The 288,358-nt window shown below is 42.5% G+C and overlaps 5 protein-coding genes, 1 non-coding gene and 1 pseudogene across 13 annotated transcripts; 3 read left to right on the forward strand and 4 right to left on the reverse strand.

The window, feature by feature from the left end:
* Positions 1 to 52,693: 52,693 nt before the first annotated feature.
* On the reverse strand, positions 52,694 to 156,486 carry FUT10 (fucosyltransferase 10). Of its 3 annotated transcripts, none has more exons than XM_068532178.1 (5): positions 156,316 to 156,486; positions 153,452 to 153,746; positions 107,007 to 107,842; positions 83,135 to 83,292; positions 52,694 to 52,735 (listed from the first exon to the last, which is right to left on the reverse strand). In XM_068532178.1, the coding sequence occupies exons 1-5, from the start codon at positions 156,394 to 156,396 to the stop codon at positions 52,732 to 52,734; spliced, it is 1,374 nt and encodes a 457-aa protein (XP_068388279.1). In that variant the 5' UTR covers positions 156,397 to 156,486; the 3' UTR covers positions 52,694 to 52,731. The 3 variants fall into 3 exon arrangements, with proteins under 3 accessions (XP_068388279.1, XP_068388278.1, XP_068388277.1); XM_068532177.1 differs by lacking the exon at positions 52,694 to 52,735 and adding an exon at positions 75,528 to 76,060; XM_068532176.1 differs by lacking the exon at positions 52,694 to 52,735 and having other exon boundaries at positions 80,280 to 83,292.
* On the forward strand, positions 148,450 to 150,979 carry LOC137756060 (nuclear receptor coactivator 6 pseudogene; annotated as a pseudogene).
* A 22,350-nt stretch (positions 156,487 to 178,836) lies between the features above and the next one.
* On the forward strand, positions 178,837 to 189,424 carry MAK16 (MAK16 homolog). The gene is made up of 10 exons (XM_068532179.1): positions 178,837 to 179,207; positions 181,536 to 181,585; positions 181,678 to 181,787; positions 181,889 to 181,953; positions 182,140 to 182,291; positions 183,032 to 183,086; positions 186,374 to 186,448; positions 187,181 to 187,294; positions 188,053 to 188,118; positions 188,279 to 189,424. Exons 1-10 carry the CDS (start codon positions 179,193 to 179,195, stop codon positions 188,471 to 188,473), a joined length of 897 nt encoding a protein of 298 aa, XP_068388280.1. The 5' UTR covers positions 178,837 to 179,192; the 3' UTR covers positions 188,474 to 189,424.
* Positions 189,018 to 204,179, reverse strand: TTI2 (TELO2 interacting protein 2). Its single transcript, XM_068532175.1, has 7 exons — positions 203,133 to 204,179; positions 201,875 to 202,061; positions 201,265 to 201,357; positions 192,120 to 192,307; positions 191,898 to 192,041; positions 190,052 to 190,214; positions 189,018 to 189,122 (listed from the first exon to the last, which is right to left on the reverse strand). Exons 1-7 carry the CDS (start codon positions 203,777 to 203,779, stop codon positions 189,018 to 189,020), a joined length of 1,527 nt encoding a protein of 508 aa, XP_068388276.1. The 5' UTR covers positions 203,780 to 204,179.
* Positions 204,180 to 204,511: 332 nt separating this feature from the next.
* Positions 204,512 to 204,615, forward strand: LOC137756138 (small nucleolar RNA U13). The gene has a single exon (XR_011072194.1). It is a non-coding gene; the product is annotated as a small nucleolar RNA U13 (small nucleolar RNA).
* A 19,718-nt stretch (positions 204,616 to 224,333) lies between these two features.
* Positions 224,334 to 240,235, reverse strand: RNF122 (ring finger protein 122). 2 transcript variants are annotated; one of them, XM_068532269.1, is made up of 6 exons: positions 239,797 to 240,235; positions 233,073 to 233,229; positions 227,823 to 227,868; positions 227,475 to 227,516; positions 225,718 to 225,797; positions 224,334 to 225,447 (listed from the first exon to the last, which is right to left on the reverse strand). In XM_068532269.1, exons 1-6 carry the CDS (start codon positions 239,819 to 239,821, stop codon positions 225,333 to 225,335), a joined length of 465 nt encoding a protein of 154 aa, XP_068388370.1. In that variant the 5' UTR covers positions 239,822 to 240,235; the 3' UTR covers positions 224,334 to 225,332. The 2 variants fall into 2 exon arrangements, with proteins under 2 accessions (XP_068388370.1, XP_068388369.1); XM_068532268.1 differs by having other exon boundaries at positions 225,718 to 225,800.
* A 12,943-nt stretch (positions 240,236 to 253,178) lies between these two features.
* Positions 253,179 to 262,859, reverse strand: DUSP26 (dual specificity phosphatase 26). 5 transcript variants are annotated; one of them, XM_068532277.1, is made up of 5 exons: positions 262,594 to 262,859; positions 259,905 to 260,197; positions 259,287 to 259,346; positions 258,196 to 258,410; positions 253,179 to 253,263 (listed from the first exon to the last, which is right to left on the reverse strand). In XM_068532277.1, exons 2-5 carry the CDS (start codon positions 260,123 to 260,125, stop codon positions 253,205 to 253,207), a joined length of 555 nt encoding a protein of 184 aa, XP_068388378.1. In that variant the 5' UTR covers positions 260,126 to 260,197; positions 262,594 to 262,859; the 3' UTR covers positions 253,179 to 253,204. The 5 variants fall into 5 exon arrangements, with proteins under 5 accessions (XP_068388378.1, XP_068388374.1, XP_068388375.1 ...); XM_068532273.1 differs by lacking the exon at positions 253,179 to 253,263 and adding an exon at positions 256,493 to 257,325; XM_068532274.1 differs by lacking the exon at positions 253,179 to 253,263 and adding an exon at positions 256,493 to 257,325 and having other exon boundaries at positions 259,905 to 260,200.
* Between the last annotated feature and the right edge of the window lie 25,499 nt (positions 262,860 to 288,358).

A 288,358-nucleotide genomic window follows, 5' to 3' on the forward strand; every position in this document is an offset into this window, starting at 1 on the left:
TTGAACAGTGAAGTCTCTAGAAACTCAAATTCCAGGAGGTATATGCAAAAGGGAGTGCAGGGGGCAGGGCGGGGGGGAGGGGAGACCACATGCAAAGAAAAGAGAACGAACTGGCTTGAATCTCTAAGGATGATTTTAAAGTATCTGAAACTGTCAAATAGCTGAGAAATGTCAACCATGCTAAGAGAGCAAACACACCCTTTTTTTGTTGGTGTTACATTGAAAGTAAATCAAATAACAAGAAATATATTTATCAGCCACCTGGGCTACTGATGTGGTATTGACAGATGACAGTGAGGAGAAAAGAACTCAGTTTGGATTTTGCATTAGAATGCTCTGTCAGCAAGCATGATGTTTATTCTGAAAAGGGTAGAATAAATATTGATAAATGGGTAAGGTCTAATAAAGCAGCCCCAGGCATCGCTGAAGTGGTTTGGTTCCCTGACTGTAACGAAGTGAGAGAGTGGCATGGACATATATACACTACCAAATGTAAAATAGATAGCTAGTGGGAAGCAGTCACATAGCACAGGGAGATGAGCTCGGTGCTTTGTGACCACCGAGAGGGGTGGCATAGGGAGGGTGGGAGAGAGACGCAAGAGGGAGGAGATATAGGGATAAATGTATATGTACAGCTGATTCACTTTGTTATAAAGCAGAAACTAATGCACCATTGTAAAGCAATTATAGTCCAATAAAGATGTTAAAAAAAACCCCACATATTGTGGTATAGTATTCCTCAAGAATGTACAGTATTTTGTGGAATTATGGAGACTAGATAAATGTGTTCCCACTTATCTAAAAAAGATGCAGATGGAGCTTGTCATTTAAGAACTAGTGAGCTTGATATCAAATCCACACAAGTTTCTGCAATGGAATATTAAGAGGTTGAATTGTGAGCACATACAAGGGGACGTGGAGAACACTGGGAGAAACCATGGGCCCCATCAAGAACAAACCGTACCCAAGTGATTTCACACACACACACACACACACACACATACACACACATTCTCTCTCCCCCCACCCCCCGACCCTATCAGATGATGAAATAAATGTTTCAGATGACTCTGAACTGCAGGAAAGCCTTTGACAAAGGCCCTCACTATATCCTTAGAGAAGAAATAGAAATGTCTAGAGAGAGAGAGACAAAGGGTAAACTCCCACTCACTGAACGACCTCAGCAAAGAGAATAAATTAATGCATTTCGTCTGCATCGGGGAGGTCTTTTCAGCAATTTAATCAATAACAGATGGTACCACTTTGATCAGATGCATGAACTATATGTTGCGGGGGGGGGCGGGGGGGGGGAAATACCTAATACATTGAAGAGCAGGTTCTTAATGTTGTTTTAGGGGGAAAAAAAAAAAAAAGCTAATTTAACTATTTTACTTAGTCAGTTGAGCACTAGTAAATAGGTGGCCTCAGATGTAAATGTGTTAGGAAAAAATATGAGTTAAATCTTGAGAAAATCCTATCAACTTAATTTATTCAGTGAATTAAAAAGAAATCAAAGGGATTAATTTTAGAAGTGTAGTCAGGAGAACTCCAGGTTCAATTGAAACATAGTCTGAAAAGCACTGTATTGTACTGTTAAAAACAAAACAACAGGCCCAAAATGGAGTCCCTTGTGCTAAGCCCCATATCACCAAAACAAAGTTTAATTAAAGTTTCAACTCTTCCAGAAGTGGAATCTTAAACCAGTCAATCAGGAACCATCTTATCAGCACTAGTTAAGTAATCTGCCCGTTAGACTCCTTGCCATCTCCTAAAGGAAAGTAACCTTGTAATAACCAACCTGCTTTTTCACATAGTATAACTTCCTTGTTCCTGCTCCCTTCTGTCTATAAAAGTCTTTCATTTCGTACAGCTCCTCAGAGCTTTTTTTCTATCTGCTAGATTGGATGCTGTGGGATTTGAGTTGATTTTTGCTCAAGTAAACTCCTAAAAATTTTTAATATGACTCAGTTTATATTTTAATATGCCTCAGTTTATCTTTTAACAATACTTGGTATCAAGTTGTTTTCTGGGTTTTTTTTTAGGAGGAAGATTTTAAAGGACTTCAAAGAACCAGAAGTGTCCAATTACAGAAAGGATGGGTTTTGTCTGCACAGCAGTAGAGAAAGGCTTATGGATTTTCACTAACAGTGTTAGTGCTGTGAGAGCGACGCTAGAATTTTGAATATGCACTTAGGCTCTGTTAAATAAATATGTTAGTATGGAACAAAGGACATGATGGTACCCTTGATGCTACGCTGATTTGTTCTGTTCTGGGACTCCCACACCATGAAAGGTATGGACAAACTAGAGTGTATCCAGTCGAGAATGGTCAGGTGGTGAAGAGACTCAATGAGGAGGTCATATGAGGAATGGATGAAGGAACTGGGATTGGTTAGCAGGAGAAGAGCAGTTGCAGGGAGATTGTTGCCTTCAGTGACTTGAAAGCTGAACTTAGAGAAAAGGGATCGGCACTCATTTATTGTCAAAGTGGACTGATGTACATGGGGCCGGGGGGCTGGGAAAGACTAGTGCTGAGTGAGGCCCAGAGCCAAGGCAGAAGAACTTCAAGGATGATCCCTCTCAGAGCTGGCACAGGTGTTTTTTTTTTTTTTTTTGGACTTTTTGCAAAGTCCAAGGTTGCTATTTTTTTAAAGGAAGAAGATGGTGGAGCCAAGGCACAAAGTCAAAATAATCAGAGAGAACTAGGAAGCCAATGACATAGGAGACAGAAAATGGGAGTGGTGAGGACAGTGGGGCAAGTCAGAGGAATTTTAGAGCCACAAGGTGGCAGTGACTTTCCTTATGATTCCCCTGGCCGTACTCATGGACACGCCCTGCGTGTTTTAAGGGACTAAAAATAAAAACACCAATCACCCCAACCTGCCTACACTTGCGTGAGAAAGGAGTTTCATATCCATAGTCTCAGCATGTGAAACAGATGAGCAATGTTTGAAGTCTTGTCCCAAAGGGAATCAATTTCTAATTCAGAATATTATGGCAAAACCACCACCACAACAAAACAACATCAACAAACAGAACTAAAATCTAGTAGCCAAAAGAAAAGTAAAAACTAAGATTCAGAGTCAAAATGGGAGGAGGAGCTGGGGGAGGCAATGAGCAAAGAGGATGACGTGAGCAGACAGAGAGAAGGAAGCCAAGCCCAGAAGAAAGGAATCACTGCACCAATAGCCACAGTGAGTTTTGACATAGTTTCCCCATCACTTGGAGGGAAGTGCCATGTGCATTTAAAGGGGCCAAAGTTCTCAGGGTAGAAATTTTCCTTTCATACTTTCATATCTGAATTTGAAAAGATGCTTGTTAACCCAAATATACCTCTAATTGGTAAGATTTTGGGCAGTGTAATAAAGTGAAGGAGGAATTGGTTAATTTTTAGGCATAGTAGTCTTTTGGGCAGAGGTTGATCATTATTTTGAATGTTCGCACACACGTATATACTTACACACATGCACACACTTATATATATGTATCCACACCAAGCTTGTAAAGGATATACAGAATGGTGTCTCTATCCTGCCCTTTTCCCAGGTAGGTAGGTTTTTAGTAACCAGAGGAAGGATCTGGTTCTTAGCCTTGGAGACGATGCGGAAGTGCCTTGGCAAAAGACACACGAAGAAGAAAGCTTTTGTTCTTCTAGATCAGCTGTTCTCAAACAAGTATACAACAGAATCACCAGGGAAGCACAATAAACACACAGATCCCAGAGTCCCATCCCCAGTCCCATATTTCTGATTCAACAGCTGATTTGTGTCATTATAGGCCTATAGAGAACTCTCTACTCCAGTGGTTCCCGAACGTTAGCAAATACATCAGAATCACTTGGAGGGCTTGGTGAGCACAGCTTGCTAGGCCCAATCCCCAGTTGCTGATCAGTAGGTCTAAAGTAGGACTCAAGAATTTGTATTTCTAACAAGCTCCCTGGTAATGCTCATACTGTTGGTCTGAGGACTACATTTTGAGAACCACAGCTCCCTTTAAATCGTGAACCAGCTCTCCTGATTTCTGCCTGTATGCTAGGGGACTGCATCCCTGATTCAACAAGTGTGACTCAGGGATCTGAATTTGTTATTAATCTCCCAGGTGTTTCCTATACAAGTGCTATGCTGAGAATGCCAATTTAGGCCCTGTGTTCCTTCACTACGTTTATAATATTAACTTTCTGGTATAACTTGCACATACTTGTGATGCCAAAAATGGTTGTAATAGCAGAGGCCTGTCCCAGACCATCCTTACTGTCTGAAGCCCCACGGAGCTCTGACTTCCTCCCTGCCCCTGCTTGCTTGCAACTGCATAGTCCACGCGTAGACTGACCAATGAGTTTGAGGGAGAGTCCCCCAGTTCCACAGTTACTGTAAAATAACTAAATCTAACTAAAGAAACCAGTCGGAATCTCTGCTGGCATAGTCCCAACATTGATTTCAGGACTGGTCCTTGAAGGCTGGCTGGCAGGCCAGCGATCTCTGGATACCACAGAGGGGACTGCGGCACCCAGGAAAGGACAGTCTACTAAGCTGTAGACTGACCTTCAACTTACCTAGAAGGTATCTCTTTAAAAGTCGTGGGGTCTTTTCTTGTTTACGTATCAGGTGGCTGGCACATATTTCCCCATTCCTCCCCTTCAAGGAATTACCCATCCAGCTGTGTGGTCCATGGTTGGGCACATGCACATCTTCCATGGTTCATTTGTGGGAAGAAAGCAGAAATCTGGTACGTTTTGGGAACTCTGTTGGGGACGCAGGGACACCAGTAATGGCAGAAGCAGCAGCTCTGGCACTAAGCAGGCACAGCTTTGGGCAATGAGCTCACTGGTGGAGAGTTGGGCCACAGGGGTGACAGCCATTAAATCAATTGGTCATCTCTAGGTATAGGCCTTCCTACACTGTCCTCTAAAGGAAAAAGGATGCTATTCCTTTTCCCTGCGTAATCTGGTTTAATCCCAGCCCGTCAGCGTTCTTACCATCTGATCCCCTTTTGGCCAATGCACATTTTCAGAATGGTGGGCTTCAAGCAAGGGATTTTATCTGAGATTGTGCTACAATCAGCACCATGATATCACCAAGCTAACCAACCAGCCTCTTTCAACCTAAAATCCCAAGTTAAAGAACATTTAATAAAGTCACAAGCCCATTCAATGGTTTCATACATTTATCGGCGCTCTCCTCCGAGAAGGATCCCAGCTCTGCCCCTTATTAGTCTTGGCTTTGGGCAAGCTGAGCTCCTTTGAGCCTTAGTCTCCTTGCCTAACAAAAAATAATGTTAGTACCTACCTCCCAGCATGGCATGAGGATTAAACGAGTTAACACATATAAAGCGCCTAGAACAGTATCTGGCATTTAATAGCCACTCGGTAAATATAAGATATTTATTAACTTGGATTTTTCTATAAATGGCACTTCTTTCTAGAAAACTTTTCCTAAATTATTACCAGTGGTATCCAGGAAGTAGAGTTCTTGGGTGACTCAGTAAATGGCTGGCATTGATGTGGAACACAATTTCAGGCAACTCACCGATGTATCAAGCGATGCAAAGGGGAAAAATTCAGGCTGCCACATCTAGTCACTTAAATAGAATCATCTGCGCCTCCTCTCTCTCAGAGTTCTAGAAAACTGGAAAACCCCAATGACCACACACAATAAAAGGTAGAAGTGACTCAACTAAAGTCTGGGAATTCTCAAACTGAAGTCTTCTGGGAAGACCTGGGTATTCCCAGCTTTCCATACTGAGGGGTTTTCCTCACACCCCTGACCTGTTTGTAGAAACTCAACTGCAGCTTTGCCTTTCATCTACTAGCAATGCATCCTCTTGAAATTTCCACTCAGGGTCTGACATCAATCATTTACCAAGTTCCCAAGTGACACTATGATGTCATCACCAGGTATATCTGAACACGATCACGGGCAACATGATTACAGGCAGTGACTGATTTTTGACTGTGCCCAGAAAGGGATGCCCCCTTTCCAATCAATACTAAGGGTAATGACTTTTTTCTCCTTTAAAATTACCAGTGAGTTTCACTGAATTCTAATTGCTCAATTCCACTCTGGATCATTCTGAGAAGCTTTATTCACATAAGCATAAGTGTGAAATATCTTGGGAGGGCATTCTTGCTACATGACCTTCAAATGACTTAGCTCAAAGGACAATAGGGTGTTTACTAATAAGCCACAAGGATTGCAAATTCTTGGAGAGTTAAGTTGGATGAGAGCAACAGCCTCTTGTCTCCTCCTGGAAAATTCCTGGTGAAGTGACATCATCTGAATTTGCCCAGCCAGCTGTCTGTGGATAACTCATAGACCCTAAAGCACTGTGGGTAGTAAGCTCGTATTAAGTAATTATCTGGAACTGAGCCTATTTGAAATAGTATGTGCATCGCCACTTTCATCCATACATTTCTGTTGACGAGCATTTTCGGTTTCATCCTTTATTTTTGCACTTCATATACACATTGGAGTGGATGGCTCTGGGGGCATTAGTTATTTCGTGGGCTCAAACAAATGCTCATCCCTCATCATCTACTTGCTCATTTTGGTAGCGCAAAGCCTTGCTCGTTAAATCATTTCCCTAGCGAGAGCCTAATTTCGAGGACTAGTCACTGACTCGTGAACAATACTGCCACCCTCAGGGAGTCCTGGGAAATGCCTTTCAACGTGAAAAGTCATTCACATTGGTATGAGGCTGGGGAACCCGCAAGAAGTAAATGAAACAATATTTGTTTGAGTTGCAAGCTGGGAAAGAAAGGACTATGTTGTTGAGATGCCCCAACAATTATGAGAAGGGTATTTTAGTTGTTTTAACAAAAGCTAAATGAAAGCAGGCATTTTATGAGAGCTTTTGGGGGTTTCCAGGAGAGTGGGATCAATGCATCCTCTCCAAATACTTGAGCAGCGACTCACAGATGAAATGTCAGCTGGTCACAGTTCCCTCATTGTGTGATACCCTCGCCTGAGATACATGCTTCACTGAGGAAGTTCCTTTTGTCACCAAGGTCACTTTGAGATTCCTCCCTCCCTCCCCGGTCTCCCTTTGTGGTTGAATGCCACCAGTGTTCTGATGACCACATGTTGTTATGTGATCAAAAGACATTTTTCACCCACTCAGTTGGGTTGCAAATTAATAGCAGCCCAGAGAGGCCCAGAAGAAAAATCTCTTTAGAGAAAAATCTTGATATTCAAATTCTGGAGGAAGGGCTCTTCTGTTTGATCTCTGAGCAGCTCAATCCTCCAAACACCCAAAGAAGGCTCTGGAGCTATAGAATGGACAAGCTTTGGGGTCAGCTCTCAGCAGGATGACTGACATCCTTTAAGCACGTTGGGTCGGTTTCCATGTTGTCAGGGCCAGGCACAGCATCCAGGAAAGCAAGTCATTAACAATCCCCCTTGCCACACTCAGCTTGCTCCCCGCTCTTTCTACTGCAATGGAAAATACGAAATGTTTAGGCAAGACCAGCACTACCTATAAACGGCAGTAGGAACCTGCTTACCAGGGACCAGGGAACCCTCACATCCACCTTCAGTTCTGTGCCAGAAATTTCATTAAGGGGATGAGCTTTTATCTTTACCACTTGGTTAAATTGTTTGCAAAGATTTTGTTTATCAAACTGTAGTTGAGTAATAATAGTTCTTCCTTTTATACATCAAAGACTGATAGAAATTCCCAGCAAGTCCCTGTTTTGTTTAGCCCATGCAGTATTAGCAGAGGTAAACACAGGCTCTTTTTATTTTTCAATGGAAAAACTGCCTTTATTGTGCCCCCAAAATCCAGGAACTACCAGATTCAGTTTTAGCTTGTCATGAACTCTTATCAGAATTATTCATGAAAGCAAGTTTTATGTCAGCATCAAGAGGACAGGACTCCAGAGTGCTAATGTGCTGGGAAGGGAATTTCTGAAAAGTAGAGAAGGAAGTGAGTTTTGGAAGGACTGAGGCCAAGAATAAAGGGACAGAGGACTAAAGACAAGCGTCACCTAGTTACATTTTCATTAAAGGACATTTTACACAGAGATCCTCTTAATTTCAGCTGAAATGGGTATTGAGAAATTCACAAAAATATCAGTGCCTAGAACAGTGCCTGACACATAGCAGATAGTCAGTAAATATTCACAGTTTGAATTAATGGTGGTGGGAAGGGAGGAGTGTGGCTTTTTTGTTTTTATATTTACTGTGTGATGTTCTCTAAATTTGCCATAATCGAAAAATAATAAACTTGGTTTTTAAAAAGTAAGAAAGAAAATAACATGACGACTTAATTAGGAGAACCAGCATCCGTGCAGCAGGGCATAAGAAGATTTGCCCAAAGCAGACCTTCAGTCCCGCACAGCAATGAGCCCGGGTAACCCAGCCTGATAATCGTTGTCTTACTTTTTTTTTTACTATTTTTAAAAATTTATTTATTTTTAACATTTATTTATTTTTGGCTGCGTTGGGTCTTCGTTGCTGCACGCGGGCGTTCTCTAGTTGTGGCGAGCGGGGCCTACTCTTCGTTGCGGTGCAAGGGCTTCTCATTGTGGTGGCTTCTCTCGTTGTGGAGCACAGGCTCTAGGTGCATGGGCTTCAGTAGTTGTGGCATGGGGGCTCAGTAGTTGTGGCGCACGGGCTTAGTTGCTCCACAGCATGTGGGATCTTCCCGGACCAGGGATAGAACCCGTGTCCCCTGCATTGGCAGGCGGATTCTTAACAACTGAGCCACCAGGGAAGTCCCTAATGGTTGTCTTTTATCATATTTTTTAATCTTTGGGAATCACTGAGGCTCTCTATGTTGCAAAGCTATTAGAGAACAGAATATAATCTTATAATGCCAAATAATTAGCTTGAAATATGTCTGATACAGCGTTTTAGCTAAAGAATTAAGTGTTATTCTGGAGAACTGGAGCGTGCAGTAACGCTTAGAGTTGCAAAACAAAATGACAGAGTGGAGGGGAAAAAAGTCTCTTTCTTCCTTTATTACATTTGGCTCAGCGTATACATTGAAGGCCTGATGTGTTTACTTATCCTAATGATCACACTGAATTCCATCAGAAGGCATAATTCAAAGCCTTGCTTTTTAAACGCAACTGGCCGAGGTCTCTGTATTCAGTTATCAATGTTCAAAACCTGACAACTTTTCCTCTGTCTTTTGAGTGCTGAGCAGAATCGCCATCACACAGGTGTCCCACTCACAGGAGGGTGAAGGTAGCGATTACTTGTTGACTGACACCTGGGTCAACATGAGCACATGCAAATCACCCAAGAAAACTGAGGCCAGAGGCTCACTTAAAATAAGGCGTGGAAAGCGCTGCATAAGTGCTAGTGGTTGTGTTTATTATAAAGCCACTTGACAGATGATCATCGTGGAAGTGGGAAATGGTATTAGAAAGAGAGAAGAGGAGGGACTTGGGGCCAGCGTTATCCGAGGTTTCTTCGACACTTTCATCCATTCATTCCATCAGTCAGCCAACAGCATTCATTCATAAATTCTGCAAATATTTATGGCACATTACGATGAGCTGGGCTCTGGGGACAGACTGATGATCATGTAGTTAGAAGGCTTTGATTATCTTCCTTCTCAGAGGTAAAGATTCCAGCTGCTATTAAGAAACCAGATATGCAGGGAGATGAGGGGGGAGGGGGAGGGATTCATTTCTGTAAATGAATTGGGGCCAGATAGTCTTTCATAAACTCCCAACCTAGGACCTGTGCAGCTTTCCTGTATGAAAATTAGTACTAATTTTGTTTTATTCTCCAAAAGATATTATACTTAAGCTATTTCTAAAACTACTTCTTAGATTGAAAGATGAAAATGGCTATCAGCCCTGCAAGACTTCCTTAGGCACTGACGCTGCCCATCTCAACTCTTCCCTGACTCACCTGCACAAGCTCCTGTTGACGCTCCACCTGACCACGTGATAAGGAAAGAGGAAGCTGAGGCCACCTTTTGAGTAAAATGCCTTTGGACTCTTTCCAGATTGGCAAACTTGTCTTTCCCTTCTTAGGTTCACAGATGCCATTGGGAACCCATGGGGAACCCAGAAGTACTGCTCACCACTCAGCTTGTAGCCCCGGTAAATTTAGCTGCACTGTGAATGTGCCCATGACAGTGTTTGAGTTCTCCAACTCCCAGAGTTTTGTGTTTGTTTGTTTGTTTGACAGTTTATCAGCTCAAACCAAACACTTAACAGAACTACAAACTCATCTTACTTGACTTTCTGTTACATATCTTTTTGATCTTATGCTGTTCTAAGCTGCCATTATTTCTTGTATTTATTCTTTATCCTGAAAATAGAATACCTGTTCTCCTATCCTCTCTTTTCGTGTACGGTGAAACTGTATTTGATCATGTGCAGTGGTCCAATCACCTAATATCTACAATATTGAGGAAAGTTGGAAAGCGTTTCAGATTTATAGGTGTTGGAGCGATATGATGACAGAATTCCAGAAATAGCCTCTTCCCACTTATGGGGCTCGAGATGGAATAAGCTTTCAGAGTTGTGACAGAGATCGACTTTTATGAGAAGACATCCCATGCTTTATGGTCTTGAAGAAGAAATGTTGCCTGAGGTGAAGACAAGGTCAGTATTTACACCAAAGAAATATGCCTGAGGGTAAATATCTCTGTGGTATTTTCTCCATTCAAGAGTGTGACTATAAAATGGTAATTGTGGGTTTAGTTTCCTTTTAGCTGTATTAAGCCCAAGGACTGAGGCACAAGGAGGGAGAGGAGAGGGAAGAGAGAGGAAGGATGAGTCTTCACAAGTTCTATATATTGAAGGAAGTGGTTCATCATTGAAGGCAGTGAATTGCCCATTGATTCAACAAGTATTTATAGCATGGACTCTGTCTCAGGGCCTGGGCTGGGTTCTAGAGATAAAACAGGGAATGAAGTAGAAATAGCTTCTTTTTCTCCTGAAGCTCTTGGCATAGTAAGGCAGAAAAGACATTGAAAATCATTGTAAAGGCAAGGCTTATTATGAAAAAGAAAGTTGAGGTGGCCACTATGGGAACATAGGATAATGGGTCCTGACCTAATTGGAGGGGAGAACAGACATATGGTGGGGGGGGAGGGGAGTAGAAACAGCCTCCTATGGAACTGAAGTTGTAACAGTGTAGCCAGGCAAAGGGTAGGTAGAGTCTGGGAGTGACAGAGAAAGAGAAGTTGAAACAGAGACCAGCATGCTGTTCTAGTCCTTTAGAGGTGTTGGTATACTGTTGTCCACAGGCCAAATGGGGCCACAGCCTGTTTTTGTAAATAAAGTTTTATTGGAACCCAGCCGTGCATATTCACTTACGTATGATCTAAGGCCACTGTCACACTGCAACGCCGGAGTCGAGTTGTTACAAAAGAGACTGTGTGGCCTGGGAAACCTAAAATATTTACTACCCGGCCTTGTACTGAAAACAAGTTTGCCAACCTCTAGTCTAGAGCAAGTGATTTAGTTACATTAGTAATACTAGATGCTGTAACAAACCACTCCAAAATCTCAGCTAGTTATCCGATAAAAGTTTCTCTCTCATATCACAGCTCTTTGAGCAGCTGACCTGGGTGGCTCTTGTCCAAGTAGTGAAGCAGGAGCTCAACTTGAGGTTCTACAATCCAGCTATGCAGATGGGGAGCAGAAAACAGAGTCAAAGATGTGAAATGCTTTAGGGGCCAGGTCTGGGAATATTGCATATCACTTCCACTCCCATCCTGTTGGTCATATGGTCCCACTGAAATCCCAGGGAAGGCTGAGAAAGGAAGTTTTCTGTGTGCTTGGGAAGAAAAGGAAATGCTTTGGGGAATACATAGCAAGCAATGCCTCTGCCACAGCCAACAAGACATATTTAAGGAACTGGAGAGACTTCCCCGGTGGCACAGTGGTTAAGACTCCACACTCCCAATGCAGGGGGCCCGGGTGCGATCCCTGGTCAGGGAACTAGATCCCACATGCATGCTGTAACTAAGAGTTCGCACGCCACAACTAAGGAGTCTGTGAGCCGCACCTAAGGATCCCACCTGCCACAACTAAGACCCAGTGCAACTTAATTAATTAATTAATTATTTTTAAAAAGGAACTGGAAAAAAGTCCTGTGTGGTTGAATTTAGGTGGCACAAGATGAGGCTGATATTTAAGCAAAGGCCAGATTGTGGAGGCCTTGTAAACCACAAAGACTTTAGATTTTAACCCAGCTCTGAATTACCGGTTGTAATACTCTGATGAGTTATGTCACCCAGCTAATCTGGTTCTCTGCTTCTTCATCTGTGAAGAGAAGATGGCACTACCTACTTTACAGAATTGGGTGGACACAAAGACATAAGGTATGTAGAGCTCTTAGACTATCATACAGCTAGCATATAGTAAGCATGCAATAAATTGTAGTTATTACCATCAAAACAGAAGAAACACCCACCTCCCTTCCCCCAAACCAATCCTTCCCACCCACAGTCCCCAAACTGCAAGAAGACTCTGCTGAGTATCATCAAACCTTATCCCATAAGAAAGATAATTGAGGGACTTCCCTGGTGAGGCAGTGGTTAAGAATCCACCTGCCAATGCAGGGGACACGGGTTCGATTAGTTGCTGTGGAGCAACTAAGCTCACGTGCCATAACTACTGAGCCCATGAGCCACAACCACTGAGCCCACACACCTAGAACCTGTGCTCCACAACAAGAGAATCCACTGCAATGAGAAGCCCACGCACCGCAACAAAGAGTAGCCCCCGCTCGCCGCAACTAGAGAAGCCTGTGAGCAGCAACGAGCACCCAATGCAGCCAAAAGTAAATAAATAAATAATTTTTTTTAAAAAAAGAAAGATAATTGAAACACTCGGAATCATTTTTCTACCATTTCATTGGCCTCTTCATATTTGCTACCATCTTTTCAAGGACATATTAGCCTAGAGAACAATCAGGTTCCCTCGACCCAGAGTAACTATTTTGTGAACTAAAATAATTGCTTTCGAAAATCCTTCCCCCTTCCTGGATCCAGAGAAGATGTCAAATGAAGCCCAGAAAATACATGTGTGTGTGTGTGTGTGTGTGTGTGTGTGTGTATACGCGCACACACACGCACACACACACACACACAACTGAATAGGGCAAGGTTGGAGTGGTAAGACCCCAGCTCCTCACATACACCTAACACCCCGCACCTCTATTCCCATCCAAAGGGTATCGGCCTCAGAGTCCATCTTGGCCTTCATACTTCCTGAATCATTTTAAAGAAATGCTCCTGGCCCAAGGTCTCCATACTCTGGAGGAAGAAGAGTTTTTCCCGAGTCAAGAAAATACACTGAAAACAAGAAAGGAAAGATAGAATAATGTGGAGAAATAGCAAAAATTATTTGAAAAATAAGAGAAATGAGAAGGGATGGTACAAGCAAATATTAAAAATATTTTATGGAGCTATGGCACGGTACTTACACAAGAAGAGATAGACATCAGGGGAGTAAAATACAAAAGTAAGAATTTAATATTTGCAACATAATTCAATGAGGAAAAAGGAAGCTCATAAATTAAATTATAGTAGTATGTTATTATAAATTTGGAGGAAAATATACCCTCACACACACACACACACACACACACACACAAACATGCACACACGCACACGCACAGGAAGCTGGAATGTGTAGTGATTAAGGTAGCAGCATCTATAGTCAGCATGCCTGGGATTAAATCCTAGATCAACAATTTATTCAGTTGTGTTATTTAATCTTGCAAATTACACAATCTCTTTGTGCTGAGTTTTCTTTGTATATTCAGTGGGGGTGATAATATTCGCTTATTAATGATGAGGATTACTGAGTTAAAACGTGTGAAGCACTTAGAAGAGATTCTAACACACAGTAAGCACTCAATGTATTGATATGTTAGTCATTGTGATGGGGGGAAATCATAATAAAAAATTCACTTTCATTTCCTCATATTCTACTCTACATTTATTTCATTGTGTGATATGAATACGGTTCTTAGTGATTAAATAAATGAACAAGACACAGACCTGTCTTTGGAGAGGGGAGCTTGCAATCTAATATCAGTTAGAAATGTGTCTGCTCATTCTCCTCCTTCAAAGGTGAGTTCTTGGGCACAACTGGAGTTGCCCAGCACAGCTCAAACATATCGCAGACCTAATTTCTCGTTCACATCACTGGAAATGCATTCTGCAATAAATTCGTTTTGTTCTATATATATATGTTGTCATTCATCATTGCAATACTGTTCTTGTGGGAAAACAGATTATGAATAGTGTAATAACTGCGACTAATAATAAACAAGGCTATTTCTGTCTTGCTCTAATGGAAATAAATCAGCCAGAAGTTGCATTCCCGGCTCCACCCCCAACCCCCAAAGAGAGTTATCTATTACTGGAAAGTATCTGAAATTTTAAAAATTTGACTGCCTCTCCCCAAATCAAGACAAATTACAGCAACACTGCAGAAGATTTCCAAATATTTCAGTATCTTTGCAGAGAACATAGGATACGTCCCAATGCCTAGCTCCGTGATTCATCAAAAGTGTCTGTAGCAAGTAACACGTTGAGATATCCTCCTTCCGGCTTTGACTCTCTTTCACTTTACTTTAGTACCCTTTACGCTGTTACTTGACCAGAACCATTGTTCCCTTGGCATTAGGGAAACAACTCTTCCCCATCCTCTGAATTTTGATGGGAGATGAGCTTCTGAACCACACCACCTGTCTTTCCATCAAGTTTATGCTCTTTCTCTTGAGGACTCCAAGGTGGGATTCAGGGTAGTGGAGAAAGCAGTAAGCTAGGTTAGTGGGCTAGCGGGGAAGATCTTGCCTCTCACCCAGCTCATAATTCTCTGGGCCTTGGCATCCTTGTGCTGAAAGGAGAGGGTATGTTAGAACTCTCTTTTAAATCATTCCCAAATTTGGCACCCTGTGAAATGAACTTTCTGCACATTTTCATCCTTAGCCTGAACCTGGGTCAATCATTTGTCCAGCTATCTATCAATACTTTGGAAGACTAACCCTCACCTCAGTCCATGTAGTTCTCTCTGAGTGAAAGTCTACCCAACAATTTATCTCTCCCAGCTTCAACATGGTCCTAACATCATGTTGCCTTGAGTCCCAATCTGCATGCCTTGATATCTCTCCATTCACTCTGGAACTGCTGCAACAAGATAACTGGTAACTTCCAGCTAGTCACTCAGCAACTCTTCTAGGAGTCTGTTTCCCATTTAAAAATAAAGATAATATCACCTATTCTCAATTCACAGGATTATTATGACTTGGGGAGAAAAATTGAATGAATTGTGAAAAGTGCTATATGTACAAGTGAAAATGAAATGGGAACCATTATTAGAATTACTTTCCCTAAAAGCTGAAAGGCACCTATCAGCCACATAAGGATGTATTTAATATTATTATTATTATCACAGAATTAATAACATTAAATTCTTGTTGCTCTTAGGGTTTGAAAACTTATTTTATGCTTTGACTGAGCATTGGAAATCTACAAACGCTATGGCCTGACACTGACTAAATGTGCCCTATTGCTTTCCTATACCAATCCTCTGAGTGGCTGGCCATACCTGAAGAAAATTGCCTTTGCCTTTTAATGTAATTACGCTGCAGTTACAAAGTGCATGTAATATTGCTAAGGCTGACCTTGTAAATTAAACCTATCCGTTTCTCACTGCAGAAAAAAAAACTAACCAAACAAAACATACCAAAAACATGGCATGATTCTGAGCCCAATGAAATGTTGATGGAAATCCCATCTCTCACATTTTTAGTGGTCACCTTTCACCATGCCACAAACATTTATCACTCTCTCTTTGTTTATATGCTCTTGGTTTTGTTCACAAACTTGTCACACTCTTTTCACATTATAGGATTAATTTTCCTCCTTCTTTCAACCTAGGAAGGAGTGAATTGATGCAAGCTTATCAATAAAATAATATTTGCAAGTGAATTTATATGCATCATTGAATTGCAATTGATTTAACTCTTCCTATCTCTCTCCTCTTTGCTGCCACACTCCTTCAGAAAGTATTCTGCAAGAGCTTCCCAAGTGCTTCTTGGAAAGGTGACCCAAAGGTCATCAACGACCACATAATTGACAGATTTAGTGATCTCTTTATCATACCTATCCTACTTGATCTGCAATTTTTGATATGAATGACCACTCCTTCAGTCTGAAACTCTCTCCTCCCTTGGTTTTCTTAACAGGCATCCACTTGCCTAATACCCATTGCACCTCACCTTCTTTGGTTTCAGCAGGCTTGCACTTTGTGGGACAAAAAAAGGAATCAATGAGTCCCCCACTTACGGAGGTCAGCCCAATCTCTATATTCTATGCTAGCGATCAGTTCAGAAACCCAAGCATAATGCAACCAGGATACGGAATTCCACTGGCCAGAGAGATTGGCTCAAGAATAGGTATGTCAATCCAATGAAAGGTAACTGCAAGATTGATGGGAATTGGGAAGAGAAGTTTCCTCCTTTTTGAGATAGAACTGGAAGAAAGTCCTTGGTTGTACATGGATGGGAAATCTGCAACTGCCACAGCCGTCTTCCTAGCAGTCCAGTGATGTACCCACCACCCAGAGGAGGACATTTCTGAGACAGTCAGAAAGAAATGGAGCTGGATTTGTGACTAAAACACCTGCTCTCTGTTCTACTTACCTCTGGAGTTTTGGGATGTTATTGTCGTTAACTGAGCAGATAAGTCTACTTGATCATAATACTCATTTTGAGTTTGTTTGTTAATAGCAGCTGAAAGCATCATGACTAACACGATTTCCACAACACTGTTCCCTTCATTGTCTTCCTACCACACAAATAATTCTTTCTAACCATGTCTTATACTAGTTCCTCTCTTCCATCCATCCCTTACATATGTCTCATACTAGCTCCTCTCTTCCAGCCATCCCCCAGAGTTCTGTTCTTAGACTTTTCTTTATTCTCTTTACTCAACTCTCACTTTCTTTAATGACTCCAAAATCAATAACACCAGCCCAGACTTTTCTTCTGAGCTTAAGACACAGATTTTCAATTACTTCCTGTGTATCTTCTCTTTAAATGTTCCATCACGGGTAAGCTGAATATCTCTAACACTGCATGCAAGCTTTTCCCCTACTACCCTTTTCATGTATGTCATAGCCTAGTTATACAGCATCACCATGACTCTAACCTTCAAAACCAGAAGCTTCATTTTCCTCCTTGGTTGCTCCCTGTTTACTATCCTTCACAATCATTATAAGGTCCTGCCAATTCTAAGCTCATAAATATCTCCTCCTTCTTTGTAGGGCACACCCCCCCCCATTGGCCAAGTTCATTATCTCATCATTTTCATCTGAACTTGACTTTAGCTGTCCTTTCTCCTCCAGTCCATCCTCTACAGTGCTACCAGTTATTCCTCTTAAATGTAGACTCATGTGCAAGTGTAAAGTGTCATTTCCTTGCCTAACATTATGCAATAGATTCCCATTACCTGCAGAATAAAGCTTAGAGAACTCAGCTGACTCTACAAAGCCTTCCCCAACGACGTCAGAGCTGACCTATTCAATCTGACCCTCAATCACTCCCTACAGATTAAGCCAGTCCTTGGTATCCCCCAAATAAGCACAAACCTATCCTATGCCTCTCATTTCCTTCTGCCTTGAATACTCTTCCCTTGTTTCTGAAGCAGGTGTATTCCTGCTTATCTTTCAAGGCCCAGATAAAACGTCATCCATTCTAGAAAAGTTTCCTGAATTCCCAGGCAAATTTCACTACTCCCTCATCTTTTATAACTCTAGGAATATAACATTAACACTGCAACATATACTATAATAGACTAATGTTCATTAACACATGCTACACCTCCCCTGGTTTCTTATTCCTTAAACGTCCCCTGGTTTCTTATGAACCAAGGTTTTTGGTTTTTAAATCTTTAGGAGGCACTGCATCATCTGACACATAACAGATGTTCAAAAATTATTTTTCAAATGAAAAAATGAAGGGGAAAAAAGGAAAATCACGGGATTAGTGGGTTAGACATAGTGTAACTTCCCTAGATTCAGTTTCCTCATCTGAAAAATAAGACAGGTTTAGATGAACCTGTGTGCTTCTTCCTGCTTTAAAACATTCCCGGACTTCATGAAAATATCACTCAGAGCAACCCAGTGATTCTTTCATGATAGAATAACCTAATATTAAATTTCACAAACTGTACTCTGGTCAATCAAGTATGAATTCAAAGATGGAAAGATTTTTTTTCTTTTTCTTAAAATGTGTTCTCCAGTTCCTGGATGAAATGTGTTAGTTCTGGAAAGAAGCCAATTCTAGGCTTGGGGAAGAGTTAAGAGCCAATAGAGACATTACTTTTAATTATATTAAAAGCATCTTGTAAATTTCCCATCAGTTATAACATAACTTCTCTCCATTAATCATTGAAGGACAAGTGCTGGTAGTCCGGCCTATTGGGGCTAAAATGTGGATATAGAATATTATCCGAATCTCTTCAAGTCTTGTCAGTCTAAGAGACACAAATACACAAACATACAAGTACACACACACACACACACACATATATACACACAAACACATATACACACAAACACACACTCATCCAAAGAAAGATAGGGTTTGAAATTAAAAAGTAGTTTGATGTAAGGAGGGGGAAAGTGGGTGAGTATACATCGATAGGACATTTGGGATAAGGGATTCAAGTCAATAATGGATGCTAATTATAGAAACTGAAGTCAGCTACACATTTCTTCTTTGGGGCCAGGCAGTGGGATAGGTAGCAGGGTCAGGCTGAAAAATCAAGTCACAAGGTCTAATTCTGGCTCTGCCATTAACATCTTCTGTGACCTCGGTTAAGTCAATTCTTCTCCAGGATCTATTCTTGGACCAGGTTAGCCGCTCAAAAATCTACCTATTTATTGCAGTGTGGTTCCTCCCAGAATTAACCTTCACTGACATTCACTCTCAATGATATGCTCTTGGTTTCTATGAAAGGCCATTACAAAAAAAACAAATAATGTAAATTATTCTGAGTGTTCTAATAATATGAATTATTTTACTTCTAATATAAGTATAAATCTATACACAGGCACTGGAGATGATATTTATTTTCTCTTTATGAAATTTCCACATGAAAAAAATTCTCATAGAATTTAATTGGAGGAAAACTGCCTCTTCTTCCTGAAACTTACCACAGCAGTTATATGTTAGTATGTTTCACATTTTTTCCTGCTACCAGAATGCCCAAAGCCTCTTTTTTCTTTCTCTTTTGACTTAAACTCTAATAACAAAAATAATATAGTCTTATTATATATATATAATTCTGCAATCCAAAGTTAATCATATTAACATTTTAATACACGCCCATTAAGTTTTCTTGTGGGTAATTTTGAGATCACTCTAAACATGCAATTTTGTGTGCCTCTTTTTTTGCACAATATCATGTTAGCATTTTCCCATATCGATAGCAAAATTGCTTCATGGGGTTTTTGGTTTTTGGTTTTTGGTTTTTCATTTTTAAAAATTTATTCTATGCTTATTTTAGTTTTGTTTCCAGGAAAGTATCAGTAAATTTGGTTGAATAATTCTTTTGGATATAGACTTTTTTCCCCATGTCCTTGTTAAACTTGTTATTTTCTGGGTTTTTTAAATTAAAGTATAGTTGACTTCCAATGTTGTGTTAGTTTCTGGTGTACAGCAACAGCAGTATATATGTTCTTTCTCATATTCTTTTCCAGTATAGGTTATTAAAAAATACAGAAATATAGTTCCCTGTGCTATCCAATAGGACCTTTTTGTTTATCTCTTTTATATATAGTAGTTTGTGTCTGCTAATCCCAAACTCCTGGGTGTGGACCTGCCTCTCAGCTGTACTCTTCGGCAGTCCACCTCTAGCTATCTCACAACCAGCCTTCTCAAGTGATCTCCATCGTGTGTTGCCCCAAGCATGGACATGGATCCAGCCATGAATTCCAAAACAGAGCTGAGTTCAGGCTGTCACATACCATACAATAACCTTTGGCTGAAAGCTGGGTGAAGACATAAGGGGGTTATAACACACACACGTGTACACACACACACACACACACACACCCCTTACAGAACCACCTTCCCTTTTTGCCCCCAGCTCCCAAGATGCCAGCACTAGGCAACCAGCGCCACCTCTTGGGAAATCTGGGAACCACAGGCCCCTCCTTCCAACTCAGAGACCCCAGGACCAGCTGAGCAGTGGCCCCTCCTCAGAGGTCTGACTTCCATCTCCATGGGGCTCCTCCTTTAATGATTTAAATTTTAACTATTCCAACCTCTTCTCTGTGTGGCCTCAGCCCTAGAGGTGATAGCTGCTTCTTTTGGTTGCTACCCCCGTGAAACCCTTTAGGTCACCTAGTTAACAACTTCCGGCCTAACTGATAATTCTTTCTGTGAAATTCTCTCAGTCAAGGAACTGTTCTGGTTCTGCCTCCTGGCTGGGCCCCGGCTGAAGAACGGCAGAGCTGAGATTCAAACCCACGCAGGTAGGTGTCAGAGGCTCTGGCCCACCACCCGGTAGGGAAAAACACCAACAAAAAGTAAAGCAAGTATTTTCCTTCCGCTGTCATCACCGGCCAGCCTCTCCTCACCCGGAATCTCAGAGACGCTATTTCACCCATGAGAGAGGCAACTTCTGACCAAACTGTGGAGACCAATTCAGCGCCTCCTTGCTTCCAGTCTAACACAGGATCTGGGCCCTAACTCTGCAGAACCTACAGGGTGTTCTTCCAGAACAAAAGAAGTGTCAGCCCCCAAAGTGCAATCAAGGCTCCAGATCTAACAGCACAAGGCAACAGTGACATTTTGAAAAGAAAGCTGTTGTTTTTCTTAGGTTTCACATACCTGGGCCCCAATTCCTTCGGGGAGCGCAAGGTCAGTGGCTGTGCTTCTCAAGAGCCTCTTCAAGGGGAAACACACTTTGAAGCACAAGATGTGATAAGTGGGACAGCCTGAAACGGGGCGGCAGAGACCTAGTCCCACCACACCCCACCCTCACTCCCCCTGAAAGCAAACACTCGTGGTCATGGCAGTTTTCCCTGGAATATTTACTCAATTCATTAAAGCTGCTTTGGCAGCAAATAACTGAAATGAAATGAATAATTCAAGCTAGCCTAAGCACGAACTTGGTTATTTGAACTCAGTGTGGTGTATCACAAAACCTCAGGGCAGATTTGAACGCTGCCGGACTTAGGAAGGGATGAGAAGCAGGCACTAAGAAGGCGGCTGGACTCTTTTCTCCCTCATTTTCCCTCCTGATGCTCTGATTTTTTAGGTCCATGTCATTCTCTCTCTTCTCAGCAGCTTTTCCAGCACACGTCTGCTCTTACGTGCGTAAGCCCGCTTATGGGTAAGTCCCTAGAGGGACTAAACCTCTCTCTGGGTCCTAGGTCAGGGGTCCACTCCTGTTCCAATCTACTGCTTAGGGGGTCAAGTTGATGTTTTACAAAATAGGGAGCCAAGTTCTTTATTTGGGGAGGCAGTGGGCAGGAAAGGAGCGATCAGTAATTCAGCTAGGCTCTCCCTCTGACCATGAGGTTTCTACTGCTCTTATCGTGAATATCTAGTGCTTATCTATTATTCAATTCCGTGGCAGATATTAATTTTCAGGAAAAAAAATCATTCACTAACTGTCATCAGCTGTAATCTTCCAAATGCTTAAAGAAAATTAAATTTCTAACTAATACTGGAGTCCGTGCTACAGCTACCTTGCTTCAAAAGTTAGGGAAGGACAAAACAGAAAGTATAACAGAAGAGGAAAGGTTTACCAAGGAATTAGGTACTACCCTGTGGGCATAGTAAACGTTAAGCCAGATTTATTGTTATTATAATAGGTACAATAGCATAGCATCACAAGTAAAATACTTAATATGATTATAATGTTTATAGCACGGCATATAACGTGCCGTTTATAATACGGCAAAGAGCTTTGGGTAAGGCGAGAGGGAGGTGGGTAATGGTGATCGTGTCCTTGCTGAAAACCCCCCTAGGGGTTCGCATCGCTGAGCAAGAGGAGACCTATCTCCTGGGGGTTGTTCCCGAGGCCCAGACAAGGGCACAGGCCATTCTGAATGACTGAGTCTCCCAGCCCTGGGAGGGCGTTCTTCAGGCCAAGTTCATTCATTTCCAACCTAGGCCTCCCCAGCCGCGTCTTCTGCCTCCTAGACCTACACACCCCAGCGGGCACAGTCGGCGCCCTTGGGACGCTGTTTCGTCACCAGGCGGGCCCTGGTCTGCTCAGGTGAATCCGCCTTCCTTATCATATAACCCACCTCGGTGAGGGAACCTGGCGGCTGGCTGCCCCACTCTGGGCACCCGGGCACGGTTTGGAGCCATCTGCCCCAATGCCATTCCCGCCCAAGTAGCAACATCTCAGATCCTCACTCGGTTCTGTCATATGACTCACCCGCTTCGCCCTGAATGAACACCTGCACGGCTCCCTTCGTCTCGGCTTCTCTCATCAGGGGCGGGAGAGGTGACAGCTGTCAGGATAAAGATGAGGTGACAAGTTAGACTGTGAGGGGCCTCCCAGTGCCTGAACGCAAGTCCCAGCCCAGTGGTTCATCCTTGTTCAGTTGGGGAGGAAGAAGGTTTCCTCCACCCTTCTTGGTGCTTCTGGTCGGTCTAAGGATTAAATTGACGCGAGACAGATTAAAAGCTGAATGACGTGGATCCATGGGAGAGACCCAGGAAAACAGAGTAACTCACCAAAATGGCTGAAGCCCTCACCTGAAACACCGTCTTCAGCTAAAGGCAAAAGAGGCTGTTGGGGGTAGTGGTTTGGGACTTGGAAGGGGAGGAAGGCAATGCACATGGAGGTGGAAAAGCAAATGTCTGGTAGATGTTTGCGGTGGGACCCAGCGTGGACCCTGATCCCTGGGCATTTCCCCACCACACGGAGCCCACACGCTCTGCTGACGTCTCTGCTGACAGCTCTGTTCCAGGAACGGGCCCGCTAAGCAAATTCTTTTAGGCAGTTAGGGAGAAGGTCAAAGTTTCTTCTGGAGTCTTTTGGCCCTTACTTGTTCCCACCCCCCTCGAAATAATCTGCATAACAAAGGGGCATTTTGGGGTGGCTACAGTTTCAAATCAGCATCTTTCCAAGTTTATAGTTAAAGAGACCAAGCTCAGACATTTTACTAGTAAGGAAAAGACGAAAAGAAAAGGAAGAAAGGAAGAAAGAAAGGAAGGAAGGAAGGAAGGAAGGAAGGAAGGAAGGAAGGAAGGAAGGAAGAAAGAAAGAAAAGAAAAGAAAGGAAGGAAGGAAGGAAAGAAGAAAGAAAGGAAGGAAGGAAGGAAGAAAGAAAGGAAGGAAGGAAGAAAGGAAGAAAGGAAGAAAGGAAGGAAGAAAGAAAGAAAGGAAGGAAGGAAGGAAGAAAGAAAGGAAGGAAGGAAGGAAGAAAATTAAATTATATGATATATATGTATCATATATATTTATATATCATATATTATATATGTATATATGATACAAATATGTACATAATATATATGTGTCATATATTAAGTATATATATGATGTACATACATACACATTTACATATATTTGTGTGTGGGTAGGTGTGAGTACTGTTTCAAGAGGTCTGTAAAATTCTGTTGTTATGAACTATATTGTCCCCAAGGAAAGAGCCACCCCTATCCACTTTCAAGCCAACATCACAGGATTACATGAGTGAAAGCCTAGGGCCTCACACCAAAAGAAGCAAAAAAAGACAGAATGGTCAACTTATATCATAATAATAACAGTAATTACTTCCATTTGTCAATTTTTACTGAATACCAGACACTCTGCTCAGGGTCTTATTCAATTCTTTCCTTTACTCCGCACTAGAATCCTAGGAGTTAATTCTACCAGTATCTGCATTTTATAAAAGAGGAAATGAAAATTTAAAGATCAAATTACTTGCAGGGTCACAGAGCTAGTAGGAGGGAGGCTTCCAACTTCTCCCTTGCTGTGAGTAAGATGCCTGTCTTCTTCCTCCGTTTATACCAAGTTTGACCCACCAATCGGGGGCGTCCTGAATAAGCCCGGCACCTAGCATCTCCTTCACGGACGTCATGTCCCTGACATCTTGAAACGGTGGGAAGATGTGGCAGGCCGCCCATCGTGCCTCTAGCATCCCATCCACTTGTGACATGTCAACGGAAAGAAAAAGGCACAATGTAAAAATTGTGAGTTAAACTTTATTCAGGGACCTTACTGAGGACTACAGCCCAGAAGACAGTCTCTCTGATAGCTCGGAGGAACAGCTTCAAAGACGTAAAGGAGCCAGGAGATTATGAACCTTTTTTGCTAGGAAAAACATGTAGTCAAGCATCAATAGATTACTGCTATTGCTATTTCCCATTCTATATATGGAAAGATGCAAGAATCTGGGGTCATATGAAAATTTTCCTTAGATATGCATCTTAACTATCTAAGGGCCAGTATGTCCAAAGCACAGAATGTTCCCTGGTTTTCTCCATCCTGAATTCCCCTCAGGGTGCACTGTCAGTGAGCAACTGCACTGGCTAATGCCTTGGTCCTTGAAGAACTGGAATGGCAGGCAACATTTTTTCTTTATAGACAGATGTGTCCTCACTCTCTGTCTGTGACCTTCATCATCCATTTGTACCATGTTAGGGAGAGAAAAGGACATGAGCGAGAGGGTAAGATGGGGCACGAACACCTCTCTAGTAACCCCCCACAAAACTGAGGTATTGCAGTGAACCCAGTGGCTGTTCAAACTCCAAAGCGCTCTACTTGACACGTTTTCAGTGTCCTCATTTTACAAAGAGCTGAGCAATTCTATTAATGAGATTAGCTTTGTCTAAACATTAATTAACCTCCAAGAATAGGAACACATGATAAAAGTGAATCCTCTTAAACCTTTGAGAACCAGACTCCTATCACTCCATTAAAAAGAGATTTATGCCGACATTGACACTGGCCCTGTGAGAAACGCGCAGACACAGTCTCAAAATCCTCAACTAAGAAGGCAGCTCACTTCCCTTTGGGGAGCACCCAAGGTCACATTTTTAAAATTTATTTTTTATTGAAATAACATCAGTTTAGAACATTATATAAGCTTCATGTGCACAACATTATATTTCTACTTCTGTGTACACTACAGCACACTCCCCACCAAAAGTTGCATTTCCATCTGTTGGTTACAACTTTAAATATTTTCCCAGCATCGTTTTTTCCTGCTTTTCTGTCTTATTACCTTTGAGTCACTGCAGGGGAATAAATCCATAACTTAGTAAGTAGATCTTTTAAAATTTCATTTAGAAACTCCTTAGTTTGGCGTTTTTGGAATTTTTACTAAATTCAAGTATATTTGAGTTCATTAGTACTTGTTTTATTATTGTTTAATTGGATCTATATTTATCCACATTCAAGTTTTTAGAATACTGTCTAAGAAGTGGCCTCATGTTTATTAAGAGGATACAAAATAAAATTATAAAAATCTTCAGCATTTTTAAACATTTTACCACCAAGGATATAATAGAAGAATCTTGATTTCCTAGCCTGTGTGAGGAATGGCCCTTCTGTTCATTTCCTTTGAGACTTAAATGACACAATGTGTTACTTCACCCTGGAAAATCGTGAATGATACATGGCAAAGTGTGTGATGAGTGTACTTTCTCACCCTATATTGTCCTGTGAGGTTCTTTGCTCAAAAAATTGCACTGAATGGGATGCAGTCTTCTGTGAAGGACTCATAAACAGAACGATTTCCCAACAATATTGAATCGCCAAAGGGTGAAAACCTGATTATATTCTGATCACAGAAAATAAGTAATGGTTCCTTTTCTGTAAGTGAATGGAGATAAAATGGTTAAAATGTCATCAAACAGCCCTGATCTTTCTCCTTTTATGAAAGCAAAGTAAGAAAGATCAGAGGATAACTTAGAATTTTCCAGAAAGTGAGGAAAGGATGACGGGTTAAAGAAGAAAGAACCCCCAGAAAAAATTATTATAATAATGGGAGAGGCCATGAAAACATCACATGGACATATACAAACACAAAATAATTTGTTTATATCACAGAACAATCAATATTACTGCCTGGAAAATTGATGGTAACCAGATCTTGAACAAATATCATAGAATATTTGGAAAAAAGAGAGAAAACGTGTTAGGCACCAATTGGAGGAAGAGACATTCTAGGAGGGAGGAATAGCAATAAACTGAAACTTTACTGTTTCAAAATCATTTTCTTATTATCTCTTTTATGCTCCAAAAGAGCTATGAAACAGAGAGTTGATTTATTCACTAATCTTGTTGAAGAATGGATTCCAACGGCTTAGTATGGTGTGTAACGTATGACAAGGCTATTGAGGAAAAAGGGAGATAAAAGAAGAAATAAAGCCAGGGCAGATGCTATGTGAAGCTAGGGATAATAAAGCTATTACGATTATTGCTCTGTGACCTAGGAGAGGGTCAAAGGCGTCCTACGTCAACGGTAAAAAGTGGTAGATCCTAGATTAGGTCATTTAACTAGTGTTCTTTCTCTTAAAAGAATCGACAGTTACCAATGAGGGAGACCCTAACAGTAACAGATAAAATAGTCTGCAAGATCTCTTAAAGGAATTTAGATTTTTGCAGATTTACTTCTGTATGCTTTTCCTACCACCACCTGAATTACGGTCATGGCACAAGAGTCACATTGCACAAAAGTCACTCTAAGTCCATGTAAAGTTGTCTTATGAAAGAACCTCATGAAACCGGATTGGTCTAACGGGCTCTCACCTCTGCCTCCATTCTTCTGTGTGTTTCTCCCAGCCTATAGAGTATTTTTGTGCCCTCTCATGAACACAGATGACTCTGTGTAATCCTCCTCGGTGATCTGGTAGCTTTGAGAGCTGTTGCTACTGGGCAAGTCTGGGAAGTAAGCTGGGTGTGGGGTTTGTGATCATGACAAGGAGAGGTGGTAATAATGATACATAAGGAGGCAGCCTGCTAGAGGGGTTAAGAGTGAAGGGCGTGGAATCAGAAGGCTGTATACAAGCCCTGCTTTGCCGTTTAGCATATGATCCTGGGCAAGTTACTTTTCCCCTCTGCTAGTCTCCTCTTCACGTGTAAAATTGAAAAAACAGCAATAGCTGCCTCATTCAGCAGATATGAGCATTAAAAGAGATAACACATGAAAGCATTTGGAAGAGGGCTTGCTACATAGTAAGCGCTGAAAAGAAGGCTCTATTATTATCGTATAAGTGCTGGAAGTGACTTTCTCTGAAAAAGGGAATTTAAATTGCTTCCCTGGTCCCCTCACCCGATAATTTATAGTAACAATATGGAGCCTGGGCAGGTGGAGACCCTTGTGTTGGAGAGGCATCTGCCGCTCACCCAGCCCTTCCCGGTGACTAGCAAGGCGGGCGGGCAGCATTTCTCAGAGAATACCGGAAAGAAAAAAAACTTTCTAAAGAAATCGATTGGTTAAAACTTAGCACTCAAAGGCTCTACTTTGAACACAGGTAAAAGCAAAAGCCAAAAGGATCGAGTTTAAAGCACTGACTACAACCAGTAAAGAGGAGCAAAGAGCTTTTTTAAAGAGACTACTCGGCCTGCCCAATATAGTTTCTTCAAAGGAGAAGGCTCAATCAGGACCCGCAAGCTCTTCACACAGCGCCCTCTGCTGAAGCCACAAGCACGGGATTCACCTTCCAGAAAGGACCACAGAGAGTTGACAGGCAAGAGATGGAGGAGGAGGGCGCCAGTGATTCCTCTTCCTATTATAATCCACCTCCTTTCTCTTCTCTCAGCCACGCAACTTCTCAGAAGTCATCTCTGTGTGAAAGCTAAATTATAATGTATTGTACAGTATTATTATTATTTTAAGAGCTATTTTATTACTGTTTTAAGCTCTTTGACATTACCCTATCTAGAGTTCTTTATTTACCTGTATATTTGAATATATAGAAATAATGGGAATTCCCTGGCGGTCCAGTGGTTAGGACTCTGTGCTTTCACTGACGAGGGGACGGGTTCAATCCCTGGTTGGGAAACTAAGGTCCTGCAAGCCCCACAGTGTGGCCAAAAAAATAAAAAGAATATACAGTAATAAGGACTTTGGAAAATGCACTTGCCTCCAGGTGAATTTTCAGTCCCCTAATCGTTTTGCTGTAGATTTTTCAACCATGGATTATCCAATGACAAGTTTTAAAATTCTGACTCAGATGGTTGAGGAGGAATTTATGTGGTTTATAAACCACATGAGAAATGTGGCATTTCTTTTTTTTATGTGCATTCTTATATTTTATTTTTTTATTATTTATTTTTTTAACATCTTTATTGGACTATAATTGCTTTACAATGGTGTGTTAGTTTCTGCTGTATAACAAAGTGAATCAGCTATATGTATACATATATGCCCATATCTCCCCCCCCTTGCATCTCCCTCCCATCTTCCCTATCCCACCCCTCTAGGTGGACACAAAGCATCAAGCTGATCTCCCTGTGCTATGCAGCTGCTTCCCACTAGCTATCTATTTTACATTTGGTAGTGTATATATGTCAATACTACTCTCTCACTTTGTCCCAGCTTACCCTTCGCCCTCCCCGTGTCCCCAAGTCCATTCTCTATGTTGCCGTCTTTATTCCTGTCCTGGCCCTAGGTTCATCAGAACCAATTTTTTTTTTTTTAATTCCATATACATGTGTTAGCATACAGTATTTGCTTTTCTCTTTCTGACTTACTTCACTCTGTATGACAGACTCTAGGTCCATCCACCTCACTACAAATAACTCAATTTCATTTCTCTTTATGGCTGAGTAATATTTGTATATATGCGTCACATCTTCTTTATCCATTCATCTGTCGATGGACACTTAGGTTGCTTCCATGTCCTGGCTATTGTAAATAGTGCTGCAGTGAACATTGTGGTACATGACTCTTTTTGAATTACAGTTTTCTCAGGGTATATGCCCAGTAGTGGGATTGCTGGGTCATATGGTAGTTCTATTTTTAGTTTTTTAAGGAAACTCCATACTGTTCTCCATAGTGGCTGTAACAATTTACATTCCCACCAACAGTGCAAGAGTGTTCCCTTTTCTCCACACCCTCTCCAGCATTTATTGTTTGTAGATTCTTTGATGATGGCCATTCTGACTGGTGTGAGATGATATCTCATTGTAGTTTTGATTTGCATTTCTCTAATGATTAATGAAGTTGAGCATTCTTTCATGTGTTTGTTGGCAACCTGTATATCTTCTTTGGAGAAATGTCTACTTAGGTCTTCTGCCCATTTTTGGATTGGGTTTTTTGTTTTTTGATATTGAGCTGCATGAGCTGCTTGTATATTTTGGAGTTTAATCCTTTGTCAGTTGCTTCGCTTGCAAATGTTTTCTCCCATTCTGAGGGTTGTCTTTTCATCTTGTTTATAGTTTCCTTTGCTGTGCAAAAGCTTTTAAGTTTCATTAGGTCCCATTTGTTTATTTTTATTTTTATTTCCATTTCTCTAGGAGGTGGGTCAAAAACGATCTTATTGTGATTTATGTCAAGGAGTGTTCTTCCTATGTTTTCCTCTAAGAGTTTTATAGTGTCTGGCCTTACATTTAGGTCTTTAATCCATTTTGAGTTTATTTTTGTGTATGGTGTTAGGAAGTGTTCTAATTTCATTCTTTTCCATGTAGCTGTCCAGTTTTCCCAGCACCACTTATTGAAGAGGCTGTTTTTTCTCCATTGTATATTCTTGCCTCCTTTATCAAAAATAGGGTGACCATATGTGTGTGGGTTTATCTCTGGGCTTTCTATCCTGTTCCATTGATCTAGATTTCTGTTTTTGTGCCGGTACCATACTGTCTTGATTACTGTAGCTTTGTAGTATAGTCTGAAGTCAGGGAGCCTGATTCCTCCAGCTCCATTTTTTGTTCTCAAGATTGCTTTGGCTATTCGGGGTCTTTTGTGTTTCCATACAAATTGTGAAATTTTTTGTTCTAGTTCTGTGAAAAATGCCAATGGTAGTTTGATAGGGATTGCATTGAATCTGCAGATTGCTTTGGCTAGTACAGTCATTTTCACAATGTTGATTCTTCCAATCCAAGAACATGGTATATCTCTCCATCTGTTTGTATCATCTTTAATTTCTTTCATCAGTGTCTTACAGTTTTCTGCATACAGGTCTTTTGTCTCCTTAGGTAGGTTTATCCCTAGGTATTTTATTGTTTTTGTTGCAGTGGTAAATGGGAGCATTTCCTTAATTTCTCTTTCAGATTTTTCATCATTAGCGTATAGGAATGCAAGAGATTTTTGTGCATTAATTTTTTATCCTGCTACTTCACCAAATTCGTTGATTAGTTCTAGTAGTTTTCTGGTACCATCTTTAGGACTCTCTATGTATAGTATCATGTCATCTACAAAAAGTGACAGCTTTACTTCTTCTTTTCTGGTTTGGATTCCTTTTATTTCTTTTTCTTCTCTGATTGCTGTGGCTAGGACTTCCAAACCTATGTTGAATAAGAGTGGTGAGAGTGGACATCTTTGTCTTGTTCCTGATTTTAGAGGAAATGGTTTCAGTTTTTCACCATTGAGAATGATGTTGGCTGTGGGTTTGTCATATATGGCCTTTATTATGTTGAGGTAAGTTCTCTCTATGCCTACTTTCTGAAGAGTTTTTATCATAAATTGGTGTTGAATTTTGTCAAAAGCTTTTTCTGCATCTACTGCGATTACCATATGGTTTATATCCTTCAGTTTGTTAATATGGTGTATCTCATTGATTGATTTGCGTATATTGAAGAATTCTTGCATTCCTGGGATAAACCTCACTTGATCCTGGTGTATGATCCTTTTAATGTGCTGTTGGATGCTGTTTGCTAGTATTTTGTTGAGGATCTTTGCATCTATGTTCATCAGTGATATTGGTCTGTAGTTTTCTTTTTTTGTGACATCTTTGTCTGGTTTTGGTATCAGGGTGATGGGGGCCTTGTAAAATGAGTTTGGGAGTGTTCCTCCCTTGCTATATTTTGGAAGAGTTTGAGAAGGATAGATGTTAGCTCTTCTCTAAATGTTTGATAGAATTCGCCTGTGAAGCCATCTGGTCCTGGGCTTTTGTTTGTTGGAAGATTTTTAACCACAGTTTTAATTTCAGTGCTTGTGATTGGTCTACTTATATTTTCTATTCCTTCCTGGTTCAGTCTCGGAAGGTTGTGCTTTTCTAAGAATGTGTCCATTTCTTCCAGGTTGTCTGTTTTATTGGCATAGAGTTGCTTGTAGTAATCTCTCATGATTCTTTGTATTTCTGCAGTGTCCATTGTTACTTCTCCCTTTTCATTTCTAATTCTGTTGATTTGAATCTTCTCCCTTTTATTCTTGATGAGTCTGGCTAGTGGTTTATCAATTTTGTTTATCTTCTCAAAGAACCAGCTTTTAGTTTTATTGATCTTTGCTATTGTTTCCTTCATTTCTTTTTCATTTATTTCTGATCTGATCTTTATGATTTCTTTCCTTCTGCTGACTTTGGGAGCTTTTGTTCTTCTTTCTCTTATTGCTTTAGGTGTAAGGTTAGATTGTTTATTTGAGATGTTTCTTGTTTCTTGAGGTAGGATTGTATTGGTATCAACTTCCCTCTTAGAACTACTTTTGCTATATCTCATAGGTTTTCGGACATCGTGTTTTCATTGTCATTTGTTTCTAGGTATTTTTTGATTTCCTCTTTGATTTCTTCAGGGATCTCTTGGTTATTTAGTAGCATATTGGTTAGCCTCCATGTGTTTGTATTTTTTACAGTTTTTTTTTCTGTAATTGATATCTAGTCTCATAGTGTTGTGGTTGGAAAAGATACTTGATATGATTTCAATTTTCTTAAGTTTACCAAGGCTTGATTTGTGACCTGAAATATGATCTATCCTGGAGAATGTCCCAAGAGCACTTGAGAAGAAAGTGTGTTCTGTTGTTTCTGGATGGAATGTCCTATAAATATCAATTAAGCCCATCTTGTTTAATGTATCATTTAAAGCTTGTGTTTCCTTATTTATTTTCATTTTGGATGATCTGTTCATTGGTGAAAGTGGGGTGTTAAAGTCCCCTACTATTATTGTGTTACTGTCAATTTCCCCTTTTATGGCTGTTAGCATTTGCCTTATGTATTGAGGTGCTCCTATGTTGGGTACATAAATATTTACAATTGTTATATCTTCTACTTGGATTCATCCCTTGATCATTATGTAGTATCCTTCTTTGTCTCTTGTAATAGTCTTTATTTTAAAGTCTATTTTGTCTGATATGAGAATTGCTACTCCAGCTTTCTTTTGATTTCCATTTGCATGGAATATCTTTTTCCATCCCCTCACTTTCAGTCTGTATGTGTCCCTAGGTCTGAAGTGGGTCTCTTGTAGACAGCATATATATGGGTCTTGTTTTTGTATCCATTCAGCCAGTCTACGTCTTTTGGTTGGAGCATTTAATCCATATACATTTAAGGTAGTTATCGATATGTATGTTCCTATTACCATTTTCTTAATTGTTTTGGGTTTGTTATTGTAGGTCTTTTCCTTCTCTTGTGTTTCCTGCCTAGAGAAGTTCCTTTAGCATTTGTTGTAAAGCTGGTTTGGTGGTGCTGAATTCTCTTAAGTTTTGCTTGTTTGTAAAAGTTTTAATTTCTCCCTTGAATCTGAATGAGATTCTTGCTGGGTAGAGTAATCCTGGTTTTAGGTTTTTCCTTTTCATCACTTTAAATATGTCCTGCCACTCTCTTCTGGCTTGCAGAGTTTCTGCTGAAAGATCAGCTGTTAACCTTATGCGGATTCCCTTGTATGTTAGTGGTTGCTTTTCCCTTGTTGCTTTTAATATTTTTTCTTTGTATTTAATTTTTGATAGTTTGATTAATATGTGTCTTGGCATGCTTCTCCTTGGATTTATCCTGTATGGGACTCTGCACTTCCTGGACTTGATTGACTATTTCCTTTCCCATGTTAGGGAAGTTTTCAACTATAATCTCTTCAAATATTTTCTCAGACCCTTTCTTTTTCTCTTTTTCTTCTGGGACCTCTATAATTCGAATGTTGGTGTGTTTAATGTTGTCCCAGAGGTCTCTGAGACTGTGCTCAATTCTTTTCATTCTTTTTTCTTTATTCTGCTCTGTGGTAGTTATTTCTACTATTTTATCTTCCAGGTCACTTATCCGTTCTTCTACCTCAGTTATTCTGCTATTGATTCCTTCTAGAGAATTTTAATTTCATTAATTGTGTTGCTCATTATTGTTTGTTTGCTCTTTCATTCTTCTAGGTCCTTGTTAAGCATTTCTTGTAGTTTCTCTATTCTATTTCCCAGATTTTGTATCATCTTTACTATCATTACTCTGAATTCTTTTTCAGGTAGACTGCCTATTTCTTTTTCATCTATTTGGTCTGGTGGGGTTCTACCTTGATCCTTCATCTGCTGCGTATTTCTCTGTCTTCTCATCTTGCTTAACTTACTGTGCTTGGGGTCTCCTTTTCTCAGGCTGCAGGTTTGTAGTTCTCATTCTTTTTGGTGTCTGCCCCCAGTGGGTGAGGTTGGTTCAGTGGCTTGTGTAGGCTTCCTGGTGGAGGGGACTGGTGCCTGTGTTCTGGTGGGTGGGGCTGGATCTTGTCTTTCTGGTGGGCAGGGCTGTGTCCAGTGGTGCATTTTGGGGTGTTTGTGAACTTAGTATGATTTTAGGCAGCCTCTCTGCTAATGGGTGGGGTTGTGTTCCTGTCTTGCTAGTTGTTTGGCATGGGACATCCAGCACTGGATCTTGCTGGCCATTGGGTGGAGCTGGGTCTTAGTGTTGAGATGGAGATCTCTGGGAGAGCTCTCGCTGATTGACATTACGTGTGGCTGGGAAGTCTCTGGTGGTCCAATGTCCTGAACTCGGCTCTCTCACCTCAGAGGCTCAGGCCTGACACCAGGCTGGAGCACCAAGACCCTGTCAGCCACACAGCTCAGAAGAAAAGGGAGAAAAAAAAGAAAGAAAAAAAAATTTTTTTGAATTAAAAAAGAAATTAAATAAAATAAGATAATTACAATATAAAAATTTAAAAAATATTAAAATAAAAAAGTAATTTAAAAAAAGAAGAGAGCAACCAAACCAATAAACAAATCCACCAATGATAACAAGCGCTAATAACTATACTAAGATAAACATAAAAATCAGAAACAAGTCAGTCGCAGACAGCTAATCCCAAGTCTACAGTTGCTCCTAAAGTCCACCACCTCAATTTTGGGTTGATTCATTGTCTATTCAGGTATTCCACAGATGCAGGGTACATCAAGTTGATTGTGGAGATTTAATCCGCTGCTCCTGAGGCTGCTGAGAGAGATTTCCCTTTCTCTTCTTTGTTCGCACAGCTCCTGGGTTTCAGTTTTGGTTTTGGCCCCACCTTTGCATGTAGGTTGCCCTCAGGCTACTGTTCCTGCCCAGACAGGACAGGGTTAAAGCAGCGGCTGATTAGGGCGCTCTTGCTCACTCAGGCCGGCGGGAGGGAAAGGTACGGTAGTTATAATTGGAATGCGGGGCGAGCCTGCGGCGGCAGAGGCCTGCATGACGTTGCAATAGCCTGAGGCGCGCCCTGTGTTCTCCTGCAGAAGTTGTCCCTGGATCACGGGACCCTGGCAGTGGCGGGCTGCACAGGCTCCTGGTGGGGGGGCGGGGTGTGGATAGTGACCTGTGCTTGCACAGGATTCTTGGTGGCTGCAGCAGCAGCATTAGTGGTTCATGCCCATCTCTGGGTTCCAAGCTGATAGCCGCGACTCGAGCCCCTCTCTGGAGCTCAGTTAGGCAGTGCTCTGAATCCCCTCTCCTTGTGCACCCCGAAACAATGGTCACTTGCCTCTTAAGCATGTCCAGAGTTATTCCCGGACTCCCTCCCAGCTAGCTGTGGCGCACTAGCTCCCTTCAGGCTGTGTTCATGCAGCCAACCCCAGTCCTCTCCCTGGGATCTGACTTCTGAAGCCCGAGCCTCAGCTCCCAACCCCTGCCCACCCCAGCGGGTGAGCAGACAAGCCTCTCAGGCTGGTGAGTGCTGGTCGACAACGATCCTCTGTGTGGGAATCTCTCTGCTTTGCCCTCTGCACCACTGTTGCTGTGCTCTCCTCCATGGTTCTGAAGCTTCCTCCCTGCCCAACCCCAGTCTCCGCCAGTGAAGGGGCTTCCTAGTGTGTGGAAACTTTTCCTCCTTCACAGCTCCCTCCCAGCGGTGCAGGTCCCGTCCCTATTCTTTTGTCTCTGTTTTTTCTTTTTCCTTTTGCCCTACCCAGGTATGTGGGGCTTTTCTTACCTTTTGGGAAGTCTGAGGTCTTCTGCCAGCATTCAGTAGGTGTTCTGTAGGAGTTGTTCCACGTGTAGATGTATTTTTGATGTATTTGTGGGGAGGAAGGTGATCTCCACATCTTACTCCTCCGCCATCTTGAAGGTCCCTTTATGTATTATTTTCTTAGGTCAGGGAGGAAGCCAACTGGGAGATACTCCATGCTGTTGGTTAGCTGACAGTCTCCATGCTTTTGATTTAAAACAGAAAGATAGCAAAGATGAAGCCCAACCCTGTAGAGACTGGTTTGTATTTTTCCTCTAGAAGGAAGAATAGCAGATGCTTTCCTAAGTAGCTTAGAGCAGGGTGTACATGCAGCCCCTCCACAGGTTGTGAGCCGGGCTGCCAGACCTGGGTGAAGGGTCTAAAAGCCCAGAAGGTTGTTCTACCCAGATTGTGGTCTCAGCACAAGATTATAGGAGCAGGGGTGATGAAACTAAAGAAATTGCTGTCCATAGCATCCATTTTCATTACTTTTAACAAAAAGCTTTTAAAAATCTAGAAGACTAAGGCATGAGATATGTTAGGATGCATTCAGCCCCAGAAATATACTAAAGCCTATACATTATACAGAAGCCTGCTTATACAATTTTACTAAGTCCAGAAAGTAAATGAAACTTGATCATCACTCCTGTTTTCTCTAGAGAGAATTAGACTGGGTTTTTTCTGATAACATCCACCCTTCTGATATTACTTTATATCTTATATTCATAGTCAAGCTCTCTGGAAATCGTGATGGAGAGGTTCCGGTTTATCAGGTTTACCGCCCAGAGAGGTAGATGGTGAGCAAACAGCCTATCCTCATCATGCTGTCATCAGCATTTTTCACCCGGGATCTCTTTTCTTTTTAATTTTTTTTCCTCTCTTATTTAGAGGCTATGAAGGTTCCAAACTTGGAAATAAAGTTTAATATGACAGACCTGCAGGTAGAACATTTGGAGAGCTTTTTCATTTCACATGTGATCAGTTAGGGAGCTGTTCATCTACTTCTATAATCCACCAGGCCACAGCCAGGATGCTACCTTCTCAGAATGACATCTTTTCAGGTCTTCAAATTCTAATACGGCCATGTGCCATTCATTGTCTCTCTCTCTCTCTCTCGTCCTCTCTCTCCCTCTCTCTCTCTAAGAGCTAGTTAAGCATTCACTAGAAGTGTAATAAAGGAGATGAATACCAGCCCATTCTAATCACTGATGCTCAGCTCTGGCTCAGCTTTTGAAAAACCATCTCCTTCCTTCTCCTTTGCCAACAGCCCCACCCGACCAGAATTTGACTCATTTGAAACAAATAGATGGCACATTTCATTCCATTAAAAAAAGTAATAAAGGAAACAGTCACTTATTGTCCTTAAAGCTTCTGGTTTTGCTGCCTATGAAATCCCATCACTGTCTAGAATCCATTTGCTTTCCCATGTTCCTAGATTATTCCAAATCTTCTCTTATCTACTGAAATCCACAACTCTGCCACCATCCTTACTCCCAGCTGATGACATTACTTCCTACTTCACTCAGAAGTGACCTTCCACAGACTCTCACAGCATATCTCCTGCCTTCCCACCTGTTAGTGGATCAACTTGTAAGTTCCTATCTAAAGCCACGCCCTCCACATGGGTACCAGGTCCCATGTCCTCCATCTGCTCCAGAACTTCACTCCTGAATTCTCCTTTCGCTTCTATGTCATCTATTTTCAGTCTCTACTGGATTATTCCCATCAGCATACTTAGGTGCAAGTCCTTCTCTCATCTTGGAAAAGAAAAGGAAAAGGAAGGTTGACTCCACTTACCCCACCAACTTATACCTAATTCCTTTGCTCCCCTTGGTAGCAAATCTCTTTGAAAGAGTTACCTATACTTTCTGTCTCTCATTCCTCTCTTCTTATTATCTCTTAAACCCACTCCAGTCAGCTCTGTATGAGATGCTGAAGCAGTTCTCAACTCAACACCAAGAGGTAGGGCAATGGGGTGAAAGAAAGTAAGCTCTGGAGCCGGCCTGGCTGAGTTCGAATCCCCACTCTGCCACAGTCCAATCGTGTGAATTTAGAGAAGTTACTTAATTCCTCTGTTCTTTGGTTTCTTTATTTGTAAAAATGGAACTATATTAGTATGTACCCCTAAATTTGTTGTGAAGATTAAAATTAGAAGTTGCATGTAACCTGCTTAGAACAGTGTCTGGAACACACTGCATCCTCAATAAGTGCCGGTTACTATTAGAATCTAGAGCAGCGCTATCCAAAAGAAACATAATGAGAGCTACATATATCATTTAAAATTTTTAGTTGTCATGCTTAAAAATGATAAATGGGAATCGGTGAAGTTAATTTTAATAATTTCTTTTATCCCAATACCCAAAATATCATTTCAACATATAATCTATATAAAAATCATTAACAAGATATTTTAAGTTCTTGTTTTTGCATCAAGTCATCCAATCCAGTGAGTATTTCACACTGACAGTATATCTCAAATCCAGACTGTGCATATTATTAAGTGCTTAGGAACCACATGTAACCAGTTGATACAACAGAAGAAACCCATGGGGAAGTGCCCCCTCTTTGGCTTGCTAGAACCTAAATTCTAGGTTATAATGCCTTCTTACAATACATGTCATTTGCCTTAAAGCTAAGGTAGAAGTCCCAAGATTCAGTCCACCATCAGTGTCAGAACCAGAAAATTAATGGAGACTTTAGTTTATAAGATCCTACACCTAATCTCCCCAAGTGGACCAGGTTAATCCATCCTTTTCCTAAGACATCATCCATTTCCTCTTTGAATGGGCACATTGATGCTGGCATTCTGCCAGCTGCCATTTTTCCAAAACATTTCTTTCCTTTCATTTGATTCATGTTCTAACTCATGTATTGATTTGTACTTTCTGTCTCTTTCTCTTGCTTTTCTCATCATCATCATTTTCTGGAAATGAGACATGGAATCAGATGACAGCTGGGTAAGGGAGAGGTCGGAAGGAGAGCTAAAGGGATGATTTCCATGATACCAAAGTCAGGAGCTAGATGAAACATCAGTATTGGAAGTATTGCGAGTGGATGTGTGGGGTGCCAGAAGGTGAGAGGAGGGATGTAAAAGCCTCCCATTTCTCTCCATCTTCACTGACACTGTTTCATCAGGTCACCCCACATACACACTGGACCAGAGCAATAGCCTCCTGACCAGAGTTGGAAATACCAGGGTTAAATTTCTGTCTCTTTTGTTTAGCTCAGCAATGGAAGTCCTAACCACTGGAGGCAATGGAATTCCCCATTTCTCATTTCTTAGGGATCACCGTCCTTCATTACCTGATGTCCAATGCCTTAAAAACCATTGTTTTATATATATTTTCTGGGTGGTGGTTGTTGTTGTTTCTGGTAGGAGGATACATTTTGTTCCTGTTACTCCATCTTGGCTCAAGGCAGAAGTCTGGGATGGTAGAAGTGTAACCTTAGTGAATTTGGAGGCTTCCCCCTGCTCTAGGATTTTATCCAGGATCAGGACACCTCCTATAGTGCGGAGACATGGGCTGATGTGAACCTATCGGGTCCTCAACCACTGGTCCATGCAGGTGCTGCTGAGACAGACTTCGTCTCTGTGACCCTTCAGCTCTGGCAGCTCATTACTGCTTCTGGGCTGTGTTGGACGTCTAGGAGCCTTTGTGAGTCTCTTTAGCCCCATTATCCCCTAGATGCAGTACCATGTAGCCATGCTTTATCTTTCTGTGATCTGTTCATCTCTCCAGGCCTTTGCTGGAGAGGATGTGCAGGTTTCTCCCCCAGGATCATACTGATTTCTTCGCTCTTATCCCCCCCATCCCCTTACACCCTCCTTAGCCTTGGAGGAATTGTTTTCTTATCTTGGATGGGAGTGGATTTTGGAGACTCGTCTATAAGTGAATCCTTAAATTCCCCCAAGGGCTGGGGCTTTGGGAACACAGAACACAGCCTCTCAAGCCTTTCATGCTTTCTGCCTGTCACATCCTTCCCTGTAGGCCACATAGAGAAAGCTGATTATCTGCCTGAAGAGAGGAGGTAGGAAAAGAGAAAATACCATAATAAAAAATTATGCCAAAGTGGTAAGAAATACTCTTTATTTTGTTGGGACATTTACCTTTTGAACTTACTCCATTTATAGCTATTTAAAAAGTAGCAAAGTATTTTTTAGAGAGAGTGCACTGAGCAGAGGCTTAACTTAAAAATTCTTTTTAGTACCACTATATTTGTATGGCAAGTGTAAGCTAGATTGAGGATATATAATTACTTGGCTGTGTTCGACAGTAATGTTCAACATGGCATACAAAGCTGTTATTTTTAGCATCCTGAATAAAGATGTTTTCCCTTCTTAGACTCCAGTCTTCCCTTCCACATCCACCCAAGTTAACCTTGATACATTATTGATGTATCCTCAATATTGTTTCTATACATAATTTTTAACCAATAAAAATTTTTAAAAGATTTAAGATGCATAATTTCATCACTGAATTCTGATGTATTCAGCATAGTCTGGCTTCCAGCCTATGTAATCCTTCTTTCCTATATGGCTATGGCCACAGGACCCCAAAACAGCCACATGCTGGTCTCTAGGATGAATTCTGGCCTCAAAATAGGTGAAATTATGATTTTTGTGCCCACATTGTGAGATGAATTTCCAAGTGGCTTCTAGGTTGCCCCTAGCCTTTGTTTTTTTGATATTGAGCTATATAAGCTCAATATCAAAATCTGTATACTTTGGAAATTAATCCCTTGTTGGCCCCATCATTTGCAAATGTAATGCTCTTGAAAAAATGAGTTATTATAATTGTTGTTTTTGTTATGTCCCTAAGAGGCAAATATTTAGTGACTGAATACGAGGGTGGTAATATCTCTTCATTACCTCCCTGTTAGAATATCCATGTGATGCCTTATTCTATGATTCAGTGGTTTCTCCTTTAAGCAGATTCCTTGTTATCCTTAAAGACACAATTCTCTCTGAACAATGTCTGTTTGGTCTTCGAGGTGCCCTGTTTTGGGGATTGAGTCCTGCTACTGGAAATTTTCTCCACAGCCAGTGAAACATCACACCAGAGTCAGACTATGGCCTGCTGAACCATCTGGCAGGAGGTATTCCAACAGCGGTGCTCCTCCTGGGCAAGGAGGATATGCAGGTGCCACCTCTTTAGCATATGCTCCACATTTTCAGAAGAGTTCATGCTGAAAGTTAAAGGAAATGATAAAGTAAGCTAGTTCAGAGAAGGAATATATAAGCCAGGGAACGGTCTCATATATCCAGCTCTTCTGGGTTGAGAATTTAATATGTACCAGGCACTGTATTGGGTGTTGGGTGTACAGAGATGAAACAGATGTGAATGAAATAGACATGGTGCCTACACTTTGTGGAGCTCACTCTTGGGTGGGTGTGGGGAACGGGGGCAGGTGAGCTCATAAGTAGGTAAACAAATGCATAAATCCATAATTATAAAATGAGAACATCCAACAAAAGGAAACAAACAGCCAGCGATCATAAAGAGCAATGAGTAAGGATCAGAGAAGACCTGCTTTAATCAGTAATATTTAAGATGCAACTTCAAGGAGAAGATAGATATTAAAATTCATTCCCAACAGAGAAAATGACAGAACAATGGCTCTAAGGCAGTGATAATCACAGCAATGGGTTCAATCCCGGGTCGGGGAACTAAGATCCTGCATGTTGTATGGCGTGGCCAAATAAATAAATAAAAGAAGTGAGAAACATTAAGAGATGAGCCCTATGGTTGTCCCAGCTGACTGCCTTGAGAGCGCTTCCAGGCTGCAGCTTGAGGAGGGGGGTACCCAGGAGAAGCCCAGTCAATTCCCTGAGTTGAAGAGACAAATCTGAGTGACTGGAGTGACCAAGACAGCTAGAGTTTGTCAATCTACAATTCAAATCTAGCAGAAATATCTTTCACAAAATGAAGGTGAAAGAAAGACTTTTTCTGACTTATAAAAGCTGAAAAAGTGTATCACCAAAGGGAAATGATACCAGATGGAAACAAGGATCTACAGCAAGTGAGGAAGAGCACAGGAAATGGTAAGCACTTGAGTAAATATGTAAGTCTTTTCTCTTCTTAATTAATCTCTTTAAAATATACTTGACTATTCAAATGAAAATAATAGCAATGTATTTTGGGGTTCATAGCATCTGCGTAAGTAAAGTGCATGGCAACAATAGCATAAAGGCTAGGAAGAGAGAAAAGAAAGGTTCTTATACCATATGTGAAGTCGTGGTATAATATCGCTTGAACATAGACTGTGAAAAGATAGAGATGCAAACTATAAACCTTAAATAAATGACTAAATAACAAAACAAAACAAAGTTATAGTTGATAAGCCAACAAAGGAGACAAATGGAATCGTAAGGATTACCCAATGCAAAAGAAGTCAGGAAAGAGAGGGCTGAGTTCCACCAGGAGACCTGGGTTCCAGCCCCAGCTCTGTCTCTGGCTAATGGTAGGAACTTAGTTTCTCTCTGGATCCCAGTTTTCCTCTGTCTAGAGTGAGGTGTTTGGACTAGAGTCTAGTCTAGTCACTAGGTGATCTACAAGGCTCCATCGAGCCCTCACATTCTAGAGCATATGATCTTTTTGTCAGAATGTCACCTGAGATCTTAGAGATGAGGGCTGGTTGAAGAGCCAAGTGAAACTCTAGCAGAACTTCCTTCTGGAAGGATGACTGGACTGGGAGTCAGGAGACCTGAACTCAGTTCTACTCTTCTGTTGCCCATTCAACACCTGCAGACCTCTAGATTTCAGAATCCTCCTCGGTGAAGTGAGGTGATTGATGAATTCTCAGGTCCTGTCTCCTCCAACATTTCAATTTCTAAGTATCATCCTCTATTGTGCCCAGGCTCTTAGTCAGTACCCAGGAGAAATAAATTAAAATATGTCTCATGAACTCTGATTACAGTTTGAAATTAGACAGTAAGTCCCCTACACATGAACCGTCAAGTTGCGAACTTTCAAAGATGCGAATGTGCGTTCACATGTCCAATCACGCAAGTTAGTTCACGTGTCTGGCGTACACTGTCACACGCGTGCATCCTCTACAAGTGGTTATGCTTTTGTGTACTTTACTGTACAGTACTGTATAGAGTACAGTAGTACAGTATCTTTATTTCAAGCCCAGGATGTCCGGAAGCAAGGGTAAAAGCAGCAGTGATGTAGCTGGTACTGCTAAGAAGCACCAGGAATTGGAGGCTCAGAGAAAGGACGAAGAGAAACAAGAGGAAGAAGAAGTAACTGAAGAACTGAAGAGATTCACGATGTGGGAAATGGCAAGGGGATTTTCTTTATTTGAGGAGGCACTGTTAGATTTTGAGGCACAGGAACCAAATGTAGAATGGTACACAAAGGTTGCAGCAGCCGTTCAGAATACAGTCCAGTGCTACCGTGTCATCTATGATGAGAAAAAAAGAGCTACTACCCTGACATCGCTGGATTGTTCTTTCAAGAGGGTAGATAGGCTTGAATCCAGCAAGGAACCAGAACCTTGCCATCAATGTCAGGCATGAGTGAAATTGCAGCTTGCCCTCCATTTCCTATTGCTGACAATCCTTCAGCTCTACCATCTCCCTCCTCCAGTCAGTAACTCTGCTTGCCTGTCCACTTGATGCCAGCTCCTGTACACCGGCTGTTGTACTGTACTACTGTAGTTTTCAAGGTACTGTAAGATTAAAGATGTTTTCTTTATTTTTTCTGTTTGTTTTTTGTGTATTATTTGTGTGAAAAGTATTATAAACCTATTACAGTACATATAGCCGACTGTGTTAGTTGGGTACCTAGGCTATCTTTGTTGGACTTAACGAACACGCTCTCAGAACAGAACTCATTCGTATGGAGGGGATTTACTGTATTATCCTTTAGGTGATTATGGATAAAAAAAAAATTTTCAGCCAAGTCCTGGTTACAAATAAAGCCAACCAGCTACTTGGCAGAGGAAAACTGAAGTACATGGTCATCCAAGGCAATGCTTCCTTCTTTAAGTCACCATGGTTTCAAGCAATTCTACTATTGAGGGAAGTCTTCAAGACCCAATTCTCCTGCTTAATTACCAATCCCCACTCTGCATATGATTTATCCTTTTATCTTTAATGCCTTTTCTATGCCTGAGTGGATTAAAAATAGGAAAGGATGGGAGAGTTTTATTCCAAAACTATAATTCTGTGACCACTTGAGAAACACTGCTTTCACGTGGATCTGTTGACTGGGTTCATGACTTGAACTGAGTTCTATTTCTGACAAATAGAACCATAGAATTCTAGAGTTTGATGGCCCCTAATAGATCCCTGATGTGTTGCTAACATGTAGAGAAAAAAAATCACAATATGCAGCATTGTTTGGGTCCCCGTAGAAGACTGGTCATGTGGCCAATCACATGATACCTGTTATGGGTTTAATTGTGTCCCCCCCCCCCGAAAAGAGATTGATATCTAACCCCCAGAACCGGTGAATGTGACTGTATTTGGAAATAGGGTCTCTGCAGATGACCAAGTAAAGATGAGGTCATTAGGCTGAACCCAAATCCAATGTAATTGATGTCCTTATAAAAAGAGGAAATTTGGACAGACATGCACCCAGGGAGAGCACCACATGAAGATGAAGGCAGAGATTAGGGTGACGTATTACAAGCCAAAGAACAGCAAAGATTTCCAGCAAAGCTTGCAGGAGCAGGGAGAGAGGCATGGGACAGATTCTCCTGTTCCATGAGGAAATCAATCCTGCAACATCTTGATCTTAAGCTTCTAGCCTCCAGAACTGTGGAACAATAAATTTTTGTTATTTAAGCCACCCAGTTTAGGGTACTTTGTTACTGTAGTCCTAGCAAACTCATGGAATAGCCAAACGTTTTAAGAAAGCATTTTGGTAAAAGAAGACATAGGATGAAATCTGGAAGAACAACAACAAAATCTGAAGCAAGAATAAAAAGCAAGAAAACACTGGAGGAAACACGAAGAATAAAGATTTGAAAAAGAATAAACAAATACATAAATAAAAGCAGCCTCCCCCAAACCCCCATCATTACTTTCTTTGTTACAATAATCAAGGCTGTTGAGATTTTACTGAGTTTGAAGGTAACTGAAAAGGATTACTATAAGAGAAGGGGGTGGTTTTAAACTGTGTGCTCTACAGAAAAAGCTCCCCAAAGACAAGCATGTGAGATGTGGTCCCCTTGAAAACACAACTTAGTTCCTAGCCTTGCTTTCCTGTCCACAGATGTGCTCTTTCACCAAATGTCTCCTGTTTCAAAACACAATTAAAATCTCCTACGACAACCCACAGTAAAAACAGAACATTTTTAAGCAGAGCGGGGTCACAACGCTCTATTCTTCTGTGGCTCTCAGGCTGTGCAGAACTTAAGAAAAGCAAAAGAGATGATGCCTGTATCAGCTGCTTTAGCATGCAAGAAGTGGAAACTCAGCCCAAACCCAATGCAACATTTATTTTTATAACTCATATTTTCATAATACAGAATGCCCTGATAGAAGGTTTGGTCAGTTCAGTTACTCAACCTTGTCACCGGAGACTCAAGCTCTTTCCCTTCCCCTGCTCTGCTGAACAAAGTATCAGCTTTATCTTAGGGCTGCTTCCCTCATAATTAGCATCTGTGACAGCGACGGATCCTTGTTCATATCCGGTGGGAGAGGGACCCTGGCTTTTCTCTGCAGAAACCTCAAACAAGCCTATTCTCTTCCTTGCCTTATATGCTATTATATATAGCCTCAGCGCCATCAGAGTAGCCGTGAAGACCTGTGTGCCAATTGAAAGTTATCTGCATATTCTTATTTTCTGGACAAATTTCCATTTTTCTCCATGATCTTTTAGACATCTTTGTAACTTTGATCTTTAAAAGTCAATAATCCACAGAGGCCACAATCTTATGCACAGAGCATTCTTAGCCACATGTTCGAGGTACCTGGCAAGTAATAGAAACCAAGTAGGTATTTGTTGTATGAATGAAGAATAAGTAAATCATATCGGTCCAGATTGGCTTGAGCCAATCGCTGGCAAGGGAGAGGGAAACATCATCAGTTTCTCATCTAAGGGGAAGCAACCATAATATTAACTACAATCTCATTATAGAGAAATCTGCCCCTTGAGAGCCTTACCTTGGCTATGCAAAGACCCAAGCAAAGACTTTGAAATGAAATTGTTTTTGTTTTCTTTTATGTTTTACTTTTCCTACAACGTCGAAGTTTGGGAGCGTGAACTCTCCTGCAATTTTTGAATATGGAAGGGAGATAACAGGAGGGTCCCTATTCCTGCTACACACACACACAATCCCCAAAAGTCCGGGTGGTGGGAGGCAGGGTCTGACCTTCCAAGAGAAACTGATCCATCCAGGGCTCAGATGCCCAGTCGGGTGTTTCTGATATATTCTTGTAGTTAATATAATTGTTTCTCCCCCAAAAATCATGTTCATGTCCTAACTCCCAGAACCTGTGAATGTGACTTGATTTGGAAGTGAGGTCTTTGCAGATATAATCATGTAAACAGTAGGGCATATGGATTAGGTGGGGCCCTGATCCAATATCTGGTGTCCTTTTTAGAAGTGGGAAGTTTTAACACAGAAGACAAACAAGGAGAATGCCATGTGACAACAGAGGCAGAGACTTGAGTGATCCGTCTACAAGCCAAGGAATGCCAAGGATTGCCGGCAACCATGAGAAGCTAGGAGGAGAAAGGATTTTCCCCTAGAGCACTGAGAAAGGGCACGACCCTCATACTCGTTCACGTCACCTGCCTTTCTCTACCGTTAACCTTCAGCTGTGACACGTTAGTTCTACTAACGGCTTCATGGGTTTTTCTATTCCAATAAAGTTTTTCAAAAATCTCTCCTGGCGCCAAAGACCACCCAAACTAAGGAAGCTCGTGACAGCTCCTTTTCCACCCTGATTGTTAGCTCCTCCGCAACGGAAAACCTTTATGTTTCATTTTAGACTTCATTTTGTTCAGTTTGCGGCAACAGCCCAGAGCCATACCTTACATCAAATCCTCAGAAAGCGATTTCTATCCTTTCTCTTCATCTCCCTGAAGCTTCATAAAATTACTGGTCTAGAGATGATCATCTGATACGACCTCCACCTGATGAGACATTCACACTCTCCCGTGGTCAGAGTCATCTGTGCTCCTAGCATCCAGGCAGTGCAACACGTGTGCCACCCTGTCTCCTCCATATCCCACTACTTCTGCTGCTGGTGCCTCTTCATTCATTCTTTCATCCATTAATATCTGCTGTTAATTAATATCTAGTGACAACCTACTCTGTGTCAGGTGCAATTCTACGCTCTGGGAATACAGTGGGAGGAAAAGGCACAATGAACGCCCTTGTGAGTGTAATTTCTAATAGGTGAAGATCGTAAATAAATAAAGGAATAAAGCATGCCCAGCGTTGATAAAGACTATCGAGGAGATTTCATTAGGGAGATGGGATGGAGAAAGGGGTCAGGTGGGAGTGCAATTTTAAAAGCGCAGTCAGGGAAAACCAGCTTCTGGTTATAAGAGCAAAATGTAACTACCAAGAGTACTTGATTGTACGAACTTTGTGTGTTGCTCTGAATGGCAGTAGGTTTTTCCTTTTGACTTTCTAGGAAAGTGTCATCCCCCCAGTGCCCAAGATCCATACCTTTTCTGTCACCTCTTTGGGAAAGCTGCTTTTCCAACCTTAGCCCCTCCCCAGTCATACCCTTCCCTTCTTTTGGGGGCTAATAGTTGCAAGTATTCTGGTGGCTCTGCCCCAGCCGTACTCTCTCTGAATATGGTGCCTAGAACTGATACCCTATTCTGGGTGGGCTCTGACCAACCCAGAATAAAATGGGACCATCACTTCTGACATTCTTTATTCTGTGTACTTTATATCTGATGGTGCAAACACAACTGTGCCCACTTCTTTTAAATAACCATATTGCACAGTTGGTTCATACGGAACCTAGAATCAGTAAGACTGTGCTTAGAAATTGTTATGTCTTCTAACTCTTCAGCCCCACTCCACTCTGTGGAGTCTCCTCCCTCTCGATTTATTGGCTTTGGGGAAAATTAAGCTAGTTAGGGCAGTAGCTGTGGCAGTCAGAACACACAGCATGTGATGACCTCTAGGTACCCTCTGCTGCTCATCTAACTCTGCCTACCTTATCCTAGAGATTTGATTAACACCATCACAAACTGCAAAGCTTTAAAGTGCTGAGTTATCTTCTGCCTATTTTTCCCCCTCTAATGTTTAAAAAGAAATCAATTGATGGCAGCTTATGTTTCTGTCCTTTGCCTCCCTTGCCAGAGCTGAATCCCACTGTTTCCGCATGAGAATGGGCTGTGTGCCTGCCCTGCAGCCTCTCCAGCTGAGGGTGGGACCACAAAGAAAATCCATGTTCCCTTCTCAGTGCCATGCTCCCCCTTGTGAAGATTAAGCCATGTGGTGTGGAGGCGAAACCTTTTTCACATCCAATCTTTTACTGGTTTTACTGGTGTTCTTTTTCACTCTTTACCTTCCAAAATCAACAAAGAAAAATCATCAAAAGAGGCACTAAGATACAGTTGATTATCAATGTCATGAGGGTTGAAATCCAATTACTGGCTGTAGAATCTTGGATAAGCCACTCAACTGTTCTGTGACTCTTTCCCATCTGAAAAATGGACCTAATAATAGTAGCTGTGTCCAAGGCACATTGTAAGCATTAAATGAGGTCACATGTGGAAAGCGCTGGGGCACATAGTGTAAGGGTTAGCGTCCATTTGGTGTTAAAATTAAATACATAAATTCATAGTTCACTCCCAATTATTTGGAAGCAGATTATCTGCTCTGTGTTTTACCTGGGAGGGGAGAAACAGCATGATATAACAGGTCCTGGAATCAGACAGACAAAAAAATAGTATCTGACCTCAATTGCATGACCTTGGGAACATTATTTATCCTAGGTAAGCCTCAACTTTCTCATCTGCCAAATGGCGATAACAACACCTCCTGCACAGAGGTGAGGGGGTGGATCCCGGTGACCCACATACAATGCCTGTGGGATTTATAGCTTCAAATGCACAAGTGCACAAAACGCGCATCCTTGGTTGCAGAAGCTTGTTCTTTGAGGAAGAGAAATTAATCCCACAAAGAGACCCTAACTCCTGACTTGCCTTTTCTAACAAGGGCCCTTTCTTTTGTCCTGGCCATCAGGTATCATTGTAACTAGGCACAAAGGCCTCAGTGCCCTATCTTTCCCTTCCAGCCCCTGTGAACTTCCCGAAGGCTTCTTTGCCAATAGCCCATCCATGATTCAGAACCTTCTTCCAAATCTGGCATCCATGAAATAAACCCTTCCCAATAACTGTGAGCTTATTGGTTATCCTTTCTGATTTGTTCATAGTAAGGGTTTTCTATGGACAAGACCGGGAAGAGCAGCCAGAGGGTGGGCACATCAGGCACTGAGACAGAGTTGGCAAGAGTGGGAAGCATGGTATCTCACAGGCAACTCACTCAGTCATGAAAACAGGTTGCCAAGTAGCCCATGTGACTGGTGTGTGCAGAATTCTTTGACTGCCTCAGAAAAAGAATAGCCTTACACCAGTACAACATCATATTTCTGACTGCATCAAATTTTCTCTAGATGACTTGATGATAATAGTCTGAAGCTATACTTGCAAAATGACAGATCTGGGATTACCTTTGGGATCACTTCTTCCACATGTCTCATTTTACGCACGAATAAACTTAGAAGTGAAGTGGCTTGTCCATGGTCACAAAGGTAAGAAATGACACATCTGGTCTAGTGCCCTGGTCTCAACTTTTGATCTACTATACTTTCCACTGCTTCACACAATTTCATATTCCTGCTGAACTTTAAAACTAAATATCTCAACAACAGTGATACAGATATTTTGCTCATTTCTTGACTTTAGCCCTTTATGATACACTTAAAAGAATGTTTACAGAGCGCTCCTCTGTGTGTAAAACCAAGGGCAAAACGCTTCAACGAGCTAACCCGGAAGCTAGTCTTGCTCAAGAAATGCTTTCACTATATTGTCATCCTTGAATCCCTCAAAATGAATCTGTGCCCTTGTTCATCTAATTTTCCAAGTAAATATCATCAGTCACCTTGAAGCAGGTCATTTCCTGCTGATAAAAACAGTCTTTGTCAAGGCTGTGAGCAGTCAGGATTTACCACCTGGTCATTAATCCCTAGAAATGCCCTATACCCAAATTCTTAATTGCTTAAACAAATGGTTTCCATGGGTGACTAAACATCAGAGCAAATCTGCAGCACTTGCACAGTAGTTCCTTGGGCGACTACTCCCACACTCCTCCCCTCAATGCCAGGGAACTCGGAATGAGAAGTTGAGAGAACAATGATGGTCAGAGAGAGGAGGTCTGAAGGTGAGGGGCGACTGTGTTCTCACACCCTCCTCAGAGGTCACCCTGAGAGCAGGTGAAACTATGAAATATGGGCACGTAAGACAGAAAGGTCTGGTGGGGAAACACTGGAGTCTCAGCCATGATTTAACAAACTTCTGTTGGGAAGCTTTAAATAAAAGGATACTTAAATAGGATTGGGGGTCACAGCTCTTGGAGAAACGGTCTCACAGCTGTCATGTTATGCCCATATCACTCTTCTATATTGGCTACATTGGCATCTCACTCAACCTCTAAGATATCTTCACAAGACTTTGGCTTCTCATAGCAGGGTGGTCTCAGGATAGCTGGACTTCTTGCTTGGTCACTGGATTTCCCCAAAGATATTGACCCAGAACATCACTTCTGCTGCATTATATTGTCAAACCAAGTCCCTAAGACCAGCCCAAAGTCAGGGAGAAGGAAATAAACTCCACTTCTCAATGGGGGAATGGCATACCTGTGCACAAGGAAAAAAGTTAATGGTGGCCACACTGGAGACAAGCTACTGAGTATTCCTTATTATCTACCAAAAACTCAGAGCTCTCCTAGGGAAATAGATCTTCTACCACTCTGCCACACCTCAGCCCAAATGGCACTTCCTCCAGGCAGTCTTCCTTGATTACCCAAGAACATGTTAGAGGCCCCTTCTGAATGTTCACATGCTAAGTGCACATATCATAGCAATTGCTAGTACTCTTTACAAAGATTACTCATTCACATGCTACGTGCATATATCATAGCAATTGCTAGTACTCTTTACAAAGATTACTTGTTCACATACTAAGTTCATATATCATAGCAATTGCTAGTACTCTTTACAAAGATTACTTGTTCACATACTAAGTGCACATATCATAGCAATTGCTAGTACTCTTTACAAAGATTACTTGTTCACATACTAAGTGCATATATCATAGCAATTGCTAGTACTCTTTACAAAGATTACTTGTTCAACTTTACACCCCCTTGCCTAGCTGCTGCCGAGAACACCGGTCATGCTCACCACTGCCTCCCCACTACCTAACATAGTACATCGTGCATGGTGGACCCTCAGCAAATATTTAGCCAATCATGGAAGCCTACTGGAGTTATCCTTCGGCTTCAAGAGTCAGGACTGAATCCTTGGTCTTTGTGTCTCTCTTCGCTTGTTTCCCCTTAACTTTTCTTCAGCCATACAAGAGCATCTGTTTTCACGTTAACAGCACCATCAAAACCTGTCCTGAACTAGTATTCTTTTTTCTGCTGCAGCTCCTGTGGGCTGGAGTGGTGATTATCATGCACGAGAAAGATGCAGGGTCGGGGCGTAAGCTGCTCTAGAAAATGAGTCTACCATGATGCACCAGCCAGGAGCTTAATAGGGAGCATGGTCTCCAATTTGCTGAGCGTCGCTCGACAAGGAGCCCTGAGGTGGGCTCGTGACATGTCATTCCTCAGAGGGTTTCAGCTGCTGCTGTGCTACAGAGAAGGATTGATGAGTCTGCTAAGAGATTTGAACACAGTTCTCTTAAAAAACAGAAGGGCTGGGGTCGCTGGGCTAATTGGAGTTGCAGGCATATGTATGTGCACGCCGTACATAATCATGCATGTATCTTATATACGTAAAATAGAACGGTAAAGCAAAAGCCAAAAGGACAAAGGCAACAGGCAATCTAATCCACTTAATGGGTCAAGGAGCTCAGAGCTGAGCCGCAAATGCATCATTTGAAAACGGTAATGAAAAAGACAGCAATCTATATCTACAAATAGCATTACGGCAGATTTGGTTTAGAGGCCAAACTAAGTTGATGTGAAATTTACGAGACTGGCTGTCTCTCGGATATGACCGAGGAGGGAAGGCACATTCAATTCCTTCTTTTTTCCTTTGGCGCGCAGTGCGAATTAGGTCTTGTTTCCAAGGTAGGCTTTCCTGTTATGTGGGACTTTGTTCTCTTTAAATGACAGTTAAGCGTTTTGCCACCCAAGTTTATCTGAATACGGAGGATGCCAATTTTACAAGTGGGTGAGGTCTCTGTCCAGTCTCTGTAGGTCTCTTGCACACACACGCCACACACACACGTCCTCGCGTGCACACGCGCGCACGCGCGTGCACGCACACACACACACACACACACACACACACACACACACACGGGGTTCAAAGTTGCAGGTGGCTTGAGCTGGAATTTGCAGGAAAGCCTGTGTCTGAATCATGACTTAGCAGCTGGTCCTAGAAAATGTCTGAAATGTGTTCTGATGATTTGGACAGTATGTTTTGTGTCTGCAAAACTCATTACAACATTCCTGCACAAAATGCTGTTGGAAAGGTGCTTCATTTTCAACCAAAGTTCTAATACATCCTCCACGGTAATCACAATACATTGCACTGCCAAATATGCAGGATGCATTAAGCTTTTTTCTCCTTACGATGCCTCAGTCAATATCAGGTAGCACTTACAGAGGGTAAGGAAGTCTTCTTTCAACACAGCAATGTTCCTACAATTATGTGCTGATTGACCTTCACTTTGTGCTGTGCCTGCAAAGAAAGGGGACCCTGACAGATTGTACAGAGCAGAGCATGTACAAGTCAAATGGTTGAAAGGAAGCAGTAAGCTTGTTCCTGCTGCATGTGAAGTGAGTTTCACCCTAGACTTGCTCCTTCTTCAAGAGTGACAGCAGACGCAATCAGAAGTTTGGGGAGGGATTTTAGGAAAAGAGTTTTTTAAAAAAGTCACCCCTGGATTTAGGTCTTCACCTGTTTTGTGAGAAATTTTATAATAAGGGAAGTCACTTGACTGACTGATTTCACACACCAAACCTAAGCAAATTCTCCCTTGTGAAGGAAATAAGAATTCTGCATAAGATGCAACTACAGAGATAAATTCTCGTCCCTCTTTAATTATCTTAATGTCTTTTGCAGGTCTCTCTCCTTTGGTCAGGGTAGGTAACTACTGTAAAGTAGACTCAGAAATACATAATGATTCAAGTACAATAGACACGTATTTTTTGCTCACCTAACAGCCCAGCGCAGTTTCAAGTCATCGTGGTTGGTGGTGAGGGTGCGGAATGCTTTGCTTTACGCATCACTCAGAGACCCAGGCTGATGGAGGATTCATCAGCTACATATGATGGTCTCCCCGGAGGTCTCCATCCCAGTCAGCTGGAAGGGGAAGGAACATGGAAAAGCCCACATGAAAGGCTGCATGGAGTTTGGCCACATCACTTCTGCTCACACATTCTTCTGGCTAGAAATCCACCACACCAAGCTGCAAGGGAGGTTGGGTAATGTGCCCAGGAAGAAGAGGATGTGGATTATGGTGAGAGCTAGCCATCCCTGCCACACTCCTCTCTTCCCTGTTCTTTCAATGGTGGAGTTCCCAGTTTCCCAGGGCCTCTCTCAGTCTTATAATAGGACATGCTCCCCCCAGACACTTACAGGATGCAACGATTACTATCTATAGAATACTCTCAAGTGTCCAGCCAAAACACACCTCCTAAATTCAAGACTGAAATTTCCAAAACCCTACTGTACATCTATCTGATGATCAAATGAGCACCTCAAATTGGACGCCCATGATACCAAATTTTTTATCTAACCTCATCCATAAGATGGAGACGATAACAGTATCTATTCATAAAGCTGTGATGAGGATAAAATGAATTAATATGTGGAAACCACACAAAAAAGTGATGGTACACAGTGGAGGCTTAATAAATGTTGGTCATTATTATTTTTTTCCCTCCCTCCTTCCTCTCTGGCAAATCTGTTCCCCTTCCCGTGTTTCATAGCCTTTATCACCTACTTATTAGACCAAGCTGGAAGCCCTACTGGACTCCTTTTCAGCTCTTACCACCATCCAGTGACTGTCACTAACTCTCAGAGCCGCTACCTCATCTTCATTCTCACTGTCATGCTCTGACTCAGACACTCGTTACTTCTCAGCTGAACTGTTGCAAAATCCTGCTCAGTGCCCATCTGTTCTCTGCCGTCTTCTTCCTCTAGCTCTTGTTTGCCAGAGTAATATCTTTCAAATGTTCTAAACTGTGTTCTCAAATACTCCAATGGCTTTTTATTGTCAATATGTATAAAGTTCACAATCCTTAGAGCTGGAAAAGTGAGTTAAGCCAAGTTGGAACAGCCTTGAATTCTATCCTGGCTTTACCCTCCCTCCATTAACTTCAGGACAAATCATAATTGATTAAGTGATAGAGGTATGAATAAAATGTTGGCGGGGGGTAGAGGCAGACTAGATGGATTCTGATTGGAGGTGGATGGCTGCTCTGAAGACGTGACATCTGAGCTGGAAATGAGAAATTTGAAAGAAGGAAAAAAAGGGTGAGCTTTTTTCCAAATTTGGTTTCATGTGTGAGGTGCTCATTTGATCATCAGATAGATGCACAGTAGGGTTTTGGAAATTTCAGTCTTGAATTTAGGAGGTGCGTTTTGGCTGCACACTTGAGAGTATTCCATAGATAGTAATCCTTGCATTCTGAAAGTGTCTGGGGGGAGCATGTCCTCCCTTCCTCTGTTCCAACCATAGCCGATTACTTACACTCTTTGCTCTCTGTGCCTTTTTGATTCTGATCCTTGTACCGTGAGAGCCCACCCTTTTTTCTTCTTTCAAATTTCTCATTTCCAGCTCAGATGTCACGTCTTCAGAGCAACCGTCCACCTCCAATCAGAATCCATTTAGTCTGCGTCCATCCCCCCCCCAGCATTTTATTCATACCTCTATCACTTACCAATTATGATTTGCCCTAATGTTAATGGAGCCTGTCTCCTCTACTCAGCTGAGTCCTTGAGTGTCCCCAAGCAGAGTTAGTCTCGCCACCATGATACTTTAACTTAATGTTCAAATTTTCTCGCCTTACTGGCGTATAAATATGGAACAGGAACTACCTGCAAATGGGCTACGTGGATTCCCTCTTCCTCACTGGGCAGTAGCTCCCTTAACAACGTGGAGCAGACTCTGTAAATTTCCAGTACCTGTTAGATACCAGAAGGTCTCGTGATCGGGTTTAGACCCCTCCTCCTTCTCCTTTCCTAGCCTTACGTCCCTCAAGTGTTGAAAAGAGAGAGGAGGCATGGTGGACCGTAATCTCCTTGTGTGGTAAGGGGCTCTCCCCAAACTCACTTTGATACAGTCTAGTGCCACCCGCGGCTCGTGGCTGTCAAGTAGGTGGGGTGATGGCGTTCTTAGGAAAAGATTAGCTTTAACCGAGCACCGTCCACAACGGGGGGCCCCTCCCAGAAGGGTGCCACCATCTCTTATGCTCACTAGGCAGGCTCACTGCTACTTCTTGGTTAAACCTGGTATCCTTCACGGAGAGCGGCCGGGACTGCTGGAGTCCTCTCCTACACCCTCTAAGGCCGATGAAGAACTTGAATGAGGTGCAAGCCATCCCATCTTCTCCCCAAACACCTTATATTACAACCCATCAAGCCTGCTAGCCTGGCCTCCTGCAATGGGTCCTTCATCCTCAGAAATCTCTAGATCTGAACTCTGTTGGTCCAAGGATGTCCCCCAACTTCAGGGAACTTGTGAGATTCTGAGACCCAAAAGGACAATGTAAGCTCTGCCCTAGAATTCCAGCACGCTCCACCAATAACCCTGAAAGCATTCACAGTGCATGGGCGCATCAGAGTGCCCCTGGGAGGCCGAGAGCTCAGCACACGGCTAGTCAAGGAGCAAGCTGCCAATCTCCACATACTGAAGTTCCCTCCAGTCTTTAAGAAAAATTCTATTAGAAGCCCTCTTGTTTGGCTTTAGGGATGGGAGGCAATGGCCTCTCACCTGGGGCACTGCGCTGGTAAGATGCCCCTGCCCTCCCAACGCTCTCGCCTGACAGGGGATGGTGGGGCTGGGGCCAGCACGACTCTGGTCCCTCCCAGTGAGCCCTAAGGAGGCAGCACTGGCTTGTGTGCTCAGGAGTGTCTTTGGAACGTGGCGTATGTGGGATCTTTCTCCAGCTACAATTCTGGGGCAGAGAAAAACCCATTTTGAGGGCCTCCCTGGTGGCGCAGTGGTTAAGAATCTGCCTGCCAATGCAGGGGACACGGGTCCGAGCCCTGGTCCGGGAAGATCCCACATGCCACGGAGCAGCTAAGCCCGCGCGCCACAACTACTGAGCCTGTGCTCTAGAGCCCGTGAGCCACAACTACTGAGCCCACGAGCCACAACTACTGAGCCCGCGAGCCACAACTACTGAGCCCGCAAGCCACAACTACTGAGCCCGCGTGCCTAGAGCCCGTGCTCCGCAACAAGAGAAGCCACTGCGGTGACAAGCCCGCACACCGTAACGAAGAGTAGCCCCCGCTCGCCGCAACAATAAAAAGCCCACGCTCAGCAACGAAGACCCAATGCAGCCAAAAAACAAATAAAATTAAAATTTAAAAAAAAGCTTTATTAAAAAAACCCATTTTGACACACTGTTAAATGTCTTCTAAGTACATACAGTCCTGTTGGCCTTATCACTGTTTTTTATAACACATTTTCTAAATGCACATCTCCCCGCAGACACTGGAAACTCTTGAAAAGACTTTATCGTCAACATTTTGTTTCACCAAACGAGCACTTCACAGGTGGGCAATAAATGTCCGATACATTATTTTCTAATCTCCAAAAAAGTTAAAGTACCAGGATAATGATATGCCAACCTCCTTATTTTTCAGAAGGCGAAACTCAGGTCCCAAGCGATGAGGTCGCTTATCCAAAGGCACACAGCTAGTTGGGATTGCATTTCACGTACAAATTTCTACACTTAATGGTATAGCAGAAGCAGAAGCCAGCCAAGCAGATTTGATGACTGGCCTTTGGAGAAAAGAAAGTGGGTAATGGAAAACACTGTACAAATTCCAAAAAGTAATTTTTGCAGATGAGGCACATTTTTCATTCCCTGGTCTGGTAAGGTTTGCCAGTGTGTGCCGTGACTAATTTCTGTTGGCCCAGCCTAGGATTCTTGTTTGCAGGGCAGCATGACAGATTTGTTGGTATAAGCTGGCTTTAATTCATTTCAGGCCAATCCTGGAAACCAGAGGCTCTGTCATGTCTTCATTGCAACATTAACTCCATTTTTCTTTCTTCACTCCTTCTATTAATAAGCAGAGGCCACTCAATAGGGCAATCTTAACTGCCCGCTGAAGGTGGCAGCCAGAAGTATAAATAATTCTTCTCATGGACCCTTTTCTTCTTTTCCGGGAAGAGTAGTGGTTTTGTTCTCTTATCTCTCAAGGAGCTCCAAAGCGGATAAACTCATTCAAGACAGCTTAAAGGTTTCCCGGAGAAATAGAAATTCCAGGGCAGGCTTCCCAAGAAGGCGCAAGTCCTCCAGTGCCATCTGATGAACTCCCCGGGATTTGGAGTGGCTATAAGAATTCCCTCTAAGCCCCAGTTGTGTCCACACTTAACTCCATCTAGGAAAGCGTGGAGTGGTTGGAACCTGAGATATTAACCAGGGAGGTTTTTCCCCTGCTTTGTCTACAAACACAAGAAAGCAGCTGACTTATTGAGAAATCTCAGAATAGGGGTGGAGAGGAAGAAAGGTGAAAAGCAAAGCCTGCAGCTGTGGCCAGAGTCCTCCACGTGTGGGTGGATCCACAGGGGCACTCGGGACAGTCTGCGAGGGAGGGCGGTCTCTGGGCACAGACCCTTTGGAGGGAGCAATGCGTGAGTCAACAGCCCCCAGCAGAGGCACCTGTCTGTCTTGTTCATCTTCATGCACTGGGAAAGGCCTCATCTAAATCAACCCAAGTGCAAAGCCATCCTTGGCAGAGAAATAGAAGCCAAACACTTTGTTCACTGGTGCGTCCTTTGCCTCACCATGAACTGATCAGCTCAGCCAGGGCAATGTGGAACACCAGCTGGGCACGGTGTACCGTGTGCCCACACCCAACTCTGTGAAGGGAAAAGAGCACCCAATGAATAGCAGAGGGGCACCCACAAGACATGGTGAGCGAGGCAGAGGGTATTCCGCTGAGGAAGAGTGCTGGGCAGACATCTATACATCAGCACGAACCCCTATACACTTTTCAATCTATATTCTTAAACTCACTCATTAACGCATTACCTAAGATAACTGTGATGTTTCCCTTAACATTTAGGTATTTATGTAAGGCCTAGTGAATCCATTGGACATAATAGTAAAATGTACTGTACTCTTCCAGAGACTGTTAGGCTGTGTACACAACACCCAGGAACTGTATAGCCTGCTTACATTCTGTGCTTTTCCAGCAATGTACCGTATGTCAAATTTCTGTGTCAAGTGTCCTATCATTCCCAATCAATTTCTTTCCTTTCCCACCTCTAAGAATCACATGGAACATTTTTAGAAATACGCAAGTATTTCAGAATGGAAAAGATGGGGAAGGCATATTGCTATCAATCCGTCATATTTATCTATGGGAAAAGTTGAAATATAGAACATCTAGAGGGTCTAAGAATAGTAACTGATTATGTTCAAGTACGTTTTCAGAAAGCAAAGCAACAGTAGAATTTTCTTAGACAAAACCTAATTCTCACAGACTCACAACTTGGAGAACGAACTTACGGTTACCAGCAGGGAGGGGTGGGGGGAGGGATAGATTGGGAATAGGGGATTGATATGCACACACTACTATATTTAAAATATATAAACAACAAGGACCTACTGTATAGCACAGGGAACTCTGCTCAACACTCTGTAATAACCTAAATGGGAAAAGAATTTGAAAAAGAATAGATACATGTATATGCATAACTGAATCACTTTGCTGTACACCTGAAACTAACGCAACACAGTTAACTCTACATTTTTTATTTATTAAAAAAAAAAAATAATCAAACAACTTCCCATGAGCACTACTTCCCAGGAGGCCCTTAATAAAAGCTTCATAACGATGGCAAAAAAACCAAACTAATTCTCACAAGGTATATTAAAAGAGAGGCTGATATCTCTACGTAGGATCTGGAAAGCTGGGAGTTCCCTCTTCCTTAATACTTCTCCTTTTTCTCATTCTGCTGCTGGACCCGTGACCATTACTTCCATGACACAACTTCTTGATACTGCAAAGGTAACACTAGGCTGATTGCCCCATTCATCACATGATGTGACCAGGAGTCCCCAGTGCTACAAGCAATACCACAGACAAGCAAGCGCCAGTTCCCGTCATTTTCATTTCACTCTAAAGTAAATGCGGGCAGCCAAGAATTGTGAGTGTTCATCATGGGGTGTTCTTGTAAGATTTCATACGTTTCTCATCTGCCATCAGCATAACACTAGACTTTTGGTATTTCTTATAAATGGGTCTTTCCTCTTCAAAGAACATCTTAGCTGCTCTCTGTCCAAAGATTCACTTAAGAAAAAGCATGACCTAAGGGAAAATAAAAGAATCACAATCTCTTTTACCTTCTAAATCTTCTCACCAGCAAATACTTAGCTCTAAAGGGAAGAGATGAGAAGATGCTGGGGTTATTGATTAGAGGAGGCTCTAATCCTTAGGTAGAAGGGCATTGCTCTAAGCAAGGCAAGGATGGAAAAAGGGAGAAGGAACGATAATTCCTTATAATGGTTGCTTCACTCCAAGCACTCCCTTAGATATGAGGTTGACAAAGATAAATAGAAAAAGATTTCCATCCCTCAGAGAAATCAAACTCATAGGGAAGACAGACATGCATATTAACTAGAAAAGTGTTTCATGCATAGATGGGGTCCATTCAATGCTTGTTGGCCTGATGATTTACCTATAATAAAATTCAAATTCTCATACTGCACCATACCTGGGTCAAACTCTGGCTCCACCACCAACAAGCTGTGTGGTATTACACAGGTTACTCAACATCTCTGTGTTATTGTGAATTACTTTGCTCAGTGCCTGGCAAATAAATGTAGTAGTAGTTAATATTAATATTATTATTGTTACTGCCTGTCTCATCCTTCATCTCTCACTATGCTCCCCCATCATCCCTTCCTTATAACCTACACTCCGGTCATACCAATCCAGGGGCTGCTTTCTGGACACACCATGATACTTCCCGTTTCTGAGTTTGAGATTTTCGTTCTGTCTTGTGCATCGAGAGTGGGCTTCTCAAACTGGCTGTGAACGCTTGGAGGGAGGCACTATGCTTTTTCACATTCATCATTCCAGCACCTGGCACATTTCCTGGAACAGGGTAGACACTTAACAAATATTTGTTGCATTAACTATGTGTTAAACTAAATCATGTGAATAAAACTATACACATCAAGGTAGGGAAAAAGTGAGGAATTCTTCATAGGGAATAAATCAGAGAAAGGTTTCCCATAGGAACAGACAGTTTAACTTGCAAGGCTTTGAAGGATAAATTCATCAGGGGCTGGAGGTTTGGTGTGTGTAAGTGTTGCAGTCAGCATAAGAAAACGCAAGACGTTGCACAGAGTGGGTGCTCTCTAAGCAGGGAGCTGAATGAAGGAAAGAATGGAGACACACGTTTGTTCTCAAAACAACAGCTTTTTTTTTTCATGCTAAGAAAAAGCCCAACTTGGATTGTTTGGCTTCATTTTAGCCTCTTCCCTGCATCAATAATATTATTTTTGTAAACTTGTGAGTAATGAGGAAGGAAAAGGTCTTAGACATTTCTCAGACTTTAATAGATAAACCAAATAACAATAAACAATCCTCACTATTATTCAGTCCCCTCATCTTCCAAGTCTCCTTTGCCCCAGCTCTTTACTCCCCAAAGGCAATGGCAACCTCTTCTCCATTCTCTTCTACATCATCTTCATCTGAGCCTGTGGAGAAGCAGACCTCAGCAACCTGATGTTCATGCGGAAAGGGAGTTTTGCTCAGAGTCACACCTTTATAAAATGTATACAGTACAGACCAGCTATTTCCCGTTTATCCGTGTACAACAAGTAATCTAACAAAAGGCAAATGTGGTACAAGACCTAAACCAAGGCATATCACCAAACCTCCCAAGAAGTCTGCCTCTAGATATTCTGCTAGGGTTGGGTGGAAAGACATAAAGGGCTAAAGAAAATGAGGAAGGGGCCACACAGAAGGTCAGCAAGGACCAAGACCTGGGGCAAGAGGTACTTGGTATGTTTGGGGAAGAGCAGGGAGAACAAGGGAAGAGGGGAGGCAAGAGTGGCAGGAGGTGGTGAAAGCAGAGAGATCAAGGACCAGACAGGTAAGGTGTTGACAGCCATGGTAGACTCTTTGGATGCACAAGACAGACATACTCCCATCCTTTATACACAAATGGTCTACCAGGGAAAAGATACGTCTAAGAAACAGTCGTCACAAACATGATAAGCACTACGAAATGAAAATGCAAGTATTAGAGGATCATCGGACGAAGGACACTCATGCACCTAAGGGATTTACAAAAGGCTTCCCAAGTTCTTTAAAGAAAGTATCAGTCAAGCAATAGATGAGTTGGGGTAGCAGGTAGAGCATTCCAGGGAGAGGAAACAGAACGGACCAAGTCTCAGGATAGAGAGAGAGAGAGAGAGAGAGAGAGCACTTGAGGCTAAACAGTGAGTCTGAGGAGGAGAGAGGTGCTGAGGAGGGAGACCACAAAGCGTGACAGGGCTGGATCTTAGGAGCCCTTGTAAAACATGGCAGAGATGTTGGTCTCTATCCTAAGAGCTTCAGGAAGCCACCTTAAGCGTGGAGAAATTTATCAGATGGGAGTTTTAACAAGGTCACATTGGCAGGTAATTTAGCGTGGCTGAAATACAGAGTGTGGAAGGGAGGTGGCGAGAGATAACACTGGGGAAGTTAGCGGAGGCCAGGTTGTGCAGAAAAAAATACAGAAAGCTCCTTCTGTCCAAAAATTTTTTAAAAAGAAAGAAAAAGAAAAAGGATAGGCAATCTAACACGCACAAAGGAAAATATCAAATGTCTCTCTTGGGAAATATTGCTCTCTTGCCCACTAACTTTATTTTCTTGACCAATGAAGCTGAAAGTTATGTCTCCACCTTGCTCTTAGCTTCACAGTAACTGCCAACGTACGGGTCATTTACACTAGTGCTTCTCACACTCACTTGAATGTGCATTAGGATCCCTGGTGACATTAATAAAATGCAGATTCTTGTTCAGTAGGTCTGGGGCAGGGTCTGAGATGCTGCATTTCTAACATGCTCCCAGGTAATGCTTGGGATGCTGGTCTGTGAACCACACTTTGAACAGCAAGCCATATACAGCTCTAGAGCTAAACAGAAGGTATTTGGGGCTTTCTGAACATATATGTAATAGCAGTGTTAAAAATGCAAAACAAGCAAGCAAACAGAACCAGCAGATTATGCCTCAGTTACTGTGCTGCCGGCTTTCAGAGAACCTGGGTGTGACATGTCTTTCTGTAAAGAGACCTGAGGAGATGTTCAGTGTGTAACTTAATTGGAAGCAGTTCAACTCCAACAACGCTTCTCTAGGAAGCGCAAAACTGGAGTCCTTCTGACTGTGACCCTACACCACAGTGACACCTGCTGGTGGATTTGTGGATTACATGTTAAGGCTTCGAGAATAATTGAGTCAAGTGAGCAAACTTTTTCACACATAGCTTTAACGGAAGTGCAACTTCTGGTTGTGAAAGGACCCTTTAAAATAAAACGTCAGAAATACCTTGATAAAGATTAAGGTCTGCACAGTAGTATGCTGATAAAGGTTCAACGACTGGCTCTCCAGGAAAAAAATACGTGAGTAAATACATATATTATAAATTTTACTCATATAAAGGATATGCAGCACATGATTTATCAATAACAAGAACAGGTTTTGTTGTCAATTCTGAATAGAAATTTATTCTCACAGAATACTTTCTCTTATTTTGCCAAACTCGTATCGGTTGCTAATCCATAACTGCAATTCGACAATGTTCTGACAAAAATAGTCTCTGAAAAAATGCTTGTTTAGTATGCAATTTCCCAAAACTCCATTCATGTCATTGATGGCATGAATGTAGTTCTGACATGAACGTTGGTTGGTATTTTTGTTTACGTTAATGAATAAAACAATGAAACAACACAAACATACATTAGGACATCACTCGTTACTCAATGACATGAGAACGACTTCTTTGTGAAACTGGGCGACAGTTTTGAATACTGGAAGACTCCTTCTTCAATTTGGGGACTATTTATAATGTAACAGGTAACGACGTGACACAATTTTAAGTTTAATCTGCATTAATAGCACTTCTCCATCATTTTCTTAAGTCTAGTTGATCAACAAAACAATAAATCCAGACCTGACCTGTGGCATTTTCCAGCTTCCATGTTATAAATACTCCCACCAAGACCAGTTTCAAGCTACTGAGGTGGCATCACTGACTGTGAAGTTGGGAAGATGTGCAGGAGCACACAATTCTATAGTATGTCTACCATGCAGGTAAAATAGAAGTAAATAACTTCAAGAGTATAGGTAATAGAAAACTGTAGTAAAATAATCAAGAAGCAGTGAAGTTTTGAGTGTTTTTAACCTTTGTTTTTAAACAGCTTATTTAATTGTAATATTGTATAATTTAATTTTTAATAGTGACTGTTTTTAACAACCAGCTCACAACATTCCTAAAAATTTGACAGCTGGTTCTCATGAGCCAGTAAGAGCCAGCTCTACCAACACCACTGGGTCTTTGGGATGGGGAGGTTTGAGGATAACATAGAAAAGGATTCAGGGAGATTGGAGGCTACTCTAGGACTTGAGACCTAAGAAAGGTCTATGCCAGCTCTTGACCAGGTCAACAAAAAAATGGCAAATGAAGTCATGGAAATCACAGTGGAATATAGAACTACTCCTGATGTGGGGAAAGAACTAAGACAAGTTGCTCTACTCAACAGTGGACTTTAGCAGGGACATGGAAGGGACAAGGCAGGGGGCTGAGGCAACGACAAGGTTGCCAAAAGGGAAAGAAGGGGGAGAGGGCAGACTCCCGGAGCATAATCTCTTCCAGCATATCGAAGAGGAGGAAATACTCCCGGATTCATTTTATGAAACAGGTATTACTGTGATACCAAACCAGACAAAGCACAAAAGAAAAAAATACAACTACAGCCAATATCCCTCATGAATGTAAACACAAAATCCCTTAATGAAATAGTAGTATATAGAATCCATAAATGTATTTTTTAAATTATATGGTATGACCAAGTGGAGTATAATCCAGGGATGCAAGAATAGTTCAATATTTTAAAAAATCAATGTAATCCACCATACTAGCAGGCTAAAAAATATGACATGATCATATCAATCAATGCAGAAAAAGCATTTGGTAAGTTTCAATACCCATTCATGACTTTTAAATTTTTTTTAAATTTGGAAAAATAGGGAATAAGGTGAACTTCCTCAACTTGATAAAGTGCACCTACAAAAAACCTACAACTAATATTATACTTAATGGTTAAATATTGAATGTTTTCTCCCTGAGATCAGGAACAAACAAGAATATCCACTCTCATAGCTCTTATTCAACATAGTGCTAGAAGTTCTAATCAATGCAATCAGGCATGAAAAGGAAAAAGAAGACATAGAGGTCAGAAAGGAAGAGATAAAATTGTCTCTATTTACAGATGACATAATGATTGTCTACACAGAAAATCCCAAGGAACCCAAAATAAATTCTGGGAACTAATAAGTGAGTTCAGCAAGATAAATATACAAAAATCAATTGTATTTCTCTACAGTAGCAGTGAACATATGGACACCAAAAATTAAAAATATGATACCACTTATAAACAATACATAGGGGTAAATATAACAAAACATGTTCCAGACTTATATGCTATAAACTACACAAAACTGAAGAAAGAAATCAAACATCTTAATAAATGGAGAGAAATGCCATATTGATGGATTAGAAGACTGAATACAATAAAAATGTCAATTTTCTCCAAATTGATATACAGTTTTAATGCAATTCCTAGCAAAAATGTCAGCAAGTTTTTAAAAAAATATAGACAAGAATATTCTAAAATTTATATGAAAATGCAAAGGACTAAAAGAACTAAAACAAAAGAACTAAAACAATTTTGAAAAAGAGGAATAAAGTGGGAAGAATCATTCTACTCATTTCAGGACTTATTATATAGCTACAGTACTAAAGACTGTATGGTACTAGTGGAGGAATAAACACATAGATCAATAAAACAGAATAGATAATCCAGAAATAAACTCACACAAATATGCCCAACTGGCTTTTGACAAAGGTGCAAAGGAGGAAAGATAGCCTTTTAAACAAATGGCACTGGAGCAACAGGATATCCACAGGCAAAAAAAAAAAAAAAAAAAAAAGACCCTCGAGCTAAGTCTTATACCTTATATAAAAATTAACTTAAAATAGATCACAAACTTAAATATCAAATGTAAAACTAAAAAATTTTTAGGAAAAAACAAGAGAAAATCTTTGAGATCTAGGGGCTAGGCAAAGAGTTCTCAGACTTAACACCAAAACATAGATCATAAAAGGAATTAATTATAATTAAAATTAAAGTCATAAAATGATAAATTCAAAATAAAAAACTTTTGCTTTGCAAAAGATCTTTTTAAAAGGGTGAAAAGACAAGCTACAGAGTGGGAGAAAATGTTTGCAAACTACTTACCCAACAAAGGACTAGTATCTAGAATATATTTTAAAACTCTCAAAACTCAGCAATAAAAAGGGAAGCAATTCAATTAGAATATGGGCTAAAGACACGAAGAGACATTTCATAGAAAAAGATATAGAGGTGGCAAAAAAAGCCCATGAAAAGATGTTCAGCCCATGAAAAGATTATTACCTATTAGGGGAATGCAAATTAAGACCACCATGAGATATCGCTACACCCCTATCAAGATGGTGAAAATTAAAAATAGTGAGAACACTAGATGCAGAAAAACTGGATCACTCATATGTATTTGATGGGAGTGTTACAGCCACTCTGAAAAACAGTTTGCCAATTTCTTTAAAAACTAAATATGCAATTACCATATGACCCAAAAATTGCACTTCTGGGCATTTATCCCAGGGAAATAAAAACTTATTTTCACACAAAAACCTATATCAAATTTAATTTTAAAATATTGAATTGCCTTCTCGAGAGTTACACAGATGTATAAAAGCAGACACAGGACAAGATCTCTGTACAGTCCCCTGCCTTGTCACCATCTCTCTGTTCATTATATCTGGAATGGCATGTAAGTATCGTCTTCATCTGATGGATAATGGATGCTTGCAATTCTGTGATGAAAAGGATTCTAAGGCCTTGGAATTCCAAGGTTGGCAGGAAAAGTTTTCACAATTAATTAGTGCTGTCTGCCATGAATATAACCAGTAAGAATGGCAATATACAAGCTTAATATTTGCCAGTTGTAAATTGAAATATGTTGCCTCACCAATCATAGAATACTAAAACCAGAATAGGTATTAGCAATTACCAAGTAGATAACTTTTTTATTTTACTGATGTGGAAACCAAAGAAGTAAAATAAGAGAGAGCCAGACCCCAAGTTTATTATCTGACCTCTCCATTTTACCAAGTCCAGCCTTGTTTCCAGTAGTAACTGACTAGATATTTTAAGTCCATGAGTTTTCTCTTTGTGTGGAAGGGATTTTACTTCTGTGGTTATTTCTCACAAACAGCTTCTTGATGCTGGAATTGTCCTAGGAAAAAGGGGAGAGCACTTCTAGAAAAGAAAATATCCAACTCCAAAAATTTGAAACAGAATCTCTTTCATATTCATCATCTTGCTAGTCAGGCTAAAGTTCTCAGAGACTATCTGGCCTTATTTTAAGAAGTACAAGTGTTCTTCTCTCATATTTTGGGAAGTGGTAGAGTAGAGAGATGTAAAAATGTGATGCTGGTACCTTCAAGCCCTTTGCCTATGAAAATCATCACCACATCGTGCTGGGAATTTACAGAGGTCTTTTCAGGCTTCCAGAAATAGCAGGTTCCATCTTCCCTGTTAGTTCCTTTGCCCTGCTAATATCAAAGAGATCACTAAACTCCATGAATAAATGGAATCAAGTTAAGATTTTCAGATTTTGACTTTTATGTTTTAAAAGAGGGAAAGAAGACAGCTACTTAAACCCTTTGCCCCTGAGAACAAGCTGTGCTAAGAGATCTGAACTCATTACTGGCTGCTTTGGTTCCATGTGCCTCGAGACTTACAGAAACTCTGTCTGAAGCCTCGCTACAACCTCCCCAAGTAACTACGTAGTGACGGTTAATGAATATGCAAGAATTTGAGGATCAGGCTGGGGTGAGCAGGCCTGACATTTGATCTTTTGAGTGAAACTCATGATAACAGCTCTCAGTGTGCCTTCTGAAAGCCTCCCATGGCCCTTACTGCTGCCAGCCTCCCACCTTATCTGCAGGCACCGAAAGCTTCAAATTACAGCAGCTAATCGGATGAAAGCAGAAATGCATCCTTCTAATGGAGGGAGAGGTTAATGCCCTGACCTTTTTCCTTCACTGGCAGAGGCAAAACAAAAACACAGATGAAGGTTGTGAAGCAGAAAAGCAGATGAGCTCTGCTTCACAGCCCCCAGAGTGGACGTTCCAGCTAAAATCTAAGATGTTTTAGAGACTACAGACACACATCAAAAGGACAGAAAACAACCCAAGATAGCAGTTACCAAATTATCCCCGAGACAATATGCAAATCCCTTGCTCAGTAAAAGTGATCAGTAGAATTTACTTCCATACATAGGTAAGTTACTTTGCACCTAAAATTAATTTCATTTATGGCCTGGTTTTATGATATTTTTATATCTTTGACACCCTATATGGGCCCCAGGAATAAACAGAGCTGAAAAATAAGAAGCATCGAAATAAAGATTTAATGTGAAATGTGAAATTGTCTAATGCAATTGGGACTCATAATTTAGCCAAAAGAGTATCTTTTTCTTGAGTATTCTGTTGCACCAACAGATTTCTTCTGGACTAATATAGTTTGTATTAAAAACATATTTGCCATTGATTCAGGAAAGAAGACTCTTCTGACATCAACCTATTTTATCGAAAGAGGTGCAGTTAAAAATGTATGTGGAGTAATTTCATCTTTTTATTCAATTACTCTGGAGAGCAATGTTACCATAGGGTGATTGAGACACTAAAATTCAAAGAAACTTGAGAGTGAGATAAATTGGATTTATATCACTTGAAAGATAAGTCTGAGATCAAGGTTCTGGGTGATTTTCTTCTGACAATCACCATGTGTGGTATATTTTCATGTGTTTTTATACTCCATTTTTGAGGGATGAAATATGTGAGTGCCTGAAGGAAGTGTCATCCTGATGGCAGAGGGAACAGTGGGGAGTGAAAAGAGGAAAGATGATAGTAATCAGGCAATTACAGAACTTGGTATTTAATACATTTTAAAATAATAGCCTACCACTCAGTGTGAGGGAGAGAAAAAGAGAAAACTGTGAGAGGCACTCAAAATGCCTAATAGTGAGCTAAATTTCCTCTCTGGAGTACTCACCTTATTGTTTTGGATAAAATTCTAGATCAATAGAGGCCCATCGTGTTCTGCCATCTGAGAGTTTGGTTCACAGTGTCAAACCAACAAACCCATCTCTCTTAATCACCAATTAAAAGCAGAGCCTTGGATTATACACTGCACAAATGACCAACATGGAACAGACATAACATTCAGATGACATGAAGAATATACCAATTCCATGACCAAAAAAGTGCCGCTTGTCCATTTTCTTTTGTCAGCTAAGGGATCTCTAAGTACATGCTTTGGAACAATTCTGTTTCTTTGAAAAGTATATTGCAGAATGGTCATGAACTTGGATCTATACCTGGACTCAGCTATTTACTTGCTGTAAATTTGGATAAGTTACTTGACACACTGAATCTGTTTTCCCATCTGCAAAAATCAGAGTAATACTACTTTCACTTTACAAAGTTGTTTTGGGACTCGAATCACATGACAGCCACAGGTAAAAATGTTTGGAACATAGTAGATTTATATCGAGCTATAGCGAATGCAAAGACATGAATGAACCCCTAGGACAAGATAATCTAGTAGATGAGCTACAACTTGGGAATATCCTAAGGCAACATATAGACACACATTATATAAACACAGAGAATATAGACAGCCCACATGAATGTTACAGTTACTCGAAGCAAGCAAAGGTCATTTTGAGGGAGCTTAGTCAGAGAAAACTTCCAAGAGATTTTAGCCCCTGGTAGGGGAGTATGATCTCTCCATAAAATCTGAAACCACAGTACATCGTTGGCATTTCAAGCACGTATATATTTCCAAAGGACTTCTTGAATGCTTTACCCAACTTTCTGACACTTAGCAATACAACCTATTCTTCAACAAACATGTATCAAAAGCCAGCTGATTTCCAGGTGTTCCTTCTCCTGGGCCTGTCACCAACTGTACAGAAACAAGAGAACCCATCCAGGCTTTTCCACCCCCTGAGGAAAACAAGGAGCCCCACCTTGATCTCTGCAATCAGCACTCTGAACTGGCACTCAGCTTCCTCTTTTAAACGTGGTAACGAAAAATGTGTACGCTATTTGGCTGCATTTTCTCTGATTGGTTATTGTCTTCTCTTTTAATATACGCTTGATTCTCTAAATATGGCTTATTTCTATATATTATATCTACATGTTTACCACCGGCAGCAAGACTTGGCAGATTAATTATCCAAATTAATTACCTAGGCTTGGCTTTTATTTCTATTTTAAAGGATAATGTCTTGAATTAGAAGTACCAGCACATGAAAATACTGCCTAGGTTTATGGCGAATTTTAAACAGAAAATGTTTTAAATTCAAACGTATTTGTAGATGTCCATATTTTACTTAACTCACTCATGAACAAGTTTTCAATTAAGGTAGAACATGCTACTTATAAATCATTAACTTGGATAATATAAGTGTGTATAGGTAGGATTCAAATTCATAAATGAGATTCATTCACTCATCGATTTTGCTGGGCACTAGGGATATATACAAAAACAGAAACAAAAAACACCATCTGACCTTCAAGATACTTAGTCTGCAGGAGACAAACATGTAAACAGATCATTAAAGTGGCTATATAGTAAGTCCTTTTAGAGACATTGCAGGATCGGTTTTTCCCATCTCCCTTTTCTCCTCCTGATCTCAGGTGCACACCAGACAAGGATGACAGGAGGGAACAGGAGACAGATGGTATTTTAGCAGGACAATCTACAGGACATGCCTATGGGATTGCAGATGCTACATCATCCAGAATATTGGGGAAGCCTCTTTCCCTCCACCTGGGGTGGCATCCAGCAGAGGGCTTAGCAGTGAGAGGAGACTCACCTGCAGAGAGAAGCAGACCCTGAGTGGGCAACAAAAAGTAAACGTGCTAAGTCTCAGACCAGCTGAGACAGACCAGAGAAGGAGAAGTTAATGAACTGTGGTGAGAGGCTCCCAAAGCCTACCTCCTCATTGAAACTCTTAAATGAGCTAGAAGGTAGACCCAAGAGTCAAAAACCCTTCAATGTGTTCTTCCTCGTTCCCTGTGGGTATGGGGCTGTGCACACATGTAAGTATGCACACATGAGCTTACCCTGTCAACTGTCAAGACCATTTGGGAAATGGGTTGTCCTGTTTCCTCCTTCTCTACACTGGAGTATAATCTTGGTGATTACAAAGGAGAAATATACAACGTGTAATGAAGGAAAAGAAGAGAAAATAATAATAGTCTTTGAGGGTACTAGGGAAGGCTTCACTGAGGAAATCATTTGAGCTGAGTCTTGAAGCATAAATAGGGATTCATCAAACTGATATTCCGAGCAGAGGAAATGAAAGTGTATACAAAGATGCAGAGGTCTGAAGAAAGCATGGAGTGTTCAGGCAACATACAGTTAATTTGGTACAGCAGAGCACAGGGGCATGCTAATAAGCAGGGAAGATGTAAGAGGTGAGCTTAGAAAGTCAGGGAAGGGCTGTTTCAGAAGAGTCTTTATCCCAGAAGGAATGTGTGGCTATTAAAGGATATTAAGCTAGGGAGTGTCTGATTTACAAGAGGAAGGTTTTTGTTGAAAGAAAGGTCCCAAAGTGAGCAGACTACAAAGTCGACACCATGTAAATAAATTGGGGAAAGGCTATGCAAAGGTCACTGAGCTGCGAGGTGGAAGGATGTGGGGCGTGACCTTGGAAGAGACCCACGGCGCTCCTGAACTTGGTGGGACTAGATTGTGGTTGGTGAGGTCCTACACAAAACGGTGGCAGAAGGGACTGATGTGAATACGTTAAAAGAGTAGATTGCTAAATGGGATGGGTTAACATGGAGAGAGAAGGCAAGGAAGGAACAGAGAGGATGCCCGGTTGTGTAGTTTTGGAGACTTGACAGATCCATCTATGGGGAAAGATCTCGATTTCCATCTCGTTAAGGTCAAGGGGCCTGCGTTGAATCTAACTCAAGTGTCCCAGTGGGTAGTTGAACATACACTTTGATCATGATTAGAAGCGTGGCTTTGAGGAGAAAAAATGTTTGGTGTCAGAAGACAGATCAGTGATTGTCTAGGGCCAGGAATGGGGGAGTATTGACTAGAAAGGGGAACAAGAGGTCTTACTGGGGTGATAATACATGTTCTACATCTTGACTGTGGTGGACTATACACAGCTGTATACGTCTGAAAAAAACTTATTGAACTTGAAATGGGTACACTGTAGTTTATGTGATTATAATGCAGTAAAAGTTCATTTTTTAAGAGGTTTTGTCTTAAGTATACGAATGATAGTTGAAAATGCGAAGTGGACAAGATAGATGAGAAAAGTTACAGAGTGAGATAAGAAGAGGATGGAGGCGAGAACTGTATTGCAGGGGTAGGAGAGGAAAACTCGCAAAATCACCAGCTAGTGTTTAGTGTTTAGCCGTGAAACAGAATAGTACCATCTTACAGCTCTTTGAGGGGGACTTCCCTGGTGGCCTGGTGGCTAAGACTCCACGTTCCCAATGCAGGGAGCCCAAGTTCGATCCCTGGTCAGGGAACTAGATCCCGCATGCCGCAACTGAAGATCGTACACGCAGCAACGAAGATCCCGCGTGCCACAACTAAGACCTGGCGCAGCCAAATAAATGTTTTTAAAAAAAATTAAAAAGCTCTTTGGGGGCTTATACGTCATCTAGTTCTACTTCATTTTACGTATGAAGGAACTGGGATTCGTACTGAGGTAAAATGCTTTGCTCAAGGTCACAAAGGTAGTTAATAGCAAAGGCAACACTAGTTCCAAGCCAGGACCCCTGAGCCTGGGATGGCTCTGTCCTGGACTACTTCATCAGTGGGACTCAAATGTAAAAGGACACCCTACACCACAAAAAAAGAGGTCCCACTGGTGTCCCACTGGAGTCGAGCCATATATTTCCTCCTCTTAGCTACTGCTTTCTTGTGCAGGGCTCATCAAAGAGCCACGTGACCCTAAGAGCTTGCAGAAAGCTTTAGAAGACAAACCCACCTTCCACTATCTGAGGTTTTGGAAGTGAAAGGAATACGGTTAGATCTAGACGTGCACCACCATGACTGAAAACAGAGGAGACATTTTTTTCATCACACAGATATCTACCTACAAAGCAGCGGTTTTGGTTTTGTTTCGTTTTCCTGGGATGACACATCTCTGGACATTGCACAGGCACTTTCTGACAAATCAAATAAACGAACATGTCACGAGTCAGTGAAAATTAAGAAAGAGGAGGTGTAGAGAAGGTATTGAACAATTTATCAAGCCAAACACAACCTTTCCATTTTTATTTTCTTTTATGTTTCTTACAAAAATGAACTCACATAAGTGTACTTTTGTTTATAATAAGAAAAGAGACCAAATGTTGACTTCCTTGGTGAGTATTGAACAGATGGAGCCAGAAGCATCGAGGGCAGAGGAAACAGAGACAAATATCGTTATCATGGTTTCTTTGAGATGCAGTAAACGAAGGGACCCAAATGGACAATGAAAGCCCCCATTGGGTAAAACCACGTCACTCCTTTCTTTTTAGGTAATTGCCAAGCTCACTTGGAAGGTCTGAAGTCCATGGGAGATGAGAAAACAGCAATGCTGTCACTCACCCCTGGCTATTCTCAAATTATATTTACCCTGGAACCATCCTATCCTCCCATATAACAGACATCAAACAATTAATGACTACCTCAGATTAATCTGTTATCCCAGTGGGCAGTGCCCTGCAGAAATATGTGACACATGTAAACACAAGACATGAGGGAAGCTGGGCACTGCCCAAAACCAAGTTCTCTGTTTCATTGGGAAGCAGCAAGCACATATGCGAAGAACAGCATTGTGAAAGATCTGTAAATCCTGGTGACACATTCAAGGTCCCTGTCTTGGTGTCACTTTCCAGTCCTCTCCAAATTAACCCAAATCCACCTCCCCTGTATTCCAGGTAATATGCAGATCGGACGAGAGCTTGATATACCTGTATTGCCCAATCATGTCCCCATAATTTGTTTATGGGGGTGTTGGAAAAGGAGGGAATGGGAGTAGAGAGGGACCCCTTCTCAACAGCTTTTTTGAGGGCCAAATCGAAGTCCAGCGCAATGAAGACTGTCTCTACGTGATGGAGAACAGGCGAACGTCGGAAACATTCAAATGTTTGGCTGAACTCAAGTGTTTTGTCTGGAGGTTCTGATCAGGTTGATACAAGGTCTTTTCCAAGGTCAGCGCAGAGGCTGCCAGCGCTGAGATCAGACCGTTTCAACCCCGAGCTCTACAGCAGTCCCCGTCCTGTGCCTGCCAAAACAGATTCTCCCCAGTCCACACAAGATTAGGGGCTGTTTTCTCCTTGTTCTCCATGCCCTTCGTGAATGACCCTCTAGTTTGTTACAGGCTGGTGCAACGTGAGCAGAGGTCCTGTGTCGAGGGGAGGAATGTGGCTGTGTTTAGGAAACACTGGTTCTGGGGTGATGGGTGGTGACACGCCGGGCACCCGAGCCAGCTGCAGACAGAAGGAGGAAGGGGGGTTCACCTTGGCTCGGCTGCATGTCCTCAGAAGCCAAGAAGAGCAATTTTTAGGCTGTTGAAATGTATCTCTCTCGTGAGTCTGTCCCCAAAGCCCAAAGCCTGCAACATCTCATTTCCTGTTTGGGGATTTCCTGAAATCAAAACGGAGATGTTGGCCTCTGTAAAGAAACCAGTAGAAAGACTTTTCTCTGGAACTAGGACCATGTGTCTCAGCTTCAGTGTACAATTTGACCTCACCAGCTTGATGCTCTTTTCCCATCTCCTCTGAAAGTGCATGTACCACACCTCTCCTTCATTGCCCATACCCTCTGTTCCTGGTCATTGGCACTCCCCCTCAGTTTTTGAAAATGCGAAAGCCTCTTATTATGAAGTTTATTTGGAGTTATTGCTTTTCCAAAAGAGGGGGGCAGAATATGAATTTGGGGGAACCACATTATCCCCTATAATTGCAAAACTGAAGGAAACTTTGGATAAGCATCAAATTAGAAAGAACACAGCCTTGATGAATGGTATCTTTGTTTCTTAGATCTGGGACTTGTGTGGGGAGGGTGGAAATGGGCATAATAAGTAGGCCATAGGAAATGGCATCATACACTCTTTTCTTTGACCCTTAAAGCTGGTTTTCCATAACCATGATCATGGTTTACTAGAGTGTCACTTCCAAGATCCAAACATTATTTTTTTCTGAGTTCTTGTTGTTCACACAAATACATCATCATTACTTCACAAGTCCTTTGTGAGCTTTACTCTGCCAGCTCTCACAATGGGGAAGAAGAAGGACTTGTGTCTACAGAATCGCATGAGCCTCCGCAAACAAACAGGTGCAATACCAGCAAACTGAGACCTTCCCAAAGATGGGAGTATGTTTAAGGCCAATGTATGGGCTTTCCCAAGTGTTTCACTTCCCAATATATACAAACCAAATTACTTATAATTCCAATATCACGAGAAAGATCCTGAAGAAGAAACAGATTGACTTATAAGCATGACACAAACTCCCCTCCACTAGTAAAGAATTTCATACCTATTTTAAAGGCTATAAGGGTAGAACTAGATTTTTCCATATCAGTGGGGATAGGGACATTTTTTTTCTCAGAGGTACTATAAAGAATTGCAGCCACGTCTTTCTCTCCCCATGGGAGAAAACAGAGTACGGCGGAAAGAATGTGAACAAACAAAACAATCTTGGGTTTGAAATTTGGATCTGTCATTTATTAGTGATATGGTATTGCATAAGCTATGTATATAATTACTGTGTCCTGCTTCACCATCTTAGGTGAAGTAAAATCACATTTCTTTTAATATGAGCTTCCACATTCCCTATCTCAAAAAGGATTTTTTCTCAAGGGAACCCTCCTACACTGTTGGTGCAGCCACTACGGAAAACAGTATGGAGGTTCCTCAAAAAACTAAAAACAGAGCTACCATATGATCCAGCACTCCCACTCCTGGGCATATATCTGGAGAAAACCATAATTCGAAAAGATATGTGCACCCCAATGTTCACAGCAGCACTACTCATGATAGCCAAGACATGGAAGCAACCTAAATGTCAATCGACAGATGAATGGATAAAGAAAACGTGGTACATATATACAATGGAATACTACTCAGTCATAAAAAAGAATGAAATAATGCCATTTGCAGCAACACGGATGGACCTAGAGATTATCATATTAAGTGAAGTAAATCAGACAGAGAAAGACAAATACCATATGATACCACTTATATGTGGAATCTCAAATACGACACAAATGAACCTATCTACAAAACAGAAACAGACTCACAGACGTAGAGAACAGACTTGTGGTTGCCAAGGAGGAGGGAGTGGGGAAGAGATGGATTGGGAGTTTGGGATAAGCAGATGCAAACTATTATATATAGAATGGATAAACAAAAAGGTCCTACCGTATAGCACAGGGAACTATATTCAATATCCTGTGATAAACCATAATGGAAAAGAATATGAAAAAGAATATATATATGTATAACTTAATCACTTTGCTGTACAGCAGAAATTAACACAACTTTGCAAACCAACTGTACTTCAATTAAAAAAAAAGACTATCAACATGTATTTTCAATGGCATCCCTAGAGTTACTGCAAAAATAAACAAATTACGGAGAGGGGCGTCACGGCAGATGTGTTTCATTTTCTTATTTCTGCTTCATCACCTCCAGGCTAAAGACATACACTGAAGTTGGGATTTTAGACCATGAAAACAGGAAGTAGAAGACATCTGTGATTATACTTGACTACCTAAAGATGTTCATCTAAATGACCTGCATTCTCTCAGACTAGCAGATAATATTATTTCACTGGTGAAATGAGTCTTCTTATTAATGGTGTGTGAGCTATATACACGATGACTGAATGCGGCTTGTAAGATAAAACTTTTTCAGGTGCTGCAACTAAGTGAATATTGACTCGCCCCAGCCCCTGTACTGAAGGTGAACAGATGGAGTTTAGCCACACAGCGGGACGGCTTGCCCAGTGAGCTCACCATTGTTATTGCCATTCCCAAGTCAGTTCTTATCCTTGCCGGAAATCACATGACGTTGACAGGAGAAATGTCTCCTCTTCTGGGGAACAGGAATAAAACAATGGAGTAAAAAATGAAAAGAACAGAGAAAGGATTTGCTTTCAGACTTGCCAACTCACTCCGAACCTGAACTTTCAGTACGTTTAACCATCTTGTCAATATAGCACATTTAGTACACTCTATCAATATAATCCACTTATATCACATCTCATGCTTCAAATAGAGTAGCAGAAATTCAGGAAGTAAATTCCATCTCAAGCGGCTCTTACAGAATAAAGAAACAAAACCTTCCTGGAAGTGGTTTGTATTTTGCTAAGGCGTTTCCATTTTCATTCCCCTACTAGAATTAACACGTAAGCTCTATGGTGGCAGGGGATTTGTCAGTTTCACTCACTATTGTAGCCTCTTGGCCCAGAATAATTCCTGGCACATATTAAGTGCTCAATAAAAAATTATTGAGTAAATTCCAGGCAGCCTGACATTCTGAGTGACCCAAATAATGATAATTTCCTCGATAATATTTTAAAAATAACTTTCTTATTCTTTAATACATTTTTTTCTTGTTTCCCTAGTGAAAAAAACCAAAGGCTTCTTTTCCTTCATGGAAAGTTCTGATTACCTTTTACCTTACCCCAATTTTCAAGTGATCAATAATTTTAAAAATATCCACTAGAAACTCCATTTTCCCTTATGGAACACTTCAACCAAAAAAACTAATTTAAAATAAATGCTCTCTCTCTAGTATATAACACTATTTCTTCCTTCCTTCAAATTATAAAAACAAACTAATAAACTAAAAACTCCTGGCCTTTCTCACCTTCTGCGATGGCCCACACTCTATCTGCGGAGTGTGTTTCTCTCTAAATAAATCCACTTCTTACCTAAAAAAAATAAAAATAAAAATTCCTTTACACGTCATCACCTCTGTTTCCATTCAATGTCAAAAGTAACATTTGTTAGTCTCATCAGGAGAGTCTCAAGAATCAGGAAGTTGTCAAGTTCAAAGTGGTGGAAATTAGTTTTCCAAGATTTTAATTTTAATTTGAAAGCTGAAATTTTATCATTGGCAACAGAGTCTATTGGTTCTCTTAAAGTGACAGGCTCACTACATTTCCATGAAGATGACTGACAAAAACCCATCACTGAACAACCCACAGTTTGCCAGACACTCTTTTGAGCAAAAATGGTTTTCCAGGGATAAGTTTAGCTCACAACTCAAACAATCACACAGTGCTTTTCTTTGAGATTCCCATTGTGCTTTGGTGTGCAGCAGACATGCTTTATATATACGCCCCATTTTGTCACATAGAATATTAAAAAGACATGTACTCGAAGGTCAAGCTTTTATAAAATGAGTCACTTTTATTACTTCATCAAGGACATCATTAAGTAAACTGGCTTTATTTTTCTGTGAGTGTGACTCATCAGATGAGTCTGTAGTCACGTTTACTCTGTATACATAAGAAGCAATCTATGTGAGGCTCATTCCAAAGGCTCCTGGGATACTGCCCTTGCCTTAAAACCATTAACGGCACCCACTACCTACATTGATAGTCTCTAAAATCTTTAATTACCTACTCAATCAGGTTTTTTTTTTTTAATTAAGGAGTTTGTGATAGTAAAATTCCAAGTATTCCTAATGGCCTGTTGGGGCTGGTTGTATAACCTCCTCTGGTGAGTGAAGCTGGATGATGAGGTCATGGTTTGCAATGGGAAATAAAATAGGGAACAAATTTTTGACTTAATGTTCACAATCCTCTTGGAGACATTGATCAGCGTTCAGTCCTGATTCATTGCAGAAGCTTCAAGAGACAAAGAGCTGAACGGCTCATGTCACTGGCTCCAGGGGGATACCACGGAGCAAGGGTAGTTATCAGGGAAGAAGCCCAGGAAGGTGAAAGGAGGTCTCTGCTGATCACGATAGGTCATACCTTCCTGGAGATACAGTCCACCTCTGACTGACCCCAGGCTTGGCTGTTAAGCCCAATGCGTTGAGAGGACAAAAATCATGGAGGGTCACTCCTGCTCCTTCTCACACCTTGCATCCTGCCCAAGTCCTTAATAATTCCCCTTCCATCAGCACCAACGGGGTCACTAATTTAATCGGTTGGGCCCAGGATATTGATGAGGTCACGTTTACTAGTCAGAGAGGTTACTATGACTTAAAAGGGGGCTCTCATGCAACGCACCCCATATTCTTGCATCCATAGCAAGTGGAGAGCAAAGAGGGCTTGTCTCCTGAGAGGTTTCCCCCTCTTTTATTCCTGTTTTGATCCTTGGTTAATGAGTAAGCAGGGTGAGGACTTACAGACTTTCTCTCCTTTCTCTTGGCACATTGAACAGGCTGGTCCTAAGACTGAGAACTGAGAAACAGAAAGGCCATAAAAGATGCTCCTTAGGCTTGAAATCTAAATTATATGTTCAAATCCAGCTTTTACCGGAGTTCATTGCACTGGGTTTATTTGGGTTTGCACAGCAACTATAAAGAGGTTGTTGAGTTTCATTATGTTCTTGGGAACTTTGTGTAAAACTCCATCAGAAATCCCATGGAAGGGAGAGACAGAGTACACTTCAAGCATTCCTCTGACCCTGGTTTTAATACCATCCGCGTATCACAATGCCCCTCACACCTTTCTCCATTGTCCTGCTTGTATCTGCTCAGTGCCTACCACAATGCCCATCTCATAACAATAAATATGTCTGAAACAACTAAACGAAGAACAAAAGGGTACCATCCCTGGTTCAATCATTAGTCATTCCCTTTTCCTGAACAAATCTCAACCCGGGTCTTCACAAACAAAAGGGTGATGGCCACAGATAGCTGGAACTACAGCTCACATTTACTGAGAGAAGTATGAACACAAGCTTACTTAATCATCACAACAACCTCATAGGGAGCAAACATGACACATGAACAAGATAGAGCTTTAAAAGGTCGAATAACTTGACCAAGGTAATAAAGATGGTACATCAAAGAGTAGGGACTAAAATCAGGTCTTTCTCATTCCAGTCATAGCTCATAATTCTATATTCCCTCTGAGTTCCTAAAGCATTTTCATTTCTGTAATCAGAAGGAAATAAAGATATATGTTGACATTAGAATTATGAGGTAAAGATATTATTATCTAAGATATTACCTAACGACAACAGCAACAAAAATGGAAACAAAGGAAAGAAATTTCCGAAAGAAGGGCGAAGAAATTCTTTGTAAAATATTCAAGATTGCAAAGGTACTTGAAACATAAACTGACTACCTTTATTCGTGGCCTGTGGGCTTCTATACTGTTTACTTCGAAGATTCTAAGAAAGACATATGTCATTTATGCAGAGTTATACCCTCCTGGCTTTAGATAATCAACATTATTCATTGAAAATTAACTTTACACTGGATTCCCCTAAGGAATTGTTGTCTTTAGCAGGAATTATGTGCTACTAATAATTTTTAATGCACAATATTACAATGGGTATTTCAAATTTCAAGTTCAGGTCTGTACTGTGCTTAGATCCTTAAGGTGTTCTATTGATACTGAGCCATTCTCCTATGTGTAATACACAATGTTTGACCCTGAAAGAATGATGCTCATTTTTGCCTATGTCTTTATTTCTGAGAAGTGCATAGAACACTGTATGCATTCAATCTGTTACTAATAATGATAATGACCTCAACTGATATTTGAGTTGCTAGAATCCAGTCCTTAAGAGCAACACAGAAGCCAGTCAGCATTCAGGTTCTGAAATATTATATTTGCTACGTGATCAAAGGTCAAAGTTGCCTCCATTTTCAGGTGAAGAAGTAAAGACTATTAACTAACATTAGTAATCATTTTTTTCAATATTTCTGAAAAGGTTTCTGCCCACCTCATCATACTGCTTTGAAAATCAGTCTTTGAGAATAATCCAAGTAAAGCGTACTGAAACACTAAACAGAAAGCTGCATTGCAGGAAGTCCTTCACAGCCATGAGCCATTCCACACAACAGCCTGTGAGGTAGGACAATTGCTGAATCATATTTCAGAAATGGAGTCACTGAGGTAAAGAGAAAGGTGTCTTATGATGGGGTCAACACAGATAAAATACACGGGGGGCCTTCCATGGAACTCCAAAAGCAGAGCTCCCGTTTTGCAGATAAGAATCATTCCATGATAGCAATTATCACAGACAAGAGGGCATTATCTTATTAATGAAAACCCTATTGCAAAAGACACATATGTTAAGCAAAAAATAATAATAAAGTATCAAATCTATGGGTACTCAAAGAGTTCCAAAGAATCCTTGGTTTATTTTCTTGAAATACATCTCATTTTTATTTTTTAATTTTTTACAATTTCTTTATTTTATTTTATTTATTTTTGGCTGCCTTGGGTCTTTGTTGCTGTGCACGGGCTTTCTCTAGTTGCGGCGAACAGGGGCTACTCTTCATTGCAGTGAGCGGGCTTCTCATTGCGGTGGCTTCTCTTATTGCGGAGCATGGGCTCTAGGCACGCGGGCTTCAGTAGTTGTGGCATGCAGGCACAGTAGTTGTGGTTCATGGGCTCTAGAGCACAGGCTCAGTAGTTGTGGCCCAAGGGCTTAGTTGCTCTGCGGCATGTGGGATCTTCCCGGACCAGGGCTCGAACCCGTGTCCCCTGCACTGGCAAGCGGATTCTTAATCACTGTGCCACCAGGGAAGGCCCTACACCTCATTTTTAATCCCATGAAATTCCCTCTCCTTTATCCTCTTCCTCCACAAAATTTTTATACCACATTAAATGAGCAATGATTTTATTTCACTAAATTTGCTCAGGGCTACATACTGCATACAAGTTTAGGGTGAATTTGATCGATGGACTCGTGATGAAGAACCAAGCAGAACCAAAAAAACATATGAAATGTTGGGGTTTAAGACCTACATGCAGGGACTTCCCTAGTGGCGCAGTGGTTAAGAATCCGCCTGCCAATGCAGGGGACACAGGTTCGAGCTCTGGTCCAGGAAGATTCCACATGCCGCAGAGCAACTGAGCCCATGTGCCACAACTACTGAGCCTTCGTGCCACAACTACTGAAGCCCGCACTCCACAACAAGAGAAGTCACCGCAATGAGAAGCCCACGCACCACAATGAAGAGTAGCCCCTGCTCGCCCAACTAGAGGAAGCCCACACGCAGCAATGAAGACCCAACGCAGCCAAAATTAAATTAATTAAATAAAATTTTTTTTAAAAGACCTACATGCAGCACATAAGCACTGGGGGGTATCTGCTTAAGGCATTTGTGAAGGAGAACTGAATCTACTTGATAATGTCTCATCAGAGGCACAAATCATATCCTGGGCTTTTTTTAAGAGTGGGGAAAAAAAGAAAGAGAAGAAAAGAAACAAACAAATAAACCCATTTAATATACAATTTAAAATCTGGCCTTTCCAATCCTTTCCCTTTTGATATTATCAGATAAAACAGCAGAGAGATAAATAAATTCCTTTCCATCCCCAACACTACCCAATAAGTATGCTTCCTCCTTTAAAGAAGAGTGTGCTTCCCTTGAAAAACACACAGTGGCTCTAACCTAGTTTGTTACTGTCCTAGTAAAAACACCTACAAAATGAAGCTTCTTAAATTTCGATAATTAAAGAATGTTACACAGAAAAGAACTTCCAAGACCAGCCCAATCACTTCTTTTTAGGTACAAAAACTAAGGCCCAGGGAGGTTAAGCGATTTGTTCAAAATCATAGTTAGTTAATGGCAGAGCTGGGATGGAGAAGAACCCAGTCAGAGGGAAGAAACAATGTGACCCCTCTTGCTGCTAAAAGAATGTACTGGTTTCAGTCTTTATTTCTCTGGCACAGCCAGAAAGACAGCTACATAAGGAAGAGATCGCCCTTGGCAGGAACAGAAAGGCACTGGCCTGTGATACAAAGGCAGCTGGTGCCGAGAGGGTGCTTTCCTCAGGTTTCCCCTGATGCCACATCAGGGACATGAGTACCCAGGACTCCTCCTGTCCTCTGGAGCTTACGTCTTTCCACAATAAAGAATATCAAAGCCATCACACGTCGGGTGGCAACAGGCTTTAGTGTGATCTAGAAGCCTCCCCACGCTCACAAGGAAAGAGAACGAGAGCCAGTGTTTTCTCCTTGTCTTTCGAGAAGCTCCAGTAGAAGCTCCAGATAAGACAGCTGAAACTCCTCTGTGACAGGATCAGAAATGACAGGGAATGCTCCCAAACTGGCAGGGCTGCCCACCACTGCAGGCTGCGCATCACCCTAAGACAAGACAAATCCGCTTCCACACCACTGGAGTTCCCCAGGGCACTCACCTTCATGCTCACAGCGATCAAAACGCACAGGCTGTCCAGCCTGAACCACAGGACTCTCTGTCCTATTCTGCTCAGTGGAATAAGGGAACATAGGGAACAACTCACCACTCAAAACACACAAGGAAGAGGCACATCTTCCCAAGACGTTCGCTCCAGGGAGGAACGGGGGAGGACGCAGGGCAAGGTGGTAATAAGAAAGGCGGGAGAGGTGGCTGAAAGTATGGAAGAGGCAGAGACGTGCTATGTTCTTTAGATATGGGGACACAGCGGATCAACCCCACGCAGCCTTCACTACTCACTCACATTCCTGGAAACCAACAGATGGCATCTCTCATTGCCAAGTTCTAACGCATTTCATGTTCCTGCTCAGCGTCGGGACACTGGGCTTGCCAAATACCAATAAATACAGCCAGTGAGGTGAGTGTAAGAATCCACAGCTACACCCTCTGCCTTCCTTGCAAGGACTCTTTCCTTGCAGCAAGGAAAACACTCATTCTACAGTAGGTGAATTTCCACACAAGGCGGCAGGGATGCGGGTTCAGACATGTACACTGAAGGTGACCAGTGTTCATAAGAAATATTTCTTTTCTAGTATAAAAAACAGAGAAGTGACCCCTAGGGGTAACTCATATCTATTATTCAATAGAGCTCACTCTGAGTACGGCAGCCATTAATTCTCATCCTAGTGGATCGTCCACAGAGCAGCTATTATATTCAGATATTAAGGCAACCTAGAAAATAAAACTGACACTTTTTGATATTAGTCCTTGAATACTAGGGCCCAAAACTCTTGAGTTGAAAAGTTTTGATTCCTATCAACCAGCCACCTTAGTGCTTGGGCTTCTTTCTTGGATTGTTGGAAGCTTGGTATCCACATCTCTCGCAAAGAGCTCCGACGTGGGGTGAGGGGTGAGAAAGCAAACGCTGTAGGCTCTGGACAGCTCAGGTGGGTAATGTCTGCCTTCCATCGTTTGAGTGGTAAGCCCTGCATTGAGAGACGGGGCGGGGGGGAGAATTAAAAACATAGGATAAGTTAACACAAGTCTCATGTTCCCTAAAGCAAGTACCTTCACTCCATGGAGTCCACAAAGTTACGCGCTGACCAGTTGAAGGAGAAAGAATCTAACATTGAGAGTATTCTGTGCACTAGATACTTTGCTAGGCGTGTTACATAGCTGGTCTCATTCCGTCCTTCAATCCATTCAACATAAACAGTCTCGTGCCAAAGTACATTCTTATGGAATTTTATTTATTTATTTTTAATATTTATTTATTTATTTGGCTGCGCCAGTTCTTAGTTGCGGCATACGGGCTCTTAGTTGCGGCATGTGGGATCTAGTTCCCTGACTAGGGATCAAACCCGGGCCCCCTGCATTGAGAACGAGGAGTCTTGGCCACTGGGTCACCAGGGAGGTCCCACTTACGGAATTTTAGAACACAGGGAAAAAGGAAGAGATTCTACAACATTCCTAGGAGGAAAAGACCAATTCTGAGGGTCAGAAGTTAGGATGGTTTTGGATTTCTGGACAGTAACACTGGAAGTTAAAAAGCAGTGGTGAAATTCATTGATGAATATTAACATTAGTAAGTACAACTTTAAGGAGAAAAAGGGTATTTGCATAGCCTCAAAATACCTCCCCCCACATATTTATTAATTATTGTGGTGGTTTAAACATATGTCCACAAATTATTTTATATTCCTCCCTCAAGGAGGTGAAGCTTAATTCCCCTCCTTTTGAGTGTGGGCTGGACTTAGTGACTCGCTTAGTGGAAAGAGAAAATTAGTAACTTCACAGAGGAAAAATCTAGCAGACACCAAGTGATCAAAGTTAGCATCACTAGTAACATGTCATGTTGATATCATTTATCCTCTGATATGATACGATGAGAAGACCTTTTTCACCTCTGTGGTATTATTCTCCCAAATCCAAAACCCAAGTCTTAACATGAGAAAACATCAGAGAAACCCTACGGAGGGACATTCTACGAAGTACTGACCAGTCCTCTTCAAAAATGTCAAAGTTATTAAAAATAAGGAAAGACTGCACAACTGTCACAGACTTAAGGAGTCTAAGGCAACATGAGGAGTGATTACAATCTGGTATCCTGGATCTCATCCTGGAACAGACAAAGGATATGAGTGGAGAAGCTGGTGAAATAGGACTGAAGTCTGTAGTTCAGTTCCTAGTAGTATTAACAGTCAATATTAGTTTCTCGGTGTTGACAAGTGTGCCATGGTTATGTAAAATGTTAACATTAGAGGAAGCCAGGTGAAGAGAATTCAGGAACTCTGTACTATCTTTGTAACTCTTCTGTCAATCTAAAATCATTTCAAAATTAAAAGTTTTTTTTTTAAGCCAATAACAAAATGCCTTCAAAATTCTGAGAAAAACTGATGACCACTTTAATAGTTTACATTCAGCTGAACTATAGCTTCAATGTTAAAATAAAATGAAGACATTTCAGACAACCCCCATATACCAGGAAGCTATATGAGGATACAATCAACCCACAAAAGAGGGAAAGCTAAGAAAAAAGGAAGAAAATATACAGGAAACAGAGGTGTCAACACAACAGAAAAAGACAAGGAGATTCCCAAAATGCTGGGGAAAGGAGATCTCAGGCTGATGTTCTACACAGTGTAGAGGGCACCAGACGTATTGACGTATGTCAGAAGGCTCCAGGAGAGATTTACTCAGCAAGATGAAATGAACTGGATGCCTGGTATAGCTGAATGTCTTCAAAGGAGATTTCAACAATCAACAAGGATTGAATTAGTGATTAAAATTTTAAAATAAACAAGTAAGAAATAAGACAAGTATTAACTAGAAGGAAACCAAAAGCCGTACAAAGGGAAACAAATCATAGTATACTACATTGCTCGTATCCATAACCAGAGAAACACTGAATATCAAAAAATTAGTGTATAAGAGCATGTTATTTAGAAACATTGAGTAAGAACCAAAATAATTAGCTAACTATGGTGATAAGTGGCTGCTTCTAGGGAAGGAGAAAAGGGAAAAGAAGTAGAAGACTTTTTTTTTAAACTAACTTCGCAGAACTATTTGATACTTTAACCTATGCACATGTACATCTTTTTCTAAAAATAATTTTTTTTTAATGTGAAGATAGTAGGGTTTCGGGGGTGGAGTCAAGATTGCAGACAAGGAGGACGCAGAATTCACATCCTCCCACAACCAGGGCGCCTACCAGGCACCAGTGGGTGACCACGGACACCTAAGGGGACGGAAGGAACCCCCAGCGACCGGGTAGTACATGGAGTGTTGGAGGGAATGAGGGGGGAGGAGAGCAGAAGTGGAGGTGGGACGGGACTGGAGTCCCTGAGGGGTGGCTGGGGGAGGGGAAGGAGTCCCACACCTGAAGGGGTAAATTGTAGGACCATTGGGAGGGCAGAGGATCAAAAGGGAGCATGGACAGGTCTCCCCCGCCCACTTGGGCCCCCAGGAGCCTGCTGAGATCCTGGGCCTGATCTTCTGCCCAACGAGGCCTCCTCCAGCCACGCGGGTCCTGAGGGAGTGGGAGGGAGGGAAGGGGGAGCAAAAGTAAAGGCCAGACCTCGGGGACCTGGCACCCCTGGGGGGCGGCTGGGGGAGGGGAGGAGTTCCTACACCCAGCGGGATCCACCCACAGTTAGGGGTCCAGTGGGGACAGGGGAGATGCTGGCGGAGACCCTTGAGGTGTGGCGCGGAGGAACAGAAGGGAACATGGCCAGCGCTTTCCCTGTCCACTTAGGCACCGGGGAGCCTCTTGGGCTGCCAGGCCTAATCCTCTGCCCACACAGCCTCCTTGCTGCCTGCAGAGCCCAAGACCCACCCCTACCCCCCACCCAGGGCCTTACCTCCAAACTCCAGAACTCCACACTTCCGAGGTCCCACTTTGGATCTGCAGCGTCTCCCCTTCCGCACAGGTCCTAAGCAGGGGCCCCACCCTATGCTTGAACGTTGCCCCGCCTAGGCCCTGCCCCCAATGCCTTTTCCAGTTGCATGGGTCCTGAGCCCAGGCCCTGCCCCATGCTCAAATGTCACCACCCCAGACTAGGTCCCGCCCCACCCTAAACCCCGCCCCTGCCGAAGTTCCACCCCGGCCTAAACTCCGCCCCCCAAAGCCAAGACTTTTTTTTTTTTCTCTTTTCCTCTTTTAGATTGGGGTTCTGTTTTACCTTGCTGTTGATTCATTTATATTTTTATGTTTTCTAATAAATCTTTTATTTTTCTAATTTTATTTTATTTTTTATACTTTGTTATCGTTCTGCTCCTTTTGGCTTGTTCCCCCTTTTTTTTTTTCTGTTGTGGTTTTGTTTTACCTTGTTGCGGTTGTTTAAATTATATTCTTATTATTCTTAATATATATTTTATCTTTTTAATTTTATTTTGTTTTTTATTCTTTGTTATTATACTGCTCTTTTTTTTTTTTTTTGCTGCACCATGCAGCTTGAGGGATCTTGGCTCCCATGCCAGAGGTCGGGCCCGAGCTCCTGTGGTGGGAGCTCTGAGTCCAAAGCACTGGACTAACAGAGAACCTCAGATCCCAGGGAATATTAACCGGAGTGAGGCCTCCCGGAGGTGCTCATGTCGGCACCAAGACCCGGCTCTATCCAACTGCCTGCAAACTCCAGTGCTGGATGCCTCAGGCCAAACAACCAGCAAGACAGGAATACAGCCCCACCCATCAAAAAAAAAAGATACGACAAAAAAATATGTTACAGATGAAGAAGCAAGGTAAAAACCTAAAAGACCATATAAATGAAGATGAAATAGGCAACCTACCTGAAAAAGAATTCAGAGTAATGATAGTAAAGATGATCCAAAATCTCAGAAACAGAATGGAGAAAATACAAGAAACATTTAACAAGGATCTAGAAGAACAAAAGAGCAAACAAACAGTGATGAACAACACAATAACTGAAATTAAAAACACTCTAAAGGAATCAATAACAGGATAAATGAGGCAGAAGAACAGATAAGTGAGCTGGAAGATAAAAAGGTGGAAATAACTGCCAAGGAGCAGAATAAAGAAAAAAGAATGGATGAAAAGAATTGAGGGCAGTCTCAGAGACCTCTGGGACAATAGTAAACGCACCAACATTTGAATTATAGGGGTCCCAGAAGAAGAAGAGAAAAAGAAAGTGTCTGAGAAAATATTTGAAGAGATTACAGTTGAAAACGTCCTTAACATGGGAAAGGAAATAGTCACCCAAGTCCAGGAAGCACAGAGAGTCCCATACAGGATAAACCCTAGGAAAAACACACCAAGACACATATTTATTAATCAAACTAACAAAAATTAAATTCAAAGAAAAAATACTAAAAGCAGCAAGGGAAAGTCAAAACATAACATACAAAGGAATCCCCGTAAGGTTAACAGCTGATCTTTCAGCAGAAACTCTGCAAGCCAGAAGAGAGCGGCAGGACATATTTAAAGTGATGAAAAGGAAAAACCTACCACCAAGATTACTCTACCCAACAAGGATCTCGTTCAGATTCGATGGAGAAATCAAAAGCTTTACAGACAAGCAAAAACTATAAGAATTCAGCACCACAAAACCAGCTTTACAACAAATGCTAAAGGAACTTCTCTAAGTGGGAAACACAAAAGAAAAAGACAGACAAAAACAAACCCAAATCAGTTAAGAAAATGGTAATAGGAACATACATATCGATAACCACCTTGAATGTAAATGGATTAAATGCTCCAACCAAAAGACAAAGACTGGTTGAATGGATACAAAAACAAGACCCATATATATATGCTGTCTACAAGAGACCCACTTCAGACTTCAGGACACATGGAAATAAAAACAAAATAAACAAATGGGACCTAATGAAACTTAAAAGCTTCTGCACAGCATAGGAAACCATAAACAAGATGAAAAGACAACCTTCATAATGGGAGAAAATACTTGCAAACGAAACAACTGACAAAGGATTAAGCTCCAAAATATACAAGCAGCTCATGCAGCTCAATATCACAAAAACAAACAACCCAATCCAAAAATGGGCAGAAGACCTAAGTAGACATTTCTCCAAAGAAGACATACAGATGGCCAACAAATACATGAAAAAATGCTTAACATCACTAATCATTAGAGAAATGCAAATCAAAACTACAATGAGGTATCACCTCACACCAGTCAGTATGGCCATTATCAAAAAATCTACAAACAATAAATGCTGGAAAGGGTGTGGTGAAAAGGGAACCCTCCTGCACTGCTGGTGGGAATGTAAATTGATACAACCACTATAGAGAACAGTATGGAGGTTCCTTAAAAAACTAAAAACAGAACTACCATACGACCCAGCAATCCCGCTACTGGGCATATACCCTGAGAAAACCATAATTCAAAAAGAGTCATGTACCACAATGTTCACTGCAGCACTATTTACAATAGCCAGGACATGGAAGCAACCTAAGTGTCCATCGACAGGTGAATGGATAAAGAAGATGTGGCACATATATATACAATGGAATATTACTCAGCCATAAAAAGGAACAAAATTGAGTTATTTGTAGTAAGGTGGATGGACCTAGAGTCTGTCATACAGAGTGAAGTAAGTCAGAAAGAGAAAAACAAATACCATATGCTAACGCATATATATGGAATTTTAAAAAGTGGTACTGGTGAACCAAGTGGCAGGGCAGGAATAAAGATGCAGATGTAGAGAATGGACTTGAGAGCACAGAGGGGGAAGGGTTAAGCTGGGATGAAGGGCTTCCCTGGTGGTGCAGTGGTTAAGAATCTGCCTGCCAACGCAGGGGACACAGGTTCGAGCCCTGGCCCGGGAAGATCCCACATGCCACAGAGCAACTAAGCCCGTGCGCCACAACTACTGAGCCTGAGCTCTAGAGCCTGCAAGCCACAACTACTGAGCCCATGTGCCACAACTACTGAAGCCTGCACGCCTAGAGCCCGTGCTCCACAACAAGATAAGCCATGACAATGAGAAGCCTGCGCACTGCAACGAAGAGTAGCCCCTGCTCACCGCAACTAGAGAAAGCCTGCACACAGCAATGAAGGCCCAACACAGCCAAAAATAAATAAATAAATTTATTTAAAAAAAAAAAGCTGGGGTGAAGTGAGAGAGTGGCATGGACATATATACACTACCAAATGTAAAATGGATGGCTAGTGGGAAGCAGCCGCATAGCACAGGGAGATCAGCTCGGTGCTTTGTGACCACCTAGAGGGATGGGATCGGGAGGGTGGGAGGGAGGCGCAAGTGGGAGGGGATATGGGGATATATGTATACATATAGCTGATTCACTTTGTTGTACAACAGAAACTAACACAACATTGTAAAGCATTTATGCTCCAATAAAGATGTGAAAAAAAAAAAGATAGTAGGGTTTATAATGTGTCAGGTTTGTAATGATTAGACTCTTCATACATACTAAATTTAGAAAGCAGAGCAGAAAAACCAATCTGAAATATAACAATGTAGGTGCCTACCTACGGTTGGATGAGCATATTCTCTTTCCTTAAAACTCCAATAGAAAACATATGAGAAGACACTACGGGTGTTTAGCCTGAAAAAGAGATGACTTTGAGTGAACATAAAGCTTGTTTTGAAACATCTATAGGGACTATAGGGGACTTCCCTGGTGGTCCAGTGGTTAAGAATCCACCTTCCAACGCAGGGGACGTGGGTTCCATCCCTGATTGGGGAACGAAGATCCCACATGCCGCAGGGTAACTAAGCTGGTGCATGGCAACTACTGAGCACGTGGGCCACAACTAGAAAGCCTGCACGCCGCAGCAGAGGATCCCACATGCCACAATGAAGATCCCACGTACCACCTTGAGTTACACACCGATTCCTTGACCAAATCACTGAAGCCAGGAGGAGACAGGTACCTGCCTCCTGACCAATTGTGGTGACCAGGGAGGCAAGGCCACACATGATGACACCTCCCTTTCTAATTACATGTCTAGAAGAGTAAGGCAGAAGCAGAATCCGAAGAGAAGGGGCAGTTCTGTCCCAGAAGACAGGAAGAGTGCTAGGCAGATAAAATAAATGTTCCTACATACACAAGTGAGAATCTGAGTTAGCTGGGAGAACATCTTAAAATTAAACCGCGAATCTTGCTATCTTTCCACATGTGGTAAACTGAGAGGTGAACATGTGTCTTCTGAAAGAGCTTTCTGGGAGTTTATGATAGGTATCCTAACCCCGGAGAAGCCCCTCTTATATAATGGTGTGTTACTTGTGTAACAAGTGTGTGTGTAACTAGGCACCACAGGCCCAAGGGTAATAATAGGGAAATAAATAAAAGCATAGATCCACCAAATCAAACTTTAAATAAATAAAATAAGTTAATGTGGAAAAAAAAGAGAGATCCCACGTGCCGCAACTAAGACCCGATGCAGCCAAAAATTTTTTTTAAAAAATAAATAAATATATTTTAAAAAAATGTGTGGGTGTATATGTTCCTGTAAATAAATAAATAAATAAAGGGACTACAGGTGGAAGAGTGAACTAACTTGTTCGGTAGAGCATGAAGGGTAGAGTTGCCTAAATCCTCCCTTCTCTTGAGCACTACTGACAGATGGTCATAGAGCTTGGCTTCCAAGAGCCTGAAACTAGAGTAAGGATTCTTTACCAAGACAAAATTGAGCACAGAAAACCAGAACACAAACCCAAATAGCAAACCATTAGGAAATGCTAAGACTTACAATTTGGGAAGTCTAAACACCAACTGAAAGTTCAAAGGATCAGAAGCAGACTCAAAACTGGGGTTACTATATCCAGAGTTCATGGTTGGGTGGAGACTGTATTTGGAGCAAGACAGCAATCAAATAAGGAGGACCCCAAGCGATTACTACAAAACAGCTCTGGAAAGGCCATTGCTCACCTTTATTGACTGATGGGTACAGACGCAAGGCTGCATCTCACTGAACTAGAGTCAGAGCAGGTAGCTAAGAATGAACTATAGAAGGGGAAGTCTGGGTTCAATATAAAGACAAATATAACCGTCAAAACTAACAAAAGATAAAATTTGCTACCCTAAAAAATAATGAAATTGCCAGCACTGGGAATGTTCCAACATAAATTAGTGGGATGACTTGTTCATTATATTTGAATCACCAGTCAGCTGGAAGCTGTACCGACCACATAACTTCAATGGCCTTCCCAACCCTGACCTTGCATAGCTTTCTACATGAGAAAGTCAGTAGTAATACTCTCTTTCCTTGCCTGCCCACTCAAAGTTCTTCCAACAGTGTAGGATAAAGTTCCATCTGAGGTGACATCATAGAGAAAAGAATCTTGTGAAATGGACTCTTTTAACTCTAGTGTTCTTCCAGAAATATTTCACAGTGTGACCTGAAGGAAGTGTGTCTGATGAAATAGTTATGACATATTTAGAAGTGACTAGCTTTCAGCATCCTAAATTGCCTTTCCAGCAGAGGTCCTGGGCAGAAAAACAAGCTGCTCCTAAAGTACAATTAATAAGTATTTTGCCTTCAAGGAGAATATGGCTCCTATTTTAACAATAAGGAAAAAGTCAGATAATCTACAAATTCATAACTTTCCTTGAGTTCATCAGGGAACCGAGATCACAACAACCAAGTAAACTAAATCCCAAAGAGTGATATGCCCCTCCAAGGAAAGATGGATACAGGATCTATTTCACCTTTGGCAGAACACAGGAGAATAAGGCGGCTACCACACAAGTAGGTAACAAGAAATCAACTAAAATTTTAACAAATCCTTAAAGGTATGGGCTACCATGTTAGTTTGGAATAGCTGGGAGTTTGCACCAAAAAAGAGCTCAAACTCACTCAAAAGCTCTTTTCCATGGACCTCCATCAGATGCCCAGGAATAAGACTGGGGGCAGCGCAGGACCCTGGAAACAGGCCCCCTCCTTGGCCCAGTGCAGGGAGGGAGACATTCAGGAAGCCCCTTCCATCTACCCAGATTCTTCCCTCACAAAGAGAAAAAGCCTTAAGACACTGAGGAAGCAGGAGCAAGGGGAAAATCTACTCTTCCCCCACACAAAATTCATCTGTCTCATGGTTTGAGGGAGGCTGGAAACTACTTTAGGCCTAGGATCCTACTGTTATACCAAAGGTCTCCTACCCCTGAGAGGGACACAAAATTCTTTCCCATCCAAACCAACCCTAGATAAAAGGCAAGGTTTGGCTGCCATATGAAGGAGAGGCAAGAACAACGAGAAACCTTCACTCCTGAGGTCCAGGAATGCAAAGCCTGTCTAAGCCTGAGGCTGCCAAGATAACAAAGAACGCACCCTGCCCACACCATGAGCCTACCACTCAGTAACAGGCAACAGCAATTTACTGCCGATGGAGGAGCAAGAGCATGGAGACCTCCTCTGTGACCCAGCAATGCGGGAACTACCAAGAGCTGAGAGTAGGGGAGAAATGCTGAGAAAAACTATTTCGTCCCAGGTCCCACTGCAAGCACAGGTAATTATTATAATTATCAATAATAATATTTAATTATTTATTATTATAATTATCAATACTGGAATAATTTGAAGTTGTGGAGCACTAAAGGTAACAGTAGCAACACAAACCCAAATTTAGCTCAATTCCTGACTAGACCGACTCAATCCCACAAACACTAACAGCCTGACAGAAAAAGAGGCATGCCCATTTCCGAGAATAAATGTTATTTCCCTCAGTCTCTGTACTTCCGTACATGATGTCCAGCAATCAATCAAAAATCATGAGACATATTAAACAACAACAACACTGTCAAAAGAGAAAGCAATCAACAGAACCAGACTCAAGGATGACTCAGATGTTGGAACAATCAGGCAGGAACTTTAAAATAACTACCATTAATATGTCAAAGAACACAGTGGAAAAGGTAGACAACCGGCATGAATATAAGAGGAATTTCAGCAGAGAGATGTAGTATAAATAAGAGTCAAATGGAAATGGTAGGATTCAGCAGCTTAAGAGATACTGAATTAGGTGATCTCTGAGCTACTTTTAACCCTGACATTCTATGATTCTAAGACCACCACTTCAATAAGGTAAGAGAAGAAAAATCAAAATAATGAAATGGATGGTTTACATGGAGAAAACATGAGGCAACTGGTAATCGCACACTTGGAATTGTTCCCTCACATCTTCAATTTAAAATATTTTTTAAAATGAGAAATTACTACACACCTTTGGTTAGAAAGTAAATTCTATTAACCTAAAGACAGACTGTCTGCTTTGTTTATTTTATTTTTTTTAACAGATCTTTATTGGAGTATAATTGCTTCACAATACTGTGTTAGTTTCTGTTGTACAACAGAGTGAATTAGCTATATGCATACACATGTCCCCGTATCCCCTCCCACTTGAGCCTCCCTCCCATCCTCCCTATCCCACCCCTCTAGGTCACCGCAAAGCACCGAGCTGATCTCCCTGTACTATGCTGCTGCTTCTCACCAGTCAACTACTTTACATTCTGTAGTGTATGTATGTCCATGCTACTCTCACTTCACCCCAGCTTCCTCCTCCCACCCCATGTCCTCAAGTCCATTTTCTATGTCTACCTCTTTATCCCTGCCCTGCAACTGGGTTCAAAAGTACCAATTTTTTTTTTAAGATTACATATATGCGTTAGCATACGGTATTTGTTTTTCTCTTTCTGACTTATTTCACTCTGTATGACAGACTCTAGGTCCATCCACCTCACTACAAGTAACTCAATTCCATTTCTTTTTATGGCTGAATAATATTCCATTGCATATATGTGCCACATCTTCTTTATCCATTCATCTGTCGATGGACATTTAGGTTGCTTCCATGTCCTGGCTATTGTAAATAGTGCTGCAATGAACATTGTAGTACATGTCTCTTTTTGAACTATGGTTTTCTCAGGGTATATGCCCAGTAGTGGGATTGCTGGGTCATATGGTAGTTCTATTTTCAGTTTTTTAAGGAACCTCCATACTGTTCTCCATAGTGGCTGTATCAATTTACATTCCCACCAACAGTGCAAGAGGGTGCCCTTTTCACCACACCCTTTCCAGCATTTATTGTTTCTAGATTTTTTGATAATGGCCATTCTGACTGGCAAGAGATGATACCTCATTGTAGTTTTGATTTGCATTTCTCTAATAATTAGTGATGTTAAGCACCTTTTCATGTGCCTCTTGGCCATCTGTATGTCTTCCTTGGTGAAATGTCTATTTAGGTCTTCTGCCCATTTTTTAACTGGATTGCTTGTTTTTTTGATATTGAGCTGCATGAGCTGCTTGTATATTTTGGAGATTAATCCTTTGTCTGTTGTTTCATTTGCAAATATTTTCTCCCATTCTGAGCGTTGTCTTTTTGTCTTGTTTATGGTTTCCTTTGTTGTGCAAAAGCTTTTAAGTTTAATTAAGTCCCATTTGTTTATTTTTCTTTTCATTTCCATTACTCTAGGAGGTGGGTCAAAAAAGATTTTGCTGTGGTTTACGTCAAAGAGTGTTTTTCCTATGTTTTCCTCTAAGAGTTTTATAGTGTTCGGGCCTTGAGTCTTTAATCCATTTGGGGTTTATTTTTGTGTTTTGTGTATGGTGTTAGGCAGTGTTCTAATTTCATTCTTTGACATGTAGCTCTCCAGTTTTCCCAGCACCACTTATTGAAGAGGCTGTCTTTTCTCCATTGTATGTTCTTGCCTCCTTTGTCATAAATTAGGTGCCCATATGTGCGTGGGTTTAACTCTGGGCATTCTATTCTGTACCATTGATCTATATTTCTGTTTCTGTGTCAGTACCATACTGTCTTGATTACTGTAACTTTGTGGTATAGTTTGAAGTCAGGGAGCCTGATTCCTCCAACTCCGTTTTTCTTTCTCAAGATTACTTTGGCTGTTCGGGGTCTTGTGTGTTTCCATACAAATTGTAAAATTTTTTGTTCTAATTCTGTGAAGAATGTCATTGGTAGTTTGATAGGGATTGCACTGAATCTGTAGATAGCTTTGGGTACTATAGTCATTTTCACAATATTGATTCTTCCAATCCAAGAACATGGTATATCTCTCCATCTGTTTATGTCATCTTTGATTTCTTTCATCAATGTTTTACAGCTTTCTGAGTACAAGTCTTTTGCCTCCTTAGACAGGATTATTCCTAGGTATTTTATTATTTTTGTTGCAATGGTGAATGGAGGTGTTTCCTTAATTTCTCTTTCTGATTTTTCATTGTTGGTGTATAGGAATGCCAGAGATTTCTGTGCATTAATTCTGTATCCTGCAACCTTACCAAATTCACTGATTAGTTCTAGTAGTTTTCTGGTGGCATCTTTAGGATTTTCTATGTATAGTATCATGTCATCAGCAAACAGTGACAGTTTTACTTCTTCTTTTCCAATGTGTATTCCTTTTATTTCTTTTTCTTCTCTGATTGCTGTGGCTAGGACTTCCAAATCTATGTTGAATAAGAGTGGTGAGAGTGGACAGCTTTGTCTTGTTCCTGATCTTAGAGGAAATGCTTTCAGTTTTTCACCACTGAGTATGATGCTTGCGGTGGGTTTGTCATATACGGCCTTTATTATGTTGAGGTAGGTCCCCTCTATGCCCATTTTCTGGAGAGTTTTTATCATAAGTGGGTGTTGAATTTTGTCAAAAGCTTTTTCTGCATCTACTGAGATGATCATATGGTTTTTATCCTTAATTTGGTAATATGGTGTATCACATTGATTTGCGTATACTGAAGAATCCTTGTATCACTGGGATAAGCCCCACTTGATCATTTTGTATGATCCTTTTAATGTGCTGTTGGATTCTGTTTGCTAGTATTTTTTTCAAGACTTTTGCATCTATGTTCATCAGTGATACTGGTCTATAATTTTCTTTTTTTGTGATATCTTTGTCTGGTTTTGGTATCAGGGTGATGGTGGCTTCGTAGAATGAATTTGGGAGTGTTTCTCCCTCTGCAATTTTTTGGAAGAGTTTGAGAAGAATTGGTGTTAGCTCTTCTCTAAATGTTTGATAGAATTCACCTGTGAAGCTATCTGGTCCTAGACTTTTGTTTGTTGCAAGAGTTTTCATTACGGTTTCAATGTCATTACTTGTGATAGGTCTGTTTATATCTTCTAATTCATCCTGGTTCAGTCTTGGAAAATTGTACCTTTCCAAGACTTTGTCCATTTCTTCGTGGTTTTCCATTTTATTGGCATATAGGTGTTTGTAGTAGTCTCTTATAACCCTCTGTATTTCTGCAGTGTCAGTTGTGATTTCTCCTTTTTCATTTCTAATTTTATTGATTTGCATCCTCTCCCTTTTTTTCTTGATGAGTCTGGCTAAGGGCTTATCAATTTTGTTTATCTTCTCAAAGAACCAGCTTTTAGTTTTATTGATCTTTGCTATTGTTTTCTTCATTTCTATTTCACTTATTTCTGCTCTAATCTTTTATGATTTCTTTCCTTCTACTGACTTTGGGTTTTCTTTGTTCTTCTTTCTCTAATTGTTTTAAGTGTAGGGTTTGATTGTTTATTTGAGGTTTTTCTTGTTTCTTGATGTGAGATTGTATTGCTATAAACTGCCCTCTTAGAACTGCTTTTGCTGTGTCCCATAGGTTTTGGGTCATCGTGTTTTCATTATCATTTGTTTCTAAGTATTTTTTTACTTCTTCTTTGATTTCTTCAGTGATCTCTTAGTTATTTAGTAGTGCACTGTTTAGCCTCCATGTATTTGTGTTTTTTACAGTTTTTTTCCTGTAATTGATTTCCAATCTCATAGCATTGTGGTCAAAAAAGATGCTTGATACAATTTCAATTTTCTTAAATTTTCTGAGGCTTGATTTGTGACCCAAGATGTGATCTATCCTGGAGAATGTTCCATGTCCACTTGAGAAGAAAGTGTATTCTGCCACTTTTGTGTGGAATGTTCTATAAATATCAATTAGATCTATCTGCTCTATTGTGTCACTTGAAGCTTTTGTTTCCTTATTTATTTTCTGTTTGGATGATCTGTTCATTGGTGTAAGTGGGGTGTTAAAGTCCCCTACTATTATTATGTTACTGTAGATTTCTCCTTTCATGGTTGTTAGCATGTATTGAGGTGCTCTTATGTTGTGTGCATAAACATTTATAATTGTTATAGCTTCTTCTTGGATTGATCTTTTGATCATTATGTAGTGTCCCTCCTTATCTCTTGTAACAGTCTTTATTTTAAAGTCTATTTTATCTGCTATGAGTATTGCTACTCCAGTTCTCTTCTGATTTCCATTTGCATGGAATATCTTTTTCCATCCCTTCATTTTCAGTCTGTATGTGTCCCTAGGTCTGAAGTGGGTCTCCTGTAGACAGCATATATATGGGTCTTGTTTTTGTATCCATTCAGCCAGTCTGTGTCTTTTTGTTGGGGCATTTAATCCATTTACATTCAAGGTGATTATCGATACGTATGTTCCTATTACCATTTTCTTAATTGTTTTGGGTTTGTTTTTGTGGGTCTTTTTCTTCTCTTGTGTTTCCCACTGAGAGAAGTTTCTTTAGCATTTGTTGTAAAGCTGGTTTTGTGGTGCTGAATTCTCTTAGCTTTTGCTTGTCTGAAAAGCTTTTGACTTCTCCAACGAATCTGAATGAGATCCTTGCTGGGTAGAGTAATCTTGGTTGTAGGTTTTTCTCTTTCATCACTTTAAATATGTCCTGCCACTCCCTTCTGGCCCGCAGAGTTTCTGCTGAAAAATCAGCTGTTAACCTTATGGGGATTCCTTTGTATGTTATTTTTTGTTTTTCCCTTGTTGCTTTCAATATTTTTTCTTTGAATTTAATTTTTGTTAGTTTGATTAATATGTGTCTTGGTGTGTTTTTCCTTGGGTTTATTCTTTATGGGACTCTCTGCTCTTCCTGGACTTGGGTGATTATTTCCTTTCCCATGTTAGGGAAGTTTTCAACTATAATCTCTTCAAATATTTTCTCAGCTCTCTCTTTTTCTCTTCTTCTTCTGGGACCCCTATAATTCGAACGTTGGTGAGTTTAATGTTGTCCCAGAGGTCTCTGAGATTGTTTTCAATTCTTTTCATTCTTTTTTCTTTATTCTGCTCCTCGGCAGTTATTTCCACCATTTTGTCTTCCAGCTCACTTATTTGTTCTTCCTCAGTTATTCTGTTATTGATTCCTTCTAGTGTATTTTTCATTTCAGTTATTGTGTTGTTCATCTCTGTTTGTTTGTTCTTTAGTTCTTCTAGATCTTTGTTAAACATTTTTTTTAATTTTCTCAATCCGTGCCTCCATTCTATTTCCAAGATTCTGGATCTTCTTTACTATCATTACTCTGAATTCTTTTTCAGGTAGATTGCCTATTTCCTCTTCATTTATTTGGTCTTGTAGGTTTTTACCTTGCTCCTTCATCTGTGACATAATTTTTTGCCACCTCATTCTTTTTTCTTTTTTTTTAATGAGTGGGATTGTGTTCCTGTCTTACTGGTTCTTTGGCCTGAGGCTTCCAACACTGGAGTTTGTAGGTTATTAGGTAGAGCTGGGTCTTGGCGCTGAGATGAGGAACTCCATGAGACCTCACTCTGATGAATATTCCCTGGGGTCTGAGGTTCTCTGTTAGTCCAGTGGTTCGGACTCGGAGCTCCCACCGCAGGAGCTTCAGCCCGACCCCAGGCTCATGAACCAAGGTCCCGCAAGCCATCTGGGGCAGCAAAATGATAAATAAATAAATAAATAAATAAAATAACAAAGTAAAAAATAAAATTAGACTAGGAAACTTACAGGTATGTTAGGAAGAATATAAAAATAAAAATATAGATGAATCAACAACCGGAAGGTACATCACTACCACAATAGTAAAAAAGAGGAGGAGAGAAAAGAAAAAAACAAAAAAACGCGGGGAGAAAGGCCTTGGCTGTGGAGGGCAGGGCATAAGCAAGGGTGAGGTTTGGGCAGTGGGCGGGGCCTATGCTCTGGACTCACAGGGCTGGAAAAGGCCCTGGGGGCTGTGGGGGGTAGGGCTTAGGCTCAAGGAACAGAAGGGGCCCAGGTGTGCTCCCCACCCCTGGTCTCAGAGGGCGGGGGACCTCACCTGGGAGCCAAGCAAGCTTCCTCGGCTCAAGTGGGTGGGGCAATCGCCCTCCGATCCTCTCCAGTTCCTCCCAGATGGCTCCTCCCGCCTGCCTCTCCTGATCTCCCTGGCCTCCCTCCTATGCCCCCAGGACCCATGAGGCCTGGATGGGGCTTTGAAGGGGGGTGGTCCCAGCTTGGGAGCTCAGCAGGCTCCCCAGCCCAAGTGGGCCAGGCGAGCGCCCTCCGCTCCTCTCTCGCTCTTCCCGGAGAGTCCCTCCTGCCTGCCTCTCCTGATCTCCCCGGCCTCAAGGGCACTGATACTGTCTGGCCTCCACTTCTCCTAGCCCCTCAGTCCCCCTGTGTCCTACCAGTTCATTTTGGGGTTCCTCCCATCTCCCTGGGCATCAGAGTCTCCCACCAGCAGCCGGCAGGCGCCCTAGTTGTGAGGAGATGCTAACTCTCCATCTTCCCACACCACCATTTATGCTTTGTTTATTTTAAACACAAATAGGAAATCTCTAAATTGTCTTGTCCTTTAGAAGCATGGCATACTGCATATTTCCTTTTTCTTAGAAATCCTCTCCATTTTCATACCTTGTTTATAATTCTAACTTCAAAAGATCATCCAAGTTATTTACAACATATTTAATCTTTAAGAAGAAAAATTTTGACCTGAGGTATGTCTATTGGATGAGTTTTAAGAGCTGACATTTATGATACAGGAAGAATAGGTCTTATACTCAGTAGGTATTAGATAAAAGTGTGTTCAAAGAAAAAAATGCAAAGCAGCTCTTTCTCTCCTGACAGCTGTTCATTTGATAACTTAGGATTATTACTCCTGGTGATGATTTAGTACCATCACTAAAATGACAGGAAGGAGTTTTTTATTAAGGCATAAATTCACAAGGACAAACAAAATAATGGAGACAACAGCAACAAATTTTTGGAAGTTGCCATTTGGTGGCAAATGACTTAGTTGACCTGAGAAAGCTGAGTTCTAAAAAGCAGTGGGAAAGCAGTAAAGCAACTCAGTCTACAATGCAGAGTTCTCAAGATATTAGGAATTTGGTGGCATAAAGAATCTCTGAAAACGGGTAAAAAGATGGGACTAAAACCAGAGAGCTGCTTGTCATTTTTGGTAAGAAGCAATTAAAACCCCAGATCATCACTCTGCACAAACAGGAAACGGGTGTTCCCCACCCCAGAAAAATCAGAGGTGTATCCTCCAATGAAAGTTGAACAGTGGGTCTCTAGACTGGGGGAGAGTGGACACAGATGAGGGTAAGGACGCTGTACTCTAGCTGACACCTCTTCTGTACCTGAACCTCTTATCCTCACCTGTCTCTTGTTCCAGCTGTGTAGGGCTCTAACCAACTGGGCACCTCACCTCCTCCCATGTGACTCAACTTCCTTTCCTGAGATTTAACCATTGAAATCATTGTGAAACTCTTCTCAGCACCCATATCACACATGTACAACCTGAAAGTGAGGAGGAGCTAAGCCCAGTGGGGCAAACTTTTGATCAAAGGGAAACTGGAGCAATGGATAAATTCTCTCCCCTTCTTTACCTTAAAGGAATGGTCCTGAGATACAGTAAATGCTTCTCGGGGTGGGGCCCCAAGGATTAACCAATGCATCCCACTTAGAGGCACTCAGTTCAGTACATTCTCAAACTGGCTCTCGTTCCTTCACTGCTTCACTCACCCGTTCCTCACTCCCCCTTTCTAGGACTGTACCCCCAGTCAAACCAAAGCACAAATGTCTCTGCTTCCATTTCCATTTTCTGTGTTTAAATAGTTGGTACCAGAAGTGGTCCTAGAGAGTATTATTCACCTGATGGCAATAAGGTCCCACTGCCAATAGTAAATTACCAATAAAATTAATAAGGCTGTAAACTGTTCATCATCAGCACTCAGCACATAAGTGAGAAAGGAGTCCCTGCTCAGAGAGGAAATAGCTTATATGCCAAAAGGACCTGAAGGACCTGGTTAGGATGTACAGGCAAGAATTGGGGCATGTGTAAGAGTGTATCTTGAGGTAGTGTATCTTGAGGGTGGGAGGAATATAAGGCTAAACAGGGCATTATGGACCTGGAGGGACTCACTTATGACATGGAACTCAATGTTCTGGCAATGTTCTGAAGCTGGTCCTAATAGCTTGTTGACTGGTTCTTTAAAACTTAGACATGATGACAGTCTACTATAAATGAGATAGAGATGCTTGTGGATGGGCATTAACATAAAAAGTTGACTGGAACAGCTCTGATCTGCTATACAGATACCAAATTCAGCAAGGCAGCTGCAGTTGGGTCTACTGTCAAGTTAAGTAAATGGTCATCCCCCACCGTTTTCCATGATTTATCTTGTTTTTGTCAGTGGTCAGAAAGGTAAATTAAATGTGGGGGGCAGATATGATGGGCCCGTCATAAATCCCATCATAGAGTATGCCTAGTCAGTGCAGTAGAGGAAAAAGGAAGAAATAAAAGACAGATTGAGGGGGACAGGGGAAGAGTAAAATTGTCTTTATTTGTAAATGACATGATCATTTACATAGAAAAATCCTAGGAATTCAAAAAAAAAAAAAAAAAAAGATACCAGAACTAATCAGTGAGTTTAACAAGGTTGCAGTATACGAGGTCAAACATACAAAATCAATTTTATTTCTATATACTAGCAACGAACAATTGGAAAATAAAGTTTTTTTTAAAAAAAATACCACTTACTGTGGTATCCAAAAATGTGAACTTCTTAGGGATAAATTTGACCAAAGAGTTATAAAACTTGTACACCAGAAACTACAAAACACTGTTTAAAGAAATTAGAAAGACCTAAATAAATGAACAAATATATCATGCTTATTGATTAAACGTCTCTATATTGTTGTCAATTCTCCCCAAATTGACATATAGATTCAACAAAATCCCAATGAAAATCCCATCAAGGATTTTTGTAGAAACTGACAAAATGAATCTAAAATTTATGTGGAAAAGCAAAAGACCGAAAATAGTGAAAATAATTTTGAAAAAGAACAAAGTCGGAAGATTAACACTACCTCATTTCAAGACTTATTATAAAGCAACAGTACTCAAATATAGATATACTGATCAGCACAGAAACTGACCCATGCATATATGGCCAATTGATTTTTTAAAAAAGAAGCCAAGGTAATTCAATCAGGAAAGAATAATCTTTCCAGCAAATGAGGCTGATACAATTGGATATCCAAATAAACAAACCTCAACTCTTACATCACACCACAACACAAAAATTAACTCTAAGTGGATCATAGACCTAAATGTAAAAGTTAAAACAGCAAAACTTCTAGAAGAAAACAGAAGCAAATCTTAGAGACCTTGGGTTAGACAAAGATTTTTTTAAACAAGCCACAAAAAGCACAAGCTATAAAAGAAAAAATTTACGAGCTGGACTTCAACAAAATTAAAAACTTTACACTCCTATAGACACTATTAAGAAAATGAAAAGACAACCCACAGACTGAAGGAAAACATTTGTTAATTTTATAATTGACAAATGACTTGTATTCACAGTGTATAAAGAATTCTTACAAGTCAAGAATAACAAGTCAAACAACTCAGTTTTTAAAAAATGAGCAAAAGACTTAAAGAGATATATCACAAAAGAAGATATTGACAGCAAATAAGCCATCAAAAGATATTCAACATCATTAGTTATTAAGAAAATGTAAATTAAACCACAGTGAGATACACTATACACCCACTAGAAAGGCAAAAATTAGAAGACTGACCACACACCAACTGTTAATGAATGAACTCTCATACAATGCTGGCAGGAATATAAGATGGAGAAACTCTAGAAAATAAATTAGTAGTTTCTCAAAATGTTAAACGGACATCTACCATATGACCTAGCCAATCCACTCCTAGGTATTTACGGAAGAGAAGTGAAAGCATATATCCATACAAAGATCTGTACATGAATGTTCACAGCAGCTTTATTTGTAATAGCCAAAAACTGGAAACAGGTGCATGGATAAGCAAATTTTGGTATATCCAAACTTCAGCAATATAGAGAAATGGACTCTTGATACACACAGAATTGTGGATAAACGTCAACATTATCATGCAGGATGAAAGAAGCCAGACACAAAAGAATACACACTACATGATTCCATTTATACAAAATTCTAGAAAACTGCCTTGGCTTCTTTGTCAAAAGTGACAAAAAGCAGATGAGTGGTTGCCTGAAGAAGCGGGTGGAAAAGGGATAGATTACAAACAGACATGAGGAAACGTTTAGGGGAGAATAGAAATGTCTGTCATCTTGACTGAGGTGATGGTTTCACAGGTGTTTGCACATGTAATAACTAATTCAACTGCAAACTTTAAATATATGCAGTTTATTGTACATCAATTATACCTCAATAAAGCTAATTTTTTTAAGTTTACCCCAATTCTGTAAAGTTATATTCCTGATTATTCCATGTTGTCTCCCCTATTAAAGCCTCTTTGAGGACAGGATCATGTATCAATAAATGTTCTTTAATTAACATTAACTCCTGGGTTGGTCTCTTCAATACTGAAAGACTTTCCCCTACATAAATCAAGCAAACGACACTGAGAATAGGCCCACTCAGATTCACTAGGTGTGAGGAACAGATTCAAGATGGCCCCATGATATCCACACCTCCTGGTATTCACACCCTTGTGTTAGCCCCTCCCCTCGAGTGTGGGTGTTACTTGTCACTTGCCTCTAACCAATAGAGTATGACAAAGGTGAGAGGATGTATGTGATTACATGTATGTGGTTACACTCATGAGACTGTAGCACTGGTCTTGGCATCTCCCCCTCCCTTGCTGGCTTTGAGGAAGCAAGCAGCCATGTGGGGGAAGCACAGGACAGGGAACTGCGGGTGGCCTCTAGGAGCTGAGGGCAACCTACAGCCTACAGCCAGCAGGAAACTGAAGCCCTCAGTCCTACAACCTCAAGAAACTGAATCTGCCAACAAGCATGTGAGTTTGAAAGCAGACCTGTCCCCAGTTAAGCCTCTAGATGAGAACCCAGCCCTGACTGACACTTTGATTGCAGCCTTCCAGAGAACCCAGGTAAGCCACGACCAGAATCCTAACCCACAGAGACTGTGAAATAACAAAAGTTTGTTGTTTTATGCCACTAAGTTTGTGGCACTATTGTTTAAACAGCAGTAGATAACTAATACACTAGGTTTGTACGTTTATGAGAGGAGGAAGCAGAATAGAGGAAGGGGAAATGCATTGAATATTCTAAGAGTGTTTTCTACATCTAAATACCATGATTTAAACTACTATCAATTGTAAGATAAAAAATAATCAGAGTTGAGGAGATCAAATTATTTCTTTCAGCTTTTATTTGTCTGAAAGAGAAAAAGTGAAGAAACATTTACGTAGCTTACTTTAAGGCATACCCTATATATAAGCTGTAACAAATCTTACAAACACAAATGAAAACAGCTGGCCTAATACCGTTTAATTTACTTTCATGGTATGTTATGTTCTGCTTTTCAATAATGAGCACATTTGCATTTGAGAATTGCACCAAGTTCTCTGAAATGCAAGCAAAGCCATCCAGCCACCTCCACTGACCACCTCTCTGGGAGGAGAAGAGTATGCTGGAGGACGGCTTACTCTGTTTCTCCTCCAAGACTCCAGAGAGAAGGGCATTCAACTACACCACCTTCAGGCACTCTGAAATACCACAACCAGACAGCTGGTTCTGTGGGAAATGCATGAATGTATGTATCCTCCTATATCTTTGAAAAAGCTATTGCCCAATGTCACTACACCCTCTTTTCCAGTCCCCAGTAATCATCCCAATAGGGTTTCTGTGAGATGCGGGAGCAGTTAGGGTTTGGGTGCTTCTTTCAGTTTTCTGTGAATATAATCTCCAACATCGAAAAGGATCGTGAAAATGAGCCCAGGCAAATCTTCATCCTCAGAAGTTCTGTTTTCTGCCTTGATATATTTTCAGAATCAATAATTGGTAAAGCATGGGCAATTAATGTGGTCTCTACTTTCTCATGTGTTTTTTGCAGTGGCATGTGTATGTGTGTGTGTGTGTGTGTGTGTGTGTGTGTGTGTGTTTTGGTTTTTGCTGTAAGGTGGCCCTATAAATTAGGTCATAAAGGAAGTCACTGGAAATCAGGATGCATTCCCTGATAAGAATGATGTAATATTTATTGTTCCTGTTGCTGACCAAGACGCTCAGCTTAAAATAAAGATTTTATGAATAAAACTTTGTTATAAGAAACCAGATAAAATAATTTAAATTCTCATAATTATTAAAATTAGAAAAATAATGTTTCACATATTTTAAATTTGTCTAAGCATATACATATTTAGCACACGAAAGCCTCATACAGTATGTGTTCAATACATTAAAATAATTCCACACACTATTTATGTTTATGTTTGACCTGAAATTTCTATGCTAGCTAAAATAAACATTTAAATATTTAACAAAATTGTTTACCTTCAGAGAATTTAGATAAAACGTTATGTGTATATGGGAGTCAAGGAAATGATGGGTGACAGCCAAGTAGGGCCATCTCATATTTTTCTAGATTTCAAAGGTAGTTGAAAGTAACCTTTTTCTTTCAACAAGTTTCCTTTTAATGAATTCGTTTCTCTATAAAGTGGAACCATTCCTGTCATAAATAATAAAGTAAGCAAATAAACATTAAGAGCATCTAGAGGGCTTCCCTGGTGGCGCAGTGGTTAAGAATCCGCCTGCCAATGCAGGGGACACGGGTTTGAGCCTTGGTCCGGGAAGATACCACATGCCGCAGAGCAACTAAGCCCGTGCGCCACAACTACCGAGCCTGCGCTCTAGAGCCTGCGAGCCACAACTACTGAGCCCGCGTGCCACAACTACTGAGCCCATGTGTCTAGAGCCCGTGTGCCACAACAAGAGAAGCCACCGCAGTGAGAAGCCCATGCACCACAATGAAGAGTAGCCCCCGCTCCCCGCAACTAGAGAAAGCCCGCGCGCAGCAACGAAGACCCAACGCAGCCAAAAAATAAAAATTAATTAATTAATTAATTTTAAAAAAAAAAGAGCATCTAGAATTTGAAGATGTTACTAAGAACTTTAATTTTAATAATTTAAGAAAAAGAAGTCTTTTAAGGGTTATCCCTGACATTAATTGAATATTCTCTTTATATTAATAAGCATGTGTGTGTACCAGACACAGAAAGAGCAACAATCAGGGAGTGAGAGGAAGTGAGAGAGAGAGAGACAGAGAGAGAGAGGTTAATTGAGTGTGTATATGAAATGAAAATAAGTTTCAAAATGGCAGTCCATGGGGCATGAGCATAAGGGGTCTGGCATAAACCACAGCCTTGATGGAGAGGTTAAAGGACTGACCATGTGGATGCGATTCAGAACTTTCCATATTTTAAATTTTTTGGCCTTCTCCCTCCCCTGCAGCTTCCTTGTATTATTGCCCAGCACCTGCAGTATATTACCCTCCAGAAGAAACAATAAAGGAGAATTTAAGGCCTTCAGGAAGAGGGACAGGACTAGTAAACTTCATGACAGTCCTCAAAGAATAGAAATGAAATAGTCACCCTTGCCGCAGAGCCTGGCCTCTCTGATAGAAGTGAGGACCAGTGATGGGGCAGCTGCAATAGAATAATGCAGAGCAGCAGAGAACATCAAGACGGCCATCCCAGCACCTCTCTGCCAAACCCGGATTTGCTTACCTTTTCCTGGAGCCTAATGTTATCCCACACCTTGGTGCACACCATACACTCAAATGCGTCAATGTAGTTGTCCTGCTTGATGTCCTGCACCCCCCATTTCCGTTCCCTGAGAGCAGTGAGAAGTCGCTGATTCGAAATCTCACCCTTCAGCTTCCATTCTATGTAGGCCTGGTACAGTCTGTCGTCGTGATCCAGCTGTCTGATGTAACTTGCCAGTTCTCTAGGGTGAGAAAATTCTGATACCAGGATAGCACTTCTATTACTTGGAAGCCAGTCTGCGATGCTGGGTGATCCGTAATACACAGGGACAACCCCCAGTTTCAGAGGTCTCCAGAACTTCTCAGTGATGTAGTCATCGCAAACCGCATTCTCAAAAGCAAGGATAAACTTATACTGGGCAAGGATGCTATAAAAGTCACCAGCGTCCATAGAGGCTGGACCATTCAGCTGCTGAGGGAGAGCTTTGTTTCGCAAACACTCACCATAAGAATCGACCTCAATGTACGTCATCAGCTCTCGAACGTAGCTGTCTCTGTCTGAGGGTGGGTCACAGTCGGACTGTACGTACACCAGAGGAGCGAGGCTTTTTCGAAGGTTGTTTTTGGACTGCAAGGGGACCAGGTATCGGAGTGACTTCAGGACTTCTGTGCCCTCCAGGTACTGGGTAGTTAGTGGCAGGTGGGAATGCCGGCTGAAGGTGGCCGTGTAGTTGAACAAGGTGATGACTGGCTGGTGAAAGAGCTTATAATTGTTTTTCGGAGACTCTTCATGAAAAAGGGCCCAGTCGTGATGGGCTTTCCGAGGCAGAGGTAAGCTATCTATGTTAAAGTCAGTACCTAGGAGAAGAAAAGACAATGTAGTGTGTCCAAAGAACTCTGGGGTTTAAGTTTGAGTCCACCTGGTAAGATTAGTATACAGAGAAGTTTGAGGCTATAAATAAGTAGCATATTACAGTGTCTGCAAAATGCCTGGCAGTCAATCATGAAGCTTCCACCCTAGAAACTGCTCAGGGAGAGAATCACCAAGGAAAGGGACCCCCTCTCTCATTTTATGAAAAAGGAAATGGGAGAAGTGCCTATCCTGATTTTAAAGAATTTATTCCACTGCCTCCTGGCTTTTCTTCCAGAGGCATTGCCTAAGAGAGGGAAGGAGAAATGAAGAGACAGTTCTTAAAAAAGAAAAAGCAAGGGGCTTCCCTGGTGGCACAGTCGTTGAGAATCTGCCTGCCAATGCAGGGGACACGGGTTCGAGCCCTGGTCTGGGAATATCCCACATGCCACGGAGCAACTAGGCCCACGAGCCACAACTACTGAGCGTACATGTCTGGAGCCTGTGCTCCGCAACAAGAGAGGCCGCGATAGTGAGAGGCCCACGCACCGCGATGAAGAGTGGCCCCCGCTTGCCGCAACTAGAGAAAGCCCTCGCACAGAAACAAAGACCCAACACAGCCAAAAATAATTAATTAATTAAAAAAAAAAAAAAAGAAAAGAAAAAGCAAGAGAAAGGAAGCCAAAAAGGGAAAAGCAACCAGCTTGGCAGACTGATTAACTGAAAAAAAAGTGAAATCATGCAAAAGTAGCCAGAACAAATATACAGGAAAAAAAATTTTTTTTTAATCTAAAATGATCAATTTCAACAAAGCACAGCGAATCAACCTTAGTAAAAATGGTAGACAAGAGGCTTTTAAAGACTTAAGAGCTGATAATAGCACTATGTTACAGACTGCTACAGGATGGACATGAATTAACAAGCACATCAAGAAATGAAGAAGGCATAACAGGATTATAGTTATGAGTGATTCCAGCTTCCACAGGATTAATTGGGGAAATCTTTGAAACACGATAATGTGCAGACAGAAGTGATGGATATGGTAAGCCATTGTTTCCTGACTGCGTGGGTGGAGACCCAACCAGGAAGAAGTTATTTCTATAACTGAGAAAGAAGAATTAAGACAATATCACAATACGTAATACAGAATTTCTAAGGTGTTCCGGACACTGATGATTTTTTGGCCCCGTGATTTGATTTTTTAAATATAAGAAAATGGCACACACACAAAAATCCATCTTCTAGCATCCACTGGGGGAAAACACACCAAATAAATTCTTCCAGCATAATAAAACATATTCTCTGGTAGAATTCATAAAAATTAGTTATTTAATGCCAGTGCACACTCTCTCAAATAAATATATACTCTTTGGTGCCAACAGTACATCAGTGAGGAATCAGTTAATCAAGAAAGGCTTTTAAACAATTAAAAACCAAATAAAATTATGCTGGAAGATATATACTGAGCCCACAGAAACTGCTGGAGAAAGTACAGACTACTGTCTTGATAACAGGCTTTCATTTCTCAATGATCAGGAATGAAAGACTAACATCTAAAAATGGTCATATATTTGTTTACTTGGCATTTGCTACATTGGACCTTTAGCATCAAAAAAGAATTTCATCCACACACCTGAAATGTAATGGCATGCAGAGCTGTATGGTCAGTAATGGTTAATAACGAAACATGAAGACATGGAAGAGAACTTGAGAGGAAAAGCAATTTATCACATCCAACTAGCTGCTGCTCATAAAGGTTCTAGGCTGGTCAAGTGGCCAACAATGGGAACTGAACCCATAAATTTGAGTTAGAACATAAAGCTTCCACCAAAGGCAGAGCAGAGAATCAAGGCCATCTGCCTGGAACAGGAAGAACCAGAGTCCAATCCATAGGAGTCAGAGGCAGGGATCCAGATGTAAGATTAGAGACTGCAGGGAATACGGTTAAAACTAACATGGGTCTAGAATTAACTGGGGGATCCGGCACAGATGCCTTGAGACAGCCACACGTGTGGCTGTCTGCCGCTGTTATCTGTCACATGGGTGATTCTTAATCTGCCTTACCCTGTGGTTGCCACGGCAAAGATCCAAACTGCAGAGCAGAAAGACACAAAGCCGACCTCCAGTGTTTCAGAGAATGGAGAGGGCCTGTCTTTCATCAGTGTTTGGCTACATCAGTGAAGTATTATAAGAGGAACTAAAAATGGCTGTCGAGACCTTTTCAGGGCCAATATCTAGGTCCGTGTCTTGATAATAGGAATGAGACTTGAAACTGGTACCAGTTATAATGAGCTTTTCATTCATTATAGCTAGAGGTGAGTCTTCCAGGCTCATTCAGCCAAGTTGCTACTGGAACTTTGATGTTGGGAAGAAGGAGAGAAGAGCATAAGGTCCCTCAAACGTGCAATCTGTAGTAGAAAAAAAGCCTGCAGAATCTAAGCAAGAAACACTTATTTATATTCATCCCCTAAAAACAAACACAGTTTTTTAAAAATGAGAGCTTGCGGTTCTCATACATCTGAATTCTGTTTCGTTTGTAGGAGTGGGACTATCTTTAATAGTGGGGGAATGCCTCTTTAATAGAGAGGAAAGTTTAAGGGACCTAACTTTCCAGAAACATTTCCCATTATTTGCTACTTTAAAAAGTATTTCCTAGTTACTTCCCTAAGATACACATACACACACACACGATCACATTAAAACAGGTTTTTCTTCCAAACTAAAATTCTCTGAGGAAGATTAAAAAACATATGTCATTTTGCCCAGCAAGCTCCTCTCCTAAACTTAGAGCTTCAGATGGTAAACACTTAAGAATTCTAAAATTAGAACCATAACAGACCTAAAATACTACTTTGAGGATATCACGACCTAGAACGTGAGTGGTGATATTGAGCAGTTTCTGAAAGGTATCAGATGTGGCTCAGGAACCAGCTGACTTATCTAGCTCTGACTCCAGGGCAATGCCCACTATAACAAGAGTTGCAACTGGGGTCTTTAAAGAAATGAAAATCAGTTAAACTATGATAAATCCATAAAAATGTGACTAACTTGCGTACGATTGGTTCAGTAGTTTTATACAGCCATCTTCACTGGCTTTACGTTTAACAACTTCAGATTTAAACTTTCGTTTCTCTGGGTTATTTTGTGTTTATTGAATACTGACAAATTCACTCGTTCCTTTAACAGCTGACAGATCTTAAGCACTAAAGTGCACTGTAAAGGGACTTGCAACTTGGAGCACAAATGGAATAAAATTAATGCTGGCGAACGGTGTCAGATTGCTGACGATGGGGACTGAATCTGAAATGGCAGAGAAGCAGAGGAGCGACCATCCTTTATGATATGTTTATGTGCTCCCTTTCTTCTGCAGGGGCATATACTCTTCTTTTATGGTTCCCACACAAACTGGTAGAAGCAGAAGGCAACACATATTATTAACCCCACTCTATGAAGAAAGTTTAGTTTGAGTCATGTACCTGGAGTTAAAGATCCCCGGTGGGGACCAGAATTTTCAGACTGGCTAATGGCAAAGGACCAGAGAGATCACTGGCCCCGCTACAATGCCGATTCTGTTGAATAACTTACTCTTGGCACTCCCAAGACACTCACGGAAATATTACCCAGCTTAAACCCAGCCCACTTGGGAAGAGGCACGCCTTCACTCAGAAAAAAAAAATGCTCCCACACAATGTCCCCCAGAGGTCACCTGTTTCTAAAAAGAACCTCTACTGTAAAACGGTGTTTTTCCCATAAAATGTGATCCTGCAAAACTACCCCGATAGAGGAATCTAAAACTTTGGAGGAAAAACAATCTAGGCCAAGGGGCTGCCTCATGATATTATCATTTGCATAGTTCATTGCTATTTTTAAAGCCATTTCATGTGACTTTTCTTAACCAACCCACACAGCCCCATCAGGTCATCTATTTTCTCTAAGGTTCTGAGGGTTAACTAAAAGTGCCACACAGGCACCTCTGCAGACAGCCTGGCTCTAGCCAATTCAAAGGGGCTCTGGCAGGAGCCCTAACTTCTAGACCCATATTCTTCCCTCTTCTCCCATCTTCTCTGTTCATGAGTCCTTTCACCTGCCGCTTAATCAATTCTACGTCACGTAGTCCTCTCTCAAGTATACATGTTCAGCTAGGCGTCTGTCCATTCTACCCCTGGGTGTGGAAATTTCTCAAGCCCCCTCACTGAGCCCATGCTGAGGGCCAGTCAATAACTTTGTAGTCCCCTTCCTAACAGTGTAGGGCCAGAGGCAGGAGTACAAAGAGAGTCCCGCCCACCATAGGCCTGAACGTTTAAAGGCTATAAATCAATCTAACACGCTGCTAAATGTTTTACCCTTCTACCTTTACATACATATAGATTCATGACGTTTTTAAATGTGCAAAGCAACGGTTCACACCAAATATGGATAACATCTATTCAAAATTAACATCATTCTCTGCCACAAACCATGATTCACTTTGGGGCCTGGCATGGGGTGAGAAGAGGAGGGAGAGGATTCTTCCTCACTTGTTGGCTCACCCTCACCTAATCCCTCAAACCTTCCCCTCCATTCACTCAGGACACCACAGGGGAAACACCCACTTGCTCTCCCTCCTCGGGGTCTTGCCCTCTGCCCCCACTGTCCAGCTGCCTCCTGAAGCTCTCCGGTGTGTTGTCTCTAAGGTTTCTCCACCACTGAAAGAGTCCCCACCAGACAACCTCCGCCCCACCTTTCAAGGCCCTCAAAGGAACCTGCAGCTGAAGGGCAGGTTCCATTCAGAACTCTCAGACCCCTCCAAGTTCCACGCTAGCATGCAGGTGTGCCTGTCCCCCATTCCTTCCACCCCTGGCTCTGTCCCACACCGTGCGGACCCTGCGCACGTGGACGCGGACACCTCGTTCTGCGAGTCCAAGTTCTGTCCTGCGCCCTCTTCTCACTACGCCTCAAGCTCGGCTGGCCGCCTCCCTGGCTGCAGAGCCCAGTTTCAGCAAGGAATCCGGCTATGCTGGTCTAGGGAGAATGCCCCACCTTGAGGTCTGACCAAGTTCCTCACCCCACACACTGGACGGCTCAGTCCCCTGACTGCCTTTAGCAAGAATCCTGTGGCCTGCCCTGGTGGCGCAGCGCTTAAGAATCTGCCTGCCAATGCAGGGGACGCGGGTTTGAGCCCTGGTCAGGGAACTAGATCCCACACACGCCGCAACTAAAAAGCCCGCCAACCACAACTAAGGAGCACATGTGCCGCAACTAAGGAGCCGGCAAGCCACAACTAAGGAGCACGCCTGCTGCAACTAATACCTGGTGCAACCAAATAAATAAATAAATAAGAAAACAACTGAGTACTTTTTCCAAAGCAAGTCTACCCACCAGGTAGATACAGAACTGCCAAATCATTCCATCCCACTTAGCCTTTGAGCCACTTTTTGACCCTAGTTGGAAGCTATGACCTGGAAAAATAAACTTTCCTTAGAGTCTCTCCCTACCCAAGAGAGAACACTCCAGAATAAAGCACTGTCCTCCAGGGGATTCTCTGGCAGTCCAGTGGTTAGGACTTGGTGCTTTCACTGCCAGGGCCCGGGTTCAATCCCTGGTTGGGGAACTAAGATCCTGCAAGCCATGCAATGAGGAAGGAAGGGAGGAAGGAAGGAAGGGAGGGAGGGAGGGAGAGAGGGAGAGAGGGAGGGAGGGAGGAAGAAAGAAAGGGAGAAAGGGAGAAAGAAGGGAAGGAAGGAAGAAAGGAAGAAAGGAAGAAAGAAAGAAAGAAAGAAAGAAAGAAAGAAAGAAAGAAAGAAAGAAAGAAAGGAAGGAAGGAAGGAAGGAAGGAAGGAAGGAAGGAAGGAAGGAAGAAAGAAAGAAAGAAAGAAAGAAAGAAAGAAAGAAAGAAAGAAAGAAAGAAAGAAAGAAAAAACTGTCCTCCAAAGTTAGTCATGTGTAGGATACTCTCAGCTTGATTTTCTAATATACACAGAAAATCTAATCTTGACCAAGGATTTTAGGTCCACATTAAGAATCCTTAGTAACATAATGAATAAATTATATTTTATAGGCCCAAGTTTAATACTGTAAACAAATAAAATGCACCCCTCCTATGGCAGTCAAAAAGAGAAAGACAGTAAATGCATAAAGCAAAGAACATAAATACTTTCCTATAATTGTTATTTTATTTAAATTTTTTCATCCAATTCCTCGTATAATAAATGCTCGATACACGAAATTTTATTGCACTAAAAAAACATAAAAGAACGACCAGAGGGTAGAGGGGAGGAGGAGGAGAAGAAAGATCATCCATATTCCCAAAGAAAAGCAAGGTTTCACGTCGGGGTGTACGAGTGTCTGAGTGTGTATGAGTGTGCCAGTGTGTCAGTATGTGAGCGTGTGTAGGTAAGATTCAAATAAGAACATATTTACTACAACTCTTCAGTAGAGTCACAGCTAATATGGCTTGGAAAAAATTCACAGTGATAATAGTTTATGCTGTAATTGTTCATACTCAAAGAAAGATAAAAGTTGTCCCAAGACACACCCTATCCTATAGAGACTGTGGGCCCCAAAATCAGAAATGAAAATCCCCTCATACGCTCTCATCCTGACGCGGGAAGCCTAACAGGTGAGACGTCTTGCTTCGTGGCTCAGTATATCCCCCCCTGTCCCCCAAAGCTGCAGTGCCAACAAGTGAGCAGGTGTTTGGGAGCAAAAGTACAAGACATGGAGTGAGAAAATGAGGCTGCTCGGAGAGGGAGGTCATCACACAAAGTCTGGGGGTTGATGGACGTGTTCAGGTAGGTGAGGTCACAGAGGTTTCAGCAGCCACAGCCGTCAGATGACCATGTGCAGAAATGGCAGAGGAGAAGGATGCTTCTGTGAACTGGTGAACTGCTGAACAAACAGGGTAGCCTACCCCAGATTTCTGGCTGATTTAAGAAATAAATGCCTTGATTGCTAAGCCACTTTTTTTTTAATAAATTAATTAATTAATTTATTTATTTATTTTTGGCTGCGTTGGGACTTCGTTGCAGTGCGCGGGCTTCTCACTGCGGTGGCTTCTCTTGCTGCGGAGCACAGGCTCTACGCGCGGGCTTAGTAGTTGTGGCTCGCGGGCTCTAGAGCGCGGGCTCAGTAGTTGTGGCGCACGGGCTTAGGTGCTCCATGGCATGTGGGATCTTCCCGGGCCAGGGCTTGAACCCGTGTCCCCTGCATTGGCAGGCGGATTCTTAACCACTGTGCCACTAGGGAAGTCCCTAAGCCACCTTTGGTCACGTTCTTCATACTTGCAGCCTGATCCATCTGAATGACGATGGTCTTAGTCTGTGGCCTAATGTTTGGGAAGTCTGCGTGTTGCTGTACTGAGAAGCGATCTTATGGATGAGACCCCGCTGCTCTTCTTCTAAAACAGGCTAAATTGCTACTGCCAGTGGACCTGGAGGAGGTGAATTCTTCTGCAGGAAGAGCTTTCCAAGTTGCCCAACTCCTCATTTCGTTGTTCCCTATCCGATTATCTCGTGGTCTATTGAATAGGCCTGAACTATAGCATTTATCATACTCAGCTGTAATTATGTGAGTACCTGTCCAGCCCTCCAGCAGACAGGGAGGCTTTCAAGGACCCATGTCTTGTTTCATCTTTGCCTGCAGAACCTAACATACTGCCTGGGATGTAGCAGGTACTCAAAGATATTTGGAAAATAAATATAGATGCATTTTTTGGTCTTATTTTGCAAATGTCAGGCCTAAGCTTATTTGGGCAAGAAGAGGTAGAGAAAGAGCAAGAAGTAAAAGTAGAAATTGGGTGTTAATGGCAAGCATTTGTCAAGGGGATAGAGCTCAAATGTGGAACCACTGGGAATTCTAAAAAAAGAAATCTTAAAATTAAGTCAAAGCATTGAAAGCCCTTCATACAAGTGTCATCTGCAAATTATGTAAGTCCCATCAAACAAACAGGAATTTCAGTTCACAGTCCTAGCTGTTTGATTTCATGACCTGCATCGCCACCCAATGAGGTCAACAGGTTTCTGTAAACATAAAAGCATAGGGCTTCCCCGGTGGCGCAGTGGTTAAGAATCCGCCTGCCAATGCGGGGGACACGGGTTCAAGCCCTGGTCCGGGAAGATCCCACATGCCGCAGAGCAACTAAGCCCGTGCGCCACAGCTACTGAGCCTGCGCTCTAGAGCCCGTGAGTGACAACTACTGAAGCCCGCACGCCCAGAGCCCATGTTCTGCAACAAGAGAAGCCACCGCAATGAGAAGCCCGCACACCGCAATGAAGAGTAGCCCCCGCTCACCGCAACTAGAGAAAGCCCGCGTGCAGCAACAAAGACCCAACGCAGCCAAAAATAAAAACAAATAAAATAAATAAATTTATTTAAAAAAAAACATAAAAGGATATATTAAGTTAGGGAGAAAGAGGTGAAATGAATTGATGAGAAAATCACTACATCATCTTAGGACCTTTCTCCTGCCTCATTTACTCTGACAAATATAGCAATTTTATTTTAATTACTTATGATAGTACTTAATGGTAGACTAGTGACACTACCACCCCATAAAAAAAAAAAATGAAGTCTTAGCAACACTTTGACATCCAGTTATTAATTCTTTGCAAAAAAAAATTTGACAAGAGTCAATGATTTGAGAAAGAATTAGTGAGTTATAAAAATTTAAAAATGGGATAGTAAGGAAAAGCTAAAGAACTAGACTCTTAACTGATCTTTGGTATGGAAGACCTTCTAGGCGGAGGTCATTTCTGTACTATTCAATATGTACTTCACAATTTTTTTTGATCACAATTAAAAGTATTAAATGTTGGCAATGTCAGAGCTCTTAAAATAGTATTCTGGAAAGCAGAAAAGTAATGAAGCATAGTATGTCCTTAATAAAATAGGGAACCAAACTATAAAAAATATTTTTTTAAAAAAATCAGTTGAAATCAGGTAAGTGACACAAACCCAGCCCTCCAGCTGCACGGCTTCTAGCTGCATGGCTCCCGGAGGCATTCTCCCAGAGCTGGGTCCCTTGCAGCTGAGCCTTAAGGTGAGGAAACATAAAATGTCCATTTTTCTTGCCTTTCCTCTATTGTTTAGATGCTCATTCCCCTGGTGCCCTAATGTTCTTTACGGTATCTAGTAGAGGGGGCTAGGGCAACCAACTCATCCCAACTTGCCTGGGACTTCTCCAGTTTTATCAGTGAAAATCCTGTATCCGAGGAACCACCTGAGTCCTGGGCAACTCCAGACAGTTAGTCACCCCCCAGGCCACACTCCCACGAAAGAAAAAATCATCCAGGCAGAAGGGGCATGAGTCTTATTGCCTGTCAGTGTGGGCTACAAATCAGAGTTTCATCTCTTTTTGACTGGAAAATAGAGTAATCTCAAATATATGCTGCGAGACAGAAGCCAGACAAAAGAGGGTCCACAGTGTACAATTCAATTTATACAAAGTCTCTAAACGAGCAAAACTAACCTATAGTGATAGAAATCAGATCAAAGGGATAGCAGAGAGCAGGGCGTAGGGGCAGACTGGCTTACAGAAGGGCACAGGGGAAATGTCTTAACTGATAAATTGTCACCAACTGCTGACTTAGAATGTGTGCCTTTCTTATATGTAAACTTCACCTTTCAAGAGTTGATTTTTAAACGAAGAGTGAGATCTTCCATCACCCTGATCTTCCTGAAAAGATTCAGGACAGACTGGGGCAACACCTTTTAGGGATGCTGTTGGAGGGATCCCTGAGGCTTGAAGAAAGTCAAAGATCTATGGTCACTCTCTGCTCTACGAGAGCATAACATTACCCCGGTCCCTGTATAAAACAAATTCAAAATTCACTCAGAGCTTGTGCAGTCCTTGATTACAGGAAATTGTACAGATTCCTTCTCTGGAAATATCGAAAGAAAAGCATAGCTACTGTTCTCCCATTCTACGTTGTTTGGTTGTTGTTATAACTATAAACTCATCAAAAGACCACAAGACCAGAGGTACAATAGAAAGGGAGGTGGGGTAGATTTCAGTGCCTCTAATAATGCACTAGAGCAGCCCAACACAAACAGCTTTTAGTACAGAGATAATCCCAGCTGTGGGAACCTAATCTAATAAAAACGTGTGAAGTGGCTTTTGTTCAGGAGGTGGTCTCCATTCTGACCTTAAGGCTCTATCTACTTACTTCGAGGAAACATCTGAGAGTTGGCTACATACTAGGGGATGGAGGAAAAGACTTCCAGGTTGAAAGGATGGGGTACCTGAGAGGGGAACAGAGGATTCAAACCGATGCCCTTCAGTGAATCGTTAAGTGACCCTACCCTTCAAGGGAAATAGACCTTGAGTATTTGATTTTTTAGAATGTTAACCTTACCCTGATCCAAGGAAACCATCACTTTTCAGTTCTCTGCCTCTTCCTTGATTCTAATACTGCCCAGAGAACTGGTAGGCACTGAAAATAATTGGCATCTGAGGCTGGAACGGATGGAATCTGCTTTGTTGCTAGGCAGTCCGGCGATAGCTGTGATCCTGCAGCACCCACAGGAGGGGAGGTTCTGCATGCTGGTGGTGACTGTGGGAGAAGAAAGCAGTCCAGCCTTTAAAAGGCCCGTGGGGAAGCTTCCATGGACTTGCACTGGAAATTTCTCAGGTGAAAAGCCAGAAGTCTCCCACTTGTTACATACCTGGTGAGGGCTAAGACTCATGAGCCTCGGGAGTGTGCATGCGTGTAAATTTCCATGTGCCAAATGTCTGCGGGTTCCTGTTAGCCAGGAAAGCGGCTCTTTGCACTGCACCAACAGAGCCAAACATCTTCCCAGAATTATTTCCCAATTGGGAAATGGAAAGTTATTGGGTTGACTCTCCCATCTGCTGGTTTGTAATGAAGTCTAGTCCATAGCTGAGATCCTGGCCGAGGGAAACATCAGAGCCAATTCCCTCCTCTGCAACTGTCAAGCTGAGCTGGCATGCAGGGGCCCCAGAGCAGTGCCATCTGCCCAGCCAGACCCTTCAGGCCAGCCACTTGTTACTGATGACCACCCTGAACAGCCATTTCACTCAGGTTTCCTTACCATATTGTCAGGTCCCCTCCATCTAATAATGAGCAGCGGCTGGGTGTTATGGTCCAGACCATTCAGATACCAAGCCTTGAAAATAAATCCTCCCCCAGTAACTTGGAGCTAGTACTCAGGAAAAATAATGGCACCACGGAGATATCTTTGAGCTTGCATAAAAGGAGTTAGAGGATTAGAATTGGTGAATGACGTTATGAGAAAAATAGCACATTCACTGATCCAAGGTACATAAGAAAATGAAGATAGAATAACACAAAATCAGGATGAAGGAGACAGACAGGGAAACGCTGAAGTAGTTTTAATCTACAGCTCAGGTGGAATGAGGCCAAAATGAACCACAGAGCAGTATTTCTATTAATCTGCTCCCTAGCAGATATGCTGAAGAAGAGGTGCTGGTTTCCTCTTTACTGAATGGCTCTATCTCGAGTGAAAAACTGCATAGTACCATTAGTTAATTAGAAAAGGAATCTTTAGAAAAATCTTCATTTGGTGTTTAAAACAACAACATGTCAGACTAAGAGGGGTTAATCTGGAAGACCATTTCAGGACAAGCTCTAAGTAAAGCACATGTGAATCTCACTGAGCAGCATCAGAGAGTTTTGAAACTCAAAACTCTTAACTATACTTGCCAAGCATTCACCATTCACAGCTCAGAACAGGCATTTGACCACTACCAACCAGTTCTGGTTGAACATCGAGTCACACCTCCTCGTGGACATTATACAGGCCACTCGAACCACTTTGACAGAGTCAACATATGAGCAATGATTAAATAACAATGCACCATATTTAAAACCCATCCTTACTAACTACACATTTTCATTGTCTTTAAGTCTAAAGACCTGCAACAGTAAAGCCCTCAATAGCAGTGATACTCTCGACCTTCGAAATCAACATTACCAAGCTACTTTTTTGAAGAAGCCCTCAAAATATCTTCAAAGATATAAATACAGAGCCAAGGAAAGCAAAAGCAAAGCCCTGGGAATAAATGGTAAACCAGTGAGAAGCTTAAAAAGGCCTCAAAAACACTCAGCAATGACTATACCATTGGAACTGCAATTCGATCCAGTCAATTCACTCTTCAGCCTCAGAGCCATGCAAGGCAAGATAGAAAATACTGGCCATGTCATTCACAGGCCTAAGTGTCCATCGCAATGGGAAAAAAAGACCCACACCAAGCCACAAAACACCATGAATTTTTAGAAAACTGGTTATTTACAAAGGAATGGGAAGCAAAATAGTACCAGACACAAAGAGGCATATATACAAAGAGGTATATATAAAGGTGAACCCAATTCCAGCTACCGGTATTCTTAGTTAGTACTTATGGTACCTTTCCTTCAAAGACAGAAAGCTGTACCAAAATCAGAAATCTAAAGTCCCTTAATTAAATTAGCCTGTGTGACTAACTGGTCGCAAAGTTCACTTACAAAGGAAAAAGAATCAGAATGACATCGGACTTCTGGAACCCAAAGGAGCAAACCTTTCAAAATTCTGAAGGAGGACTTGCCTTATATTCTTAGGAAACAGTTAGAAGGGGCTGCAGCCACCCAAGGAAGTAAGTCAAGAAAGCGGGAAATAGACCTAGGAAATGAGGAATCCATCATAAAGCAGCAAAGAAAAAAAAACAAAAAAACCCTCAGGATATTTGAAATTCCAGGATGAGAATATTCAGCAGAATTAGCAAGTAACAAGTCTAAACTGAGTGGGAGGGGTGTGCAGAACAAATGTTCCCTGGAGGAGAAATAAAATCAATAGATTATCTAATATGTCAGACCATTTATTTATTAAACTTTATTTATGTACCTAAAATTTATTTGTTTTATATACACAAAAATTCTACCTACATAGATAGGCATTTCATATATTGGATGGAAAACTGTTAAAATAAAATTAATGATAATGAATTAATAAAAATTAAGCAATTTTTAAAAGACAATTATTAACTCTAGATTTAAAAGTATCAAAAAAGGAAATGTAAGATGATATAACATTAGAAATTGTTTAAAATAATTAAGAGGGCAAGGAGGGGGCTTCCCTGGTGGCGCAGTGGTTGAGAATCTGCCTGCCAATGCAGGGGACGCGGGTTCAAGCCCTGGTCTGGGAAGATCCCACATGCCGCGGAGCAACTAGGCCTGTGAGCCACAACTACTGAGCCTGCGCGTCTGGAGCCTGTGCTCCGCCACAAGAGAGGCCGCGACAGTGAGGGGCCCGCGCACCGTGATGAAGAGTGGCCCCCACTCGCCGCAACTGGAGAAAGCCCACGCACAGAAACGAAGACCCAACACAGTCAAAAATAAATAAATAAAGTGTAAAAATTAAAAAAAAAAAAAAAAAAAAAAAGAGGGCAAGGAGGAATGTGGGGATAATCAAACACAAATAAGAGAAGACTGATGATTGTTGAAGCTGGGTAAAATGTACCAAGATGAAAACTTAAAATTCTAACAATTATATAGTAAACAATGATTTCTGATGTCATTAAAAATAAACCAAATAACTGTCTCAAGAAATACAAGTATGCACTTATTATTTAGATATATGAACACAAATTCCAGGAAAGCTACAGGAAACAGAGGATAGGAGAGAGGGAAAGAGAACTTTTTTTTCATTTAAGAAAAAACCTTTTAGAAGATGTGGTACATATATACAATGGACTATTACTCAGCCATAAAAAAGAATGAAATAATGCCATTTGCAGCAACATGGATGGACCTAGAGATTGTCATACTGAGTGAAGTAAGTCAGACAGAGAAAGACAAATATGATATGATATCACTTATATGTGGAACCTAAAAAGAAGGTACAAATGAACTTATCTACAAAACAGAAATAGAGTTACAGATGTAGAAAACAAACTTACGGTTACCAAGGGGTCGGGGGGGAGTAATAAATTGGGTGATTGGGATTGACACATACACACCACTATATATAAAATAGAAAACTAATAAGGACTTACTGTGTAGCACAGGGAACTCTACTCAATACTCTGTAATGGCCTAAATGGGAAAAGAATCTAAAAAAGAGTGGATATATGTATATGTGTAACTGATTCACTTTGCTGTCCACCTGAAACTAACACAACATTGTAAATCAAATATACTCCAATAAAAATTTTTTAAAAAAACCTTTTAATACTATTTCATTTTTTTAATTGTTTATGCATTACTTTGGTAAAAATTAACAAAATTCTTTATCCTCATAAGATATTTTTTGTTATGGCTGTATATAATTTCAATGTCTTTTTCCCTTTATTTATTTAATGAAATGAAAAGAATTAATGAGGGGTGACATTTGAACATAAAAAAGCATAACTGGAAATGGTAAGAATTCAATAGCCGGTTCCATTACGAGGTTTGACTGTATATACTGCCCTCTAGTGTCATGTCAAGGGAGAGCATCTCAAATTTTATAAACTATAAATTTACTTAAATCTTCAAATGTCACATGCTCTCCTTCTCCTGGATCTTCTCTCCTCCCCATGTAGTAAGTCTCCTACTTCTAGGACCCAAAAATCAGGTTTGGACTATTAGTTTTATGGTCTGGCTTCATTATGGATTCAAAAGGTTTTGATAGAAGGGTCTTGGAACCTGATCATGATTAATGGGGAAGTGTTCTGAGTTCTTAATAACTGTTTATTCAGTTGGGGAAAAGAATACATTTGTTTTCCATTCCTTCAATCCCTTGAAGGTATATGCCTACAGAATCAAATACAGTGCTGGACAGAAGTCCAACATGTAGATGCTCCAAAAAGATTGAGTGAGTCTGGCAAGTGACTGATTTCAGAACTCATTTTGCTATTTGTGGGCAGTCAGGAGCGATGAAGTGTCACATAGGAAAGTGCTCATTGTTGCCATTAATAACTGCTTAAACCAAATATTAAAGGAATATGGAAGGCAACACGGACAATATAATCTAAATCATTCCTGGGGAGAAAATGGAGAGATTAAATGATGGAAGGTTCCCCTTGACAGCCTCCATCCCCTCCCAAGAGAAAAAACAAAACCAAAAAACACCCGCTTTTCACCACACTTTTGCAATGAAAAGAATGCATTTTCTTCCTAAGCTTTATTAAGTATTAGATAAAATCACACATCTCTCCCTGCCAAAACGCTGACACACGTTCAGTTCCAAGATGTGTTCCACTGCTCTTAGATAAGAGGGGAGCCCTGTGATGCCCCCCTGCCCACCACCCCAACTTCAACCATTTTCCATTTCCAGAATGCTTGCTCCTCCTCCCATCCCCACCCTTGCTTTGCTGATCACAAAGAGATGCATTTGGACCTGCTGTTCAAATCATGCTGTGTCAATAGCTACAACAGCGTGGGCTGCGTTCTCCGGAGAAGCATTCTCTTGCAGGGCTTCACACAAATCTTCCTCCTCCAACAGTTCTAGTCAAGGTCGGAAATTCTTCAACTAGCTCAAGGTCATTCTAATGTTGGCTCTTGATCTATGAGCAGAGATCCTATTTCCTACATCCGTATTGCCTTGATTAACACTTTGGCCAAGAAAACAGTACAGTGAGTTTGTATCCATCCATATAAAACCAGGATGATAATTCCTGCAACGTGTGACCCTCATAAACATGCACACAGACCTTGGACATTTCAGATTCTGAGTCTCTGTTCGGAGATTATAAACTGTCAGTTACACAGATGTAGAGAATGGACATGAGGATGTAGGAAACAGGAGGGGATATGGGGGTATGTGTATACATATAGCTGATTCACTTTGTTATACAGCAGAAACTAACACAACGTTGTAAGGCAATTATACTCCAATAAAGATTTTAAAAATCAATTAATTAATTAATTAATTTTAAAAAACTCTCAGGGACTTCCCTGGTGGCGCAGTGGTTAAGAATCCGCCTGCCAATGCAGGGGACACGGGTTCGAGCCCTGGTCCGGGAAGATCCCACGTGCCGCGGAGCAGCTAAGCCCGTGCGCCACAACTACTGAGCCTGCACTCTAGAGCCCGTGAGCCACAACTACTGAAGCCCGTGCACCTAGAGCCTGTGCTCCGCAACAAGAGAAGCCACCGCAATGAGAAGCCCGCGCACCGCAATGAAGAGTAGCCCCCGCTCACCACAACTAGAGAAAGCCCGCGCGCAGCAACGAAGACCCAACGTAGCCAAAAATAAATAAATTTATAATAATAATAATAATAATAAAACAAATTGTCAGTTAAATTGCAGTTTGGGGGCGGGTTTCTTTTTTCTTTTTCTTCTTCCAGCTTTAATGAGACACAATTGACATACCGCACTGTGTAAGTTTACAGCATAATGATTTGACTTACATACATCATGAAATAATTACCACTAGTTTAGTGAACCTCCATCATCTCATAGAGGTTAAATTGCAATATTTTATATTTATGGTACACTTGCTTTCCCAAGGGCCAACAAGTCCGTAAACAGGGATGATAATTTCTCGTGTAAATGTTGAATCTACCAACATGGCACAAAACTGAACAGGGCCTGTTTCCCTTTAGGCATAATAAGTTAAAAAAGGCCATTGCCAAAATCTTTAAGAAGTTACCAGAATATCTAAGAAAGAGCATGGGCTTTTGAGCCAAGGGAGTCAGGGCTAAAAGCCCAGTTTAGCCATACGAAGATGACTTGGAGCATATTATTATACACTCTGAGTCACAGCACCCTCGTCATTCAAATGAGGATAATACTGACCTTCCAGGACTACTTTGTGCCTGTAACGCAGAGGGTACTTGAGAAATACTAGTTTCCTCCCCTTCCTCTTCTCACGTCCCAGCACCCCGAACTCCCTCCACCCCTCCCACCCCCTCATCAGTCCCGTCCCCCAGGCAAGGAGTAGAACTGCCACCATGTGTCATAAGCTCCCAAACAAAGCTGTGGCGGCAAGAAGAAACTGGCTCCTCCCCTTTCTTTACACCTCCATCTGCATCATACGGCTTCTCTTTTCGGTTTATTGGGGCAGGAATCTTTCCAACCCTAGAGAGGCCTCCTGAGACGCAATAAGCCACAAACTTGCCCAACTCTCATCTGAGCAGCCCCCTTCACTTCTGCCACCCTGGCCTCCTCTACCGAACTCCAGCTACAAGTTTCTCCCTCTGGTTCCATTTCTCTTCTGGATAATCTGTTCTTTCGCTTCTCAGTTTTCACTCGTGTGTTCTCCCCTCCCTTTCCCCTTATTCCTGATTAAACAGCCTGACAAACTGCATTTTCTAACCTAAAAGACAAACCAGAGGCCTCTCCTCTGGCAGCTCTCTGCTGCCCCCTCTTGTCACAAAACGGAACTGGTCGCCACTCCGGCGGCAAAAATCTCATTTCAAGCTTCAGGAACACTCAGCATTTATTGAGGGCCTACTGTGTGCCAGGCACTATGGCAAGTATTGGAAATACAATAGTGAGCAAAACCAGAAATGCCCCTGTTCTCATGGAGCTTACAGTATACAGTGGAAAAGGCAGGCATTAATCAACTGATCACATAAGTAAACATAAGGCCAGAACTCAAACGTGTTATGAAATGCTAAGAGAGCCTATAATAGAGAGGTCAGAGGGGTCAAGGAGGGCTTCCTGGAGGCAGTGACCCAGGCTGAGATTGAAAGACGAGTGGAATAAACAAATGAAGAGGGAGGAGGAACATCCCAGCGGGGAGGCAGCATGTGTTCTAAGGTCTATGGTAGGAGAGAACATTAGGAACTACAAGGGACCACAGGAAAATCAGTGCATCCAGAGGAAGTGGGAGAGTGCAGCTGGGTGAGCTGGAGGCCACAGAGGTGGTCCAGTTACGGTGGATTAGAGTAAAGCTGTAAAGGTAGAGCCTGAGAAAATGAAGAGATTAGAAAAAACATTTAGAAACTATATGCTGTATTTAGGAAATACAATCAAAAGAATTTTATGATGGACTGGATACCCATGGAGGGTAAGGGGGAGGAGGGCTCCAAGGATGACCCCTACTTTCCTGACCTACATAAATGGATGCACACTGCAGCCATTATCTGAGTTTCGAGGTGACTTTGTGACCCATAAAATGCATACAAGCAGACAATCAGTTATTCAGATACGGAGGGCAGAAGAGAGGTCTGGAGTGAAGACTTAAGCGCGGGTGTCATCTGCTTTTGGGCTGCAGCCCCTGCCCAGGAGGAGACGGCCAGGGCAGTAGTTCTAAACTACTGCGCAGGACCCCCAGGGGGAATGGGAATTTTCCGGGGCTGGGGAGATGGGGGCGGGTATCTCACAGTGACTGGGGATTGCTACCGCCATTCACAGGAGGGGACCCAGGATGCCAGACACTTTGCAAAACGCAGTGCAGTTCACAGAGAAGAAATGTCTCATGCCCCACATGCCATGGAGGTTAAAAACCTGTTTTTAATGATCTGAGCCTGGAATCTAACTTTATCTTTAACCATATAAACACCAAAGCTTGTATTTCTTGCCTCGTTTCAAGTTACACTGAATTTTCCAGGAATGTAGGAACCATGTAAATTAAGGGAAAAGCGGACTACTGTTTGGTGTTTATCCAGACCTACTCACCATTTCAGAAAATCGCATCACTGTCCGAGGTAACTGAGTGCCAGTTCAACACCTCTCTGTCTGTCTACAAGGTAGAGTCTCCATAAACAACACCCACATTCACAACCAATGATTCTACACAGAGGCACAGCACTTGGCTACATCATTATGCCTTCATATGGCCAAGCACACACATACTGAAATGCCTATTACATATAAACTACTTTTCTTTATATTACAGAGAAAGCATGATATTTTTTAAATTACATATTGTTATAAGAAGCAGGCATTTAGGCTGATGGGATTGGGGACCACCAGCCAAGGGAGAAAGTCTAGAGTAAGAAACAGAGAGGGCCTTGGATGAGTCTTGATGGATTCCAACATTCAATGGCCAGCTACCAAAGGGTCTTGCGAGGGCAGACAAAGAAGAAGAAAAACCAGAAATGCTGGGTTGGAAAAGCATAGGAAAGAGGATATTTCAGGAAGGAAGACCGAGATACCGATGTCAAATATTGCTGAGAAGTCAAGTACGCTGAGGACTAGAAAATGCCTCCATCTCAGTTAGCAATCTGGAGGATCTGACAACAGGGATGTCACTGATAATTTAGCAAGAGCTGTTTCACTGGAAAGGTGGGGCTGGAGCAGAGAATTGAGAAGCAAGTAAGAGGTGGAGTGAGAAGACGGAGATGATTAGGATATGCTTCTTGGAGAAGTTAGGTAGCACAGGGAGAACGATAAAAGGTGATAAAATGTGAGTAGGGGATTGTGTTTTTGTTTAAGGGAATGATTTGCCTACATGTATTTGCTAACATGACCTTTGTTTCCCTAGTGGAAAATGATGACGTGGGCTCCCTCTACTCAGGGGAGCTTAGGTTGGTTGAAGTGGGCAACAGAGGAAGGGGAAGAAGGTGGGACCGTGGGCTGCACCTGGAGCTGGGGCCTGAGTTCAGACTGGCCCCCCTCTCACAATATGCAACATTTTAAAGAGCCCATAAAATTCACCTATTGGAGTTTATGAAATTAAGTTCAACTCTGTAAGTTTTGAATTAATCCTTCACATTCAAGCTTCCTATAAGCAGGAGAACAGGTAAGGAAAGAGCAGGTAAGAAAGGAGGTCATTACTAATGAAATTCACTGACTCATTAAACTAATCAATAATCTTAAGCATGTGGTTTAAGATTTCATGAAATTTAGGAATGCTATGTCTAAATTTAAAAGTTTTTTTTAAAACACTATCTATAAGCACTTCCCAACTTTAGATACAATGTGTCCCTGGAGATTGCATCTTTTTTTAAAATTTATTTTATTGAAGTATAGTTGATTTACAAGGTTGTGTTAATTTCTGCTGTACAGCAAAGTGATTCAGATATATATATATACATATATATATATTCTTTTTCACATTCTTTTCCATTATGGTTTATCACAGGATATTGAATATATAGTTCCTTGTGCTATTCAGTAGGACCTTGTTGTTTATCCATTCTATATCATTTTCTATATAACAATTTGCATCTGCTAACCCCAAACTCCCAATCCATCCCTCTCTTGCCCCCTCCTTGGCAACCACAAGTCTGCTCTCTATGTCTGTGAGTCTGTTTCTGTTTCGCAGATAAGTTCATTTGTGCCATATTTTAGATTCCACATATAAGTGATATCATATGGTGTTTGTCTTTCTCTTTCTGATTTACTCCACTTAGTATGATTGTCTCTAGTTGCATCCATGTTGCCGCAAATGGCATTATTTCATTCTTTCTTATGGCTGAGTAGTATTCCATTGTGTATATATATGACATTTTCTTTATCCATTCCTCTGCCGATGGACATTCAGGTTGTCTCCATGTCGTGGCTACTGTGAATAGTGCTGCTATGAACACTGGGGTGCATGTTGAAGGTCACTGCTTAAAGGGATTGCCGATATAAGGTGAACTCCGATCACACAGGAGGCACTGCCGACGTCTGTGGACAGTACTGAATGAGCACTGAATGTGAAGTAGTGAAAAATCGGGACTGTGTCTATTCCATTTTGGTGCTAAATTACTTTTAGATAAGTTCGACCACTGGCTACGAGGCTTACAGTGATCTTGTCTAAAGAGCTTTAGAGACCTTGGGAAAGAAGGCACAGCAAGGAAGCAAAGAAGCTGTAGGAAAGGCAGTTAATTGTTCAGTGATCAGGCTGAAAATTTGCTCACACACTGCAATTCAGACACGGAAGAGGAAATGGAGTGTATCTCCTGTATAACTAATCCATTTTTGCTCCTAAATCCCCATCCACTGGGCGTAAGGGAAAAGCAATGGATTCAGTCCAATCTAATGGAGAACCTCAAAACAATCCTCCTAGGTACTATCCATTCTCTCCAGGTAAAAAGGTCTATCCGCTTTCTCAGATTCTACCTCCCTCTCTACCTCCTCTCCATGGCCATGTCTGCCAGGGGAAAAGATGTCCTGGAACCTGTGTGGTGTCCTCTGATTTCTCTGAGCTGGAAGTGGACATCCTGCTGCTTTGACAGCTGACATCGGCACCTGGTGTAGCTCGTGATCTGGTCTCCTGAGGAGCCCTGCCAGGGCTGGGGATGCCCTGCTGATGACTCAGCCCCCCTCACTGCTCTCTGGGGACACACCTCTCTGAGGATAAGCACATCATTTATGGTACAATTAGGACACTTTTAAACAGAAGGCACTGACTGGAGAGGACGCTGGCGCTGCAGTTGAAAACAGGACTGTCCCGGGCAAACTGAGGCGTCCAGTCTCACTGCACCTGACTCTCTGTTACACACTCTACCGGGCCTTAGCCAGGCATCCACCCCCAGCCTTTGCTGATGGGCACTTCCCCATTAGGAGACATAAAACACGAGAACACAGAAGCCCCCTGCCTGGCCGGGCTGCTCTGACCAATGAACCATCACTGGACCCCACAAAAACCTGCCTGTCTTTGTGGTTTCTTCACCTTATCAAGATATCTCTAAAGGCTCCTCTTCACAATCTGAGCCCGAGGCAAGATTTGGGGTTGACAAGGACAAATTTAAACCTGCCTCCACCTTCCTCCTCTTCTCTCTCTTGGTTCTTTTCCCCCCATCACCTAGGACCAGAGAGGATGAGGGCTTTCTCCCTTCCTTATACCAAGGAGCAGCAAGGCGTGTGACCAAGCTGTCACAGCTGGAAGAATGATCTCAACGGGAGAAATCTATGAGCTGAGTCCTCTGGTCTTAGTTCCTGTTATGCTAAAGCGGGAGCTAAAAAAATTTAGAAAATCCCCTCAAGAGAACAGTCTGACTTTAGAAGGCTGCTATAATCTTACAGAAAATATCTTATTATGAAATTCAATGCTGAATATGAATTTCAAGCTTTTCTTCTGTAACAGTCCTATCTTCCCCCAAAACAGATAGAGGATGTGGACCAGCAAGAGAGACAGTAACCTACTCAGAAGGAAAGAAATCTTCTTTACCCAAAAATCATCTCTATTAGTTTAGTTTTTAAATCTATTACAATCCTATTATCAGTGCTCTTTATATTAGCTCACCTAAATATAAACATGATAACAATCTTAAATGTGTATACACTTATCAACAGACTGTCAAACTACATGAGGCAAAAACTGATAGAAATGCAAAGAGAAATAGACAAATCCACTATTATAGTTGGAGACTTCAGCACTCCTCTACCGGAAATGGACAGATCCAGCAGGCAGAAAGTCGGTAAAGACATAGTTGAATTCAACAGTCAACTGGATATAATGGAGGTCTATACACAACTTCATCCAATAACAATAAAATATACACTCTTCTCAAGCTCACATGGAACATTCATCAAGAAAGACTAAATTCTGGCCATAAAACATACCTTAACAAATTTAAAAGAATAGAAATTATACAATATCTGCTCTCAGACAATGATGGAATTAAACTAGAACTCAAACACAGAAAAATAACTGGAAAATCCCCAAATATGTGCAGATTAAACATCACACTTCTAAGTAACATGCGAGTCAAAGAAGAAACCTTAAAATTAAGAAAAAATTAAACTACATGAAAATGAAAACACAACGTACCAAAATTTGTGGGATACAGAGAAGGTAGTGCTTAGAGGTAAATTTACAGCATTAAATGTATATAATAGAAAAGGAGAAACATCTAAAATCAATAACGTTGTCTCCACCTTAGGAAAGTACAAAAAAGAAGAGCCAATTAGATCCAAAGTAAGCAGAAACAAAGAAATAATAAAAATTAGAGTAGAAATCAATGAACTTGAAACCAGAAAATCAAATGAGAAAAATCAATGAAATCAAAAGCTAGATCTTTGAAAAGATCAATAACACCAATAAACTCTAGCCAGGCTAAAATAAAAGAGATAGAGGACATAAATTAGTAATATCAGAAATGAAAAGGGGGACATCACCGCAGACCCCATGGACATCAAAAGGATAATAAAGGAATACTATGAACATAAACATTATGGTAACTCTCAGGTTATATTAATAATTCTACGCCATTACTTATTGAGCATCTACCATGCCCCAGGTAACACGATGTGCATTTTACATGAATTATCTTAAAACTTCACAAAAACCCTAAAGAAATTGGATTTATCCTCATATTACAAACAAGAAAAGAAGCTTAAAGAGTTTCAGTAACAGTGCTAATGTCACAGATCTAACAAGTAGTAGAGATGAATCCAGACCAGCTCTTACTGACTCTCAGACACCAGGTCTTTGCATTCCACTACAGAGTTCCTCAAGCAATTGGGGGTATATAGTTTGGTTATGGTATAGCTCACCCTACCCTCTCCCTGCCAAAAAAAAAAAAAAAAAAAAAAAAAGCCACCATTATCTCTGAAAAGTATGGAAATATCAATACATAAAATTGACCTGCCTTTGGTCATGAAGAGAGAAGTTCTTCCTGTCAGCCTGAGTATTTAGTAGTAGTCTGGCTAGTGTAAAACAACTTTCAGCTTCTTTCTCCCAAGGAATAATGTGATATAAAAAGGAGCATGACAGCAAAGGAAACCACAAACAAGACGAAAAGACAACCCTCAGAATGGGAGAAAATATTTGCAAACGAAGCAACTGACAAAGGATTAATCTCCAAAACATACAAGCAGCTCATGCAGCTCAGTATCAAAAAAAACAAACAACCCAATCCAAAAATGGGCAGAAGATCTAAATAGACATTTCTCCAAAGAAGACATACAGATTGCCAACAAACACACGAAAGGATGCTCAACATCACTAATCATTAGAGAAATGCAAATAAAAACTACAATGAGGTATCACCTCACACCAGTTAGAATGGGCATCATCAGAAAATCTATAAACAACAAATGCTGGAGAGGGTGTGGAGAAAAGGGAACCCTCGTGCACTGTTGGTGGGAATGTAAATTGATACAGACACTCTGGAGAACAGTATGGAGGTTCCTTAAAAAACTAAAAATAGAGTTACCATACGACCCAGCAATCCCACTACTGGGCATATACCCTGAGAAAACCGTAATTCAAAAAGAGTCATGTACCACAATGTTCATTGCAGCACTGTTTACAATAGCCAGGACATGGAAGCAACCTAAGTGTCCATCAACAGATGAATGGATACAGAAGATGTGGCACATATATACGATGGAATATTACTCAGCCATAAAAAGAAATGAAACTGAGTCATTTGTAGTGAGGTGGGTGAACTTAGAGTCTGTCATACAGAGTGAAGTAAGTCAAAAAGAGAAAAACAAATACCGTATGCTGACACATACATATGCAATCTGAAAAAAAAAAGGTTCTGATGAACCTAGGGGCAGGACAGGAATAAAGACGCAGACGTAGAGAATGGACCTGAGGACACGGGGAGGGGGAAAGGTAAGCTGGGATGAAATGAGACAGTAGCACTGACATATATACACTACGAAATGTAAAATAGATAGCTAGTGGGGAGCAGCTGCATTGCACGGGGAGATCAGCTCGGTGCTATGTGACCACCTAGAGGGGTGGGATAGGCAGGGTGGGAGGGAGACACAAGAGAGAGGGGATATGGGGACATATGTATACGTATAGCTGATTCACTTTGTTATACAGCAGAAACTAACACAACATTGTAAAGCAATTATACTCCAATAAAGACGTCCAAAAAAATATAAATAAATAAATATCATGTTAAAAAAAAAGGAGCATGATGGGGTGTTACAAAGAGAAACCTTCTATAGTTAATGACAGAAGTGCATGAAGCGATTGGGGAGGAAGAGGAGACAAGGGCAAAAATCCTGGTCAGTAAATAAGGCAGATGAGGTATGACTGCAGGGGAAAAGGAGGAGAAACACTTGATCTTAACTAAAATGAAAAGAAATAATCTAGGGACTACCCTGGCGGTCCAGTGGTTAAGACTCTGCACTTCCACTGCAGGGGGCGCGGATTCCAACCCGAGTCGGGTAACTGAAATCCCGCATGCCGCGAGGCCAAAAAAAAAAAGAAAGAAAGAATCTAGTTCATATTTAAGCCTAGCAAATCTTTCCCATGTGCTGAAACTCACCACCCCTACACCACCAACACCATTACCAACCACCATTTCATATGCCGAAACTGGGACTGAGAAAATCAACTACTTGTATGAGCGCAATGGTGTCCTGGTACCAAATGTCAATTAAGACAGAGCATTGGCTAAGGGGATCAAAGTTATAGGATAAGCAAAAACCAAGCAGTCACTTGGTTGCCATGAAAAGGAAAAATGCTCATTTCTTCTTTATGCTTTCAACTCCTCTCCAGATACTGGCAACCCAACCAGGGAGTGTTTGGAAAACTGAATTTAGAGGCTGAAAGTAGGCAACTTGAGAAATTGGAGTGAGTATTCGCCTTCACTTCAAACTACGAGACAACTTAACTAGGAAGGTTGCAAGCTGCTTGATGTCAGATATGAAAATAAAAACTAGAGTTTAAAAAAAAAACAAACAAACTAGAGTTTAGTTGCCTGGAGAATAAAGAAAAAAAGGGCCACGCTAGCCGATCATGTAGCAAAGACTCGAGTCTCTGAAATTAGGAGCTTTACAGTCATTGATCAATGGGGAATTTAAAGGGATTGTTTTGCAGGAATCTATGAACGTGTGCACCGCAACAGACAGCTAAGTCAAATGACCTTGAATCCCTGGTCCCCTTCCCCAGCCAGCCTCACTCAATACTTTTACAGTTTTACAGCAACACACAGAATCCTCTCCGCCCTCCCCCAAGGATGTGCATTGTGGGTCTGTGCACCACTGGGTGGAGACAATCAAGAAAAACTTGTATCTCATCCCTCCTGGATCCATGCTTTTGCTCAGCATCAGCTCAATAATAAGAATTGATTCTAAGCAGAGGCCCCCGGTTCTGATGTTTTCAGGCATCATCAGATGCTGCACTGGTCCAATAACTAAGTGCTCCCGAGAGACTAAATTGTGCCCAGGTGGCTAAAAGAATACCCTAATTGCATAATTCCTTTGAAAGAATCATCAAAATCCACATTTTCAATTACAAAGTTTTCCAGTCTCAACATAAAACATTCTTGGAAACTTTGTCACAAGGCAGATGTCTTTAAGGGGGATTTTATTTTCCCGAAGGCATGAAGTTATAATTGGATATTCCGTCACCAAACACTAAGCATCAAATAAATCATAGGCATACAGAAGTGACAACAGGATATGAAAGCAAAGACTCATCTACAAATTCCCATGATGGAACTTAGAGATTTTATATTAAGTCATAAAATATTAGTGGTGGAAGCCACCTAAGAGATCATCTAAAAGCTGGTCCCAGTACCCCCAGCCAGACTGGCCTCAACGTGACTTCCTGGGGAGCTTGGTGAAGAGCACAGATTCCCAGACCTCATCTCCAGAGATGCTGATTTGATATGAAGCGGAAAACAAAATGCGGCATTTTCCTCTTAATTTTTCCAGGTGATTCAAGACTCTTGTTGGGGGGGTGGCGGGGAGGTGGGTGGGCATGACCCATATAAATGACACTGCAAGTGTTCCTCCTAACTTACTACTTAAATGCTAATGGCTTCATCAGTAAATGAATGAGCCTGATGAATTTGTATTTACATCTCTAGACGTTAAAGTTTTTGGTGGTGAATTACATGACTACCCTTGCACACACAGATTTTAATCACTGCTCCTCACATGCAGCTGAAATATATAGTCACCAATGATTTGGATGTCAAATATAGATGTCTGTACTCAGGAAAGTAAAACATGCAGCTGTCAATAACCTTAAGGACTAAATATTTATATACCTATGAAAGCAAAATATTCAGTGATCAATAATTTACTGACTTATTTTTTTCACCTGTCAGGAAGGAAATGAATAGCATTTTTTATCCATCACAGTTGTGGTAAGTTGGTAACACAAGGTGGAACTAAGTATCTGAGAGGCCAAGGAGTTAAATGAATATGCACAGTGATTTTTTCTCCTTGGACACCTGCATAAATGAAAATAGATACCACTAAGACATCAGGACATCAATTCTATCTCGAAATCACATCTCAAATCTACCCATTTCCCTCTCCACTACATCCCACCCTAGTCCAGAGCAACATCACTTCCACTTATTTAACAGGAACTGTGTCTTGCTTCCACTGTCACATTCCAATCCATTCTCCAAAGAGAAGCCACAGGGACCTTTTTACAGCATAAATGAGAACAGAGCAAAACAGAAGTCAGAGCATAGCACCCCTGCTTAAAACCTTCTGCTATTTCTCCATTGCCCTTAGAACACATCCAACTCTCTCACCCTGTCTTGGGGAGCCCTTTATCACCTGGCTCCTGTCTCCCATTCGAATCTCATCTCATTCTATCCTCCTTCACACCCACTCTGTACCCAGCACTGTGACCTTCGTTCTGACCCTCCATCACACCAAACTCCTTTCCACTCTCATTTGCATCTGCAGTTCCCTATACCTGAAATTAATTCCCTCCATCTTCACAGGACTGTCTCCTCCCACCTTTCAAGACTCAGCCTCAAATGTTACATCCTCAGAGAGGCCTCCCTGGTCACTCCATCTCAAATCAAAATGCTTATCCCTGCCTGGTAGCATCCTATTTACCTATTTCATAAGCTCCATGAGGGCAGAGCCTGTTGTAGACAGGCTGACAGAACCAGGTAATAGAACCACTATAACCCCAGCACCTAACACAGGGCCACACATATAATAAATGTTTCTTCCATGTCAGTTGTACTAGTGAATGAAGAACAGATCCCCAACATCAGGAACGGATACATCCTGAGACATTCTCAAACTCTCCCAAATCATGAACACCAGTAGCACATGATTTCCTCAAAAAATGGAGTTACGTGGTCTATTTCATACAGATCCAAACCTTAAGTTAGTCCAATATTCTACTCTTTAATCTATTTAAATAGCTAACTTCTGCCTGATAACCACTGTTTCTTAAAATACTTCTCTTTGTCCTCATTTCCATTATCAGCATTAGTAGTTTACTTTCTTCAAAGAGGTTATTTTTTCACTAATAAAGAAAGTGTTTAATATTTCAGGAGATTTCCAGCATACACAATATAACACAAAGCCAGTTGAGAGATGGACAGATGCTGGCTGTTCTTTTTTTTTCTTCTTCTCTTTTCTTTTTTTTTAATTTTTCTTTTATATTGGAGTATATTTGATTTACAATGTTGTGTTAGTTTCAGGTATACAGCAAAGTGATTCAATTTTACATATACATATGTCCATTCTTTTTCAGATACTTTTCCCATATAGGTTATTACAGAGTACTGAGTAGAGTTCCCTGCGCTGTACAGTAGGTCCTTGTTGATTATCTATTTTATATACAGTAGTGGCACGTGAGTCTCCAAGTACCCCCCCCCCGCAAGGTCAGGAGACGCGAATCTGTGCCCTAGAACTTACCGAGGTGGTGTGGGTCAAACTGTGAATGTAAACTCTGCAAAAAAGAAATTTTCTGCTGTACTTACTCTTTAGTTGAAGTTGTTTTAGGTTTGTTTTGTTTTTTAATTTTTAAGAGCAAGAAAACGTATTCATTAAAGCTGGTTGGTTTTATTTTGGGCGCCTGTGAGAGATGGGCACCTACGAGAGATGTGCGCCTATGTTGTCTGCTCTGAAGAACGAGCTGCCAGCTGGTCTCAGAGGATCTCTGGGTGTCTGAGAATCTGCCTAGAACTGGATGGGCGCCAGCATATCCATTGGCTCAAATGGCTGAAACTGCAGTAATGAAATCTGTCTGCTGGCTCCAGCAGGAAAGCGCCTGACTCTTGGCCCTTGTCACTTCTGTGCTTCCTTTCAGATCTTTAAGCCCAACCTGAAAAGCGCTTTCCGATTTTCAGTCACTTCTGCTCTTCCTTTGATCTTTATACTATCACGTGCTCTGGAAGACCAGAGAGGGTCAAAAAGGCTGAGTTGGAAACAAAGGGGAAGGGACTTCCCTGGTGGCGCAGTGGTTAAGAGTCCGCCTGCCAGTGCAGGGGACACGGCTTCGGGCCCTGGTCCGAGAAGATCCCACATGCCACGGAGAGACTGGGCCCGTGTGCCACAACTACTGAGCCTGTGCTCTAGAGCCCGCGAGCCACAACTACTGAGCCGGCATGTCACGACTACTGAAGCCCGCGCACCTGGAGCCCGTGCTCCGCAACAAGAGAGGCCACCGCAGTGAGAGGCCCACGCACCGCAGCGAAGAATAGCCCCCACTCGCCGCAACTGGAGAAAGCCCACGCGCAGCAACGAAGACCCAACACAGCCAAAAATAAATAAATAAATAAATTTTTAAAAAGAAAGAAACAAGGGGAAGAGACCTCCCAGTCCTGACCAGAAAACCCTTAAAACTAAACATTATGAGACTCACTACAGCCTATGTCCTTATATCAAACTAAATCTAGCAAAACTCAGCTGATTTATTATTTTAGCTGGAAAGATTGAAAATCAGATAATATTAATAGGTAATTTTTTCATGGAAGGAAATGAGTACCTTAGCTGTAAAATATTAATGTCTTTGCATAATGAACACTCTTCCTAAAATGTATCGATAAGCAAAAACACCTAGGAATTGGATAATTTATTAATAACTGTTCTTACTGTCTTTGTGCTTAACTATCTCCTAGGACAAAATGTCTCTGTTAATTCACTTTTTATTTATATCAAATTAATACCTGCATATAGCTTTAAATGCAAAACAGTTTTATCAAGACGATAACACAAGACAGCAGGGTGCTGCCCCGCTCCACTCCCTATTTCTGCATGCCAGAGGTCACCACCCCAGTTTTTTCAGGTGTTTCTTCTGTATTTGCACTTCAAAAATATCTAAATAACAGGGTTAACGTGGTATTTCTTGATTTTTTGGTTTTAGATAATACCTATTGTCTTGTTGCTATGGAAGGTGTAGATTTAATTCTCCCTTCCCCCCACATACCTGTCTTCCCTCCTCATCCATTTTTGATTCAGGGTATACCCAGTACTTTCATTATTACAGGTATAAATATTGTTTACAGCTGCACCAAACCAGTGCATTACAGTTGTTTTCTTTCTTGAAAGTTTTTGTTTTGTTTTGTTTTGATCTGATTTGGTTTCAAGTCTCTGGCCAACACTTCCCACACCTTTCAAAAGCCCTGTGAAATGCTTCTCAAGCCAATGTCCCACGTGGGCAAACTGACATATATCTGACAGATTATGAGTCTTCAACACTAGAGATCCTGAGTAAGTTTGGAGTGCGGCCCAGAGACTTGGGGGTTTGTTTGTTTGTTCATCTATGATCTTGGAATGAGCTTGGTCTGGGAACCACTCACCCACAGCAAAACAAGTAGGATCAAAAACTCTCAAGTTTTAGAAATTTAAGTGGCAGAGAATTTTGGCTCAGCTCTCCACCATTCTCGCATCACTTGCAGAAACTTTCTAGAGGTGGAAGTGAATGTGAAAGAATGACCCACACCTTCTATTGCATGAATGATCAACAAAACTATCACAACTCCTATCAAAAGGGCCAAAGTTTTAGCCAAGGTTTTGGTTTTCCCACTTTCCAACCATGGACCTTGACACCAGAACTGAGCATTTTACAGTAAGACTGATAAGCTATCATCTCCGACTGAGATGATAAAGGTTACGACACAACTGTCCCCACGTGGCCATGCTGACTTTCGGCAGCCCAGCGCCGGGCATGTGGCATCAGTGCGGAGGGTTTGGATCGGTGGGCAACCAGAGTGAACTCCCCTCCTCCTTTTCCAAGTCATAGAGGGTCCATTCATACTTTCTCAGCTCTCTTTTTGTCAGACAAATCATGAATAAACCTTGGTTCGGAGTTAGAGACAACAATAAAAAGTTTTTAATAATTAAAAAGGATAAAAGTAATAGTCAAGAGGTATTTTTTTAGGGCATAATCTGAAAGAGGCAAAGAGAGATAATTAAATAGCAATCATGATGGAAAGCAGAGTGAAGAGAGTCACTGACTTCGACTCCAGAAGGATGAATCCAAAGCCCGCAGGGGAAGGCCAATGAGCCACCTAATTTACCCATAAGCCCACAGAATGCTCAAGAATTTGACAGCATTAGGTGCAGCTTGTAAACAGAGAAAAACAAAGAGAGTTGCTCACCACCCAGTTCTAGAAGGATTAAGTCATAACCCACTGCAGTTGCTGACCGACAGAACATTCGGAGAGCAAGTTAAGGTGATAGCAGGTCGCTCTGTGCTTTGGACAAGCAGGTCCTTGGATAGTTGGATGCGTGTCTCAGGAAGAATTTCAATGCACCAGGTTCCTCCGTCTTCCCGTACATAGACAAGCACTAAACTCACTAGCTTGGGATATCCGTTCCTTGTGACTAGCAGTACTCTTTCACCAAGACGTGTGCTGGACCACGCGTACCCCCAGCCAAAACGCACGTATAACTGGCTCCCCCCTGACCTCTTTCGAGCAGTTTCCTCAGAGCTAGCTGACAGGCTGTGCCCTGGGTTACAGTCTCCAGTAAGACCCTGAATACAACTTAAACTCACAACTCTTATGTTGTGTGTTTTTCTTTAAGTCAACAATCCAAAAGTAGAGGTGAAGATGGGACTAAGCACAGAGGACTGTTCAAAAGTCAGCTTAAGGGACAGTTAAAAGCCCAGATCCCTTTATTCTGTGCAACTGAGCAACTGTCCCTTCCCCACCCTGAGAGAGTCCTGGAGGTTTCTACTCTCAGGAGTTCAAAAGAAAGGGTCTTCGGGCAGGGGGTACAGGGTCTTGTTGAGGTCAGGGGCATCACACTGAAAAAAGAATTAAGTGATAGTTTACAGACTGAGCGGTAAGAAGCTCCCAGAAGATGGCCACCCCCGTGATACCCTCCGGGTAGGGAACTGAAGGAATCCTCTCTGGGAGATGTGACCAGCCCAAGAGAAAACGCCTAAAATTACTGACATGAAGGGTAATCATACCACATAGCTGAGTTGTGAATTGCAATTATGTGAGTCATAATAACGTAAACGCTGAATAACAATCTAACTGAAATCCCCACGTTCCCTTAAGGGAAGTCAATGGATAATGCCTCAAATTACAAATTCCAAAATTGCAAAATTAGGAAGTAAGCATGTTACAATATAAGCATGTTACTAAGAAAACAGAGAGCTGAAAGAGCAGAAAGTGGTTGCTTCTAGGGACTGGAAAAGGAGGGCAGACTCTACTGTTTCTTTGAAATAAGCCTTGCACCAGAGTGTTTAATTCAACTAGGTACACAAATAAATTTGATAAAATGTAATTTAAATAAACCAGAGTTTTAATCATAGGGTCTAATGCACTCATTCAAGAAGAATGCCAGGCACAACCTGGGTAAATTATATAACATCTTAAGACCCAGTGAAGATGATAATACCAATGTTCTCATTTCCTCCCCGACTCCATGTGAGGATCAGGCCGGCTTCACCTACTGAGTCATCCATTCGACAATGTTGCCTGAAGCCTGGCTACGTGTCGGGCACTGTTCCAAGCAGTGGGGCAACAGCAGTGAACCCAACGAAGTCCCCGTTCTCCTGACTTAGATTCCAACATGGGACACAACAGGTAACTGGTCCCAAAATAGTAAGAGAACTTCGGGGGGTTAATAAGTGCTATGAAAAGAAATAAAGCCGGGCAAGGGTCCACGCCATCAGAGAGCCATGTGGGAGGGGAGCCCTATTTTGGAAAGAAGGTGAGGAAACAGGTCTCTCTGAGAAAACATCACTCCTGCAGAGACCCAGTCGGTGGGGAGGAATAACCCGGGGCAGCGCATCCCAGGTGGAGGAAGGCAAATGAAAGGTTCTGAGGCTAGAACGGGCTTTCCCTGTTTGAGGGACAGCAAGCGGCCCGGACGAGAGAGGAGTGAGCCAGGGAGACAGACTGAGGGTAAGAGACAAGACCGGGAGAGGGGCAGAGCCTGCAGAGTCGGAGGCCATGGTGAGGACCTGGAATTTTAACGAGATGGGCCGTCACTGCCAGAGTCTGAGCAGAGCTCTGAGAATGGCTTTACCTTCTGTAAAGTATTATGCGATAATTATTTGCTTAAACAAAAATAAAGTCTATTTTTTTTGCATTTTTTAAATTGAGATATAGTTGGTTTACAATATTATATTAGTTTCAGGTATACAACACAGTGATTCACAAATTTATAGATTATATTCCATTTGTAGTTATTATAAAATATTGGCTATGTTCTCTGTGCCGTACGATATAGCCTTGTAGCTTATTTATTTTAAACATAGCAGTTTGTACCTCTTATTTAAAGTAAGGGGTTTGATTACAGCAAAGATGTATATATGTAGATAGATAAATACACATTTACATCTCTATACATTTATTGTATATCATATATGATCTATCACTTAGTTATGACCTTCTTTTTCAGGTTCAACTTTGTTGCTGTCCACACAGTTCAAGTAAGTCCATTTTCTTGCCATCTCCCAAGTAAGTCTTAAGCTGGCAAAAGCAATTACCTACTATCTGCATTCAATGCACAGGGCCCACGAAAGTCAACCTCCAGAAAAAAACTACTAGTAAGAATCAACTCGCAATGGGTGAGATTGGCAGAAATTACCCCGAGAACAGTTCACAGATGTGTCACTCATGAAGTGTCAGGGACACTCAGTACAGTCAAGATGACCAGGGACAGCCGTATAAGGAAGTCTATCAAGGTTGTTACCATATCAACTGTGCTACAATCTTACCAAACTCTACTTGTTTGTTTTCTGTGCTTCTCCAACACATGGCAAAGGACCTGGCAAATTGTGACTGTGCAGAGACGTTGTATCACTGAATGTTGGGATGCAACTGACAGGACAGATATCAAGACTCAAAGTAATTGTGAGACAGAAGCCCCCACTTGCAGAATTCACAGAAGGAATGAAGGAGAGCTTGTTCTACCACTCTTGAATTCCTCAGCAAGGTCAAGAATACAGAAAGGGGTGAGAGAGAGTGGGGAATCTTGGGTCCTCCTAAAACAAAGAGCCCTAGGCGGACATAGAGAGCTCAGCAGAAAGAAGCTGGATGTGTTGCGGGTACCAGGAGCTGGGAAGCGGTCCCACGTGACTACCTGGAGCAGAGAGGCGGCTCTCTGGGAAAGGACACTGGAAAAGCCAGGGTTCCAGCAGGGAAACTCCAAATGCCATGAAAATGCCCCAGAATAGAAAAAGTATACTTTAATCATCCACCAGACCCACTCAAGGCCATCAGATCAAACCAGCTGCTGAGTTCACAGGACATAAAGCCACACGGCCAAGTAAGAAATGTCCAGTCTCCTTAACTCTCCTCCCTTTCCTCATAGCAACTCTGCCAGTCTCCAGAAAGCAGCAGATGAGGGAGGAAGAAGGAGGCAAGCAGAGTGTAGAGAGAGGAAAGACTGCACTGCAGAAGAAGGACCGCAGGCCTGCAGCGGCGTGAGAGAGGTCCAAGCTGGGGATGCAAAAATATGCAACCCTAGGCATGGCATGGGGCTGAACGCTCCATTTACTAAGTTTGAAACTGTGTTTTCAACTGAAAGTGACCATAAAATTGTCCATTCCCTGAGAGTGAGAACAAAAGCTGGGGCTCTGCCAAAGCTTCCAGTTAGAGGACGGTGAAAATTAACCCCCTGAGTGAGGTCTTAAAGGGACAGTAAGAAACATAAATAAAGAATGTGTGTTTGCAAAAATAAACTCAAAGTGGCTTAAAGACTTAAATATAAGACATGACACCGGGCTTTCCTGGTGGCACAGTGGTTAAGAATCCGCCTGCTAATGCAGGGGACACGGGTTCGAGCCCTGCTCCAGGAAGATCCCACATGCCACGGAGCAACTAAGCCCGTGCGCCGCAACTACTGAGCCTGCGCTCTGGAGCCCGCGAGCCACAATTACTGAGCCCGTGCGCCACAACTACTGAAGCCCGCGCGCCTAGAGCCCGTGCTCCGCAACAAGAGAAGCCACCGCAATGAGAAGCCCGCGCACAGCAACAAAGAGTAGCCCTTCCTCCCCGCAACTAGAGAAAGCCCGCACGCAGCAACGAAGACCCAACGCAGCCAAAAAATAAATAAAACATAAATAAATTTATTTAAAAAAAAAAAAAAAAAAAGACATGACACCATAAAACTCCTAGAAGAGAACATAGGCAAAACATTCTCTGACATAACTCGTAGCAATGTTTTCTTAGGTCAGTCTCCCAAGGCAGTAGAAATAAAAGCGAAAATAAACAAATGGGACCTAACCAAACTTATAAGCTTTTGCACAGCAAAGGAAACCATAAACAAAATGAAAAGACAACCTATGGAATGGGAGAAAATATTTGCAAATGATGTGACTGACAAGGGCTTAATTTCCAAAACATACAAACAGCTCATACAACTCAGTAACAAAAAAACAAACAACCCAATCAAAAAATGGGCAAAAGACCTAAATAGACATTTCTCCAAAGAAGACATAAAGATGGCCAACAGGCACATGAAAAGACGCTCAACTTCGCTAATTATCAGAGAAATGCAAATCAAAACTACAATGAGGTACCACCTCACACTGGTCAGAATGGCCATCATTAAAAAGTCTACAAATAATAAACGCTGGAGAGGGTGTGGGGAAAAGGGAACCCTCCTACACTGTGGGTGGGAATGTAAATTGGTGCAGTCACTGTGGAAAATAGTATGGAGGTTCCTTAAAAAACTAAAAATAGAGTTACCATATGACCCTGCAATCCCACTCCTGGGCGTATATCCAGAGAAAACTCTAATTCGAAAAGATACATGCACCCCAGTGTTCGCAGCGGCACTATTTACAATAGCCAAGACATGGAAGGAACCTGAATGTCCATCTACAGAGGAATGGAAGAGGAAGAGGTGATACATATATACAGTGGAATACTACTCAGCCATTAAATGCCATTTGCAGCAACATGGATGGATCTAGAGATCATCATACTATCGGTAAGTGAAGTAAGGTCAGAAAAAGACAAATATCATGTGATATCACTTATATGTGGAATCTGAAATATGATACAAATGAACTTATTTACAAAACAGAAACAGACTCACAGACACAGAAACAAACTTATGATTACCACAGGGGAAGGGGTTGGGGGAGGGATAAATTAGCAGTTTGAGATTAGCAGATACACACTACTATATACAAAATACATAAACAACAAGGTCCCACTGTCTAGCACAGGGAACTATATTCAGTATCCTGTAATACACCATAATGGAAAAGAATATGAAAAAGAATAGATATAAATATTTTGAAATCCGTGGATGGGGGGAGCAAGAAGCCTGCACCTGGAATGAAGGTCCGAGGGCCCCACCAATCACTCAGGATCCAGTCCCGGAGAGATGGATTGTAGTCTTCCTTTGAGGAAGACCAGTCCCACATTCTTCCTGTTTGTAACCTCCAGACTTCAACAAGGTGTGCTAATATCCACTTTCCTGAGGAAGTTAAACTTTTCAGTAGCCTACTTTTCTCTTTCTGTCCATGTACCTGTATTTACTAAAAGTTCTATTTAGAAACTCACCCAAAACAAAAGCACTTCCCGACCCTAACTACCCTCATTCTCATCAAAGGCACTCCAACCCCTCTCTCATGACAGACAGGTTTCAAGAGAACTGTTTTAAAATGCAGAGCTGTGTTTTGAAATCACTACAGTGATGGTTTCTAAGACTAAATTCTCTAACTCTAAGGACTTTTGTTTTTAAAAAAATTATTCACTTGTGACTGCTTAATTTTTGTTTCAGAGAATTGCTGATATAGCTGAAGCCTCACATTTCTCAAATGACTCAAACCAGACACAGAATTCACTGTATTTCACTGTGAAGGTCTTTTAACTATTACTTCCAGAAATGTGTTTATATTAAGTAAATGAATCATCTCTAGAAAGAAAAAAAAAGAAAGGAAGCTATAAAGGAAGCAAACAATGTCAAAAATATTCCTGGTTCTAGATAAACAACAAGGTACTACTCTATAGCACAGGGAACTATATTCAATAGCCTCTAACAAACCATAACGGAAAAGAATATGAAAAGAATATATATATAACTGAGTCACTTTGCTGTACAGAAGAAAATAACACAATGTTGTAAATCCACTATACTTCAATAAAATCTAAAAAAAAATAAATTCTGGTTCACAAAAGCCTCAAGGTCACATAATCCTTTGAGTTTCCATTTCTGTTAATTAGGTCAGCCTTTGACACCTGAATCATTTTCCTGCCTTTTCTTTTGCAATCTTGCTGTACCAGAGTCCCATTTGCAGTTGTAAGTGACCTACTTAATTAGAATATGGAACCCTCAGACAGAAAAGTGTATTGTATTCACTCTATTTCGCTCAATAGATCTTATTAAAGAACTGAATTTCTAATTGGGTTTTTTACAAACCCTACACTGTGAGCAATTCCAAAATCCAAATATTCAGGTTTTATTATAGTCAGGAGTGTACATGCAGGGAGAAGGAGCACAGGATCAGGCGTCAGTGCACCTTGGTTCTCCGTCCAACGCTGCTGCTAACCCCTGTGTAATCGTGGCACATCCTTAACCTTCCTGAGCCTCAGACTCCTCACCTCGACAAAGAGGAGGTTAGACTCCCAGCTCCTTTAGGGCTCTAAGTATCTGTGACTACTTCCTGAGTGCCTAGCATGTACAAGGCACTATGCTCGTATAGGGGAGAGGGGAAGTACAGAGATGAAGTGATGTTGCCCTGTCATCAAGAGCTTTACACTCTAATATGGAAGAGAAGATGATATAGGACAAAACCAAATGCCATAGTTTCCTTATTTATCTTCTTTATTCCTCATCATTGGCATTGTGCCCAGCATACTGTATTAACAGACGCTCAATTAAATGACATAAAAGAGATATAAAATGCCTATGGACATTTAGAGAAGAGAGGCTACATCCAATGGAGGGGAATCAGAAAGCATTCATAGGTGTTATATTTGAGTTGGTTTTTAAAAGGGCATTCAACTTTCACTTGCTCCCTAACACCATCCTCTAATTTGATGCAAAATCTTAAGCCAAAGTTCAAGATTCTCCATGCTCTGGTTCCAATATATCCTTCGATCTTAATCTCTCTCTTACATAAAATTATGCTGTAGCCAACCAATCTCCTTGCTGCAACCTCAGATATTACCCATAATTTTCTACCTCCATGCCCCCATTCATGCTGTTCTTCATACCGAAATGTCCTCCAATCCCAACATAATCCAATTCCATTATACTTCAAGGCCTACTTCAAATTTCCCCTATTTTATGAAGGAGATCTTATGAAGCCTTTCTTGATCCCTCCAATCATATGTGCTCTCTCCCTTCTCTGAAATCCCACAAGACTTGTAGACATTTCTCTTATGGTATATACACCCTTTAGCACTGCATGACAGTTAGGTAATATCTGTGTCTCAAGATTATACTATTTGACATCAAAAACTGTATTATTCCTCCACATTGCCAAACAAACGGTAGTGTTCAGTAGATTATTTTGACAGGACAAATTAAAAAAACGCTCCAGGACATAGAAATTGAATGAACAATTGGTGCTAAGTCAGGAACATCTGTGGCATATGCCTAAAATGCTGACTCTTCCAGTTTGATTTTTGAACATAAGTTTAGCTGATATAATCACAGGAGTTAAGCTTAGAAGGCAGGCCTGAGTCATTACACAGAGCCTTAAGTGGCAGGGCAATAAAAATGGCATATATTCAGTTCTCAGTGGAGTCACTGACAGTTTTGGGAGCTGGACAGTGACAAAATCTGAGCTATGAAAAGCAAACCAGAAGCATCCTGGTTGACACATCAGTCTCCTGGGATTTTGGTTGGAGGCAAGTCCATCCCTGAGAGAAGAATCGGGTCTTAAGTGTGCAGATAAAATTAAGTGCATGCTCTGCAGGTCTGTGAGTCTTAAAAAAGTCACCAAGTAAATACTGCTTTGTAGGCTTCCCAGCAACCAGATATTTGAGTGCGCATCTCAACAGAAGGAAATAGACAAACACGAAAGCAATCATCACTGAATTTCCAAACTGGTGAAAAAGCGAAGGTTCTATATTTTTCTGCAGAAGGGAGAAGGGAACAAAAAAGCACACCACACACAAAGGACAGGAAATCAAAATAGCTCTGAATTCCTCAGCAATAACACTGGAAGCTAGAATACAGTGGGAAAATGTCTTAAAAATTCAGAAAGAAAAGAATTTCCAACTTAGAATTCTATGCTGAGCCAAACCATCAGTGAAAGTAAAGGTAAAATAAGCACATGTTTGCACATACAAAGTTTCTAAAAACTTACTTTCCGTGAACCTTTCTCAGGACACACTGAAATAAAGACACAAACCGGGACTTCCCTGGTGGTCCAGTGGTTAAGACTCTGCACTTCCACTGCAGGGGGCGCGGGTTCTATCCCTGGTCAGGGAACTAAGATCCCGCATAGCCAAAAAAAAAAAAAAAAAAAAAAAAAAAAAAGACACAAACCAAGAAAGAGGAAGATAAGGCATAAGAGAAACAGAAAATCCAACACACGAGTGAAGTACAAGGAATCCCCAGACTGATGGGCAGCCAGGACAGCACCTGGGCACCAGGCAGAAAGGATGACGGCTCTAACTGGACATGTCAGGAATCTCTGGGAGACATTTCTTTAAGAATATCTGGGGGCTTCCCTGGTGGCGCAGTGGTTAAGAATCTGCCTGCCAATGCAGGGGGCACGGGTTCGAGCCCTGGTCCGGAAAGATCCTACATGTCACGGAGCAACTAAGCCCATGCACCACAACTACTGAGCCTGCGCTCTGGAGCCTGTGAGCCACGACTACTGAGCCCACAAGCCACAACTACTGAAGCCCGTGCACCTAGAGCCCATGCTCTGCAACAAGAGAAGCCACTGCAATGAGAAGCCTGTGCACCGCAACGAAGAGTAGCCCCCACTCGCCGCAACTAGAGAAAGCCCGCACGCAGCAAGGAAGGCCCAACGCGGCCAAAAATAAATAAATACAATAAATAAATTTTTAAAAAAAGAAAAGAATATCTGGTGCCACTACAGGGAAAACGATTTGTGCAGGAAAAGAAATCTTAGTATCTTAAATCGTGGCTCACTGTGACTACACGATGATGTAAAAACTGGATGCTAATCTACCTAAAATGATGATATAACTTCTGGGGAAGAATACGGGGCTGAGAAATGAGTGGGGGGAGCAGGGGTGAGGGAGGAGAGTTAAATACTCATCTTCCATAGTAAGAATCAATATGTGATGCCTAAAAGTGAAAAACCAAGAAGTCACAATCTAAGTGTGTTACTTGAAAATACAGGAGCTCTATGTGCATGTATAACACGTTAAAAAGTTTTAAATGTTTAGCCCCCAGCCTGGTCCGGCCCATCCCCCTCCCCGCTGGGTCCTCGAGGCCCAGCCTGGTCGGGCTGCTGGCGGCTGGGCGCCGACGGCCGGACAGACGGGCGCACGCGAGGACGGACGGACGGATACATGGAGGGCCGCGGGGACGCTCGGCCCGGGCCGGTGCTATGAGGCCTGCCCGGGAGGGCTGGGGCCGCACTCAGAATTTTTATTTGGCTGCTACCTTAAAATACAGGCCCTAAAAATGCCAGCTTGTTTGGACTTAGAAGATGACCTGGATAAATGATAAAAACTAAGAAAGACATTTTGGTTTTTTATTGTCCACTTGGCATATGCTTCTGGAATAATATTCACCATGGTTTTGGATGACCTTCCAAACTCAGAAGACATCTATACTCCCTTGTGTTCATCAGCAGTGGAGGACTCAGAGATGGATTTTGACTCTGGGCTAGAAGACGATGACTCAAGAAGTGATAGTATTTTGGAGGATTCCACGATCTTTGTGGCCTTCAAAGGAAATACAGATGATAAAGACTTCAAATGGAAACTGGACACAATACTGGAGAAAGTGCCCAATTTGTTACACATGGAATCCAGCAAGCTAAAGGTACAGAAGGTAGAGCCCTGGAACAGGGTGCATGTGACATTCAACATCTCCCGGGAAGCAGCGCAGCGGCTACGGACCCTGGCTCGGGGCAACAACCAGCAGCTTCGGGATCTGGGAATTCTCTCCGTTCAGACTGAAGGGGAAGGTGCTATCAACCTGGCTTTGGCTCAGAACCAAAGCCAAGATGTGAGAATGAATGGACCCATGGGAGCTGGAAATTCAGTTAAGATGGAGGCGGGATTTCCCATGGCAGGTGGTCCAGGAATGCCTAAACGCCTCCCACCTGGCTTCTCAACAGGACAGGCCAATCCGAACTTTATGCACGGTCAGGTGCCTTTGACCAGAGCAACCACCCCTGGGAATTCAGGAGCCCCTCAGCTGCAAGCAAATCAAAATGTCCAGCATGCAGGTGGTCAAGGAGCTGGTCCTCCTCAAAACCAGATGTAGGTGTCCCACGGGCCACCAAATATGATGCAGCCCAGCCCCATGGCAATTCATGGCAACATGAACAGCCAACAGACTGGTAGTTCTGGGGTTCCTCAGGTGAACCTGGGCAACATGCAAGGCCAGCCCCAGCAGGGCCCACCATCTCAGCTGATGAGCATGCACCAGCAGATCTTGCCCTCCCAGGGCCAGAAGGTCCAGCAACAAGGAACCCTGAACCCTCAGAACCCTATGATCCTTTCAAGGGCCCAGCTTATTATGCAGCAGGGTCAGATGACGGTGGATCCTCAGAGCCAAAATCTTGGGCCCTCGCCCCAGAGGATGACCCCACCCAAGCAGATGCTTCCCCAGCAGGGCCCACAAATGATGGCACCACATAACCAGATGATGGGGCCTCAGGGGCAAGTTTTGCTTCAACAGAACCCAATGATAGAGCAGATTATGACCAATCAGATGCAGGGGAATAAGCAACATTTAAAACTCAGAACCAATCTAATGTCATGTAGGGACCAGCACAGACAACGAGAAGACCAACTCCAAACGTGCAAGGAAACATGGTGCAGTTTACGGGACAGATGTCAGGACAGACGCTGCCCCAGCAAGGGCCCACGAACTACAGTCCATCTCAGGCTGTGGGGATTCAGGGGCAGGCCTTGAGGCCACCAGGGCCCAGCCCACATATGGCCCAGCAGCATGGCAATCCTGCTACTACAGCAAATAATGATGTCAGCTTGTCGCAGATGATGCCTGACGTTAGCATGCAACAAAGCAACATGGTCCCCCGCTCCGCCACCGTGCAGGCCACGCTGGGAAACAGTGTCTCGGGAAACCACTTCTCAGGCCATGGGATGCCTTTCAATGCACCTTTCAGTGGAGCACCCAATGGAAATCAGATGTCCTGTGGTCAGAATGAGGCTTCCCAGTCAGTAAGGATGTCACGCTAACAAGCCCATTGTTGGTCAACTTACTGCAGAGTGGTATCTCTGCAGGCCATTTTGGGGTAAACAATAAGCAAAATAATACCAATGCAAATAAACTGAAGAAGAAGAAACCCCCTCGGAAGAAGAAAAATAGTCAGCAGGATCTAAACACCCCAGGTACTCGCCCACCTGGTCTGGAGGAGGCTGATGAGCACCATTGCCTAGAGAACAAGGAATTAACTTGGACAACTCAGGCCCTAAACTGCCAGAAGTTTCAAAGCGGCCACCAGCCCCTTCACAGAGTTTAGTCCCAAAGGAAACTCCAGCCACAGCACTGCAGGGGTCTGTTCCCAGACCAGAACTCGAGGCAAATGCTGCCATAGTCTCTAGACAAAGCAGTGAGCCCAAAGAGATAACTGAAAAGTCCAAAACTCCAAGCCAAAGAAACTCCCGAACTGAAGAGCCAGCTGTGGCTTCTGAAAGTGTGGAAAATGGACATCGTAAGCCATCCTCTCGGCCTGCTTCAGCCTCCAGCCTGACTAAAGACATAACCAGTGGGCTTCCCTGGTGGCGCAGCGGTTGAGAATCTGCCTGCCAATGCAGGGGACACGGGTTCGAGCCCTGGTCTGGGAAGATCCCACGTGCCGCAGAGCAACTGGGCCCGTGAGCCACAACTACTGAGCCCGCGCGCCTGGAGCCTGTGCTCCGCAACAAGAGAGGCCGCGACAGTGAGAGGCCCGCGCACCGCGATGAAGAGAGGCCCCCGCTTGCCACAACTAGAGAAAGCCCTCGCGCAGAAACGAAAACCCAACACAGCCAAAAATAAATAAATAAAAAACAAATACTTAAAAAAAAAAAAAAAAAAAAAAGACATAACCAGTGCAGTGCAATCCAAGCGAAGAAAATCCAAGTAAACAAGCTGGACGATGACTTGATATTTGTAAATGTGTGTGACGTTTACAAAAAGCAATTTTGAGCTGTGACTTTTTAAAATCCATTTCTGTACAGTTATTTTAATAATGTGGTCCTTTTCCTGGTCCCTGCAACCTGTTTCATAAAGTGCAATGGGGAAAGCAGAGTTGTTGAACCCTTTTGGTGTTGCAAGATGAAGTTCAAGGTTTCTATACTGTTGCCATGTATTGAGAGGAGCTAAATGCGATTATGTTATTAGTTTTCACATTTCCTAAGCAGCCTAGAGTACAGGGTGAGCATTTTTAGATCTTCTAGTAATGTATGGTGCTGTGGAAGTACTGTGTGTGAATAGCAGTAGTGGGGCAAAAGGAATCTTCTCATTTGGAAATGTTGTAAATAATTTTATTATATAGTGTTTTGGATGTATTTGTTGTAGAAAGGGACCAGTGAATAAAGAGAATCTAAGGGTTTGTACAATGTGAAAAAAAAAGAAGTTTTAAATGTTTAAAAGACAGTGACTGTGATACAACCGCTCTGGATATTGGTCTGGAAATTCATAAATGTAAATTCATACCAAATAATTCCACTGCTAGGTATGAATCCTCATGAAATCTCACACATGTACATGGATTGTTTATTGTAGCATTTTTGGTCATAAGCAAGTTTTTTTAAAACAACCTAAATGTCCAACAACAGGAAAATGGTTAAATGAAGTCTGATGTATAAATACAACGGAATTCTATACGACAGTAAAATGGGTGAACTGGAGCTACAAGGACCCAATATTAATAAACCTCAAAAACCATGTAAGAAAAAAGTAAGTTACAGAGAGAGAAGGTTAACATATCATACTATTTACGTAATTTTTAAAACATACAAAAAAATACTATATGTTGTTTAAACACACACACACACACACACACACACACACACACACACACACCCCAACTTCAGGATCATGATTCCCTCCCGGTAGGAGGAAGGAAATGGGATGGGGTCAGTGAGGGGCTCCTAGAGGTTTTCAATTTTACTTGTAATATTTTATTTCTTAAGCTATGTAGTAAGTACGTAAGTACCCATTCCATTATCTATATATTTTTGTGTCTAACTGAAGTATGTCTAGGGGCTCCTGGTAAAATTTGGGAAATTAAACTCATACATTTAATGTTGTTTCATCTCAAAACACCACTAGACGATTATAGTCCCTTATCCAAACTCTCAGAGATTCATGTGTTTCAGAATTCAGAATTCTTTGGATTTTAGAAAAAGGTATCAGGATGCAATTCCATATGTTACATTACACCTTCAGTGGGACCTGAAATCGAGTGATGTTCAAAATAAGCATCTGACACTATTCAGAGGGTTGTTCGCCCCGCAGAAAAAATCAGCCACCAGCCTGGCGCTGGACAAACAGCCCTCACTCCTCAGACCTTCACTGATGCCCCTCTAAGAGCAGAGGAGGAAAGCAAGTGCATGGGGACACCTGCAGGCCTTTGGAGGCTCTGGACTCCACCACATCTGGATGTGTGAGTGCCTGGAATTCCCTGCCTCCTCACCTCTACCAGGCATGAGTGCCCATTGCTCTGCAGCGCTGACCAACTGTGGGGCACATACACCACCTGATTCCTGCCGAGCCCATTTTCTGCTTTATTTAAGTTGTTGTTGGGCAGATCAGTGAGGATGACTCAGCCCTACAGCCCAGTCTCAGTCCTGCCACTCCAAAGCCAGCACTACACACACACACACACACACACACACACACACACATTCATACCACACTCTAAAGCAGATGTCCTTTCACTGACTTCCTAACCTTAGTGATTAACCTTGCCTATCTTTGGTCAAGCTTGCTAATCTGTGTTCCCCCGTGCCCCTACCACTCAGCACCCAGGAGCTCCATATTTCTAACAGCTGCTGGCATCTTGCTACCTCCACCTGGCTGGGTCTGGCTGCCCTTCAATGCCAGCATGACATATAATCAGCCTCGGGAAGTGATGAATACCAACTTGCTCTTGAAAGCTGATGCTGAACAATCTTTTTATTTTTATTTCTGAGTAATGAAATCATACTGTGCTGAGCTTATGTCCAATTAAACATCTGTTATGGTAATCAAAATCTCCTGGCCATTATCACAGATGACATTCTGAATTAATATCAGCAGTATAATCAATAGCCAATTCCTAAATAACAAATTCAGTAAGCACAATACCCAACTGTGAAAAGGTGAAAAGAACTAGGTCTTCTCCCCCATAAATACCAAGTGGCCCAGCCAACCACCCCTCTGTTGGTCCAGCTCACTGATTTATTGTATTTGCTCAATGCTCAGGCCTTCCACAGAGCAAGTGCAGAGGAAATCGGGCGTGCCAAGTGCTTTCAAGGGGAGCCCACCATCGCTTCCTTGGGAGAAAGGCAGTAACTCAGTGTTGAAGTAGGATGTCAGCAAGCTAAGGGAGAAAGGCAAAAGCCCTACTTACCATAGAAGAGGAAGGCTTTGGTCCTGTGATGATGGAGGTAGGTCCGGTTGATGGTGAAGAAACAAGTGTCTGCCCCGCACTGGCCTAGCCTTCCATTTTCCCCAGTCAGTGGGGACCACCAGAGCATGATGGGGTAGCTATCAGCTGCCAATGTTTTTTTCCTATTCAGCGTCAGTCCTCCTCTCTTAAGGAATGGATGGAGATGTATAGGCTCTTCTTCCATTTGTGCATGTCCGTCTTTCAAATTAGAATTTTTAAACTTCTTCCCTTCAAATTTTCCCAGCTCAACCACTACCTAAAAGAGATGACGATTATTACCAGTGTCAGACTGTTTAATTTCCTTCTGTACATCTCCCATGCATCTTGATGATTTAGCTTCTTATCAGTTTTCTATTGCTACCATAACAAATTATCACAAACTGAGCAACTTAAAATGATGCAAATTTATTATCATACGATTCTGGAGGTCAGAAGTCTGAAATGGTCTCACTGGGCTAAAATCAAGGTGTTGGCAGGGCTATGCCATTTTTCAGGAAACGCTGGTGGGGAATTTGTTTTCTTGCTTTTCTTTTAGAGGCACCCACAGTTCTTGGCTCATGGCCCCCTTCCTCCATCTTCAAAACCAGCAACGTTGCATGTCTCTGACCCTTCTCCTGTTATCGTTATCTCTCTGTGACCACAGCCAGGAAAGAGTCTTCTCTTTTAAGGATTCATGTGATTACACTGGGCCTGCACAGATAATTCAGGGTTATCTCCTCACCTCAAGGTGTGTCCCTATAATCCCATCTATTTACAAAGTCCCTTTTGCCAAGTAAAGTAGCATATCACAGTTTCCAGGGATTAGGGTAGGGACACAGCCTCCAAAATATCTACCAACAAGGATGCTGCATTCCACTAAGCACGCAACAGATACATCTCTCCTCCATTTCATAGGCAAATACAGAATCCAGAAGTGGTTGTGTCTCTTAATGAAAGGTGTGAGAGTCAGGGTTATTATCTGGCTATTGCCGGAGATTACACTCTGGGGAAAATAAGTTATAAATTACCAATTGGTTTCCTTTTAGTACAATTAAAGGAGTCATAACATGGATTTTATATTTCTAATAATATCCACTATGGCATAGAGATGGCATAAGTAAGTTCACCCAACCTTTCCCTGCAAATATACAACCAGCAACTTGAAAGAAACACGTTTAGAAAGCCATGTTTATAACTTCAAAGACAAATTTTGCTCCACATTTCTGATCAAAGTCTACTATGTGAGGTATAAGGTCGTATCCAAATAATAGGGACTGGGACTTCCCTGGCAGTCCAGTGGTTAAGACTCCACGCTCCCAATGCAGGGGGCACGGGTTTGTTCCCTGGTCGGGGAACTAAGATCCTATACGCCGCAGGGCGTGGCCTAAAAATTTTTTTTAAATAAAAAAAAAAAAAAAAACGAATAATAGGGATTGCTTTAAGGAGAGAGATTTCTGAAGCAGAAAACTCCAGCCCCTCCACTTCAAGCAGGTCCTGGATACCCACCTCCAAGACAGACAAGCAGGGAGCCAGGGGTTTCCTCTGACCAGAATCCCAACCTGGCAGTGGAAGGTGGTGGAAGTACAGGGCAGTACTATCTGCCAAAGTCCTTTGATAAGCATAAGCTCATTGTCCTAAGCGAGGAGAAGGGAAGCCCTCCAGAATAACACGCCCAGAGAACACTTCTGTCTCCATCAGCTCCACATCTGAACTACTCACATCCACAAATAATCTTTAAAAGTCCTTTTGGATTTTGAAATGGACAGCTGGTACTTGAGTGGGTGCTAAAAATATCTCAACTCGTATTTCTACTTTTAATATCACTGTGAAGCTTTTATTTTACTTTGAAATCAGCAAATGAAGTTGACAATAACCAACTAAATGAAATAAATGGGGGGATTGAAGAAACGTTTCAGGTCACTCACCCTACGACAGACAAATTTATTAATGCAGATGTGTGTGTCCTGCAGAGCGACTAGCTTGTCCTCAGAATAGTCACTACTTCTTCAAGAATGGCATCTTTCGGGGGGCGCAGTGGTTAAGAATCCACCTTCCAATGCAGGGGACACGGGTTCGAGCCCTGGTCCGGGAAGATCCCACACGCTGCGGAGCAGCTAAGCCCGCACACCACAACTACCGAGCCCGCGTGCCGCAACTACTGAAGCCCGTGCGCCTAGAGCCCGTGCTCCACAACGAGAGAAGCCACCGCAATGAGAAGCCCGTGCACCGCAATGAAGAGTGGCCCCCACTCACCGCAACTAGAGAGAAAAGCCCGCGCACAGCAACGAAGACCCAACGCAGCCAAAATAATTAATTAATTAATTAATTAAAATTATTTTTAAAGAAAACAGAAGGGAATTTCCTGGCGGTTCAGTGGTTAGGACTCTGTGTTTTTGCTACCAAGGGCGAGGGTTCGATCCCTGGTCAGAAAACTAAGATCCTGCAAGCCACACAGCAGGGCCAAAATAAGACAACAAAACAAAACAAAACAAAAAAAGAATGGCATCTTTCAGAAGGGATCATGACTTGGAGGAAGCCATCCAATTCTGACCCAAGAAGACAGACAGAACTCTACCTTCTGCTACTCTAAAACCAGTACCCTGCAATAGTCGCAAACTGATCCCCTAACTCACTGACTTTGTTTCTACCTGACACATCCACTCACTAAACCTGACACATCCGCTCACTAAACCTCAGTTTCGTCTGTTAAAAAAGAAAGTATTTTCCTTGCTTTACATAGAAAATCCTGATCCTGAGAGATGATGCAAAAAGTAAAGTACTTGGAGAGAACGGGGGGGGCGGCAAAGGCCCAGGAATCAACACTGCACAACCCACATTCTTGGTACCTGGAGTGTGACGAGCAGAAAGACAGTAGCTGTGACGCACAGGCAAGATGCCAGAAGCTTCCTCCTCCGAATCCGCACCATGCTGCCCTGCCCTGGGTGACTGGCAGAGGGCTAGCCTGGTTACCAGGTGTTCTCGAGTCGGCCCGCAGCCCAAGACAACTTCACGTGGAGGAACCATCTGGGTGCCAATTTCCTCCACTGCCATTCCTGCTGGGACCTGGTCTCCATGAAGGACTGAGAACTGAGCTTCTGAGTGGGCCTGGCTTGGCATTGAAAGGGGACAGCATGCAGTCTTCTTAAGCGATCATCAGAGCAGCTGGAGGTTCTTTAAACCAGAAGGCATCAAAAAAAATCTGTAACAAATGAACAATATTTTAGCCATAGTGCAGAAGATTTCATAAATGAAGTCTTGCAGGGTTACCGTGTAGAAGAAACCCAAAGCTTTAAAAGTAAAAGGAGCCTTTGAGATCATTTAGACCTAATACCTCCCTCACAGATGAGAAAACCAGGACCAGAGAGATGAAGTGACTTGCCCAAGGTCAGAAAGTCCATTACAGGAGAGTGAGAGATCGACAATCAGGTCCCGAGACTAAAATGATGCTTCCACTTAACTTTCCCTGCCATCAGACTTGAATTCCAAAAGTCACTGACATGTAGTCATTTCCTTCTATCTAAGTTTCAAAAGAGCAGAGAAGTGGAGCAGAAATAACCAGGACTGTCCACCCACTCCTGTAAAAATTAGGGAAAAAACAAATTAAAGTTTCAGGCATTGATTAGAAATGGAAAATGACCAACTGACCCCAGTTCCCCCCCAAGGAAAACAACTTCAGCTACAACATGAGGAATTCAGATTACTGATTGATTTGTTTAGTCTTTTATGGCAAGTGCACTAAAGCAGTGGGTTATATGGGCAGTATGGTTCTCCGGACATCTTGAAATAAGATTTCCATCCAACTGAAATGGATGATCTTTTCCAAAAGTTTTTTAAATGCGCTAAATAGTCCCATAGAATGCCTCTTATTCCCGGGGTTCTCTGAAGTCAAATGTCTTGAGCAAATGACCCTGTGGAGTTCAGAGGAAAGCAAGGATCAACATTCCAGAGGAAGGGAGTGCTCCAAGGGCTGATCCTAAGATCTGACTGTACACCTCTCGGATACAAAATTGAAGATACAATGAGAAATATAAAAATGATGTAGAATTCTGGTTAAATGCCTTGGTCTTAAAGGTATGCTCCCCTCTCATGCATCAACTTTAATTAACTTTTAAGTCTAGGCTATTTCTTCTCCTCAGAAACAAAATAACTCTTGGTCTCAGAAACAGCCAAAAGCGCATTTTTCTGCTTTCATCCACGGAAGTCCCGCAATCCACAGCGTCTAAGAGAATGGGCTCTAGAGTCAGACTGCGAGGATTCAAATCTCAACCCCCCAGCCTCTCCTTGATTCAATTCCCAAAACGTAGATAATAAGGTGCCTAATCAGAGAGTTACTGTGAGAATTCTATGAGATAAAACTGGCAAAACACTTATTTCAGAGCCTGACACATAATAAATATCCAAGAAATGTTTGCTATCCTCATGTTTAAATATTATTATAATTTTTATCATAGCTTTAAGTGGAAAATGAAGTTGAATTCATATAAAGTATGATACTGACAGATCAACTGGTACTTCACAAGGAGGAGATACTTTGCCAAAGAAAAAGAGATCACGAATATTTGCTGAGTGACCTATTACGTCCTTTCTTAAGTACTCAGCATGCATGAGCTCATTCAGTCCTCCCAACAACTCATGAAGTAGCAATTTTTAGCCTCGTTTTTAAGGGTAAGAAAACTGAATTTGAAGGAAGTAAAGTAACTTGCCCAAAACTATAACTTTGATGAGTAATACAACCAGAAACTAGTCAGACTCTGAAGTTCACACATTCTTTTTATATTTTGTTAACACAAAGGCTATAAAATTCCCACCAGATAATACTAACACTCACAGCTTGTCTGCCTAAATCACAGAAAAAAACCTGTGTACAATAGCTCTCTGTCAGATGATGTACCAGGGAAAAAAGTATCAAAGTCCAAAAGAACTCGAAAAGCGCCTTTCCTTCTACTCAGTAGATGCTAGTAGCTATTAATCACATAAAATGGGGAGCTAGCACATTTGGGCACCAATCCTAGCTGTCATTTATATGTAATATACATTTGGACAAGTTGCTAAATCTTTCTAAGCCCCAGTTTCTTCACAGTAAAGAATAAATGTTAACTCTCATTATTTCTTTCCCTTTTATAACAGAAAGATTATCTATTTTTCATTTTATATGCAAAAGAAAATTATTATAACTACAATTAATGTAACCCAGATTAGGTAATGAAATAATATTACCACTTTAAATGGATATAAAGCTAAATCATTTTCAAAAGATTTTTCAATATATCACTCCACTTAATCTTATCCATTAACCACTTTGTAATGTAGGTACGGCCATTATTATTATTCTCGGTTCCCACAAATAAGGAAACCGATCCTTGGTAAGTTGAAGTGATTTACCCAAGATCATAGTTTTTAAAGATGACATGGGTCTAGAAATCAGGTCACCTGACTCCAAGATCAGTGGAAAAGAAAGAGAAGGGGAAAATAGTGACAGCTTGTGAAGAGTACAAAAGCGTCAGGAATAAAGGAAACCAAAAGATGGAGAGAGTGTGTGAGGACACAGTTTGGGATATTTTTACAGCTAGTACATGGCTCAGACCTGTCCTCGGGCCTTTTTAAGTCTTTACATGGCTGTACAAATTATGACAGAAGAATTTAAGGTTACAAATTCCCTTCCATCCAAAGAATCTCAATTTAGGTTATATTCCCCAAACCAGAAGTACATAGTATGGTCTCAAGGACTGAGCTGTGGGTAAATACCCACCACTAAAGAATAGAATCAGCTAGTGTAGATGGTATTATGATTTAGAGCAGGCAGCAATCAACCAGGCCTTGGGGCACATCAATCTAATATACGTATGGCATTAATTACCTGGGAGTTTGTCATCAAGGAAGCAGTTCCCCGGCTGGTGGGACAGATGGGCTTGCAGAGAGCACCGTGAAGGCCAACAAGCTCCAATACAATGGGACTCCAATGGGTCCCCAAGAAGAAAGCTCCCTTCTGTTTCATCGTTGCCCCCAGGGTGAATCTCAGAGTCCTCCAAGAGAGTGCCCCAGAACACTCCTTCCCAGGCTGGAGTAGTGTGTGTTTGTTCAGACAACCATGTAGATAACATCTGAAATGGACTTACTAACCGACCCTCTTGACCCAAGCACTGAGCTCTGAAATGCATCGTACGGCTGTGTGCACGGCCTGGGGCCGGCCATCTGCTGCCCAGAGAGGGGTCTGGAGCTGAGCGTGACCACCTCACACTCCTGCAAGTGCTATTCCATCAAAACCAGCAACACTTTCACTCCAAAATAATTTCAGCGCTGTCTGCTTTAACTTGAATTAAAATGGACAGAAGAGAGACTGAACATCTGAAAGTGAACTAGCAGCCTGAGGATGCCAGCTTCAAATGTCAGCCACACAGGGCCGGCCCAAGGTGCAGGTGAAGGGTCTCAGAAATGGGACTAAGAAGATTTCTGCGCTGTGTCTCTGAGTGTAAAATGAGAAGCCAACCCTAGGTGCCACACACCGGGGAGCTCTGGGAAGCCTCCTTGGATCATCTCTCCTCTAGTGATTGGTGAGTCATTTGGGTTAATGAGCGACTGTCTTAACTGAGTTTAAGGGTATACCAGGGAGAGCCTTTCAAAGGAATGTATCTAATTACCAAACTTAAATTATTCACACCAAAGTGCCATTTTCAAATAAGCTGACTCTCCCAACCTGTTTTCATTTTATGATGGGTAAACCCTCAGAGCGTCCCTTTAAGTGGGGTGCTGTCCTGGGAAAGACTGATGACAAGGCAGGCAGATGGGAAGGCCTAAGGGCCTCCGGACAACTCTCCAGGCAATTTTTAACTAACTCTCTTCAACTCTACTTGTCCTCACCGACACTCCTCATCCATTCCTACTTGGTGACTTCAAAAGCTTGATAACTGGGATTTCTACCAGTCTGACCCACTAGCATCCTCCATTCAGCTGTAGAGATGTTGTTGGAATGTAGATTGGATATCTCTCCTCTGATTAAAATCCATCAATGGCTTCCCAAAGAATTCAAGATAAAGACCAAATTCATCAGTTTAGAAAACAAGACTCCCTGGACCCCGCCCTACTTCTCTAGCTTCTACCACACATACCCTTTGTTCTGGCTGTTCCTGGGATAGAGCTTCCTGTTCTGTGCTCTGGCCCCTACCTACAACACCCATACCTCTTTCACTACCATAGCCATTCTCCTGGACGTTCAAGGCTACCTGCTTTGGGAAGGGTTACTCCTCCCCAGTACCAAGTCAGGAGATCTAGATCCATACCTTGTGCTTGTTTCTATCACAGCAGTGGGGAGAATGCTGGGGGGTTTTAGGAAACTCTTTAAAGCTGCTTTATTGGGTACATATAAAACAACTGTTGAACATTAAAAAGTTGACTAATGTAAACAAAAAAAAAAGTTGACCAGTGTTGTTAATTATCAGAAGACTGTCCCTTGGCCTGATGAGCATGGTGTGATGGTTCCACAGTTTACGCTTTCATCCAGTTTTCTTTATTAACATTTATCTGTGTTAATCTGTTCCTCACCCTTTTTTAATAGACTTCATATTTTGCTGAGTATTTATTTTTAAGTAAAGAGTGCTCTGGCTTGCAGATTTCTATCTGGGAAGGTGATCCTCTTGGACCAAGCACACATTGCAGGAGAAACAAATAGAGAATAATGAGAGAGAAAGGGATACTGACAGCCTCGTGAATCAAGACTGGTGATTAACAGGGGTGATTAATGGGGGGAAGGAAGGTGTAGCACCAGCACCTTTACTTTTCTATTGCAGAACTGAAGGTGATGCCATTCTTAAATTCTTAAATTCCAGACACATACTGAAGCACTCAAATTATACAGTATTTATACAATCTCACTCAGTGGGTCTACTTAATGTAGAAACTAGATAAAAACAAACCCAGACAGACAACTAAATAAAAAGACTGATATAAAGACCCAAATAAAAGCATTCCAAAAAAATAGGTTTTTTAAATGGAGGAGGGGGTCCAAGACTGGGAAAACTCTGTATCACACTAAGAGCTGAACCAGCGCCTCGAGAATAGGGCTTTCTTTCTCCTCTTTTTCCTTGGAAGGCGTTCTTTTTAACTGTTCTTTCTCCAACAAGGGCTTACTGGTTACTCAGTAACAGTTTTCCTTCCTGGCAAAAAGTTGTGAATTAAAGTCCCTCAACCGCTTTGATCATTCATGTAATCATGAGTGAGGAACCGATTAACAATGACAAAATCTGGCTAATGTTTCAGATGCCTAAAGACGAAGGGCTGGACAAGATGATCTTCTGAGGTCGCATCCCAAAATTAAGCTCTCTGATCCCATGAATAGTGCCCAAGAGCACCACATAGAAGAAAAATTAATCAAGTAAAGAGATAGTAATCAAGACAATCCGAGTCATCACAAACTAAAGATTTCTGGAAATATATAAAACGAGAAATATTTCTATGTGACAAGTTTTAGGATTACTTGATCTTTATTCTCCTTTTGAGTAATTCAACATTAACTTCTGAAAACTCAAATTTTATTCTCAAGTAAATAAATATCTGAAAAATACTGTAAATAAAGATAAACTTATTTTTTTTAATTTTTAAACACTCATGGTCGAGAACCCTATTACAAATGTTTATTGTAGAATGCTGGTACTTGAATTAGGTACTAGATTTCTTACTGAAATCAAGTCTTTACATTCCAAATTTAGAGAGCATTTAAATATGGGTTGGAAACGTCTGCAAACTGAGCAATAATTACACATATATGAATCACATCATTGTTTGTCCAAACAGTACATTCACTTTCTTTATTTCCTAACTTTAACCCTAGTGTGAATTTTTTTCAAAAATGCTGTTTTAAGATAAAACTTGAAAACTACTTTTTTTTTTAGTTGAAGAATTTAAGCTGAGCCATATAACAGTAACAGCTGAGACTGTATATTTAAATTCACTGCTACACACTGCCATCTAGCAGGAAGGCAGCAAATGAAGAGTCAGGACAGCAATTTCAAAAATGGGGCAGACGTAAATGATCCTCGGATGCTAGGACATTGCCTCTGGCTTACAGGCAGGAGAGGAAGAAAGTTCTAACACTGAGGCTAGATTGCTGGCTCTGCCCCTTTATTGTGCAAATACCTGGGCTGCTTATTCAATGCAGATAATAGCCAGGACCCACTTAAGAGTCCCCGTTGGGAGACCACGTGGAACAGGCAGGAGAAACAATGCCCTAGTTGTAGAGTGACATCACTAACGAGCCCACCAGTGGTCATGAGCTTCTAGGGTGGCTCATCTTCAGAGAAGGAAGGATGTATAAGGAGATTGAGGTCCTGAAGACCAACTTGCCAGATTCAAAATTACAAGCAGCCCTCAAATGAAATGAACAATCCAAGTCACGACATGCATACTACTCTCCCCGACTATCGCAGGGCGCTGTGACAGTTGGGGCCTGCTGGAGCAAAACAGTCATTTTGCGCGGCATTTGCTGTATATTAAGGAAGGGTTAAAAGATCCCCCCAAAATGTCTTGAAATCACACCAATGTTCTTTTTATCCAGTACACTAGCTGAGTCCTGAGGGCTAATCAGGTGCAGAAATACTTAAGAAATGGCTTGCATACGATAAGCAAAGCCTGCAGTGCCGGGGACTCCCGCGTAGCATCTTCTCCGTTCAACAGGCAATGCTCTCTGCAGCTCGACAGCCAGAATCGCTCCTACTGCAGCACACAAATTTAGCAACAAGTGATTCTCAGTCAAGACGCGGGGAAGAAGGAAGCCGTTCACAAAGCACAGAGGCGGAGTTAGGTTCTGGAATTGGTGGGGCTGGGAAGATCGTGGCAGACGGGGAGGTACGCGAAAACCTTCCTTGGGAGGGGGGTGGGGGTGGGGGTGGAGGCGACGGGAACCCGCGCGCTTCCCGGGGCTCCCGCCGAGGCCCCTGCTCATCACCTGCCTCCCACCTGTGCTTTTCAGCAGCCAGATGGGTTTGCATCTCAGGCAGTGTCCCTGGAAAGCACTGCCCAAGGCTTCCCAAAGCAGACTTGGATTCCTTCTCAGCACACTGCTCCGCCTTCCTCCGACACACACTCCCGTCTGGGCACAAAGAGGTTTCCTACGGCGGTGAGTCCGGTGGGCAGCGTCCCAGCTCCCGCGCGCGTCAGCCAAGTCTCTTTTCGTTTCTCGGCACCGAGACTCTGCTCCCACCAAGCCACTGCTCAAGCCAGGAGAGACCCAGACGTTCACACTCACCTCGTCACGGAGAAGTAGGCTCCCACGGCAGGCTGCAGCCCCGCGGTTTTTCACTTTCAGTTTGCGCCCGGCCGGAGCTCAGGCGAAGACTCGGAGAGGAGAGTTGGGAAAGGGGATAACCCTCGGCGCGTCCAGGCCCAGCGATCCTGGATCCGGGTTTTCATGGATGCCCCTTTAAAAGCCTGCGGCACCTCGGTTCTGGGGAAACACCCGCCCGCCCCTCACTTGCCAGCCCGGGGCGCGCAACCCTCTCAAGTTCCTGGGAGGCTCCTGAGACCCTCTTTCTTCTGCTTCTCAAACTCTAAGAGTGGAGCCCCTTCAAAGTCACCTATTCAGGAAAATTGAGAACCTTTTAAGCAAAGCACAGGCCTGGGTACCTTTAATCAGCTGCCAGTGTTTGGTGGGCTGAGCAGGATGATCATTTAGCTCTATTTCACTGGACAAGGAACACTGACTTTTAGCTACTGAATTCCAAATTCAGAGAACCCAATCAAAATTATTTTGGCCTAGTGTAGACAGGAAGTGATAAACCTAGGGAGGTCTTTCAAGACCTTGGGAGGGCCGGGACTGAGGTGAGGCGTCTAGGGATCAAAATTTGACGAGGGATTGACCCTCAGAGTCATGCACATGCTGGGCACACTTGCAGGAACCTGTCAGTGATTGCTGCCACAGGCCTGCCCCACTCTCCTCCAGGTCCTGAGAGCTCCAGTGCCAAGCACCTCAGTTAACTTCTCTGCAAAAGCAGGTTGCTAATAATGATATCAACTTCTAGAGAACACCAAACACAAAGGGAAAGACTGATAAACTGGATGTCATTAAAAGTAAGAAATACTGGGGCTTCCCTGGTGGCGCAGTGGTTGAGAATCCGCCTGCCAATGCAGGGGACACAGGTTCGAGCCCTGGTCTGGGAAGATCCCACATGCCGTGGAGCAACTGGGCCCGTGAGCCACAGCTACTGAGCCTGCGCGTCTGGAGCCTGTGCTCCGCAACAAGAGAGGCCACGATAGTGACAGGCCCGCGCACCGCGATGAAGAGTGGCCCCCGCTCTCCGCAACTAGAGAAAGCCCTCGCACAGAAACGAAGACCCAACACAGCCATAAATAAATAAATAAAATTTTTTAAAAAAAGGTAAGAAATACTGTTCATCAAAAGACACTATTAAAAGAATTGGAAACAATCCAGGGAGTAGGTGAAGAAATCTGCAATCGATTTATCAAACAAAGAATTCATATTCAGAATAAAGCAAGAACATCTACAGTGCAATAAGGAAAATACAATCCAATAGAAAGGGGGAGGGAAGGGACCAAAGACACACAGCACTTCACCAAAGAGGAATCCAAATAGCCAATGAGTACGTGAAAAGATGCTTAACTTCGTTAACCATCAGGGAAATGCAACGTAACACAACAATCGTATACTACTACACACCCGCCAAAATGGCTACAGATTTTAAAACTGATAATACAGAGCAAAGGCAAAGCTGTGGAACACATGGAACTCTTGTGCACTCTTAGTGGGATGTAATTGTTACAGCCACTTTGGAAAACTTGTCTATCAGTATTTACTAGAGTCAAATATGTACTTGCTTTGTGATCCACAACTTTACTCCAAGGTACATGCCTAGAAAACATGCATACATATGTACATCAAAAGACAGGTATACGGGGCCACAAAACACACCTTAACATATTTCAAAGAATAGACATCATACAAAATATGGTCTTAGACCACAACAGAATTAAACCAATTAAATCAGTAACAGAAATATTCTAAAATACTTGGCAATATTTTGGAACATCCCCAGATATTTGAAGATAAAACGACACACTTCTAAATAACACATGGGTCAAAGAAAAATTCTCCAGAGAAATCAAACTATTTCGAACCAAATGAAAATGAAAATATAACCTATCAAAATTTGTGGGATGCAGTGGAAGCAGAGCTTAGAGGGAAAATTGTAACACTGAATTATATCATTGAATGTTAGAAAAGAAAACATCTAAAACCAATATGCTAAGCTTCCACTGTAGGAAACTAAAGAAAGAGGAGCAAATTAAATTCAAAGTAAGCAGAAGAGAAGAAATAATAAAAATCAGAGCAGAAATCAATGAAATTGAAAGCATGGAATTAGCAGAAAATCAATGAAACCAAAAGCTGGTTCTTTGAAAAGATCAATAAAATTGACAAACCTTTACCTAGGCTAACCAGTAAAAAAGGGAGAAGACACAAATTACTAATATCAGAAATAAAAGAGGGGCTATCACTACCAGCCCCATGGACATTAAAAGATAATAAAGGTCAAGAGAATAAGACAAGTCCAGACTAGGAGAAAATATTTGCAAAAGTTATATATGATAGAGTCCGGTTATCCAAAATATACAAAGAACTCTTAACACTCAACAATAAGAAAGCAAACAACCCAATTAAAAAACGGGCAAAAGACCTGGACATATCACCAAGGAAAATATATAGATGGCAGATCAGCATATGAAAAGATGGTCAACGTAATGTCATCTTGACTACTGTAATACCTTCCCAACAGCTCCCTGCTTTCACACTTGCCTCCACATGACAGCCAGAGTGATCCTTTCAAATCACAAATCAGGGTTTCCCTGGTGGCGCAGTGGTTGAGAACCTGCCTGCCAATGCAGGGGACACGGGTTCGAGCCCTGGTCTGGGAAGATCCCACGTGCCACAGAGCAACTAGGCCCGTGAGCCACAACTACTGAGCCTGCGCGTCTGGAGCCTGTGCTCCACAACAAGAGAGGCCGCGATGGTGAGAGGCCCGCGCACCGCGATGAAGAGTGGTCCCCACTTGCCACAACTAGAGAAAGCCCTTGCACAGAAACGAAGACCCAACACAGTCATAAATAAATAAATAAATAAATAAATAAATAAATAAAAGACCGTGAATTTCAAAAAAAAATTATTAAAAAAAAAATCACAAATCAGATCATGTCCATATTCCACTCAAAAATAGCCATGTAAAATAAAGTCATGAACTATAAGGTCTTATACGATCTGGCTTTTGGCTACTTCTCCAATTTTCTTTCCCAGTATTCTCCAGCTCACTCATTGCTTTCCACTCACACTGCCCCCTTGCTGTTCCTCAGACACACCAAGCATGCCCAAACTCAGCCCCTTTGGATTTGCTTGTTCATATGCTTAGAATGGTCGTTCCCCAGGCATTTGCATGGCTCACTTTTTACTGTTTCATATTCAGGAAATCGTAGTAGTTTGTGTTTTTCAAGGGATTGTTTCATTTCATCACAATTGTCAGATGTATGTGTGTAAATTTGTTCATAGTATTCCCTTATTATCCATTTGATATTTTTAGTGATATCCCCTGTTCCATTCCTGATATTGGAAATTTATGTCTTTTCTCTTTTTAAATTTGTCAGTCTCTACAAGTTTGTCAATTAATCTTTTCAAAGCACCAGCTCTTTGTTTCATTGATTTTCTCTATTTTCCTGTTTTCAATTTCAATGATTTCTGTCCCTATCTTTATTATTCCTCCCTTCTGCTTGCTTGCGGTTGATTTTGCTCTTCTTTCTCTTGGTTCTTGAGTCAGAAGCTTAGATTATTGGTACTTTTCCTCTTTCCTAATGTATTTGCATTTAATGCCATAAATTTTTCTCTCAGCACTGCATTAGCTGTGTCCCACGAATTTTGAGATGTTGTATTTTTAATTTTCATTCAGTTCAATGTATGCGTTGATTTCCCTTGGGACTACATTGATTATTTATAAATATATTATTTACTTTCCACGTGTTTGGAAAATTTCCTGTTATTCTTCCAGTTATTAATCTCTAGTCTGATTCCATTGTAGGCAGATAACATACTCTGTATGATTTCAATTCTTTTTAAATTTGTTGAGGTTTGTTTTATGGCTCAGGATATGGTCTATCTTGGTATATGTTCCATGTACACTTGAAAAGAATGCATTCTATTGTTGAATGGAGTAATTTATAAATGTTGATGAGATCACATTGGTTCATGGTGTTGTTGAGGTCTTCTATATGCTTGCTGCTTCTCTGTCTAGTTGTTCTATCAATTATTGAAGTGTTCAGCTAAAATTGTGCATTTGTCTATTTCTTCTTTCAGTTCTATCAGTTTTTGCTGTATATATTGAGCAGCTCTTTTGTTTGGTGCACACACATTTAGGTTGCTTTATTTCCCTTTACATTTCTTTACCCTTCACCATTTATAACATAATTGTCTTAAGTACTTCCTCTACATACATTTAGAACCACATTAAACAATGTTATAACTTTTGCTTTAACTGTCAAACATAATTTAGAACATTCGAGAAGCAAAACCTACTGTATTTATCCATAATTTTTCTTACCACGTTCTTTCTTCCCTCCTGATATTCCAATGTTGATCATTTCTGTTTAGAGAAGTTCCTTTACCCACTCTTTTAGGATACATTTACCAGCGACAAATTCTCTTAGTTTTTCATCTCAGCATGTCTTGATTTCTCCTTCATTCCATATTTTTACTGGTTATAGGATTCTAGGTTGGGGTTCTGTCCCATTTCAGAGTTGGGACCAAAATCTTAGGGGCATTTTCTTCTTTTGTCATCTCTGTCATAGTATCTGACCCAGGCCTCGTGGATTCACAGACACATCTAACTCAAATGTAGTCCTGCTTGGGAGATGTCCAGAGCTTTAATCTGTTTTACTAGTATTTTTTATTTTTTAAAGGTGGCTTACTGCTCTGACCCCCAGTTGGCACACATGTCCTTTTTTTTTACCAGGTGGCATAAAGGTTGGAGGCATTGTGGCAGGCGAGGAATAAAAGTTCTCTAAAACCCCCAACCCCCTAAAAGGCTTATATTCTTTTACATTTTTAGGAGTTGTATAGTCTTGTATTTTACCAAAAACCGTGTTGGGGATAACTTGCATCTTATCTGACCAAATGACTTTCAGAACCTTATATGGTGTCTGGAGCTTTAATTTTCCCCAGGTTCACTGTCCATCTTTTTTTTTTTCCCCATATGTTTCAGCAAAGCCTACAAAGTGTCCTGCAACAGAGGCAAGTCTTCACGTGTTAATATTATATCATTAATGTAACTGGCCTGTTTTACTAATGTGAGGAAGGAGATCAGGGGCAGGTCTTGGGTTACCATCCCAAGACATATGGGTAACCTGTGTAGGTAACCTGGGGGAAGCACTTGAAAGGTTTATTATTTATTGTCTTTCCCACGTGAAGGCAAGTTGATCATAGTTATCAGAAATGTGTACTTGTTGGAGCTTTTTTTTTTTTTTTTTTATAAATCTCTTTGAAGGTGAAGTACCTTTGTTTTGTAGAAACACCTTTGTAAAAGCATCACAGTAAAACAATAACTGTCTGTAAATGATAAAAGACTTTAAAATAGCCATGGTTAAAGAGCTGATAAAAATTTTTTAAACACAAAATCTTTGTATTCTAGGCAGACTATATTAAAGGTAAAGAAAAACCTTTGTTCACAATTTTTTAAAAAGCAGAGTAATAATCTAAGAAAATTTTATTCTTTTAACAGAGAGAAAACCAAATTTTAATTTTGTACCATGCACTTTTGACATTTTTTCTTAAATTTAAATAATTTAGTTTAATCTTAGCTTGACCACAAATAAATTTTTTAAAGGTTTTTCCTTCACAAATCTTTTGATTTTTACAAAACTTGTGATTTTACAAATCTTTTGTGATTTCCATAAACATTTTGTAACTTTTTATATCTCATTAGGTTTTGTCTTTTTTTAAATTTTGAAATAATAATTTTATTTTAGGACAAAATTATTATCTTTTTAATTTAAAACATGTCCTTTATATCTGTGGACAAAAAGATGCCTGACATTCCAGTAAACAACAAATGTTCCCCACCATCAGGCCATCAGCTACCACAGTCACCCCTGATGGTGCACCCTGAGGGGAACTCAGGATGGAGGAAAACAGGATACTGGCCCTAGATACTTAAGTGCGTATCAGTGGAAAAATTTCAGTGAACCCAGATGCTTGCATCTTCCCATACATAGAAAAGCACTAAAATCATTAACTTGAGATGTCTGTTTTTGTGATTAGCAGTAATCTTTTGAGGTTTGACTACACAGTTTTTGTGTTTGTTTTGGTTTGTTTGTTTGTTGCAAAAACTCCTATATTTAGGCTCCTCCCTTACCTCTTTGCAACAGTTCCTCACTAATGCCCTCCAATAAAACATAATTCTCAGCTTTTACGTTGTGCAACTTTTTTTATCTAAAAACAAAACACATTTTATTTTCTTTACCAGAAGTGCATCTCACCCTTCTTTTACCAGAAACACACATTCTACTTTTTATTATGAAAAAGCGCTCCACCCACTCACCCATCCCTTTTAAGTATCTATGGGCAATGTTTTGTTTAACTCCTGGGGTGTTTACATTTTTAAAACATGGTAAGGTTTACAACCACAAGGGACAGAGAAAAAAATGTAAGTTTTCTCCTAGGCTTTGGGGTAATTGTTATTTAAAGTTTCCCTTTGTATTAGGAGTCAGATGGCAAGAGGCTTTTTGTTCTTTTCTCATCAATCACTGCAACATCCTCCCCTTTGTTTTCTTCTTCTTCCTAGAAACTCCACCTCTTAGTATCCTAACCAGGTTTTGTCACAAGCTCAGGTCTCTAAACTTACCAACCTGCTCTCCCAGCCTGTGTGTCAGCCCAGAGCTAGCAGAGCCGTGGATACTGCACATCCTTCCGTACCTCAGCTCTTCCTTTAACGTCTTAACTTTCATTTCAGCCTCTAGTTGGGCATCGATGTCCAGCCCAAACTGCCCCCAGTAGAGGCCAGCCCCCTGTGGCAGCCACAAGTTTCCCTTCTTTGTCACAGGGCGCTCTGCACAGTTCCTGAAACAGCGCATGGCAGCAGCCGGCGTTCTCAGGGCGCCCCCGTACTCCTGCATTGGCCCACAGGCATCCCACACATCGGCCACGCCCGCCCACGGAGAGGTGGAGGGCCCACCTGGGATCTCCCCTGTGGATCCCTCTTTCCTACAGCCCATTTCTTTGGTCTCCTGGCTCACTCTTCCGCTGTTGGTTCGCAGCCTCCCAGGGAGCTTCCTGGGTGAAACGTGAAATCACCACCCCACCCCAGCACCACCGCCACCATAAGCAGGCAAGGGAGAAACCAAAGAGGCAGACCGCTCCAGACTGGTGGGCAGCAGGTTCAGTAAGCAAAGGAACTTACATCGGAGGCTGTAAGACAAGCAGATTTCCGTACCCACCCACCAAATCTTACAAGTTTACGCAGAAGTTTACCTGGGCTTGGTCATGTACACAGTCCACGTGGTCTCAACATTGCATGACTGTTTCCAGGCTGTGTCCCTGGGCAGCTTCTAGATTGGGGAAGGCAAGCGGAGGGCACATTTCAAGGACAGGGGAGGGAGTGAGCAGCCGCTGAATGCCCGGGTCCAGCTTGAAGGCCAAACCTGGGGTCACGTCTTTCTGATGACCTTTCCCAACACATGGCTATGATGTCATCCAACATATTCTTACATCCTTCCTATTTCACGCAAAATGATATTTAAATCATGAAACTTAATCAGATTCAAAATCAGATTGGTTTTTGGTGAGGATACTTCATAAGTGGAGTTGTGTAGATTGCATATATCATATCAGAATAAGAATTTTGGTTTATCCTCTCCATCTGCGATTTTATGATTGATGGGGTGTACTTTGGACATTCTGCTGATGTAAAATGGTATCTAGTTATATTTGTAATTCAAGTTTCACAATTATAAATTAGAATGAGCACATCGTTTCCTGTGTTAATTGACCATCTGTGTTTCTTTTCCTGTGATGTACCTATTCACATATTTTGTCCACTTTCTGTTGATGTTTCTCTTTTTTATTGATTAGTAGAAATTCATCATGTGTTCAGGATTCTAATTCTTCTTCAATAATATACATTTCAAATTGCTTATAGTCTGTTTTTTCTTTTCATTTTATTATGACTTTTTAAAAATTAATTAAGTAATTAATTTTTATTTTTGGCTGTGTTGGGTCTTTGTTGCTGCGTGCGGGGTTTCTCTAGTTGTGGTGAGCGGGCGCTACTCTTCGTTGTGGTGCGCAGGCTTCTCATTGCAGTGGCTTCTCTTGTTGCAGAGCACGGGCTATAGGTGCGCAGGCTTCAGTAGTTGCGGGCATGGGCTCAGTAGTTGTGTCGCTCAGTCTCAGTAGTTGTGGTGCACAGGCTTAGTTGCTCCACGGCATGTGGGATCTTCCTGGACCAGGGATCGAACCTGTGTCCCCTGCATTGGCAGGCGGATTCTTAACCACTGCGCCACCAGGGAAGTCCCTTTATTATGACTTTTAATGCCCACAAGCCTTTCATTTTTGTGAAAGGTCATAATTACTAATCTTTTCCTTCATGGTCTGTGCTATTTGTATCCTAATTAAGAAATCTTTTTCTACATTGAGATCATAATGATATCCTCCTCTATTTTCTTTTTAATATTTTGTTTTCACATTTAGGTCTTTATTCTTCTATGAAATAAATTTTTATATGTATAATACAATATCCAATTTTATCTTTTTCCACATGAATGACCCATTGTCCCAACACAACTTATTCATAATTCATCCAGTCTGCACTAATCAGCAATGCCACCTCTGTCATATATTGGCTTTCCTTCTATGAGTAGAAATGTTTCTGGTTCTCTGTTCTGTTCCACTATTCTCTTTCTAAAACTTGGTGACATTGCACATTGCTGCAAATACTATATCTTTAAAATAAATTTTAATATCTTGTCAGGAAATGGTATTCACCTTGTTCATCTGTTCCGTGCCTCACAATTAGGTGTTTTGTAGCAGGACAGCTATCTCCCTTGAAGGTGGTTGATATTACCATTGTTAAAAATTATCAAGAAAGGCTCCAAAGTAGTCTAACTTATTTCTGACCCACCCTACTACCAAGAACAATTGTTAAAGCTGACAAAATATGATGAAAAGATGACAAAATATGAACACTTGTCAGGCTTACATCCTGAAGGGAAGGGAAAGCCACAGAGGTGAGCCCACTTATACCCTCAAGGAACCTACATTTTGAAGGTGGCATCCCAAAGGCCTAGAAGGTGAGCAGAAATATGTAGCTGAAAGGATGTTGAGATGCTGAGCAAAGCTTTCAACAGTTTCACAGGGCTGTGGAGAGGAAAAATGGTCCAGGAACCATTGAAAAGGAGGGCAATATATAACTGACTATAATACAATTTAAGAGACATATGAGACATGTTGAAAAGTTCTAACAGAAGTGTCTTAGTCAATTTTCTACTGATAATAATTGCAATGATAACTCATTCCATAACGTTTTTTTCTTAATACATAGAGCTTTAAGATTACAGGATATTTTTTTAAAACTATTTCAATTTGTAACAATATTTCTGGTAGGGAATATGATAGGATAATCAATAAAGCACTTCTCAAGATTAAAAATATATTACATTAGGATAAAATTCTGTTGAGGAAATAGAATATATTTTTGTTCAAGAAGAAGGGGAACTATATAATATTTCTGACTGTTAGGGTTTATTCGGTTTTTTTTAATTAAAGATTTTGATTTTCAAATCTCTATGATATTTAGGTTCCAAGAATCTAAATGTAATCTTCTAAAATGTCCATGTTTATAATATACCATATATTACATAATTTTAACTATTTAAATTTACGATGAAAATTCCTAGGTATCAGTTTAATAATGTGTGATGGAGCACACAGTTTTCCAAAATTATTTTAGGGAGCACCCCAGAAAAAATGTCAACATTACAGCTCTAAGGTGATCTCACCAGGTTCATGGTTTTAAATGAGCTCCAAATGTATATCTATAGTGCTATTTCTCCCCTGAATCCAGAGTTGTATACTAACTGCCTTTTCAGCATTTTCACTTGGATATCTAATTTGGCATTTTGAACTTAACAAGTCCAAAACTGACCACCCACCAAATCTGCACACTTCCCAGCACACTCTGGTCACCTAGCTAGCTGCTCAGACCCCAAATGGCAGAGTCATCATTGACTCTTTGCTTTCTCTCACATTCCACATCCAATCCATCTGCAAATCTTGTGAACCATACCTTAAAAATATATCCTACTACCTTCTAACTACCTAAATTCAACCACTGTTAACATTTGGTGCCATTTGCTTGGCCGTTCTTTCTCTGTTGGTCTATGTGTGTGTTTGTGCATATGTCTGTATACACACACACACACACCCCCCTACACATACATATTTTTTCCTATTTCTTTTAGATCCTTTGCATTTCCATATACACTTCACAATCAGCTTGTCAAATTCTATAACCATCTTATTGGGATTATGATTTAGAAGGCACCGAATCTGTAGATCAAGCAGTGGAGAACAGATTTCTTAATGATAGTGAAACATTCAAGTCTTGAACATGATATATCTTTCCACTAAAAAAATTGTCTCGACAAAGTTTTTGAAGTAGAAATCTGGTGTCAGGACTTTTGAAAGCCTCCAGTTTGTTTTACTGTGAAGGCGAGGCTGACTACACTTGTGCCTAATTCGGCCCCAGTCTGCTCCCCAGTCTCATGTCCTTCCTCTCTCCCCTTTTCTCACCACCCTCTGGCCCATACGTTCCCCGTGCTACTCCTTGATCACTCCAAGCATCTTATCTCTGGGACTCTGCATTTGCTCTTTATTTGCCTTTACAGATACTCATACGTTTTCATATGACTTATTCCCTCACTTCACTGAGGTTCCCTAGATATCATTTCCTCTGAATCCTTCTCTGATTACCCATTCTAAAAGAGCATCGCCCTTTCCACCTCTGTTCACTGACCTAGCTTTATCATTTTTTTAAATAACATTACTACTGCCTGACATCACATCATATAATTTGTTTATTTGCTTACTATCTGTCTCCTTGCTACCAAGTAAGCTCCATGAGGGCATAGATCCTATTTTTTTTTTTCACTGCTGCATCTCTAGCACCTAGAACTGTATCTGGCACATAGCAGGTGCTCCAAATTATTTGATGAATTAACTAAAGGCTTTTGGAAGGAGAGGAGTGAAAGAAAACATTTACTTCTCACTTAATAGGCTTTAGAAAATAAACTAGCCTGCATTCTTGTATTACTTGTAATTATTTTTTAAAAAATATTTCTCACTTTGAGGATGTTTCTACATTCTGCATTTCCATTTGAAGTCCTCACTCTTTAGGAGGAAAACTTGTTAAGAGCCATTTCTAAGGTTGGTTGCAAGTCAAGATTATTTACCAAAAAACTGTTACAACTAAAAAACGAACTCAGGGGGCTTCCCTGGTGGCGCAGTGGTTGAGAATCTGCCTGCCTATGCAGGGGACACGGGTTCGAGCCCTGGTCTGGGAAGATCCCACATGCCGCGGAGCAACTAGGCCCGTGAGCCACAACTACTGAGCCTGCGCGTCTGGAGCCTGTGCTCCGCAACAAGAGAGGCCACGATAGTGAGAAGCCCGCGCACCGCGATGAAGAGTGGCCCCCACTCCCCGCAACTGGAGAAAGCCCTCGCACAGAAACGAAGACCCAACACAGCCAGAAATAAATAAATAAATAAATAAATAATTAAAAAAAAAAAGAACTCAGTAAGTTGCAGAATACAAAATCAATATACAAAAACCTATTGCATTTCTATACACTAATAATGAAGTATCAAAAAGAGAAATTAAGAAAACAATCCCATCTACAATTGCATCAAAAAGAATAAAATACCTAGGAATAAATTTAACCAAGGAAGTGAAAGATCTGTACACTAAAACTGTAAGACATTAATGAAAGAAACTGAAGAAAATGCAAATAAATGGAAAGATATTCTGTGCTTATGTATTAGGAGAATTAATATTTTTAAAGTGTCCATACTACCCAAAGCAATCTACAAATTCAGTGCAATCCCTATCAAAATTCCAATGGCATTTTTCAGAGAAATAGAACAATCCTAAAATTTGTATGGAACCACAAAGACCCCAAATAGCCAAAACAATCTTGAGAAAGAAGAACAACGCTGGAGACATCATGCTCCCTGATTTCAAACTATATTATGAAGTTATAGTAATAAAAAAATAGTATGTTATTGGCATGAAAACAAACACACAGATCATTGGAACAGAATACAAAGCCCAGAAATAATCCATGCTTATATGGTCAATTTACAACAAAGAGTGAAGAGCATACAATGAAAAAAGCATTATCTCTTCAATAAATAGTGCTGGGAAAACAGGACAGCCACATTCAAAAGAGTAAAACTGGACGACTATCTTACACCATACACAAAAATCAACCCAAAATGGATTAAAGACTTGAATGTAAGACCTAAAACCATAAAGCTCCGAGAAGAAAACGTAGGTGGTAAGCTCCTTGTCATCAGTCTTGGCGATGATTTTTCAGATCTGACACCAAAAGGAAAGGCAACAGGAGCAAAAACTAACAAGTGAGACTACACTAAACTAAAAAGCTTCTGCACAGCAAAGGAAACCATCAACAAAATGAAAAGGCAGCCTACTAAAAGGGAAAACATACTTGCAAATCATGTTTGATAGGGGGTTAAAATCCAAAATATATTTTAAAAAAAACTCATACAACTCAATAGCAAATAAAACCCACAAACAATCTGATTAAAAAATGGGCAGAAAAAAAAAATGGGCAGAAGATCTGAATAGACATTTTTCCAAAGAAGACACACAAGATGGCCAACAGGTACATGAAAAGATGCTCAACATCACTAATCATCAGGGAAATGCAAATCAAAGCCACAATGAAATACCCTCTCACTCACACAAGTGTTGGTGAAAATGTGGAGAAAAGGGAACCCTCTTGCACTGTTGGTGGGAATGTAAATTGGTGCAGCCACTGTGGAGAACAATATGGAAGCTCCTCCAAAAATTAAAAATAGAACCACCATGTGATCCATAATTCCATTTCTGGGTATTTATCCAAAGAAAATGAATACACTAACTCAAAAAGATGTATGCACTCCCATATTCATTGCAGTATTATTTACAATAGCCAAGATATGGAAACAACCTAAGTGTCTATCGATGGATGAATTTAAAAAGAAAATGTAGTATATATGTGCAATGGAGTATTGCTCAGCCATAAAAAAATGAAACCCTGCCATTTGCAACAACATGGATGGACCTTGAGAGCATTACGCTAAGTTAAATAAGTCAGAGAAAGACAAATACCCTACGATCTCCCTTACATATGGAATCTCAAAACAAAACAAAACAACAGAGCTCACACAGAGAACAGATTGGTGGGGGCCAGAGGGGAGGGGTGGGATGGGGGCAAAATGCTCCCAGGGGGACAAAAGGCACAAACTTTCAGTTATAAAATAACTAAGTCATGGGGAGATTATATATATACATATGTCATGGGGATATATTATAACATATAATCAGCATGGTGACTATAGTTAATCATACTGTTGCAAACTTGAAAGTTGCTAAGAGAGTAGAATTTTTTTAAAAAATCAGAATTAGTCTGTATTCTAAAACACACACACACAATCTGTACCAATTAAATACAATAAAGTTGAAAGGGGATATAAGTTAGGTTTTCTTTTTTTAAACAGACAATAGTAAAATACTACAGTCAACTCACTATACACAAAAATCATGAACGGCAGCTTTGCATTAAAATCTCCAATATCTTACTCATAACATTTCATGTAATGTTATATGTCAATTACACCTCAATTTAAAAAAATTATTTACGGGACTCACCTGTTGGTGGTGAGCAGGGACGGAGTGTTACAGTAAATCATACTGAAAACATACACTATTTCCCCTACTTAATTCAGGGAGTGTGCTGCAGTCCAGGTGGTGAGTCTCGTCCAGCTTTGGAGTTCTTCCACATTTTCCAAACTTCCAATCAAGTTTTAAACTCGATTTTACTAACATAAAAGGGTACGGGTATTTATAGTATGACTTTCCTCTGGTCTCTAAACCGGCCTTGCATAAGGCAGTAGGCTAGTGAGAACCACCACGCTGGTTTTCTAGAAAGCAATGTAAACTATGCTTTTAACATACTGTTACCAAGTCCAAGCTCCTACTGCCCGGTGCATGGCAGGCCAATGAATCAAAAGCTGAGTTACTGAAGCAAGGAAGAGCAATTTTATTCGGAAAGCCGGCGGATGGAGAAGATAGTGGACTCAGGCTTTCTTTACACTAAAAGGGGAAGGGGTGTGGCAGATTGCTGCAAACTTCTTGGGGCCAGAATCCTTTGTTCTTGCAGCTGTCCACTAGGTCAGGTCAGGATGCTCCTATTAGCCTCCAACAAGGCAAACGTTATTCTCTGCTCTGCAACTTTTTCTCTCTATATGAATGGGAAAGGGTTACACCTTTAAAGGTCAGAGCCTTGAGGATGGGCTCTCCCGCATATTTCAGGCTACAGGCAACATTCTTTTAGTTATTAAGGTGTAGCAAAAGCAAGAGAATACAAAGGTGAACGTAAAAGAAGCAGATCCAATATGGAGTCACATTTGTTCTTCTCAGTTACAATAATACCTGCAGTCCTTGCATACACCCATTTTTCTAATGGGAAACAGTTTTGCTAAAGGTTGACTGACGTTCCCCAAAACATCTAGTAACTGAAGTTGGTTTTTATAACCTAAATTTGGCTCCCCAAACCAGTGCTAAATCAATGCTTTCTAACAGGGTGGTTCTAATGCCTAGTTTTCATCTGCATGCAACAAAATTATACTATTTATGATATACTAAATTATTTTATAATGTGATATGCAAACTAAGGGCCATCCTTATTCTGGGATTGTGCCTTTCTTACTCTACTGGTATTTAAGTGGCTTTTCTTTTGAAAAACGGTATGAGCTAGTAAAGATTTTCTTCTTCCCCTGTCAAAAGAAAAAGCGGGGGGTGGGGGGGAAATCTATTGTTTTTGAAATATCTGACCCAGGAATTTCAAAAGTCAGGACCCAATACCACACCAAACAAGGGGGGGTAAGTGCGGAAGCGAGGGTTTTAAGTCTAAAAAGCCCGCGTTTGAGGTCCACAGACTGGGCGAAGGAGCGAGAACACTGCAGCCCCGACGGCCCGGAGCTGAGGCCCCGCCGGCGGCGGTGCGCGCCCCGCGGAGGGAAGGCCCAGGGGGCGGGGCCGGCGGCTAACACTCAGGGACCGTCAAACCGCTTGCTGGACAGGGGGGCTCCCGGCGCTCTTCGACCTCCGCCCTTCGAAATGCCGCCGGCTCCTGCGCGGGCTCCCACGGGCCCTTAGCCGGGTTTACAGTCCCAAGGGGAGCCGGGGACAAGACCTAAGCGGTACGAGCGCGCGGTGACAGTCCGGTGGCGGCGGTGACCTGGCGGCGGGCGCGGAAGTTAGACCGTCAAAGGACGCTGCGCAAAGCCCCTTCCAGAACTCAGAACTCTCGCGATAGGCGAGACTGGGCTTCCCGGAAGTGATTCTCCGGAAGCAGCATGGTTGCTTCCCTGCCCTGGCCAGGCTGAGCCCGCTGAACCGCTGACGAGATGCAGTCAGATGATGTGAGTCCTCTTGCGCTGCCACCCGGGTTTTATGAAGTGTGTGTCGCTCGCTTTAGGAGACTCAGAAGCCAGCTACTCAGCTGGCCCATTAGCGTCGGGTGGCTCCGGAAGCGAGGTTTCCAGAGCCCTGATTTCCGAGCCTGGGGCTCTCACGTGTCTACCCGGGCCTTTCGGGGTTAAGGGGTCAGGACACCGCCACCTCAACCCCCAGGGTCGGTGTATCCAGTCCTTGGTGCCTAGCAAGGAAGGACTTTGCGTATGGTCCCCTGGGGACTCGGGAGGCAGCGGGGGTGGGTGGCGGCCTGGGGGACGGTACGGTGAAGCTTAGACACCAAATTTAAGCATCCTTTTCAACCACGTGCACGGTACTTTTCAGCCTGCTTTTCCTGTGTTAGGTTTTATTTTTTTACGTTTGCTCCACTCTCTGCCCGCGTCAAAATTTTGGAAGCATCCTAGATTTATTCATTTAGTTATTTGTATGAGATATACTCAAGCGCCTACAGTGTGCCAAGAGTAATTACTGGAGATTTGGTTGTTATTAAGCCAGGCAAAAGACCTCTATTTTACTGGAGCTCTGGCGGGGGAGACAGTAAACACGTGAACAAATTAAATACAGTTGAACCGTCTAATACTACTATGAAAGAAACATCGGGGTGATGAAGTAGAGAGTGATGAGGAGAGACCACTTCGGATAGGGCTGATTAGGGAAGGTTTCTCTGAATAGAAGGTGTCTGAGGCGAGATCTAAAAGATGAGAAGGAACCGCCACTGGGGGCTGAGGGAAAAGCAATCAATCTGGACAGTAAGAACAGTAAAGTACAAAGATCTGGAGGTAAGAGAGAAGGAATGTGGTAAAGGACATTCGTGTGACTGTGTTATAGAAATCAAGGGAAGAAAGGTAGGGAGTGAAGTTGGATATCTTTGCAGGACAAGATCATGTAGAGTCTTGGAGGAGGTGTTTTAAGGCTTTTTTTTAATGAGAAGTGACATCTGATTTACGTTTGTGAAAATATCTCTAGTTGTGCAAAAGGCTTTTGAAGGAGGGAAAGAATGAAAGCAAGGAGACTAGAGCATGATGAAAGTAGCTTCAACTAAGGTGGGAGTGGTCATGAAATGGATGAATTAGAGATCTGTTTTATCATTATAACCGGCAAGACTTGGTTAGGGATGAAATGAAGAAGGGAAAAATCAAGGGATTTTTGGATTTGAACAAACCGTTCCGTGGTGGTTTTATTTATGGAGGTGGGGAAGACTAGGGAAGGAACCCAGTATTCTTTTGAGAGGTGTGGAATTGAGAGCTCCATTTGGACCTGTGAATGTGTTTGATGCCTTTTAGACATTCAAGTGGAGATGTCAAGTAAGCAGCTGCATGTATATACAAATCTGGTGCTCAGAAGAGAAGTCTGACCAGGAGATGACAGTTTGGGAGTCATCAACCTGGAGATGGTATTTAAAGCCACAAACCAGAATTAGCTCCTACTTCTCCAGTTTCATTTCCTCTTACCTGTTTCCCGCCATCCCCTGCCAAACACACATCCTGTAAAATTCCAAAAATGTTGCTCTATTCTTTAACGCTTCTTTGTGTTTTTCCCTTTAACTACTTTAGAGCCTTTCCCAATTCCTCAAGGCAGCTCACTCAAAGGCTCTCATGCTGTTACACACCTCTACTGTGGCATTTCGATTGCTGCTTTGTGATGCTTTGTTTACATCTCTTTCTGTAGCTAGAAAGAAAAAACTTTTTAAGGATTGTACCTTCCTTCATTCAGCATGTGCCTGAGTGCCTCCTGTGTGTCAGGACTTTGAAATGTCAGTGTCTTACATAAGTATTAAGTGTACAATAAATGCTGAATGAATATAGAGCATATGAGTTAGTGGAGGCTAGCAACAGAGGATCTTCCTTGTCAATGAGATAAAATCATGGTATGTGTGGTACGTATATCCAAAAATCTAGTAGTGTGTGACGATGCATAATGAACACATTAAAAAAAAAAAGTCACTACTACATATATAATCTCATATCGTTTAAATTATACATGTAGGCATGCTAGTTGGTATAATATACAAATTAAAATACTACGAAATTGTATCTCTGGGCAGTAAGGTTGTGGTTATCGCTAATTTGTATTTACTTTTCTTACAAGAATCTGTTATTTGTGTAAAAAAAACAAATAAATCAGACTATTTTACAAAGCATTTCTTTGTCCTCTCATTCTTCAAAGACTCGTTTCCTCAGGAAAGCAGGGTGCTGCCCTAGCGCATTGTTCTCTTGGACTAATATGGCATCTGTTAGGTAAGAGCAATTGAAATGGGTTCCCACTTTGTCTTGCAGGTTATCTGGGATACACTAGGAAACAAGCAATTTTGTTCCTTCAAAATAAGGTGAGTCTAGATTTTCAACTTGGATATAGATTCCATTAGTTGCCCTCTTGGCATCCCATCTTATAATCTTTGCTCTTTTCCTCTCATTCTAGAACCAAGACTCAGAGTTTTTGCAGAAATGAATACAGCCTGACTGGACTGTGTAATCGGTCGTCCTGTCCCCTGGCAAACAGTCAGTATGCCACTATCAAAGAAGAGAAAGGTAACTCCTCGGTTTTAACTTCCAAGAGAAGTACTCAACAGCTTTTAAAAGGATATTCTTTAGTCTCTCCGTAAATAATAATAAAACTATTTATCCTGCAGGACAGTGCTACTTGTATATGAAGGTTATAGAACGAGCAGCTTTCCCTAGGCGTCTCTGGGAACGGGTAAGACTTAGGACATAAAATCATGACAACCATTGATCAAGAGAAAAAAGGCCACATGCTTTTCTCACTTCCTTGACCACATCTACCTTAAATTCTTGGAGCCATCCTTATTAGGCCCCGTAAGTGTTGTTAACAGTGAAGACTTAATATTACCCTTGCCCTTCAAGCCTCCTTTCTGTTTAACAGGTCCGGCTTCATAAAAACTATGAGAAAGCACTGGAGCAAATAGATGAAAATCTGATTTACTGGCCCCGTTTCATTCGACACAAATGTAAGCAGAGATTCACCAAGATCACCCAGTACCTAATTCGAATTCGAAAACTTACACTAAAGCGACAGTAAGTACTGATCGTTCATTTATTTGTTTTTAAATTACCTTTCCATGCATCTTATTATGAAGCTGAGATATTGTGAAACCTCTAGTAATGTTCTCTGTTAAGTTCAGCTTTGGGTAATTTTTTATGACATGCTAAGCAGCAGCAGCTTTACCACAGATTAAAGTTGTGCCCTTTAATTTTGCAGGATTTTAAAAACAGTAGAGTACAACTTGATTATCAGCTTCAGAAAATTGTCTTTATAACCCTGAGGGAATCCTAAAATTAGGGAGTTGAAAATGATCTAAAAAATGTGAAATGGAGTGTAAGAACTTTACTCTGGGTTCACTGAAAACTTATTTTTTAAAGTGATATGAGATCCACAGAATTAATTGCATGCTGTCTTTAAGGAGTGATAGGCCCTAATTCATTGTGACCTGCAGAGAAAGCTAGAGATGTCAGTCTTCTGTAGAAAATTATTTTTTCTTAGCTTGCAGAAGCATTAATCTTTAGCATTGTAAACACCCTCAGAAGTTTCAGGATGCCTAAAGAAACAAAAACAGCCACGTATATGAACAATGTCAAATATATGTAAAAATGCCTGACTTTTTATAGCATTAACTATCTAGAAAATTTTATGTAACTTGCTATATTTAGCTGAGCCCTACAAAATCAATTCCAATCCTTTTTTTTCTTCTTTTTTTTTAAAGGAACGTATAGAACATGTACTTGGGGTCTCTGATCATGTGTTTTATTTCCCATAGGAGGAAACTTGTTCCTTTGAGTAAGAAGGTGGAACGGAGGGAAAAAAGAAGAGAGGTAACTTATTCTGATAATCGTAGGTTCTGTATTTTCATTGAGGGTAGGGCTGTGTAGTCAGGGCTCATGAGAACGATTCAGTCACTGCTGTCTGTGAACTGTTCAGGCCCTAGAGTATGGACAACAGTATTAGTTGCATACGCTATCTGATATTCCATATCTGAAGATCATGACTTTCAGGGCAGGTTAAAATGTGGGTACTTTGGGGGTGTGTGTAACGGAGAACAGAAAAAATACCTTAAATAGAGATCCACAACTCCTTTTCTGAAATTCTTGAGGTCAGATTTAGAATTCTGGTATGTTGCCAATCTTATGTTTTACATATTACCCTCAGCCGGTTTTGAGCATTCTCATTAAACACACTAGTAGTTGTACAGTGAAATATAACAGTGTTTCACTAGATGAATCCACAATAGATGGAATTTAAAAAATGTTTTTTTAAGGAGCCTCATGTCGGTTCAGGTCATATTAGGCATCTAACTGGGTTTTGGGGGTTCTGAAATTGCTGGTAGGGATTAATTGGGATTATTTGTTTCTTTGAAGTAAACGTGTCAGCTTTGTTACTGAAGTAGTGAACAGTGATGGTAATATTTTGCTGTCCATGGATAATCTAGTCAGGAAATCCCAGCCTTTGTCACAGAGAGCAGTCTGCCACTCCACCTCATGAGACCTCACTCAGGCTGAGTATTCTTATGCTTTTAAGACCCAGGAATTAGCTTTTCCTGACAAGTTCACATTTTCAGTCATTCTAGCTATTTGCTTTGCTTACCATCCTTCCACCAACAGACATTTACCTCATCATTTGTCATATCCTATCAAGGAATAGCTTTAATAATCTTGATGCTTTTGTTTCCATTAATCACAGAGTTCTGTATCTCAAACCTGTTATATCATTGGTCTCCAAACTTATTTTTTTGGTGCCGAAACCCGGGATTGAATCTCCAAACTTTGTTGATCACTCACCCCATCAATAAAATTTTTGAACATATGCTCCCCAATATATTACTTGTAAATGTTATTATACATGTATATTTGCACTAATAGGTGTATTATAAGTAAAAGTTTGTGATGTAGTGAAGTGAAGGTTTGGTTCTCAGCAGTGTAAATTTGCCTTTAAGGGCTGTCATAAGTGATAGAGAGCTCAGAGACAGAGAGAAAGGAGGGCATTTTTGAGTGCCTGCATTTAGTACTTGCTGTTCATTTTTCATTCTCCACCACCAATTATGCAGACATTTTTGTTTAAATCTGGCTAGTGAGTTTTCATCCTCCCTGAGTCAAAACAGGCATTCTTGCAAATCTTTCGGAAGAAATTAAAATTTTCTATTTTTACCAAATAAGTTTGAAGCCCTCTGAAATAGATTTGGAAGATTTTTAAATGGGTTAGAAAATTCCGTTTCCAAATTTTTTAAGTGTGTGATTGCAGTTTTTATAGAAGACACGTTTTCAGCAATGTCACATATAGATGTAATCACTTTTTAAAATGTTCTAGCCACAGAACAAGTTTTTTTTGGAAAAACAATTCTTTCAAACTCACTGTTAAGATATTGCCTTTCCTTTGAAAGAACAGAGTGAGTGTATTTATTTTTTAAAACTTCTGCTACAGGGGCTTCCCTGGTGGCGCAGTGGTTAAGAATCCGCCTGCCAATGCAGGGGACACGGGTTCGAGCCCTGGTCCGGGAAGATCCCACATGCGGCGGAGCAACTAAGCCCGTGCGCCACAACTACTGAGCCTGTGCTCTAGAGCCTGCGAGCCACAACTACTAAGCCTGTGCACCACAACTACTGAAGCCCGTGTGCCTAGAGCCGGTGCTCTGCAACAAGAGAAGCCACTGCAATGAGAAGCCCGCACACTGCAATGAAGAGTAGCCCCCGCTCACCACAACCAGAGAAAGCCCGCGTGCAGCAACGAAGACCCAATGCAGCCAAAAATAAATGAATAAATTTTTTAAAAAAACAGAAAAACTTCTGCTACATTACATACTGCTGACAGCCATCTGTCATCTTAGAAAAGGTTGACAAATCTGGAACATTTTTCTTTTTGTGAAAAATGCATGGTTCTTTAAGTTCTACAACTCTTTTTAAAGTACTAAACCATTAAATAACCAGCATACATCTTTAAAACTACTCCCTATCTTATTGCAAAGTACTCAATATCATCTATAAATCCACTTAACCAAGCAAATAGCTATAGGCTGCAATAATCTGAATAAAGGAGTGAGACCACCACTTTCAAACTCTTTGTGCAGTATTTTTTCCCTTGGCATATCTTGCTCACTGTAATGTGACACACAACTATTTCCTTTATGGACAGAGTCAAGGCAGCTATGTCAGTATGCATAAAAATGTGTAATTAATATCTTAAAAAAAAAATATACAAAAAAGTTGTGAATATTTGCTTGCTACATCGCAGTGGATCACCCCAGAGGTGTAAGCACCCGCTTTAGAGAAAAACGTAGATCACAGGAACCTTCTAACTGCTCTGTGTGCTCCCAGTCTCCCTGCATTGTAATTGATCCTGTGCATTGTTCACCCTAACATAGCTTCAGTGTGTGACACTAACTTTCTCTATGATTCTTACTCTCAAATTAATGCACAGTCTTTGGCAAGAAAGGTAGATTGAGGTTACATTTTTATGTTTTGTTTGTGTAAAGGTTGATACCATGTATCATTTCCTACAAAAGACCACTGAAGAGATTTTTTGATCTACTTTCTATCTATCACATGGAATCTAACATGGTTCTAGAAAACGTAAATGGGTGAAGGTCTCTGTTTCCTTTTCGCAGCTTTTATGGAGTCTGCTTCAGGACTTCTAATTTTCTGAGACACTTAAATGTATGTAGACCTACTTGCTTTGTGTATCTGTCAAAGGCTTTGTAGAATTTAATTTAGAAATCTATTCGTAAGGGACCTCCCTGGTGGCGCAGTGGTTAAGAGTCCATGTTCCCAATGCAGGGGGCCCAGGTTCGATCCCTGGTCCAGGAACTAGATCCCACACGCATGCCACAACTATGGAGCCCATGAGCCGCAACTAAGACCCAGTGCAACCAAATAAATAAATTTAAAAAAAATTAAAATAAATGATCAAACTATTTAAAAAAATCTATTCATAAAACCATAGGAATTTTTAAAAAGATATATATATATCTGGTTGGACAGGCAGAAGTTCCAGTTACAGTAAGAGAGAAAAGGGGATTACATGTTTCACATAAAAACTTGATTTCTCCGACTTCTGCAGGCTGAAAAATGAGTCTAATGAAGTAAACGGGTTTGCTCTTTTTCTCTTATAGGAAAAGGCATTAATAGCTGCTCAGCTGGACAACGCCATCGAAAAGGAATTGCTGGAGAGACTGAAACAAGATACGGTGAGAAAGCTAGGAACTCTGGGGTACAGATTTTATTTTTTAGGTGGTAATATGCTAGGAAATGTAGGAATAGTGGGAAATGTGTTTTATTTTTAAAGATGCTAGAAAGATCTTCACCTTGATTTTATTACTGGAATAAAATAAATATCACATAGGCCCTGGCTTCCTCATTTTAGTTCCTTGATCAAGCACATAAAATACTTTAGTTACCGTTGATACTTCAGTAGAGAGACCTTTCCTTTTTGCCATTATTCCCAACTCCTCCTCCCAAACACAACAATTCCAGATCTCTCTATAAAAGCCACACAGTGTTGGTCCTCCTGCCTAGTCATCCTAGTCTTTTAAGGTTCTTTAAAATGAATGTTTATTGTCTTTTGAAAAATTAATGTCATTTACAGAAAAAACATGAATAAAATTTACTTTTTCCTTACTATTTCCCCTTTATCAGCAAAATTACATTTGTTCCAATCCATGGGTTTTATAGACTATTAAGTTTTAAGTGATCTGGTATCCATCCTTCATGGAAGGTGCCTGTTTGGTATTGATCGCTGATTACTTAAATGTCAAATATGGGTTTTTGAAAGACACTGCTGGCTCTAGGCCTGAAAATAATATAGTAATATTACTAATTATTTTTGTTTAATCACTGAGGAAAATAATACACTTGTTGGACAGTGGACTTCAAGCATAAGATCCAAATGTGTTAAAGCTGACCCACTTTATGTTCTTTAGTATGGCGACATCTACAACTTCCCCATCCATGCCTTCGACAAGGCCCTGGAACAGCAGGAGGCAGACAGTGACTCTTCAGTTGCTGAGGAAAAAGATGATGAAGAAGATGAAGAAGTAAGCTTTGTGTTTTTTCTTTGTCAAGCAGTAATCTATGGGATGAGATCTATTTTTATGTAATTGAGACAGAATATCATTTTCATTTCCCTAACCCAAAATAGATATTTGATTATTTTTTCCTATCATTTTTGATTAATTTGGTTCAGTAGTGGCTGCTTTGTTCTCCAGGTTCAGCCAACAAACTATTTATGCATTGACAATTTGATCTTATTTATTAGCATTCTAAAATTTTTCCTGCAAGATGACAAATGAAGGGTCCTTATTAGCTGAGGGAATATAACATTAAGGAACCTACTGAAATTTACAAAGGGCTTAATTTTACTGTTAATATAGGAGAAGTACTTAAATGATAGTATTTTTAGGTAAAGGGCAAATTTAACAAGTAGATTCACAATAGACTCACACAGGTACACAGGTGTAACTTTTCCTAGTAGTAAACTATTTTTTAATATTTGAACTTAATAGTTTTCATTGAATGTGCAAAGAATTGTTTGTTCTTGTACTGTATATTGCCTTTAACCATTTAAAATTAGGATGTTTTATCTCTAATGATTTAAATCAGGCGTGAGAATTGATATCCCTAAAGTGTTTTAAATTCAGAAGTATTAAACTTGGAAATAAGTTGATTTTGGTTGCCTAGTCAGTAGACTCTCATTCTGTTTATGTTATTGATGCACTTATCAAATAATAAAACCAGATGTCTAAGCTGAATTTTCATTATGTATCTTGAACATAACAGTTACATTTTATTTTAGGATGTGGGAAAAAGAGAGTTTGTGGAAGATGATGAAGTTGATGAGAGTGACATAAGTGATTTTGAGGTGAGGTTCATGGGTAAACATCTGTCCTTTGGCTTCAGAGAAAAAAAGGAAGGGAAGTTCTGGTCACACAGAGCAGATAAATTCTCTAGTTTTAGTTCTAAATAGGCAGTTTGGGGAATGAATCTAGTGTCTTTCCCATTTTTTTCCCTCCCCATATTAGGACATGGATAAACTGGACGCCAGCGGTGATGAAGATCAGGATGATAAATCCTCCAGTGAGGAAGAAGAAAAGGCCGTTGACACTAAACACAATGGCAAAGCACCCTTGAAAGGACCTTGGAGGAGGAAAAAAGCATATGTAGAGATAGAGTACGAGCTGGAGACAGAGCCCGAGGCCAAGGCCAAAACCACGTGATTTCCCTTCAGACGTTTATAAAGAGGACTGGACATCTTGAACTTCTTCCCTTTTTTTTATCTTAAACACATACACACTTCTGGGTTTTGCTCTTTATCTTGTTTTTAACACAATATTTGTGTTTTTAATATTTATGCTACTTCTGTGGGGCAAAAAATCTGGGAGGGAGTGGAGAAAAGCCTAAATTGTGAACAGAGTATTTTTATAGCATTGTTACATGTGCTGAAGTAACAGCTTGAGCCCAAGAAATGTAACAGAACAGTTTGTGGGTGTAAATATTTCTAAATTTTAAATGCTACCCACCCGTTTCCTTGGTATCCTCCCCCTGCATTCCTCCCCCTCCCCCCTTTATTTAGAAATGTCCAGACTTCAATTTTTTCATGTTCTCTTTTCCCTACTTCTATGGGAGTAAAAAGGAAAGAAGGAAAAAGAAGATCTAAGTTATAATGTTTAATATAAATATACCTTTTTCCTGAGATAATTCCATTTAAAACAACTGGAACAGAAAGAAAATCTTTTCCTCTTCAGGAAAGTAATACAAGTCTTAAGTTGCATTGTAGGGAGCGCCTTCAGAAACCTGCTGCACTCTTCGGATATAGTTCCCCACCTTATTGTCTTCACAGCTTTGGGGGATTTTAGCCAGGAGACCCTGAAACATCAAACCAAACAGTCTTTGTTTTTTTTTTGTTTGTTTGTTTGTTTGATATGTGTTTTCCTTCTACCTTGGTTGTTCTTTCTTGGTACCATACTCAAAGAAGGGAAGGACGGATGACACTAGGGCACAGTTCACAGAACAGGTGTAACTTTAGAAACGGAAATGTCCTACTGGAGCACAAAGAAGCAGCTTACTACCAGTCAGGGTGAATCAGATTAAATCTAGGGCTTGAAAAGTGGCCAAGATTAAAAAGCCAAGATGAAATAATTTGAATAAACCATGCTACCCCTAAATATTTTTAGGATATGAATTTCTTTTCATGCTGCCTTATAACTTTCAATTGAAGATTTCTAAATGGGGTAAGAAATGAGACAATAATTTATAAATTATGTATACATGGACACACAGCTATTATATGCTATGGCTTTGAGAAGTTAACTTCTGCGGAATGTGAGACCAAAGGAAGAATTCCCACGTGGATAAATAAGCGTGTGGAAAACACAGTTGCCTCTGAAAAAGTGGAAACATTTCTGGTAACTGAATTACTTATTCTACCTAAATTATTACTCCTTGGTGGTTTATAGCCCATTATTTCAACCTTTTTATTTTTTCACTCAGACCACTAGAACAGAACTTAAATTTTACAAATTCTTGATCACGATCCTTTTGCCCATTCTCTGTCCTGGCTCCAGAAATATCCACTGATCCTCTTGCCTTTTGGTCTAAACAGTTCTGAATAGCTTTAAAGGAAGAATAAGGTATTAATCAAACTCCATTGAAGGCTAGAAGGCTCAGAGGTAGAGACGCGAACCCCCCATGTTCATTTACAGACGTGGTCAGGCACGTAAATGTAAATTAGAATCACAGGAATTACCTGAGGATGAAGAAGCCTATCTGAAACCAAGTCGCAGACTGTCCCTTACCTTCACCTGTCCTTGAGAGCAGTGGTCCAGGAGAATCAGACAGTCTGTGGCCTCTTCTAACAAGGCGCTCTTAACAGATTCGGGTGTGAGGCTTGAATCCGTTGCTACGTCACATATCAGTTTCAAGAGAGCCTTCAGTAAGACCACAAGTCTACAGGGAACTCTGGAATCAAGAAGAAAAATGATGTTCAGACTCCGAATCAGGTTATTAAAACTGAAAGAGACTTCAAAGGCCATCCAGTAGAAAACCCTCATTTCATAAATGAAGGAACTGAAGTCAAAATTTAAGACCACAAGCTGGAAGCAGAACTAGAGACCAGACTCCAGATTTCTGAACTTTAAGGCCCTTGTTTTTTTCTACAGCACGCTGCCCATACACACTGACATTCTGGCCTGCCCAGGAATACCTAGTTTCCTTCCAGAAGCATGGTCCTACCGTAAGGAAACAGCCCCTCCTGGAAAGGGAGAACTGGGACCTTCCTTACCAGGGGCCTATACTTTTGACCAGAGAACAGGAAAGGGCCCATAGTTCTTTAGCTTTAATGCGGTCTTAGGCCTGGAGATTAAAAATACAGTGAGGGAAATAAGCTTGGCTTTTGAGACTTGTCAGTTTGAGTTTTCTGTCACTATATTTCTAGATCCTAGATTACCACCAGTTAGGCCCAGTCTATTTACTTCTACTTAGTGTTTCTAAAAGTTTTTATGATAATGATTACACAAAATTGTAAATGCACTTAATGCCACTGAATTGTACACTTTAAAATGGTAAATTTTATGTATTTTTTAACCACAATAAAAAATAAATAAAAAGCCTTAAGGAAGCTGAAAAATAATTTAACTTGTAGTGTGAAAATATAAATAAGCTATATTTGTGGGCAGAAATGTGACTGGGAGAAGAAAAGTTTGCATCCCTCATCTTGATCTAAAAAACATCAAGTGGTTTCCTGTAACTTGTGTGCTGCTCAGCCCTCCACCTGTCATCACTCAACACACAACTTGCTGTTTCCCACTCCCCAGGCCCAGCCCCCTCCATAATTGACATTCATTTTCTGACCTCTACATTTGCTTGCTGACCTCTTCTACTTGGACAGTATTAGTCCGATTCAATTTCATTCATGCATCTATTCCAGTCACTTTAAAAATCTGTGTACTTAATACCAGGTTGTGAGTAAGTTCTGGAGTTCTCAGTGTGCTAAAGGGGTCAGTCCTCCATCCTCCTGGAGCTTCTCGTTCAGCAGAGGAGAAAGACAGCAAATAAATGCAACCTCGTTACAAATGTGACTGGGGGGTACATTATGAGGAGATGAGAGAATACGGCTCAGAACAGAGACACACACATGTTGCTGAGGCACTGGACTCTCACTGAATTAAACATTGTTATTTCATGCAAGAGAGCCTTCTGCAGACCCAACGTGTTTGGGTTCCAGCTTGCTGTTTGGGACACCTACCTCGAGCCAGAGTTGGAATGCTAAGCAAACATATCCCAGATCAGTATTCTGATCACTGCAGATGTTCAGTGATGTGCTATGAGTGCTCCATCCTCAATCAGATTTAAGAAACATTAGGGTGAACAACGTTAAGTACGTCTACTGTAGCACTGCTAAATGGCCTTTAAAATTCTAATATGCATTATAAATCCAGAGAAATGTGCACCTGAAGGAACTGACTATATCCTTTCAGTGCCACTTTCACAGTTCAAAGTCCAATTGGTATGGAAAAACAGGAGGTATTCAAATATATGGCACGTCCTTAATACTTTGTACTGAATGTACACCTGGGCAAGTTCTGAAGGGAGTATTGGCTGAGTTTTGCCCCTCTTAGCACACCTGTCTGTTGGCTGTCATACCTGGGCCAAGTATACTGCATGAGAAGTTTTAGGGCTTCCAATATCTTCAATCTAGCCTCCTCCTCGGGTCCATCATAAACCTCCAGATAACCAATGATGACTCGCTCCAGCCTCTTCAAGTGCCGGACAGTTAAGATCCCCAACCTAAAAATGACAGAGAAAATGTGACTCCAAAGAGTGAAGTTGAGGAGTATGGCCACGCCCAGCCGCCCTGGGACTCACCTCTTCACAAAAGCCGGTAGGTTTCTTGCGTACGTCCTGCGTAGGAGAAGGCGGTGCTCGGGCTCCATCTGCATCAGGATCAGCTGCAGGACCTCGTCACAGTGTGTGGTGGGTCGGGCTGCATCTCCCTTCCAGTGCAGGGCTTTCTCCAGGATGGGGAATAAATCCAGCAGACACAGGAGCACAGCCTAGGAGGAAGTAATAGAAAGGACCTGTAGTAAACTAATTTGTGTTCACAACACTCAGATTTTTCTAGCAACTTCCACTAATCTACCATCCTTGGGGTCCATGTCATAGAATTCTAAAACAGTCTAGTAATAAGTTTAATGTATATTACTTTACATTTTCAAACTTTTTTTACATTCTTTTATCTCCATCGGACCGTCTCAAGTTAATACCTTCTCCTCAGGATGATTCTTTGCTAATCTACACAACTGGAAGAATAGCAGAGCTAAGACTTTAATCCAAAACTTAGGAGTCTAAGTCTACTGTCACTCAATTCCTGAGTCTAAGTGATATTCACAAGTATTTACAATAAAACCACTCCCAAACAGAATCTCACATGATCCTATTTGTATCCACTTTGACAGCCCTATCTGAAATTTCAGTGTCTAGGCACTCCCTTTTAGCTATCCCGGGATCTTTGTTTTTTCTTTTACATCTTTTTTCCGCTTTCCTTTTTTTTTTTTTTTTTTTTAAATCACCGGCTCAAGAGCCCTAACACCTTTCTGGCTGTTAGCACAGCCTGGGTTCTCAAAACCAAAAATAGTATTTAAAAAAGAAAGGTGACAGGCTGAGGTGGGAGGAGGGAGACTAGGCATAAAATAAGAAACAAGGTAATTTCGACTTCTGATTTTATATAACTTGTTTCTTCTGTCTTCAGAATGTTCTCTGCACACCCCCCATAGCTGAAACTTTTTTAACATCTTTACTGCAGTATAATTGCTTTATATCGTTGTGTTATTTGCTGCTGTATAATAAAGTGAATCAGCTATACATATACATATATCCCCATATCTCCTCCCTCTTGCATCTCCCTCCCACCCTCCCTATCCCACCCCTCTAGGTGGTCACAAAGCACCAAGCTGATCTCCCTGTGCTATGTGGCTGCTTCCCACTAGCTTTCTATTTTACATTTGGTAGTGTATATATGTCCATGCCACTCTCTCACTTCATCCCAGCTTACCCTTCCCCCTCCCCGTGTCCTCAAGTCCATTCTCTACGTCTGCGTCTTTATTGCTGTCCTGTCCATAGGTTCTTCAGAACCTTTTTTTTTTTTAGATTCCATATATATGTGTTAGCATATGGTATTTGTTTCACTCTTTCTGACTTACTTCACTCTGTATGACAGACTCTAGGTCCATCCACCTCACTACAAATAACTCAATTTAGTTTCTTTTTATGGCTGAGTAATATTCCATTGTATATATGTGCCACATCTTCTTTATCCATTCATCTGTCGATGGACACTTAGGTTGCTTCCATGCCCTGGCTATTGTAAATAGAGCTGCAATGAACATTGTGGTACATGACTCTTTTTGAATTATGGTTTTCTCAGGGTATATGCCCTGTAGTGGGATTGCTGGGTCGTATGGTAGTTCTATTTTTAGTTTTTTAAGGAACCTCCACACTGTTCTCCACAGTGGCTGTATCAATATACATTCCCACCAACAGTGCAAGAGGGTTCCCTTTTCTCCACACCCTCTCCAGCATTTATTGTTTGTAGATTTTTTGATAATTGCCATTCTGACTGGTGTGAGGTGATATCTCATTGTAGTTTTGATTTGCATTTCTCTAATGATTAGCGATGTTGAGTATCCTTTCATGTGTTTGTTGGCAATCTGTATATCTTCTTTGGAGAAATGTCTCTTTAGGTCTTCTGCCCATTTTGGATTGGGTTGTTTGTTTTTTGCATATTGAGCTGCATGAGCTGCTTGTATATTTTGGAGATAAATCCTTTGTCAGTTGCTTCATTTGCAAATATTTTTTCCCATCCTGAGGGTTGTCTTTTCGTCTTCTTTATGGTTTCCTTTGCTGTGCAAAAGCTTTGAAGTTTCATTAGGTCCCATTTGTTTATTTTTGTTTTTATTTCCATTTCTCTAGGAGTTGGGTCAAAAAGGATCTTGCTGTGATTTATGTCATATAGAGTGTTCTACCTATGGTTTCCTCTAAGAGTTTTATAGTGTCTGGCCTTACCTTTAGGTCTTTCATCCATTTTGAGTTTATTTTTGTGTATGGTGTTAGGGAGTGTCCTAATTTCATTCTTTTACATGTAGCTATCCAGTTTTCCCAGCACCACTTATTGAAGAGGCTGTCTTTTCTCCATTGTATATTCTTGCTTCCTTTATCAAACATAAGGTGACCATATGTGTGTGGGTTTATCTCTGGGCTTTCTATCCTGTTCCATTGATCTATATTTCTGTTTTTGTGCCAGTACCCTACTGTCTTGATTACTGCAGCTTTGTAGTATAGTCTGAAGTCCGGGAGCCTGATTCCTCCAGCTCCGTTTTTCTTTCTCAAGATTGCTTTGGCTATTCGGGGGCTTTTGTGTTTCCATACAAATTGTGAAATTTTTTGTTCTAGTTCTGTGAAAAATGCCATTAATACTTTAATAGGGATTGCACTGAATCTGTAGATTGCTTTGGGTAGTATAGTCATTTTCACAATGCTGATTCTTCCAATTCAAGAACATGGTATATCTCTCCATCTGTTTGTATCATCTTTAATTTCTTTCATCAGTGTCTTATAGTTTTCTGCATACAGGTCTTTTGTCTCCTTAGGTAGGTTTATTCCTAGGTATTTTATTCTTTTTGTTGCAATGGTAAATGGGAGCGTTTCCTTAATTTCTCTTTCAAATTTTTCATCATTAGTGTATAGGAATGCAAGAGATTTCTGTGCATTGATTTTGTATCCTGCTACTTTACCAAATTCATTATTAGCTCTAGTAGTTTTCTGGTGGCTTCTTTAGGATCCTCTGTGTATAGTATCATGTCATCTGCAAACAGTGACAGTTTTACTTCTTTTCCGATTTGGATTCCTTTTATTTCTTTTTCTTCTCTGATTGCTGTGGTTAAAACTTCCAAAACTATGTTGAATAATAGTGGTGAGAGTGGATAACCTTGTCTTGTTCCTGATCTTAGAGGAAATGGTTTCAGTTTTTCACCATTGAGAAGGATGTTGGCTGTGAGTTTGTCATATATGACCTTTATTATGTTGAGGTAAGTTCCCTCTAAGCCTACTTTCTGGAGGGTTATCATAAATGGGAGATGAATTTTGTCGAAAGCTTTGTCTGCATCTATTGAGATGATATGGTTTTTCTCCTTCAATTTGTCAATATGATTTATCACATTGATTGATTTGCATGTACTGACGAATCCTTGCATTCCTGGGATAAACCCCACTTGATCATGGTGTATGATCCTTTTAATGTGCTGTTGGATTCTGTTTGCTCGTATTTTGTTGAGGTTTTCTGCATCTATGTTCATCAGTGATACTGGCCTGTAGTTTTCTTTTTTTGTGACATCTTTGTCTGGTTTTGGTATCAGGATGATGGTGGCCTTGTAGAATGAGTTTGGGAGTGTTCCTCCCTCTGCTAAATTTTGGAAGAGTTTGAGAAGGGTAAGTGTTAGCTCTTCTCTAAATGTTTGATAGAATTCGCCTGTGAAGCCATCTGGCCCTGGGCTTTTGTTTGTTGGAAGATTTTTAACCACAGTCTCAATTCCAGTGCTTGTGATTGGTCTGTTTATATTTTCTGTTTCTTCCTGGTTCAGTCTCAGAAGGTTGCGCTTTTCTAAGAATTTGTCCATTTCTTCCAGGTTGTCCATTTTATTGGCATATAGTTGCTTGTAGTAAATCTCATGATCCTTTGTATTTCTGCAGTGTCAGTTGTCACTTCTCCTCTTTCATTTCTAATTCTATTGATTTGAGTCTTCTCCCTTTTTTTCTTGATGAGTCTGGCTAATGGTTTATCAATTTTGTTTATCTTCTCAAAGAACCAGCTTTTAGTTTTTTTGATCTTTGCTATCGTTTCCTTCATTTCTTTTTCATTTATTTCTGATCTGATCTTTATGATTTCTTTCCTTCTGCTAACTTTGGGGTTTTTTTTTTTCTTCTTCTTTCTCTAATTGCTTTAGGTGTAAGGTTAGGTTGTTTGAGATTTTTCTTGTTTCTTGAGGTAGGACTGTATTGCTATAAACTTCCCTCCTCGAACTGCTTTTGCCGCATCCCATGGGTTCTGAGTTGTCGTGTTTTCATTGTCATTTGTTCCTAGGTATTTTTTGGTTTCTCTTTGATTTCTTCAGTAATCTCTTGGTTCTTTAGTAATGTATTGTTTAGCTTCCATGTGTTTGTATTTTTTACAGATTTTTTCCTGTAATTGATATCTAGTCTCATAGCGTTGTGGTCGGAAAAGATACTTGATACGATTTCAATTTTCTTAAATTTACCAAGGCTTGATTTCTGACCCAAGATATGATCTATCCTGGAGAATGTTCCATGAGCACCTGAGAAGAAAATGTATTCTGTTGTTTTTGGATGGAATGTCCTATAAATATCAATTAAGTCCATCTTGCTTAATGTATCATTTAAAGCTTGTGTTTCCTTATTTATTTTCACTTTGGGTGATCTGTCCATTGGTGAAAGTGGGGTGTTAAAGTCCCCTACTATTATTGTGTTACTGTCGATTTCCCCTTTTATGGCTGTTAGCATTTGCCTTATGTATCGAGGTGCTCCTATGTTGGGTGCATAAATATTTACAATTGTTATATCTTCTTCTTGGGTTGATCCCCTGATCATTATGTAGTGTCCTTCTTTGTCTCTTGTAATAGTCTTTATTTTAAAGTCTATTTTGTCTGATATGAGAATTGCTACTCCAGCTTTCTTTTGATTTCCATTTGCATGGAATATCTTTTTCCATCCCCTCACTTTCAGTCTGTATGTGTCCCTAGGTCTGAAGTGGGTCTCTTGTAGATAGCATATATATGGGTCTTGTTTTTGTATCCATTCAGCCAGTCTATGTCTTTTGGTTGGAGCATTTAATCCATATACATTTAAGGTAGTTATCAATATGTATGTTCCTATTACCATTTTCTTAATTGTTTTGGGTTTGTTATTGTAGGTCTTTTCCTTCTCTTGTGTTTCCTGCCTAGAGAAGTTCCTTTAGCATTTGTTGTAAAGCTGGTTTGGTGGTGCTGAATTCTCTTAGCTTTTGCTTGTCTGTAAAAGTTTTAATTTCTCCATTGAACCTGGATGAGATCCTTGCTGGGTAATCTTGGTTGTAGGTTTTTCCCTTTCATCACTTTAAATATGTCCTGCCACTCCCTTCTGGCTTGCAGTTTCTGCTGAAAGATCAGCTGTAAACCTTATGGGGATTCCCTTTTATGTTATTTTTTTTTCCCTTGCTGCTTTTAATATTTTTTCTTTGTATTTAATTTTTGATAGTTTGATTAATATGTGTCTTGGCGTGTTTCTCCTTGGATTTATCCTGTATGGGACTCTCTACACTTCCTGGACTTGATTTCCTTTTCCATGTTAGGGAAGTTTTAAACTATTATCTCTTCAAATATTTTCTCAGTCCTTTTTTTTTTCTCTTCTTCTTCTGGGACCCCTATAATTCGAATGTTGGTGCGTTTAATATTGTCCCAGAGGTCTCTGAGACTGTCCTCAATTCTTTTCATTCTGGTTTCTTTATTCTGCTCTGCGGTATTTATTTCCACTAATTTATTTTCCAGGTCACTTATCCTTTCTTCTGCCTCAGTTATTCTGCTATTGATTCCTTCTAGAGAATTTTTCATTTCATTTGTTGTGTTGTTCATCATTGTTTGTTTGCTCTTTAGTTCTTCTAGGTCCTTGTTAAATGTTTCTTGTATTTTCTCCATTCTATTTCCAAGATTTTCGATCATCTTTACTATCATTACTCTGAATTCTTTTTCAGGTAGACTGCCTATTTTGTCTTCATTTGTTTGGTCTGGTGGGTTTTTACCTTGCTCCTTCATCTGCTGTGTATTTCTCTGTCTTCTCATTTTGCTTAACTTACTGTGTTTGGGGTCTCCTTTTCGCAGGCTGCAGGTTCATAGTTGCTGTTGTTTTTTGTGTCTGCCCCCAGTGGCTAAGGTTGGTTCATTGGGTTGTGTAGGCTTTCTGGTGGCGAGGACTGGTGCCTGTGTTCTGGTGGATGAGGCTGGATCTTGTCTTTCTGGTGGGCAGGACCGCATCCAGTGGTGTGTTTTGAAGTGGCTGTGAACTTAGTATGATTTTAGGCAGCCTCTCTGCTAATGGGTGGGGTTGTGTTCCTGTCTTGCTAGTTGTTTGGCATGGGGTGTCCAGCACTGTAGCTTGCTGGTTGCTGAGTGGAGCTTGGTGTTAGCGTTGAGATGGAGATCTCTGGGAGAGCTCTCCACGACTGATATTACATGGGGCCAGGAGGTCTCTGGTGGTCCACTGTCCTAAACTTGCCTCTCCCACCTCAGAGGCACAGGCCTGACACCCGGCCGGAGCACCAAGACCCTGTCAGCCACATGGCTCAGAAGAAAAGGGAGAAAAAAAAATAAAGAAAGAAGGTAAAATAAAATAAAGTTATTAAAATAAAAAAATTTTTCTAATTGTTAAAAATAAAAAAAAAGAAAGAAAGAAAGAAGAGAGCAACCAAACCAAAAAACAAATCCACCAATGATAACAAGCATTAAAAACTATACAAAAAAAAGAAGAGAAGAAAAAACAGACAGACAGAACCCTAGGATAAATGGTAAAAGCAAAGCTACACAGACAAAATCACACAGAGAAGCATACACATACACACTCAGAAAAAGAGAAAAAGGAAAAAAGTATATATTTTTTAAAAAAAGGAAGAGAGTAACCAAATCAATAAACAAATCTACCAATGATAATAAACTCTAAATAGTAAACTAAGATAAACATAAAACCAGAGACAAATTAGATGCAGAAAGCAAACCCCAAGTCTACAGTTGCTCCCAAAGTCCACCACCTCAATTTTGGGATGATTTGTTGTCTATTCAGGTATTCCACAGATGCAGGGTACTTCGAGTTGATTGTGGAGATTTAATCCACTGCTCCTGAGGCTGCTGGGAGAGATTTCCCTTTCTCTTCTTTGTTCACACAGCTCCCGGGGTTCAGCTTTGGATTTGGCCCTGCCTCTGCATGTAGGTCGCCTGAGGGCGTCTGTTCTTCCCTCAGACGGGATGGGGTTAAAGGAGTATCTTATTCGGGGGCTCTGGCTCACTCAGGCCGGGGGGAGGGAGGGGTACGGATGTGGGGCGAACCTGTGGCAGCAGAGGCCAGCATGACGTTGCACTAGCCTGGGGCTCGCTGTGTGTTCTCCCAGGGAAGTTGTCCCTGGATCATGGGACCCTGGAAGTGGTGGGCTGCACAGGCTCATGGGAGGGGCGGTGTGGAGAGTGACCTGTGCTTGCACACAGGCTTCTTGGTGGCGGCAGCAGCAGCGTTAGCATCTCATGCCACGTCTGGGGTCTGCGCTGATAGCCGCGGCTCGCACCCGTCTCTGGAGCTCATTTAGGTGGTGCTCTGAATCCCTTCTCCTCGTGCACCCGGAAACAATGGTCTCTTGCCTCTTAGCCAGGTCCAGACTTTTTCTCGGACTCCCTCCCAGCTAGCTGTGGCGCACTAGGCCCCTTCAGGCTGTGTTCACGCAGCCAACCCCAGCCCTCTCCCTGGGATCCGACCGAAGGCCGAGCCTCAGCTCCCAGTCCCTGCCCACCCCAGCTGGTGAGCAGACAAGCCTCTCGGGCTGGTGAGTGCTGGTCGGCACTGATCCTCTGCGTGGGAATGTCTCCGCTTTGCCCTCCGCATCCCTGTGGCTGCGCTCTCCTCCGTGGCTCCGAAGCTTCCCTCCCACCACCCGCAGTCTCCACCGCGAAGGGGCTTCCTGGTGTGTGGAAACCTTTCCTCCTTCACAGCTCCCTCCCACTGGTGCAGATCCCGTCCCTATTCTTTTGTCTCTTGTTTTTCTTTTCTCTTTTGCCCTACCCAGGTACGTGGGGAGTTTCTTGCCTTTTGGGAGGTCTGAGGTCTTCTGCCAGCGTTCAGTAGGTGTTCTGTAGGAGTTGTTCCACATGTAGATGTATTTCTGATGTATTTGTGGGGAGGAAGGTGATCTCCACGTCTTATTCTTCCGCCAGCTTGAAGGTCTCTTCACAGCAGAAGCTGTGCACCGCAGCCTGCCCAGGACCCTATCGTTTACGTCTGTCCTGGTGTGATTCCAAACACCATGCCTGAAACTCTTATTCATCCTTTATTAGCAAATATCACCTCCTTACCCGATCCTCTTAAAACCACCCAATACCACCAAACCTCGTTAGCTGCCTACTGTTCAACACCCACTGCACTTTACAGAAAACTTTTAATAGATTTATTACTCTGTATTGTATTTACATATACAGTACATATATTTGCATAAATGTCTCTCCAAAGGATTTCTTAAAGTCAGAAACCCTGTCCGACTCATTCATTCTTGGAACCTACAATGGTTACTGGCACACAGTAGGTACTCAATGTCTACTGGATGAAAGAATAAATGACACAAAAAACCCAACATACAAGGCGTTCCCAGAGTGTGTGTTGATATAAAAGCAGCCCAGAAGGAAGGACACTTAAATTAATAAAAATGGAACTTTTTTGGGAGTTCCTGGTCAGCCCAGTGGTTAGGACTAGGCGCTTCCACTGCAGGGGCCTCGGGTTCAATCCCTGGTTGGGGAACTAATATCCTGAAAGCTGTGTGGCCAAAAAGAGAAAAAAAAAGAAAAAGGAAAGAAAAAAAAAGAACCCATCTCTCTTTTGCTCATAAATAGGTGAGACTAAAAAAAAGTTAAAAATAAAAAATAGAACTTTTTCAGACATAAAGCTGCCCCCAGGTGATATGTAATTGACCCAGATGAAGACAAAACACTGGCTTTTCTGTGGAGACTCAGGAATGTGGATGCCTCCTGGGACTGAGACATTTTCACTAGTCACTTGCTACCCCCATATTTTCAACTTGTCAATGGCTCTCGGTTATCATCTTCACCTTCCAAGAAGAGAAAGATGTGTACCAACTATTCTTATTCACATAGTGCCACCTTCTACTCAAATTTGAGAGCTCAGACTCAGAGTTATGAACAAATCTTACCATTACCTGAATGAGGTGGTGCTCCCGTGTGTACAGGTGGTTGAAAAGGGCATGGTATAGGACTTGGGCCCTGTTGTACTGCAGCAAATCAGCAGCTGGCTGCAATCAAACAAATTACCCAATTAAAAGCTTCCCAAGGTTGGCAAAATGTTGATAATTTTTGAGATTGAACATGGTACATGGGATTCATTATACCACTCTCTCTACTTCTGTGTATATTTTAAAAGATCCATAATACACAGTTTAAAAAAAAAAAAAGCAGTTTCCTTGAGTAATAGCTTGCACATTTGGGTATAATCCCTTTCAGCTTCTGAATTTTTTGTTCCTTGAAAGTCAGTTGTTAATGACTCAAAGTCTGGTTCTTCAGTTTGACGATGGTCTATGTTTCTTATATACATCACCTATGAGATACAACCTACTAGGTTGGCAGAGGAAAATACAGAGAGAAAAATATAAATTAGTGAATTGAGAGTCACATGACAGCATTAAATGAAAGCCAGTTAATAAAAGATATAGACATAGGCAACGGCAGAGCAGTGATGACATGAACGAGGAATGGCCATGAAGACTCAGCCTGCGCCATCGGTACAGAAGACAGAGAACGGAGGCCACTTACCACATTTAGCACAACGTGATGGAGGCAGTGGACACCCAGGATTTTGTTCTCGGTTTGATAGTCATCTGAGATGAGCAATGATGGGGGAAGTACCCTTTCCAGATGTTGGCTCAGCCAGGGTCGAGTGACCTTTTGCAGAGTCCATGAGAAAACATGTTTGGTGGCTGGGTTATTCTTCCAGGAGTCCCTAAATGGAAATGTGAAACCACATTAAGTGACATGGTGTCCAGTTCAAGCTAAATGTATTTTCTTGTACTTGAAAAAAAAATACATCCCACATAAGATAACTCTTGATGTTAACAACATACATTTTTAAGATTTAGATCAAAATAACTTACAGAACTTACACTAAATACATTTATCACCCAGGGCTCTGGGTCTAAAGAATATCTGATGAAAAGTAGCCAGTTATAACCACAGCTATGTAAAGAATCTGTGGTGATGGTGGTGGTTACAGTGAGAAAGTGTTGAGAAGGGAGAGAGGAGGAAAGGAAATGTCTTCAGTATCACTATTATTATTATTATTACCACATGGGAGCAAATGAATCAATATTCAAACAGCAATTTATAGCTTATGAAGTGAGTTTACACACATTACTCAACCAATCTTCAAATACGGTGTAACAGGTAGTGTTATCTTTATATTGCAAATAATGAAACTGGTCCTATTCAGAAGCAATAAAAAGAAGCACCAGACTTCCTCAAAACTAAGGCTTTTACCTCCACGTTCCTGGTAAAAAAACAGTTATGTACTCACTTTTTTCTCATCGCTCCAGGGTCACAAACACAAATGTACAAAGTAGCAAGTGGAAACTCACTGAAAATACTTTAGCTAACAGCAATCTAAAGGACTTTTATTTTTTCATCCCAAACATGCTTCCATATCTAATAACTAGCGATGAGTTCCAAGATCCCTAAGTTTAAATTCAAACCGTAAGTTTAAATCTTCTCGAAGTTTAAATCTCCGAATCCCCAACCCCACCTAACTGAAGAAAGTTAAGTCTAAATAAATGGGACAGAACTTCCAATTTCATGGCAGTTGTCAGGACTGGAAAAAGCACTAGAAAATCAAGTCTGAAGACCTGGGTTCTAATGTCGAACTTAACCACTACCGAGTTAATGTCATCACAATCACAACCGTTCTGGGCTTACAACACCTTTATGTCGTTGATGCAGAAACAAGACTCCTTTGAGCTCTAACCTTCTAAAACATTAGGCTGAAGCTTAAGTCGGTGGCCCTTACGGCAGGAGTACTCACTTATTCAAATCGGGTTTGAGAAGCCCCATGACCGCAGTAAATCTCCCTTTCTCATCTTCATTTTCTCCGTGGAGGAATCCAGCCACAGAACCACACTCGGTAACCTGAAGCAGTAAGGCGAGCACCTGTCCAGCGACGCCCTGAGATTTTGGGCTGGTCCATGGTTGCTCCAAGTTGTGTGTGACGGCAAAAATATAGACGGGTCCTGCCAAGTGACGGAGGCCTGCCTTCCATGCAGGGCAAACCAAGGAATTCTTAGCGGTCTCAACTTTCCTCAACAGCTTAAGGAAGAGTAACCCAACTGCTGCCGCTTTCTCGGCCACTTCGGAGTGACGATCACTTCCCCCTTCCGGCCCCTCGGGAGGAGCTGCATACTTCTCCAGGGCTTTTGCCACCTGCCCCAGCATCTCGGGCATTCCACGGAGCGAGGTGTCACTCCCCTCAAATAACTGATCACATTCTTTGGCTTCTAGTAGAGCACTGAGGTCCCGAAGAGCTGCATTTCTGGCCTTGCCCCGTCGGGATTCCTGGCCGGCAAACTGGTGCAAGATGTGGGAGAAGGCCTGTCCGAGGGCGGAGGAAGGCCACCGTCCAGGAAAGGAAGAGCCCTCCCGGGGTGGGGATTCCCGAGAGCCGTGGGGCTCCATGCCTCAGACCGAGGACGAGGATGGAGGCGGGCGGGGATCCGCTAAAGAGGGAAGGAAAGATAACTCCGGGGCTGGGACTCTCTCAAAGAACAGAACTAAAATCAAATAAAACGGCGAGACGTCTTGGAGGACCGAGGGAGGGTCTAGCCTGCAGAAGAGTAAAGGTATAAAGGAAAAGATGCGGGAAAGGGGGTTCTCTGGGAGTAACAGAATCTCAGATTCCCAACAGTGGAGGGGAGAAATTACTCTTGCCTCTCTGAAGACTCAAACAAACAAACAAACAAAAAATCCCAAAGAGCCTAAGAAATAAATCTCTACGGCGTGACACTAACACGGCCGCCGTTACCTGCAGCCCTTCCCACACGCCTGCCGCCTAACGGTATCCGACTTAGCAAACGTTGCTACCGCAAAGCACAAGGCTAGCTTCCGCCATTACCGCGGCTACGCTCCGTCATTTCACGACATACTACCGTAAAGCAATAGCGACCCGGGTTCAAGAGAGGGTGGAGCTATGGAGAGTATATTTGCATGGATAATAGCCGCATTGCTATTTTGTTTCTGTTTTCACTTACTGAGGTAGAAACAAAAGAAATATCAGGCAATATCGGTGATCGTGATAAAATATACAGGATTTTTTTATATCAAGTCTAAGTAAATATGCACTACATCTGTCACCTTTACTGTAAAGTTAGTGGGTCGTACCCGGGGCTCCTTAGCCGACAAGTCACGTTGATCCTTTTGTAGTTCATAAGCGTGATGATTGGGTGTTCACGCGCTTGTGTGACATGTGCCTCCTTCCAACCTTGTTACGACTGTGGCACATTACCTGTCTGACGTGAACTACGAAGGATCTTTTTAATCTTGCGATAATATAAGTATCGTTTGGGTGCTAATAGTAGTTGTTTTTTTGTGTCTAGTACGTGGTTGCAAAGCATGCTTGTCGAGTTCTGCGTTGGCTTTGGTTTTTATTCTACAGCTAGCTGTTTAACGTTGATTGCCGTGGGCTTTCAAAAAGAAAAAAAGCTTAAGTCGTTGGGAAGCGAGGACTTTAAAAATTGTGACGACGGGGGTTTAGCTAGAAACGCTGCTAGTCGGGGTGCGACTTAGGTTCGCCCGCGAGGAGGGGTCGACACTTCGGGGAGGGGGGAGGGGGGAGCGGGGGGGGAGGGGGGAGCGGGGGGGGAGCGGGGGGGGAGGGGGGAGCGGGGGGAGCGGGAGGAGCTAAGGTCCCCCTGCGAGTCCCCGTGCGAGTCCTTGTCTCGGCTGGTCTCTTGCTGCGGGTTCTCTGACGATGGAGCTGAGAACTTTACACCTTGGGTTCCCCATGGGCCGGTCACCGTCCCCGGCCTTCCCTGGGCGTTTGCCGGTGACTTCTCATAACTTCCGTTGTGTGGTAGGTGCCCGGGGAAGCACACTGTATTTGCGCCAAGGCGTGGGCGGGAGCGCTGAGAAACGGGCGGCGGACACGGGGAGGAGTTGGAGAGCAGGTCTTGTCGCTTCTCGGGGAGGCATCCACGGCATGCGGCCCCCGGCCGAGGCTCAAACTCACGCTTCCCGGGCGGCCGGCTTAGTTTCCGTCCCCCGTCCCGCAGGTTGCTTCTGGGCTTTAGAATTCTTCTGGTCTCCGACCCCCAAGGCGTCTAGAGCATCACCTGCGGGGTTTTCGGATCTTGGGGCGGAGGGGCCGCGCCGGGGGTGTGTCAAGAGTAGGCTCTGGTCCCCAGGGGGCTATTGGAGTGAAGGGAGACTTAAGGGCTTTCGTCCCGCCTTCGAGACGGCACCGCTCACAGATATTCTATCTGCGGATCTTGACTGCAAGTGCTTCCTTACTACCCACCCCGCGCCCGTTCTGTGACCTTGATGGAAAGTTCGGCACCCTCTCCGTGCCTGAATTTTTTTAAAAGGTAAAATGTGGGTAGTAATAGTCCCTACTTCTTAGAATTGTTAAAGTTGAATATACTTAAACGGCTTAGAGCAATTTTTGGTCCGTGGTCAATTTTATACAGGTGTTAGTTCTTATTGTTAAACCACAGCTTCTGTATTAACTTACATTTTACCTTTTCAGGGGAATTTTATGGTTAGGACCCTTCCTCTCTACGTCTTTCCCTTGGTCTTCCGTTCTCCGACCAATTGGTGGCACTCATGATTTTCTAAGCAATTTCAAACATTGATTAAAAACTCCTCCCAAGGGGATTCTCCCATATCAAGATCTCCCAGATATTGACCCCTATGGGAGCAAGATGGCAATCCACAGACAGTTACTGTATCCCTCCTGTGTGGGACACTGTCTTCCCTGTTCCACGTGCCCTTTGTGCTAAGCGGATCCAAGACCTCACTCCCTTAGGAAAGTACTTGTATTGCAAGCGTTCACCCCCTCTACACTCTGAGTTTCCTGAGGCCAGACACCATGCCTTGCTCTGCAGTGCCTGGCACAGTTTAGTTATGCAGTAGATGTTTGTTGAACCCATATGTCCATCCACAGAGGACTGGCTGAATAAAGCACGGTACATCCACACAATGCAGTTTTGTGCCGCCGTACAAAGGAATGAAGACCATCTCTGTGGAGGCCATGGGACGCTAGGATATATTGTTTAAGTGAAAAAAGCAAGGCTGAGACCATGTATATGTTGCTTCTCTCCTAAGAAAGGTGTGGTGCATTTGCTCACATTTTAAAGAAGCAGCAATGGCCGACTAAACTACAAACTAATAAAAAAGGGTTATATATAAGAAAAGAACAAGGTGAAAAAAATGGGTGTGGAAGCTAGCCTTCTTTCCATATACTCTGTCTTATAGTTTTGACTTTGGCATAATGTAAGTACTTTACATAATTATTTTTTAAAAGAAAATGCAAAGTATTTCCTAAAAGAAAAAGAAAGTCATGAATCAAAGTATATTTCAAGCTACTGGCATAACTGCATGGAAAAATAAGAAACTGACTTTAAAACTCATGATTTTGACTGTATATCCTTAGTGGGACTTATCCTCAGAACAGAAAGGAATGGCAAAGAAATCAAACTGCATTTAGTAATAGTAACTGTTAGTAATAATACCGGTATTGTTAATTAGATGCTGTCGCATGTATATTTTACACATATCTGTGTATATAAAATAGGAGGTAAGTATCTTAGTGTTGTTAGAAACCAAGGTCTGCGGTGAAAGATAAAGAGATAACAGGTATCAAATCAATGAAATTAGATGTAAATTCTATAAGCAAAAATTTGAATTGGCAATGGTAGTATGAATTCCTGATTAATTTTTCTCTATCTACAAAATACATATATCCTAGCTGTGTCCACTGAAAAGGCCAAGAAGCAGAGACAATCCAATGGCTATGAGCAGCCCTAGTGTCCAAATTCATAATCTAAATGCCATTGCCCGCTAAGAAGAACCAGGACTCCTTTAGGAAATGACTGATTTTAGAACGGGGGCAAGCAAGGATTGTGTAAGATGAGCTTGTGGCATTTTATTATGACAGAAAGCAAAGTAGCTATCAAATACTCCTGAGGTTATGTCAGAAGAACCCAAGAGCAAGGTTGAAGGGGCACCCTTTGGCCAAAGTGGAACAGTTTGGGCTTAAAAAAAGAATAATGACTAATGGATTGAAACATAATCTAATACATACAAATGCATTAATTCATTCATAGTAATACTAACAAAGAAAAAAAATCATCATTCATGCTTGGATCACCTAAGGAACCAACTCTTTTTTTTGAAAATTGGTACAAGGAAAATATCAAGCATTTATTCTGCTGTATATTTCAGGGTATCCAAGTAGTTTGTAAGGGCAACAAATGACACAGAAGTAGTAGAATTAGAAAGTTACTGTTCACAGGTCCTAATGAAGCACTGGGCCTAGGCAACAATCATTCATGGCTATTAGAATTATGAAGTGGAACATTGATGGGAATCTTATAATAGCTGGATCAAGCTAACAAAACCTGAACCCACCGATTTATCTTAACATCACTAAAAGTGAGACAACCAGATACCACGTGCCTCTTGATGCAATGCAACGGTATATACACACCATCTATGAAATACTGTTGCACAAAAATTGACCCTAAACCTAATCAAACATCTAGATCTAACTACAAAATGGCAAGAAATAGGAAGGACACAGAGACAGATTAAGACACCAAGACGATATGATCAGCCAAGCTAAGGATACAGGAAATTCCACAAATTACCCAGTTTCTTCAGTAAATAACTAGCATGAAAGAAATGGAGTGGAAGAGAGAATTGATATAGTTTTTAAAGACACCTCAATCAAATGCAATGTTGGATATTGTTTTCAATAAACATATTGTAGAAAGATATATTTAAGACAACTGGGGAAATCTGAACATAGTTCTGTTACAGGGTGTTCATATAATTATAATTTGTCATCTAAACAGTGCATATTGAGAGTTAAAGGAGACACTTTTAATAGTTATGCTGGTACAAAGGTGTAAATTGGGTCTGTCCTAGGCAAGCTTGATTACCCAGTATCACAAAACTTTGTGAAATTATTGTTAATTTGATAGTGTTATTATGTTTATTTTTTTAACATATTAGTTTCAGCTGTACGATGTAATGATTCAATATATGTATATATTGTGAAATGATCACCACAAGAAGTCTAGTTAACGTCCATCACCACACAATTAAATGTTTTTTCTTGTGATAAAAACTTTTAAGATCTACTACTCTCTTAGCAACTTTCAAATATGCAATGCAGTGTTTATTAATTATATCACCATGCTGTACACTACATCCCCAGTACATATCTATTTTATAACTGGAAGTTTGTACCGTTTGACCACCTTCACCCATTTTGCCTGCATCCTTCCCCACCTCTGGCAACCACTAATCTGTCCTCTGTTTCTATGAACTTGTTATTTACAAAAAATGCTTTCATGTTTTTTTAAAGTTATTTGTTAGAAAAACAATTCTCAAACACTTTAGCCTCAGAACCCCTTATACGCTTTAGAAATTATTGAGTCCTACAAAGATGACCAGAATCAAAAACACTGAAAATAAATTTTGGTAAGGATGTTGAGATAGTGAGACACTCATATACTGGTGGTTGAAATGTAAAATGGTGCAGCTGCTGTGGAAAACAGTTTGATGGTTTCTCAAAAAGTTAAATATAGAGTAACATAGAGTTAATCGTATGACCCAGCAATTCTATTCCTAGGTATGTAGCCAAGAGAACTAAAAACATGTATTCATACAAAACCTTAGACACTAATGTTCCTAGCAGCATTATTCATAATAGCCAAAAGTGAAAACAACCTAAAAGTCCACCAACTGATGAATGGATAAACAAAATGTGGTATATAGGTACAATGGAATATTATTCAACCATAAAAAAGAATGAGGTTTTGATATCTGTTGCAATATGGGTGAACTTTAAAGGCACTATGTTAAGTGAAATAAGCCAGACACAAAATACTTCATTTATATGAAATGTCCAGGATAGACAAATCAGTGGAGTCAGAAAGGGGCTGAGGAGAGGGAAGAATTGACAGTGACTATTAACAGGTATGGGGCTTCTTTTTAGGGTGACAAGAATGTTCAGGAATTAGCTAGTGGTAATGGTTGCCCAACTTGTAAGTATACTAAAGCCTACCGAATTCTACTGGAAAGTGGTGAATCCTATGCTATGTGAATTAAATATCAGTTTAAAAACTAATTTAAAAAATTATTGAGGATCCCAAAGAGCTTTCTTTACATTAAATATTTTGATAGATATATTTTTTCTAAGTTAGAAAATAAAACTGACAAATTTTTAATATATCCATTTAATTATTTTAAATATAGCAACAATGAACCCATTACCTGTTAAAACTTATTTTTATGAAAAGTGGTTATATTTTTCAAGACAAAACAAAAATAGAGGGGGCTTCCCTGGTGGCGCAGTGGTGAAGAATCTGCCTACCAATGCAGGGGACACGGGTTCGAGCCCTGGTCTGGGAAGATCCCACATGCCGCGGAGCAACTGGGCCCGTGAGCCACAACTACTGAGCCTGAGCCTCTGCCCCGCAACAAGAGAGGCCGCGATAATGAGAGGTCCGCGCACCGCGATGAAGAGTGGCCCCCACTTGCCGCAACTAGAGAAAGCCCTCGCACAGAAACGAAGACCCAACACAGCCGTAAATAAATAAATAAATAACTAAATAAATAAATAAATAAATAAATAAATAAACAAACCCAAAGTTTAAAAAAAAAAGACAAAAATAGAGAAGAGTAACATTATTTTACATTTTTGTAAACAGATCGGTAAAAATTTGCAAGTCTCATACCTGGTTTAGTAGGAGAAAGCTGGATTCTCAGATCTGTTGCTGCATTTAGTCTGTGTTGGAAAACTCCACCATACATTCATGAGAGAATGAGAATGAAAAAGACAAACAATATATTAATATTAGTATAAAAATAGTTTTGACCTGGCAGACCTCCTGATAGGGTGTTGAAAACCCTCAGGGTTCTCCAGATGACACTTTGAGAACTGCAACTGGAAATTTACACAAGTATTTAACAATTGATATCATGTGATATCTGGGATTCACTTTAAAATACTCCATAAAGAGGGGTGGTGGGAAGGAGTGATCAAGAGATGAATGAAAAACTCTAGTCAGGATTTCCCTAGTTGTCCAGTGGTTAGAATTCCGTGCTTTCATTGCTGAGGGCCTGGGTTCGATCCCTGGTTGGGGAACTAAGATCCCACAAGCTACAAGGCAGAGCCAAAAAAAAAAAAAAAGCAAAAAAACAAAAGGTTATCAACATGTTGACAATGTTGAATGTGGGAGTGGATCATGGGTCTTCTTTATATTAGTCTCTCTATCATAGTGGAAGTCTGATATTTTCCATAATAAAAGAATTGTTGTTCTTCCTCTCATTTTTAATCAATGCTGGTTTAACTGAGCAAAAGACCTTAAGGTAGTTGGTAGCAGGGAAAACCAAGTGAGGGACTGGATATATAAAGATGCAGCGGAGGAGACTTCCCTGATGGTCCAGTGGTAAAGATTCCGAGCTTGCACTGCAGGGGTCGTGGGTTCCATCCCTGGTTGGGGAAGTAAGATCATGCCATGCAGCTGAGGGTGGGGGAAAAATGCAGCGATGAATTCGATGCAGTTCCTGCCTTCAACAAGTTTTCATCTGCTGGGGGAAGAGATATAATGAAAGCATCTGAGAAGAAGTGGCACCTGTAAGGAGCACCAGGCACTCTGCTCAGGGCCTCCAGTCCGTTGCTTCCTCGTCACAGCCACCCGAGGAGGCTGGCATCATTATCTCCATCCTGCAGATGAGGAAACAAGCTCTGAGAAGCTGAGAAACTTGCCCAAGATCTCACAGTGGAAAGTGGTAAAGATGCAATTAAAGCTGAGTCCGTTGGACTCCCAAGGCTTTGCTCTTCCCGGTTCTACCCTTTTTTTGTAGACCCTCCAGGTATACAATCCCGAATGTCACTCCCACTGTGTACCTCGTGAATGCCCCCCACCAGCAGAGACCCAGGTGGTGACCTGGGGAGCCCACAGTCTTTAGGAAAAGAAGTAATAATAATTGTCAACTGTATTGGTCTTTACTCTGCACCTCTCCCTTCATTCAATCCACACAATTTAAATTCATGGAGTAGGCGTGTTATCCACATTTGGCTTCCTTTCCTTGACTCTCCTCCTCCAGCTTTTGGAAACCAATCTGCCAACATCCCTTAAAAGAATAAATGAATTCAGTGGCAACTGTAGTCTTGAGACTCTATCAGATACAAATAACTCTAGGTAAGGATATGGGTTCAAGACCACAAGGATGAACAAGTAGGTTCTTTGTGTGACTGTTCATAGGGCAAAAACCTGAAAACAAAGTGAAGGTTCATCAAGGACACATCCCCACTGGGGAATCATCTAGCTATTTACTAAAAGAGTAAAAAGTGGAGCTAAGCCAGAGGACCAGGAGGAGTTTCCACAAGACATTGCTCGGTGATGAGTGTAAGATGCAAGAGATGCTATGATATCCCAGTTATAAGACAATGCCTTAAAAAGTGAATGCCAGGACTTCCCTGGAGGTCCAGTGATTAAGATTCTGTGCTTCCAGGGCTTCTCTGGTGGCGCAGTGGTTAAGAATCCGCCTGCCAATGCAGGGCGCACGGGTTCGAGCCCTGGTCCGGGAAGATCCCACATGCTGCGGAGCAACTAAGCCCTTGTGCCACAACTACTGAGCCCGCAAGCCACAACTACTGAAGTCTGTGCGCCTGGAGCCTGTGCTCTGCAACAAGAGAAGACACTGCAATGATAAGCCTGCGCACCACAACGAAGAGTAGCCCCCGCTCGCCACAACTAGAGAAAGTCCGTGCACAGCAACGAAGACCCAACACAGCCAAAAATAAATAAATCTTTTAAAAAATTAAAAAAAAAAAAAGAAAAAAAAGACTCTGCGCTTCCACTGCAGGGGGCCCAGTTTCCATCCCTGGTCAGGGAACTAAGATCCCGCATGCCGTGTGCTGCAACAAAAAAAAAGTGAATGCCTTCAGGTCTAAGAATACTTGCATAAGGAGGACATTTGCGAGGCTACATCCCAGGTTCTCTGCACAGACAAACTTGGGTGCTGTTGTGAGGTAAAGAAGGGACAGAGGAAGATGGAGGAGATCAGCAAAACCAAACCAAACAGAAAGAAAAAATGACCGCATATTTTTACAAAGCATATATGTGGTTATATTTTTATACTTACATAAATTTATGTATGAATGTGGTTATGTATAAAGAGATTAGAGGTTTAAATCTTTCTTTTAAGGAGAAATGGAAGAATGCAGTAAATTCCAGAGATTTTGTGGCTAAACATTTAGTAATACCTCTCAGTTTTTCAAAGACCATAGGATTGACGATTTAAGGTGAAAACCTCTTCATAAAGAAAAACAAAAATGAGAGAAAGTAAAAAAGAAATGTTTGCTCCCTTTCATTCAACTAAGAGTAAAAAATGATGTGATTACAGCTTTACTGTATTCCAGTCATGTCTTTCAAGGTTCGTATGGTCTAAACATGGTTAATAATAGGATTTGCAAACACACTGTAAGATTACTGCTTGCAGCAGAGTGACATTTCTGATTATAGGCCAAATAGAAAAATGATAATATAATGTTTACAACCCTTGAATACCCGTGGAGAGTGAGGTGACCACTAGATCCTTTTGCATACGAGCCTATAAAAAATTTTTTTTTCTGTGTCCCTCTGGATGTAGGGAGGACACTTTTTTTTTTTTAAAGTAACTATTTCTTTTTTTAAATTTTATTTATTTATTTATTTATGGCTGTGTTGGGTCTTCGTTTCTGTGCGAGGGCTTTCTCTAGTTGTGGCAAGCGGGGGCCACTCTTCATCTTGGTGGGCGGGCCTCTCACTATCGCGGCCTCTCTTGTTGCGGAGCACAGGCTCCAGAGGCGCAGGCTCAGTAATTGTGGCTCACGGGCCTAGTTGCTCCGCGGCATGTGGGATCTTCCCAGACCAGGGCTCGAACCCGTGTCCCCTGCATTGGCAGGCAGATTCTCAACCACTGCGCCACCAGGGAAGCCCTAAAATTTTTAACATTGATTATGACTCTAACTCTTGGGCTAAAGAATATACTAATTATTTTGAAGGTTCATATATTCATTAAATTTGTAGAACAAGCACCAAATGGCTCTTAATGAACCAAAATTCTTTTGAAACAGTATAGAGAGCTATAAACCAAAAGAATCTTGTAAACATGGAAAATCCATCAAAATAACAAAAGTCGTAGCCATGTTGAAAATTTGACTGAGTTGGCTTTCACTGTGACAAGAGTCCATTACATCTCCAATATACCTTTCTCCCTCCTAAAATTCTGAGTTCACTTACCTTCCTTTCTGTGTCTGTGCTGTCAGTTTAATATTTCTACAATCATTTCTTTTATTAAGGTAGTATATGATCTAAGAACATCTTACCCACGGCTGTTCCTTCCTCAAGGGGTGTGGATCCTGCCCACTTGTTTTTCCTCAAGGACCTCATTCCAATGGCATGACCTTCCTATGTTCTCTACTCCATCATTCCCATTAGTTTCCAAAAGGCTCACTCTATTCCACCATTAAAACATTCTCCCTGGGACTTCCCTGGCAGTCCAGTGGTTAAGACTTCTCCTTCCAATGCAGGGGGTGCAGGTTCAATCCCTGGTTGGGGAGCTAAGATGCCACATGCCTCGCAGCCAAAAAACCAAAACACAAAACAGAAGCAATATTGTAACAAATTCAATAAAGACTTTAAAAATGGTCCACATCAAAAAAATGTAAAAATTAAAAAAAATTCTCCCTAATGCCATTTTCCCCTGGAGCTACCACCCTACTTCTCTGCTCAGCACAATGTCTTAAAACAAAAACGAAAACAACAAACATATTCATGTTGTCTCCAACTCTCCACTTACCATTCACTTAGATTTTTTTTTTAATTATGGAAAGTTTGTACCTGGTTGTATCTCTTAAGTTTTTTTTTTTAAATTAATTAATTTATTTATTTTATGGCTGTGTTGGGTCTTCGTTTCTGTACGAGTGCTTTCTCCAGTTGTGGCAAGCAGGGGCCACTCCTCAACGCGGTGCGCGGGCCTCTCACTATCGTGGGCTCTCTTTTTGCGGAGCACAGGCTCCAGACGCGCAGGCTCAGCAATTGTGGCTCACGGGCCCAGTTGCTCTGCGGCATGTGGGATCCTCCCGGACCAGGGCTCAAACCTGTGTCCCCTGCATTGGCAGGGAGACTCTCAACCACTGCGCCACCAGGGAAGCCCTCTTTTAAGTTTTTAAAACTTTATAATACTCCCCACTCTTTTTAAAAAAAAGGCCATTGAAGAAGAAGGGCCATTTGTTCTGTAAAAGGACCCAGACTCTGAATTCGGCAGATTGCTTCTTCTTGGTGTCATTTAAATTGTTCCTCTATCTCCCCCACCTCCTATGAAGAGCTAGTTGGATCTAGAGGCAGGATTACATTCAGGATCAGTCTTGGAGGGCAGGGCTGTGTACTGACTGTATCACAGGAGGCACGTTAATTTCCCACTGTTACTGTTAAGAGATATATCTGATATAAAGTTCCTTATCAATCTCTACCCTGGTGGCATTAACAGCCATAGATGATCTTTGCTTTATTAGAGGTTACAAAATGGCAATTCTCTAATTTTATTACAGGCAGACCTCGTTTTGTTGCTTTTTGCTTTATTGCACTTTAAAGATAGAACGTTTTTTACAAATCGAAGGTTTGTGGCAACCTTGCATCAAGCAAGTCTATCAGCACCGTTTTTCTAACAGCATTTGCTCACTGTGTGTCTCGGCATCACATTTTGGTAATTCTCGAAGAATTAGAAGTGGAGCCTGAAGATGTGACTGAATTGCTGCAATCTCATGAAAAAAGCTAACAGTTGAGGAGTTGCTCCCTATGGATGAGCAAAGAAAGTCGTCTCTTGAGATAGAATCTACTCCTGGTGAAGATGGTGTGAACGTTGTTGAAAAGACAACAAAGGATTTAGAATATTAAGTAAACTTAGTTGCTAACGTCATGACGGGGTTTGAGAGGACCGACTCACGTTTTGAAAGAGGTACTGCTGTGGGTTGAATGCTCTCAAACAGCAGTGCATGCTAGAGGGAAATGGTTCATGAAAGGAAGGCAATGGATGCGGCCAACTTCACTGCTGTCTTAGTTGAAGAAATTGCCACGACCACTCAAACCTTCAGCACCCACCAGCCTGATGAGTCAGCCGCCATCAACATGGAGGCAAGACTCTCCACCAGTCACGTGAAATAAATTTCTTTTTCTTTATGGCTATGTGACCAACTTGATATACATTTAGATTCACTTTTTATTTCTTTTCAGTTTTTTAGGAGTGGCTTCTTTCTTGCTTCTCAATCACTTTTCAACACACTCAAGCATGCCTTCACCCCCCGAATCCAGCAAAACTGCTCTCGTTCAAGCCATCAGTGGCCCCCTTATGGCCAGATTCAGTGGGCACTTTCATATCCCTCTTATCTGGTCTCTAAGGAACATTTGGCTCTTGACCTTCCTCTCCTTAACACTCTCTTCTCCTGCTTGTGGTCAGCCCACCCCTCCCGGTTGTCCTTCCATCTCTCTGTCACTCCTCCTTTCCTGGATCCTCTGCTTTCTCCTGGTCTTGAAAGCTTCTAGTTCCTCAGAACTTGTCAGGGATCTTTTTTTCATTGCCAACCCTCTCTCCTGAGGTGATCTCATGCCTCCCACGGCCTTCAACACCATTGATGTGTCCAAACCCCACTGTGGACATCTAGCCCATACCCATCACTGAGCTTCAGAATCACACAAATTTCTACCTCTATCTCCTTTTGTAGTTCTCATGGGTAAATTTAACATTTCTTGTTTTTTTCTTTTTTCTTCTTTTTTTATTTTTGGCCACACTGTGCTGCATGCAGGATCTTAGTTCCCCGACCAGGGATCGAACTCATGCCCCCTGCAGTGGAAGTACAGAGTCCTAACCACTGGACCACCAGGGAATTCCCTAAATTTAACATTTCTAAACTGAAATTTGAACCTTCGCCTCCAAAGCTTTTCTTTCTATAATCTCATTCCTATTGAATAACTCTTCCATCCACCAAGTCATTTAGCCAAAAACCTGACCGTCATCCTTGTTATTCTCTCCCTTCCAGCTGGCCTGTGGCTTTCATTCTTATCCACCACTCCATCTCCATTAAACAACTAACTCAAACAATGTCACTTCTGTTCTTAAATCCCATTATCATAAATTAAAACTCCTCTCCGTGGCCCTTACATGATCTGACCCCTGTGTCCCTTCAACCTCGTTTTGTACTGTCTTCCCCCACCCCTCATTAAGTTCCAACCACATGGAATTTGTTCTCCAATAAGCCAAGCTCTATTTTGCCTCAAAGTTCTCACATATGCTCTTCTGTCCGGTCTTTCCCCAACTCTTGCCATTCTTCTGGTCTCAGCTTAAATGCTTCTTGCTCAGAAAGGCCTTTCCTGGACTCACGTCCACACCCCCTCCCAGTTTAATTCAGGAAGGCACTGCCTACTTTTTCATGGTTGGCACATGTATATGTTAACGTTTGTTTAGTCTCTGTCTCTCCTGTTAGACCGTAAGTGTCTTAGAAATAAGGACCATATTGGTTTTTGTGTGTTGGCACAGGGAACAGTGGCTGGCACATAGTAGGCACTCAATTAATATGCGCTGGCAGTTGAATAAATAGGAAAATTTTGAAATATATACTTTTCAACGTTTGACTCTAAGTACAATTATCCGTATCAGACTTCTCTACAAATGGCATGTTCAATAGGTATCCGCTATGCCCAGTGAAGTAAAGCAAATCCTTTTTATGCAAAATGAATGCAGCACCTGCAACACAGTATATGCTCCATAAAGGATGCTGTATTCATTAGGACAACTAGGGGAAATACACAGGCTTTCTTATTTCTGATAGACCTATCATTTAGTCCCCTTATTTTTGGAGACTTGACTTTAGAAACAAAAAGAGCTTATATTTGAGAATGACTTTGAGCCTTTATTATGCATTCTTTTTTTTTTTGAATTTTATTTAATTAATTTTTTTATACAGCACGTTCTTATTAATTATCTATTTTATACATATTAGTGTATATATGTCAACCCCAATCTCCCAATTTATGCATTCTTTTATATACCCTTCCTGACCACACTCTGAGGCAGTTACTATGATCTCCATTTTACAGAGGAGAAAAGCGAAGCTTAAAGAGAGTAAGAAACAAAGCCAGGGCCTCCCAGCTAATTAGAGGCAGAGTTGGGTTTAAAACCCATTCTTTGGATTCCAATGCTGGCTTTGTTTATTCCACTATACAAATGAACCTCATAATGAGGAACAGAAGGGAGAGGGCCCCTGATTTCCTAAAACACAGCCCCAGTTCATCACTGACTCTTACCAGTGAATCTTTTGTTTCTCAACTACTGAGCCCTTACCCCTTTTAGAATGAATAACTATGGACAAAAATTGTTCATTCAAAATGGCTCTTTCTTGATCCATGCTAGCTACATGCATTGCTCTTTGTAAACCAGATTTTAAAGAAATTCCTTCTAATTTATTTTATTCTATAGGCACGGCTCACTTTAAAAAAAACAACAACAGATTTTATATGAAGATTTTCGTGTTTCAAAGTATATAAATGAAAAAGTGAGAGTCCTTAGATCTCATTTTAAAGACTTTTTTAGGCATTAAAAACTCAGAATGCCTTTTAAATAATGAAATCCACCTGGCACAGTTAAGTCAATTATTCAATTCAGTGTGCACCGTGGCCAGAACACACAAAGCCTGGAATGCATGGCCTGTTTCTCAATCTGAATGTTTGTTTTTAATCTTACACACCTGTAATGAATTTGCTGGGGCACTGTCTTTGCTCTATCCTCAGCATACGATAGAGGAGTCTGCTTCTTTGCAGAATTAAATTGAGGCCATTGGGCTTCCCTGGTGGCGCAGGGGTTAAGAATCCGTCTGCCAATGCAGGGGACACGGGTTCGAGCCCTGGTCCGGGAAGATCCCACATGCCACGGAGCATCTAAGCCCGTGCGCCACAACTACTGAGCCTGCTCTCTAGAGCCCGTGAGCCACAACTACTGAGCCCACGTGCCACAACTACTGAGCCCGCACGCCTAGAGCTGGTGCTCTACAACAAGAGAAGCCACCACAATGAGAAGCCCGCGCACCGCAACGAAGAGTAGCCCCCGCTCACCGCAACTAGAGAAAGGCCGCGCGAAGCAACGAAGGCCCAACTCAGCCAAAAATAAAAAAAAATAAAAGTAAAAAATAAATAAATAATAAATTGAGGTCATTGCATCCTAACCACAAGGAAATGCAGATTTCCCCCTCCTCAGTGTCTTCCTTTCGAAAAGGTTGCTTCAAGTGGCGCTTAAAAGATAATTCTAGCTTGCTAAATTTAGGGTGTGGAAAGAGTCCAAAATGAGAATGTTCCATGGGTAATTGTGCAAGAAATGTTAATATGTGCAGTAAGAGGAGGATGTCTTACACTTTTGATGCACTTCTTTGTCTCTCTCACCCTCTCTCTCTTTTTGCCTTGACACCCAACATATAATTTAGCAAGGTGAGACTCTACCTGAGGCAGTGAAGGATGCTTATCCACCGTGACCACATTTTCAGTATAAAATGATTTCAAATCTGAGTTATTTCTCAAACCAGCCTGAGTCAGAGCCACTCATCAAAATTTATCCACAAGTTATCAGAAAATGCTTATCTTCTTCATATTCGAGGTAGATTTCCAGTTATACTCAGTTCCCTTGTTAAAAAAAAATAGTTAGCTGTACAATTTAAGTTACCTGTACAAGAAATGTACTGGTATCTGAAGCTTGCTTTGAAATGCATTGAAAAGTACCTGGATTAAGGCTAGATGGATAGATAGGGGATAAAACAAATATAGCAAAACATTCATTGTAGAATGCAGGTGTTCACTCTACAACTAACACTTCCAATCTGAAAAGGATAAAAGTGGGCGGTCCCCATGGATTCTGCTAAATATCCTACAAGGCAGCCCCACAAGAAAGAAAGAACCAGTCCCAAATGTCACTTGTTCTGATGTTGAAAAAGCCCTGAACTAGACAATCTTAACATAGATTAATAGTAAGACTTTTAATTAGCCAGTAACTGGAGAGAACAGGCATGAATAAATGAAAAGCTAAGAATGAAAATAAAATGTTGTCAGTCTAAGATTTATATGGGATTCCCTGAAATCACTCTAGATGATTAAATTCATATCTACTAGCAAATAATATTTTGACTTGGAATTTTGTCACTGTGATTTGAGACTTTCTGCCTTTCAATCTGTAAACATATTTTCAATACTGTGAATAATACATCTGAATACATTCTTGGAAAAAAAAAAAAAAAGGTGTCTGGTCCCAAGGTTAGTGGGAATCTGCACCTTAGCTCCTAGGTAGCACCCAGGAGATGGTGCCGGTGGAGGCAGCTGTGTGGGACATGGACAAACTGGGCCCTTGACATCGCAGCAGGCTTCCTATACTGCAAACCAGGCACGAAACCAGTGATAGAGGCAGGGTCTCTGGGGACCAGCGAATGGACCTCTCCATGGTTAAATAGTGTTTTCAGAAGGATGGAGGGAGAGGGTTGATCTGTGTAAGACTCTGACTCATGAATAATTTGGGGAGGAAGGCAAGCACTGCAGATGGAGAGAAAGTCTGTGACTCAGGGTCAAAGACAACTTAAAGAAAACTATCCATTTCTGGAACGTCTGAGTTTGTGATGGAGATGCATGCTTACAGCATAATGTTGAAGGTCACCACTAAGTTCTTGCCCCTTGCTCTTTATCCATCCACGCTTAAAATACTCCAGCTTCTTTCTCATGGTACTTTTTATAGCTTCTGGTTTTTTGCAGACATAAAATCTGAGCAAAACAATCCCATAGAGATCTGCTCAAGACTGAAGAAGGCCAGAAGGATGACTCCCTGGCTGGGTATAGTCGTACTATTGCATTTTGGATTTGTTTGGATTTTTTTCTGACTTATGCCCAACTTGACAGCCACTGTGCTGCCAGATCCATTTCTCCCACTGATGCAAACCTGGTTTTTCCTTCTTTGGGGTTTGGATTTTTTAGCCTCTCACATTGCATCGTGTCTTTAATGTATCAGCGTCACCATGGATTCTATTTCTGCCTTTGAGGATATCAGCCGCCTGCTTGAGACTTAATGAACATGTATAATATTAAATATATGGAAACTCAGAGGTGGTCCCTGGGGTTGCTTACACAATCATTTGGGTATAAACCCTTTGGAACTGGTGTTTCTTTTGAACCATTCATGACAATGATGGCCTGTCAGGAGGACTCTGCAATGGCTTTGGGGCTCTCCGTCGTAACAGAGAATAGGCTGGGATGAAGCAAGAGAGGGTAAAGAGAGGAAGAGGGAGAAAAAAGGAATGAGAGAAGAGAGAGGATGGATAAGAAAAATGTGCTGGGACTTCCCTGGCGGTCCAGTGGTTAGAACTCCACACTTTCACTGCTGAGAGCCCGGGTTTGATCCCTGGTTGGGGAACTAAGATCCTGCAAGCCGAGAGGTGTGGCAAAAAAAAAAAAAAAAAAAAGAAACAAGAAAAAAGAGAAAGAAAAATGTGCTGAGCTGCAGCACCAGTGGAGAGGTGATAGACTGTGATGAACAGTCAGAAGCCGTCAAACACATTTTCTTGGGCTTCCAGGTGCTGTTAGCTTCCCCTTTGTCTGCAGAGCACAGGCCCTAGTTTACAGCTGAGACTGTCACATGGAGACAGGATCCAGGGCCGTGACAAAGCACGAAGGTGACATCGGTGACGTCCTCCCTTGTCCACAGAGTCTGCCAGTTTATCAGGGAAGGAGCTAAATGCCCATGATGCTTTTTAAACTCGGATCAGTAGGAATCCAATGCCGTTGTTGGCCTGGGGCATGGCAAACAGCTAGTCTCTTTTCCCATGAATGGCTTTGTTGTACAAGCTTGCATGACTGGTCATCAGTTTGTCCTTCTTGCCTCCAGTTTGGTCACATCTGGCCCTCTGGATCTGTGTGTATGGCTTTAACAGAAGATTCACCTGTGAGTGATAAGGTCAAGGGCACTCCAGGTGTTATTCCGATGCCCAGGGAGATAGAAGAGGGTGGTAGAATGGAAGTCAGAGGATGGGTTAGACTTATGGGGAAAACATGGCACAACTGGGGAGGCATCAAAGGTCCTAGTGAGAAGGGGGAAAAGCCCCAGTGGGGATGGAGGAATTGATGGGAGAAAGGGGGCATGGGAGGGCACAATTCTTCAACATCAGTTGCCCCATTCTCTCCAAGTCAGTGATTTTCAAATTCTGCTCTGAGTTCTCACCCCACTTTAATTAACCATTTTGTCAATGGTAGATCCACATAAGATTTCTTTAAAAGAAGCACTCCACTGCAGAGTTTAAAAAAATCTGTAATCCTGGATAATGGCAAGCACAAATCCTTTGACAGTTACCTGGGTTTCCTGTCCTCCCAACTGCATCAGCCCAGGAACTAAAAGCACCTGCTATTTTGAGTATCTTCATAGCGAGCAATCTGCTGCCAGAGCTATGTGGGGCATGGAAGCCAAGGATGCTTAGATCTGCACGATTGGAGTTTGTGCCTTGGTTCTGATGCTTATGTCTGTGTAGTTATGAGTAAGCCATTTATTTGCTTTCCAACACTCTTTTCCTGATCCCAGACTCAGAGGGATATACATAGAAAGGAAAGCAAAATGTATTTTGTGAAAGAACTTGGTAGGCAAGTGCTTATCTTTTGAATGATTGATGGTGTTTGCTTGTCATAGATAAGCTCATTGAAGTCGGAATCCTGGTCTGTATGATTATCACCCAGCTTCTTTCAGTTTATTACGCTTTGAAAGAGGTCTAGAGTCAAATTTTTCAGTAATGGGAATAGTACTAAGCACAGTAGTTGCCCATGAATATCGTGTGCATGGATAAGATCATTGGCTTTGCTCCCAACTGATGGGTGCAGGTTTTAAAGAAACTTTAGGATTCTCACCCTGTCAAGTCCCAGGTTCCTTGCACACAGAACTCTCTAACCCCCAACCCTTCCGCGCTCCCACTTCACATGAATTCTTTGCACTCTCTGGCACCCACGGCGGTTAATCCTTGTGTCTTTTTCTCCATGTTACTCTCTCAAGCTCCAGCTCTCGTAATGTTTCCTTGCAGGCACCCCTGCTGTCACTTCCACACCGGTTGAGCTGAGTCTCTCTGCCATATGAGCTCCTCACCCAAATTAGTGTGCTTATGCCCTTCCCCAAGGCAAGGGCTGTCCTGTCTTCCAGCACCTGGCACAGTGCCTGCCCCAGGCAGCAGATGCTCTAGAAACTCTGAACTGAGTAACAAGACCACATTTATGACTATAAAATTGGGACTTGTGACTATTTAACTTGTGATCAGCTATTGATCGAATTCCACCTGATCAGCCAAAAAATACCCAGTGTTCCTGTCTCTGTGTGCTGTAACACCATTCTACCAAGCTGTGTTGAAGCCTCAAAGGTAACACAAGGCATTCTTACCATTGTTTTGAGGTCAGGACAGTGCTATTCAAATTTGCAACACAGACATTCTGGTGCCAACATTTTACTCAGAATACGCCAACACTGATGAGTTTTCCTTGAGATGAAGGGAAGTGGTGAGGGAGGGGCTGGAGAGGTTGAGGCCCACCTGGAGACCACCTGTTTCCCACCTCATTCCTGTGATGCATCCACCAGGAGGCCGCGGCAGGAGCTAGAGGGAGGGCTCTTTGTTTTGCCTGGGAAATGCATTGCATTCCCTGCACTGAAGCAAGCAGGCCCACCTGGAGGGGAGGAACTGGTGCTCTCAGTGAAGAGATCCAACCCTGCGGGGTTGGCAGCAACAAGCAGCGGGTAGAGGCTCTAAGGAGCAGCAGTTACTTCTCAGCGTGTGAAGAGGTGGCAAGAACAGGCGCACTGTGGGGCAAAGGACGCCACCAAGACAGGTAGCGACAACTTCACCAGGACTGTCAGATGCCCAAGGGGCATCTCGGGTCTGCCCTGCTATGAGCACCAACTGTGCCCACAGGCTCCATGGCTCAACTGCAGGGCTGGGAGGGCAACACACCTAACCTGTAGGTCTGGCTCCTCTGGAAGCACAGGCATCTCTTGTATGTCTGTGACCCACCACTACCCTAGACTTTGCTCAAGACATTCTGGGAAGTGGAAGGTGCGTTCCTAAGCAGCATAGTTGGGGAAACACATGAGTTTGTGTTCTGTTTTACTGCAGAACTGATTTTTTTTTTTCTCTTAAAGACAAACAATAATGCATTCTGAGATATTGTCTCAAATGACTTTTTTTAAAAGAAAATAAAATCTTGGAAGTATGAGGAAAAAAAAAAAGAGATGCTGGGATGACCATTGGCCCTGCCCTGTTCCACTGAGCGGGGCCCAACCACAGCCCAGCTGCTCCCTGCTTGTGATGGCCACGAAAATTGTTCCTGGCTCTCTCCATCCATTTTGCAAACCCACGATCAACTCAGCACCTTTAAGACGTTGACAGAGCACCGTTGGAGGGCATGGGTGCCAGATCTGAGTGCAGCTGGGAACATAAAAAGTTAACAATACTTCTAGATGTAGTACACAGGGTAGGACGAGTCAGTGATTATCAGCTAGTGGGTAAGAAAAAAAGTCTAATCAGAGAAAGAAATCAAGCCTCTATAGTAGCAATGTGGACCTTTCCTGTGTTAAGAGCTCAGTGGCTTGAATTACAAGGAGAATTCTATGAATGACAAGTCTTGGTAGCTGGAATGCTGTGGTGCCATACATCAGCTTTCTTTAAAAATATTCTAGAAATCCTGTGAATGAGCCTGGCTCAGTCAGGTCTTCAAGCATATTGATGTTAGTCCTAACCTATGCTGAACAGGTAATAATTAATACGAATTCTTCTTGTCAAGGATCAGGCAACTTTGTGCACATGTATGTCCGCTCTGAGCATGGGAAAGTGAGAAGAGGCAGCTCGAGAACTTTGTTCCCTCTGTTGGCAGAAAAGGGCCAACGGACACAAGCCACAACCACAGGCAAAAGGTTAGAGAAACTTGTTATTAAATTTAATTTGCTTTAAATACATACCTTTTTCCCACCCTCACCCACTTGGGGGAGGAACAGAAAACCCCTACCCCTTCCATTTGGGGGATTCCATGTATAAAGCCTGAGATGGTAAGGATGAAGTATAAAAATACTATTTACAAAGGGAAAGAGGGTGTCCACCGTGACCTTAATATCCAGACACCCCCATCCCCAGGCCCCCTTTTTGCTCCTTTAGAAAAAACCCCTGGGAATCCATTTGGGTGTAGACCAAGCCCTTCCTCTGGGGCGGTGGATACTCAAACCCCAACAGGGAATAGGAAGCTCTGAGATCAACCGAGGAACAGTGAACGGATAGCACCTCAGATCTAGGAGGGGCAGGGGGCTGCCCTCCACCCCCCTGTAGTCAGCAGGCCGGCCGGCCAGCCTTTGTTTCCATAGGTCCCATGTAAACATTGACTTTTCTTCTGTTCATCCCTGCTCCTTCCTATTTCCTACAGAGCCTCCCTCACTTCCACTGGAGGCACTTGGTTCCTCCATCTTTCCTTCCTTCCCTTCTAACCTTCCTCTGGAAGGAGTGGGGAGGGGGGCGGGGAGGTCACAGGTGGGGCAGAGCCCATCTCATCCCTTCTTCTAGGTCAGGGCAGCTTGTCCTCCTCAGGGGAACCCTCAAGGGGGTGTGCTCCAAGTTCATGGCCAAATAGGAATGGATTTCTTTTCCCAGAGCAGGGACAAGGCAGGCAGAGAGTCCAGTACCAGGATACAGTGGTCCTGATGGGCAAGACCATCAGAACTGAGTAGCAGGGAAGCAGGCTTCAGGAAGCAGAGAGGTGGGCAAGTCTAGTCTCACCCTGAGGCTGGAAGACCAGCCCTGCACGCCCGTCCCTCCAGGTGAGCATGCCCATCACCACCCGACAGTCTTGTTCACCGCAGCTTCGCGGAAGGACCAGGCACCCGCGAGGCTAGAGGTCTTCTCCAGGCCTTGGTATGGAGGCAGCACTCACACCAGCTCATCCAATAGGATCCCGATGCTCTGGGTGGCCTCTGAGGGACCAGCAATGGGCTTGTTACACATGGGGCAGACGCAGCGTACTTCCAGCCACTTCACCAGACACCTGCGGGCAAGAGACGACCTGTTTTTCCCTAGGAAGATACCAGTCTGCTCCAGCTGTCTTTTCATGGAGCCCAGCTGCCTCTCAGGACAAGAACCTCTCTACCCTCACCCTGGTCTAACCCCTCTGGCTTGCCTGGTGTCCAGACGGGATGAAGGGCATCACCGGCAAAGGGTAGATGGGAGGGGTCGGGATGGGAGGCTCTGGAAGATGCTCTCTGCTTCTTTCTTTCCAAGCCACCCCGGGACACACATCCCCACTGGGGACACTTACTTGCGGTGAAAGGCATGTTGGCATGAGAGCACACCCAGATCATCCTTCCCCTTGAAGTCTTCCAGACAGACTGCACAGGTCTGCTGTGGGAAGAAGGGGGCCGCGTGAGAGGAGAATGGGGGAGAGCCTCACTCCTCCATCCTGAATACCCAGCACCTCATCCTCACCCAAGAGAGAACTCACCCTGGCAGGGCGGTAGCCATGAACCACAGGGGACCGCCTTAGATTTAAGTCGACCCAAATAAGAGGAAATTCAACATTTAGTTCCTCAGTCACACTAGCCACATTTCAAGTGCTCAGCAGCTGAGAAGTGGCTAGTGGTCCCCACACCGGATGGTCAGATAGAGAGCATTTTCTATCCTCAGATTTCCACTGGGCAGTGCTGTTATAGAGGAATCTTTTTTTTTTTTTTTAAACTGAAGTATAGTTGAATTACAATGTTGTGTTAACTTCTGCTGTACAGCAAAGTGACTCAGTTATACATATATATGTTTTTTCATATTCTTTTCCATTATGGTTTATTATAGGATATTGACTATAATAGTTCCCTGTGCTATACAATAGGACCTTGTTGTTTATCCATTCTCTGTATCATAGTTTGCACCTGCTAATCCCAAGCTCCCAATCCATCCCTCCCCTACCCCCCTTCCCCTTGGCAAGCACAGGTCTGTTCTTTACGTCTGTGAGTCTGTTTCTGTTTCATAGATAAGTTCATTTGTGTCATATTTTAGATTCCACATATAAGTGATATAACATGGTGTTTCTCTTTCTCTTTCTGACTTACCTTATTTAGGAGGATAATCTCTAGGTCCACCCATGTTGCTGTAAAGAGCGTTATTTCATTCTTTTTTATGGCTGAGTAGTTATGATTTTTAAGCCTTTCTAGCCTAGGACCTTTGGTGAGGGGGCACTTATCAGTAACTAAAGGATGGGGGTCTGGTGTATGGTTTACATTCTTTAAATCCAGCCTTACATCCCAATATATTATAACCCCTTCGATCCCAGCTGAATTACTCTTCTGGAGGAGAGCTAAAGAAACACTGGAACTTGTGGACATCATGACAGTGGACCCCAAAAAGAGGGATGAAATGAGGCCACGTCCAGGCAGAGTCTTGTGTGTAGTGAGACCTGTGATCCTCCCCACTCAGACAACCACACACACGCTCTCTGCAGGAGTGTCCATGGTTATGGAAGGAAGTCTTGGGAAATGAGTTAGGTGACCCCAAAGGCATAGGTGGGAAAGGAAGAGGAAATGGTGTAGTCCTAAAGGAGTCAGAGTTGAGGGGCCCCAGGGAGTGGGTGTGATGGGGGAGGGGAGGGGAATGGAGGGAAACAGGGAAGAACCTCAGGGCTGGACACACGCATCAGATCCACAGTCACTAGGACAGAGCATACACAAAGGTAACCTCTTTCAGACCAAGACCTGGGGGGGTCTGAGCAGGGGAAAGTTGCTGAAATCTGGCATGGAGTGGTCTTACCGTCTTCCCCATTAAGATTATGCCTAGTGGGCTTCCTGGGGCCATGCGTCACTCCATATATCCAAACCCTTTTGTGATCCTTTTGTTTTCTCCCTGCGCTGGTTCAGTTCCAGACATAACGGATTCTGCATATTGATCACCTCCTGGGATGAGTTTTATTTGGCCCAAGGAAATAGGAAGGCAGGGACTAAAAAGGTTCCTGAAAGGTCAGGCTGAGATTGCTGGAGAAGGTTTGCCTTACCCGCTGGGCACTCCCACGACCTGTCCCAATGCACTCACCCCATATAACTGTAACTTCTTGGCATCACCTTTAAGCACCACCTGGGGAAAAAAGGGGAGGCCTGGTATCAGGAGCAACCAAACACAGGGGCCAGGTGGTATCAGCCACCAAGGAAGGGAGCGAGTCTCTGGCCCCGCACAGGAGTGCCCCCGTGACCCTCCCGTGAAGGAGGAGGGCTTTGGGCCCTGCCTGGGCCCAGCCAGACTTGAGGACAGGGAAAGGAGTTAGCCTCAGAGGGGACCAGAGGGGAGGCCAGGCCAGCTTAAACCCGCTCTCTCCCCGCACCCCCTCCCCAAGCAGGGCTAATAGTGGATGAAGTCTCGGGGCAACACGTAGACTTTATTTACCTCTTTATATCCGTACCGTTCGCTCTGTGCCTGGTTCCGGAGTTTGCTGGGGAAGCAAGAAAGAGGGGAGAGAAGAGGTCATTATGTCTTTGCACAAACAGCCATTCAGAGCAGGAGAGGCCGGCCGACTGCTTGGGGCGTCCTTCTGGGGGTGGGGAGGTGTGCTTCCCATAGACACACGGAGTATGCACGGCGCCCTCTGCAGGTCACCAGACTGGGTTAAAGACTCAAGACTCTTACTCAGGTTCAACTGCCTCAAAACTCACTGCCAGCTCCCCCAGATTGGGGGCGTCTCTGCAGAGCACCCTAATATTGAGTTGGCCAAAAAATTCGTTCGGGTTTTTCCATATGATGTGATAGGAAAACCCGAACGAACTTTTTGGCCAACCCATAGTTCATTCACCCTCCCTGCTGTCTCTGGTAGGTCACCTCCTTCAGGCTTCCCAAATATACAGATCAACCATCTGCTTGCTGACTGTACAGAAGTTAGATTTTTTTTTTTTTTTTTTTTTGGCCGTGCCACACAGCTTGCAGGATCTCAGTTCCCTGACCAGGGACTGAACCCACGCCCTCGGCAGTGAAAGCACGGCGTCCTAATCACTGGACCACGAGGGAATTCCCAGAAGTTAGATATTCTTAAGAGGGACATTTCCACCAAGCCAGGGCAGCAGGATAAAGTCTGTTGAGCCTGGGGAATTTTCCACTCAGAGAACACAAGTATTCTGGAACCAGAGCACACGCCTTCCCCACTTCACAGCACCAGGCCAACACAGGCAATCCCTTCTTTGTTTTCCTCTTTTTGTTTCAAGCTGGTGGCCCGCATACAACCGGACTCTCAATGGCCAAAACACAATGGCCAGAACACGCCGTTACTAATGGCAGGAGCATAATTGTGATGGAGGATTTGCTACGCCTGATCTCTGCACCAATTCCAAACAACTTCCAGAGGGAGAGACGTCCCTTTTTGCAGATGAGGAACACGGCGTCCAAAGAAGTTAAGTAACTTGCCCAAATGCCAGAGCTGGCTGGCAGCAGAGTCTGGATTTGAATCAAAGTCGATCTGATGACAGAGGCCGAGCTCTTCAACACACACTGTGGCCTGCTTCACCAATTAGGTGGCACATACCATGGTCCTGAGAATATGAGATGGTTTTGGGAAACACCCTTTCATCAACAAGCCTCCGACTCTGAATGGCTTACTATGCAGATGGCTGGGACCATGATTACACATTGATCATAATTATTATTTTTTTTTCTGTTTTATTTTCAGTGAGGGAAACCTTCTGAATTGCGCAGGGAGCTCTATGGCCTCCTGTACTTGGGAACTAGATGGGGCTTTCTCTCCCACGGATCATTTCAACCAAAGAGCTGTGTTATTGGAAGGAAACATCAGAAAACCACCAGGTTAGGTAGGATAGGGGTAGCAAACCACGGCCTCCTGAGAGCCAAATCCAGCTGACTGCTTGCTTCATAGGGCCTAGAAGCTAAGAAAGGTACTTATTCTTAAATGGCTGATAGCAGGAATCAAAAGAATATTTCATGCCATGTTAAAATTATATGAAACTCAAGTTCAATGCCTATAAAATTTTACTGGGGCAGAGCCACGTTATACTGGGTTGGACCAAAAGTTCATCCAGGGGTTTCCACATCTTACAGAAAAACCCGATCTTTTTTTGGCCAACCCAATAGCTTATGTACCGTCTATGGCTGCTTCTGCACAGTAGGTCTGGGTGGTTCAGACAGAGATCATATGACCCGCAAAGCCTATAATATCTGGCCTTTTGCAGAAAAAGATTGCTGGCCTGAGTTAGAGGAAGAGAATCTCCAATCACGAGCCTCAGTCGAAGGGAGCGAGGTAAGATGCCCCAAGAGCAACACCGAGATGCTGGAACCAGAGCGAAGGTGGGTGCAGAAGGTCTGGAACAGCCGTGCCTCATGCATAGCCAGGGGACAGATTAAGATCGGGCTGCCGCCACTTCCATGGCTCCTAACAGGAGGTCAGGGGACAGGTGGGGCGGGTGTCCCCCTGCCTTGGTCTGAGGGTGGCATCGGACAGTTTCTGGTCATTGGAGGGTTGGGCTAAGGGCCTAACCAGGGCTTGCACCGTTCCACCCTTACCTTTGCACTTTCATATATACACTGTGTCCCCACTTCCAAATGAGAGGGGCGGGGAAGGATGTACCCAAAGCTTAAGTGATCAAGTGCGACCTGCCTGACACTGGGTTAACCTGGGGAAGAAAGAAAGTGATCGCATCGCCGGGGTGCTCACAGCCGCCTTCTGAGGGAGACACTGTTGCTCTGTTAGCAGGTATGCACAGAGTAAATAAGGAAGTGGTGAGGAGTCCACTTCCTGACTCAGAGCGAGGGGTTGTCCATCTCTTGAGCCTCGCCTGCCTCGCCTGCAACATGGCTACACCTACGGAGTACGTGCAGGGCCTTTCTGCTTGCTGTGTCGTAGGGTGCCTGAGATGCCCTCCTTCTCCACCCTCGGCCCTTCCATCTGCCTGGCTCCCTTTAATGGTCTCACCTGAGGATCCTCCAAAAGCCTGACTCTTAGAGCCTAAGACTATCTGTCGGAACAGTCAAGCGCTTCAGGGCCACATTCTATATTCACTCTGCATATAGATTTCCATATCAGGAAGGTATAGATTGTGATGAAATGGGGCCAAAAGGGTTGCAAGGGAAACAAAGCAAAAAGCAGAGATCCTGGGCCATCCCAGCAGGGGACGGAGTGCCAACAACTCTGGACAGGTGGCCTTCTCAGCTGTTGGCTGAGCAAAGCAACTAAAAATACCCTGAATTCAATGAGACCATTTCTAGCCGCTGCCAGTGGGCTCTCCCCAGCTTTTCCCTTTTGCAACAAACAATGCAGCCAGGTCCTGAAAATAATGGTTCCTTTCCTGCCCAGTTGTACTTCACGGGCCCCTCCATCCTGTGTAGGGCAGAGATCAGCTCCTGTGGTCGGGGGTTGGGAGTCAGGGAGACAGAGAGAGGGGGAGCTGGGGAGCAGAGGCTGGCCTTGGCCGATGAGCTCGCCAGGTCAGGAGGGGGGTCACGGGCCTATTTTGGCTGAGGAGGAAACCGAGAAGCAGGGAGAGGAAGTGGCTTCTGTGCTTGTGTGTCTTTCTATATATAGACACTCCCAGGCTGCCACATGCCAGCAAGCCAGGGTCAAACTGGCTTCGGGCAGGCTGCAGGACAGAGGGCAGGGTGGCAAAGGGGCAGATTACTGCAGGAGGAACAGGTGGCGCCGAGCAGCCCCGCAGTGGGGAAAGCTTCTGGTATCATGTGGTTGCAGCTCTGTTCTTTAACTCCAGCCAAACAAAAAATAAATCAGCCATACCCAGAGCTCCCAGCCCGTCCTTCTGCAGGACCACGATCTCTAGCTGCAAGGGGGTGGCCATGGATGCCACAGCTGTTCCCATTCAAGGAAGAGAAATCAGAGAAGACCAACATCTAGAATCTGAAAGACTCTCCCTAATTGTCATCAGACTAGCTCACCTCTCCATCTTCCTGGATATAGGACCTGCAGCAGATCTTTTACTGTCTGAGCATGCATTTCCTCATTTATGAAGCAGAAGCAGGCTGATACCGAAACTGGAGGCAAGTTCTGAGGACTAAGTAAGCTAAATGTTTTACAAAATGCTGACCATGATGCCTGGCACACAGAAGGTACCTGGTAAAGAGTAGCTAAAACCCTAAGATCACACCTATTAGTGGCAGCATCAGGAAATGAAGCCCGGTCACCCACATACTGGCTCAGAGTGATTTTGTAGATTTTCTTCTCTTGACCACGTTTGCAGCCTGGCATGGGTGTGCCTCTGTGTGTGTGTGTGCAGGGGCCGAACAGAGTTGGTTTTACAGCCTCCTGCCAGCGTCACACAAAAATCTTTGCTATGTCTCCATCTTCCGTCTCTGGGGAGTTGCATAAATTGCTTCATATGGGGAGAGCGCAGTGGTTGGTGGTCAGGAAGAAGAAAGAGTTTGCAGAAGAAAACTTAGGCTTGGGGAAAGGGGAGGGGTGGTGAGATACAGGAAATCTACCCTCACTTACTAATTAGATGCAAATTTTAGACTCTACCTCTTCTGCAAAGACTTGTAAGTGGAAAATTTCAGTCCTGGGGACTTTCTAAAGTCCTGAGAAAGAAGGAGCCCAAGGTAGTGGATGGGGAGTACAAGACAGCAGGGCCCACGGGCACCTCCCCTTCTTAAGAGGGAGCTCCTCCAGCCCGAGGAATCCGGACAAGTATCTACTTTCCCTCTAGCCTCCTGCCAGGTGAAGCACTCAAACCCACTGGGACATCTCAGTGGGGAACAGGAACTCCTTTTTCCTTTGTCTTAATTTAATCTTCTTAGGTGATTTGATCAGACGCCAGCCTAGACCCCAGCTGACATCCGTCTACCCAGGCGTTGGGTGATCATGTGTTTGTGTATGTGGGGTTGTGTGGCTTGGTTATCACAATGGCTCTCAGGACCATTAGCACATTCTAATGGTCAGGGGTGTCCAGTGTTCCCCAAAGCACAAGACAGTCCCATACAATGAGGAATTGTAAATACCAGTAGGGCACCCTAGTCAGAATCACTACTGTATTTTCCACTCTGAATACCAGGCATGCCCCACATTTTTTTTTTTTTTTTCCTGCCCCACATTTTTGATAGAAAACAGCCACCAGTTCCCTTGTCTGCAAGTGAAGAAAACAGTTCCTGGAGCTTGGCTAGCACTGCCACGCTCAAGAAGTGATGGTTTTCAGTTTTTTCTCTCTCAAACATAAGAGCTTACAAGGCAGAACAAACAAGCAGCTCTGCAGACACCAGCTTGCTAATATTAGCATCTGGAGGGATGACAGCAGGATTTCCCAGGAGGGCAGAGGATCATGACATTGGTGTAATGATGCCTCCCATCCCTGGCCATCCAGAGAGTGTGAATGGGCGGAGAGAGACGGCTAGGGACCACTGATGATATTACTTGGACAGTCATTCTAGGCAACCTGAGAATAACTGGCCAAAGGGTGGGAATGCAGCCTGACCCATGCTGACTTTATATGTTCTCCAACAACGTGATAGGCTGATGTAAATAGAAACACCAGGCCTCAGGGGCCCAGCCAGGGGCAGGACTAAGTCCTGTCCTCAAAGAAGCAGCCCCGGCTGGAGGCTGGTGACTCTGTGACCGGAGCCTTGCTCAGTTCACCCTCCCCATGGCCGCCGCCTCCTAGACTCCCCCAACCCCAGGTCAGCCAGCAAGCCACCCACCTGATAAAATAGCAGCAGAAGATGAGGCTGAGCATGAAGACGAAGATGCCTGTGCCGAAGATGACCATGTAGATGTTGAGGGGAAGGTCTTGGAAACTGATGGGTGGCATCGAGCAGGACTTGTTGGTGCTCACCAGTCCCAGGCCGCAGAAACACCCTGCAAAGAACAGGGAGGGAAAGTATTACGACAGTGGGAAATTTACCATCGGGGCCACTCTGTGTGAGCAAGGACGCAGGGAGAAATGGCAAACCTCTGACTCGGGGGCTTACTTTTTTTTTTTTTTTTTTTTAAATTGGAGTAGAGTTGATTTACAATGTAGTGTTAGTTGCTGGTGTACAGCAAAGTGATTCAGTTATACATATACATATATTCTTTTTCATATTCTTTTCCATGATGGTTTATTACAGAATATTGAATATAGTTCCCTGTGCTATACAGTAGGTGCTTGTTGTTTATCTATTTTATATACAGTAGTTTGTATCTGTTAATCCCAAACTCCTAATTTACCCTTCCCTGATTCCCTTTCCCCTTTGGTAACCATGTTTGTTTCTGTGTCTGTGAGTCTGTTTCTGTTTTGTAAATAAGTTCACTTGTATCATATTTTAGATTCCACATACAGGTGATATCATATGCTATTTGTCTTTCTCTGACTTACTTAGTATGATCATCTCTAGGTCCATCCATGTTGCTGCAAATAGTGTTATTTCATTCTTTTTTATGGCTGAGTGATATTCCATTATGTATATATACCACATCTTCTTTATCCATTCATCTGTGGATGGAGACTTGGATTGCTTCCATGTCTTGGCTATTGTAAGTACTGCTGCTGTGAACATTAGGGTGCATGTATCTTTTCGAATTAGAGTTTTCTCCAGATATATGTCCAGGAGTGGGATTGCTGGATCATATGGCTATTTTTAGTTTTTTAAGGAACCTCCATACTGTTTTCCGTAGTGGCTGCACCAATTTACATTCCAGGGGCTTATATCTGTACCCTAGTTCCAACACTTACTAGCTACATCATCTTGGGTAAATTATTTAACCAATCTACGAAATGGGATCATACACACAGTACTTAAACCAGCATCCCCATCTAGGGGATCAAGGATTCAGGCAATGGGCGGAAAATGGAAAACTCACTTCCATCAGGGAGAAGCCTATACAGTGCAGTAGCAAAATGAAGAGCCTTAGGTGAGGAAAGGTACACTTGGGCTCCAATCCCACCTCTCCCTAGCTATGTGACCTTTAGGAAATTACCTCGCTAAGCTCCACTTTGTCACAGGAAAACAAGCAATGTGCAGAGAGGACCGAAAACGATGGTGTAAGAAATACGCTTTGTAAATTGCAAAGTGCAGTTGCAAAGGTCATTTGTCACTATTAAGCTACCTGCTCCAGAAGCCAAACTGCACCAGGACCAGAATAGAAATTGCTCACTCTGAGGCTGGGCCAGCATTCCAGAAAGGGGCAGGGGGTGAGGGCTGGGAGCTACAGCTAACTTTTACTGGCCACCTTCCCCCTTTCTACTCAAAGCCTTGCCGTGCAGTCCCCTAATGGCAGTGGCATCCCCAGAGCTCGTCAGAAATGCAGACTCTCCGGCCCACCCCCACTGAAATGAATCAGAATCTGTTACAGTTTAACAAGGTCCCTTTAGCTTGGGAAGCACTGGTGGCCACTGGATGCTTCCCTTTCTCACATGACTCAGGGGTAAATCCTGATTGGTCCAAAGGTGGTAATCACCTTGTCCTTGCCAGGGGTTTGGTTTTGGGGTATGTATGTGACAGGGCTCTGGCTGAAGAAACAAAGAGCAGGTCTGTTGGAAAAGACAAGATTTTCTTTTTTTGGGGGGGGGAGTCACATCTCTCCAAAACACCTGGAAGGGTGGCAGCCAAGTTATAGCTGGAAAGAGAGAAGTTCAATATCAAGCTGGTGGCAGAGAGGACAAGGAAAGAAGAAAGATGTTGTCAGTTGAGTTGCTGGATTAAGCAATCCTAGAGCCACTATCTTGGGACTGCTGGTTCTGAGAATTAGTAAATTTTCTATCATGTTTATAAAGAAAGAAAGAAAAAAAAAGATAGGATTTAACCACAAGCCAGTTGAGTGTTTTTTCCTGTTTGCAGGCAAAAAATATCAATGATCTGAAAGGTAAGCCTCAAACTCTTGGATTTCAGAAAGTGCTGGGACAAGAAGGCTAGACTTTACCATACACCTGCTATCACCCAAGCACATTCTCATGCTATAACTTAACCTTTGTAATAAGGCCACTGTGAAATGTTACTCCCCACCCCGCCATGGGGAAAAAAGACTCAATCATCATTAAACAATGTGTCTACAGTCAAACAGCTAAGAAGGCCTGGTTTCAAAGCCCTCTGGGGAATTCCCTGGTGGTTCAGTGGTTAGGACTCCATGCTTTCACTGCCGAGGGCGCGGGTTCAATACCTGGTCAAGGAACTGAGATCCTGCGAGGTGTGAGGGGTGGGTGAACCTCTAGACTCAAGCCCTCAATGTGGGTTTTAAGTACTTTCCTGACATCGTGGTTAGGAGCCAGACCACCATTAATACACTTTGGAATCCTACACCGTAATTAGCGAAGCGACCCCAACTCAGCGGAAGACTGGCTTGAAAGACTGGAGTCATCTTTGACCTCATACATCTCAGCCCTCCTCATCCCCGGGATCAATCTAGTGATCGATATAATGAACCTCCCTCCAAATCTCTTTCAGATTGTGTGCCAACTGTACTGCCAAGTCTCTATTCCAGACAGACTTGGAGCCCAATTCTACTCCAAGTGCCTATTAATTGATGTCTAGTCCCTCCTCTAATTTAGCCCACATGTCTGACATTTCCTTCCACTTGTTTTCTAACATGTGTTTCCCAGACTCATGACTGGCTTCAAGTCCTCCTAAACACGCGTGCACTGGGTCCCCTCTTTACTGCCCTGACTCAGTATCCTCCAGCATCACCCCAGGTGGGCCAGCCTCCTCTCTAATTCTTGCCCATCTCTGTCTTCAGCTGCCTCCACACCTTTGTTCATGAAGCTTTCTCTGCCTGAAACTCCCTCTCCTTCCCCAAAGTCCCCCAAACCTGGTCTTTGTGATATTCCAGGGACTCCCCCACCCCGAAATCTATAGTGCTCACAGCCTGTATCACGTGTTCCGGCTCTGGCACACTCCGTAACTGTCTTATGTTGCCCCACTGTTCCTAGAATCAACTTCATTTAACTCGAACAGGCATTAAGCAGTGATTACATGACAAGTACCACAACAGACATTGAAGATAAAAAAGCAAAGAAGAAAGACAAGATGATTTTATCATCTAGGGAAGAAGACAGACACAAAGGTTTTCACCATACAAAGTGAGGCCCATAGTAGAGGTGTGATTATATACAATCCTGAGATCAGAGATGAGGAGTTCTAACAAGCCTGAGTGCTCCTAGGTCTAAGGACAGCGACGTGGACTTTTGTACATTCTCCAGTGCCTACCCTCGTGTTTGGCTTGTTTTCAATAACTGGTTAACAGATAAATAACTCCTGATTTTTCTCAAGACGATCTGGTCATCTTGGCAAAAGCTCTCACTTCAAAGTAAGGAGACTGAAGTTTGGGAAAATTGCCCAGAAACTGCCCTCAGCTAACAGATGACCAGTCAACCAACAAGTACTGCTGCTGGCTTGATTTACACACTGACCTAGACACTGTGGGGAAACAAAAAGTAAAAGTAGTTCTTATCCTGAAAGACTTTTTGGCTAAAGTTGGAAAAAAATTAATTCGCTACTAAACTTTGCTCAGCCCTTGCTTCTGAGCCTCCAGCTTGGGTTAGAAAGTTCTCACCACCCCTTCACCCTCCACTTAAATATTTGATCTCTGTGGGCCAAAGGAGATCAATTTTCCATGAAGACATCATGGTGGGCTGGCCAGGGAGGGACAATTTTCCGTCTACTCGAAAAGGGCCTTTGGGCTTCTCTTCCATGGAACTCTGTCCTCAATGCCAAGAGGTTTTCTTCCCCACCAGGCACATCTCCCTAATCCCTGTCTCATCAATTGTTGATGCTGTAAGAGGGTCTAACCCTCAACCTGCCTTTGCTCTCCACGCACCTTTTATGAGCTGGATCCTGGCATCTTTAGGTTCCCAAAGAACTTCACTGGGTTCCCTGTTCTGGGAACTTGCACAGCAATGGCCATAGCAAATACAGAGGGTTTACATGTATTCACTCTGGGGGCACTCTGGCCTCAGCACTTTATCAGTTTATCTTGACCAGGTTATCTTGCTGAAAGAAGCTTCCCCTGGGGCTCCAGGATTGAGTCAGTGAGTTTGGGACTTTCTGTGATAAAGAAGTATGGGTGAGAAGAGCTTCATAGCTGAGAAGAGATGGTCCATTTGCTTGCATTCTGATTAAAAAGAAGTGAGAAAAGTATACCTTGGGCTAAAAACTGACAGTGGAGTAGTTTTTCCTCTAAACTTATAAGGACAGAATACCAACCCCAGGAAAGAGGGGCTTTAGATATTTTTCACAAAGGTGTGGGGAGGAGGATTGCTTCTTCACTGGAGTCAGAACAGTCATTTCTCTGTCACTTTAAGAAGTGACAAGAGGGACTTCCCTGGTGGTGCAGTGGTTAAGAGTCCGCCTGCCAGTGCAGGGGACATGGGTTTGAGCCCTGCTCCCGGAAGATCCCACATGTCGCGGAGAAACTAAGCCCGTGCGCCACAACTACTGAGCCTGCGCTCTAGAGCCTGTGAGCCACAACTACTGAGCCTGCGCTGTAGAGCCCGCATGCTTAGAGCCCGTGCTCTTCAACAAGAGAAGCCACCCCAATGAGAAGCCCGGGCACCGCAACTAGAGAAAGCCTGCACGCAGCAACGAAGAACCAATGCAGCCAAAAATAAATAAATTAATTTTTAAAAAAACTATTAAAAAAAAAAAAAAGAAGTGACAAGAACAGGGAACTATATTCAGTATCCTGTGATAAACCGTAATGGCAAAGAATATAAAAAAAGGAATGTCTATATGTGTAATAACTGAGTCACTTTGCTGTACAGCAGAGATGGACACAACATTGTAAATCAGCTACACTTCAGTAAACGAAAAAAATTGAAAAAAAAGAAGTGAAAAGAAACAACACTGTAAATCAACTATACTTCAATAAAAATTACATAAATTAAAAAAAAAAAAAAAAAAGAAGTGAAAAGATAAAGCAGCAAATCCTCTGCTGGTCTAAACCCTCACAGGAAAGGGGGCTGCCCAGAAGAACCACCTTGGTTCTTCTCCTTAAGTCTGTTCCATTGTTTCCGCCGACCTATGAAAGCCTTGACATCAGAATGTTTCGTGTCTGAGCAGCGGGCCGGGAGCTGGAGTGACGTCAAGAGAAGGGCTGGCCAAGAAAGACCAGTGGATCTGGGAAATGCTTCTCCTTCCCAGCCAACAGGAATCTTTCCCAGATGCTGGGATGCACCGTCCTTCCTCACCCCACCCCCTCGTCCCCACTCCAGCAATGCTGCCTATCACACACACTGCTTGGTTCATTTTCAGGAAATCAGATCCTACCAGCAAGAGGAAGAGGGGGATGGGGGCCCCCTTATACACATGCTGCCCAAACCCTGCCTTAAAACAAAAGCCTCTTGAAATAATTAATGCAAGATCTGGCAAGAGTCTGCTCTCAAGAATGGATTTTTTTTTTCCCCCTAACTAGCCAGCCTACCCTACTCAGGGATAAGGCCTGCTGCTTTGGTCCCCCCCGGTCCCCTTCCGCCTTTCACCAGAAGAAGTGCCTCCGCCGCGCTTCCCCCTTTCACCAGAAACTCTCCAAGCTTTAGAACAACGCAGTCAAGATTCTAGGGCCACTGGAGGGTATTAAGAGCCAAAGTTTTGAACTGACGCGCCCAGAAGGGCCCTCTTTTCAGGTAGTCTGGGCGAGGAACCAGACCCAAGCCCAACCTCTACGCATCACCTGAACCGCTAAAAGCCTCAGGTGGGATGAATTTAGCATCACCCAGGCCGGGGTGGGAGGGGTGATCGGGTCTGGAGGCGCTGCCACCGCCGAGGCACAGGAGCTAGTACTGTGGTCTGGTCTTGGGGCCCGTGAGCACAGCTCCCCAGGCAAGCCCTGCTCTCAAGGGTAGCCGGGCGCCGAAAACTCTGCAAGGCTTTATCAATCCAATAAAGCCACGCTCATTAGTCCGGCGTCTTCCACCGTCACAAAGCCCCCTAAGCCGCCGGTGCGAAGCCAACAAAGGCGCAGAGGAAGCCGCCCCGGCGCGCCGCCCCGCACGCCGCACTGTATACATATTTAAAATAGCCTGAAAAGTTTCAGGCCAGGAACTTGAGCTCCCTCTAGGAGATCCGAGCCCGAGCGCGGATTTAATTCTCCTCCGACAACCACAACAAAGAACAGAGTTTGAGCGCACAAAGGCAAGGGAAGGGGGTAGGAGTGCGAAGCCGCCACACAAAGGCCGGGAACCCCTCGGCTCCCACGCCCCCCCCCGCCCCGCCTGCCCGCCGCCAGCTCAAGAGATCCTTCCCAGCCCTGGAGTTAAACCTGAATTTTTTTTTTTCCCCCAAATTCCGCGGTGTGTGGAGCAGAGTCGGGCGCCAGGACGCCTCCCCGCCGGTCCCGTTTCAGGAAAAACTTGGCTCGAGAGGGAGAACGAGCCCTCGGATATGAAGCCTGGCGCCCCGCTCTCCGCGTCTCCGGCCGGCTCCGCGCCCCTCGCCCTCCCGGCCCGGGACTCACCGTTACACCACTGGAATGGGTGCATCAATGAACTCTCGGCTGGCTTCCTCGGGCGAACGAACGCAGGCGGCGGGTCTGGCAGGCGGGGTGGGCGCGCCGGCTGGCGGGGTCGCAGGAGGGGCGGATGCGGTGCGCGGCAGCCGCCTTCCTCTGCAAGTCGAACTCCCTCCGCAGCGGGGGGCTTCGGCGAGGTGGGTTTTAGAGCAACAAAGAGGAAAGAAGAGAAAACAAACAGAAAGGCCCCCGGATCAAAGCACCGCGGAGGAAAGGCAGGAAGGGCCCCGGGGCTGGTGGGGGGCGGGGAGCTGCGGGGCGCCGCAGGGCCTGGTGGAGGCGCCCGGTGGGCAGAGGAGGGAAAAGCCTTAGCGCGAGGCGCGATCCAGTTGCCTGGGCGCAGAGGGGAGAAGCCAGGGACTTCGAAACTGACACGGTGCGCGCACGCCCCCCTCCCTTATACTCCCCCTCCCCCTGCCCCGGGAAACTCCGCCCCCCCGCCGTCACCCGCCCTCTGGCCAATGGGAGCCTTTCTCTGGTCCCCGGGCATTATTTGCAGGTCTGCCCGGATCGGAGGGTGGGGAGCATCTTTGCTCCTCGGGCGCCTTCCCCCTTCACCTTCCCAGTCCTCGGGATACTTGAGTCGAGAAAGAAGCGCGCAGCGCGGTGGGATGGCCGGAGCAGCCGGGGCCAGCCTCCCCGCTAGGAAAGCGGAGGAAACGGAACAATTAGTGCCACATTGTTTTCTGCCTCCAGATCTGTTACTGTTTAGCATTTCTATAGCTCTTTGAGAAGCCAGCTCCGGGGAGTGGTTACATTTCTGCCCAGAGGGCAAGAACTTGGTCCTAGGTGGCAGCTCGCACGTTCCTTTGCTGGCTTCCAAAGAGGGAACTTTGCAGCAACAAGGTTGGACCCAGAGATTATCATGCTAAGTAAAGTAAGTCAGATAGAGAAAGACAAATATCGTATGATAAACCTTATATGTGGAATCTAAAAAAAATGATACAAATGAACTTAATTACCAAACAGAAATAGACTCACAGACAGAAAACAAAGTTATGGTTGGTTACCAAAGGGGAGAGGGAGGGATAAATTAAAAGTTTGGAATTAACAGATACACACTACTATAGATAAAATAGATAAACAACAAGGACCTACTGTATAGCACAGGGAACTATATTCAACATCTTGTAATAACCTATAATGGAAAAGAATCTGAAAAAGAATATCTGAATCACTTTGCTGTACACCTGAAAGTAACACAACATTGTAAATCAACTATACTTCAATAAAATAAATAAGTAAATAAAATAATAAAATAAAATAAATAAAATTGCTGAATAGAATTCTGTTGTATGACTATAACACAACTTTTTTGTCTGTTCACCAGTTGTTGGATATTTGAGTTATTTCCAGTTTGGGGCTATTAAAAATAAAGGTTTTCAGGACAAAGCAAACAAAAAACAAAAGAGGGAACTGAAGCCAGGATTTGAAGCAGATGAATTCGGAAGGTGAGATCTGGAAAGTGCTTTAGCTGTCTTCTTATTTTTGGAGAGCCGTCACCCCACCACCCGCCCCCAGTTTTATAAACAAGGAACTAAGGCCTGAAGACTTATAAGGTAGACTTATAAGGGCTCTAAGCTCCTGAGCAGCAGAATCAAACCCAGACATCCACATTGGCAATACCATAAGGGCAGCATCTTCAGTATCTAGCACCACACAGGTGTTGAAGAAATAGTACTTGGAAGAAAGGCTGAATCTCTTAATTTTCTGTCCAATGTGATGATTTCTTTTACCTGACCTTGCATTGTTTCTTTCTGTCTCTCTTTCTTTCCCTTTCTTCCTGCCTTTCTTTCTTTATCTCCCTTCCTCCCTCCTTTCTCTTCTTTCCTTCCTTTCTTCCTTCCTTTATCTTCCTTTCTTTTCTTTCTTTCTCTCTCCTTCTTTTTCTATCTTCCTTTCCTTCTCCCTCCCTCCCTCTGTCCCTTCATTTGTCTCTTCCTCTGCCTCCTTTTTCCTTGCTTTGTCTTTCTGTCTTTCATTTTTTCAGAACACATTCACTACGAGCCTACTTTATGCCAAGAACTGTTTCACTGGAGACCCATCAATGTCCTCAAGCCTGCTCTCCTGGGATTTACATTGCATGAGGAGGTAAACAGTAAGCAAGCAAGAAAACAAATAAGAATGACTCAGTCTAATCTTCCTATTAGACTTAATGTCTTAATTGAAGGTAAGTACTTTCCCTGACTCTTGAGAGTTTGTAACACTCAGATAAGACTATGAGGATCAGTACTTTGTCATTTAAAAGCATGATGGTTAAGGTATCAAATGACTTGGCCAAGATCACTTAGCAATCTGCAAAAATAGTTCAGCACTTACGTAATTGTCTGAAAACAGTTGTTTTTCTTTATGAGCTACTCTGGAAGGGCATCATGGACAGATCCAACTAATTTCATCTCCTAATTGGACAATTACAAAAGCTTCCTAATTGGTCTCTCTGTCTCTAGTCTATGTCTTAGACTTTAGAGCCTGCAAGAATCACTGTTATGCGAGAGATGTTACATATGCAGACTCCCGGGTCTCAAGCCTGGAGATTCTGATTCAGTAGTTAAAGGTGGTCCCCAGAAGTGTTCATTTACCATGCCTTCCCCGCTCCACCGCCAAATTCTCATGCAGTTATGCTGAAAGAAATAATGCTCTGATCTTACTCTCAAATCCATCCTCTCTGCTGGCCCCAGAGTTATCTTTCTAAAATATAAGTCTCATCATTTCTTTCTCTTGCTCAACAACGTCTATTGGTTCCTGGTGTTTACAGGACAAAGTTAAACTCTAGAGTGTGCCATTCGAATCATTTCTTTTTTTTTTTTTTTTTCTGCAACGCGTGGCTTGCGGGGATCTTATTATAGCTCCCCGACCAGGGATTGAACCCGCCTGCTTGGCAATGAAAGTGTGGAGTCCTAACCACTGGACTACCAGGGAATTCCCTGGTAGTCTTTCAGTCTGGCCTTTGCTTGTCAACCTAATGCCAAATGCACCCTCTCCTTCTCCATACACTTAATCAGCCACGAAGCTTCTACTGTTGTTACTTGAATATATTCTTTCTTGACTGCGATTTTGTCCATGGTAGTGCTTATCTTTGGAATGCTCTTTTTCTTCCTGTGCCTGACATTTTGTAAGATTCGCTAAAAAGTCACCTCTTCTGTGGCCCACCATTGTCAGCTTTCCCCTCTCTACGTCTCTTTGAACACTTTTCATGTACAATGTAGTATGTAGTGGGATTATCAAAATAATTATATGATTTCCTGAATTTGATCCCTTCATGAGCCCTCCTCATAAGAGATTTTTCAAGGGCATGAATCATTTTTGTGGTGGTTCCAGTGTCTGGTTCAATAAATTTTTTTGGAATGTATGTGCGTGTGAGTATATAAATTACCATACAATTTGAGCCAGATTCTCAGCACACTATAGAGGATTAAAACAACAACAACAGTAGAGTTGTTACTTATTCAATAGTTCTATTTATTGGCTCAGGGGAAAGGTGTTGATAGGTGAGTCAGATGGTATTAAGGAATTCCTGCTAGGTGCCTCTAGGGCACACCTGGGAAAGAGGGCGAGCCTTTGAAGGGAAAATTGACAGGAAGTGAGGAATACCTCTTCCCTGCCTTAGGCTAAGGAACGCAGGTGGGAAGACACTCTAAAGGTAAGAATAGTGGAAATTTTCATGGAGACACAGCTGGTCAATTCGGGCAGTGGACATGGGCCATGAGTACAGTCACCAGAAAGTTCTTTAACAATTCAAGTGTTAAGCCTGACATTTTAAGCATTCACTAAGGTCTTCTGAGGCACTCAAGGACTCTAATTTAGGAAACCCAATGCATCCCTTCCCAATCTCCCACCCTCATCCCTCCTGGCCATTGTGGCCTTAGGGCAGTGCCCCAAATACTGTCTTAGATTGGGAGATATAGGTTGAAGGAAGAGCTTTGGTCTTGAGCATTCTTGGTCCAGTGGTTAGGGCTCCGGGCTTCCACTGCATCCACTGAAGGGGGCATAGGTTCAATCCCTGGTTGGGGAACTTAAGTTCCCACATGTTGTGTGGTGTGGCAAAAAAACAAACAAGCAAACAAAAGGTTAGTTCAGTCCAGCATTTTCTTGGACTAAAGGGATGTATCAGAAAGAAGTTGATTTCTCACATCATGTCAATACAATTTAGATAACTCACCTTCCCCCCAACCTCAACCAATGATGCTTCATATGCCCAGCTTCTTGCAAATCAGGAAGACAAGTCTGGTTGTTTTGTGAGGAAGAAACGGAAACAGTAAAGAAGATGATGGATTATACATCCAAAGCCAAAGCCACTTGAGAAGTCTGAAGTAGAATTATGTTTCTAAATCTTCCAGGGCAAGAGAGAAAAGTAATACTAAACCTCCAGAAAAACTTCTAAGGAGTCAGGGACTCTTCATTTTCAAGGCCGCACCTCAACATCCTCTTATACACCCCCAAAGCCCCCTCATTTTAAGGGCTTGTTAGCACTAGAGAAATGTATTTCGGAGAGAGAGTTAATTCTGTGGAGGAGCGTTGAGACCAGAAACCTTAATCCCATCATTTTACCTTTACTAAGAAACTCTCTCTTCCATGGGCCTCCAAAAGCAGCCCTAAAATATGGAAGAGAATACTAACCCTGGTTGGTTGTAAAAAGTGGTAATTAACCCCAAATAATCATGTCATACTTCAAAATTAGACAAATTGTCACATTTCCCCAAGCTTTTTCATTTCTTAAGAGAACAATTTTCAGAGGAACATGCAATTCTGCAGTTCTTTAAAGGGGTTTAGAGTTGTTCATTTTATATTTGGGCAAATGAGGCCCTTCACTTATTTTTCTTTTTTAATTTTATTTATTTATTTTTGGCTGTGTTGGGTCTTTGTTGCTGTGCATGAGCTTTCTCTAGTTGTGACGAGCGGGGGTTACTCTTCGTTGTGGTGCACAGGCTTCTCACTGTGGTGGCTTCTCTTGTTGCGGAGCACGAGCTCTAGGCACACGGGCTTCAATAGTTTTGGCGAATGGGATCGGTAGTTGTGGCGCATGGACTTAGTTGCTCTGCGGCATGTGAGATCTTACCAGACCAGGGCTCGAACCCATGTCCCCTGCATTGGCAGGCTTAACCACTGTGCCACCAGGGAAGTCCCACCCTTCACTCATTTTATTCTTAAAAGATCTGGCCTTCCTCTGTCCAGATACCCTGGAGGTCTCAGTACCAGGATGTTTGTAGGGGTGATTGATGCAACTCTTTTTTTTTTTTTTAATTTTTATTTTATATGGGAGTATAGTTGATTAACAATGTTGTATTAGTTTCAGGTGTACAGCAAAGTGATTCAGTTATACATATACATATATTCATTCTTTTTCAGATTCTTTTCTCATATAGGTTATCAGAGAATATTGAGCAGAGTTCCCTGTGCTATACAGTAGGTCCTTGTTGGTTATCTATTTTAAATATAGCAGTGTGTACAGGTCAATCCCAAACTCCCGCTCTATCCCTCTCCTGCACCCTTCCCCCGTGGTAACTATAAGTTCATTATCTAAGTCTGTGAGTCTGTTTCTGTTTTGCAAATAAATTCATTTGTATGATGAATTTGGCCAGAGGTGTTCATAATTTTCCCAGCAAAGCCCAGGTCCTGTCTGTGGTTATCTAGGGAAGTGAAACAGCAATTTCCCCACCCCCGCCCCCAGCTCCCGACCCACCTGGGAAATCCAATAGGAGAATGAGGCTTTCATGTGACCCTGGAGGCAAATCTTCCTTTCTTTCTCCCAGAGGCTCATCAGTTCTGGGGTGATGGCCCAGGCTTTTCCCCAGGTATCTCTTAAGCATCCCTGATGATCTTCCTAAGTACCAGGGGAGGCCGGAATGATACAGAAGCTATGGGGTTCAAGCTAACCTGGTTTCCCAGGAATCCTGCATGGTCCTGCTATGTCTTTGGATTTCTGGAATGAAGACAATTCTCTAGGCCAGAGCTGAGCCATCATCCCTTGTGTGAGAGTGGAGATTGGAGAATAAAGCAGAGGAGGAGAGAAAAACTCCTTTGATTGACCACCTACTGCATGCCAAGCCCTGTGTTCAGTGCTTCACATATTTTCATGGATTCCTCACCAGAACCCTCGGGGTATGATTATTTTCTACTTTCTTATGAGATAAAATAGAAGCCCAAGAAGGTTAGGTTTCCCCCCAAATCACATAAGTGTTGTTGACAGAATTCCAACTGAACTTGTTCTCCATGAAACATGCTCTTTCCCTAAACAGTTAACCGTAATGAAAGCTCTGGAATCTGGCGTGGTATTAACTTATTTTCTCCCCTGGAAGATTAGGGCTTGTCATAACTCCACCACAGAGGGTCATATGAGAAAAAAAATGTTTGATAAGAGGGTCATACAAGAAACAACATGTTTGAAAAATGCTTTGCATGTACCTGGTCCATAAAAAGCCCTCAATAAATGTTCATTATTATTATCATCGAACTATATCATGAAGCATCACGGCTCAGAAGTCGCATTGGGCCAGGAGCCAGTACCTGTAGTGTATTAATTAGGATGCAGGCTAAGCTACTGTGGTGGGTTTGAAAATATGTCCACACATTTTTAAATACTCCTCCCTTCAAAATGGGGAGCCTACTTCCCATTCTCTTTAATGAGAAGAGATTGGGCTGGACTTGCGGACCCTTCTAACAAGCTGAGTGAAGTGGAGGTGACAGTGGTTGATTTTGGAGACGGGGTCATAAAAATGCATTGTGGTTTCCTTCTCTCTCTCTCCCTCCCCGCCCCCTCATCAGTCACTTGCTCTGGGGAAGCCAGGAGCCATGTCACAAGGACACTCACCTGTGAAGTCACATGGCAGGGAACTGAGGTCTCTGCTAGCAGCCGTGTGAGTGGAAGTGGATATTCTGGCTTTAGTCAAGCCTGGAGTGACGGCAGGTTCTACCAATGTCCTGGCGGCAGCCTCTTGAGAGACCCTGAGGCAAAACCACACCGTTCAGCTGCGCTTGAATTCCTGACCCACAGGAACTAGGAGACAACCAATGTTTGCTGTTCTAAGCCACTGAGTCTGCGGGTAATTTGCTATTGAGCCATAGATAAACAATATAGTCACTGTCACAAAGAGACAGAGAAGTACAGGAACGGGACTTCCCTGGTGGTCCAGTGGTTAAGACTCTACGCTTCCAATGCAGGGGGCGCGGGTTCGATCCCTGGTGGGGGAACTAAGATCTCACATGCCGTGCAGTGTGGGAAAAATAAAAAATAAGAAAAAGGACAGGGGCTCCAACCATCTAGTTTATTTCTGTCTCATGAATATTCCAAAGAAAGGAGGAGGGTTCCGCTCACGAGGCCATCAGAGACCCGGGTTCCTTTCTCTCGCTGTTTGGCCGCGTCCTAAGATACGTTCCTTGTTCATATGGGGAAGCTGACTTACCAGTTACACAGCTGATGTTTTAACCCCAAGGGAGGGGATGAAAGAGTGGAAAGACAGCATTTTCCTTGTAGGAATTCAAGTTTTAACTTTTGTTCCCATTCCATTGGTGAGAGCTTAGTCACAGGGTCACACCTATTTGCAAAGAAGCCTGAAGAATGGAGGCTCCCCGTGGACAGTCGGGCTGAAGCTAGGGCATGTCTGTGATAACAGGAGGAAGTGGAGGATGGAATGTAGTGGATGGAGGCCTAGGAACACCCCTATCCCCAGTCCCAGTGTTGGCACCTTCTCTGTGGCTTGCAGTGACACTTTTCCAAGGCTCAGTTTTCTCATTTATAAAATGAAGGATTGGGGACTTCCCTGGCGGTCCAGTGGTGAAGACTCCACGCTTCCACTGTGGAGGGCTCAGGTTCAGCCCCTGGTTGGGGAACTAAGATCCTGCATGGCGCCGCCAAAATAAATAAATTAAAAAAAAAAAAAAGATTACTGCACATGATGTTTCTAACCTACTTTATTATTATTATTTTACTTTTCATTTTATGTTGGAGTAGAGTTGACTAACAATGTTGTGTTAGTTTCAGGTATACAACAAAGTGATTCGGATGCCCACAGACAGGTATCTATTCGTTCTCAAATTCTTTTCCCAATTAGCTAACCTACTTTAAAAAAAAATTAAAATACAATGAAGGATTGGATAAGCTTGGTGGTTTTCAATTTTGTGTGTGTGTGGCAGAATGTTGTTTATTAAATAATATTTTAAAAGACACTGCATGGATTAGAGATATAAAAACAGAGCTGATCTGTTTGAATCATGTGGGGTTTCTGTCTCTTCTCTCCACTCCCCTCACCCCATCAGTGGCCCCATGGAAAGCTATTTCAAGCACTAGAGCTCTGTGAGGCACGATCAGTCTCATCGAGTGAGAGGTTCTCCTGGCTTCCTTCCAGTTCTGGTATTTTTGAGGCTCTGATCACTCACCTGTGTTCCCTGCCCTGGGCTGGCGCACAGCCCTGTCCTGCTTGGCAGCTGGGGGCTTGTACCCGGCATGTATTGGCGGAGGAAGATGGAATGAGCCCTTGCCCTGGGTCTCCAGCCTCACCTCATTTCCTTTCATCCCTTTTCTGATCTTGCAACATATCTCTCCTTTCTCCTAAGGCAGGTGAGGGTCCCCCGTCCCTGGACCAGGGGTCTAGGTGCCCGCCGTGGAGCTCAGGAGTGTTCCGAGGTGCCGGTACACCACCACCGTAGGTGGCCTCGTGCTCCACCCCTTGGATGGGGACGTGGAAATTCTCAGAGCACATGGGCTCCCTCCCCAGGCTAAGACTTTTGCTAACCCTCTTGTCTCTTCTGGGCTGCCATTGGCCTCACCTGGATTAGGAGCTCAGGCTCTGTCAAGGTTATAGACCGAGAATGTGGACTTGCTCAGCCCTGACCAAGTTTGTGAGTGACCCCCAGGGACCAAAAGGGGACACGCCTCCCCCCTCTGATTTTTCCCTACCCCAATTATCCCAGAATTCTCAAGAATACAGACTGCCATGGGGAAAGTTACCTGGGGGGAAGAGAGTTCCTTTCTTTTAGTTCATGACCATCAGAAGCTGGCTCCTCCACAGATAAACATTTCCCTCCCTGCTTCCTGAGGTTCCTTCCGGAGAGTCTGCCACCTTCTCCCAGGCTGGCTCCAGACGCTGAAGGGGAATTTGATAGAGGCCTTAAGGAACAATCCCAGGCTATTCAGAAGACCAGTAACCACTGCCCACAAACAACATTCTAAGAATGGCTGGGACAATCCCACTCCTGGGCATATATCCGGAGGAAACCATAGTCTGAAGAGATACATGCACCCCAGTGTTCATTGCAGCACTATTTACAATAGCCAGGAGATGGATGCAACCTAAATGTCCATAGATGGGTGAATGGATAAAGAAGATGTGGTACATATATACCATGGAATATTACTCAGCCATAGAAAAGAATGAAGTAATGACATTTGCAGCAACATGTATTGCCTAGAGATTATCAAACTGAGTCTAGTAAGTCATACAGAAAGACAAATATATGATATCACTCATGTGGAATCTAATTTTAAAAAACAATACAAATGAACTTATTTGCAAAACAGAAAGACTTACAAATATCGAAAACAAACTTATGGTTACCAAAGGGGAAACGTGGCAGGGAGGGATAAATCAGGAGCTTGGGATGAACACACACACGCTACTATATAAGATAGATAACCAACAAGGACCTACTGTATAGCACAGGAAACTCTACTCAGTATTCTGTGACAACCTATATGAGAAAAGAATCCAAAAAAGAATGAGTATATGTATATGTATAACGGAATCACTTTGCTGTATACCTGAAACTAACACAATATTGTAAATCAACTATACTCCAATAAAATTAAAAAAAAAAATTTTATCTTAAAAAAAAAAAGAAGAATGGCTTGGGGCGGGGTGGGGACTGGGAGAAGATGAGGGCCAGTGGACCATCCCGGGCTTCTTAGGCTTCTTACATTTCTGGGTAAGACATTGGGACACAGTGGTGGAAGGTAGATTTACCCCAGGTTTGGAGGCAAATGATCTTCAAGAGTGAAGCAGGTCCAGTGTGAGGAAAGAGTTATGGGCAGTGATGACTGGAGGGCAGACATGTCCTTGTCCCAGTGGGACAGCCCCTGCTCAGACTGTTGTCACGTGCAAACGTGGGCTCACTGTTACTCTCAACATTTTAAGAGAAGCTGGAAATCCGAATGTTGCATAACACTTCCCCGTTATTGAGAGGTTGCACAGAAAACAAAACACCCTCTGCTGGTGGGTTTTGCTCTGTGATGTAGGGCCCGTGCCCAATGCATCTTCTTCCCTGTAGTGTGTGCCACTAGTTCTCAATTTTTAAAACGAAGGTAGAGATTAGTCCTGACATTTTTTTTAAACTTTGGGTTTATTTATTTATTTATTTACGGCTGTGTTGGGTCTTCGTTTCTGTGCGAGGGCTTTCTCCAGTTGCAGCAAGTGGGGGCCACTCTTCATCGCGGTGCGCGGTCCTCTCACTGTCGCCGCCTCTCTCATCGCGGAGCACAGGCTCCAGACGCGCAGGCTCAGTAATTGTGGTTCACGGGCCTAGTTGCTCCGCGGCAGGTGGGATCTTCCCAGACCAGGGCTCGAACCTGCATTGGCAGGCAGATTCTTAACCACTGCGCCACCAGGGAAGCCCAGTCCTGACATTTTTAATGTCATGTCCCTCCGCATTCCCTCTCCCCACTGGTAACCACTAATTTGTTCTCTATATCTGTGAGTCTGTTTCTGTTTTGTTCTATTCACTAGTTTGTTTCATTTTGTATTTATTTTATTTATTTATTTTTTATGTTTCATTTTTTAGATTCCACATATAAGTGATATGACACAGTATTTGTCTTTCTCTGTCTGACTTATTTCACTTAGCAGAATACCCTCCAAGTCCATCTATGCTGTTGCAAATGGCAAAATTTCATTCTTTTTCAATGGCTGAGTAGCATTCCATTGTATATATGTGCCACATCTTCTTTATCCATTCATCTGTGGATGGACACTTAGGTTGCTTCTATATCTTGGCTATTGTAAATAATGCTGCTATGAACACTGGGATGCAGGTGCACGTGTCTTTTTGAATTACTTTTTTCGTATTTTCGGGTAAATACCCAGGATTGGGATTGCTGGATCATGTGTAGTTCTATTTTTAGTTTTTTGAGGAACCTCCATACTGTTTACCATGGTGGCGGCACCCCTTTACATTCCCACCCACAGTGCACGAGGGTTCCCTTTTCTAAGGGCTCTGTTTGGAGCGATGGCCCTTCGGTGCGTGTGGTGCCCCCTCCAGCCAGCGATATTCGTAGCTGTCTGTCTGCTCTCTGGCTCCATCTGCTACCTTGGGGCCCGGGAGCAGCAGTTTTCTCTTTGCTGTCGCTCCCTGTGGAACTTCTCAGCTGGGATTAGTTACAGGGGGAAGCACTGGGCTAACATTCCTCCCTCTCCCCAGAGTCGTCAAAGGCCCTGGGGCCTGCCCGGAGGGTTTGAGTCAACATCAGGAGACCAGGGAGGGCAGGCAGGGAGGATGGTGAGACGGACTTGAGTTGCAGCTCCCCGGGAGCACGAGGCTTAGCCGGCTGGAAGCACAGGCTGCAGCTAACGAGAGAATATTTATTCTTGTTCATTTTCAAGTCCTTGGCTTGGGTCCAACTGGTCCACTGCCCAAGAACCGGATGCAGGAGGAAGGGTTTTTTTTTAAGCATCTTTTTTTTTTTTTTAATATTTATTTATTTGGTTGCACTGGGTCTTAGTTGTGGCAGGGGGCTCCTTAGTTGTGGCATGCGAACTCTTAGTTGCGGCATGCATGTAGGATCTAGTTCCCTGACCAGGGATCGAACCCGAGCCCCCTGCATTGGGAGCGTGGAGTCTTATCCACTGCGCCACCGGGGAAGTCCCAGGAGTCTGGACTTTTAATGCTGGTTATGGAAGGTGGGAGCGAGACCCACCTGTGACAGGTGTCACCTTCATTCCCCTTGGAGGGTAGGAGGACTGATTCCATCTGTGTGATCACCAGGCTGTGCTCTTTCCTTCTCTCCCTTGACCCCCAAGACACACACACACACCCCTAAATGGTGGAGGTGGAGGGATGCACAGCAGTGTGATAACTACACACACAGATTCAGGAGCCAGAGCTCCCATGTTTGAATCTGAGCTCCTCCGCTTACTATTTGTGTGTCCCTGGGAACGTTTCTTAACCTCAGTTTCTGTGTTTCTAAGCAATGACAGTGACACCACTTCACAGGGTTTTAAATGAGGATTAAATGACTTAATATCTGAAAACACAGAAGAGTGCCTGGGCAGAGCCATAATATGGCTTTGTTAAATAATAATAATAATAAATGTATATATATATATATATATATATATATATATATATATATGAATGATCTGCTCTATGAGGATAATCTGGAAAGCTGTTCTTTGGTCAAATAGACTTTGGTAGCTATACATCTGTACTAGAAGTTAGAATTAAGTTCTCAAGTTATTCAGTTTGCAAGAAGTCTGAGGGATTTAGCCGAGGCACATTCAGACTACAAAAATAGGTCTGCGGCTGTGGGTTATATTAGTAGTGATATACTTACTAGGCAAAAGGAGGTGCCAGCTCTACTGTAGCCTACATTGGTCAGATCATGGCTATAGTCAGTCCTTCTAAGAGCCTGAGTTATTTCTGGGTTCTTTTTAGTTATACATAAGTTGCCCATGGTTCTGACAGGAAATCAATGCAATCTAACTATCAGGTTGGCCAAAAGGTTCGTTCAGTTTTTTCCATAAGATGGCCCTAATAGCACTTAGTTGTCTTTAACTTCATTCAAAACAATTTTGTTAGATTGTATCGTGACAGCTGTCATGTCAGTGTGCATTTAATAAAAGACTTATCAAAATTGGTGAATTTTTGTGTAGCCATTTTTTTTTAAAGGTAATTTTAAATTTATTTATTTATTTATTTATTTATTTATTTATTTATTTATTTTTGGCTGTGTTGGGTCCTCGTTTCTGTGCGAGGGCCCTCTCTAGTTGCGGCAAGTGGGGGCCACTCTTCATCGCGGTGCGCGGGCCTCTCACTATCGCGGCCTCTCTTGCTGCGGAGCACGGGCTCCAGACGCGCAGGCTCAGTAATTGTGGCTCCCGGGCCCAGTCGCTCCGTGGCATGTGGGATCTTCCCAGACCAGGGCTCGAACCCGTGTTCCCCGCATTGGCAGGCGGATTCTCAACCACTGCGCCACCAGGGAAGCCCTGTGTAGCCATTTTAATATTGAAGATGGAAGAAAAAAGGCAACATTTTGGGCACATTATGCTTTATTATTTCAAGAAAGCTAAAAACGCAACCGAAAAGCAAAAAAAGATTTGTGCGGTGTGTGGAGAAGGTACTGTGATTGATCGAATGTATCGAAAGTGGTTTACGAAGTTTCGTGCTGGAGATTTCTCGCTGGACGATGCTCCCGGTCGGGTAGACCAGCTGAAGTTGATAGAGATTAAATCGAGACATTCATTGAGAACGATCAACGTTATACCACGCAGGAGATAGCCAACATACTCATAATATCCAAATCAAGCGTTGACAATCATTTACACCAGCTTGGTTATGTGAATTGCTTTGATGTTTGGGTTCCACGTAAGTTAAGCGGGAAAAAAACCTTCTTGACCCTATTTCCGCATGCGATTCTCTACTGAAACGTAATGAAAACATTCCGTTTTTTAAAACAAATTGTGACGGGCGATGAAAAGTGGATACTGTACAATAATGTGGAACGGAAGAGATCATGGGGCAAGTGAAATGAACCACCACCAACCACACCAAAGGCTGGTCTTCGTCCAAAAAAGGTGATGTTGTGTCTATGGTGGGATTGGAAGGGAGTCCTCTATTATGAGCTCCTTCCGGAAAATGAAACGATTTATTCCAACAAGTACTGCTCCCAATTAGACCAACTGAAAGCGGCACTTGATGAAAAGCGTCCAGAACTAGTCAACAGAAAACACATAATCTTCCATCAGGATAATGCAAGACTGCATGTTTCTTTGATGACCAGGCAAAAACTGTTGCAGTTTGGCCGGGAAGTTCTGATTCATCTGCTGTACTGACCAGGCATTGCACCTTCGCATTTCCATTTATTTTAGTCTTTACAAAATTCTCTTAATGGAAAAAATTTCCATTCCCTGGAAGACTGTAAAAGGCACTTGGAACAGTTCTTTGCTCAAAAAGATAAAAAGTTTTGGGCTTCCCTGGTGGCGCAGTGGTTGAGAATCTGCCTGCCAATGCAGGGGACACGGGTTCGAGCCCTGGTCTGGGAAGATCCCACATGCCGCGGAGCAACTAGGCCCGGGAGCCACAATTACTGAGCCTGCGCGTCTGGAGCCTGTGCTCTGCGACAAGAGAGGCCGCAACAGTGAGAGGCCTGCGCACTGCGATGAAGAGTGGCCCCCGCTCACCGCAACTAGAGAAAGCCCTTGCACAGAAACGAAGACCCAACACAGCCAAAAATAAATAAATAAAAAATAAATAAATTTAAAAAAAAAAGATAAAAAGTTTTGGGAAGATGGAAGTATGAAGTTGCCTGAAAAATGGCAGAAGGTAGTGGAACTAAAGTGTGAATACGTTGTTCAATAAAGTTCTTGGTAAAAATGAAAAATGGGTCTTTTATTTTTAGTTAAAAACCGAAGGCACTTTTGGCCAGCCCAATAGAATCAACATTAATAGCGAAGCCCTCACTTTTTCCCTTAGATAAAATTGTCTCTCGATGATAATAAAAATGTGAGCCCCAGCCAACAGATCTTGCTGGCCTCTCATCCCACAAGTCTTGCCTGAAACATGAGACCAGTTCTAATTTTGGTTGCCACAATTAGAAAGGGGTACCAATACTGGCAAGGCTGGGGAGGAAACTTGAAATATGACAAATTCGGACTCGTGGAGACAAGCATAGCTGTTAGGCTGAAAGTGAGGGGACACAGGAGAGTCACAAGAGCTGCCTTCAGACCATGGAAGGGCTGCCATGGGAGATGGAGCTAGATAAAGAACACATTAAATACTGAGTGTGCTCAGAGCTTTCCATCGCATATCCGATTAAATGCCCACAGCAACCCTGCGGAAGTAGACAGACTATTGCATGTAACCGGGGGCGGGGGGGGGAGAGAGGTGAAGTGACCGTCACCAGTGCCTTGATGGATATGTGCCAGGGCCAGGGATCCTAGGCTGTCAGATCTTTCGGCCTCATCTCACCACCACTGTAACGTGATCGCAGGATGCAAGTGTAATATTAGAGCTTTCTAATACTGTGTGTGGGAGTTATGCAGTGATTCCCGACCATCAAAGATGGCCAAGCAGGGACTTCCCTGGTGGTGTAGTGGTTAAGAATCCACCTGCCAATGCAGGGGGCATAGGTTCGAGCCCTGGTCCGGGATGATCCCACATACTGCAGAGCAACTGAGCCCGTGCGCCACAACTACTGAAGCCCACGCACCTGGAGCCTGTGCTCTGCAACAAGAGAGGTCACCGCAATGAGAAGTCCGCACACCACAAAGAAGAGTAGCCCCCGCTCACCACAACTACAGAAAGCCTGCGCGCAGCAATGAAGACCCAATGCAGCCAAAAATAAATAAATAAATATATTAAAAAAAAAAAAAGATGGCCAAGCAAATTAATGCTTGATAACTATCATCAAGTGATTTATTGAAAAGGCGATTTATTTATGCCCTGTTGGAGAGTGGAAATCGTTCATCTGTGAAGGTGACTTCTGGCTTTGAGATTCTGAGTTTCTGTACTTTGGGGTAGAATATACACTTTAGATATATTAAGTGATTTTTTTCCCCCGTATTTTTCACTTCCTCTTACATCCCATCCCGTTCTCCTACTCATGTGGATATTCTGTTCTGGGAACATACCTATTTTGTTTTATTTATTTTATTTTATTTATTTGGCTGCAACGCGCGCGGCATGCAGGATCTTAGTTCCCGGGCGGGGATCGAACCTGTGCCCCCTGCAGTGGAAGTGGGGAGTCTTAAGTACTGGACCACCAGGGAAGTCCAACACACCCTTTTCAAAAAGAGGGGTGTGGTGGCCGGCAGTTTGACAGTTGGGATATAAGATCATACTATTCTCTCTGGTGGTGGAGTTTATTTTTTACTAAATTTACTAAGGAGATTATGTTACACTCCTCAGAGGAAAACTTGGAAAGATTAGAAGAGGAAGCAGTCACATCACCTCTCCTCCCCTCCCCTCCAGTTTCCTGGCACCAGGCAAAGCCCAAACCCATGAATGTGGGATTTAGGGCTGGGATTGATTTAAGATTAATATTCTGCTCTCCTACTAGCATGGGGGACTTGATATAGAAATCAGGTTGACTCTTTGAAAATAAGTTATATTTCTTACACCCCTGAGCTTGTGAACAGAGACCTATTTTAAGCTTGGGAGATGCAGGGTGTGCTCCGAGTCCTAACGCAGTTTGCAAATCTGAATTTTTTGGTCCTCTGCTTCCCCCGTGTGGACATACATGGAAATAAGTTCAAGATACCACTTGCCCCAGGAGTGTGAAATTGGACTGGGGAGAAACCTCCCCTAGGAACTGGTGGAGGTGTGAAGGCCGGTGAGGGCTTATGACCCTAGGAGGGAGTCAGAAGCTGTTCTCAAGGGGACAGGTTCCGACCTCGTACAAGCTGTCAGTGATTCAAGAGGCTTGCTTCGTATTCACCATTTTTATTTTTCCTGGAGACACTTGGATCCAGTAAGCGAGGGATTATCTGCAGGCCCCGAGTCATGCACCTCTGCAGTTCTGGGCCACGACCAGCACCCATGGGCACCGTGCCAAGCCTCCCACGCCTCTTCTTCCCGGGGTTTGGAGTAACAAGTCTGTGGGTTTCTCCCTTAGCTTTTCACACCCTCTCTTCACCGTCTGTCCCTGAGCTACCACCTCCACATGACTCGACACCATCACGTTTGTGTTTGCTGCATCCCTGATTCCTGGCAGAGGTACAGGGCAGGGCTGGTCCTTTTGTTCTGATACGCGGGGAAGGGGAGCACTTGAGCACAAAGAGGGGCTGTGAATCGCCGGGACCACCCTGGCTGGGATCCAGGACTGTCTTCTACCTGCAGCCTACCTGCCTCCTTCCCTGGCCAGCTCCCTCCTGGGTGACTGTCACACTGCCCAACCTCACCCCATCCCCCTCGATAGATAGATAGCAGCTATGGCCTGGGGCCACGTCCCAGCCCTCTCAGGAGAGAATGGGTTCGCTGGGCCGCCGCCAACCTGCCCCCTGGGCCTCCACTCTCCAGCTGGGATCCAGGGACCCACAGGCCTGGCCTGACCTCCCTCCCTCCCTCGGCCCCCTCACGCCTCCAGACGCTGCCGCAGCCTGCGGTCCAGGGCCAGGAGCTGCCTCAAGAAGCCCCTGTTGGGGATGATGCCTCGGTGGTCCTTGACTTTTCTGATGGCCTCCACGAGGGTGAGGCGGTGGTACAGCATGAGGTAGGCCAGCACCAGGGTGGCCGAGCGGCTCACCCCCACGGCACAGTGCACCAGGATCCTCCCTGTGAACGCAGACACGAGACACGGCTGGGGACCCTGCGGTGGGCTGGAGGAGGCTGGGGAGAGGGCCCCACGGACAGGCGGAGAGGAAGACAGGTAAGCAGAGGTGCACGGAGGCACAGACTGGTGACGATAAGAACCCAGATCCTGGCCAGCGGGGGAGCCTGGACGGGATGAGATGGAGAGCCTGCAGCAGCGCAGAATCCGTAAACCCAAAAGGGGCTCGAAGGGAGAGGGTCATCCCTAACGCAAAACTGAGCTTTGCACCGAGCAGGGCTTCCTTCTACATGTGCTGAGTGCGTCCATGGAAAACCCTTTATGTCTAAGAGGGTCCTTCCTCAATCTCCCAGTCACTTTGGGGTGGATGATTAATAATATATTTTTTTCCTATTAAAAATTTAAAAAAAAATTTTTTTTGGCCACGGTCTTTGGCGTGTGGGATCTTAGTTCCCTGATGAGGGATCAAACCCACACCCCCTGCATTGGAAGCGTGGAGTCTTAACCACTGGACTGCCAGGGAAGTCCCTATATATATATATATATATATTTTTTTTTTTTTTCCTGATCACTAAAGCAAGACAGGTTCAAGGTAGAAATCATTAGAAAGTATAGAAATATATAAAGAAGCCAACAATTGAAAAATATATCGCCCATAATCTTACCACCCAGGTGCAACTTTCCACTCTCTCAACATTTGGGATTATTTCCTTCTTTTTATGGACAGCCTTGAAAAGATGGTTGAGAGGATAGTTTCCTTTCCTGAGCATTTTATCACACCATTCAAGTCTCTCTCTCTCTCCACACCCAGACCCCTGGGCTGTTCTCTAACCCATTGTCTGTTGGTCCTTCCCTCCTCCTTGCTCCCCCCCTACCTCCCGGCTGGCTCAGTGCCCGGTGGATGAAGTCAGCGGCTGCCTGGAAGTGGACGCTCATATCGAAGGCTGGCGAGTCGTGGGCCTCGACCCCCAGGTAGCGGATGCCCAGCCCCTCGTAGGCCTCGGGTGTCCCTCGCCACCTGCTGTGAGAGGCGTTGAGGACGTGGCTGATGCCCAGGCGACGGAGCTCCCGGTGGTTGTTGGCTATTTCCCTGCATTGAGGAGTGGAGGTTAGGGGGGCGCGGAGCCGGGCAGTGGGACCAGACATCCTTGTCGGTACCCTGACCACTGCCTGGCCAACATCGTTGGCTCCGGGCCTCCACTTCACTTCCTGAGGACCCGAGATGGGCAATGAGCCGGAGTCTTGTCCTGGAGCAAAGGTGGGGAGTCCTGGGGAGATTTTGCCTGGAGGAGAGAAGACTGAGAGATGGGCAAACAACAGCCATGATAACATATTGAAAGAATGCTCTGAGGCAGAAGGACTTTACTTGATCCGTGAAAAGGACTGACAGGGTTTGTGCTTCATGTAAGGAAGTACCTACCAACGGTGGAATCTAGCTGGAGAAAGATTGGGGTGCCTTGGGAGAGAGGGACTTTCTTCACACCAGGGTATTCAAGTAGAGAGAGGAAGTCAATGGATAGGGTCTGGAAGCGGCAGAGGGAATCTGAACATTGGATGGGTTGTTGGACCAGCTCACATTTAACGTCCTGCTAACCTTTTTTTTTTTTTTTTTTAATTTTATCTTAATTTTTTGGCCACGCCGCGCTGCATATGGGATCTTAGCTCCCTCACTAGGGGTTGAACACGAGCCCCCTGCAGTGGAAGCGCAGAGTCTTAACTACTGGACCCCCAGGGAAGTCCCGGCCCCGTTACTGTGGACTCTTTCTGATGCCCAGAATCTTCTTGTGTTTTGCCAGTTACTCCACGCTCATGGTTACCCTGTGGCGGAGGTCACCTGCAGATGTTCCTGTGGCCCGTACCCCTCAGCTCAGCCAACATGATCATATCAAACGCCCTGTCCAGCGCCAACTCCTCGAGCAGAAAGAGCCCTGAACTTGAACCTCCAAGTCCTGGCTCTGCTACTTACGACCCGTGTGACCTTGGGCCAGTCCCAACTTCTCTGAGCTTCCGATGCCTCCTCTGTAACCTGGGGATAGTGGTACCTACCTCACAAGGCTGTCGTGAAGATTAAGAGAGAAAAGGCATGTGAAAAACTCCTTGTAGCCTCTAAAGCCCTTGGGAGAGACAAGTGGGGCCTCCTCTTTCTTTGACGCCCTTCTCTCCATCGACCCCACGCACCTGAGTGGGCCTCTGCACACTCTGCGGCTTGGCTTGGTCAACCTTTCGCCTCACTAACCACTGTTCCCGGCCCCAGGGATGGCCTTTTCTCAGGGCACAATAGGTGGAAGGTCAGAGAAGTCATCTAAATGTCCAGCCCTTAGCACTGGCACGCAATCATACATTTTGCTAAATGAATGATACGATTACTTGAACAGAGTCTGTCTGTCCAGAGTTGGGTCTATCAGTAATCCTGTCCAAACTCCCCCAAACCCTCCTCCACTCTGCCCATGCACCCCATCCCCTCCATCCTCCACGTGGAAACAACAGCACAACTCAGCGCCTCTCTGCCACTCTTCTGCTTTCTTCCTGCACATACACACACACACAGACATTCAGCTGTGGCCCCGGTCTGCTGGGTACATACTGGTCTCCGAGGTAGAGGCCTGGCCAGACCTCGTCGGCGTGGTTACAGGCCGTCTTGCCCGTGTAGAGAAGCCTTTCCAACTCAAAGACGTTGAGGAAGGGATGCTGGACAGCTGGTACCTCTTCCAGGGCCCCTCTCGTGCGAACAGGAGGCCTCGAGCCACTCCGGGAGAAGCGGGCCATAAATGTCACCGAGGCCCAGAGCCAGTTACCGGGGCACATCTTAGAGGCGGCAGGAACTGTGGCAGCCACGGCGGTGGCCGCGGCGATGAGGGGTCGGTCTCCAGGTAGCTGCTGCTGGGAGAGGCAGGGATGTGAGACACACTTGAGCGAGTCTGGAGCAGCTGCTTCCCTTCCCGCCAGCTGGGCTGGCCCCTAGGGAGAAGATTCTCCAGGGACGAAGGTGAAGTCTGGCCCTCCGGTGCGGGAAGTGCTCCGGATGCTCCTCTTGTCTGAGCTGCGGCAGCTCCTTTTCCCTGCTCTTTGGCTCTGCCGGGCAAGGAGGTGGGAGAGTCACATGTCCTTGTTTACGGGAGAGGGAGCTGCCCGGCAGCTGAGTGTCTGCTCTGCCATTCCAGCCCAACTCCCAGCGCAGACGTAAACACGCACGCAAGCATTTGGCATTCGGGTGGCAGGGCCCGCTGCCGGAGCCCTTGCCAGCCAGAATCTGGGTCTTGCCTGCCTGAGGCTCCAGGCGGAGAGGCTGCGGAGCTGGCAGGGGGGTTGGGGGTGGCTTTGGACCCATGGGGGGAATTAGCATGAAGACAGTGGCAGCAGGGGCTGTGACACAGCACGCCTGCCTCCTCAGTGCCAGAGGGATGGGCTGCTTTAACCCGTTCCTGCCCTCCCTCTGCCTCAGCGATGAGCCTGCTCTGGGAGGTCTATGGTGGGGATGGGACGAGCGGGGAGTAGTAATAAAGACGAAGTGTCGGTGTTTGAAAACTACTTGCCGAAGGCCCTTGCTGACGGAGGGAAGCGCCAACCTGTGTGCGCAACAGGAAAGCGTCCTCCTTCGATCAGCATACAGATATCATGGATTAAACCTCATCTCTCTGGGTCCAGGCAGGGCTGGAGCATTGTGTGTGTGTGTGTGTGTCTGTGTGTATGGGTGTATGGGTGGGTGGGGAGAGGAGGAGGGAGGAAAGGGAAGAAATGAGGGATCCTGCCAGGCCCAGGGGCTCAGAGTCTGGAATTAGCATCTGTGTTGCTGGTGGAGTTTAAGTGGCCCTACTTAGCACAAGGGGTCCTCAGTGAGGGGACTTGGCGGATGCGCCTCTGACTCTCTGTGGACAGCTGGGCCTCCTGAATGTGGGACCACGCATTGAGCTGCAGAGCTGGGAAGGGCCAGCCTTTGAGACTTGCCCTGGGAACTTCAGGGCAAGAGCCACGCCCACCCCCCCTTCCTCTTCCCCCTCCTCCTCCTCCTTCTCTTTCTCTTCCTCCTCCTCCTCCTCCTCTTCCACTTCCTCCTCCTCTTCCTCCTCCTCCTACCCCTCCTCCTCCTCCTCCTTCTCTTCCTCCTCTTCCTACCCCTCCTCCTCCTCCTCTTCCTACCCCTCCTCCTCCTCCTCCTCTTCCTCTTCCTCTTCCTCCTCCTCCTCTTCCTCCTCCTCCCCCTCCTCCTCTTCCCCCTCCTCCTCCTCCTCTTCCTCTTCCTCCTCTTCCTCCTCTTCCTACCCCTCCTCTTCCTCCTCTTCCTACCCCTCCTCCTTCTCTTCCACTTCCTCCTCCTCTCCCCCCTCCTCCTCCTCTTCCTCCTCCTCCTCTCTTCCTCTTCCTCCTCCTCCTCTTCCTCCTCTTCCTACCCCTCCTCCTCCTCTTCCTCTTCCTCTTCCTCCTCCTCCTTTCCCCCCTCCCCCTCCCCCCTTCTCCTCTCACACTGTGATCCTGACCCTCTGAAAAGGTGGGCTGGTCTGAAGGATCCCCCTCCCACTCCCTGTCCTGTCTTCTGCCCCAGGGACTCAAGGGAAAGTCCACAGTGAGAGGCCATCTTTGTCCTGCCCCCAGCCTGCTTCCCCAGCCACGCTCTCAGCCAGGGCCCAGCTCTCCCCATCCCCCATCCCCCAGGGCCAGAAGAGATCTGGCGCTCACAGCGCAAAAGGAGCAAAGGTCTTAGGATCAGGACTGGAGAGGGGAGACGGGATCTTGGGGTGTTTAGGGAGAGAGGCTGTTTTCCCTGGCTGGTCAGAGGAGCACAGAAGCAGAGCACGAGAGCCACCACCACCACAGCCATCAGCTTCAACATCATCGCCACCGTCATCTACTTTTCCTCCGCAGGCCTGAAGACCCCACCATCTGGTTCCCAAACAACCTTTCCTGGAAACAGATTCTGCCGCCTGTGTGAAGCTGAACGGTGCAAAGAGAGCGGGAAGCAGACCAGGTGTAGCAGGAGCTCCGTGTGACTCTATTTCTCCCCATTCCGTCACGGGGTGCCCCCCCCCGGGCACTCTCCAACCCCATCCGCAGGCTTCTGGGGGCCCTGGCCCGCCGCCCCCCTCCCTCCCTCTGCGGTCGCGGTTGTAACAGGTTCATGGCTGTCGCCCAGCCCTCGTCAGCCCAGACAGCCTGGCGCGGAGGGCGGAGGGAGGGAGCCCAGGCGGGCCCCGCAGGTTCGCTCCCAGGCCCCTTCCCCCCGCCTCGCCCCGCAGCCCCGGTCCCCGCGCCTCGCCCACCCGCCCCGGCCCCGCTACCTCGGGAGGCGGCGCGGGTCTCAGTCCCGGAGGCAGATCGCAGGCTCAGACAGCCCCACGGCCATGACTCTGCTGCCACCGCCGCCTCGGCTGCCAGCGCCAGACCGGTTGACGGATTAGCATCTATTTTTAAGCCATGACACGCACGTCGAAGCAGGGCTGGTATCAGTGTGCGTGTGTGTCAGCGACACGCAGGGACACAGCCTCACACCCGCTGGCCCGAGTGGACACGCGGCGTGGGCCACGCAGCCCGCACCCCCTGCGGCCCCGCCTCACAGGCATGCTAGTGTGTATGTGTATTTTCGGAGCTGCGCCAATGACAGGCACTTTGCCTAAAGCTGACATTATGTAAGTCGTCCCAGACTGTGTCTTGAGCACACACGCTCCCCCCCAGGCAGCATTAATTAATTACACAGACACGAGGATGATTCCCACTCACTTGTACATTTCTCCTTCTCCGAGAACACCGTGGTACAGATAACTATTGTTCGTAACCCTGATCAGTATTTACTATATACCACGTGCTTCACATATCTTAGCTCATCTTATCCTCACCACAAGTCTGTGAGGGAGGTGATATTGTTATTGTACCCATTTTAGGCAGGTGGAGATGAAAAGGCACAGAGAGGCTAAGTGATCTGCCCAGGGCACGCTGGGCATCGCCAGAGCTGAGCTTCACACCCTGGCTGCCTGGCTGGGAAGTTCAAGTCCTTAAGGGCTTTCTGAACAAATGTCCCCCGCACAGTGGGGAAGGCACAGTGGATTTCTATCCGGAAAGCCATTTCGGGCAGCTCAGCTCCTAGTGAATTTCCCTTTCCTCCACTCCTGAAGAAATTCATGTGCTGCTTTTTGGGGATATTTAGCTTCACTTGCTTTTCTACCGTAAGCACCTTGTAGGCTCCAGTATTGTAAACACTTGCAAGGCAAGGACAGTGTTGTGGTCCCCGGTGCCCAGCTCACTGTGTGATGTGGAGGTGGGGGCAATAATGAATGTTATCAGGTGACGCTCTGAGAACCAGGAAGAGTCCAGGAGAGCTGCCTGACAGGAGGAAGGCAGGAAGAAGATAAGGTCATGCTGGACCTGGCTTAGGATGGGTAGGCAGTATCTACTGTAGCTGAAATCAGGATGGACTACATTCCCAGAGGGACAGTAGATCAAGCTTTGAAATCTGAGTCAGAGAAAGTGACACAATCCCCAGTTCAGCTCCATCACAGGGTGTCATCGAAGAGTAATTCCCCCCTCCACCCAACCTTTTCCTCTCTAGAGAAGCAAACACAATTCCTCTCTGTTTTCCTTGTGCCTTCTTAGTATACAATTTACCTGAAGACATGAATCCTCATCATTTAAAACAAAAAACCCTTCAGGGGTTCCCTGGCGGCGCAGTGGCTAAGAATCTGCCTGCCAAGGCGGGGGACACGGGTTCAAGCCCTGGTCCGGGAAGATCCCACATGCCGCTGAGCAACTAAGCCTGTGCGCCACAACTACTGAGCCCGTGCTCCACAACAAGAGAAGCCACCGCAATGAGAAGCCCGTGCACCGCAACGAAGGGTAGCCCACGCTCGCCGAAACTAGAGAAAGCCCGCGCGCAGAAACAAAGACCCAATGCAGCCAAAAATAAATAAAATAAAATAAATTAATAAACAAACAAACAAAAACCCCCCTGGGAAATTTGAATTTGTCGATCCAGGAAAGCCCAGGTGAAAAATGGTCACAAATCAAACTGTCAAAGAGCATATATCACACACTAACCTTATCTGAAGTGACAGAGTCTTTAGGATTGGTAGGTTGTGAAGATGTTGTAGATGATGAACTTCATCCCAATGTTTAGCAAGATTTCTGTTTCAACCCTGCATTGCACTTTTCTCAAAAAGCTGGGAAAATATGCTTTTAAGCATATGATAGACAATATAGGCAGATGTTTATGGGTAACCATAGAAACTGTCCCCGGATTAACATCTTCATGAGGATGGGGTCAACCTACTCAAGTGGCTTCATACTTTTCTTTGTAACTAGAAGGCTTATTATGCTTCCAGGTGACACCAACCTAAACTAAGGATGGAGTAGGGAGAGAGAATGGAGGAAAGAGTTAGCAAGGAGAAGGTAATGGAGAAGGTGGGACAGGTAACGGGCAGAAGGAAAGAGAAGAAGCATGTAATGATAACTTATTCTCGTCAATTCCTTGAACTTTCACATTTATCAACTCATTTAATCCCACCCTCCTTTTACGTGGGTGTTATTTTCCTCATTGAATACTTGAGGAGACTGATACTTGGCCAAAGTAGTTAACTCACCCACAGCTAGTAAGTGGCAGAGCAGCGGTCAAAGCCCAGGGCTATCTGATTCCAAAATTTTATCTTCCAAGATGAGGCTGAAGTGTCACTTCCTCTACAAAGCCTTTCTGGATCTACTCTTATTTGTCCATTTCCTTCTTTGTGCCTGTGATGACTTCTAGCCAAGGACTTCTGAGCTAATTGGACTTCCTGAGTTTCTACATTTATTTAAATCTCTGTTCCCATTACTAGAAGTCATGAATGGATGTACCACACTGGGATAAACAGAACAGAGATGGAAAAATAAGGCTACTGAGAACTAGGAATAGATTTCCAAGTGGTTTCTAAAGAAATACACTCTCTTCTAAAAATAATTGCATAGAGAGAGAGGGCAAAGAAGTTCAGTATGAGTAGAGAGGGGGAAAAACACACACACACGAAAGACTAACAAATATATGTTAAATGGTAATTCTAACTGCTATTGTTGAACTATGGACTCTGTGGTACTGGGTTAAATGCTAATTTAATCCCATAAATAGGTACTACTAATTTCATTTTACAGTTGAGGAAACAGGTTTAGTGGTGGTAAACCCATTCCGCAGCAGGTAAATAACTAATAGTTGGGATTGCGGCATGGATTGAAACCTAGAACTGTTTAAAACCAAAACCTGGGCCTCAAAGCACGGTAGTATACCTGAAGAAAAATCATAGTTAATAGTTAAAGTGTATCAAGCCCTACTGTGTGCCAGGCATGCAGCAGCACTTCAAGAATCGGGAGCAAGGCATTCTCAAGCACCCCGCACGCCCCCCTTGTCCCTTAGGGGGCGTGGCTCCCCGGTGGCAGGATATGCCCGTGCTGGAGGTTGGGAGCAGCGGCCTTTATTCCCCGGGGAGTGTCAGCTGCTGCTCTGCAATCCTTTCCCCTAAGTAGAGAAGTGCAGATCGAGAGGGACCTGGCTTCCTTTCGACCCCGCCCTCGGCACTGCCCCTCCAGCCTATTCTGGGCTGGTGCACCCGGACCTCACCTCGGCTGCGGGTTTAAAGAGCCCTTTCATCTACAGGTTCAAACCGCAGAGGACCGACAGGTGTGACTTTATTTAGCGATGGGAGTACGGTGAGGGGAGGCGGGGCAGAGAAAGACTCCACGTCTTTCCTTTGAGGATGCCCTGTATGGATGCTGACTTATTCTTCCAGATCTCCATCCTCCCAGGTCCTGCGCTTCTTTGGCTTCTTCCTCCTCCCCTATTTAGCATCTCCTCTTCCCCGGGTCCCTGCATGTGATTTGTGTGCCTGTCCTCCCAGGCGTCAGCCAGGGATTAAGGGGCTGGTTTCCCCACCCAGGCTCCTGCCAGCTCTGAATAGGCGAGGAGGGCTAGTGGGTCCTCTAGATAGAGTGAGAATCTGGGTTTTGCCTCAACTCTACAATCTTCCTTCTCCATCTCTCCACCAAACCGTTCTGTAGCCACTTTCTCTCAGATTTAACTAGGGGTGGACACATCTTACCACTATGAATATTCATTTCTTCTAAGAACCACACGTTTATCACAAGGAGTAGATATTCTTTCCATTAGCCTGATACTGTAATGAAAATAAACTCTGGGGAGACTAGTGGTCCTAGAGTGGAAATAAACGAGGATCATTATTTGCAAACAAAACAGGATATAGAAGGAATATACAGTAAATATCACTATTACAAAAAAAGAAGAAAAAAGAAAAAGAAATCATGTAGGAACACACATTTCGAAAAAGATTGAAAAAGAAATATGCCAGATATTAAAAGAGGTAAGCTCAGAGTGAGATTACAGATAACTTTTACCCTGTGCTTTAAACTGTCTACATTTCCCGCATTTTCTACAATCAGTATGAATTAATTTAAAATGTCAGTTCTATGAAACTGGTTGAGACTTCCTTAGTGGAAGTAACTGTCCCACCAGTGCTTGGAGAGAATATTCAATCTGTTTTGGGATACAAATTTCTATCTTTATTTCCCTTCTGTATAAGGTTTTAAATATTCTAAATTCTTAATTTCTGATCTTGTTTTTTTTTTTTTTTTTTTAAAGTGTGTTTTTTTTTTAAACTTTGGGTTTATTTATTTATTTATCTATCTATTTATTTATTTATTTATTTATGGCTGTGTTGGGTCTTCGTTTCTGTGCGAGGGCTTTCTCTAGTTGTGGCAAGCGGGGGCCACTCTTCATCGTGGTGCACGGGCCTCTCATTATCGCGGCCTCTCTTGTTGCGGAGCGCAGGCTCCAGACGCGCAGGCTCAGTAGTTGTGGCTCACGGGCCCAGTTGCTCCGCGGCATGTGGGATCCTCCCAGACCAGGGCTCGAACCCGTGTCCCCTGCATCGGCAGGCAGATTCTCAACCACTGCGCCACCAGGGAAGCCCTCTGATCTTGTTTTACCAGCTTTTGAGGGAGGGATTAAAACCCACCACATGTTTGTGGGTTTGTTAATTTCTTCTTCTAATTCTGTCCATTTTGGGGGGTGGGAGACAGTACCAGTCTGTATTATTAGATACACAAAGTTCATAGGTTTTTTTTCTTTATTTAATCAATTAATTAATTAATTATATTTTTGGCTGCACTGGGTCTTCGTTGCTGCGCGCAGGCTTTCTCTAGTTGCGGCGAGCGGGGGCTACTCTTCACTGTGGTGCGCAGGCTTCTCATTGCGGTGGCTTCTCTTGTTGCGGAGCACGGGCTGTAGGCCCGCGGGCTTCAGTAGTTGTGGCACCCGTGTCCCCTGCATTGGCAGGCGGATTCTTAACCACTGCACCACCAGGGAAGCCCCAGTTCATAGGGTTTTAAAAAATGTATCCTTGTTATTAAAAAAAATTTTTTTTAGTCAATAGGCAGTTTCTCTAAGACTAAAAAAATATCTATCTTTGTTGGAATAATATATCTTTACATATAATTCTATTTTAAGTGTAACTCAAACTGTTTATAGCTAGATTAAAAATTAATCTATATTTTAATCAGTGACTCTCTTTTTATATTTATTGTGTTTACTAGTATTTAAAAAAATGATTTCCACCATCTTATTTTGTGTTTTCTATCTGTTGTGCTTTCTCTTTCTTCTTTTGTCCTTTTCTTTCTTTGGGTGAATTTATCTAGCGTTCTTTATCCATGTTACTGAGCTCTGCTGATTTGAAAGTTAACGTCTACATTTAATTGATACTTTTATGCTCTCCCTGAATAAGACAAGGATTTTTATTTTAATTTCCCTCAGAAACACTTTCTTTCCCATTTTCTTTATTATTATTATCCACTACTTTGAAACCAGCTTTAAAAAACTTTCTTTGTTTTAGTCATCAATCACATAAGGCATGTAATTTAAAGAATCAACGCGTTCTGCAATATTTATACAAAAATAGTGACCTTCTACTTATTGTCTTCCGTCCATATCCCAAGGAAACATATTGAACAATTTCAGGTATTAAAATTTTTGTACCTCTCAATATGTTTATGTTGCTATTTCTTAATTTTTCAGTTTTAGGCATTATCTGTTAATTTCTCACTGTGAATGCTGAGGGTTTATTTCTCTTCTATTTCATACCTCCAAGATATATATAAGCCTTCCCTCTTTATGCATTTTTTTATATGTACAGCTATATCATAATTTTGTTATATAAATATTCAGTATTTGAGATATTACAACTATATAATCGTTATTCACAGTTGAATCGTGTTGTTTGTTATGATTACTTTTTTTTTTTCTTACATGACTTTGTTTTCCCTTCAGTTAATAATTATTCTTTTGTGTGTTTCATTGCTTAATTTTCAATGGATGTCTCACTAATTCAGCCCCACACTTTTCCCCAATTGCCTAAATTTCCTGTCAGTAAACATATCAGTTATTTTCTCAGTATCGTTTTTTTCCATAAGTCTTTTCTGGAGCCTTATGACTTATCCCCATCTGGATAGGTTGCTCTCAACACTAGGGAAGAACTGTTACCCTGGGATCGATCTCCTTTTACTCTCATGCTGGGAATTCCCTTTGCTTCTGGAAGCCCTGTTTCTTGGGCATCCTCTGTTCTTCGTATGCTACCACCATACTCAAATATCCCTGATATCCCCCCAGTCAAGAAAGGCTCTGTTTTACTTCTTTAGAGAATAAGCTTTATTTCTTCAAGAGAGGAGCAGTTGCCTGATTGCAGTGATTGGAGGTCTGTGGAGTTTAATTTAAACAGACTTCCAATCCAGTCTATGTTTTTATTTATTTTTATTTTTTATTTTTTTTAACATCTTATTGGAGTATAATTGCTTTACAATGGTGTGTTAGTTTCTGCTTTATAACAAAGTGAATCAGCTATACATATACATATATCCCCATATCTCCTCCCTCTCACTCTCCCTCTCCCACCCCTCTAGGTGGTCACAAAGCACCGAGCTCATCTCCCTGTGCTATGCGGCTGCTTCCCACTAGCTATCTATTTTACATTTGGTAGTATATATATGTCCATGCCACTCTCTCACTTCGTCCCAGCTTACCCTTCCCCCTCCCTGTGTCCTCAAGTCCATTCTCTACGTCTGAGTCTTTATTCCTGTCCTGCCCCTAGGTTCTTCAGAACTAGTTTTTTTTTTTTTTTTTTTTTTTTTAGATTCCATATATATGTGTTAGCATACTGTATTTGTTTTTCTCTTTCTGACTGACTTCACTCTCTATGACAGACTCTAGGTCCATCCACCTCACTACAAATAACTCAATTTAGTTTCTTTTTATGGATGAGTAATATTCCATTGTATATATGTGCCACATCTTCTTTATCCATTCATCTGTCGATGGACACTTAGGTTGCTTCCATGTCCTCGTTATTGTAAATACTGCTGCAATGAAGATTGTGGTACATGACTCATTTTGAATTATGGTTTTCTCTGGGTATATGCCCAGTAGTGGGATTGCTGGGTCATATGGTAGTTCTATTTTTAGTTTTTCAGGGAACCTCCATACTGTTCTCCATAGTGGCTGTATCAATTTACATTCCCACCAACAGTGAAAGAGGGTTCCCTTTTCTCCACACCCTCTCCAGCATTTATTGTTTGTAGATTTTTTGATGATGGCCATTCTGACTGGTGTGAGGTGATACCTCACTGTAGTTTTGATTTGCATTTCTCTAATGATTAGAGATGTTGAGCATTCTTTCATGTGTTTGTTGGCAATCTGTATATCTTCTTTGGAGAAATGTCTATTTAGGTCTTCTGCCCATTTTTGGATTGGGTTGTTTGTTTTTTTGATATTGAGCTGCATGAGCTGCTTATAAATTTTGGAGATTAATCCTTTGTCAGTTGCTTCATTTGCAAATATTTTCTCCCATTCTGAGGGTTGTCTTTTTGTCTTGTTTATGGTTTCCTTTGTTGCACAAAAGCTTTTAAATTTCATTAGATCCCATTTGTTTATTTTTGTTTTTATTTCCATTTCTCTAGGAAGTGGGTCAAAAAGGATCTTGCTGTGATTTATGTCATACAGTGTTCTGCCTATGTTTTCCTCTATGAGTTTGATAGTGTCTGGCCTTACATTTAAGTCTTTAATCCATTTTGAGTTTGTTTTTGTGTATGGTGTTAGGGAGTGTTCTAATTTCATTCTTTTCCATGTAGCTGTCCAGTTTTCCTGGCACCACTTATTGAAGAGGCTCTCTTTTCTCCATTATATATTCTTGCCTCCTTTATCAAAAATAAGGACCATATGTGCAGTCTATGTTTTTAATTCATCTTCCGGAGATACCTAGAGCTGCCAGTTCCTTGGCCTTTTGGCTGCTCTGATGTGTCAGTCAGATCGATCACCAATGTCCCCAACTGACTTGCTTTCTGCTCTTCAGCATCCAATTTTTTTTTTTTTTTTTGGCTGTGCTGGGTCTTTGTTTCTGTGCGAGGGCTTTCTCCAGTTGTGGCAAGCGGGGGCCACTCTTCATTGCGGTGCGCGGGCCTCTCACTATCGCGGCCTCTCTTGCTGTGGAGCACAGGCTCCAGACGCGCAGGCTCAGTAGTTGTGGCACACAGGCTTAGTTGCTCCACAGCATGTGGGATCTTCCCAGACCAGGGCTCGAATCCGTGTCCCCTGCACTGGCAGGCAGATTCTCAACCACTGCGCCACCAGGGAAGCCCCCAGCATCCAATATTTTGTTGTAACTGAAATAGTTCCTGTTCTTTTCATTCTGGTGGGTTTTATGTTTTTAAAAAAGTCTTTCAACTGTCATTTTTGTGGGGTTTCAGGAAGAAGCAGAATTAATTTTTTTTTTTTTAAATACGCTATCTTTCACCAGGAATGACAGCTGGCTTTTGAGAACACACAAAAAAATGATTGATATTCTAATTGTTTTCACATGCCATATTTATCTAGCTTTACCAGCATGTTTTAACAATTCTTTTGCCTACTCTTGCTTCTTTATCCTGTTCATCTCTTCTAGGTCCTTTTTTTTTCTTATTTTTTAGTTCTTTTTGTTAGGGACTGTTAATAGTAAATTTCTAAGTGCTTGAATGTCAAAAAATTTCTAATTTGCCTCAACTTGTAAATCATATTTTGCCTGACTTTAGAAATTTAGGTTCCCAATTATGTTTCCTCAGCACATCAAAGATATTACTTTGTTGTCTTGCAGCAGTTATTTTTGCTGATGAGAAGTCTTTTTTCTTTTTTTTTCAGTGTTCTCATCATTAGTTTATTGTAATCTGCCTTTTCTCTTCGTTGGCTTTAAGTTTTTCTCTTTGTCCTTGTAGAATGCTGGCTTCCCAATTAGTACCCGAAAAGCCTCTTGGTAACACAAAACTGAGTTTATTGCTTATTAGAGTAAGGGAGAATTCTAACTTGACAGATAGCATCTCCTAGAAGGAACTATAAGACCTGATCTATTGAGACTTTCAAGTCTGGTTTAAGGTGGGTCTTTCACTGCAGGGACTTGATTGGATTATCATGACATAGGAGTTTAGGATTTGTAGAAACAGCAAAGTGAAAGTTTTTGTTGTTGTTATTTTTGTAAAGGAAAGTACAACATTTATTGCAAGTGTCAAGCAAGGAGAATGGGCAACTCATGCTCCGAGACGAAGATTTTGAGATGAGGCATTTAAAGAGTCTTGGAGTGTAAACTGTGTGTTGATCCTTTCTGGAGTTGCTGGGCCTTTTGACAAATTTCTATGATGAACTATAATGTTATTTGTAACTTTCATCTTCTTGCACAAGAGTCACCTGGGATAGCAAAATGATGCTAACGAAGACAGTGAAATAGTAAAGTCATGTCAGTGCAGACAACAAACTGTGTGTGGGGTCCATCGCTTTGGTTTTCATTGTCCTACCTTGTGGCCATTTTTCAGCCTGAGCTGAAGCCATTAGTATCTGGGCACGTAATCAATCTAGATCGTCTCTGCTATTGGAGGTATCACAATCATGTATCAAATTTCTGGGAATGGTTGGTTCATTTGCAACTTTTATGTTTTTGACAAGAGTCACCTGGGAGAGCAAAGTTACGCCAATGAAGAAAATGAAAAGGAAAGTCACCTTATTAATATAGAATTAATTTGTGTGGAACAAGTTATATGGAAGTAGATTATTTTATTTCTCATTCTTAATGTTCTGTAGTTTTATGAAAAGTATTGAAATGTGATTTGCTACAGGCTTGGGTGTCCTCAAGATGTGGTTTCCTGTAGAGGAACTGGTGAGAGAGAGAGAGAGAAAGAGAGAGAGAGAGAGAGAGAGAGAGACCCTCAAATGGAAGCCATAGTCTTTTCATAACCTAATATTGGAAGAGATATCCCCTTACTTCTGGGGTATTCTATTTATTTTGAAGAGTGTCACTAAGTCCAGTCTACACTGAATAGGAGGGGAATTAATTTCCACCCCATGGAGGGAGGAGCATCAAAGAATTTGTGGACCTATTTTCAAAACCACCACATTCAGGGAAGAAGTCTGGCTTCTATCCTCATTCCCTCCTCCATTTTGCCTTCTTCCCATTGTGTGTAATGATGTTAAAAATTATGCTTTATTTTTCATTGTTTAGTATAAGAAAAAAATGATCTTGCCCATCTTTTTCTTTGATAGCTTACTGGTAGCTTACTGTTTATACTTTTCTCCAAAATATTTTTTCTTAAACTTAACAATGTATTTTGAAGATCATTTATTTGCAATATAAAAAATACTCCTCATTCTACTGTGTAGTGATACCATTGGATATTCAACCAATACTCCACTGATGGACATATGCTTTGGTTTCAATCTCTTTTTACCATAAATAGTGTTGCAAGGAATATTCTTTTGATATTATTAAAAATTCTGGATAGTGGGTTTCAACCCATTGAACTGTGGAATGGTAGCTTAGTTTAGTTTAGCCAAAACCCTGTCTCAGGATTTTGTTCTCAGAAGACAGTTCATATCTGAGTCCAGGACCAATGTGTTATAAAAACTCAGGGTTCTTGTTTTGTGTGGATACTTCTGTTGTTGTTTTTTTTTTTTAATCTTGGCCCCTACATTTTATTTTTATTTATATTTATTTATTTTGGTCTCACCGCGTGGCATGTGAAACTTCCCCAACCAGGGATCAAACCCATGCCCCTGCAGTGGAAGTGCAGAGTCTTAACCACTGGACCTCCAAGGAAGTCCCAATATAGCTTATTTTTTTAACCAGTGATCCAATCAAGGTTCGCAGATTACATCTGGTTGCTTTGCCTTTTGAACACCATGTTTCCCCCACCATTACATTGGCTTATGAGACATCCCTAGCTAGTTGTCTTAAAGGATGTCCCGCATACTGGACTTGTTTTATCATAGTGTCATTTGAATTTTTCCTTTATTCCTGTATTTTCTGTAAGCTTAGAGTTCTGTCAAAAGCTGTGGGTCTTTAAACATTTTGACAAGAACCCTCATACATGGTGGTGTGTACTTCACAACACATTAGAAATGGCACTGTACTTTTCAAGTATAATTTTATATTCCTATTTTATTAAACATTTTTATGTGTTTTCAGCTGGGACAAAGCACAACAATAGTGCTTTTTTTTCTTTCAGTTTAATTTTTAAAACTTTTTTGCAGATTATATTCCATTATAGGTTATTACAAGATATTGGATATAATTTCCTGTGCTATATAGTAAATCCTTGTTGCTTATCTATTTTAGGTATAGTAGTTTGTATCTGTTAATCCCATACTCCTAAAATAGCCTGGCAATCCAAATATTGAATGAATGAATGAATAAATACAAATTTAAAAGTTATGCCCAATGCTGGTTTGCATGAAGGGGAGTGTGGTTGAGAGACACCGTGAGGAAGATCATCTTGACATTTTTGTCATAACGGTCAACACACCCCCCACCACCCCCCGGTGTTTAATTCAGCATTAGTTTAAATCGGCCTGGTGTTTAATTCAGCATTAGCTTAAACACTGGAAGTCTATTGTGTGCAGGGCACAATGCTTACCTGTCAATCTTCTTTATTCATTTTAGCAACACAGATTCCAGAGATGAGAAAATACAATCACTGAAGAAAAAAGCTTAAATGATCTGTAATTTGGCTGCAGAAGGGAAGATTGAAGAGAAATTCAGAGATTTTTTTTTTTCAGTTTATCGAAGTATCCTCCATCCTTTATGAGGTCTGATGTGCTTCCATATTAGAGCATAAAAGTAGATAAAGAGGACTTCTAAACATGTGTGTCTGTTACAAAATGTTGCCAGCAATAAATACTTGTAATGAATAAATAAATAGTATAGCTTTAAGCCAGGATTAATTTCTTCAACCTGAAATGGTTTAAGTTAACTTCTATAGTACACCAGGTTGAGGCTCTCAGTGATATTTTTAGGGCTTTTCTGTACTTCTGATTGCAGGTTCAGAATAAGTAACAAAAATTAATTAAGCTGAATCTTAATTATCCATGGGGGGAGGAAAGTTGGGAGCTTAAATGTATGACTGACTAAACACCTATAATGGCCACAATCTTTACCAGTGATCCTGAGAAATTATATCCAGTGAATTCACTGGGAATTCCAGCTAGAGTTAGTGAAAACTTGGTGAAGTGTATATAAAAATTCCTTGTACTATTCTTGCAAGTTTTCTATAAATTTGAAATTATTTCTACAAAAAATGTTATTAAAAATAAGGACTCTGGTGCCTAAGATGAATGAAATAGATATATTGAGTATATTTTTATCTAGGTACCACACATGCATTATTGTTAATATATTTTACTTTTATGCCCTTATCAAGCATATTTACCTTTCTCTGGATATAATTCCAACACGATTGGTGTATACTTCTAAATCAGTAGGAAATTAAAGGAAGCAAATCAGAAATCCAGAGTGGTGATATTTAATAACTTAAAAGCAATGGAGGTACAGGAAAAGGGAAAAATCCAAGAACTAAAAAACATAGAGGCAAATAGTCCCTCATATTTCAATAGCCCCTTGGGCATTGCTGTTTTGCAGCATGGCAAAATAATTGAGGGAATGAGTTGACATTGATGTATGAATTCATGTATGTAAAGCAATTAGAACAGTTCTGGCACATGGCAAGCTTTGAATAAGTATTAGCTCTTGTTAGATTGATCACGATATTCTTGTGCTATCACACAAAGGGTAAATTCAGCTCTATTACTTCTAGGAAGGCAAGACACTTTGCAATAGATTGTGTTGGATGAACGGGTGAAGGAAGTAATGAAACCTCAGTGCCTCCCTTGTGCTGTTTTTTTTGGCTACTCCACGTAGCATGTGGGATTTTAGTTCCCTGCCCAGGAATCAAACCCACGCCCCCTGCATTGGGAGCGCAGAGTCTTAACCACTGGACTTCCAGGGAAGTCTTCCCTTGTGCTGTTGAGAAATGTTGACCCAGTTTTTCCCTCCTCCCTGCACCCAGGTTGGTATAACTCACGTACATAGTATGTTCTGCTTGGGAACTTACCCCAGTGGCTATAGCCGCATTGTGGACGTTGGAAGGCAGCTGTATATGGACTATCCCAAATGGTTTAAAAGCAATTGAGGGGGACAGAGGAGAGGAAGGGGGATAAAGGAAAGAGGAAGGTGTGAAAATTGGTGATAGGGCCGCCAGCAAGCTCTTGGCTCGCTAGAAAGCTCAGCTGTTCACAATGAGTCATTTCCTTCAAGTTCAGCTGGCACCAAGGACTTCTTTTTAATGATGGAATGAAAGGCTTTGTGTCTAGGAAGGGACTTTCAGAGCATAGGGGAGCAGGAGTAAATAAAGGCATGCAGTGTTTGAATGTTGGTTCTAGGCCTTTTTGCCTGTGGCAAATCATTAATCCCATTGAGCTTTAGTTCTTTGCCTGTAGTTTGGGGTAAATAGCTCCACCAGGCCCTGTTGACCTCATAGGGCTATTGTGGGGCTCATAGACGCCACACACACACACACACACACACACACACACACACACACAGAGTGCGATGCAAATTGAAGGGGTTATTTTCAGGTTGAATGGTGGGGCTCAGGAAGCCTTTCCCAGACCTCTCCACAATCACCCCACCAGGGCCGAGAGCATATTTACTAAGGAAGACCACGGGCTTTGACCTCAGATACCTGGTGCGAATCCTGGCTTTCTGCCTGAGTGATGTGGACAAGTTACTTAAAAGTTCCTAAATCTCAATTTGCTCATCTATAGTGTGACTTGTTTGGTTGTGAGGATTGAATGAGATAAAGCACATAAAGCACTTCACTTACTCAGCACCGGTTTGTAGTAAGCACTCAGTAAATAGCTATTATTATTATTCCTGTGTAAATCATGTACTAACTCCTCGCCCATAGAGAATTTATTGGTTCATTCATTCCTTTATTTATGTTTCACATATATGTGTGTGTGTGTGTGTGTGTGTGTGTGTGTCTTCTCTCATTTAAGTGGGCACAAAGAAGCAAGAACATGTTTAGAGATCATTTAAGGAGGTCATCCATGGGGACCACATTTTTGGAACCAAGAATCAGAATGCATGATCAGAAAAAGTATGAGTGACATTAGGGCATCATGGGACAGGATACCTGTAATTGGGTGGCCTCGGAGAATCTGGAATTTGTTGGAGGGGGTAAATGAACTGGGACCAAAAATACCAAAAAGCAGGGGTTTGGGGTTGGGAGAAGGAAAAGAGACCTGGGAGGAATTCACCTCTCCAGCCACTGGAGGCTGCTCTGGTTGTTCTTATAAGTAGCTCCATGCAGCCAGCAGACTTTACCAGCCAAGGAATCTCACACTGAACAGGTAAGAGTCAAGATGGGAAGGAACTATTATCAAAGGGGAACACCATGGACACAGAACTATTCATCCCTGGCAGGAGAGAGACAAGTCATGAAAAGCGGGTCTCCTCTGAGGACAAAACAGCATTATTTATGAAAGTCTGGTGGGGAGGTAGGTCAGCTAAGCCACATGACATCTGAACTTTATAGAACTCAAGATTTCCTCCTAATTAGAGAACATAATGGGAACGTAAATACCTCTGAGGGAGAAGTGTCAAATTCACACTGATCAACATCAAATTCTTTCCTGACAGCAAGCTTTTGTGAGACACAGGAAGGAAATAGAACTGTTTCCTCTTAAAACCTGTTTCTAATTATAAACTTTTCCATCATGGGAAAAAAAAATGCAAAAAACTGTAAAGAAAATATATTACTCTTATTCCCACAATCCAAAGATAACTTCTGCTGATGAAGTAAATTTGTTTTCAGTTTTAAGATTTGCCACTGTAGGTATAGAATAAATTTATAAGACCAAACATTTGGGAAACAATATTAATTTTTAAACTCTAGTATATTAAATATTCATCATTTTGAATTTGGCAAATGCCTGAAGTCACAATAAGAAAATAAAAAAGTCACTCCAAAATCCCAACACTCAGAGATAGACTGAATAATATTTGGCTCTTTTGCCTTCATTTTTTACCTTGTGTATAGATACACAGATATTTTTATGAAAATCAGAATCATATTGTACATACTATTTTGTAAATGGCTTTTCCACTTGGGGGTATTTTCATAATTATTTCCCCATTCATTAAATATTTTTTAATATAAACCATTTTAAACGGTTACACAGTATTTTACTGTGTGAATGCCATCACTGTGTAACCAATTAGAAAGAGACATTTTAAGAAATATGCAGGAAAAGAAGTTTTCTAGTACCTTTAAACATTTTGGAAATAACCATTTCAATCCAAACAATTCTAAAATTCTTACATGTTTACAAAAGAAGATTCAATAAGGCAGGTCAAATAGGAGATAGTCAAAATAAAAGCAAAATAAAAAAATCATCATAAGAAAATAAAGCAAAACAAAACGAAAACACAGTCATAACTTTTCACATAAAGTCTATAATTTAGTTTTCTATTAACTCAAATTAGTCTCTGCCCAGTGAGCCCAAACTAATGAGGGGCTTTTTCAATTAGTGTTTATCTTAGAAGCACTCAAACCTGATATACTCCAAACCAAACTGATTTCTTCCTTCTCCCCTCTCCTCCTGCTCTATTTCTTGTCTCATTATGGTGCGGCTCCTTTTTGGTCCCTAATCCTCAAACCTAAACTCCTTAGCCTCCCTTGGTTCCTTCCCCACCCCAACCTGACTCAACAGGTCACCAAATTATGTCACTTCCGTAACGTTAATCTTTCAAAGCACCCCCCACCCCCCGCCATCACTGTCACTCCGTGGGTGGGTCTTCCTCAGTTCTTAGTTGGACCACACTGAGAGCCTCCAGACGACTCCAACGCTCTCTACTTTACCTTGTTGGGGAGGAAGACATTTCCTTCTACCCTTCTAGGTGCTCTGGCTGGTCTAAGAGTTACATGGACATGAGACAGTTAAACAGGAGAAAGTCAAACAAAAGTTGAATAACATGTATCCATGGAAGAGATCCAGGAAAACTGAGCAACTCATCAAAATGGCCCAAGCCCTCCGCTTAAATACCATCTTCAGCTAAAGACAAAAAGAGGATGTTGGGGAGTAGTGGTTTGGGACTTCAGAAGAGAGGAAGGCAATGCACATGGAGATGGAAAGCAAATGTTTGGTAAATAAATGTTTGCCAAGCCCTGCAGAGACAGTGGGACCCAGAGTGGACGCTGATATCTAGGGGGTTCCGCCATCACACCTGGTCCATATTCTTTGCAGATGTCTCTGGTGACAGCTTTATTCCAGGAACAGGCCCTCTATTTAAATTCTTTAAGCAGCTAAGTGGGGAGGTCAAAGTTTATTCCTGAGTCTTTTGGGCTGCAGAAATAAAATTCATATTTTGTGGCAAGACAAGGAAAATTTAAACATAAAAAATTTCTTTGCCTGTTGGAGTCCCCTCCCTGCATTAACCAGACCTCCTTAGGAGATAACATTCCTCCTTAATCTTGTAAGGGGTCATAATGACCCACTCTTGCTTTGTACATGCAAATATGGATGGTGTAAACTGTCATTATATCCTTTGATGTATAACCCTTTGTCTCAAGAACATATATAACTGTGCTTTGACCTCTAATGGATGAAACAGTCCTCAGAGCTTTCTGAAAGACTGTCTCCCTGGTTATAATCCTCAGGTTGGCTTGAATAAAATTTCCCATTTCTTTTTTTTTTTTTTTTTTTTTTTAAACAATCCCTCCAGGACACTCTTTTTTTTTTTTTTTTATTAATTAATTAATTTTTATTTTTGGCTGTGTTGGGTCTTCGTTTCTGTGCGAGGGCTTTCTCTAGTTGCAGCAAGCGGGGGCCACTCTTCATCGCGGTGCGCGGGCCTCTCACTATCGCGGCCTCTCTTGTTGCGGAGCAAGGGCTCCAGACGCGCAGGCTCAGTAATTGTGGCTTATGGGCCCAGTTGCTCCATGGCATGTGGGATCTTCCCAGACCAGGGCTCGAACCCGCGTTCCCTGCATTGGCAGGCAGATTCTCAACCACTGCGCCACCAGGGAAGCCCCCCATTTCTTTCTTAGATCAACTATTGATTAAATTTTTTGGCAACAGGGCCTTGCTTGTTTTCAGCTCAAAATAATCTGCATGCCAAAGAGACATGTTAGGGTGGCAAACTTTGATCCCCTACAACCTCAGATATATTTCTACATTGCTAACTGAGTAGCGATTTTTGTTTTTTTTTTTTTTTGCCACACCGCGAGGCATGCGGGATCTTAGTTCCCTGACCAGGGATCAAACCCATGCCCCCTGCAGTGGGAGCATGGAGTCTTAACTACTGGACCGCCAGGGAAGTCCCCGTAGTAACTTTTTTAAGTGCACATTTCATTTTGTCCCCGTTGCTTAAAGTGGTTCATTGTTCCCCACTGGCTTTAGAGAAAAATCCAAACTCTTCAGCAGGGCAGCCCCTGTCTAACCTCATTTCCTATTTCCCACTCTATTGCACACCAGTTCCAAGGAACCATGTGCAAGTTCCAAAATATTCCATGTTCTTTCTCATCTTCATACCTTTGTAGGAGCCTGGGATCTCTTAGCCTGTTTTCCCTCCTTTTTTACTTGGCTCTATCTACCCATCATTTAAAACTCAACTCCAAGGTGATCTCACCCAGTAAGTACTTCTCTCTCTCTTCTTACTATCCAATCTGGAATAGTTATCTCTTTTATGTGCTTTTGTAGCCCCCAGAAGCACAATTCTATCATAGTGCTTATCACACTGCATTGTCATACTGGCTACTTATTTCTCACTTACACTCAACTTGGGGCCATCTGAGCCCAGGACACTCTTTTATCTCTGCTTTTCCCTCTAGGTGAGAAAGGGCTCACACCAATCTTAAATGTTAAAGTCAAGCATAACTGATGTGTGGGAACTTCTCAGGACCTGGGACCACTTGGGGCACTTCACTGAGAAAGGTAAGATCCTCACCAAGGGGAAGGAAGAGGTAGGTTTGTGTTTCTAAATTAATTCTTTCTTAAGTTGATAGGTATGGTGGTATTAAAATATATCCATGTTTTTTTTTAGCTATCCATGCATGTTTTTGATAGTTTTCCCTTTAAAAAGTGGAGCCTAATCTCCTCTCCTTGAATGTGGTCTATACTTACTGATTTTTTTTAAAATTTTATTTATTTATTTATTTATTTATGGCTGTGTTGGATCTTCGTTTCTGAGAGAGGGCTTTCTCTAGTTGCGGCGAGCGGGGGCCACTCTTCATCGCGGTGCGCGGGCCTCTCACTCTCGCGGCCTCTCTTGTTGCGGAGCACAAGCTCCAGACGCGCAGGCTCAGTAGTTGTGGCTCACGGGCCCAGCTGCTCCGCGGCATGTGGGATCTTCCCAGACCATGGCTCGAACCCGAGTCCCCTGCATTGGCAGGCAGATTCTCAACCACTGCGCCACCAGGGAAGCCCTATACTTACTGATTTTTAAGAAAAGAATGTGATGAAAGTGCTGGTGTATGACTTCTGAGACTAGGTCATAAAAGGAATTGCAGGTTTTCTGCCTTGCTCTTTCTCAGATAACTTGTTTTTGGGATACCAGTTGCCGTCCCCAAATCTGTTCTTGATTTTGAATGTTAAATTGGTCTAAGTTCACCCAATTATTATTTTAAAAATTTCTTTATTGTGGTAAATATATATATATATATATATATATATTTATATTTACCATTTTAACCATTTTTAAGTGTAAAATTCAGTGGCATTAATTACATGCACCATGTTGTACAACCATCACCAGTATCTATTTCCAAAACTTTTTCATTACCCCAAACAGAAACTCTATAACCATCAAGCAATAATTTCACATTTCTCCTTCCTCATCCTCTGGTAACCTCTAATCTATTACACCTTCTGTGTCTATGAATTTGCTAATTCTAGGCATCTCATATAATGGAACCATACAATATTTGTCCTTTTGTGTCTGCCTGGCTTGTTTCACTTGGTGTAATATTTTCTTTTTTTTTCCCCGTGGCATATGAGATCTTAGTTCCCTGACCACGGATTGAACCCATGCCCCCTGAAGTGGAAGTGCAGAGTCCCAACCACTGGACCACCAGGGAAGTCCGTGGCATAACGTTTTCAAAGTTCACTTCTGTTGTAACATGTGTCCAAAATTTATTCCTTTTTAATGGCTGAATAATAATCCATTGTATGGGCAAAATTAATCAATGGTGCTGGAAGTCAGAGTAATGCTTATCTCTGTGTGGGAGGGTATTGATTGGGAAGGGCCATGAGGAGGCCTTCTGGGATTTTGGAAATGTTCTGCAACTTTTTTGTTTTTTTTCTCATTTTTTCCAGTCTTTTTGAGATATAATTGACATATAAGGAAATGTTCTGTCTCTTGAACATTTGTGTTCTATTCTGCTGTACACATAAGATTAATGCACCTTACTATATGTACCTTATACTTCAGTTAAAAACAAAAGACCTGCCTTCTCACTTAGAGCTCCCCAGGTTCCCTGGCTAGCTTTCTTAGGGACCATGCCAGTCCTTAAGCCTCAGAAGAATGATACTTCCATAGGAGGGAGTACTTCTCTCTTGAGAAATTCTCCCTAACAGAAGTGGCAGCTAGGGAGGGTGGCAGGGAAGGCCTCATGGGGGGGGGGGGGTGACCATTTGGGTGCTTGGTGTGTTAAATCTTCCAGGTATTGGGGTGAGGTGATAATTCTGAACAATTACTTAATAACTGTCCTGAACTGAGTCATCTCTTTTTTAAAAAAAATAAATTTATTTATTAAAAAAAAGTTCCATTGTATGAATTTACCACATTTTGTTTATCCATTCACCTGCTGATGGACACTTGTGTTGCCTCCACCTTTTGGCTATTGTGAATAATGCTGGTATGAACATTGGTGTGCAACTGTCTGTTTGAATTCCTGCTTTCAATTCCTTTGAGGAGTGGAATTGCTAGATCATATGATAATTCTACGTCTAGCTTTTTGAGGAACTGCCAGAGTGTTTTCCACAAAAGTCACACAATGCTATGCTCCCACCAGTAAGGCACACAGATTCAAATTTCTCTCCATCCTCACCGACTTTTGTTATTTCTTGTTTTTTGGATAACAGCCATCCTAATGGGTGTCGAGCAGTATCTTACTGTGATTTTCATTGGTATTTCCCTAATGGCTAGTGAAGTTCAACATCTCAGGTTTTGTGGGTTTCACAAACATTTTCTCACTTGGTTCCCCAAACCATGATTAGTATCATCATTTTGTAGATATTGAAACTGAGTCTTTTATACCTTGTGACTTGACGAAGTTTCACAGTTTTAAGAGTCCAAACCAGGAGGGGTATTCAGGACTTCTGACTCCAACGTGCCTTCTTGTTTTGTTAATTCTTAAACATCTTACAGTGCAAGGCAATCTTAACACTCTTTTTACATGGCAAGGTATAAGTCAAGGTTCTGGGCAAGCCTTTCTGTTTCAAGCATGAATATTTTGGGCACATGAAAAGCAGTACCCTTTTATCTCTTAAGAGTGGACAGTAGTTCCTGCTACCCACACTTAAGGTCATGGAGAACACAGGTGACTTATCGATGAAAAATGTAACCATTTATTGATCAGGAAGGATCAGGGAGAATCTCTGCTTCCCATTCAGTATTGACAGTTCCAGGGAGAAAATAGAAGGCAGAAGTCTGGCCAAAAAACCCCCAAAAAACAAAAAACGCTTCCATAATCTTGGACCTGAATTCAGATTCTTTTTTTCCTGGGCTTAGTCTCACATTCCTAGAAAGTTCCTATTTGTACTTGGAAGGAAATACAAGTCGCTTACGCAAAATCTTTGATATTTTGTTTTTTCACAGCCTCAGCAAGCGCCACCTGGTGGAAAGATTCTGAAAATACAAGACTGCGTTTTTCCTCCCTTTAGGATGTTTGCACCAAGTCCCTTGGTTACTGTCTTCCTGCACGTGAAGTACCAGAAGGTGGCATGAGTCAGTGTTTTCTTTCTGGCGACTGTTTATTCATTTGTGAATCTTTTTCAATTTTATGTTCATGACATTGGATTTGGGGAAAGGAAGGAGTCACGAGTATATGGAATTGGGATATCCTTTTGTCTTTCAAATGGAATTGAGACCAAGGTTCCAATTGCCCTGAAGTTCTGGATCTGGTTCTGAGGCATCAGAAGTCCACCACTACTGCTGGGGATGGAGGTGTGTGTTGGAAATGGGCGTGGAGGTGACCACGGAGGGCTCAGTGTTCAGAACACCCATGGCAGATCCTGAGGTCCTCAGAGTAGATCACTTTCAGGGGAGCAGAGCCAGTGTGCAGCCCGGGTCCTGATCAGACTTCAAAGACCAGGATGATGCAAGAATCCGGCTACAGCGACATCCCCCAGAACAGCCCCTGCAGCCACTGGGCACACACTCCGGGATCCTGCAGGTTTCCTGCTGGCTTTGGAGAACCCGGGAGATGCCACTGCTTCCAAAGTCTGCGTCCTAGCATCCGAATACATCGCAGGCAACACACATTCTCAGGACTATGTGTTTTCCACCTGGCAGTCAGGCTTGGATCTGCGTGGCCTTCTTTCAGGCAGTTTTCATCCAGTTTTCGGCGGATGGCTTTGCGCTTATGAAACAGTTTGAGGCTGTAGCAGGGTTTCTGATGCTGAAGATGGGCCCGAGAGATTCTGCTTGCCTCTTTCCTTTGTGAGGTTCTCTCTCAGCTTCCTTCATTTTCTGATCCAACTCACCAGTGTTGGCTCAATCAGCTTCCAGCCATCAGGGCACTATTCCGCTTCTTTTCATTTCCCACGTGTAGGCTGCTTGAATTGACCTGAGCGTTGGGACATGCAGAACTCGTTTTCCCCGTCCTTTCCCCCCCCCCCGCCCCCCCGCTGCTGCCTTTAGTCCTGAGCCTCTGTGAACGTCCATGGGCTGTTTAAAGTGCTCCCACTTGATTTAGTCATGATTAACCCAGGGATTTGGGACTTTGTTTACATCTGCCAATCCCTTCAGAGCTGCATCTCAACTAAGGTTTGGCTGGCTAACTGGGAGACAGAATGCTATGGACCATCCAGGGAATAATAATTATAACCCAGCCCAGATAATCACAAAGCTGTAATTGAAACAATTCACAAATCCAGAGTATAAATAATATGTTTATGAATTTAACTAAACGACGGACTGGAAATGTTTTCACAGGCTTGGCTCTTGCTAGTTTAATTGCCTCTTTATATGGCAAGAATGATGCCATATCTTCTATAGCATGGGTAGAAAAGTAATTCAGCCTTTCCTCCAGCACAGGTGATCCCAGTGAGTCTTCTATGGCTGATCATTTAGAACAGCTCCTTTCAGCTTCTCAAGCCCACCCTGGCTGGTCCCCTTCTTGGGTTTCCCCACAGTTTCTGGTCCAGCAGGTGCCACCTGCCAGGGGATCCTCTGGCAGCCCTCTGTCCCAGTTATGGAGAAGAACTTATGTATGTGAGGGCCCTTGGGTAGGTTGAAAATGGTCCCTCCAAAGATACTCATATCTATTCCATGGAACCTGTTACCTTGTATGGAAAAAGGATTTTGAGAAGGGGAGATTATTCTAGATTATCTGAGTGGGCCCTAAAAGCAATCACATGTATCTTCTTCTTTTTTTAAATTTTAATATTTATTTATTTACTTGGCTGCACCCGGTCTTAGTTGCAGCATGTGGGATCTTCGTTGCCGTGTGTGGGATCTTCGGTTGCCATGTGTGGGATCTTTAGTTGCAGCATGCGAACTCTTAGTTGCGGCATGCAGGATCTAGTTCCCTGACCAGGGATCGAACCTGGGCCCCCTGCTTTGGGAGCATGGAGTCTTAATTGCTGGACCACCAGGGAAATCCCCACATGTATCTTCATAAGAGGGAGGCAAAGGGAAATTGGACCCAGGATAAGGCAATGTGACCATGGGGGGCAGAGATTGGAGGGATGTGGCCACAAGTCAGGGAGGGCTGGGAGCCGCCAGAAACTGGGAGGGGCAAGAACAGATGTCCCCTAGAGCCTCTGGGGGGAGCATGGTCCTGCCGACACCGTAACTGGGGCCAGGGATACTGATTTCAGACTTGTGGCCTCCAGAATGGTGACAGAATAAATATGTGCTGCTTTAAGTTTCCAAGTTTGTGGTAATTTGTTCCAGCAGCACAGGAAAGTAATACAACCCTGAGGCTTAAGTTTGATTAGCTTCATACCAAACCCAACTGTTTTGATGTTTTAGGCTTTGGGACAAAAGATTGCAGGGGCGGGGGGTGGGGTGGAGAATCCATCTTCAGAAAGGTGTTTTGGAGATTCCACGTGTCTGCTAAGAAGGGCGGTCAGGTTATCGCTGTGGGACTCTGGGGGGCTCTTTGAGATTTCTCAGTTCCCCGATGTTGGCCCTTTCTGTCACTGCTCTGCTTACTTTCATGGTTAGCAAGAATAGAAGGGCTTGTGTGTTTGTTTTGGTAGAGACTGTAAAGGGGGCGCTGGATGGGAACAATGAATTCTTTTACATAGGAAGTCTTGGGAGAACTAGGAATAGAATCCTATGAAATAAAATCAAGGTGGCAGTTTTGAAGAGGGACTGGAAAAGAATATGTCAGGCTCAACACAAGAAAATGAGAAATCTGGGATTGGGAGTATGGGATTAGCAGAGGCAAACTATCATATAAAGGGTGGATAAACAACAAGGTCTTACTGTATAGCACAGGGAACTATATTCAATATCCTGTGACAAACCATAATTGAAAAGAATATGAAAAGGAATATATGCATGTATAACTGAGTCTCTTTGCTGTACAGAAGAAATTAACACAACATTGTAAACCAACTCTACTTCAATAAAATTAAAAAAAAAAAAAAAAAGAAAATGGGGAATCTGAAGCTACTGCTTACCCAGAGGTGGGCGTCCATGGGTTCTGCCCCATCAGCACTGCACAACCATACACAGACTTAATTCCTACTAGTGAAGATGCAAGAAGAAAGCTATTGGTCTGTAGCAGATTGCATTATTGTTCCCGATTATCTTCTCTTCCCATCCCTGTAAGAGGAGCCTACATCTCTGCCTGTTGTCATGAGATTTACTGCGTGTGACTTTGGGAGGAGGATCTTTCCCACCTCACCTGTGTCAGGCTTGGCAGATGATCTGATTTGGCTAATATGATTGGAAAGAGCAGTGTGCCGGTTCCCTGGAGAAGCTTTAGGAACCATCAGAATGTTTCTCCTGCTTTCCTGCTTCTCTCCTTCTGCCAGGGGATAAATAAGTCCCAGGTGGGGACTGTTCCTTTGACCCAGACCCCCGAAGACAAGGAAGGAAGCCACGGTTGACCCTCCACGGACAAGTAGTAAGAAGAGTCTCTGTGGTTTTCAGCCTTTGAGATTCTGGGGTTGGTTTTCTCACATAAACCCGTAATTAAGTGGATGTTGGGGGGATATGAGAAAGGAGGCACCCCTTACCACATCTCCGTTACCTTAAGTGTGAAGGCGAGAGCTATAGTGGTGTTGTGAATGCATTTTCAGAAAAGGAAGCATGAGTGGGTGGAGGAAAGAGTCCTTTTGACCAGGGAGGTTCCTGGTAAGAGTGAACTTTGAACTTGTAGAAGGATATGAAGTTGTTAGCTAAGTGGAAAAATAGGGAAAACACTCCAACAGAGAGTGGGGGACACATCCCAGGAAAAGTAGAGAACTGCACGAGAGAATGGTGCCTGCAGAAAGCCTGGGTGGGGACTTCCCTGGTGGCGCAGTGGTTAAGAATCTGCCTGCCAATGCAGGGGACACGGGTTCGAGACCTGGTCCGGGAAGATCCCACATGCCGCGGAGCAACTAAGCCAGTGCGCCACAACTACTGAGGCGGCGTGCCACAACTACTGAAGCCCGCGTGCCTGGAGCCCGTGCTCTGCAACAAGAGAAGCCACCGCAATGAGAAGCCCGTGCACCGCAACAAAGAGTAGCCCCCGCTCTCTGCAACTAGAGAAAACCTGCGTGCAGCAACGAAGACCCAATGTGGCCATAAAAAAAAAAAAAAAAGCCTGGGTGGGACGGCTGCGCTTCGGTTGTGTGTGTGAGGTGTTGTGAATTTCTTGCAAAAGGATTTGAATTTCATTTCCAAATCTCTGGAGAGATAACAAAAGATTTCAAGCAGGAACAATAGTATCACATTTAGGTTTTATAACGGATGGAATGGATGATCTCTTAGGTAACGGGTTGTGCTCAAAACAAGTACTGAAGGGCTGAAAAGAACCAGTGAGCTCTACCACGTCCTAAGTGTTCCAGGTGCTTGGTTTGCAAAGGTGTTCTCCAGCAACCACCTCACTAAAGGCAGCAGTAGCGGGTTTCAACTTCTACGAACAAATACACATAATAGTATTGGAACATTCTTGGCCCTTTAAAAAGGGAACAACATGAGATCTTGCGAGTGTGTGTTAAGTGAGTGCCTTGTGTTTCTCCCACTTGGCAGATGGGCTACTCCTCAGCTGAATGCCCCTGGCTATGTCACTCTTAATTATTGTTTACTCCGTTCCTAGAATGTGCCATTGTTTGAAGAAAGGAAGTGTAAGGAACACAGATTTTAAAACATTACAAGTTAGGAGTAGAGATTGAAAATATTTCTGTAAATTCCCTTCAAGTAGATCTTTATCATCAGTTTGAGTTATCTCCCATCGATCAAATGTTTAAGAGACACATTCAATGTCTCTGGCCTAAAACATAGGTTAAAA

Source organism: Eschrichtius robustus, chromosome 21 (assembly GCF_028021215.1).
Source record: "Eschrichtius robustus isolate mEscRob2 chromosome 21, mEscRob2.pri, whole genome shotgun sequence".
Taxonomy (NCBI): Eukaryota; Metazoa; Chordata; class Mammalia; order Artiodactyla; family Eschrichtiidae; genus Eschrichtius; species Eschrichtius robustus.

Coding starts and splice junctions, on each gene's coding strand:
- FUT10 (XM_068532176.1), bottom strand. CDS start 156,396: ATGGTGCGGATTCGGAGGAGGAAGCTTCTGGCATCTTGCCTGTGCGTC. Junction 153,747..156,315: donor TTCTGCTCGTCACACTCCAG/GTACCAAGAATG, acceptor CATCTCTTTTAG/GTAGTGGTTGAGCTGGGAAA. Junction 83,293..107,006: donor ACATTAGGCTCCAGGAAAAG/GTAAGCAAATCC, acceptor CTCTCAATGCAG/GGCTTACCACTCAAACGATG.
- MAK16 (XM_068532179.1), top strand. Junction 181,788..181,888: donor CACTATCAAAGAAGAGAAAG/GTAACTCCTCGG, acceptor TTTATCCTGCAG/GACAGTGCTACTTGTATATG. Junction 183,087..186,373: donor GGAGGGAAAAAAGAAGAGAG/GTAACTTATTCT, acceptor TTTCTCTTATAG/GAAAAGGCATTAATAGCTGC.
- TTI2 (XM_068532175.1), bottom strand. CDS start 203,779: ATGGAGCCCCACGGCTCTCGGGAATCCCCACCCCGGGAGGGCTCTTCC. Junction 201,358..201,874: donor ATCACGTTGTGCTAAATGTG/GTAAGTGGCCTC, acceptor GTTTGATTGCAG/CCAGCTGCTGATTTGCTGCA. Junction 189,123..190,051: donor GCTCTCAAGGACAGGTGAAG/GTAAGGGACAGT, acceptor TTGATGTTTCAG/GGTCTCCTGGCTAAAATCCC.
- RNF122 (XM_068532268.1), bottom strand. CDS start 239,821: ATGCACCCATTCCAGTGGTGTAACG. Junction 227,869..233,072: donor TTCTGCTGCTATTTTATCAG/GTGGGTGGCTTG, acceptor TTGCTTCCCCAG/CAAACTCCGGAACCAGGCAC. Junction 225,801..227,474: donor AGAAGTTACAGTTATATGGG/GTGAGTGCATTG, acceptor TTCTTCCCACAG/CAGACCTGTGCAGTCTGTCT.
- DUSP26 (XM_068532273.1), bottom strand. CDS start 260,125: ATGTGCCCCGGTAACTGGCTCTGGGCCTCGGTGACATTTATGGCCCGC. Junction 258,411..259,286: donor GGCCCAAGGTCACACGGGTC/GTAAGTAGCAGA, acceptor TCCTCAATGCAG/GGAAATAGCCAACAACCACC. Junction 257,326..258,195: donor GGCACTGAGCCAGCCGGGAG/GTAGGGGGGGAG, acceptor CTGCGTTCACAG/GGAGGATCCTGGTGCACTGT.